At 32.7% G+C, this 288,358-nt stretch overlaps 3 protein-coding genes across 10 annotated transcripts in view; 2 read left to right on the top strand and 1 right to left on the bottom strand.

The window, feature by feature from the left end:
• Positions 1–51,592: 51,592 nt before the first annotated feature.
• Positions 51,593–214,555, bottom strand: LOC140436982 (alpha-tocopherol transfer protein-like). 3 transcript variants are annotated; one of them, XM_072526187.1, is made up of 7 exons: positions 205,461–205,773; positions 175,334–175,525; positions 74,783–74,941; positions 71,127–71,220; positions 58,444–58,570; positions 56,843–57,089; positions 51,593–54,542 (listed from the first exon to the last, which is right to left on the bottom strand). In XM_072526187.1, the coding sequence occupies exons 1-7, from the start codon at positions 205,568–205,570 to the stop codon at positions 54,539–54,541; spliced, it is 933 nt and encodes a 310-aa protein (XP_072382288.1). In that variant the 5' UTR covers positions 205,571–205,773; the 3' UTR covers positions 51,593–54,538. The 3 variants fall into 3 exon arrangements, with proteins under 3 accessions (XP_072382288.1, XP_072382289.1, XP_072382287.1); XM_072526188.1 differs by lacking the exons at positions 51,593–54,542; positions 205,461–205,773 and adding an exon at positions 214,441–214,555 and having other exon boundaries at positions 55,763–57,089; XM_072526186.1 differs by lacking the exon at positions 51,593–54,542 and having other exon boundaries at positions 55,764–57,089.
• On the top strand, positions 79,275–162,257 carry LOC140436981 (uncharacterized). 6 transcript variants are annotated; one of them, XM_072526182.1, is made up of 20 exons: positions 79,275–79,434; positions 82,342–82,789; positions 84,118–84,369; positions 94,422–94,499; positions 94,964–95,044; positions 96,699–96,965; positions 104,935–105,141; positions 109,274–109,462; positions 117,243–120,217; positions 122,344–122,764; positions 125,772–126,521; positions 126,619–126,735; positions 130,322–130,447; positions 147,065–147,190; positions 148,342–148,488; positions 148,864–148,983; positions 150,148–150,297; positions 157,752–157,910; positions 158,831–159,735; positions 161,892–162,257. In XM_072526182.1, exons 1-19 carry the CDS (start codon positions 79,393–79,395, stop codon positions 159,682–159,684), a joined length of 7,509 nt encoding a protein of 2,502 aa, XP_072382283.1. In that variant the 5' UTR covers positions 79,275–79,392; the 3' UTR covers positions 159,685–159,735; positions 161,892–162,257. The 6 variants fall into 6 exon arrangements, with proteins under 6 accessions (XP_072382283.1, XP_072382282.1, XP_072382281.1 ...); XM_072526181.1 differs by having other exon boundaries at positions 158,831–159,739; XM_072526180.1 differs by having other exon boundaries at positions 158,831–159,743.
• A 57,753-nt stretch (positions 214,556–272,308) lies between the features above and the next one.
• Positions 272,309–288,358, top strand: part of LOC140435933 (uncharacterized) — a 17,908-nt gene continuing 1,858 nt past the window's right edge. The window contains exons 1-2 of the mRNA XM_072524642.1: positions 272,309–272,505; positions 285,656–288,358. The exon at positions 285,656–288,358 is cut by the window's right edge and continues 1,858 nt beyond it. Of these exons, the coding sequence (XP_072380743.1) occupies positions 272,309–272,505; positions 285,656–288,358 (2,900 nt within the window). The remainder of the gene's footprint in view (positions 272,506–285,655) is intronic.

Genomic DNA, 288,358 nt, shown 5'->3' with positions numbered 1-288,358 from the left:
TCCTGAATCCAAAAAGCTGCTTCAGGAGTAACGAATTCGTGGGCTGTACTCGTGTACTGAAGTCGTGATCGGTTAGGTTCTCCTAATATAATATGTGGCGCATAGTTTTTCATTTATCACAAACTGGCTCTGCATATTTCATGACATATTCAGATATTTAGAGTTATCCTTATTTTTGCTGTGAAGTTCTAAGCTAGACCGAGATGTTTGAAGTCCAGAAGAGCTTGCAACTTGGGTTAGGCAAATTCCACCAATTATCTAATTAGATTTCTAAACCCATCTATTTTATTTTTAAGTTTGGCGATAATTAATGGTGGATTTATAGACATTATTTCCCAGAAACTTATCTTATTTTTAAGGATAATTATAAAGATTATTTTTTTTTCAAATATTTAGGTGATTTTATATATGACTTAAAACCGAGAGTCACGTTAAGCCCTCAAATCGGAGCATAGGGAAATCTACTGACCAGGAGGTTTCTATAGGATATTATTCGTCAGTTATTATTAAATTTACACCTCAATATTTTTGGATAGATTAATTTTTTTTATTAATTTAGGCTAGTCTTTGCTTACGGAAGTACTCGTTTAGTAAGCTCAGATTATTTAAAAGAATAGATTCGAGGGCTGACATGCTAGTGTGTTGGAAAGCAATATCCTTGTAATCATGTATAAAGGACTAGCTAGTGATTTCCATTAATTTTTACATTTTTTACTGTCTTCTCTATTTGTCTTTTCTTTATCTTTTACATCATATTCCAAATATTTCTACCGTCTTATCTTTATCCACCTCTTCATCCCATTAGTTTTCCTTCCGTTATGGCTTTGAAAAATGTTGTCGTATATCTTCTTATTATTTGATAAGATGAATATGAAGATGAAAATAATAAAATATTAGTGCACGAAAATGAAAAATATCAATGATTGATTGTTTATTAAATGAAGAATTTAAGTGCAGTTAACGGAAATAGTAAAAGCAATTGGCACCAAAATAACCAACGAAGAGTTGGCCCACCAACAGTGCAATGTATAAATGGGATAAAGCAGTTGGACCAGATGATTTCCCTGAGTCATAAATTTCTCACAATAGGTCAAAAACTACAGGACCATAAAACTACTTATCTACACCATGGAAAGATGAAAAAGATATGTAAAAGATAAAATAAAGTATCCGAGAATCAGTTGGGATTTATGCAAGTCAGGTCGACAACATAATATGCAATTTGTCTTCTAATGCAAATCATCTGATGGAAAAATATGAAAATAAAGAAATATATTGCACATATGGCACAATTGATCTTGAGGAAGTGTATGATAGGGTATTTCGATAGGTTCTGTGGTGGACACTCGATAAGATAAGGGACCCCGGTGATTATGTGAGTATTGTAAGAGATGCATAACGATGCAAAAACTAGAATTAAAACAGTTGTGGGGAAGATTGATAGAGTTCACGTAAAAGTAGAATTACATCAACGCTGAATGCTTAATCGTTATTTATTGTCACTTAAGTATGTGTTCGATTTTAAACACTGAAAGGCTAAACCGATTGTTAACATTATTAGTTTGAACTATCTAAGTTTAATACTACCATGTAACGGATAAATAGATGAAGTACAACTAATACATGTTGCTGAAATGAGTATACTTTAATGACCAAGTGAAATTACAAAAAGAATAAAATTAACAATGGATATATTTTAAAATAAAAAAATCTGGATATAGTATTAGTTACTGCCAAAATAAAAGAGCATATATTAAGATGCTAAAGGCACTGTCGTAATGATAATCACCTCATACGAAGAATCGCTGAGTTGCAAGTTCCAGGAAGCAGTAGGAGAAAAAGACTAATGAAGACTGGTGGAAGATACTTTGGCAAGACATATTTGTGTACAATCAAAAGTATTTGGAGATAATAAATATTTATTGATAACTGTTGACATGCGAACTTACATTTCACTTTGCAACATTTCAGTTTTAATTGTGTAACTATCATAAGAGATCTTCGGAGAATATACAACTGCCTAGTCACAGACAGTTTACTTATCATTCTTTTATCCTCCTGTGCTTTCTTTTTCTTTCTATTGGTCTACAACTAATCATGTATTAACCTTACAATTGTCCTTCTTTTTATTTCACGTGTTCACTGCAGAAGTCAGGCATGATCTAGACACATTGCCGAATAATATGGCATCAAGTAGATTTTACTAAAAAAAATATCTGCAATATGATTGTATGATGATAATATACATACTTGACTAACTTATTCAACATATATTATTATTATTTTAACGTGTTACTGAAAATCTAATTCTTAAGGAGATCAAAATCTCGAAAAATTTTATGTAAGTACATTTTACAACGATAGTAAAATTCTGATGTTAATTTTAATATTAATTATAATATTGTTTATATTAAGCTAAAATATATTTATCCTTTATAAAAGCTTAAATATTTTTTAAACTTTGGTTATTTTTTCTCTAATTTTGGCCTGATTTTGTCTTTAGTACTATATATTTCAAAGTATTTAACCATTTGTGTCTTTCAAAAATATCACTTATTTAAAAGTACAATAGGATATAAAGTATGTTTAAATGACATGTTGACACTGGAAGTTCAATATTTTATTTGACAGAATTTATGAACACGTTTTCTACTACACGTATCTCGAAAAGCGTAAGAAATATCAAGTACTTAATTCATATTAAAAAATAGGTCCACTACATCAATATTTTCTCTTTTTTCTTACTTAAACATTAAATCATAATAAATCTTCATTATTTGTTATACCTAGTAGAGCGATTTCATTTACAGCACGATAAAGTGTTCTATTATTCGAATAATTAAAAATTACAATTGGTATCATTTTTTCGAATGAAAGGAATGAATGGAAATAATTAGTGATCTGAATGGTTGTGAAAATGGTCACATATCAAAAATTGGCCACAAGTTTGAGACTTTTTGCGGCTTGTTATCTATTATATGTATCATACACTGTACCAAATAAAACTGATAATAAATAAATGACATTTACAAAGTTAGTTAGTTTTTTATTTGATCGCAACAAACCCACACCAACTGCTTAAAGTTAATGGAAGAACATACAAGTATACAAACACACGTTACTGTGTTACACATTTGGAGTGAAGTACAGTTTGTGAATTATTGTGTATTGAATATATTTGTGTCTTTCAGAGATTGTAGCAGATTAAATAAATTAGTATTAGCCAGCAATTACCTTATCAAAGGATAGGTGGCACCAAAACTCCGAGAAACGTCATATCTGTGTGCACGCTGACCTGTTCTATACTACTTGCAAGACATCTTGTTGGTATTTTCATTGAGTTACGCTAATGAAAAAGAGTGAAATGTGAGATTCCGGTGTTATAAATAGAAAACCTGTCGAATAACGCAGCCATGAAAGAAGTGTAAGAACCAACATCCAATTAACAGGGTAAACAGCTACACATATCTTGGTCCTAACATAGGAGCAAGGGAGCAAGGAGAACAGCCAACAGGATCACTCTACTCACATAAAACAAGTCACAACCTAGGGAGAGTAAGATCAGCATTCGAAAAGTCTCTTTTTAAAAGTTACGATTTCTTGATACTACTTGATACCAAAATCTCTATCATCGGATGCTATATGTGTTATATGTTATCATACAGAGTAGAGGCTTTGACACTATTCACTCATAGAGTGTGGTCATACGTATAATGTACAAGGAACGCCAGAATAGAATTGGAATATCTTGACCATGTTATGAAAATGAACAGAGATATGGCATGTTGCAACTTATTCGTCAGGGCAATAAAGTTCAATATGGCTACAACCAAACTATTTTGGATAGCTGCAAGCAAAGTTAGGATAGCCATACTAAGCACTAAAATCCGAAATGGATAGGTACAGTAAGAAGAAGAAGGGAGTCTCCAGTCCTCTAACTTTTGGTATTTGGCTTTGTGATTGTTTTTTAATGGCGTTTACATAGCAAATTGACCAGACCATTTTGTAATTTGTATTCTGGCTTTGTGATAACAATAAATATTAGAAAAATTATTTGTTACGAAGGTTTAAGAAGTAGAAACATGAATTATCTTATCATCAATGTTTTCCACGCATAAAATTAAAGACAAACCAGCTACCGCCTGTTATTTTCAGTAAGAACACCTGTTATTTTTATGGACGCTCTAGACTTAGTAGTACAACGAAAGGAGATAGGAACAGAAAAGACACTTGGCGACGTTTCCAGATTTTAATTACAATTTTTGACCTTACTGATTTGTTTACTTGTGGCTGTCAGTTTGTTCGATTTTTTGCTGGACTTTGCCCACGTTTTGAATTTAGAAGTGATTTATATTACACTACACAATCAATTGTTTTCACAACTGATTTTTTACCGTAATTTAGGGTGACTTTGGTTCATTTTGGGAGAAAGATATTTCAGTAGCTAGGGCATTTGTACAATATATTATCAAGTAAATTTCATTATACCGCACCATCAGTACCATATGAACTGTAGGAAAATTTTATTAAATTAGGGTAATACTTGTTATATTAAGAAAAAAACGATTTTCTAAAATGTAGCCGACACTAAGAAGGTCAAGTATTATTTACAAGTTGTTACAGAATTTAACCATTTTCGGGTAACTTTGGGCCAGTTTGTTGATCGTCGGAATTTGGTCATTCGTTGGTTCTACATTAAATTAAAGTAAGTAAATGCTGATTTTAAATTTGAATTTAGCCTTGCAACTACTGCAGGGTTTATTAACTTTATAGCACTAACGACATAGGTAACTTTTTTGCTCTTTTAGATACCCTCCAATTACAAACGTGTTGCTGGTAGTAGAAATTATGGAAATTACAGGGCAGACATAGTCGAATGAACTCTAGACGCTATCAGAAATGGAGTTCTGTCTCAGATAAAATCCACACGCCTTTACGTCTCATATTTGTAGCTTATCTTTATACGTATCCATTGGAACATATAGATTTACGAAGTTTAGTGAAAAAAATATCGGTTGCCTGTAAAGTCGGTTTTACGGGCGAAGATTTTACGTGACAACGTCTTTTTCTCGGTAGAATATTTATTGATATGAATATTATTAAATTGCACAATAGGAACAAGGAATTGAATGAAAATAAGAATTGCACAAATTTTAACTATAGAAATATATTTTGTTTACTAAAACATTGTACATGTAAACTTAAACTTAACTAATTTCTATTTGAGTGATTTTGTTGAGGATAGGACGATGATAGGAGAAATAGCATCGCACCAGCGGACCGATCATGTTTGAGTGGGAGAGAGACGCAAGGCATTCGCCGGTCCGGCGGGCCTCTCTCTCGTTCGGTGACTCATCGTAACAGACGTGAGCGGGCGTTACACTTTTTCATGAGTGACTCCGAGCCACAACCTAATTTAAGACGTTGTCACGTCAAAATTATTTAGATCGTGATGGTCGAAATATTAAGCAATTTAAAAATAACTTGCCAGGAAAAAACGGTTAAATGCTTTCCTTAAACGAAATTTGTTGTTAACTCAACAATGTTTTGCAAGCAACATCAAAGGATAGAGAGCAGAAATCAGTGAAACCACTATAAGTGACTACTTTAACAAATCGCAGAATGAACTCGTCGATGTCCCAGCTAACATTTGAAACTACGATGATACAAATTTAAGTGACGACCCCGGCAAAACAAAAACTTTTAACGAAACGTGGTACTAAATATCCTGAAAAAAATGATGAATTTTAGTAAATCGACAACATCAATAATGTTTTGTGGAAATGCGGCTGAAGAAATCTCATATATATATATAAATCCAATAAACTGTGGTCGACTTGAGTAGAAAATGGCCCAAATGGGGCACGGTACAACAGGTCGAAAAGCGGATGGTTCGACACAGCTTGTTTCGAAGACTAGTTTACTTCTCTTTTATTGCCAACATTGAAAATAAAAATAGTATATATCCACGAGAAGTTGTATTTTTAAACGAAACATAGATTTTTTGCTAGGGGAATTAAAATAATGTCATGATAGGATGACAATACAGAAGTGTACGTAAACCAGCTGGTAGGATGGAAAAAGATTTATTGTGGTTCAAGCCAGTTCAGCAAAAGGTTTTATTTTAGACGCCAGTTTGTTATTTTGTTCCAAATCCAAATCCTTGACTACAAATTATCAAGGTGAAATGAATAGTGCAATATTTACTAAATGGATAAGTACACTATTACTTTTTAATGTAAAACACCCATCTTTGATTGTCCTACCTCGCACCCTACAATAGTGAAATCATAAATAAACAATCTTCCGCTAAATGGTTAAAATTAGACATTATAGGTTGGTCGAAGAAATACAATGTTAATATTGATGAATATATTTATATATATATATATATATATATATATATATATATATATATATATATATATATAAATATATATATATATATATATATATATATATATATATATATATATATATATATATATTTATATAAATATATATATATATATATATATACAGGGTGTCCCGGAAAATAGTGCGTTCCTTAACGATATGTGCAGATTGCAACATTTAAACCAAAAAAATCTTATAACATTTTTTTATAAAGTTAACCGTTTTCAAAAAAAAAAATTATTAATTTTAATCCATTTGATTATTGTTCGCAGAAAAGGAAATACAGCCGGCAACGTTGCGTTCCTTGTTATTCTTCGTTAATTACTGTAAATCAGCTATCATGAATCATCGATCGGTAGGCATAATATGTATTGATACTGATAACAGTGATAGAGAAAAAGCATGTATTTGTTTTTATTAAATATTTAATAACTAAAGTTTGAATACTGTTTTAACTTACATGAAAAATTATTATTACAATAAATGTTCGAAATGGCCACCATTTGCAGAGATACACGCGTTTATTTAACGAATCCAATTATTCTTAATATTATAAGTATGTAAACTATGTCTGATTATTTCAGCAGCATCAAAAATTCGTTGTCGCAATTGAGCTTCTGTTTTAATTTCATCCTGGTTGTCGTATACTAATGATTTTATATGTCCCCAAAAATAAAAGTCCATAACATTGCATTCTGGTGTTCTGGGTGGCCACAGAACGTGTCCATTTCTACCGATCCAACGACGAGGAAAAGTGTTGTTGAGGAAATCTTTAATATGTCTCGTAAAATGTGCTGGAGCCCCGTCATGAAGAAACCACATTTCAGAGCGTACGGAACGTCTTCAAGAAGTGTCGGTAAAACATGCTGCAAAAAATTTAAATAGGATTCTCCATTCAATCTTCTGGGAAGTTCGTATGGTCCAATGAGACGATTACCAATAATCCCAGCCCATAAATTTATACTAAATTGTTTTTGAAAATTTGTCCTACGTATAGCATACGGGTTTTCATCACTCCACACGTGACAATTGTGAAAAGTAAACACACCATTTCTCGTAAAACAAGCTTCATCTGCACACAACACTTTGCACGGAAATTCGGGTTCTCTGGCGATTTTGTTTTGAAACCATCTACAATATCTTAATCTTCGAGGTAAATCGCCTTGGTGTAAATCTTACACTCGTTGGTAATGGTAAGGATGTAACAGTTGTTCCGTAAATGTCTTGTGAACAATGTTTTTTGAAATGCCAACCATTCTAGCCACAGATCGAATACTTACTCTTGGATTATTACTGACTATATCCAAAATCACATCTTCTGCATTAAGTCTACGGTTACTTCGTGTTCTACCGCTAGTTTTTTTAGGTATCACACAACCCGTCTCTAATAACCTTTGCGACACATTCACAAAACTTCGGGCATTAGGATGTCGTCGTTCGGGATAGCGTTCAACATAAAGTCTAACTATATATGTATATATATATATATATATATATATATATATATATATATATATAGATATATATATATATATATATATATATATATATATATATATATATATATACACAGGGTGGTTTGTAACAGTCGTTACTTTTATTACAATTTGTATTTAAATAATAAACAATTTATATGAAAATAATTTCAGAGATGTAGTATGGGTTGCCTAACTTTAAGTGTTCATTTGCCCATTAAGTGTGTATTGTTAATAATTTAAGTTGTCACTCTGTTCTAATTTGGTACCATTGCGAACTAGAGAGATGACAGGAGACTAGGGGAGGTGGAAAAATGGCTCTTCTTGGTTAATTAACTGTGAATTAAAAATCACTTTTGATCAAGAGTTTGGAGTGGTACAAGTGGCAGTTAGCGAAAGAAAATCCAATTAATGCATAGAATTTCCTTCACTTCAAGAAGTTAACTAAGTATAACCATAAAAATTTAATTGACGGTGTTTTCGCAAACTCGGGAAGTTGAAGTGAGATTTCTAGCACGGAATTAAGTAGCTATCTGGTAAATAATAATTTTTTATATTATAAACATTAGAGTATTTTATCTATATCCTATTATTCAGATTCATTATTTCATATTTTAATATAGTATTTTGTCCAAGGCCATTATATTTTTACTCTATGTGAAGCAAGGTCACGCTACATCCGATTGGATGGGTTTTTTTATCTACCATAATTATCTTTTTGCTCCGGTTTCTTATGCTGAAAGAAACTTTCCTCACTTCTTCTTTGATTTCTTTTTATCAATGTTGAGATTAGAAGTAACGGGGAATTGTTTTCAGCCACCTACCATGGAATTATAAATTTCCCTCAGAACATCCGAGGGAGAGTACCACTTCAACTCTATTAGAATCAGGGTCATTGGGACAAGCCACAGGGAGTATTGTCTACTCCACCCTCATTTTTTCTCCAGCCTGCACCTAGAGGTAGGGCAGGACAGTCACCATCGAACTAAGCCGATTAGCACCAGCTCCGTGCTAATTTCGGACCTCAAGGAGGACTTCGCTGGGACACCGAAGCCATTCGGGAGTATCCTTCCAGACAACTGTTTCACCTAGGAGGACAGTTGGTTTTTGATTCAGAACTATATATATATCTTGTTTCACTAGTTATAGTTTTTTATAACATATATATATATATATATATATATATATATATATATATATATATATATATATATATATATATTAATTAATATAACTCCCCTTGGTGTAAGGTATCGGTAAGTTTGAGCTCAAATTCTACCCAGAGATTATCTTCCATTGTTTTTTGTATTAACCATTTATTTCTTTATTAACTTTAATTATTTCATTATTAACTTTAATTATTTCATTATTTGTCTACTTAACTAATTTTTTATATTTCATCTTGCGTTATTAACTCCGGTTATTATCCCTTCAGGATAATATACCGTTTCAATTGTTTAATTTGGCTTGTTCCCATTTATATATATTATTTTGTTTGTATGTGCATTTAGAGTTGTTTAACAATATTGTTGGTCATATTGTAGGTTAGTATGATATAGTTACTTGGCTATACGTTATTCCAACGTTAGCATTATTTTGTTTAAGGTTGTTTTAACCTAGATGTAGGTTGTACACTCTATATCAGAGTTATTCTGTCTAGTTTTCAACTTTTTATTATAGTTGTTTTCAACATTCTTTTTTTTTAAATATTATATTGTGAAATTTTCATATACTTTTTGGTAACTTAGAGATTGTCAAAATCTAAGAAGTTATATTTAATAAACTTGAATTTGTTTTGCATATAATTTTTTATTAATATTTCCTTACCTTTTTACATTTCCAGCATTTTTGTTTATTACATCAACTTTAATTAATATTAGCAGTATACGATACCTGGAAGAGTGACCGTTACTCTTTTTAGAGTAGTATCCCTCTTCTGGCGCCCTCAATTTATTTTCTTTGTTAATTTTCATTATATCTATTTATTTTTCATATCTTCTTTTCTATCCATCATACATATTTTCCTGATTTACTGTCTTTAAAAGGCATGCAAATTGGCCGTATCCATCCTTGAGTTTCTAGTGGTCATTCTCTTGCCTACATTGCTAGCCTAGCCACATTCCGTTTAATATTTTTTTTACTTCTTTACTTAATTGTTATCTATTTTACTTCTATCAATTTTATCCCATATATATAAAGACCACTCTTCTTATACCTCTCTCCTCCTACACACCCCAGTATTTTGTTACATTAATGTAACAAAATACTGGGGTGTGTAGGAGGAGAGAGGTATAAGAAGAGTGGTCTTTATATATATGGGATAAAATTGATAGAAGTAAAATAGATAACAATTAAGTAAAGAAGTAAAAAAAAATATTAAACGGAATGTGGCTAGGCTAGCAATGTAGGCAAGAGAATGACCACTAGAAACTCAAGGATGGATACGGCCAATTTGCATGCCTTTTAAAGACAGTAAATCAGGAAAATATGTATGATGGATAGAAAAGAAGATATGAAAAATAAATAGATATAATGAAAATTAACAAAGAAAATAAATTGAGGGCGCCAGAAGAGGGATACTACTCTAAAAAGAGTAACGGTCACTCTTCCAGGTATCGTATACTGCTAATATTAATTAAAGTTGATGTAATAAACAAAAATGCTGGAAATGTAAAAAGGTAAGGAAATATTAATAAAAAATTATATGCAAAACAAATTCAAGTTTATTAAATATAACTTCTTAGATTTTGACAATCTCTAAGTTACCAAAAAGTATATGAAAATTTCACAATATAATATTTAAAAAAAAAAGAATGTTGAAAACAACTATAATAAAAAGTTGAAAACTAGACAGAATAACTCTGATATAGAGTGTACAACCTACATCTAGGTTAAAACAACCTTAAACAAAATAATGCTAACGTTGGAATAACGTATAGCCAAGTAACTATATCATACTAACCTACAATATGACCAACAATATTGTTAAACAACTCTAAATGCACATACAAACAAAATAATATATATAAATGGGAACAAGCCAAATTAAACAATTGAAACGGTATATTATCCTGAAGGGATAATAACCGGAGTTAATAACGCAAGATGAAATATAAAAAATTAGTTAAGTAGACAAATAATGAAATAATTAAAGTTAATAATGAAATAATTAAGGTTAATAAAGAAATAAATGGTTAATACAAAAAACAATGGAAGATAATCTCTGGGTAGAATTTGAGCTCAAACTTACCGATACCTTACACCAAGGGGAGTTATATTAATTAATATATATATATATATATATATATATATATATATGTTATAAAAAACTATAACTAGTGAAACAAGATATATATATATAGTTCTGAATCAAAAACCAACTGTCCTCCTAGGTGAAACAGTTGTCTGGAAGGATACTCCCGAATGGCTTCGGTGTCCCAGCGAAGTCCTCCTTGAGTTCCGAAATTAGCACGGAGCTGGTGCTAATCGGCTTAGTTCGATGATGACTGTCCTGCCCTACCTCTAGGTGCAGGCTGGAGAAAAAATGAGGGTGGAGTAGACAATACTCCCTGTGGCTTGTCCCAATGACCCTGATTCTAATAGAGTTGAAGTGGTACTCTCCCTCGGATGTTCTGAGGGAAATTTATAATTCCATGGTAGGTGGCTGAAAACAATTCCCCGTTACTTCTAATCTCAACATTGATAAAAATAAATCAAAGAAGAAGTGAGGAAAGTTTCTTTCAGCATAAGAAACCGGAGCAAAAAGATAATTATGGTAGATAAAAAAACCCATCCAATCGGATGTAGCGTGACCTTGCTTCACATAGAGTAAAAATATAATGGCCTTGGACAAAATACTATATTAAAATATGAAATAATGAATCTGAATAATAGGATATAGATAAAATACTCTAATGTTTATAATATAAAAAATTATTATTTACCAGATAGCTACTTAATTCCGTGCTAGAAATCTCACTTCAACTTCCCGAGTTTGCGAAAACACCGTCAATTAAATTTTTATGGTTATACTTAGTTAACTTCTTGAAGTGAAGGAAATTCTATGCATTAATTGGATTTTCTTTCGCTAACTGCCACTTGTACCACTCCAAACTCTTGATCAAAAGTGATTTTTAATTCACAGTTAATTAACCAAGAAGAGCCATTTTTCCACCTCCCCTAGTCTCCTGTCATCTCTCTAGTTCGCAATGGTACCAAATTAGAACAGAGTGACAACTTAAATTATTAACAATACACACTTAATGGGCAAATGAACACTTAAAGTTAGGCAACCCATACTACATCTCTGAAATTATTTTCATATAAATTGTTTATTATTTAAATACAAATTGTAATAAAAGTAACGACTGTTACAGGTTCTTAAGTAATTGTACAAAAAGAAACCGTAGATTCTACACTTTAAAATATTACGATTTAAGCCGAATTACTTTAATAAAATGTTAATATTAAGAAAGATACAGGGTGTTAAAGTCGAAATTTAAAATTTTATTTTTCGCTATAACTTTCATGTTTGTGAACATTTATGTATAAAAATTTACAACTGGGTACTATTAAATATGGGGAATTACAGTTTGATGCACAGTTTGATGTAGCTTATAGAGGGCGCCACATATGCCACATATGTGACATCAAATTTCACTTAACTTTTTTGTTTCTCAAGTTACCGGTATTTGTGACAAAAAATAATAAAGATACATTATTTTAACAAAAAAAAAAGGTATGCTTATTAATAACTTCAAAACTCAACAGTTTTCGAGATAATCGGATTTTACAAATCAACTGCATAATTCTGGATTTTACATCAAACGTAACATTACATTAAATTAAAGTCATAATCAAAACATTTTATTTACAAACCAAATTAAGAAATACTTAGTTAAACTAAATAACATTAACCTATTTTTCAAACACACACACACACGCAGTGATCAACCCTGCCCCTAGGAACATGTGTATACCAATGTAAGAATGGGATCCACATGTCCGAAGATCAAACCGGTCACACCTCGCTAGTCGAAGTGGTACCTATCTGACCCCCAGGCTTTTCCACCACCCCTCCTCATCGTGTGACTTACGTGAGGAGGCTTATGATCTGAAATTTACTTAAGATGCCCTGGGTAATAGGACATCCTCGGTTTTTAGTGAATGTGGTTATGCCACCTAACTGTAGGGGTAGCCACATCTAGGCTTTTCTCCCTATTTACTTTACTGACTCAATTGATTTTACTCTAGCTTTACGTCGGGACTTGAGTCCCTAAAAAAAGAAAAAAGAGCGTGTGTTCCGACCATAGAGCCATCAGCCTGAGCTGATGACTCTATGTCCGGAAAAGAGTGTGTGCTCGGTCACTCAGCCGCCGATTTGGCAAAATAAATTTTGTTCTCCTCGCCGGCTGAGCACCCGAGAGAGGTCCGGCCACCAAGCCCATGCATGCCGCACATGACCTCAGTGCTCGGATTTCGCGAGTAGATCTTTCATTTCGATCTGCCTTAAGGGCCTAGTCCGCGGAGCGGTATATAGAAGGCCTGGCGGGCCCCTTCTATATTAATAAGGTAAATTTACGTTAAACGGTTTAATGAAAAGTATAAATGTATCAATATGAATTTACGTTATTTAATCAGAAAACACTTTTTTTTTTTGTTTTTTTGTTGTTTTTTTTTTGTGGACTTCCTTGTGGCGTCGGGACTATAAAATGCCTGGGCAACAATTCTTTCCTTTTTTCCTTAATCCTATTTGTGTGCGTGTATTGGGGTGTGCATTCCCAAGTGTATAATGCTCTTACACACCCCGGTGTATATTGGACTTATAATTACCTAAAAACCTAAAAAAGAAAAGCGTACCCTCTCGCCAGAGTTTTTTTTTTGGTGTGTTTTCTGATTGACTGCATTTCTTTGTTCGTTCTTCTTGCAACCATCTCATTCTTCATTTATTCGTTCGGGTTCTCCCTATATCGAGCTATCTGTTGTTTTGGTCTTCTGTGTACCGTCCTTGTGTTTTCATTGTAGTTAGTCAGCTCTCTTAACATTCTGCTGGGGTGGTTTCTTAGTCCGTTAAAAATTTCATATGCTCTCTCGTCTAGCGTGCGTAGGATTCTTGTTTGTCCTGAGTCTCTATATACATATCTCAAGGGTACGTACCTTGGTATCTTAAGGGCATCTCTGACTATTTGATTTTGAGTAGTCTGTATCTTTTTCCTGTTTGTTTTACAGGTGTGTCCCCACGCAGCGGATGCATATGTTAGGACTGGCAGGATAATACTATTCGCAACCCTGATTTTGGTTTTAAATCGTAGTTTACTTTTCCTTCCAATAAGTGTTGAGAGCTGACTTTTCAACGCTTTGGCTTTGCGTATTTGCTGATTGATGTGCTCAGTGAACGTTAGCTTCTTATCTAGATGTACCCCTAGGTATTTAGCCTGGTTGGTCCAGTCTACTGGGGTGTTTTCGATTGTAATTTCGCGATTTGGTACACTTCTTCTGTGACTAAACATTACAGCCTGTGTTTTATCTGGATTTAGGGCTATTTTCCATTTTATGCACCATCTTTGGAATCTGTTTAGTGCTCTTTGCAGATGATTAGCTGCATGATCCGGGTTTCTCCAGCTAACAGCTATTGCTGTGTCGTCAGCGTAAAGACTCAAAAGAGAGCCTGGCTCTTTTGGCGTGTCGGCCGTATAGATGGTGTACAGGTACGCCGACAGCACCGCTCCCTGAGGCACACCCGCCTCCAGGGTCCCGACTTCGGATAGGGTTGCCCCTATTCGAACTCTGAACCTTCTGTTGGCAAGATATGACGCAAGGAGGCATGTCATCGCCTCACTGTAACCAAATTCATTCATTTTATAGATGAGTCCATGGTGCCAGACTCTGTCGAAGGCTTTGCTGACGTCCAGAAAAGCTGTAGCTGTGTACATTTTTTCATTAAATCCTTTGGTGATGAATTCTGTAAGTCGTAGTACCTGTAATTCACAGGAGTGTTCGCTTCTGAACCCGAATTGAGCCTCTGGTATGGTTCCTAGCATTTGTGATTCTTCATTGAGTCTTTTTAGTATAACTCTTTCCGCTATCTTGCTTATAGATGATAATAAGCTGATAGGTCTGTCATTTTGCGGAAATGTGCCGTTTTTACCAGGTTTTGCAATCATTATTACGTGTGCCTCTTTCCACCTATCTGGGAAATATCGTAGTTTTAGCATGTTGTTTATTATGTTAGTGATATAAACAATAGCTTTTGTTGGTAGATTTTTCAGCGCCCTATTTGTGATGTTGTCGGGTCCTGGGGCTTTTTTGGCATTTGTCATTTTTATAAGTTCCTTTATTTCTTCGGGAGATGTATGTGTAATACCTATTCTGCCCTTTTTCCTTCTAAGTCTTCTCGCTGTTCTTTCTACCTCTTCTTCAAAGTCTATGTCATCGTCGGGGTCTTCGTTGTTTCTACACGCCCTTTCTAGTTCGTCCTTCATGACTTCGGCTTTGTCGATTTCCGTATGGACAATCCCGTTTACTCCATGTAGGGGAGGTATGGGTTTCTTGTCCTTTCGAAGGATTTTAGATAACTTCCAGAAGGCGGATTTGTTAGGATTTAGCTCATCGATATAGGAGTCCCAGCTTTCATTTCTATGATTTTGAAGTTGTTTTTTCACTTCCCTGTCTAGCTCATTTGCAATCCTTTTGTCTTCTACCATTCTTGTGCGGTAGGCTCTTCTTCTTTTCTGGTTTTTCTCTTTGATTAGGTTTTGAAGTTCTATACTTATATCCCTGAATCTTCCTTTTTGTCTTGTGATTGTTTCGGTTTTGGAGCTGGCATCGATAGCATTGTTTATTGCTTGTTCTAGTTTTATTACACTGTCTTCTAGTTCTGTAATATTATTAATTGTTGGGATGTTACCGATGTTCTCGCTCACAATTCTTCTAAAGTTTGGCCAACTTGTTTTCTTTCTGTTGTGGGGCTGCAAATAGTTCAATTCTGTTGCGCCCAGGGTCAGGACGATTAGGTTATGTGTCGAGTCGCCTTCATTTAGAGAGTGTATCTCGTATTGTTGACCCACGTTGTGTAGGATTGCAATGTCGAGATACGTAGGGAGTTCTCCGTGGAAACATGTCGGTTCTGTTGGTCCGATGACATATGTGTTCGGTCTGTTCTCGAGATGGTTGCAGAGATATCTTCCGTTTCGGTTGGTCGTTCTGTCAAACCAATTGGGAGATCTAGCATTTAGGTCTCCAATAATTATAGTTGGCTCTTCTGAGTTCAGTATTAGGCTCAAATCTTCGTTGAAAATCGGATCATGTGGTCTAACGTAAGCTGACACTATTTTTAGTGTTTCGTTGTTGGCCTTAAGTCGAATAATTGTGGCTTCCATTGTCACCAGTCCGTCTGGTGTTGGGATGTGCTCGTGTTCGAGTCCCCTTTTGACTAATATAGCTGTTCCTCCTGATAATGCTCTATGATCCGTTCTATAGATATCGTAGCCTGGAAATTTTGTTTTTTTCCTTTCCACTAGTTTGGTTTCTTGAAGGGCTACGATATCGAGCTCTAATCTGTTTATTATTTCATCCAGAAGGTTGATCTTTTTGAATATTCCGCCGGAATTCCATGACCCAATGCGTAGATCTTCGTTTTGGTTTGCTAACATTTTCGGACGGCTTCTCCAAATGCAGTCATCATTTTTGTTGCTTTGTCCATCATGGACATCATTTCCATCATTTTGTTATTATACTCTGTATGGAAGTTTGCAATGAGGGTAGCTGCGTCCTGTACCGACACTTCTTGTGGTTGTGCTGGAGATTCTGAGGTGGTTTCAGCGGATTTTTTCGCTGCCTGTGCGTAGCTGACTCCTTTATTGATTGGAGCGCTGTTTATGGGTCTTCCTACCGGTCTTGTTGGGGCAGGTGTTTTCTTTTTGGGGACCTTAGAGCATCCTCTATAATTTGCTGTGTGCGCTTCACCACAGTTTGCACATTTGGGGTCGGTTTCCCGGCTTTTCTCACAGTCGTTACTGATGTGGTTTTCTCCGCATTTTACACATCTGGATCCGCAATGGCAAGCCTTTGAGCTGTGATAGAACCCTTGACAGTTATAACACTGTAGGGTGTCTTTTGTGATTTTGAATTCATCCTCCACATAGATGCGCATGTAGCATATATCAGATATTTTTTTAATTTTTGCAACGTCTTCCTCTTTGAGGGTGACGATGAAATGTGGCAGTACTTTTTTATCAGCTTTTTTGGAGATCATATTGATCACCCTTGTTGCTTCTATTCCTTTATTGTATAGTTCGTCTTTAATTGCTACTGTGCTAGTAGTAGCAGATAGCCCTTTTATAATGACTCTTTTTAGTTTATCGCTATCTATGGGATATGCGATAAATTCTACTTTTGGACTGTGTTCTTCTAGGATGTGTACCATTCCTAGGTAATCTTTTCTGGTTTTTGTGTTAATAACAATCGATCTGCCTGATCGTGCAAACTTATTGACTGATATTATGCCTTGGTTGGCTGCTCTCTGCAGGATTTTTTGGTGTTCTCCTACAGTTTTTAGGATTATCGCCGGTGGTTTCGGCTCTTTTACTATAGGCTCCTCGCTTGTTTGCGGTGAGTCTTTTGGTACGTCGTTTTCTTTTTCAACTTGGCTATTTTTGCTCAAGTTATTTTGGGCAGTTTTCTTTTTCTGGCTTCTTTCATGAGCCTCTTTCGCAGCCTTGTTAAATTCGATTTCTTTCCGCTGATTTATTATCTGCGTCTGCTTTTCGGCGACGCTTATTTTTGTTTTCACACTACTGTCTGATTTCTCAGTAGTGGTGCCTGTCTTTTTTCCTTTTTTGTTTTGGACTTGTGTCCAACCTGCAGGTTCTTTGGTTGTTATGATTCTTTCCGGCTCTTTAGGCTTGCCTTTGCTACCGGATGACTTTACGGGGGGAGGTGAACCGATTCCTAGTTCCACTAGCTTTACAACGTCATTATCGAGGGAGGCTTTCCACGGGTCGATTTCCATTATTGACTCTTCTTTCTCCTTGGCTGCTGTTAATGCCATTATATGTTGTACAAGTTTTTGTATCTCCTTGTCCTTTTCTTTGTTTTCATTTCTCAGCTCAGTCATCTGAGCGAGAAGGTCTTGGATTTGTTTATTTGCCTTTTCCTCGCGGATACGGCTTTCTTCTTTAAGGGATTTGATCTGTTCCGTCAGTACATTGACCGACCTTAAAAGCTCATTGGCGTTTTCCCTTTCCGCCATTTCTCTGGCCTTTTTCTTTACTTCTTCGTCTTCCGAAGAGTCTTCTTTGGGCCTTAGCCTTTTCATTTTCTTGCCGATTTCGGGCTCGGCTTCATTTTTGGAGACGTTGTCCACGGTGGGTTGTGTCTCTACTACAGTTGGGGGTGGGGCTTCGCACGATTCTGCAGCTGGGCTCGGCTCTTCGTCGATGGCGTCCATCGTATTGATATCGTCATCGGTGTCGATTTCGCTTTTTTCTTCCTCCGACTCGGGCAGATAGGAGTCATCGTCAGATATTACGATTTCTATGTCGTCGATCGCGGGATTAGTCGATTTAATAAATTTATTATATAGCTCGATCGAGCTGTCAACAGAGGGGTTTGATGATTCGGCGAAATCATTCTCTTCTTCTTCTTGTGTTGTCACCTGCGTGACAACACTTTCTGGGGGGGGAATATCACTCATATTGCCGTAAGGCAGTGAACAAATAGTTCATAAGATATAAGAAAATTCTACTTAGACGACTCTGTTTTTTTTCTACCGACTGACCGCTGTCAGTACGGCTTACTGGGTGCCGTCCCAGGTACCTCGCGGTAGTTCACTCCCTGTATTCACAGTGAGGGATCCTCTTCCTGTTTCTCACACCTCAGAAGCAGGGGCCGTTTCTGTCCGACCTTGTCAAATGTCAAGGCCTTACAGTGTCATCCCTGACGACACACTGAGGTGATCCCGAATTCTTCGCAAACGCGAAGCTATTATAGCCTCCGCGAGGAGCCTATAAAAACAGCTCCTCGACGGTTTAACTAGTAACAACCTCGCATCCGCTTTTCGCTAATATGTAGGACAAGTGCCTATGCCACACTCGGTGTCTTAACCACCGGGAGCTGAAAAGCTCCGTTGACAATAGGTCAGTCGCCCCCACCTAAGCACGCTTCTCTCTCACGTCCGTACTGTTCGGCTGCTCGAGTCGAACTTCTATTTTTCAAAGTAAGTGTTCGATATGTCCACCATTTTCTTTAATTCATTGGTCAATACATTCCATAAATGATCGTATCATATTAAATAGCATCATTGGTTCTAAAGAAACTGCTGCAGTATTTATTATAAGTATTATAAGTATGATAATAAGTACTATTCTCTACACATGACCAAGGAATATGACTACCACGAACAATCCAACGTTAAGGAAAGTTGGTATTTAAGTATATTCTCACTGCCCTCTCTCTATAATGTGGTGGTGTACCATCTTGCATCACATATTTCTCCTTAAGTTTGACGACATGATGACAATTCTTTCAATAAATCGATAAAATAATTTTTAAAAAAATGTTAATAAATCTCACCATTCAAATTACAAGGTAATTTGCATGTCTGTAATAAATGATGACCAATGGTTCCAAACCATACGTCTATGTAAAATTCAGGTTGAAAATGCATTTTTTTCTTAACATGAGGATCATTAGTATTTTAGAAATGATTTTTCTTTAAATTAAAAAGACCGTGGTGCGTAAATGTAGCTACCTTCGTAAAGATATTCTATCGACGAAGGAATGGTCAAGATTTTACCTGTTTCGGATATCATTTGCAAATCTACATGTGAAAGGTAAATCTGTTGACAATAGATTTCGCACACGTGTAAAATGGGAAGGATGAAAATGCTTACGCATCGTCAACTCGAACCATTACTTCATCTTCCTGATCAGGCGTAATGATTTTCGGTCGGCCTAAGTTATCACATTTAGGACAAAATGAACCTTAACGCCTTAAAGGTTTGGTGATTAGGTTGTAGCTTGTTTGGATATCTTTTTAAACATTTCTTCTCATATCCATATTAGAAAAATTATTATGCCTCGGCATTTTCTGCTTTTCTTTAATAAATCAAAATAAACTAGATATTACAAAAATCACTGAATAATCGAAACAAGACTTATTTTTAGTTATCAAAAGCATTCGTGATATCAGCCTATTATGTTAAAATTTTCCGTAATGCAGGCAACTGTTCTTAATTTTTAAATGTTATTATTAACATTTAATAAGGAAATTTTATTATTTATTTATTAATTATATTTTAAACAAATTATATTATATTAAAATAATTCTGTGTTTGCTAGTAGCGTTACCTGCTAACGTATCAACAAAATACAGACCCGTGAAAGTGAGACTAAATATTAAGTTATTAATAAAATATAAATTTGATATTCAATCATTCATTGGATAGTAAATTTAATTAATATATAAAATAAATCAGATGTTTAAAAATAAAATGTGGTTATAGATACATCGATGTGAAGACCATTATTTCGTGAAGCTTCTCGTGACGCCGTCTCGTACCGCTTCTTCCGTGACGCTCGCCTCAGGATTTTACAATAGAGAAAAAGTAATACAACGCCAGTATAGAAACTTATAAAGGCGATATAGAAAAGAAATTGTAAACATGATGACGGCCAACTTCTGAATGCGGACACGGCACCTAAAGAAGAAGATAGAAGCTTCCCTTCAATTCCCTTCAAAGTCATTTAGCAGCCATAACAAAGTATTTGGTGATGTTACATTATCATCTTTGAGTTGTTTTAATAAGAATAAACTATGAATTATGCTTATTTACACGTATTCCGTGCTTTACCGCACAAATATCACAACTAAGAATCTCACATTTTATAAGTCAGCTGCATAATAATTATTATTATGCAGCTGACTTATAAAATGTGATTATCTCGAAAACGGTTGAATTTTGAGGTTACTAACAAGTATACCTTTTCTATGTAAAAATAATATATTTTTAATATTTTTTAGCACAAATAGACCTAACTTAATGAGCAAAAAAGTTAGGCGCAAATTTATGCCACGTATGTGGCATATGTGGCGCCCTCCATCATCTTGATCAAAGTATGTATAAAATTATAATTTCTCCTACTCTAAAGAATCTAGTTGTAAAATTTTTATCCATAAATATGTATAAACGTAAAGTTATAGCGAAAAATAAAATTTTAAATTTGCACTTTAACACTCTGTATCTTTCTTAATATTAACATTTTATTAAAGCAAGTTGACTGAAATCGTAATATTTTAAAGTGCAGAATCTACGGTTTCTTTTTATACAATTACTTAAAGACCACCCTGTATATATATATATATTATATATATATATATATATATATATATATATATATATATATATATATATATATATATATATATATATATATATATATATATATATTGAAATGATATTGGACGTAGGAGGAGGAAAAATATACTATAAATTCAATAGGATTGTCAGGGCAGACATTTTGTAGTTCGTTAACACTCGGTGGTAAGCGGCTATATATTTATTTCTTTATTTGCACACAAAACCACTTCTCAATTATCATTTTTGACGGTTACGTCTGTTGGAAGTCCGAACTAGAGAAGGTACACTCGCCTTGTTGCGAAATTTATTATTTAGTACCGCTTGCAGCTTATCCGTACAATTGCCTCCGATAGGGGCTGCAGGACCTTGACGTTGGTTTGGAGGCTTAAGCTGACTGTTCAGACAGGGCTGTAGTCTGGCGTAGGAAGTGGAACAAGTATGTGTGTGTGAATGAATGGGATCTCCCTAATAAGGAGCTCTCTGTTGAATGAAGGTACCCCCTATAAACGGCCTAGGCCTAGTGAATGGGAAGTATAGAAAGGTGTGAAACGAGCACGCTAGAACAGTTCCTGTCACCACATAGCCCTCTGGGGTATCTGGGAATCTTTCCCAGGTATTCGAGAGACTAGGAAGGGAAGAACTGTTTCAGCGACCAAGAAGCAGCCTACCCAAGCTAAGGTGTGAGGTAATCGTGCCGATGGCTGTATGGCCACAGGGTTTTATGTGGTCGTGAACGATCCCCCTGGGGAACCAGGCAAACCCCACTGTATAAATCCTTCCCCTGGTAATGCGGGGCTCTGCCAGGGGCGACCAAGCTTTCCCTAGCTACTCGTGGGAACAACATGAATACGAAAAACAAAAAACCAAAACCAAATTCCGAGGTTGGACCAAAACGTTCACCTCAGTCTGAAGCCGCAGATAAGGATGGACAGCAATGTTCACCTCTAATCTCGGCCAAACCGGAGGCTGGACCAAAACGTTCACCTCAGCCTGAAGCCGGAGCTAAGGATGAACAGCAATGTTCACCTCAAGCTTCGGCCCAAGCGGAGGATGGACAAGGACCACCTCGGGAAAACCTGCCAAAACGCCACAGAATTAGCGGCGCCGAGGCAAAAAGAAGGAAGAAGGCCAGAGAGCGATGGAAAAAGCACCCACGGGAGCAGCTCATCCCTCTCCAGCCCCTCCCAAAACAAAGGTGAAGATGCCCACATCGGAGGCTGACAACGGTTCCACCTCCAAAAGAGGACAGGAAACAACAGCCCCCGGTGTGAAGCGCCTTCGCCCAAGTACCTCCACGGAGGGCACGCCGAGGAAGCATAAGAAGTCACGCGGTGGTGGAAACACCGCTGCGCCTTCCCAAAGCTTCGCCGAAGCTACCTTAAGACATCTTAAGGTTGCTATTATAGATAAGTTAAACCCGTATGGAAAGGTCACCGCCGACCGGGCAAACCTTATTAAACAAAGCCTAATCGAGGAATTGGACAGAACAATCTTGTCACCCTCGAGCAGCCAGGTAAAAGCACCCACGTTCATGTCGTGGACTTACTCAGGTGAGATCATCAGAGTAGTCTGTGATGACGATGAGGCGCTTGCATGGCTGGAAAAGGCTACATCTGACCTCAAACCGTGGGAGGAAGCATCACTGGCTGTTGTCAGTCAGGATAAGCTCCCAAAACTTACCAAAGCCTCTCTATGGATCCCGGAGGATGCTATTAGCACCTCTGATGACCCAGAAAGAGTGCTGCGGAGGTTAGCGGCGCAAAATCCAGACATAGCAGTCGCGAGATGGTAGACCTTCCACCATGAGGTAAAAAAGGATCCTAAAGGACACCTGTTTGTCTTCGGAATCGGAGACGATGACATGGTTGTCCTTAGGAAAAGGGCAATGAGGCTGAGCTGCACGTTCACCTCATTGTATCTAAAAACAAGCACAAGCAAAGTGCAGGATACCTCCTCGGAACCAGGAACCTCAGACACGCGGCAACCGACTGCGGTTGCTGAGACTGAGACAACCCTGGTCCCACAGCAGGGAGAAGATCATCAGATGATGGTTGACGAACTCTGCGGAGGAAGTTCCGAAATAACTGAGGCTGCCCCCTCCTCAACCGAGGAGGAAATGGACACCTAAAAAGATCCGAAACGATACCTAAGCCATGGGCAAGGATGTCGAAAAAAATAAGGTTACTATTATTCAATGCAACCTCCAACACAAAAAGGTGGCAACGGCAACACTATGTCGCCGCCTGGATGTAACGGAGGATGCAATAGCACTAATCCAAGAACCTTGGATAAATAAGACCAAAATAACTGGTCTTAGCAGCCTAAACGGTCAAATTTTCAGCTTACCAAGCAATCAACAACCGAGAACAGCAATATATGTTCCCAGAAAAATCAAAGCCTCCCCCATGGCGCAGTTTTGCACCTCAGACGTAACTGCGGTTAAAGTGAAGTGCCCATGGGGAAAGGGCAAAAATAGAGAGTTGATACTAGCATCAGTCTACCTACCCTCAGATGCAGTCACACTACCACCAACAAGGGAAATGGAAGATCTGGTAGACCATTGTCTCAGTCAGAAGGTAGAACTTATTATCGGCTGCGATTCGAACTCTCACCATTTAGGCTGGGGCAGCAGAGATATCAACGCTCGAGGTAAGTCTCTTTATAACTATATTACTATAAAAGATTTGTATATCTTAAATAAGGGCACCGAACCTACCTTTATTAATGTTCGTAGCCAAACAGTCATCGATATCACGCTGGCTGGCAACAGCTGAAATATCGAATAAAATTCAGAACTGGCAGGTATCGGAGGATATTTCTATGTCCGACCACCGCTGGCTAACCTATAATATTAGTCTGGAAAAAAGCCTTATCAAATCGCGCGACTCTAAGAGGACGGATGTAGAACTCTACAACCGACTCTTAGAAGATGCTCTGCGGAATGAAAGGGCTTCAACTCCAGGAACTAATACAGAATTGGAAAGGTATGCGGTATCTATCCAAAACAAAATAAGCTATGCTTATAAAAAATCCTGTCCAATAAGGATGGTCCAGGAAAGTCGCAAAACCAACTCTTGGTGGTGCACTGAATTGGAACACCTTAGGAAGACAGCAAGAACAGCTTTTAATAGAGCAAAACGCACCAAACTCAAAGAGGATTGGGATTCTTACCAATCAAATCTCAGAGAGTTTAAAAAAGTCTGCAGACAAAGACAAAGAGCTGCTTGGAGAACCCTCTGTGAGGAAATCGAAGATTTCCCGCAGGCTTCCAGGTTACAAAAAGCGCTCTCAAAGGACCCACATCGGCATGTCGGCATACTAACGAAGGAAGATGGGAATAAAACTTCCAACCTTCGCGAAAGTGCTGAGGTCCTGATGAAAACACACTTTCCCGGTTCTAGTGTCTCAACAGCACCAAACCGGATGGAAGAAGCAATCATACCGTCAACAAACGACTGGCATCTCGCCAGAACAATGATTAATGAGGAAAAGGTAAAATGGGCCATATTGTGCTTCACCCCTTTCAAATCACCAGGGCCTGACGGCATATATCCAGCCCTACTACGGTGGGGACTGGATATCCTTCTGCCGCACCTCGTGGAAATATTCAGAGCCTCTTTGGTTCTGAGATATATTCCTAGGAAGTGGAGAGAGGTACGTGTGGTCTTCATACCAAAACCAGGTAGGATGGACTACACCCTACCTGAGCTTTCCAACCAATTAGCCTAACATCCTTTCTGTTGAAAACGATGGAAAGGCTATGCGAGAGGTACATAAGCGATGAAGTTCTGGTCCATAACCCACTTCACCCAAATCAACATGCATATACTTCGGGAAGATCTACCGATTCTGCACTGCATCATGTAGTGGGAAGAATTGAAAGATCGCTGGATAATAAAGAATCCACCCTAGGTATATTCATAGACATTGAGGGAGCGTTTGATAAAACCACATTCCCAACTATCACCCAACAGCTCAACGTCAGGAATGTTCCCCTGGCCATAAGCGAATGGATATTCAGTATGCTCTCTAATAGAACAATAAGCATAAATGTAGAAGACGTTTCTGTTAGAGGCATGGTTACGAGGGGCTGTCCACAGGGAGGGGTGCTATCACCGGTACTCTAGAACATAGTTCTAGATACCCTGGTTGACCAACTCAGCAGCAACGGTTTCTACACAATAGCCTATGCAGACGATATTGCTGTACTGCAAAGCGGTAAGTTTGAGAGCACACTATGTGGGAGATCACAAGTTGCTCTCCGACTAATAGAAACATGGTGCAAGGAACACTCACTATCTATAAATCCAAAGAAAACTGAGATGGTCCTCTTTACCAGGAAAAGAAGAATCACGGGCTTAATACCCCCAAGGATTCTAAACTACAGTCTAAATTTTTCTGACGAGGTGAAGTACCTTGGTATTACCCTTGACAAGAAGTTAACATGGAACTCACACTTAGATGGTAGAGCTAAAAGAGCATATATTGCCTATGAGCAGTGTCGACGAACGGTCGGACGCACCTGGGGCCTCACGCCCAGGGTGATCGCCTGGGTCTACACCGCTGTCATTAGGCCAATGCTAACTTACGGAGCTATTGCTTGGGTACCAAAAGTGCTACAGGCAACAGCGATTAACAAACTAAACCATATTCAGCGGATGGCTTGCATAAATATAACAGGTGCCATGAAAACAACACCAACTGTTGCAATGGAGTTGATCATTGGCATCACGCCTCTAGATATATATGTCAAAGAGGTGGCGCTAGTGACAATGATGCGACTGCGCTCAGCTGGTGCAAACCTTGATGTAGGAATGGGACAATTGAGAACTCGTTTCTGGCGAGAAGAGTTGGATGCGTTACCACTTCTACAGGCAGGCTGCGACTCAATTGAACCAAAGTTTGTCTTCAACAAACCCTACAAAATTGAAACAGGACAGTATATGGAGACAAACGTGGCAAATGCCTATTGCATATACACCGATGGCTCCAAAATGAAAGAAGGCTCAGGATGCGGGATATACTCCAGATCACTGAACCTAAGAATAAAGTGGGGTATGGGCAAAAATGCCAGCGTAGTTCAGACAGAACTGACTGGTATCTCCATAGCCGCAAAAGAGATACCCAAAAAGGTATAGCAGGTAAAACTGTAATCATCTGCACAGACAGCAGACAAGCGCTACTAACCTTGAATAGACCACCTGTCACATCAGGTTTAGTAATGGAGTGTCACAAGTCACTAACCCAAGCTTCGGATGGTAATACCATCATCCTGAGGTGGGTTAAAGGACACAATAGGAATAAAGGCAACCGCATTGCTGACCAATTAGCTAGGAAGGCGGCAGGCCTAAGACTCTTAGGACCTGGGGATCTTTTTGGTTGGTCAACTACAACAATCGCGGAAATTGTCAAATGTCACTCCCATGCGCAAACCGTAAAAAGATGGGAAGAAGGGAAAGGATGTAAACTTGCCAGGGTAACACTTAGTAACCTTGAAGAGTCAACATCTAAGAAGTACTTGGGAATGACCAGGAAAAACCTACGTTTGGCAGTTGGTTTTTTAACTGGTCATTGTCAACTAAGCAAACACCTCCATACACTGGGGCTAGCAGACACACCTCTATGTAGGAAGTGTGAACGAGAAGACGAAACTGTAGAGCATGTCCTATGTGAATGCCCAGAGTTATCGTTAATACGAGAGTACGCGTTCGGCGAGTCCTGGCCAACACCTGCCCACATAAGAGAGATGTCTCCTGGTGACTTGTCCACCTTCCTAGAATTGGCAGCATGGACAATGAGCTAAAGGTGACAGCCCCCTGGGAGGATGCACAATGGGTCAATTGTGGCCTAAGTGCTGTGAAACTTAACTCGCCCTCCCTACTCTACAGATACAGATCCGTGCCATTGAGGTATACCCTAAATGCCAATAGAGAGGCATCGTTATTTTTTTTCGAAAGTAATATTCTTAATGCAATACGGCAACATTGTGAAAACTCACCCACAAATAACCATTAAATCTGGTGGGTGCAGTACATCTGTTAATAAACAAAATAAAAAAAGGTGGTTATCTGTGAGAGAAAAGCAAATGATAAAATAGGTTTATGAGGGATTGCGTAGAAGATATCCAGATATGCTTATAGAGGACGTCGCGACATTGTCTGGAGATTTCACGAAAGTATCGGCTCGTACGGTTTTCCTTTCCTTTTATTTTCCTTTCTCTTCACGGTGGCCAACTTTCTAGCATTTTCTATTGCTCTTCTCAGTTGACCAAGGTCAGAAATCTCTTTCTCATTGATATTTCTGACCTCCGATAGGTACGTGCTTTTATTGAAATAGATATTTTCGTGTGACCTATCGGCCGATTTACTCCCCCTTTTACCTTTATGTCGTATTTTATGTAACGGTGGTAGGTGAATAATTGATCGTCGAGGACATCCCACCCATGTACTCTTCTGGATAGCCCTTCACTCGCGATCGTGACATCAATGTGTGTTTGACTAGCCCCCCTCATGAAGGTTGGTTTATCGTTGTTTAATACTAATACTATTTCGTCTACGATGGCTTTGTACCTCAGCATAGGGATGTTGGGGGATATGTAACATGCCAGGAGGCAGAAATCCCTCAACCTAATGAGGATATGGTTCCCCCCTGACGATGCTCCGCACTCCCACATCCCTGTTTCTAATGAGCAACGCCACGTTTTTTCCATCATCTTGGACCCAATCACCACCTGAAGTAATCTTCTTGTTTGGTTCTAGGACGATGAGCAATTCCTCCTCCTCTTGTGACACTTGGATTTGGCTGGTTTTATTTTGGATCGTGTTTATTTCTCCCAATAGCTTCTTCATTCTAATCCTTTCTTCTTATATGGATCCATCCATGTTTAGGATATCGAGCATCTCCCTTATCTTCCCCATGCTCTACTATTTCTGCCGAGGAACCTTCATCTACTTTGTCTTCCTCCTCTTTTTATTCTTCTTCCCTATTTGTTTCTCCTAGAATCTCTTCCCCTACCAGTGTCGAGTGTTTTTGGACACCCGGCCTGTTCATTTTTGGCAGCTTGCTATGCCAATTCAATAGTTCCAATTCAAATTTTTTCTGATCTTCTTCGTCTATTTTGCCGTCTTGCGTCTGTTCTTCCCCATTCACGTTTTTATCTCTAGCGTTGTCCTTATTCGTTTGCATTTGGTCGTTTTCGTCTTTCATCTTCACATTTTTTGTTTGATTTGGATTCATATGAATTCCCACGAGTCGGGACGTGCTATTCGTCCTACACGGCAGAGCGCCCTTACCGCGTTAAGGCTGGATTACTTCGGGAGGTCGCCAGGTATCCCGAAAGGATCGTTTATGATGCTCTAACCGTCACATCTCTCATATCTTTAGCACGATGCCTTTCACCGTGATAATGGTAATCTTTTGTTAGGGTTTACTCCTCTAGGCTTTTGTCACGGTTGCCTCCGGACGCAGTAGCAGTCTGTGTAAATAGGCTACTTGGAGTTTCCACGTAACTGCTGCCTCCACTGTTACGTGGTAAATGGAACAGGACGTATGATGGAAAGGGTAATAGGTAGGGTAAACATGTCGGCTACTCCATGTGATATGTGTTGAGTTATAAGTTTTTTTTTGGGGGGTGGACGAGATTAGAATAATTGGGATTGGGCTAGTCGTAGGAAGATTGGAGGGTGGTTTTGGTGCAGAAGGCGTCGCAAAATGCTCGCCTCAGTTGCGGTGTCCGGCGCTCACCCGGTGTACCGTCGCTGGACGCTGAGACTGTGTTTGGTTTCACTGGTCGTGCTCCCCTCACAAAAGTCAGGGACCAAGACCACTTACTCGGCCCTCTCACCAGCGTCGAGGAGAAAATTACAGCCCCGGAGAGGGAATTTGCATTAAACTTAATTTAAGTCCAAATATCTACGTTTGTAACTTATACATACCTTCATCAACGCAAGTAGACTCAGACATATTAACTGAACTCTTACAACAAATTCCATAACTCAGACTTATTTTGGAAGATTTTAATGCCCACAACTTTTTATGGAGCTCTTCTACAATAAATATTAGGGAAATAATGCTGGAAGAGATATTTGAACAGTCCAACCTTTCAGTCTTAAACGACGGCAGGTCCACTAGATTTAATATACAAAACTGTGAATCTTCATATATAAACCTTACGATATACGAACGAGGTCTGACCTCACAGCTCCGGTGGGATAGGCTCGACTTCTTATACAACAGTGATCACTATCCACTTTTTATTCATAATAACAAAAACCAATGTGGACAGACATTTAGTCCAAAATCAAATTTAAAAAACGCTAACTGAAATCTTTTTTCAAATTTAATCGAAAGCGCTATGACCATATTTAAAAGCACAAACTCAAATATAGACGAGATACTAAAAAACCTTGTTACTATTATCACAAAAGTAGCATAAAGAGCAATAGGAAAGACTACCTACATAAATAGGCAAAAATATACAAAATATATTTTGTTGCACATAGAACTTTATACAACACTTAGAACTCTGGTCACATAAAACAGGTTTCTGTTTTTTTACTGAAAAAACTCGTTTCATCCTGTTTTCTAAGAAAAATGTTACAAACACCTCCAACCTAAGACTATGTGATGAGAACCTAAAACGTGTAACGTCAATAAAAATTTTGGGCATGACATTCGAAGAAACTCCAAGCTGGAAACTGTATATAACAAATTTGATCTTATCTTGTCACAAGCGATTAAATCTTCTAAAAACTCTGGCCATAACGAATGGGACGCTGATCGCCAAACATTTTTTATATTATACAGAACATTTTTTTTTTTGGAATGATGTGGAAAGGTTTGAAACCGACTAGGGAAGGTGTCCCTAGTACTGTTGGATTCAACTAGAAAGGCAGGACCACATGAGAACGGCACAGAGTTTACACGAAAACCGGGCCCCCATCGTGCGCCCCTGTCAAGTCGCCTACCAACTAAAACACCCCCTCTTCGACGCTGAATATCCCCGGACGAGTTCATTAGAGAACGAAACATGGGGACATCCCGCGCAGTCTGGAAGGGTGTTCTTGCAGAAGGTCTTAGGGCTTGTCCTACGATGTATACCTAATAACGGCACACACCTAGGGGAGGGTCTGATTCCTTTTCGGAAGGAAAAGGGGGAAAGGGGTTCGAAAAACTTATGTTATTATAGAAATAAGAAGAGGAAGATGAAACAAAGAAAAAAGTCTGCTCCTTTAGTGTCTCTGGTTACCTGTCGATATGGAAGCTGGGTCCTACCGGAACAAGATTCGGACAGATTAGTTTTCCACTGTAGTTTTCGCACTAAAGGATTTATTGTCGCTGAGTACCAAGAATGGGGGGAAAGTACATTAAAAGTTGTATGGAGTAGATATGTGTAGGTAATTTTTTACTATTGTTGTCTATTTATTATTCTTATATGTATGACATATATATCCGGTGTAGCTGCTCTGTGTATATTAAATCAAACAGAATTAGGAGAAAAGGTTGTTTGTAGGTAACAGGTGTACCTGCTATAGGTATATTCAAAGCAGAAAAAAGTGAGGTAAAGATAAATTTATTTATAGGTATCCCTTTGTGTAGTCCGAGAAAAAACCATTCTCACCTGGCTTGTTCAGCCCTTTCAAGTATGGTCTTTCTTTTTATGTTTTCCATTATGTGGTCTATTATGATTTCGAAGTTCTCCTTGTTGATCATAGCTACCTGTAGAATGTTGTTGGGCGTTGTCAACTCTATCCTGTTACGAAGCCTATTTTGTTCGGGTGCGAAAACATTACCTACACCAGAAGATGCAATGCTCAGCGTCGTCCCTTTCGCCGCATGTAGAGCATATGTCATCGTTGGTTTTCTTGATAGCGTATATGTAAGACCTTAAAGATCCATGTCCGGTCAGAAATTGTGTAAAATAATAATTCACTCGTTTAACCTTACAGTTGTACCAAGCCACTTCTTCTTAAAGTGCCCTCTCCTCAATGGAGGTTGGCTACTACAATTTTAAAATCTTCTCTATCTTCAGCTGTTCTTATTAGCTGTTCAAAATTTAGCCCTGTCCATTGTCGGATGTTTCTGAGCCACGATAGTCTTTTCCTTCCTAGGCCTCTCTTTCCCTCGATTTTTCCTTTCACTATAAGTTGGGCATATTGGTACTTATTATTTCTCGGTATGTGGCCTAGGTATGATGTTTTTCTAACTTTTACTATGTTAAAAAGTTCTCTTTCCTTGCCTATTCTATGCAGCACTTCTTCGTTTGAGGTATGCGATGTCCATGAAATTTTGAGCATTCTCCGATAGATCCACATTTCAAAGGCCTCCAATTTATTTACGGTTGATGTTTTTAGGGTCCACGTTTCAACGGCATATAGAAGAGTCGACCAGATGTAGCATTTTGATAAACGTAGTCGAATTTTGAGTTTTATTCGAGAATCACAAAGCAGTTTTTTTATTTTTTCGAAAGATTTTCTGGCCTGTTCTATTCTCGATCTTATTTCTAGATCGGGATTTAGGCTGCTATCGATCCAACATCCCAGGTACTTAAATCTATTGACCCATTCTAAAATGTGCCCATTTATTGTGCAAGGTTGAGGTACGTTTTGGTTTTTTCGGATTGACATCACTTTGGTTTTTTTAATGTTTATTTTCATACCAAATTGCTCACAGGTCGAGTTGGTCTTGTCGATGAGTCGTTGTAGACCTACGTCGGAATCCGTAATTAACACTGTATCATCGGCGTATCTGATACTGTTGATATTTACGCCATTCACCTTGACTCCATCCTTGGAATCCTCCAATGCTTCTTTAAATAGAAACTCGGAGTAAAGATTAAACAGCAGAGGCGACAGAACAACCAAGCCACTACATCAGGGATTAGAGTTTTGGTCCATTAAGCTTTTGTAGTCTGTGCCTCCCATTCCCTCTGCCCTTCTGCTAGTGGTTGCTCTCATACGGCCGCTCTTACCTGGGGTAAGTGACCGTTTTGGTTATTGTAACATATGCTTTTATTCTTTGGCTAAGAGGTGAATGAGGAGCGTACCAGCGATTGTCTGTAGGGCCGCGGTAGAAGTGGTTCGATACGCACTCGTAACTTTGAGAAGGGGTTTCCTCTGTGTTCTATTGATCATATCTTTGTACTTTTGATATCTCAGTACATCTATCCACATGACAGTTCAACGTCAGCCGCTGAACAGTACGGACGTGGAGTAGAAGCGACACCTGAAGACCGCCGAGGAGCTGCAGCGTTGAGTCGAAGCCGGACTTATCAGTCTGTGCCGTTAATGTAAGCACGGCAGAGCGCAGACTTGCGTAAGCAGCGGCCGAGGCCATTAGAGGCAAAAGCCTATCCCTGTGCTACGATTGGGATGACACTGTGAGGTGTAATATTTTAGAAATTACACCTGGCAGACACGGCCTCAAGGTCAGGGAGGTGAGAAATTCAAGCGGATCCCACTCTAGTTCTGCCTAGAGCGTGAACTTCCGAGTAAAGGTACTGGGTGGCACCCAGAAGCCGTGCTGACAACGGGTCAGGCGGTCAAAAAATAAGCTTTTCTCCAAAGGTTAGGACTTCCACCCCCACGCGAATATGGATCGCTCATGATCCCCACCCAGCCGAAAGGCCACTCCAAGCCCCAATAGTTATAGTTCGAGGTATAAACTTAACTATAATATCTATGATGCCCTCCTAGCAGACCAGGACACAAATTACGAGATCTTTGAAGATCTCCCCACCGAGGACATAGACGAAGGGGACTTCAAACGCCCCAAGACCAAGAAAAAACGAACAAAAGACCGCGCGGAGGAAAACCGCGAAAAAGAAATGTACTCCACTGACGACGACGTACCACTCGAAAAACGAGCCACAACAAAAAGGATAAGACAGAGGAGCAGTGGGGACGAAAAGTCCGAACTGGCAAAGATGAAGACGATATTGAAAGAAAAGGACGCCGAAATAGCAGCACTAAAACAGAAAATTGAAGAACTACAGGATACGATAGTAACCTCGCAAAAAACAATAATTGGCCACATTGACTCAAAGTTCCAAGAACTTAGCAATGGAAAAGAAAATACAAAAACCAAGAAGTCAACAGAAACTGCCTCAAAAGAGAGCAATAAAGAAGATATCTAGAAAACCCAGGCCAAAAAGGCATCAAAACCGGAAAACTCTACGGAAACAATCCCAAAGACAAAAGCAACCACAGAAAAGTCCACGGGAACAATCCCAAATACAAAAACAACCATGGAGAAGACAAAAAAGAGAACACAAGAAGAAGAACCTAAAAACAGCAAGAAGAAGGCCGTGAAGGAAGACTTTCCTCCACTAGCGACCCCTAGTGCAACAGCACTAGAGAGTCATCAGGAAAGAGATGCGCGCGCTACATCACGCCCTCCGACTCCATGCCAAGCACAAGCAGTGGAAACCGACGGAGAACCCACCACGAAACAAGATAAACAGTAATTAAATTACAGAGCGTCAGCCAGATAGGAGCAATACTAGACATTGCTCAAAAAAAGAAGATGATAACGTCGAATAGACTATCGAGTAGCGGACGACAAACCTTAATACAAGCGAAAAGTCCAGAAGTTTACAGGTCTATGGTGAAAATCATAGAGGAGTATAGTCAAAAAACACCTATACAGTGGATTGCCTTCCCACTAGAGGAAGACATAAAACCAAGAATGGTTTTAAGAGGACTACCTCCAAACACAGACATTACAGAAATGTTCAATACTCTCAAAGAAGAGTATGATATCGAATGTGAATCGATAAAGAACATGATTTCCAGAAAGCGTGATAAAAGAAAAAGTGGAAAAGTGGAAAAAGCCAGGCGCATTACTAATCTGATGCATATGAAGGTCCACATCGAGGACTTCAGAAAAGCAATTGGGCCCACGCAGTGTTTCAACTGCCAGGGGTACCACCACGCGCAGAGAGCGTGTTTTAAGACACCTCGATGCGTACGATGCGGAGAAAATCACTCCATAAGAAACTGCCAAATGCCCCAGATGTCCAACCTGGGGAAGACAACAACCACAGAGACAACAAGCCCCGCAAAAAAGGCCGCAACAAACATTAAGCGGACCTTCCTACGCACAGGCAGCGAAAGCGCAAAATACCGAGAACACCATCTTGATCTCGAAACAACAGCAAGACGGCCTAGTGAACTCAGTTAAGGAACTGGTCACTAGAATTGTCCACGAGGTAATCGCAGATATGAAGCTAGCACTGAACTAGTGCAAGCAAATAGGGGATACTTGAGGATAGGCTCCTGAAACCCAGGAGGCATAAGGACCAACCAGAATATACTGGACGAACTGGTCAATAGATATGAAATGGACGTCGTGGCAATACAGGAAACAAAGCTCACGAACAACATCAACATCAAGTTTCCAGGCTATGACATATACAGGAACGACAACACAGCAAGATCAGGTGGCACAGCAATATTTTAGTGAAAAAAGGCATAGGTCACATCAGAATTCTAACACCACAACTAAACACTATGCAAGCAACAACAATAAGAGTACAAATGAGGCAAGGAGAAGTTAGAATTACCTCCGCCTACGTAAGACCACAAGACCTACTGATTAAAGACGACTTAAATATGTTCCTAAACGACGAACCCTCAATCATAATAGGAGACCTAAACGCAAGATCCCCTAACTGGAACGACAGAGCTACGAACAGAAACGGAAGACTACTAAACACATACATAGAAAATAATGACGACGTTATGGCAATGGGCCCCACAGACCCAACGCATTACCCAAGAAACGGACTTCCTACACAAATAGACATTGTAGTAGCAAGAAACCTAGGACTACAAACAGAACTACAAACCTTAAACGAAGGTACAACGGACCACAACCCCATCCTACTAGAACTAGGAACGTGGAAAGAAGAAAGTACAATCAAAAGAGTTAAAAAGAAACCAAAGTGGACAAACTTTAAAAGACTTGTGAGCACTGGAATTAACATAGTTTCAGTGATAGACAACCCACGAGAAATAAAAGACAGAGTCGTAGAGTTGGAAAACATCATCCAAAAAGCACTCAGAAACAGCACTACAGAAGAGGAAGTAGAAATGCACACTGGAAGATTTAAGGATATACCACAAGAAATAAAAGACTTAATAAGGGAAAAGAACAGAGCAAAGCAGACAGTGAGAAGGACAAGGAACCAGGCAGACCAAAATAGAGCTAATAGGCTAAACAGAGAGGTCAAAACAGCACTACAACAACACCGTAGTGAAAGCTGGGAAAACCACATAAGAGACATGGAGGAGCAAGGACCAAATATGCAAAATATTTGGAGGCTCCAGAGAATACTGAGAAACCACAGAAAGCAAATCCCTCCATTACATGGAGAAAACGGAATAGTCTACACCACAGAGAAAAAAGCAGAGGTAATGAGGAGTACTCTCGAAAGAGAGTGTACATTAAATTACCACCCAGATGAGGACATCTACTTCATAAAAGAAGTCGAAAGACAAAGAGGAAGACCAGAAAACCCGAACGAAATTATCCCTCCTACATCACCGGAGGAGTTAAACGAGATAATTAAAAATAGCTTGCCGAAAAAAGCACCTGGTCCCGATCAAATAACGAACAGGGCTCTAAAATACTTACCAGCGAGAGCCATGGTATATCTAACAAATATTATCAACGCGATGCTAAGATTCAAGAAATTCCCAAACAGATGGAAAGAGGCCCATGTCATAATGTTACCAAAGCCCGGAAAAAACAGCACATTCCCGCAAAACTACAGGCCAATAAGCTGACTACCTGCAATCAGCAAGATTGTAGAGAGAATAATACTCAGCAGACTTCAAGCTGAAACAGACAGATTAGATATAATACCCGAAGCCCAATTCGGTTTTAGATCAGAACACTCCAGTAAGCTACAAGTACTCAGATTAACAGAGTACATAGCAGCTGGATTTAATGACAAACAATTCACAGGAGCTGTCTTCCTAGATGTAAGCAAAGCTTTCGACAGATCTGGCATAAAGGACTGATCTACAAAATGGGAAGATACAGTTACAGCGGAGCAATGACAAGACTAATCTCTTCGTACTTAAGCAATCGTAGTTTCAGAGTCTGGATAGGACAAGTCCTAGTGAGGAAGAGGACTAGCAGGAAGAAAAGGCAAACTTAGACTGAAAACAAAAATAAGAATAATAAATAGTATAATTCTTCCTAGACTAACATATGCATCTCTCGCATGGGGACACATATGCAATACATCAAAAAAGAAAATACGAGCGGCACATAACAACAGCCTAAGAGAAGCAGTCAACATACCATGATACGTAGCAGAAAGATTCCTCTTTAGAGAACTACAACAAATCAGAGTGACTGACACAATGAAAGAAAAAGCTAGGACAAAGTTCGCGGAGATATAGAACCACCCCAGCCACATATTGCGAGAGATAATGAGGTACGACGCTTTCCACAGATGGAAGCACAAAAGACACAAAAAACAAATAGTAGAATAAAATCATAATACTAGAGAGAAAATCAACAATCACACTAGAGAGAAAACAAAACACCAAAGAGAAAACACTTCAAAAAACAACAACAACGCACAATGAAGATAGTTCGTAGCTTATAACCCTCGTGGACAATCACAACGTACAGCGTGGACCCAGTTAATTTTTAGTAGATAATTTATTATATTAATATTCACTAATCCTGATTTTATGTTTCAGGCAAAAAAAGCCTACAAAAAAAATCCAAAAAACAACAAAAAATGGCTTCGGTCACCAAAAAAATCAAAAAACTACTAACAAAAACCGGCGCAAGACACAAAAAAAAATATTAACAAAAACCACTAAAAACTCGGGCATGTAGGGCCCCACCCCTTGAGCACCAAGTCGCGGAAATGAGCCTAGTTCAGAGCGGAGACTTGTGGCCCAAGTAAGCAATTTTAGTTCTCAGATAAGCCACATTAAGATAACAGGAATATAGTGACAATGCGCTGTCCTGAGTTTTGAATTCGGTTAGGAAACCATGTTGGGGTTCTATTACCCAGGATCTCCACATGAAGAGCATTTGGCTGATAGTTGTGCCCTTATCGCGCATCAGAGTGCTACAATGGGGAAAGGGATGGTCTGGAGCATTGGAGCGCGGTGGAGTGACTCCTGTTTTTACTCGAGTTAATACACCTCGCTCCAATGAATTGTTACACCCGAACGTAATTCTTAGGGGTCAACATTTCTCACAGGCTGGGTTTAATTAAATTGCTTGCTTGCTCTATCCAGACGGGGGTTTCATATAGGAGGGTCGATTATACAACGTGTAGGTACAATCTTCTCTTGTTGCTGCTAGGCCCACCTATATTGGGTATTATTCTCTGGATGGCTGCTGTCTGTTCGTAAGCCTTCTTAACCAATCTTGAAAGATGTTTCGTGAAGCGTAGGCCTCTGTCTAAATCAATGCCTAGATATTTAGCACAGTTCGTTGATTTTAGCTCATTACTACCTAGTTGGAACATCAAATCTGGCCCGGCTCTCGGGGCTTTCAGAGTGACCGCTTCGGTCTTGTTCCCTGCAAGTTCCAGGTCGTTATTCGTCATCCACCTATTGGTGTTTCTAGTCACTGAGAGTGACTAGAAGGCGTTCTTAGTGTTAAAGGCATTCTTCACATTAAACATTACTAAAACAGCCCATCTTTTCCTTGTACTCCTGACAGTATCTGTGATATGTTTAACCGCATCTACAGCTCATTTTGCTTTTCTGAATCTGTATTGTCTAGTTGAGATGATATATTTTCCCCTTAACTCGACTTCAAGGCGATTTTTGACAAGATTCTCGTATAGTTTCCCTAAACAGTCAAGTAGACAAATCGGCCGATATGCGCTGGCTTCGTCCGGATCTTTGCCGGGTTTAGGTATAAGTGTAAGTCTCGCGAGCTTGAGCTGATCGGGGAATTCTTGTCTTGTCAGCTGATTAGGGATTTATCTTACTGATTCTGGTTGTAATGTAGTTAATAGTTTTATCGCCTCTGGTGGCAAACGATCTGGTCCAGGAGATTTACCTGCTTTAATGGAATCTGCGGCTCTCATGAGTTCCGCAATTCTAACCTCGTCTTGACAGGTGTGTTCATTTATAACGAAGTTTGTAGTGGGATTTTTGGGAAAGAGGGTATTCACAATTTTCATTTTTTTATCATCGCACAGATTGTACGGGGTCACTAACTTCAGCGTTTTGGTGACTATTCTGTAAACTTCGCCCCATACGTCATTCTCTAGCGCCTTGCACAAGTTCTGCCAATATGTGCGCTTAGCTCTCTTGATTAGCTTATTTAGCTCTTGTTTGGCGCGTTTGTACTCATCCTTTGTTTGCTGTGTCCTATTCCTCTGTGCGGTTCGCCTGATTCTAAGGCATTCTCTCCGTTTTTGTTGGATTTCATCATTCCACTAGTATGGTACGGTATATGCGACATGTTTACTCTTACTGCTCAGGTTGTGTGCTTTTATGATTGCGTTCCTAAAGGTAAGAAAGTGGGTAGTTTCTTCTTGTAAGTTGTTTATTTGTTCAGCAAATCTTGCATTGTTGAATTCGAGTGTTTTTCTGCCGTTCTTAGTTATGACCTTTATGCCAATTTCGAATATGATGTATTTATGTAGAGTGAAGATGCTCTTGTCTAGAACATCCCAGTGTGTGATTTTCTTGGCAAAGTTGTGCGATCCTAGAGTAATATCTATGTGATTTCGCGATTCACCTCTTTCAAAGGTATGTTTACCATTATTTAACACTGCCAGGTCTAGCACTAAGAAGTAAATGTCTAGCGGTTTTCTTTGATAGCTCTTACGCTTTTGATACAGCCTGATATGATTATATAAAAAAAAATTACAAAATTGGAACATCCATGGTCACTGCCTCTTGTTGATTAAAAACTTCCTTCAAAATATAGCTTTCAGAGTTGTGACAAACAACACATCAGATATAATGTATCCAGAAAATTGCATTCCTCAAGGCTCGGTTATAAGCCCTAACCTCTTCATAGTGGCAATCAATGATATTCTCAAAAATCTTAAATCGCTTTTTTGCATAGGCAAAAATATACAAAATATATTTTGTCGCACACAGAACTTTATACAGCATTTGGAACTCTGGTCACATAAAACAGGTTTCTGTTTTTCACTGAAAAAACTCGTTTCATCCTGTTTTCTAAGAAAAATGTTACACCCCCAACCTCAGACTATGTAATGAGAACCTAAACCGTGTAACGTCAATAAAAATTTTGGGCATGACATTCGAAGAAACTCTAAGCTGGAAACTGCATATAACAAATTTGATCTTATCTTGTCACAAGCAATTAAATCTTCTGAAAACTCTGGCCATAAAGAATGTGATGCGGATCGCCAAACACTTTTTATGATATACAGAACATTAATCAAATCAAAATTAGATTATGGATACACTGTGTATTCGGCAGCCACTAAAACACTGCTAAAAAACTTGATAGTGTTCACAATCTCTCTTTACGTATAATATCTGGAACTTTTTGCACAACACCAATCGAAAGTATTTATTGTGAAGTTGGTGAACCGTCCCTAGAACAGAAGACTTTATTTAAGTGTAGCATACGCCGCAAAAATCAGGTCTAACCCAACAAACCCTACTATTCAAAACTGTTTTACAGAAAATTTCCTAAATTTTTTCATAAATAAACCAAGAACAGCCAAACTCTTCTACGCAAGGATTAGAAGGTACTTAAACCAATTAAACTACACGCTCCCAGAATGCTTTCCCTGCCAATCGTCCTCAATTCCTTCATGGCAAATAAAGAACTCTCAGTGCCTAACCCGCCTCATTTCTTTCGACACACATTCAACAAACCCACAGTTAATCAAATCTGCCTTCAATGATATGCTTCAAAACTACAAGGATTATACACATATCTGCACAGATGTATCTAGATTAAATAAAGGTACTGGTGCTGCAGTCATAACCCCAATATCGACAAATAAATATAAACTACCTTCAGAGTACTCCATTTACTCTGCTGAATTATACGGTCCATACCAAGCCACCCTTTCTGTCAACGCATCCGATAATACCAATTATATTATACTCTCAGACTCTCTAAGTTCCGTACCGTCAATCCAATATGTCTATCCAACTAATCCTTTGGTCGTCACGATAAAACAAGAAGTTCATACCGCTCATCTGAATGGAAATAATATTATATTCTTCTGGATACCATCCACTATTGGAATTTAAGAGAAATGAAGAGGCAGACAACGCTGCAAAAGAAGCTGTAAACGTAAAGTGCGAAATACGTGGGAAGATAAGTGGAAAGTGTCATCGACCAAGCTAAGAGATAGTAAAAAATCGATAAAACCCTGGCCCACATTACCAACAAGTCGAAGAGACCAGGTAATATTAACGCGACTCCGGTTGGGTCATACGCGATTAACTAATAGCTATGTGTTTTCCAACAAACAAGAACCAATATGTGACAACTGTAAAGAAAAATTAACAGTCAAACATATATTAGAGAAATGTCCAGCATTAACTCAAAGCGCATGTAGTACCATATACCCAACAAACTATGTGCTATTTTAGAACTACACTACAATATATCTAACCTAAAAATTTTCTTATCTTCAATTACCATGTTAAACGCTATCTGAACATATAATATAATATAAATAATGTAATATAAATTATTGTTGGCTACTATTGTTTCGCTAATAGCCAAATTGGCTGATGCGATTTTTTTAATATAAAAAAAAGTAGGTCAAGACCAGGTCCCAGTAGAAAGCTTAAAATGCATAAATGATGAATCCTTAAAGATTACAGTAGACTTATTTAGTTGTTGAGAGTAAGAACTCTGAGATGTTACGTGTTTCCTATACTACAATATAGGAATGAAAGCTGGACACTGAAGCAAGAACACATAAATAAGCTAGATTCATTTGAAGTGTGGTGTTACAAGAGGGTGTTTAGAATAACATGGACACAGAAGAGAACGAACACGGAAGCATTGCGAAAAATGGGCAAATAATACGAAATAATAAATACAGTAAAAATAAGAAAGTTACAATATCTGGGACACGTAATGAGGGGACTTCAATATGAAATGCTAAGATTGCTAATACAGGCAAAGATAAGAAAAGGAAGGACTATAGGAAGAAGGAGAGTGTCATGGTTGAAAAATTTAAGGGACTGGCTTAGAGGCCGTTCAATAGAACTCTTCAGACCAGCGGTAAATAGTGTAAAGGTAGTAATATGCCCAATCCCTCCCAGTCTCCCAATCGTAGGTTGGGAGAGAGGGAGAGATTGTACACTTAAAGAAAAAAAAACTCAATTTTTTGTTGATGGATCTCTAAAAAGTTTTAAGCTTTGTCTTATAAAATTTATCGAGCCTGCTCTAGCATAGCCTTATGTTTACTGTTAAAACCTTTTTGTTCTTAACACATGATTTAAGTAAAAACTAAATAAAACTTATTTGTATGTTTTTTTTTATTAACAAATTCCAATATTGTAGACTTCCAATATTTAAACAACGTTATAAAAATTCATTTACAAATTCATCAAGGCTTAACATACAAAAAAAAGCGAAGAGGGGAATAAAATTAATTCATCAACCTATTCCAGAATATCAACACATATATATTAGTTCAACATTCTGTTTGTGAACAAGTGAAGAATCTTGACAAGACCATGAAATAAACCTTCTTCCCGACGACTTATATTGTTATGATTTAATGCCAACTTCATTATAACTATAACTAACTAATTTCCTATAGTACCAAATCCTAAAATGAATAACGTACAAACGAATGAAAAACGATGTACATATTCAACATATTTAACAAAATAACACCCAAAACACCAGACTAGACTGATAGATCACAAAAAAAATCTAAAACCACGTCGATAGAGCGTTAATAAAAATTAGTACAAAAAATTGTGCCATATATAATAATTATCATCAATTATGTAAAAGAAAACAATGATAAATAAATAATTTAATAAAAAAAATTGTTTTATTAAAATATTTTCTAGCCCGAAATTCTCAGTCAAGATGATCCAACAAAATGTTAAATGACAAATTTTACACCAATAATATTACCAAAAACTCAATTTGTTTTTACGACCACCCTATCACCCCGACGAAATATATTTATATTTGATAAAGTTTGGGTTGCTGATGAATTTGCAAAGAGTATATATATATATATATATATATATATATATATATATATATATATATATATATATATATATATATATATATATATATATATCTATATATATATATGTATATATATGCATATATATATATATATAAATATATATATCTATATATATATATATATATATATATATATATATATATATATATATATATATACAGTGTGACCCATTTAGATTGGAAACACCTCTATAAAATTTGAAGTTGTTAACCGATTTTAACCAAATTTTTTTTTAATATCATGTAATAAAAGGTCTATTGCGGGACAAAATATGAAATATTTAGTTAAATTTTCACGGCATTCTACGATACTTTTTCTTCGTCGAAAATGGAAAATTTGTATTAGCGATTTTTTTATTAAAAAAATTTCTACGCCACTGGATTTAGAGTGGCTTCAAATAGCTATGACAAAAATTTCATTAAGATATATTTATTAATTACAAACTTATGACAACTTAAAATTTTTAAACTCACTAAGAAAAAAACACTCTGTATTAACGTTAAAAAAAACACTCTGTATTAACAGAAACATGGAAACATAATTTTAGTTTAATCCTAGTTGCCTCTACCAATCCACCATCTAATTGGATACATTTAGATGGTGGAGCGTAGCGTTTATGAATATTTCTTATTACATTTCTTAGTTGTTGGGGAGTAATTTCTGCACATGCCTGTCGAATTCTTGCACGGGTTCGTTTACGTCTCTTGCACGGGTTTGGTAAACTTTTTGTTTGATAACTCCTCAGAGAAAGAAGTCTAAAATTGTGAGATCTAGAGATCTGGGTGGCCAATCTATCAACGGACTACCCCGGCCTATCCAACGGTTCGGAAAATTTTCATTTATCCATTGCTTCACGGTTCTGGCGTAATGAATAGAACACCCATCCAACTGAATATACAAATTTAATCGTTCATTAATTGGGAGCTCATGAATAGCATCTCACAAGTCGGTGTATAAAAATTCTAAAAAGTTCTGTGAGTTCAAGTTTTCTTCAAAAAAGAAAGGACCAATAACTCGCTCGTTCAGTATACCACACCAGACATTGATTTTTTGAGAATACTGGCTTTTACAGTTTATTACCCAATGGGGATTATCTGCTGTCCAATAGCGACAATTCTGTGATGATACTACTCCATTTGTAGTGAAAGTGGCTTCGTCGGTAAACAACACGTTTTTAGAAAATTTATATTGTTTAAATATTCCCCTTGGGCTCATAAACAATATTCTAAACGTTTTGCTTCGTCGCCTTCTTGTAATGTGTGTAAGAATTTTGGTTTGAAAGGTTTAATATTATTTACCTTAAGACATCGTCGAATACTCTCTCGAGGCACATTCAAATATAAACTGGCATTCATTAAACTGGCATTATTGTTATTTCTGAAATGATCTAAAATGATTTGATAATTTCCTCTTCTTCTTTGTAATGGGTTATTTTTTAAAATTAGTTTTGATACTGCACCATATTCATTAAATATTCTATTTATTTTGTTTACCGTACCGCAGCTAATATTAGGACGATCCACATGTCTGTCATTAAATATTGTACAAACTTCCCTGGCACTTCTATCGTTATCTCCCAAAAGAATAATTTCAATTTTTTCTCTCAAACTTAATCTTGCAGCCATGACACAAAATATTATTAAAAGAATTTGAAGTAAATATTGTTGCAGATATTATGCATAAATTTATGCTAGCACTGAAATTTGTATGATACAAATAATGTCAACAGTAATATCGTTGTCATGGCAACTGAGATTTAAGTTGTAGCATGTAAAGTTAATAATAATGTAAGTGCATTACTTGCATTAAATTTTTATGCTATTTTAAACATTTTTTTGTCTAGTAGTGGTTTATTATTAAAATTATTTGAAAAATAATTAGTTTTATGGTTATCTATTGATACAGGGTGTTCTTTTTTGACTCGTAGCTTAGTGAGTTTTAAAATTTTAAGTTGTCATAACTTCGTTATTAATAAATATATTTTAATAAAATTTTTGTCATAGCTATTTGAAGCCACTGTAAATCCAGTGGCGTAGAAATTTTTTTAATAAAAAAATCGCTAATACAAATTCTCCATTTTCGACGAAGAAGAAGTATCGTAGACTGCCCTGAAAATTTAATTAAATATTTCATATTTTGTCCCGCAATAGACCTTTTATTACATGACATTGAAAAAAAATTTGGTTAAAATCGGTTAACAACTTCAAATTTTATAGAGGTGTTTCCAATCTAAATGGGTCACACTATATATATATATATATATATATATATATATATATATATATATATATATATATATATATATGTATATATATATGCATATATACAGTGCTAGTCAAAAGTCCGTTCCCCCCCTCGTATCTTTTAAACGGTTATTGTTATAATAGTGAAATTTGGAGGGAGGTAATAAACAGACGTAGGCCTCTCAACTAGTCATAACAGGTGACGTAATAGTGACAGATGACGTTACAGCGCCACTGTGACAGATAATTTTAAATGGGACCTTATGGCAAGTGATACCTCGTTTGAAAGGTATTAAAAATACCTATTCAGTCATAATAATTTTGTTTGAGTTTAAGCTCATTTTGATGAATAAATTAAATAAATACTAAAATTGTAGCTTCTCATTAAATTAATAAATATTTAACAACCAGTTCTTATAGTAAGTGTTCAAAATGTGCTCCATCTACTTCCTGACAGTAATGCATCCTATTTCTAAACTCTTGCCGCACTCGTTCAAATGTGTCGGCGGAAGTTGCCCTACATTCTTCAACAATTCGTTGTTTCTAAATGTCAATATTGTCGGTTGCTGTAGCGTAAACTTTAAATTTCATGTATCCCCACAGAAAAAAATCTAATGGTGTGAGGTCCGGTGATCGAGCTGGCCATTCTATCGTACCTCGTCGTCCGATCCATCTACCACGATATTCCTCATCTAGGTAACGTCTTACTGCACCATAATGTGTGCATGAGCGCCATCTTGTTGAAACGTTATTTCCAAGTTGCCGAATTCATCCGCATTATCCTCCAGAATTTCAAGTATTAATGGTTCAATTGCATTTTGTAACATCTCCAGATATACTTCACCGGTTAAGTTATTATTGAGAAAAACAGGCCCAACTATGTGGTTTCCCAAAATACCTGCCCAAACATTTATTTTTTTTGGAAATTGAGTATGTGTTTCACGAAAGACGTGAGGATTTGTGTCACTCCAATACCTCACATTGTGTGTGTTAACATTTCCATTGAGAGAAAAAGTACTTTCGTCACTAAAACAAATTGTTTTTATGTAATTGGGCTGTTGGTTAATTTTATTGGACATATTTTCACAGAATTCTAGTCTTCGGTCGGGGTCATCATCTGAAAGTTGGTGCACAATTTTTAATTTGTATGGATGAAATTTGTTTTCATCCAACACTCGGTGTACTGTCTTTTGACTGATTCCATAGATAGATGCAACTTGGGCTGTAGAAGAAGTAGGGTTCACTACCATTTGTGAAATTATGTTAATTTTTTTGTCGTCACTAATTGTTGGTCGACCAGATCGTTTGACATCTTGAACACTACCTGTTTGTTTAAACTTCCGAAGAAGCTTCCTCAAATAAGTTCTCGATGTAGGGCGATCGGGGCACCTCTCATTAAAAAAACGTTCCGCTGCATGGAAATTATTTCTACATTCACCAATTATTAACACAGCTGCTACTTTGTCGGCTACAGTACGTACCATTCTGCCTTTGTAAAAATTTAAACGTCTCGTTAAACAATATTTAAACTAAATATTAACTAAGAACAACTAACTAAAAACAACTTGACTAAACTTGAATTGACTAAACTAGGCAGAAATAGAAACTAAATATTCAGGTATAAACGCGTTTGCAAACTAAAAGTAACTAGAGAATTGACTAAACTAAGTAGAAAGAGAAACTAAATATTGAGCTATAAACCCTTTTGCAAACTAAAAACAGCTAGAGAATTGACAAACGTCAATTTTTTTGACAAATAACCAAAGGCGGACGTTAGAATTTTTATTAATTATATGTCAAACCAGAATTTTAATGTTTATTTTCTTTATTTATTCGTCAAAATCTTCTTAAATCCAAACAAACTTAGAATGATTGAATAGGTATATTAAAATAATTGTAGTTTCGCATTTAATTTTTAAATATTCTAACGTTCGCCTCTAGTTAATTGTCAAAAAAGTTGATGTTGACGTACAAACAATTAGAGAATTGAAAAATGTCAACTTTTTGACAAGTAACCAGTGGCGGAGGTTTTAATATTTATTAATTAAATGGGAAACTACAATTTTAGTATTTATTTAATTTATTCATCAAAATGAGCTTACACTTAAATAAAATTAGTATGGTTGAATAGGTATTTTCAATACCTTTCAAACGAGGTATCACTTGCCATAAGGTGCTATTTAAAATTATCTGTCACAGTGGCGCTATAACGTCATCTGTCACTATTACGTCACTTGTTATGACTAGTTAAGAAGCCTACGTCTGTTTATTACCTCCCTCCAAATTTCATTATTATAAGTAAAACCGTTCAAAAGATACGAGGGGGGGAACGGACTTTTGACTAGCACTGTATATATTTATATATATATAAATATGTATATATATATATATATATATATATATATATATATATATATATATATATATATATAACCAGGTTCTTTAGATCGGTGTACGGATATGTTTTCAATTTTGCAGTATGGTTTGAGCTCATTGTACTTTTGTTTACCAGTTGATCTGCTTTTTCATTTCCGTAAATACCTGTATGTGGCAGTACCCAAATAAAAGCCGCTTCCTTTCCTAATGATCGGAATGTTTCTAGTTCGTTTTTTATTTTTATATTCTGTATAATAGGGTTGTTGGTATATATTTGTTTCAATTCCAGTAATGCATTTAATAAGTCTGTTGCCATAATACACTTCATCGTTCTACTCTTTTCGAAGAAGATTAGGGCTTCCAAAATAGCTGTAGCCTCGCCTGTTACTATACTGCAGTTTGTTGCTATCGATATTCTATAGAAATTTTCTTTACAGTAGTAGGCAGCAGCGTGACCATTGGGAGTTTTAAAGGCACCAGTAAAGATTTGCAAATAATTAGGATAGTGGTTTAGAATTTCCATGAATACAGATTTAATTATTGTCGAATTTGTAGTTGACTTGGGATACTTTGTATTTGTAAGTGTTAAGTCAATAGTTAATGGGTGGCTTGTCCATGGGGAATAGTTTGCATTTATATGTATTGTGAGCTTTATTCTTTCTATGAGGGGTGTAGAGTTTTTAGTCTTATTGTTAGGAGGAAGACCAGGGTTGCAGATGTAGAAGAGTACAGGATGCTGTTTCTGGGATGATATCTTTGCAATATAGTTCAAGGATAGTTGCTGTCGTCTTATATGTAAGAGAGGTTCTCCAGTTAGAACTTGCATATTACTAACCGGACTAGTTTTAAAAGTTCCCAGTGATAATCTCAAAGCTGTTAAATAACTTTTAAATACCATTTTAATATTGTTTTATTTACCTTCTGATTATCTGCATATTTCCATTAAATATGTGAACACAAATAAAATAGTAGTGTCACAACAAAATTTTTATTTATTTTTTCTTAAATCATGTATTGAGAACAGAAAAGTTTCAACAGTAAAAATGATTTTTTTAAAGTTAAAAAGGTTTTTCCTCCTAGAGAATTTAATAAACTCACAGAAACTCTGTATAATTAATTAAAAAAAAAGAGATTTATCAGTAAGCGGAGCGTTCAGCACTCAACATACAGGATGGAGCGAAATCCAACAATAAGTGTACAGTTATTTCAAACCTATGGTTATTGACCACCACTTTTTGTACTTCTACGTCTAGCCAAGGTCATTCAAGGACAACTACACCTTCCACAACGAAGAACTCGATATCAAGCTAACCAATTGATCGTGAGACCTATCTAGCTATAGTATTTAGCATTTACATTACAAAGTACAGGCCGAGTCTGACACGGTTTCTCTCTGCGACTTTTTTTGGTTCTGGTCCGTTTTTCCTGAAACATTTTACCCATCAGACAGGAAAATCGGAAAACAAGTTTCGTCAGACAATATGAAATATGTTTTGAAAGAGTCAATATGTAATAACGATATTGTATCGCGTAACGCTGTATCTGCCTCTTCGTTTCCTTGCATTTCTATGTGTGGGGGATATTAGAACTAAATTTACTTTTATTATGCACTGCTGGTGAAATAGTTGTTGTAATTGTCACACTAATGGATTTTTTTCATACAGTGTTTTTATATCTTTAATAGAGCTGAGTAAGTTAGAGCTGAGTAAGTCAGAGCTGATGGCGTGGTGTTTAGTTAGATTGCTTGAAGCATATACGAGTGTACAATACAACACCAATATCTGTTGCAATTGCTTCGTATTTGACTTTTGATCTGACAATGACATTATTAATGAAGTATTTAACAAAACTTTTTGTATCTGCGTGCTATCCATGGTGTGCTAATGTTTTAAGTATATTAATTCTTTGCATACAGTTTTGTTTGAGTATATTAAAGGGTTGTTTGCAGTTGTCGAATATAATTCCTAAAAATTTAATGCTGGTGGTCAAATTCAGTATATTTCTTTTATTAGTTTTTTTCTCTCTTTGGGTCTGTCTGATCAAAAAGATCTCCGTTATCACTAAAGCTAAAGCTTATTATGTTTGTTACCCATTGTTGTTTCCTACACCCAGTCTAGAATTTTTGTAGCTTGTAGAATTTTGTACAGGTCTTCTGCTTGGTGTGTCCCAAATATACAATGGTGTTATACAGTTTATAGTTCCTTATCACAGAATCTACAGTTAAGGTCTCCATTGTAAATGCCTATTTTATTTAGAAATTCTCTTACTAGTGCATGCCCGGTCAACATTCGTGTTACTGTTCTTAGTTTGTTTCTGCCCATGTGAAGCAGTTTCTTTGTTTTTTTTCCACCAATGAAGATTTTTTCATGTGATTGTTTTGGGATTCTCTCCCAATATCGCTTATGACTCTATTTGATCCAGTCCTTACAGTCCCACGAACTACAACCTTTGGTATTCCCAGAGTTATAGCCGGTTCGTGTGATTCGTTCGATCCTCTCTTTGCAAGTTGATCTGCTTTATCGTTGCCTTCGATGTCCTGATGATGATGGTGATTTCAGTACTGCTTAGCTGTCAGAAAATATATGGATCTGCTCTTTTTCAAGAGTTCTCCCATTATTTCCCTATGCACATTGCAGTATCGCATAAATCTCCTCTTAAAAAACAGTGCAGTTCCTCCCCAAGGCAAAGTTCGTTAATTTTTGGATTATTGGAGTATATTCCTGCACCACATCCGCTGTAGTTTTGGATCTATCTGTATCAGATCTTACCCTATTGGTTATGGTACTTGTTTTTTCATACATTCCTCTCTGAAGTAGACACCCTATATGAATTCTTAAAATTGTATTTATTTGTCATGTGATCTGGTTTCTCATTAAAAATATTCTTCGTCACAGTCCTTGTGATACTCATATGCCCTGTCCCTTTATTGCAAAGTTTCAGCGATTATTTTATATTATATTGTTTTACTTTTGCAGCTGTTTCAAGTGTCTAGTCCTCCCTTTGTCTGAATTACTTGTCTCTGCAGCTTTAGAGGACCTAATTCCTCTAGTTTCCGTCTACGTATGAAGGCGACTATGGTGGATTTGTAGAGACTTAAATTTAGCCACTCTCTATAAGTCTATTGTCTTACTAGTCATAACCAGATTCTACAGCAGTGGGGACTGAACTGTCCCCTATGAACATCCTCTGTAGATCATTGCCAATACAGTCTCTTCAAGGATAGTGGTATTCACCACTCTATTTCTGAGCATAGATTCTATCCAGTTCAAACATATATCCTTGACTCATTTGCATCTCAGCGCATTGGTTATTGATGTTATCGAAGTGTTGTCAAAAGCCCTTTATATAAAAAAAGGATCCCAGTATCTTCGATTTGTTTTAAATTGTGTTGTCCACTTTTTCTATGAGCCTGTGGAGTGCTGTTTCCGTTTAATTTCCTGCTTTATAGACATGTTGTTCTTGATGTATTGTAGTATTTTCCAATGTTTTATCCCTAATATACCTGTCCAGCAGTTTCTCTAATTTTTTCTGTAGGAATGACATTAGATTTATTGGTCTTAGAGACTTTTCCTTTTCCTGTCCTCTTGTCCCAGTTTAGGGATGAAAGTTAATCTAATATCTCTCCATGCTTTAGTTTACACTTTAGTAGCCATCTTTTTTTGGCTTGCAGATCTCTAAAGGTTACCCTACCAAGTTCATAGTAAGCTATGTAGTTCTTCTCCTTCAGAGATCTGATATTTGTATAGCTTATTTGAGGTGTTTATAGAAGACTACGTAGTGACTATTTTCTGTTTTAGTAGCATCTGTATATATGTTATGTAGTATAGTTCAGATATTTTACAATAATTTTATTCTGTTTATTATTTCGTTTTTTTGTTTACCGTTAAATGATGCTCATAATATAGTTGATTTTAAATAGGTACTGGCCGATGTAAAATTGCTAGCCCAGGTGTTATCCGGTATGTTATAACGGATACTGTGATAATGTGAACGGAAAAGATATTGCGATATTTCATAAAAAGACTGACAAAGTATTTTCTATAGCCTAGGTAAAAAAATTCACGTTCTTTAGCGATGCGTACTTGCTGGAAATCCAGAAGGTGTTCCTTTTAATACTTATAATTAAGACAATTTATTGACACACGTGTGAGAAACACACCGTTTTCGAATTAAAAAAAGCAAAAAATACCACCACAACACTGAAAACATCTGATAGATAACATTAGTTGGCCAATTTTGTAAAATGTTTCCCACCATGTATATATTATTGAAGATCTTTGATATTAGATCCAAGTTTTTTTCTTCCATAAGTTCTATAATTTCGCTATGGAGGTCATCGAATCTTTTGTGTTTTAATTTTTAAGTTTTAAATTCTTTTGAGTTATTTTGTTTTATTATATGAATATTTATTTGTTTATTTATGAGAAATTTAGAATCTTGTCAATGGTTGTGTTTTGATAGTTGCCGCCATATTACGTGTAGACATCTCCATTTGAGTTTAAAATGGACAAAAAAAAGTTCAACTACTATATATTATGATATATATATTACAAAAACTTATATTAACTAACAATACAACATAACAATTTTTTATCTTAACCGCATAAAATATCTTTTATCAAAAAATAAATTTTTTTATTTCTTTCCCACACACATTTTCTTAAATTTACAACACCAGATACAAATGTTTCATGTTTAAAATTTTAATTGGTTTAAAATATTAAAATAAAATTAAATTAAGTAAAATATATGAGCTATAGTACAAGTAAGCATTTGAACATATTTTGTCAAAGTTTAATAAAAAGACAACTCGTACATCTATAGTAGATTCTTAACAAGTCTCCTAACAAATCTATAGTAGTCTTGTCCCTACTGTTAGTGCCTTAAATCCGAAACTTATTCTAAAAACTCCACAAGATTAAAATAATAACTCAAAACAAAATTTCAAGAGTTTCACAGTTTCTGTGCTTTATCTTATCTTTTTAAAGCTTTTATATCATTTAATTAAGTAGATATACTTTTTTCCTACTAATTCAACTTCACGTCATTAATGAGGATCTGATGAGGACATCACATAACAGCCTTATGTGATGTCTTAGTATGGCAATAATTTTTGTAACCAAGTAATAACCAAAAATCTAAACCAGTGATAAACACATTTGAATATATTTTAAAAAAGTATCCATCGTAAATACAGATATTTTTATAGACAATAACATAGACTATAGACTTTATAGACTTCATTGTAAACAAATAAATAGATTTAATGCCAGTATTCCTAATGTCTTGAATGGAGATTTAGTTAAACAAGCGCACTAAATCATAATTAAATAAAAGCAAAAAAGAAAGGGCAAGGAAGGTGACAGGAAGATAATTTCGTGAACTACCCACCACAATACTAAAGAGTAAAGTCAAAAAATATTTGAAAATTTTGTGATGATGTCAAAAATGTTCTAGAACTAAAGTTGACATGAGCTGGACTTTACAAAAGGCACAAAGATTGAAGATGAACTGCAGGTCAAATCACGCATGAGGGACAGCAGCATCATCAAAATATATAGGAAATGATCATGGTCAAGAAACATGACTGTAGTATATTTGATGGTTCTTAGATTGGATCTTTAATGTATCGTCATGGCGAATTCCAAGGATTTAAATGACAACCAATGACTAAGCTTACTTAGTCAGGAAGCAGCGAAGAACATCTTAGGTATGGGGTCGCAATTATGGTCAACAAAAAAGAGACAGATCTTTTACAGGTTTCAGTCCGATATCTGAAAGGACCGTGATTCTAAAATTAACATCACATAAGACCTTAAATATAATTCAGATTTACCGATAGCAGATCAGAGCATATAGAAGGAATAGAAAATTTTTATGGGAAAATTTACAACATACTCATAATAATTCCAAAAGAGAGATATTAATAGTTATGAGTGATTGTAAAAATTACTCATATATATTTATTCAGAAGTGACTGAAAAAAATCAAAAATAATACCAAGTCAAATATGAACACAGGACTTTATGATGACAGTAGAAAGGAAAAAAAAATAGAATAATTGTGGAAATTTTTGAAATGCTGAACCCCCAAAAAATACTCAGAAAAAGAAAGAGTCGAAAAAAAAATGAAATTTTGGATCTAATGAAACAGAAATAAATTGCTAAAATAAAGATAAAAATCGGCAAAAACTTTTAGAAAAGCTCATCAAAGGTAGCATTATAATAGCAAAAAAGATTGTATTTTACCAATAAATAAACATGTACACAAATTAAAAGCTACAAAGAAAAAACAATAATGTCGACGGCGAATCCTATCTACGATTTGCAGACGACATAGTTCTGATAACAGAACTTAAAAAAAAATTGGAACTGTGCTTACTGAGTTGCCGCCTGGGAAATTTTTAAAAAACAAAATACATGACAAATCTGGTACCAAGCAAAAATATAAAAGTAGACTGCAACGAAATAGCATTAGATTACAAATATAAATATTTAAGTCATAAAATCCAAATTACCAGGGACAATTAAGCTGCGGAACTGCAAAAGAGATGGTCACTTTAGCATGGGCCGCATATGGAGCTCTATAAAACATCTTCAAGAGCAACATGCCAAATTATATGGAAAAGAAGACGTTTGATTAATGTGTGCTTCCAGTTATAATTATGGCGCCAAAATTTTTTTTTAATCCAAGCCACAACATTCAAACTCAGGCTAGGCCAAAAAAGAATGAAACGGTCGTTACTTGGACTCACTTTTAGAGACAGGGTTAGAAATGAAGAAATAAGAAGAAGGGCATACGTTACAGATGTCATAGAGCGCATAGAATAGCTGTGAATAGAAGTGAAACTGGGCGGGCCATGTGCTCAAACGAATGACGGGATATGGACCCAAAAATTACAATGGGGAGACCACGAGAATACAGAAAAAACAGACGTAGATCATCTATACGGTCAACAGACATCATCAAAATAATCGCTATGAATTCGCTTCAGGAAGATCAATACCTACAGAACTAGAATAGATTAAGGGAGGACTATGTTTAACTTTGGACGCAGAAAATGACAAAAACCTTTCAAAGTAAGGTGTTGATAAAGGTTTTTTAACATATTACAAAAATTATGTCTTTATTAAAGTAAGTAAAAAAATAACATCCGCGTGAAGTGTCACTCTATACATATAAGGTGAAAACCCGATTATCAATATAACATAGACAAAATTGATAACATTTTTTACATTTTCTATAATTGTTCAAAATAAAAGCTAAAGGATTGACTAGAATCTGTTCAAAAAATTTTGATTAACACTAGTTTCATAGTTAGGATTACTGCTAAGGAGAGGAAGGAGACGTACAAATTGCAGCATTTTTCCAAGCATCCCATTTGATGATGATTTCTTAATATTTGGGAGCCTTCTGCTTCGATGATCATACGGTGTTGGTTTCTATAGGTGTGATATCTATGAGCGCTGATTATTACCTGGAAAATATAGTACATAAGAATGAAACACCACTTGCCTCTTCCGAAGAATGTCCAAAAGATTTTATGCATTTGAGAAAATGCTCAAAGAGTTGAAACAGAAAAACAATGTGTAGAAAAAACTGTCAGTGTATTGCATTAAAAAAATATAGAAAAAATATAATAAGAATAATGAAGAAAACATGAAAGTAACATTAAACGAAGGGGAGAGCAACTATGTGATATTGGAAAACATTGACGAAGAAGACAAGACAAAATTAAGGATGAAATAAGGATAGAAGTGTACACATTTGAAAGGATGCAAAAATTACAATACTTGGGAAAAAATCATGAAGTAAAGTAAAGAAAGTGAAATAAACGGAAAGCTGGAATTGCTAAAGAAAATGGTAAATATGAAACGATGAGAAAACTAATAAAATCAAGTACACCTCAAGAAAAATTTAAGACAAAGTCAATAGGACAATAATTAAAGTGACAATCATATACAAAGAGAATCTGGGTTTTAGAAAAATCGAACGAGGATGAACATACGGAAAAGTAATTATTAATATATTATAGAAGGGTAGGGAAAAATAACAGAGAAAAAAATAGAAAGTACTGTATCAGGTATCTAGGAAAACAATAAGTACAGAAAATAGGATACATGAGGCAGATAAATAGAATACAAAATAATAAAATAATAAAACTTAAGTAAGTAGGACAACTATTAAAGAAACTTACAGATGGACAGAGTGTGAAAATATCAAAACAATAAAAATTACAGAAACAGAAAAATAACTGGAACGAGGAACTTAGAGGAAAGTAGTAAAGGAAGCGATCAAAAATCTGTGAATATTTTATACTTATATTAAATAAATGTAAATAGTGTGTAATTAATTGTGTAGTAACATGTATAGCGTAATATGCAATGTTTTAATATTATAATATGTAATAGGTAAAATGTATACTTATTCTAAAACTACTCTACCCTATATATATATATATATATATATATATATATATATATATATATATATATATTTATATATATATATATATATATATATTTATATATATATATCCTATATATATATATATATATATATATATATATATATATATATATTTATATATATATATATATATATATATATATATTTATATATATATATATATTTATATATATATATATATATATATATATATATATATATATATATATATATATATATATATATGTATATATATATTGAATTTGAAATTTCCGGGGGAGCTATATGTGGTTTCAGTTGTTTTCCGGGTTTGACTCCGCGTTAAATATTTTTGGTTTATAGAAAAACCATTGTTTTGGCGACGTTTCGGCAAAGCCACACTTGTCATTGTCAAGTCAGATTGGTTCTGCTTCGTTTTGATGTTCACCTGGAACATCAAGACGAAGCAGAAGCAATCTGCTTACTTAGCCTCTTCCTTCTCAAACTTCTTTCCTAAAACTACTAAATAACTAAATATCAATTAAGAATAAAGAAGTAGTTACATGGTGTCAAAGTTAATTGTGTGACGTGTGTGAGTGATGAAGTGAAACCCAAAAGGCGCCAAAAGCGGACACACTTGAATATAAGCTACTTTTAAGCTTTTTTCAAATAAGCCGAAGTCAATTTGTTAAAATTTTTAATACAATATTGGGTGAAGGAGGAAGCTAAAGATTTTTATAATTATTTATTAAAGAAAATTCAACTCGTCTTCCTATCTTCCACTAAGTTTTTGAACTTATTCTCACAGACCACAATTTCTAGAACCAGGAGTAAAAGAAGGTCACACAATTACTGATCGGTTACAATTAGACGACCCAATTAGTATCCATTTATTACTTATTTATGAAAAAAAAATATAAAAGAAATTGAATTTTATAACTCTAAAATCTGATAAAGGAATTTAATTAATCATCTAATAAACTTTTAGGCAGCAGTAAGCAGAATACAAGTAATCAGAATGATCGCTACGAATACTCCAAAATTTTAATTTAAACGTACTTTATTCAAAATAATCATTAATTACTTTTTTACTTTATTTTTTTGTTATGTTTGAAAAACAACCGAAATACATTACAAATTATGACTGCTTCTTTAGTTTTAAAAACTCTTTAAATATTTGTTTAATATTTTCCTAACAAAGCAACATTATTAGTTGTGATAACTTAAAATTAGATAGCTGCATCGTGACGAAAAATAGATTTAGTAGGAAAAATTCTTTAGATATATGTAAAAAACACCACAAAATTACAATACACTAATTACACTTAATTAAATGAGTTTCATTCATACCGCAAATTTTTTATAATATTTTTTTCGTTGAGTTCTTCTTTGTTGCCGAAGAAAGGCAATCCCCACCACGAGGATTTCTTCTGATTTCTTTTGGTTTCGTTGGTTTTTAAAGTTTCATTTTCAAGGAGCCACGGTCGGTACTTTTCCCATAAGTGCTCTGTAACGTGGTCTAGTTCTTCCATGGAACATGTTTGACCTCCATATTCTTTTGGCATTATTTCCAAAGGAAGACCGTCAGGGATGTTTCCTAAAATAGCAGGTAATATATTATTTTTGATTATTTTTCTGATATATATTTTTGATTTGAGTAACCAAGGTTTCATGGTTTACAGAAATGCTAATAAAAATACACGAATATAATATAAATTAACATATCATTCAATAAGTCCTCTAATAATCGCCCCTAATATCATAGCTATATGATTTATAAAATACCTAATTTTAATCGCCATCTGTGAAAATGTAATGTCTACCGAATTATACAACACAATATCTATACACAACCAAACTTTTATGGAATCACCATGTATTTCAAATCAGTATTTATTTTGAAAAACATTGTTAATGTTGCGAAGATTAAAGGTTTTTATTGACAATTAAAAACAGATAACGATAGCTCGGTAAGTTATAGATTATTTGCTTTAGTTGTACAATGAACGAAAATGAATAAATTTACTTTTACGTTTAAAAACAAAAATATGCCTTATGTGGCGGTAACGCATGTGCGAAGGGGACATATTATTGGTCTTGTGGAACAAGGAATATCTCAGAGGAATATAGCGGCAGTGGTTGGCTTAACACATGGCGTTGTATAAAAAACTTATGCTAGGTATTAGGAATTAGTAACGCTTAAGAATAGATTCAGACAAAAACGGAAATTACCAGATCTGTTCACAGATATAAAGGAGGAAGTGTCATGTTCTGAGCTGGCATTATGATCAGTAAAAAAACTTCTTTAATTGTCATCCAACCAACTTTAACAGCTCGTAGGTATGTTGAATCAGTTCTAGAACCCGTAGTTAGGCTCTGAGAAGGTGGAATGGGAGAAAATTTTATTTTCATGCATGATAATACGTCTCTACAAAGCAGAAGATATCACTGTCTCGGAGTGACCTGCTTGGTCACCCGACCTTAACCCTATAAAACAATTGTGGAATATGCTTAAAAAAAGAATTAGAGCTCACTGGGAGAATCCACAAAACACTGCACAGCTAGTACAAGCTTCTCTTGAAGAATGAAACAACCTGCCACCACAAAATATTGACAATTTATTTAGGAGCATGCCCACGCAAATTAAAGCTTGCATAAGGGTTAGGGGTGGTTACACTGACTACTAAAAAAACACAAATAAATATAAACAATTTAAACATTGATGAAACGTCGTTTCACGTTGAAAATTTTTATGTTATTAACCTTAAAACAAGTGGTTTCAATTTATTATTTTAAAAGTTTACCGTTTTCTTTAATTTTTATGTATTGTTGGTTAAATTGCTTTTAAATAAATATTCTTTAACTTCGTATGTAGGTTTTTTTAAATTCGCTTGAAATAATTAGAAATACCAGATGATTCCATATAACTTTGGTTGTGTGTATAAACTTACCTTTATGGAATTTGACTAAGCTCAGAAGTTCTGATTTGACCAAAGGTATTACAATTCGCATAATATGGTGTACCCAGGAAGCAGTGTTTAGTACATGTACTCCTTTTATTTTGACTGGATGTGCTTCCTAAAAAAATATACATATATATTTTTAAGTATATTACTTTAAATGTCATACAGTTTTTTATTTTACACCATATCTTTTAATATGGTCAATTTTAGGTAAAAATTCTTATAAACTCAACACCCAATATAGTTACAAATAAAATGTTTCTATAAATTGAGCTTTATTGTATCTATTATGGACATATATCTAACCTTGTCATTTTTGTAGTCTTTAAGCAGTGCTATTATCATCCATCTAATTCCAACACGTTTTGTAAGATCTCATCTGAGGTATCCCTTCTACTAATTTGAGTTCTAAAGGTCTCTTCATATCACTTATCAATGTGTTAAATGATATGACCCAAAAATTTTCTGTCAATTTTTCTTTAAATTCTAATGAATTCAGCCCCCAATATACTTCCAATTTAAATCTTTGCTATCTTATACACTTTTGGGCATTTATTTTCCCTGGTTTTTTTTCGTTTGTCTATATGCAGTTCTGTTATTAGCCATCTTATCTTAACAAGTTTCGTAAGATCTTATCTGAGATGTTCCTTCTACTCGCTTGAGTAGAAGGAATACCTCATGGTGTCCTCCCAGCATTCATGTTAAGTTTCACTAATTACTCTTTTACTTTTGACCCTTCTCAAATCATCGTGTCTCCTTTTCGATCTTCTTTTAGAAGTTTTATATGTATAACCTTTTCATTATTTACCATTATGTGTAGTTGTCAAACTCTTTGCTGAATGCAAGCCAGTCTCTGTTCGTCAGTCTGTCTGTCCGTGAATACAACTACTTCGTTATTAAAACATATATAATGACAAATGAAGTGTCAAATAAGAGCTTATATCCCAAAGATGGTAATAAAGGTGAGAAATTTAAAATCGGACTTTCGGTTCCAGAGTTGAAACTGAAAGTACTGTTTTAAAGTGGCCGAAATAGTACAAGCGATATATTATTCGATGCGCCTTAGCCAAGACAGAAACAAATATATACTTCCAGTTTTTATATAACTTCTAAAATCGTATACCAATTGGCGCAAAGTTACTCTAGGGGTTCAAAAATGGGCTTTCGGTCGTAGTAATTTTGCTGTCTAATTTGTTTTTTAGGCTTTATAGTTTTTATCAATTATACACACATTAAAAAGCTCTAGGAATGTTTTTATTAATCGATCTATTTTTTTATAATTAATTTATTTAAATAATAATAAATTCAAAAATATGATTTTTCTTAGTTTACCAGAAGATTTTCAAAGTATGTTCCTTACGTTTGTTTATTATTATAGCTCTATATCTAATCATCACCATCATTAATAGCTATTTCATCCATCGTCGGATGTAAGCCTCCCTTTGGGATGTCCATTTATTTCTATTTGTTTTTTTTTGCATCCATTCGTGATTGTTTGTTGTCATCAGTCCGGTTTAAGATTTTCTTCTTCTTCTTCTACTTCCATACATCTGTAACTTTTGTTCGTCTTATTATATCTTTATTGCACTTGCGTTCGCTAAGCTTAATACTAAGAATTCTTCGTTTCATAGCTCTCTGAGTCACTTGGAGTTTATGGACTATGTTGTTGTTAAAAGCCCATATTTCAGTTCCATATTTCAGAACCGGCAATACGTACTGATCGAAAGTTTTTACCTTCAAAGTATTTGGTAAGTTTGATTTATAAATACTGTTTGTAATCTCTCGAATGCTACCCATGTTAAGGTACATCTTCTATTTAAATCAGCCTTTGAGTTCTTCTTCTTATTGTGCCGTCATCTAACGAAGGTTTAGGTTAAGCTTTGTTAATTTGATTTTTCGTCCCTAGTATATCATACACCAGCTCCAAAGTGTAACAAGTCAGAAATCATTAGTTACGAGAAAACACGGAAAATCTATTCTCCAACATGTTTGTGTCATATAATTTTATTATTTTGTTAATATAATAACAATCGACATATTTTATTATTGTTTTAAGAGATACAAGTTAAACTATGATGTTATTTAAAAAATATATATTCATATATAATAAGTAATTTGAAGGCATTTGTCTAATTGTTACACTTTGGAAATAAACATTTTTCATATTTCAATTGAAAGTTCAAATTACTAAATAATCTGATAATATGTTTTCTTCGTCTACCGTTGTGTAGGTTACAGGAATACTACTTAGGATCGACCCAGGTGAAATAGGTACCTGATGGATAGCTATAAGCAGGGTTTAGTGTAATGTCTGCTCGCTATCCTCTTGTTCTTCGATCAACATTTATACTTTTGAATTCTTTTTCAACAAATAATTCTCTGTATAAAATTGTGTAGGGAGCTAATTTTTCTACTTGAACAATTAATATGCACCCACAATCACCCATATCACCCCATTTAATTTCTTCGCTGTTATTTATGGTATAGTTATCTGAGTTTTTAACCAAAGTTTTAATATTTATGAAATCTTAAAATTCGTTAGTAATATAGAGTTTTGTATTTTTCTTTGCCAAATTTATTATGGGTGTTAGTTGTGAAGGTACACAGAGAGGTCCTCCTTTCAAAGCACGTTTTTTTTACATTCTATAAGAGTATGCATCGCATCGCCGTCGTTCTGGGTGTGTCCTACCACAAAAAACTTATAAGTAATGATTTCAATATGTGTATTTAGTACAATGTAGGAATAAGAAGCCCATATAAACTTATTTTTATTTTGCCCAGGGCAATTATCTGAGTAAAATATAACATGTTTTACCGTAACATGATCCCTCAAATATTTTAGCAAACAACTACCTATTTCGTTAACATCTCTACGAGCAACTTCTTTGTGACATAAATAGCAATACCCTGGTTTATTATTTATATCGTAAATTGTGAAATTATAACAGGCAAGCCTTCTTTTATAAAAAAATCACTTCTGTCTCCTTTTGGAAAAACTTGAACTGCTTTCAAGTAAAAACAACATACTACAGTTGACGAAGAAGACATTTAAAAAATCATTTTCTTTGTCTAATCGACTTTGGTACTTTTCATTAATGTGAGTATCAAAGCTTTTCTAGTTTTTCAGCTTCTTTTCATTGTATAGATTCTTAAAATATTCACAAAAACAACATGCATATTTTTTTGGTTAAAAAAAAAATGAAATATTATACTCAGCATTAAAAATATTTTCATATAAATGCTTTTTAATTGACTGACAATTATTTTCAAATACAATCGATACATTTCAGATAAGTTCGAGTCCCCCTGTAAATATGTTTTTTGTGTACGTACTCGGCAGTAATGAGATTATATTACAGGGAAAGAATCTATGTGCTTTCTTGCAATATTTTTTCTTTTCTCATCTATCCTTGGATGTCCAGCCTTTTCATTACGACCTCTTCCGTCATTTTGTTTAAAACCTGTATTTGTAATCTTCTTTAAAGCTGTATGTGTAACTTTGTTGTTTATATTCATATAAGAAATCCCGTTGTCTGTTGATGTCTGATAAATAAAAATAACTTGTGTGAATCTGTTACCCCTCTTCGTCAGGTTTTTTCGTCGGACACTTTAATCTGCATTTCTCAGTGCAATATCCTTGCACTATACGGGTTGGAATCTCTTTCCAAGCGGAATTTGTAAAAGCTTGACCAGAATTGCGCATATATTTTTTTATATTCTTGGACAACATAGAAGGCTGGCAAAGTCGCAGTTTAGACCTTTTTGGAAGTATTGCTACTACTACTATCAGGTGCTGGTTAATTATTTACGCCAGGAGCTGCTGTCGTAACCTTGTTTAACATGTAGAATTCTTTATTTTTGCAGGCTAACTGTAAAATACTCGCATCTCTTGTTAAAAAATTACGTTTTTGATACATTTTATTCAAAATGTTCAAAATACTCAAAATTGTGCAAGTAACTGCGACCTACGGGACTGGAATTGGCTATATCAAGCTCGAAAAATCAACCAAGTCTAAGCAATGTTACCAATTTAAAGTGTAAAATTTCGAAATGTTCCGGTTTGGAACTGAAAAAATATATCACTTAGGAAAAGAAATCAGTTACAAAATTAAACAACCCGAATTCTTAGACTTTTGAATTAAAATGAGTATCATTTTATGACAAAAAATATATGTAACATCTTCACAGAATGTTATTGTTACGATAAATTCTGACCCAAAACCGTAAATATATTTATTACTAATATTTTCATTCATTTACGTATTTTTTAGGTAATGCCTACCTGACACACGATGGGTCCCCCTTTGTAATAAAAACATAACAGTTCGAACCTTCTGGAGACAAGCCGATTTAACCATACCGGTTCTGAGAACAATTCGCCGCTCTGTCTAGAAGGCCTTTCAGCAAAACAGCGGTCTATGTTCGATGTGTTTCGAGAAACAACTGTTTTCATTCTCGAATAACAGGACTTTATATTTATAGAGGAATTTTGGTTATGGAGGGACAGTTAATAAAGAAGATTCGCGCTCGCGATATTATTGTTACGCTCGCCTACTAATAAATTATTGTATATGTAGTGATAAATAAACTTATATAAATTATCGTGCCTTTTAATAAATTAAAGTAGGAACAATATAATAAATTAGTAAAGACATTATAAATTAAAGACATAACAATTAATAAATTCACAACAAATGGTGCCAGAAGTGAGATCGAACATAAATTAGACTTATAATAATAATACAAGTGAATATTTATAAATTGTGAAAATGACGACGATTTATGAGCTGACAGTGACTAATTTAAGAAGACATCTCGAAGACAGAGAATTAGCTTCTACCGGAAAAAAGGCTGAGTTAGTCCAACGACTAAAGAACGCTTTGCTAGAAGAAGGACTAGATCCAGAGACTTATATATTTGAAGATGCTGTTATCTCGTCGATTTCGAAATTAGAGAACAAAGTTTCTGACGATATTTCGAAGGTATCTTCTGATGTAGCCAAAGTTTCTGGTGACATCGCATCATTAGAGAACAAAGTTTCTGACGATATTTCGAAAGTTTCTTCTGATGTAGCCAAAGTTTCCGGCGACATCGCATCATTGGAGAACAAAGTATCCGGCGACATCGCTTCTTTAGAAAGCAAAGTTTCTAACGAGATTTCTTCTCTGGAAAGCAAAGTTTCTGCTAACATCTCTAAAGTCACTTCAGAGATATCTGCTCTTAACGATAGAGTGTCTTCGTTAAAAAACCAAGTTGCTGCCGATATGTTGGCCTTCGAAGAAAAGATTAAAGAGATGGAAAGGAAGATGGAGGAAACAGGGACAGCAGAGAGAGGAAACAATCTAATTACAGTGGAGACAAAAGAAGAAGAGACGAAATGTAAGTTGGAAACACGGCCGAAATTTGAAGGAAGTGGAGGTTCTGTCCATGTGAAAGTCCCAACTTTCGATGGAAAATCGTCATGGAACAACTACATGAAACAGTTCGAATCAGCCGCAAGAGCAAATGGATGGTCTGAAAAAGAAAAGGCGGTAAACCTGACTATCGCTCTTCGAGGAGATGCCTTAGATGTGCTTCAGACCATAGCCGTAGAGGAGACCGATGATTTCGAACAACTGAAGAAGAGGTTAAATATGCGATATGGCCACGAACATTTGGAGCATGTATATCAGTCGCAGCTTAAAAATCGTAGACAGAAGAAAGATGAGGCTCTTCAAGAATATGAGGTAGATATTGCCAGATTAGTACGATATGCTTATCCAACAGCTCCCGAAGACATGATGGAAAAATTGGCCGTTCAAACGTTTATTGATGGTCTTCGTGATCATGAAATGCAGAGAACACTACGATTAGCTCGTCACAAGACGCTGGTTGATGTCTTATCCGCCGCCCTCGAATACGAGTCAGCTACGCAGGCCTCTGGCGGGTACAGTAAAGTTAGGACTGTAAAAGAGGAAGGAGATGAAGATAAACTTGACCAGCTCGTTAATATGATGAAAAACATGACATATAAGAAAACGAAGATCATCAGATGCTGGAATTGTGGCGAAATAGGACACGTACGAAGCTCCTGTAAGCACCCTAGGTACGACGCAAATCAAGAAACTCACCATCAGGAAAACTAGAACGGGTCAGCCTTAGGGGGGCAGCTTCGACCCAAAACTTTTCCAAAGACCCTCTCATACTAATAGCTTCTTTGAAATGTCGTGAAGATAGTGTATATGTAGATGGAGACATAAATGGTAAAAAGCATACGTTGTTGGTGGATACCGGAGCGACCAGAACCATTATACGCCCGACAGTTATAAACAGCCGAAAGAAACTGTTACCACCGAGGTTGCGACTTCGGACCGCTACGGGTGAAAATGCCAACATTCATGGAGAAATCCAGATACAATTAGGAATTGGAGCAGAAAAGTTCGTCCATACTGTTATAGTTGCTGACATCGAAGAGGATGTTATATTAGGAATGGACGTAATGAATATGCATGGATTCCAATTGGATTTTAAGAATAAGGTAATCAAAGTTGGCAACGAGGAAGTATTTCTCCATCCACATAATGACAACACTGTGCAAGCAGCCATTAAAAAAGATACAGTCGTGCCTGCGAGAAGCGAAACGATCATAGTAGCGCGGCTACAGGGAATTGTGGACGAAGGGAGACCTGTTATGATGGAGCCTTGGAACCACGACGATGAGGTTGGCCGTGGAATCATAATTGGAAAGGAATTGGTGACTTCGGCTAAAGAAATTCCTGTGAGACTTATCAATGTCAACGACTACCCAGTGACCATCAAGAAAGAGACAAAGGTAGGAACTTGTGTACCTGTGACATCCATAATCCGTCAGGCGACAATATCTGATAATTCCAACGACAAATTCGACCAAATGGTTGCAGTTGCAGGACAGTCTCTAAATCAGATGGAGAAAAGGAAATTAAGGGAATTTCTTCGGCAGTATCGTGATATTTTCGTACCGAAAGGAAGAAAGACGGGAAGAACTACCGTTGTTAAGCATAAAATTGATACTGGTAATGCTAAGCCAATTCGTCAAACAGCTCGACGATTACCACAGGCGAAGAGAGAGGAAGCTGAAAAGATTGTTCAGGAAATGAAGAAAGACGGGGTGATAGAACCTTCTACGAGTCCATGGGTCTCTCCGGTGGTCCTGGTTAAAAAGAAAGACGGAACGACGAGGTTCTGTGTGTATTACCGTTTGCTGAACAACGTTACCAAAAAAGATAGTTATCCTCTGCCTCGGATCGATGACACATTGGACACATTGGCTGGAAGTAAATTGTTTTCTACTTTAGATTTGAAGTCTGGATACTGGCAGGTAGAAATGGACCCAGTCGATAAAGAAAAGACAGCCTTCACCACAGGATCTGGATTGTGGCAATTCAACGTTATGCCATTTGGACTTTGTAATGCTCCTGCGACATTTGAGAGGCTTATGGAAAATGTGTTGAGAGGGTTATCTTGGAAAACATGCCTGGTTTATTTAGATGACATAATCGTCTTGGGGGAGACATTCGAAGATCATTTGAGGAATTTAGAAAACGTTTTTAATCGACTTAAAGCTGCCCAATTGATGCTAAACCCCAAGAAGTGCCAGCTATTTCAAGGTAAAGTCAATTATCTGGGTCATATAGTCAGTAAAGAAGGAGTGGCCGTGGATAAGGGAAAAATCGATTCCATTAAGGAATGGCCAAAACCAACTGACAAACATCAAGTGAGAAGTTTTCTTGGACTATGTACTTACTACCGGAGGTTTATTAAGAAGTTTGCAGATATCGCTAAGCCATTAACGCGACTTACAGAGGAAGCAAGAGAATACCGCTGGGATATAGACTGCCAAAATGCCTTTGAAACGTTGAAAAAGCATTTAATAACAGCACCAATTTTAGGGTATCCACTGCCAGAAGGAGAGTTCATCTTAGATACGGACGCAAGTAATGTGGGAATTGGAGGAGTGCTGTCTCAGATTCAAGGAGGACAGGAACGAGTTCTCGGATATTTTAGTAAAGTTCTTTTAAAACCTGAACGGAATTATTGCGTCACGAGAAGAGAACTTCTGGCAGTAGTGAAATCAGTAGAGCACTTCTATCAATACCTCTATGGCAGAAAGTTTCTAATCCGAACCGACCATGCCGCCCTTAAGTGGTTGATGCAGTTTAAGAATCCAGAGGGTCAGATAGCCAGGTGAATCGAACGACTCCAAGAATACGATTTTAAGATTGAGCACCGGGCCGGAGTTAGCCACAGAAACGCTGATTCTCTTTCCAGAAGGCCATGCCCAGCAGAGTGTTCCCACTGCAACAAAACGGAATCCAAGGAAGCAGCAGCGCTAAGAACGACGATTGTCAACGACGACTGGACGCCTACTAAGATAAGGGAAGAACAAGAGAGAGATCCAGTTATACAGAAAATCCGAAAATGGAAAGAGGAAAACCGTCGACCACCTTGGCAGGAAATATCAAACCTATGCTCAGTAGTTAAGACGTATTGGGCCCAGTGGGACTCATTTATCATCGAAGATGGCTTGCTCAAACGAGTCCTGGAAAATGATGACGGTTCGGAAAAGAGAAGACAGTTGGTGATCCCAAAGAGCAGAATAGCGGAAGTACTTCGTCAGTTACACGACAGTCCATCGGGAGGGCATTTTGGTGTAAGGAAAACCCTTCAGCGAATTCGGGAACGGTTTTATTGGATGAACAGTTCCGACGATGTAAAAGACTGGTGTAAGAAATGTACTATTTGTGCCACGAGTAACGGGCCTTACCGAAAAAGGAGAGCTCCTATGAGACAATATAATGTTGGAAGCCCGTTTGAAAGAATAGCTTTGGACATCGCTGGGCCATTTCCAGAAAGTGAAAACGGAGGCAAGTACATGCTGGTAGTAATGGATTACTTCACTAAGTGGGTCGAGATTTACGCACTTCCAGACCAGAAGGCCGCCACCGTTGCAGATAAGTTGATCCAAGAATATATCAGCCGATTTGGAGTGCCTTTGGAGATCCATAGTGACCAAGGCAGGAACTTCGAAAGCGATCTATTCCAAGGAATATGTGATAGACTAGGCATGAAGAAAACAAGAACTACCGCGTATCATCCGCAATCGGATGGTATGGTAGAACGAATGAATAGGACAGTTGGCAAGTATTTGACAAAGATGGTGTCCGATTATCAGCGAGACTGGGACCAATACCTTCCGTTCTTCACAATGGCCTACAGATCTGCTGTTAACGAATCAACAGGCCAGACACCAGCCAAAGTCCTATTCTATTAATTACTATTTAACTGGGAATAAGCCACAATTAAAGGTTAAAATACGTTTATTGACGTTTCAATTTCCACTTCGGAAATCGTTCTCAAAATACAAACTAAAAATAGCTTCAGAACAATATTAAGAAACCGTTATGGGCCCAGCGTTATTCAAAGGTTTGTATTTTGAGAACGATTTCCGAAGTGGAAATTGAAACGTCAATAAACGTATTTTAACCTTTAATTGTGGCTTATTCCCAGTTAAATAGTAATTAATTTAAAATGCCACAAGAAAATAGCTTCAGAACAATATAAAGTCCTATTCGGACGCGAAATGCGACTACCTTGTGATCTCGAGTTTGGATGTAAACCTGGAGAAGATGTAGCAGGTGAAGATTATGTGATCGAATTACGAAGAAGAATGGACGATGTACATGAGTTGGTCCGTTCCCACCTTCAGATCGCTAGCGACAGAATGAAGAAACGGTACGATACACAAGCCGAAAAGGGTTGCTTTAAGAAGAACGACAAAGTATGGCTGTATAATCCCAAGAAGCGAAAAGGTTGTTCTCCCAAATTGCAGCAGTTTTGGGAAGGTCCATACCTCATTATGGAGAAGATCAACGATGTCATCTACCGAATAAGCACGATTCCGAGGGGAAAGCCGATGATAGTACACCATAACCGGTTGGCGTCGAAGGTGACCACAACGTAGATGAAGAAGTGGAAGTAAACCAAATCCACGATGTGTCTGACCTCACGTTTGAGGAATTCATGGGTGCCTATGGAGGTACCGGTAAAGCGAGACATGGTGTTACCACTGAAGAAAAGCAATATCTACTCGCGCTCCCCGATGACTACTCGCTGGCCCTTACCATCCCGGCCAGTATCAAAGACGCACCAGGGTTGGCATCCGTCTTTCGAAGGAAGTTTGGTCGAGTTGCAGAACTTCAATGCCAAGTGCCAGCTCCCGGTAAAACCTTGAAACTCCAAGATGCATCACGTTACCTTTTCTACCTGGTAACAAAAGACACTGCCCGTGACCAACCTACCTACCGAGATGTATGGGAAGCCTTACTTCAATTGAGAGAGCACGTACTGGAGTCCGACGTGCAAAAGTTAGCCATGCCAAAGTTGGAGTGCCGCCAATTAGATTGGAGAGTTATCCGAAATATGGTGGAAGAGATCTTTAAAGACACCGAAGTCCGGGTGTTAGTCTGTTGCAATCCGCATAGTTACTGGTGCGGAGAGAAAACCGTCCCTTGTCATTTTTATACAACTGGAAGTTGTAAAAGAGGGTCCAGTTGCCGATACCAGCATACCGTTCCGGTTCCAGTCCCGACAAGGTTCCAGGAGGAACAATCTTTTAAGAGGGGGGCAATGTTACGATAAATTCTGACCCAAAACCGTAAATATATTTATTACTAATATTTTCATTCATTCACGTATTTTTTAGGTAATGCCTACCTGACACACGATGGGTCCCCCTTTGTAATAAAAACATAACAGTTCGAACCTTCTGGAGACAAGCCGATTTAACCATACCGGTTCTGAGAACAATTCGCCGCTCTGTCTAGAAGGCCTTTCAGCAAAACAGCGGTCTATGTTCGATGTGTTTCGAGAAACAACTGTTTTCATTCTCGAATAACAGGACTTTATATTTATAGAGGAATTTTGGTTATGGAGGGACAGTTAATAAAGAAGATTCGCGCTCGCGATGTTATTGTTACGCTCGCCTACTAATAAATTATTGTATATGTAGTGATAAATAAACTTATATAAATTATCGTGCCTTTTAATAAATTAAAGTAGGAACAATATAATAAATTAGTAAAGACATTATAAATTAAAGACATAACAATTAATAAATTCACAACATTATTATAGAGTTTTTACACTTTGGAACACGTAAATATTGGTTATTGAAGCACTTTCCAATACTTTACTCGAAATCACTAAAATTCAGACTTGCTACTCTTTGGAACTGGTGTATCGAATATACGACTGAACCTTTTCTATATCATTATTATCCAGAGTTATATCCTCAATTATATCTAGAGATTCAGTTGTAAGATATTTAGTTTTTGCTAGATTTATTTTTAGTCCTATTTCTTTTAATTTTGTATTTAGGTCTAATAGCATTTCCTGCAATTATCTGTCATTTATTAATGCAAAATCATCAGAAAATCTCAGGTGATTCGGGTTTTCGCCCTCTATCGTCACTCCTTTATTTGCCAATTTTAAAGTTCGGAACATATCTTCTAGAGCTATAGTAAATAGCTTGGGTGAGGTCTCTTTGTTTTACACCTCTGTACAAACACCTCTCTATAGTTTTATATCGGTAATCAACTCTATTGATAGAGTTGATGATATTGCCTTATCTAATCATTCATAGTTAAATATATGTTGTAAATGTTTACGTGAGATTTTCATATTTCGAATAATACAGCCAACAAATTTGCCAATGATGGGTTAAAGAATGGTTTCAAAATTCTTGCAAACTGTTAAACTGTTAGTAGGCGATTTAGAGAATGGAGATTGATTCTGACGCACATTATTATTCTGCCTGATACCATTATTGTACGAATTATGTATGTGTAAACTTCCTAAACATGTCTTATATGTTGTAAATTTCCTGATTTCGACCACACTCTTACCCGACAAAATCCTGAATTAAACCCAAATCCAAATAACTTTTATTTCATTTTTAAAATTATTTATTCCACTCTACTCTCACGGCGTAATTGCCCCTGGATAGACATGTAATGTGAGTAGTCTTCGACTATAGATATTATCATCGCCTACTGATGGAATAGGTGTTTACAGAGAAGTACAATACTTAGTGCGGACCGCAAATGAATGGCAATAAACTCAACAATAGGTAACAGTATGAACACTACGCCACGATTTCTTTGAAAATACTACTGAAAATATTTCTCCATACTTCCATAATGGGTGACTGACCTACGTGCACGATGTATATATCCTCTAACGTATCAGCATCAGCACTTAGGTTTTGTATACTGAAGCTCTTACAGTATTTCGGTCTATGTGTACATGTTGCATAAGCTACAAGTTGGTAATCAATTCAGGTGATATAATTGTATCCCAGCTCATTTATAATAAAAAAGCTGGGAAATCTTTCACTTTGAAGAACACTGTTAAATTCTATTGAATAAGTCAGCAGGTCTTTTTTATATTTCTATTTCTTTTTTATTACTCAAGAAAAAAATAATTGCCTTTTGCCAATAAGTTTTTTTTTTATTTTTTTATATATTATTTATATTTCTACCAGACTTCTCTGGACTCCTTTATACACTGATAATAATACAACGTTTGGAGTTATTTACCGTTTTAAAAATACGTTTAATCTTGTAATTGCTTCTTACTAAAAACATAAAACAAACCTGAATATATAAGAAAAAGCATCTTAAAGCTGGCAAGCTGATTCGGGCTAGATGGCCTAATTGTACTCCTTTCATATCAAATATTACAATGTACCTAAAAATAACATCAAAATTATTTATTTGCTTAACATTAGCTATGATATAAGCAATATGCAAAAATTAATTTATAACTCAACAGAAAAAATCTGTTGAATCTTTTTCTGCAGGTCCAATATTTCAATCCAGACTATAATAACTATTTAACTGGGAATAAGCCACAATTAAAGGTTAAAATACGTTTATTGACGTTTCAATTTCCACTTCGGAAATCGTTCTCAAAATACAAACATTAGTGTTTGTATTTTGAGAACGATTTCCGAAGTGGAAATTGAAACGTCAATAAACGTATTTTAACCTTTAATTGTGGCTTATTCCCAGTTAAATAGTAATTAATTTAAAATGCCACAAGAAAATAGCTTCAGAACAGACTATAATAATCAACGAAATGTAATTTTTACGTACACCGATCTCTGACTAATGCTATTCAATATTTATTTCATTACAGGATACTCGCTTAATTTTGTATTTATCACTGTTTTATCGGTTTTTGAAATTGTCCATATTTATTTTCCCTCTCTCTAGTTCTATCCCTCCTCGTGGAGTATTGGGCGCTTATGCGTTTCTTGGCCAAAAGTGTAAGCTTGCTGACTTGCCGGGTTAGCGCACCATATTTATTCTAGTTGTGTTTTAATATTTAGCGCTAAGGATAATTTAATAACGAACAATGGTACAACAATAAATGTTGAGAATACTACAAAAAAACCATGATGACTTTAAATTGAAAGAAAAAGAAGTAAAGAGCGTGCAGACATAAAAAGATCGTACAATGTAAATACCTTGGTTGATATAAATGGAAAGATAATACCTGAATCAATGGTGAAATATACAGGTATAAGAAATAAATACATTTAATAATTGTTCGAAGAAGAGAAGAGACAATAAGAAAGTAGAGACAATTAGTTAGAACGAAATATAGGGCCAACTAGAACAAAGGCTGAAGTAATACATGCAATAAATTTCGCAAAAACCAATAAAATCAAATGATATAACAGCATTTTAACAAAAACAGTTAAATATATCAAAGGATCAAATAAGTGTATTAGTAGACGTATATAGTTCGTACCCTCGTTCTTTGCTCATATTATTTTAATTTCTATAAATGTTTTTGGGTTGCAAATATAATACAGATACATGTATAAATTTAATTACCAAATCATTCCGATAATAATAAAAGTGCAGAATATGTGGGACGTCCCGCGGGAAAAAGCGCATGTCCTGTCCAGTGTCCCATCCCGCAGAAAAGTCGCTGCCCCGCCCCCGTCCCGTTCCGCAGCAAAAAACGCTGTCCCATCCTGCGTCCGGTCCCTTCCCGCAGGACAAAATGCGGAATACAGTGCGGGACGGGTCGTCCTACGAGCTTAATGGAGATTGAATTGAAAAGAAATGCAATCGTCTACTTTAATTTCAACGTCTTTTCTCTACGGAGAGACAGCAAAAGATGGTGTTTTTCAAGAGTAAACTGTAAGTATTGTCGGAAAAAAAGGTTATTCCGGTTATTCTTAACTCGTTCAAAAGCTTTCAGTAAGCTTGGATTTGCAGTTTACTTAATTCGCCATCGAAGAAAAGTCTCTTGACTTTCATTTCAATCATGTTTTTAGTTTCGATATAGTTTTGAAACTTTTGTAGTGTTTGCGGGTTTTTGAGGCGTATAATATTGTGGCGGGTTATTTCGGTGCGTGTCTCTTTCTTAGCATTAAGGATTTTAACTCGAAACTTTGTGCCAACTAGAAAGTGGCCTGAATCAATGTTAGAGCCTCGAAAGTGTGGACATCCATTTGCTTGGAGAAGTGTCTAGAACTTACAAGCATAATAGTATATGATCGATTTGATTATTTCTTAAGTCATAAGGTGATGCTTAAGTTATTATATGCATATTTTTGTATGGATAATATGTACTTCCCACGAGCAAGTCCTTATCGGTTGCAAAATTGATTACTCGATTGTAATTCGAATTGGTGTTATTGTCGACACTATCCGTACCAATGTGTTAAAAATCAAACTATGTCCTCCTTAAATGCAAAATCGACGTGTCTGGAGGTTTTGTATAAAAACCTTCTCCAAGGAAAATATTTCAAGTGGACTTTTTTAATTTCACAATCTTGTATTATATGGTATCAAAGTCAAAGGATATTTTTATTTTAATTTATTAGGAAGGTACGAATATGTTATTATTTTCATATACATTATAAAAATCGATTTATCATTACTCAATGAACCTTGATATAATTATTTTTTATTAACTATGTAAAATAAAAATAATTGACGATGTCGTTTCTGAAGTATATTTAATATTCATCATAATAATGATAATGAACACTCAAATAAAAATAATTTATAATGATTATAATAGTATAATCAATAAATAAATACTCCAACGAATTTAAGACCACAAAAGGCCTACTGCAGGGATGCTCTACATCTCCGACACTGTTCAAGATATTCCTCGAACAAATATTAACACCTTGGAAAAGGAAATGTGAAGGGATGAGAATACCAATCCGGAACAACTTCTTGTACAGATTAAGCTTTGCAGATGGCCAAGTAGTAACGGCTCAAGATGAAGAAGATCTGTGCTATATGCTCCGAAAATTAGAAAAGGAATACACAAAAAATGGACTGGAAATAAATCTAGAAAAGACCGAATATTTAACAACAGAGCAAGAACCAGGGAGAAACTTGGAAATGGACGATAATAGGGAAATTAACGGCAATGACAAATTCAACAATGGCAAATTCAAATATTTAGGATTCATACTCTCAAAAAATGGAACCACCGAGAAAGAGATAACCAGCAGATTAGCACAGACAAGAACATGTATTAAACAAATGAACGGGGTACTGTGGGATAGACAGATTACCTGAAATACAAAGAAGAGAATTTATAACACCTTGGTACGCAGTATAATGACCTATGGAGCAGAGAATTGGGTAATAAATAAACGAAACAGGTCCAAAATCACAGCAACTGAAATGGAGTTCATGAGAAGAAGCTGCAGAGTGACAAATATGAATCGCATCAGAAATGAGGACATAAAACGAAGAATGGCAGTAGAACAAGACATACTCAGCTACATCGAAAAAAAAAACGATTTTGGTATGGACATGTGAGAAGAACAGATCATACAAGGTGGATAGCAAAGATTTCGGATTGGAGCCCAATAGGAAGGAGGAAAAGAGGTAGACCCCGAAGATCATGGAGAGATGAACTGGATGAGGCCATGGAAAGACGAGACCTTGGAGATGGAGAATGACAGAACAGAAAGGACTGGAGACGTTGGCTGAAAGATGGAAGGCGGCGACAGCTGTAAAAATGCTTAAATAGATATATATATATATATATATATATATATATATATATATATATATATATATATATATATATATATATATATATGGATATATATATATTTATATATATATATATATGGATATATATATATATTTATATATATATATATATATATATATATATATATATATATATATATATATAATTTATATATATATATATATATATATATATATATATATATATATATATATAATACGAAACTCACCCATCTTCGATACCATCCTCGGATAAAACAATATCGTTGAACATACAAAACGTCTTAACGCATTCACTGAAAACCATTTTGGTTGGATCTCCATCTCTAACAGCATACATAACCATTCTATAACCTTCTGGTGTTAGTTTTGGTAGTCTCCACAGATGTCTAAACATAAAAAATTTAAAAGATATTATTTTGTTAACAAATACGTTTTTTAATAAATATTTTGATCATTAAGCAAAGTTGCATTAAGTATATATTATTCATCAAATACAATTATTTAATGAAATCCTAATGGATTCTACGACCGATTTTAATTTTTCTAAACCACAATATCAAAAAAATCCAAAAAGTTGCAGATTCCCTCATAGATATGCAGTAGACAACAAACTGGCAACTATATAAAATATAAAATCTACTATTAAACTATTAAATATAAAATCCAGTGTAAGTGACAAGGTTAATAAAAATATTGTAAATCTTTAAGGAAACTCATATTTTAATCAATTTTCAATTAATAAATAAAGGTTATAGCGGGATAAGATGGTAAAATCTGCACTCGGTGGGAATCTTATTAAGATCCGGTGCTCGAAAGTGTATATTTAGAAACCCCTTTAACCAAATTTTTAGCTCCCTAGGTGACCCCAGGGGCTCCCTATTGCAAAAAAAATCCTGACTGATCCTTTACTTTAAAAAATTTGACAACATACATTTTATTGCCTGAAAATTCTCAATTCTCATTTTTTTCAGATTTTTTGGATAAAAATTTAGCCCAGGAAAAATATTTGAAATTTTCAAAAAAATTTTAGGTTATGTAGGTAATTTTTAGCAAACTTCTAAATCATTATTTTTCCTATATTTTTTTAGTTTTTCAAATAGAGGGGTTAGATTTGCCATTTTTGTTCTGAAAAATTCTCAAAATTAGAAAAAACACATTTTCTAATTTTTGAGGCGTTTGTCCTCATGTTTTTAGCACATAAAATCCACTGTATGTCAATAAATACCGATTTTTGATATAGTTTCTTGTTATTTCTAATAGCGCGATTAAATTTGCCATTATCAGACCAGAACATGTAGAAAATATGACAAAACCTCTTTCTTGATATTTGTTTCATGTTTCAGCATATAATCTCAACTGCATGTGAATGAAGAACGATTTTTCATTTGTTTTTGTCATTTTTTTGGCTAATGACAAGGTCATGTAGCCCATTTTTAAAATGAAACATGTTCTAAATTAGGAAAAACTACATTTTCCGAAATTTTTTATTAGTTCAAGCACATAATTTCATTCAAATGCCCTTTTTTATTCGAGTGGTGATTAATTATTATTAAATATTACCATTTATGGATTAAATTAATAAAATAATAATATTTTATTTTATATAAGACCATTTTTCAATTTCTATTAATAATAATAAATTTTTATAAAATTACAAAATAGTAAAAATCTTCAAAATCAAATTACAATAATAGTTTTAGTCTTCGTCACTATCTTTGTTTATTACGGGGTCAGTATCTGATGTGATAAATGAGTCTGAAAGTATTTTTGCTGGTCTAATAAGTTTTGACTAATACCTTGCATTGCTAAGTTAATAAATAATTACGGCAATGTGAGAACAGGACCCTACAGTTCTTAATCCAGTACAGTCACAAGCATCGCGCAAACACCAAAAATTTTTTGCAACTTTTCAGTATATGCTATTTATAAATTGGATCATAAAATCTATATCTTTACTTATAATTCAATCAATTTCCAGCTATAAATGTTGAAAATATTAATTTAAGAAAAAACGCCATCTTGGTTCCTATTGGTCATAGGTAATTTTTTTAAAGGTTATGTTTTTTCCCCACATTTTAAGTGTGAATTTTTACAAACGCGTGACATAAAAAATAACATAGTTAATATAAATTGTAATAAGCTAAAAACTCAGCATGTTTTAAACATTTTTTTTTAATTTGGATAGAATGTTGAAATTGTTTTAATATAATATCTTAAAATTGAAGCCTCAAAAAATCATTTGCGATTTGATAAATACCTCTAGATTCACTTTTTGAGAAAGTACAGTTGTTTAAATAACCACTCTTTGGTATAAACAAATTAAATAACTTACAAACTGTTTGGTCAATCTAGCTAAAATTAAGCACACATTATTAACTTAATTGCCATAATTTCAAGTAGTTATGTTACATGTCATTATGCAACAAAAGAAGTTATTAATGTTAATATATTACTTCAAAAATAAGGGTTTTTTGCAATTATTTCGGTCAATTGTTTATGTATTTTAATTTAGAAAAAGTGGAAAAAGCCTTGGACCTGACATGCTTCCTATACAAATCCTAAAAATTCTAGATAAGACCTAGATAGACACTTGAACCAAATTTATAGTTCAGGCGTATTGCCCAAAGAGTGGTTAACGTCGATTTTTATTCCCCATAAAGAAAAACGCAAGGGAATGCAGCGGTTACCGCACTATTAGCTTGATGTCTCATGTGCTAAAGTTGCTACTAAAAGTACATGAGCGAATATATCACAAACTGGACATAGACGTTAATGATACACAATTTGGTTTTTGCAAAGGCCTAGGGACGCGTGAAGCCCTTTTTCACTTAATATACTGATACATAGATGCCTGGAAGTCAATCAAGATATATACGCATGTTTTATTGACTATAATAAAGCATTCGATAAGGTACGACATGAACAATTAATGAATTTCCTGAAATCAAAGAAGATTGACTACAACGACCTCAGGATCATATCAAATTTATACTATAAACAGCGTGCAAAAGTACGTGTTCACAAACAGCTGACATAAGAAATTGTAATTAGACAGGGATCCGTATTGTCGCCAATTCTTTTTAATGCCTAATCCAAAGAGATCCTGAAAAAGGCCCTACAGGGTGAAACAGCTAGAATAAAGGTAAATGGAATTCCCATTAACAACATTAGATATGCGGACGACACTGTGATCTTAGCCGAAAATATTAAAGATCTTCAGAGACTGGTGACCAGAATAGCGGAGTATGGAAAAGAGTACGGTCTAACAATGAACGTCAAGAAGACGAAATTTATGAGAATATCAAAAACTCAAAGAAATAACGAGAATCTTCTAATAAACGGAACCAACGTCAAACAAGTGGACAAATATGCATATCTGGAAACAATGATTAACTTCACAAATAATTACATTCAGGAGATCAAAATCAGAATAGAAAAGGCTAGAGCAAATTTCAACAAAATGAGAAGAGTGCTCTATAGAAGGGATGTAAAATTGAAACTAAGAGTTAGGTTGGCGAGGTGCTATGTTTTTTCGACTTTGTTTTATGGAATGGAATCTTGGACCTAAAATGCGACATCAATAAAAAAACTGGAATCATTCGAACTGTGGGTGTATAGAAGAATTCTGAAAATATCGTGAACAGAACACGTCACAAACAAAGAGGTTCTGAGAAGGATGAATAACAAAATAGAAATTTTAAATACAATTAAAACAAGAAAATTGGAATATCTCGGACATATTACATGTGGAGGGAAATACACCTTGCTCCAACTGATTATGCACGGAAAGATCCAAGGAAAGAAAAGTATAGCGAGGCGTAGAATGCCATGGCTGCGTAACCTAAAAGAGTGCTAGGGATGTACATCAAATATACTTTTCAGAGCAGCCGTCTCAAAAGACCGAATAGCTATGATGATTGCCGACCTCCGCCGCGGAGATGGCACTTGAAGAAGAAGAATTTAGAAACTCGCAGAATAAAGAACTTTTTAAGGTCTACAACTTTTATTTCAACATGTATAAGAAACGTTTTATACGCAAAAAAAAAAGATTTTTTACTTTTTATGATTGTTAAAAAAGAACAAAGCGTCTTCAAAGATTTGTGCTAAGCTATCACTTATATACCTTTTAGTGGAACCTTCAAAATCCTGTATGAGATTTTTACGTGAAATTGTTGATTTTTTCACAAATAGACTGGGGTATACTTAGATCGCCGCACCGTTTCGAAGGTCCCTAAAAATCATGAAGTAGTCTAATCTGTCTAGTACTGTGTACACTTAATGATACACAACACAGATATTATGCAGAGCAGTTTCCTACACTCACAATCAAGTATAGCACATTAAAAAGATATGTGTTAAGTAAAGATCTTGTTATTGAATAAAGACAGCTTCGTTGCTTTAAGTCACCTTAAATATCCGGAATACCGCGGTAAAATTGGCATATCTTATATTCGAATTTTGTATTTGTTTCAAAACATTTAAAAAATTGAATAATGTTTCTTATATTCATTATTATATTGTATATATTAATATTGTGAAAACTGTGATTTTCTACAAATTTAAGACGAATCGAAAGAGTTTTCTTTTTATGTAAGTTAAAAAACTGCTCCGCAACTGATCATGAAATTTTCCATCCCTAATTCGCTAGTCTTAATTGTTTAAAAAATATATTTAGTGGTTGACGTAGTTCTGACATAATTAAAATATTTTATGTTTGAAAACAAGTTTTTGTGTTTGAAAACTATTTAAAATCAAGGAAGATGTGAATGTCAGATCCTTACATCAAAATTATCTGTCGTCGGTCCCCAAATTTCTGCCTCACCACAAAATTTTTGTAATGATTTCAATGTTAAGGAATGTTTGTAAACTCAAAATACCAGTAAGTACTGTGTTTATCTTATTTAGTAGTGCAAAATTGTCATTTAAATTTGAAACTGTTATTTTTTTATACACAAGCAGTTTTTTACTACAAAAATATCTTCTATTTTTATGTTTTGGTCGGTTTCTACTTCTCTGGAATAGATCACTTCTTTGGATTCTCATATTTTGTTTATTTTTGCCTTTTATGGTTTTGTAATACATTTTTATTTTTTGACAACCTTAAACCTCGAATACTTTTTTTACTGTTTTATAGAACTTAATTAAACGAAGTTACTAAATTTCGGAGAAAATATATTAAGTGACATAGAAATCCAAACATCTTCTCGTATAATAAATTATTATATTTTGAAAATATTTTAAACAATTATATAGGTTAGTAAAATAAACAAACGATGAAAACTGGTTAACAACTAATAGGGGTAAATCACTAATATGTTAATGCCTCTCAGTGGGTAACACACTCTTTATACGCCTGGGCTCGCTCTTTCTTAGGTGGCCAATATCCTCCTAGTGTATCATGTTTTATGTCTAATTAACTCTTCCGAAGTGATCCCAAAGTCAAGGGAGGATGCTCTAAATTAAGAAGTTTCCGATTCACCATGTTACACACATGTTCAACTGGGGATTAATCTGGATATCCTGAAGACCAGGGCAAAAAATTTACTTTAGCCTGTTCAAATAAGTCTACGGCCACTCTCATAATGTGCAACCTTGCGTTATCTAGCTTAAAAGTTGAAAGTTGGAGCGTCTGAAAGTATGGTATGCGATGAAGTTACAGAATTTCTTCTACTGAATTGTCATGTTCTCTCTGAAGAAGATTAGAAATGAACTTGAACCGTAAGCGATAGTACCTTACACCATAATCCCAACATTGAATTGTGGATTTCGTCTTTCACCACGTCGCGTCGTCCTCTGACCCAGGCTTGGTCATCATGCATTACTAAACAGAATCGAAATTTATCCCCAAACATAACCTTACTACATTCCTGGCCAAGCCAATCATTCTCTGCACCATTTAAGATGATTACATCAATGTTCAGGGGTACGAGGTAGAACTCAGTGTAGCCGAAATATAATAAAGGCCAAAACTGCGAATATGAGGATAAATTATTCTCATCCTAATTAGACTTTCATCATGTTCTGCAAACTATTAATTAGCAATAGACCTGGTAGTGAATAAGCTGTTCCTTATGCCCGATTTCCCCAACGATATCTAAACAGATGCTTTCGGAAGTATTTCTTATCGAAAAGAACTTCCTAAGACAAAACTTAGGAACAATGTGGTTTCACAACTAAAAGAACTGCTTATCTAGGAAATTCTTTCTTAGGTATTAATTCGGGTAAGTGTGAACTATTGTTAATAAATAAAAAGAAAAATCAGATGTCATAATCTTTCTTTTTCTATTTGTTAATATTGAATTCTTTGTTTGCCAAATTGGTTTTGTTCAGTTCTGTCGTGCTTTATTTAGTAGTTAGCTTTGTTTAGTTTAGTAACTTATAGAAAAGTAGTTTTTTATGTATCTAACAGGTCTGCATCATCTCCACCTTTAATTAAAAGATATAAATAACATCACTATTGTCAAGTTAGTGACTAAACTAACACAATCACTATTGTGTTAGTTTAGTGGATGCCATTTCTTCACTGTAGCAGGAAATTTAATGTATCTTTCTTTTAACCTCCCTAATGAAGTTGTTACATGTTTAATTATGTAAGAAATGAAATGTAATATATTAACATTTTATATTTAAACTTGCATATACTTGTCTATACATTCCAACACATATAAAACTGTTGGTTTAGACATTCAAAACCTTCGAAAAAAATTCACTTCGTCCAAAGGTTAAAAATAATTTGGTCGATTCTTGATAACTCGAGGTCTTCCTTCTGTTTTTTCTTCAGAATCAGATGATGATTTGATCCGATACAGGCTTTTGATAATCTGTAGTGCTTCCATATTATTAATGGTACCAAAACAACACTTATTAATACAAAATAATACAAAAATACAACTAACTATATGAAAACATCACACGAATTAAGGTAAGATTCAAATTATTGACAAAGTTCACAAGCACATCCATGTGACCGCCATGTTTTGGTGCCTGTACGTTGCCCATTACTACCTCTCGCAGGGTTACCAGGTCAAGAATTGCAGTAAGCTGACTACAAGCGGTTTAGTGCAGAGTATTAAAGGAGACTGAGGGAGGCCTACATCCAGCATAGGAAGCGATTGGTTAAATGAAGATGATACATATGTTCACGTTATATTATTATTATATATAGTTGCCGATTTGAAAGCCGTTACATACAATATACTATTACCCATTTAAGAGTTCCAATATATTTTATTTTTTACAAAAATGTCCAATACATTGTGTTAAAATTAGAAACTGAAATATTTAAACTGAGCCGAAATATCGAGAGTTAAATATAAAATTCATTAAAATCATAAAACTAAAATTTTTATTCTTTCTTGCCTATTAACATGTTCCCACATTGTAATAAAAAAATTTATTTAGAAAATTTGTGCAGATTTTTTTTACAAACATTTTAGTAATATGTTTGGTATATACATTGGTTTTGTCGAAAATTAAAGCACTTTTTGGGGGTTTGCCGTTTGCCTACTTAGAAATAAGAATCATAAGCTAAATTTAAATACAGTAGGTCTGTAATATACCAAATATTTTGTTTACAGGAAATACAAACTAATTTTGTGACTATAAAGTTTCATTTACATCCTATAGACAGCTCTTAAGCAAGAATAAAAAATTGCTTTTCTGGAATATTGCAGGGTTATAATATATATTATATATTTTGGTTGAGTTTATAAAAAAAACTTTATTGTATATTAACTGTTTATGAATGCCGTTATTTGCTTTGCTCTAACTTTTTATCTTTTTTTAGACAAGATGTGTCAGAACCCCTCATTCTCTTCGCCCATTGCGAAGAATGGACAAGTCAGCAGTAGGTTTTCCCAAATATAGTATAAATTCAAGAAGTTTTAAATCTCTTACAACTACATCAAATCAGAAGAATAGTTTTAGCTTACCAACAGGTACAGTCAATTCTAACTTTAGGCGACATTGTCCTCAAAAGATTAAGTTTGGACATCCAAGAAGCGCAACTACTGCAGAAAAGAATAAAAGAGATGATATCAGCTACGAACAATACCTATATCTCAAAAAGGAGAAGCAAGAAAAAATGTACAATTCAAAGCTAAATAAGTTTTGTTCATCATCTCAATATAAGAACAAATTCCTCGAACGTTCAAGTAGTAAGCAAAAAAGGCGACATTTTACATCTGAAGCAAAACGAGTTCAGTATCCCAAATTTCCAATCCAGCCTAAATTTCGTAAGTAATATCTATATTTACTACAATTAAATTATAATAACATAGCAAATAGATCAAATATACCAAACTCCTCTATTCTCTAAAAATCAACTGCGTAAAAATAAGTGTGCAAGATAATTTTCGGACAGTTTTCGGTCCAGCAGTGAAAGTGAAAAATGAGTTGTTTTATTTTGATGATTCAGCAACATTCTCTTTATGATTTAAACTCTGAAGTCTGAACACACCAACGTTAAAGAACCACAAGTAAATCGAGTTTTTATTCGGATAATAATACATCGATTCTCTTCGATGTATTCTTCAGGGCTTCCGCGGTCTCAGTCTCCCGAGCCCCCAGACACTACTAAACTGATCACTAATCAAGGCATTACTGTTGTACTGAAGAAATTTTCCACTCGCGAAACGTGGAAACTCTAAGTTTCCACTAAGTAATTCCGAAAACTTCCAACTGTTAGCTTTGTGACTTATGTATTGTCATTGCAAAAGCCAGACGTACGGGAAATTGTAAACGTTTAAAATCAAATGGTGCGTTTCCATCCTCTCCTTTGCATTTTTCCTTGATATACGTTGCCTCAATGACATTATTTATTTTTTCTCATTCAGTCTGCTTCCATCGTACATTCGAGGTTAATTATTAATGATACGCATCATTAATCGCGCTGAATAAGCTTAACCCAGCAAATAAATAATGAATTTACTTAAAATTACACTAAGAAGGTAATATGATAATTGTACACCACTGCTCCGTTCGATGCATAAACAATAATAATAGCCGAACATTGTGTAGTTTTCGGAGTAAGAGAAAGCTTATTGTGTAAGACCAACAGGAGACCGGCTTTGTTTTCATCCCTACTCCGTGCTGTTTACTAGGTGAAAATTGATACTTGTGGACGCCTGGCGGGATAACTGCTTTAGTGATAATTGAACACTTATCAATAGGGTTAAAATGATTAAATTACCAATATGGCTATTAAAACATAGGGGTTTTAATAAAAACGGTTCATCTACCTGCCAATTATTATAACACAATATACCAATATACACTAGTAGCGACCTCTAATGAAGAAGCATGAAGTCAAAAGATTTCTAATCGATGGCGATTTAAGTAAACTGAAAATTCAAGCTTACTAGAAGCTACAGGGCAATGTAAAGAATTTGTTTATTTTGACAATACAATTGCTGATGTATAACTTAAAAATTTATTGGTCATTTTAGTTTAGATGTGAGATTTTTTATGCAGAAAACATATAATTTACACGAGTTCTATATACCTATTACAAATATTTTTTTGTCATTCATTTTGTCTTATCATTAAGTTACGAATTTTCTAGCACTCTACATGGCTAAGAGGACTTATTCTACAAATAAAAACTGCAAAGGTTGTGCTGGTGACGAAGATTGTTTTCAGTATTTTCAAGATAAACCAATTAAAAAAGCCAGTTTACTAGTACCTAGAGAACAATTTGCCACACCAGTTACGCCAGACTTTAGATATCATAGAACTGCTTTACCTAAGAATATTCAGTATGGGTATAATATAAAACAAGATGATAATGTTACAGCTGATCACAAAGAAACTGAAGGTAAGCACTGAGTAATTTTTTGATAACTTTAGTTTTCAAGAGTTTCAGGTCGATTAGGTTTAATTTCGATGTAAGTATATGCAATATTCTCAATAATAAATATCCTCATCCCAAGGCAGTTACTAAATCAGGTATTTCTAAGGTATAAAAATGTAATCATAATAATAGTTAAAAATATTACAAATCGCTGTTTGGGCCACAAAGATTGTTACAAAAAATGTACAACTAAACATGCTAATAGATGTAAAGTTCAATAATAAAGGACATAAAGAATATATCCTTACAAAATAAAGTTATGTAAGGATTAAATGTAATGTAGTTTTTTGCTAACAATATCATTTTTTCAGATGTACCCTCGTATAATCCAATAAACATATATTGATTACTATTGAACGTAGTATTGGTTATTTAAATAAAAAACAGTTTAAATGAGATGCTCTAATGGAGATCCCCTGGCAATATGCCAGCCTTCGCTTGAATTCTAGAATAAAGCCCTAGAATAAGTTTCTTAAGATTACATGTTAATTTTCTTTATGAAAATGGAATAGTCTTTAAAAATATAGGTTTCTATTTAAAAAAAACAAGTGGATTAGGTTATCACGACGACATGGTAATATCATCATAGTTGGCTATTATCCAAAATAAAAGTAAATCTAAATTTAAAAATTGACTTGTCTGGGCATAATATCAGTCTAGTATGTAGCATTTCTGAAATATTAAAAAGGTCTTTTCAAAATGAACATAGCATATCTATTATGAAGGTCCTGGAACTTTTTTTTTTAATATAGTATTTTGTTTATATGAAATTGGGCTACATTTGATTGTAATGAAAATTATATTTTTAACTAAAAATATAAGAAATATAAAATAGAAAAAATATATAATAGAAGTGTGTGAAAAATTGTGTAAAAAAAGAATATAACCTTTAAAGTTTTTGTTAGGGTTATGTATTTTTAAAATTGACGGTTGACTTACTTAACAGTGGTGCTGTAGGCATCAGCCATGCTTTTGGCTAAAAAACAATACAAACAGCACAACAGTTGGCAATCTATCCACCAGACAATTAAATGCAACATGGAACCTTAAGCCCTTAAAAGATCTGAATTATATCACACTCCCATCAGTTTTAAAATTAGACATAATTGATGTAGTTTAAAAAGTCTGTCAAGTACTACCAATACATGAAAATAAAGAATACGTACTGTGAACAAATGAACTAGAAAAAAGCACTACGTCAAAAGCAAATATTAGTAAAGAGCAACTCAAAGCTATCAATGTTCTAAAACAAGATGGATCCATAACAATATTACTAGCTGACAAAGTCAATGCAACTATAATAGTAGACAAAAGTAAATATCAGTTAAAAATTTAAGGACTGGTTACAAATGGACCTTACACAAAACTAACAAAGGATCCAACTAAATTACTGGAAAACAGAATAGATCAAATACTGCACAAAGTTAGGGAATATCTGACAGGCTACCAAATAAGAATATTAACACCACTCTATAGTAGGACACCACATCTATATGAAATTCCACAATTTTCCCTACAAGCAAAATGTACCCCTTAGACAAATTTGCAGTAGCATGGATTCTCGCTGTCTAAGTTCCTCCTAGACATAATAGAACCTCTAGCAAACAATACAACAACATAAATTAAAAACCGAACAATTCTTGTAAAAAATAGCAGAAATAGATTATCATTACAAAAATATGCTAGTTAATTTAGATATCACCAGCCTTTTCCTCAATATACCACTGGAGAAAACTTTAAAAATAGTAAGAGTTAAATTGAAGAGAAACGATACATTGATAACAAAAATCAAACTGAATATAACTAAAAAAAATGTACACAAATAAGACAAACAACCCACAGTATGGTGGAGATATGTAGATGATGTGTTCTACATTTAGCCTCATGAACCGAAGCATTACATACATTTCTCTTGGGCATCAACAATAAAGAATCTGCTTACAAATGCTTTCACAAAAATTGACTACCCATGGTCATTTATAAACAAGGAATTCCACAAAATAGAAGAAAGAAAACAACAAAACACCACAAGCAATTTAGAAACTCACAAGAAGGGACTCAAAGATAACAACAATACCAAATATAAAGTCCTTATCAGAAAAATAAAAAAGAATTGAAAACAAGCACAATATCACATTTAAAACGATAAATACCCTCAGATCTATCCTATCCAAAACAAACCTAACAACATACAAGAGAAATCAAAGAACTGCATCTTTAAAATATCCCATAAATACAACGCTTTTTATGTGTAAATAACCGCCTAAGACGACTAAGTTTCAGGATAAACGAGCAAAATATACGTCAAAAACAGGATCTTTAACAAATCACAGAGGTGGAAACATGGCTAGGATAATAAACACACAGTACAATGAACAGATAGATCAATAATCATGAAAGAAACAGACATAAAAAAAAATCAAAGAAGCAGCCCTCATCCTGCTCAATGAAGAAAATTGTGTAGTACACATATCAGTAGAATTCAGCAGGCTTTGATTGCCAATGCTAAAATAAGAAGTCAACAAGAAGATCATATTAAGAATAGCGGATTAAAAAATTCTGAGACACATCGTCTACATTCATACAAAATACAAATGCAACACACAATACACGAATACACACACACCTACAAACGTATAAAGTAGATATAAATAATGCAGCAACACCAACATAATCAGAATTTGATGTCCCCTACGACACAAAATCTTCTCCAGATTTTTTCAACCAAAGACATGGATGTTGCTTACAACACCACGGCTAAGTAACCAACCCCTTAATTTTGAAAAGACATACATAACAGGTTCAACAACTTTGACGGTTATATTTTCTTTTCACAGAATTTTTCACACAATTCTAAAACGACTTCCTCAGTGTAAACCGAAAGGTCAGATTTTTAAAAATGTCATTTGTATTACAATTAATTGTGACTTAATTCCATATAAACACAATACTTAATTAACAACTTAATAAAAATATATAAAGTTATGCTCGATCTTGCTCAGTGGCCAAAAATAAAAACTGTTGTTGGATGATTGTTGGAGGAAATGAAATATAAAAAATAATTAATAAAATAGTCTTGATTGATATCAGAGATGTTATAAGTAAATAATATATCAACCTTTCTATTTATTCTTTTAGAATTTAGATTTTTAGAGACCCATTATATTTAACTTAATAAAATAATGTCAGGGAAAAACAGCTTTTTTACAATTAAAAGATTTTAATACGCATTATTAGTATAAAATTAAATACTGCAGGAACATATAAAATATTATAAAAATGCTCGAAAAAATGATACAGTTAAAGTTAACAGTTAAAGTAGAAAAGAAAATAGCGCCCACCAAATCAAAGGTAGAAATCTACATATCCCAAGAAACTAAAATTTTAATATATAATATGTAATAAAATAAAAGAGAATCTTTCCTAGAACAAAAAAAGGCAAACTACAGAATATAAAGAAATAACAAAAACAAAAAAAAATACCAAAGAAACAAAAAATTGAAAAAAGAAGAAAGATGGGGAAAGCAATAGATGAAATAATAAGATGAAATTTTAAAAACTATGACTAGGAAAAGACATAGATGCATAATATAAACAACAAATTTTGGATAGAAATACACAACATAAAAGATATTGTACAAATAACACAAGAATAATGCTCCAATCTCTATTATTACAAACCAAAGCCATAATAAGAAATCCTCAGATAATTAAAAATGGTGCGGTATGAAACTGTCAATATCTGCAAGGTCATTGTCATTCGTGCGAGCATTGTCTGTGTTTAAGGTGATCTGTGTCTGTTTTGGAAGGTATTTTAGATTGTTTATGATTAAAAATGTAAAACAAAGTACTTTATGTGAATAACAATTGAAATTTAAGTTTATAAAGTGCGTCAAAAACTAAGATATTAACGTCATAATGAATATTCCACCATGGAAAAAGTTAGGGATCAAAAGAACAGTGTATATGTTAAAAGTTGCAAATGGAGATATTGGAGAACGTGGTGGACATAGTGATGATGCTGTAAGTACCTACGATGCAATTATTTCAAACGATCGAGGATAATTTTTAGGTCCCATGGATTAAAAGGAACGTGTTGAAAATCATTAGCATTGTAATGTTGATTGCCTACACAAACTGTCGTGATTATAGTTGTCGTCTCTTTTTAATGTATTGTAATGCCCAGTAGTCTAACACATTACTTGTTTCCATGGGACCGAAAGATTCTCCTTGTAAGAACGGTATATATTTTTGTGGTTACACAAATTCTCCATAGATAGATGATAAGACGGTGTTTAATTCTACATAATGGACCACTCTTATTTTCAGGATTTGGACATAATTACTGAAGAAGAACAATTAGGAGATACTATCTATTCTGTATTGCTGCCTGTCACCTTCGCTAATCAAAACCCTATCCAAGAGAGTACCAATAGTGAGGTGAGTGAGGTGTGTATGATTTTTTAAATTTTTAATGATCAATGAAATAGCCGTGTGGCGCCGGCAAAGTAGAATAGCACCACCCGTATATATCTAGGGTGTCGTATGAGCTGACTTGGTATGTATCGGGTTTTGTATTGACATGTGGCTATGGCCCGCTATCATTACGAATGATGCACATTCGCATTAAGGCCCGAGGGGTCTCGTGTTCTTTAAGGTGATTAGTTCTGACACCCCAACACTATAACAAATAGATTTTTATATGGACTTTCTAATCTTATAATTTTATTTTACAGGAGCCAAATGAGGTGCAAGAAAATTCAGACTCTGAAAATTCTGACTTTTCTTCTGGTTCAGGAGAAGTTTACATTCCGGAAACTTCAGGACAATGCTCTGAAGATGGAATCACTTCACCTGATGTCCTATCGGCTGCTTCTCCTTCACCAGCGGCAGTATTGCCTGTTCAAGTACAAGTTCCGGGTGAGAACGAACCAATTATTGTGCGGCTAAGGAAGAGAGTTCGTAATCCTACAAAGTGGAAACTAAACGAGAGAAAATTTAAACGCAACAGAGGACAATCTTACACAAATTCCGCAGGCAACGAAACCGCTGCACGGTCTGTAAAAGCTGCTTGCACTAACCGTTGCAAAATTAAATGTTCGGAAAAAATTAGTAATAGCGAGAGAGAAGAACTGTTGAATAACTACTGGGGACTTGGTTATGTAAATAGGCAGCGAGATTTTATAGTTAACAGTGTAATGCCGGTTAAGCCAAAATATCAATATAAGAAAGAAGGGAGTCATAGAAGTGAAAATAGAGCTTATTACTTTCAGATGAGAAATGAAAAACATCGAGTATGTAAGGTTTTCTTTATAAACACTTTAAATATTTCAAATAGGGTAATAATCACAGCAATGAAAAAAAAACAGCTAGGGTTTGTGCAGAATGATAATCGCGGAGGAAAAAGAAAATGCTGGGCGACCAAGGGTGCCAGATGATGCAAAAGAATTCGTGAGGTCCCACATCAAATCTTTTCCACTAATTGACTCTCATTATTGCAGAGCAAGGACAAACAAACAGTACCTAGACGGATCTTTAAATTTAGCCACTATGTACAGACTGTACCAAGAAAAATGTAGAGAAGAACAGAAAATTCCCGTAAACCTCCATTATTACACCAATATTTTCAACATGGAATTTAATATTGCCTTTTTCCAGCCAAAAAAGGACCAGTGTTGTTTCTGCAACTCGTTTCAAAATATAACGGCGGATGAAAAAGTATTACAACAACTTAAGTATGATGCACATATCAGAGAAAAAAATCAGAGTCGGTTAGAGAAGGAGTTGGATATCATGAATTCAAAGGAACATGGCAGTACTGTCGTTTGTTGCTTCGATCTCCAAGCTGTATTGTCACTACCAACTGGAGATCGGAGTAATTTTTTTTATATGAAGCGCCTAGCATGTTACAACTTCACTATATTTGATATTTCTCACAAACATGGCTATAGTTTTTTGTGGCACAAAGGTATCGCAAACAGAGGTGTTAATGAAATAGGTACGTGTCTTTGACAGTATCTAAAGAATCATGCAACTCAATATGAGCACATAATATTTTACTCCGATAATTGCCCGGGTCAAAACAAAAATAAGTTTATTGCTTCCTTGTTTTTATATTGCTGTCAAAACTTACCAATCAAAAGCATAACCCACAAATTCTTAGTAGTTGGGCCTACTCAAAATGAGGGTGATGCGATGCATGCCCTCATAGAAAAAGAAAAAAAAAGATACCTGAAAGGAAACCCGCTCTATATTCCATCGCAAATGGTACCGATAATTAGCTTTGCTAAAAAACTGGACGGCCGTACACTACAGAAGATATATGCGAAGTGTATGACGTAAAAAATTTACAAAAAATGGGGAAAAATTTTAATGTAAATGAAGCCGGAGACAAAGTAAAATGGAGCGAGATACAAATTCTAAGAGGTGAGAAAGACAAGCCACACAAAATAATGCACAAGAAGTCTTATTTTGACGAAAATTATAATGTCATCAATATTCGACAAACTAGAACGAGAGTGGCTTATAACGAACCATCTCTCATCCTTTCAAGTAAACCTCCTGGAGTGCCACCACTTAAAAAACGTGATTTGTTGTCGCTCTGTTCCTCGGGTGCAATACCCAGAATTTACTGTGAGTTTTTTCAGAACTTACCAACTCCTGCCACAGCTGCCGATGCTGAAGAAACTGACGATTCCGAATAATTTTGATTTTATTATATTTTTCCTTAACAAGGAAACAATAAAGATTTTATAAGAAATAAATATTTATAAATACTTAAATATAAATAAAATAAAAATACTTAAATAATTTTATTTGATTTACATACAAATACCCTGTCCCAAACGCACTAACTATTAAAAAATCATGTGTTGACAGTTTCATAGTGCACCAACTCAAAAAAAAATCTAAATTCTTCAAAAAAAAATAAAAAATTATCATCATAAAAGAACCATAAAATATACACCTAATTCCAAAATTTTGTTCTATTAAAAAAAATGGGTTATAGCAGAATAAAAATATTTGCTCTCCGAGAGAATAAGTTACAGGTTGATTTGTGAAGAGCTATGTTTTTTGAGTTAATGCACTCTGATACTGATGTATCGATATTTTTAAGGTAAAATTTAATACAACATAGTTTAAAGCTTTATGTTAGTGTAGATTTAAAATCCTTACGCCATCTGAACAAAGAAATCTGAACTACTGACATTTTAACCTATGAGTCAATCATGTTTTGTTTTTAAATCTGAATAGATAAACTGACAGATAAAATAAATTAAAATTATCTGACATATAAAACATTTATTTGCCAAATAAAGTACTGAATAAAAATTTATCTGGAAAATAAATTGTGTTTATTGTAGTTTGTCGTCATTATTTTGTAGGTTATCGCAAAATCAAAAATATAACCTAAATATTGTTGGTTAGTGTAGATTAGAGACATTTATATTAAAAGATTAAATAAAATCGGAGAGTATGATCAGTATGATGTTTAATGGTTATAAACTTAGTGCGAGAATATAATACTTGATGCAGAATTAAACATTTTAATTTTTATAATAATAAAGACTTTTTTAAAAGGTTAAGATTAATTAAACCGACAGTGATCTATATTCTTAGAAAATATTGTAAATATATAGTAATAATTATAACAGTAGGTATACACATATTTTCTTTTACTCAGTTTAGGAATATGACAATTTTTCAGGCGGAAATAACAGCAATTTATCACTACGTGGAAGAAATAGAAAGGCAGGAAGGAAGGTTCCGTTCAGTTGCCATCTTTACAGATAGACAGGTAGCGCTTAAGGCACTCAATTCTGTAGAGGTCAATTCGAAGCTAGTATGGGATTGTGTGTATGCCGTAAATAAACTAGGAGACCGTAGCAAGGTTACAGTAGCCTGGGTGCCAGAGCACGAGAGTCATAAGGGCAATGAAAAAGCAGATAAAATGGCCGAACAAGGCTCATCAATGCCATTCATTGGACCGGAACCCTTCTGGCTTTGCAAAGACAGTAACAAGAACAACTACAAGGAAGTGTGTAGCTCACAAATCTCTGGAATGGTGGAGGAATTCACCAGAACAAAGACAGGCGAAACAGTTCGTTACAGAATATTCGGCAAAATTTACGGCAGACCTAATAAGCAAATACAGGAAAACAGTCAAAGCCATAGTAGGTATTCTAACAGGACACTGTAAGCTGAATAGGCACTTGAAGCTGATGGGATTATCAAATGATGACCTGTGCAGATTTTGTCACCTCGAAGAAGAAACAGCAGAGCACATTCTATGTCAGTGTAACAATCTGGCAAATGTGCGGTTCTTTGCATTAGGAGAAGAAAATCCACTGGCAAATAGCTACATGGAAGGTACAGTCTCGAAGTTATAAGACTTTTTAAAAAGGATCAGACTAGAGAATATTATCTAGGACTAGAGGACTACAACAGATCTGAAAAGGTCGCAGTGAAATAGGCCAAAAGGCCACCTCTCTAAATATATATATCTATCTATCTAGTTTTGGGAATTGAATATATTCATAATCTCGATAATTAAAAAATAAATTAATTAACCTTTTTCAAGAGATATTGGTGCTATTAATTCAATAATAGTAGTATCGGATTCCAAAATGAAAAATATGCACATAGTACCTAGGTTGTCAGATTCTTTTAATAATTATAAAATACATTTAATTATATATAAAAAAGGCTCAGAATAAGTATACAAAATATCCAGAGTGTAGTAGGAAATTTTCAAACACTTAATAAATCTTCTATATAATATATGGATTATTGATTTTAAATTCTGACAATTTCGTGATACTTCTTGGATATGTTTCTGGTATTATTCCTACCTGGTAGGTACCTACGTAGGTACCTACCAGGTAGGAATAAATAATTCTGTATTTTCGATAAGAAATTTAAATGGAGATAATAGCAATGGGTTCTTACAAGGAGATTCTGATTATAAAGTAAAGCCATTTTTAAGACATCCACTAAACAATCCAATTTCTATAATGAATTTCATATTAGAACCAGATATGCAACATAACTTTTTATGCATGGAAGAAAAGATTTAGGTACTATTTCATCCAGTGTAAGTGGCTGTAAGTTTGAAAAGATTTAACTGTTTTAATCTACAGCAACATTCTTCGAATATTACCTAGCGAGAGATCAAAATTAAGAGAAGCTTGAAGATGAATTGCTAAATGAAGACATTACTGAAATTTTTGAAGTTGAAGATGTTTAAGCTAACCTTTATAATATTTTAGTGTTATGGAAAAACCTGAGAAGAAACATGTATTATTTTTTTATTCGTTAATAAATTTTTCTTTACATAATTTAATTTATTCCTGTCACCACAAATTGTATAATCAAAAAAGATATTAATATTAAAATATTATTGTGATTTCTTTGACAAATAATTAAATATTGGTGTGTTCCGAAATAAATTTTACATTTATCTTACAAATAAGTAACCGCAACATAATTTGACGTGAAAAGACGGATACATTTTAATTTATAAATAAATGTCTTTCCTTCAGATAACTATTTGTCAGATAGGACAATAATTATCTGGAGTTGAAAAGACTGGCCCTTTCATGCAAGAAGTTTATTATTTTAATAATTTAATTTTTAATTCTTCTGAAAATTTTGTTGATCCTAAAAAATTGGCTGCGAATTTGGTGATCGGTAAAAAATATAATATAAAACTTGAGCTTCTCCAACAAATAAATTGTCAAACTAGAATTACGCTGGTTTTATGCGTAGGTCGATTTCATAAGACGACTTTACGCAAAAAGTTCAGTGACTCTCCAAAAGTGATTTGTTATGAACGTTATACAGATTAAAATATTATTGTTATCGTCCTAGCCTTAAACAGGAAAAGACAGAAAAAATTAAGTGGATTGATTGTGAATGCAATTGATTAGATCGCCGTCGTATAGTGAGGGGCCAAATCACTAATTTTATAATAATTGTTTACAATTTCTACCACTTACGTTATTTTTTATTTTTAGAAATAGAAAGTCAAAATGAATCGAATATTCCTGAAGTTGCTGCTGTCAAGGCATCTAATACCCAACCTATACCTAACAGTAAGCGTTTATGTTTTGATTTTTTATTAAATAACATATCAAACACAAGCCTGTATCATAGGCCATACTCATTTTGTTTGTTATTTTTTACTTTAATAAAAAAAAATTTAATTATTATATTAAAAACAGTATCTAATCTTTTTTTATTTTTTTCGGTTTCTATGTTTACTGCTCTACCTTGCATCTACCTTGCATCGATCAGAAGAAGGAAGGCATCTACCTTGGAAGATGCCTTCCTTCTTCTCTAATTATTGTCTTAAAAATATTTGTTTTGTACTACTACTGCTTAAGTTTCCTCCAGCTGGTTTTTTCGTTGCCTCTTATTTTAAATGTTTTTCCTTTTTCTCCTTAAGCTTTATATAAAAATTGAAACCAACAAAAAAAGAAAACCATAAAATTTTATGAAAAGAAATATGAAAAGCTGCTGTATTATAATGTTATCTATATATTTTATCATATTTTAGGTCAACTACCAACGGTTGAAGTATGGACAACACAAAGACCAGATTCTATATTTGAAGGTAAAAGTCCGGGAAAAAGATCAGGTGAGATAGTAAATATTTAAAATTATGGACGTATTTTCATGTGATTTTACGTCCCTTCGTATAGCATTCCAGAACTATCTCAGGGGTGATATTAAAGAAAAATTATCCAAATTCGTCTTCTAAGAAGTTTGGAAATCATCACAGAAATACACATCTTGAATATTACTGTTCTGAATAGTTTAATGGAGCCATCTAAACCACACAAACTCAAACTATTTAACCACTGGTTTCTCGTTGTCTGTATTTTTACCCGTTTTATCACTTGAAGCAGATTATAACGTTCACCTCTCATGACATGCTCCAAATATTGTAATTTTCTAATTTGAACGGTATTCAGAACATTTTTTTTCTTCTTCTCAAGACCGCGACATTTCTGACAAGATAAACCCAACTTATTCTTAATATTCTTCTGTAGGCCCATAATTCGAATGCTTCCAGTTTCTCTTATAATACATTTCTTTGCGTTTTCATACCATAATAAAAAACAAAAAAAATATAGCATCTTAATAATCTTATGTTTAAAAGTATTGTGATGTATTTGCTATAGGGACCTTTCTTCCTTTTGTTGAATGCATTTTTTCTTATCCCATTCTTAACCTAACTTCTTCCGAGTAGTCATTATTTTTGTTAATTATAGTTCCCAGGTATTTATATTTTTTGACTTTTTTTATTTGCTTATCATGTATTCTTAGACTCACTTAAGGTTATTGTCATTTGTGGGGACCATAAATTGTGCATTTTTTGCCAATCTTCTAAACTTTCAGCTAATAGGACTGTATCATCTACAAAACGTCTGTTGTTAATAGGCCATCAATTTCCTTTTTTGCCTGCTGTTGATTCCTTAGTTAATTTCTTAGTTATTTCTTTTGAATACAAATTGAATACGATAGGCAACAGCACATATCCTTGCATGACATCCCTTTTCAAGTAATTGGATGAGTTAGCTATATCTAAATTTATCAAAAGCTTTGCTGCAATATAAACAATATACTGGTTGATTAACATCAATGCATCTTTGTATGATTATGTTTATCGCAAATGGCGATTCTCTTCTCTTCGGATTTCTAAATCCAAATTGGGTTTTGCTAATCCTTTCTTAAGTATTTTATAGTATTCTTTGATGTATGAAGTTCATGGTTATTTTTAAGGTATGACTCATATTAAAGAAATACCCTTGGATCCGCAACCTTTGTCAAAGGACTAGCTTATCAGCATATGAATTTTTACATACCGCGCATGATCGAGAACAATATCGGCAAATAGTGATGGAAGCTCTCCACGTCTAATTTGGGCACGGTACTCAAAGAAGAAGATTACTCATTAAACTGATTTTTCGATGATCTTGATATTTCTTTGCATTTGAGTTCTTCAATGCTATAAAAGTAGATATCAGCCAGTTTTTAGAAATAATTCCTATATTGTATATTGTATTATATAAATTAATCAAAACCCCCATGATTTCTATTTCTACTAGTTTTATTATATCTACTGGTATTTGATCGGGACCTGCTGATTTATTATTTTTTGTTAGTTTTATAGCGTAATTTTTACCGGAAAATGAATTTTAGTTAACTTTATGTACGTCCCAATTATTAATTATGTTTAAAGATATATCACATTTGTTAAATTATACTAATATAAAAGTAATTTCTAGGAATTATAAATAACCTGGAAGTTGAGATAAGCAAAAAGATGGAAATTCTCTCTTTAAAGAAATCGGAGAAAGAAAATCAATTGTCTACTGCTTCAAAACCAAAAAAAGGTCCGATTATAATTCAAGTAGTCAAAAAACAGACAGCTTTAAAAGAAACCTTAAATACAAAATCTGCCAACACACTGAATATGGTATCAACAAGTTATCAAAGCACTCCTAATAAAAAATCGTTAAAAGGACAACGAAAGTCAAAAAAGTCGAAGAAACGTAAGTATTTTAAACTATTTAATTTATCGAATTCAATGAAACTAGATAATGGAACAAACGTCAAAGTTTTATTTCTAATTTTACAGTTATAAAATTGTTCATTATAAAACATTGTCTATGACATAATCAAGTACAATGTTTTTTCAAGTGTTAAAATAAATCCAGCGTTTTTTAGGCAGTTAGGAAGTTAGGAGGCATTCAAGTATTACGTAACGCAATTTTTTAACATTTTGACTCCCCTTCCCCCCATGTATTACACCGTAACGTTTTTCTTTATACCCCTCTCTCTACCTAAACGCTACGTAATACCCAAGTGACCATTTAACCTAAAAGTAACAATTATGTTGCGAAAAGTACCGGTAAATCGGTAGAATAGGTTTGTTACTATTTTATTCGCATTTGCGTTATTAATAAATAAAACAAGAGATTTCTAACTAACAATAATAAACTTTTACTGCTAATCTTACAATTTTTTACGATTTACTTACTTGACCCTATCGTTACATACATTTTTGGCTTCATCCCTTATTTTTCGTCACATGCATTCTTCTGTTTTAACTTTTTCTAATAATTAACTCATAAACTGATATAAAACTGAAAGAATAGTATATATATTGTTTTATGAGGAGTAAAAATGATCGACATTAACCGAGACACAAAAAGTCATTTTTACCCCGAATATAACATACTATTTTTTTTTCAAACGTCGCAAATCATTTTTGTGATATTATGGTTATTTATATTGATTACCACTTTCACAAGTATTTTGTGTTATTCGTTAAGTTTTGCGAACGTGTGTGCTTATTGTCGCTCAAAAGTACGAGTATTATGTCTGATTCCGAAGATCTCACGGCATCGCGTGTTCCTCCAGATATTTTGTGTACTGCAAAGACTGTAACCGAAGAATTGTTGCCTATCAATTCCACTACGGTTTACGAAAGTTTTGAGCTTTTGATTGTTTGCTTTTGATTTTGTACCTAAGCGTAAAAGTGCTTCACTTTTATGTCTAGGTGTAAAAGTGATATTTTTATATTGTCAATCACGTCACAAAAATTAATACTTTTGTGAAGTTTGAAAAAAAAAACATTTGATTTAAAATAAAATCGTATTCTTAATAAAAATAAAAAATAAAATCTCGAGGAAGGTATCTTCTTGTTTCAGTGCAATATTAAGTCCCACTAACGTTAACAATAATTATATTGGCGAATTGTTCACGGTTTTCAGCTAATCGAAATAATTGTTTGACATTGGGTTTTCCTATACAATCACGAATATTCTTAAGCCATGAAATCTTCCTTCCAAATCCTCTATGGCCCTTAATTTTACCTTTCTCGATCAGCTGAAAGAATATGAACCGGTCCTCTCGAAGAACATGCCCTAGGTATGAAATCTGCCTTATTATAATAGTTTTTAATAACTCATGTGCGGCATTTGCTATATTTATACAACTTCATTGATCTGCATCGCTGTCCAGGGTATTTGGGGCATTCTTCTATGCAGTCACATCGCCTCTAAGCGATTGATCGTATCAGCTTTTAGTGTCCAAGTCGCGGTGCTATGTAACAACACTAACAAAATATAGCATTTGTTCATTATTTGAAGTAATTTTAGGTTTAAGCTGTAATCACAAAGGAATGATTTGATTTTTCGAAACGTTATACGAGCTGCTTAAATTCTACATTAGACATCTTTATTTGGGTCTAGTTGGTCTGTAATGTAGCATCTCAGATACTTAAAATGAGTAACCCTTTTACTCTTTTGTATAAATATCTGTAAGAAAGCATTGTCGGGTGGTTGGCAACTGAAATAATAAATTTTCTCTTATAAACGTAAGATTATTAATCAGCTCACCATTGATTTACACTTCCAAAATCTTTATCTTGTAAAGCCTATTTGAAAATAACATCCAAATAGATATTATATAACAGCGGAGATAACATGCATCCCGAGGTGTTAGATAGCGTCTAAGAATGTAACATTCGTTGGTTCATAACAGTCTCCCATCCACTAGCAAGACTGCTTCCAATATAAGTTTTCTATGATACTTAGATCTCTACCATCTCTGCCTTTGGTTCTTAATATTTTCGAAAGTAATACAGACTTACCTTATCCCTATCGAAAAGCCCTATTCAAAGCGTTTTCGTAATCGATGAAAGCCACATAAATATGTTTAAGTTTGTAGCGACATTTTTAGAGAAGTACGTTTAAGCCAGAAAGTGCCTCAAGGGTACCCAGCGCACTCCTAAACCCAAACTTAGTTTCATCTAGGTCTCTGTCGTAAGGAATAATGCAAAGAAAAAAAATTACTTCATGGCTCATCAGACTAATTAATCCGTAATCGTCGTCTCTTTTTGTACGCTATTTCTTCGGAATTGCTATAAAAACGGACTTTAGACAAATTCCTTAGGTATTTCACCTTAGGTATACATCGTTAAAAAGCTTAGAGTACTAATATCGTTTTTAAGAGTTTAGCTAGGATGTTGTCTGGTTCAGTTGCTTTCTTAGTTCTGGTCCTCATATATCGTTTTTAAGAGTTTAGCTAGGATGTTGTCTAGTTCAGTTGCTTTCTTAGTTTTTACTGATTTTATTGCATAAAGAAATTCAAATTTTAAAATTTTACGTCCTTCTTGATTTACGTAGCTCTGTATGTCTGGCCTGTCATCTTGAAATAATTCAGGTATATAGTTACTCCATGTTTCAAATATTTCTCGTTCATCAATGGTAACTGTATCTGAATTATCTACTAGAATATTAGTGTTTTTCTTATTATACAGACCAGCAACTTCACGAACTTTCTTGTACTGCAAATTGAACATGCCATGTTTCTTTTCTAATTCTTTCATTTCTGAATATCCATCCGTCATCCCCTTTTCTTTAGCTCCTTTTTTGTTTTTTTTTGTTGTTTTTTTTTGTATTTGTCTGATTTCTCCTTGTATTGCCTTTTTTGTTATTGTGATCATACTGGTTGCACATATTCTGTTCTTGAGGTCGCATTGTAGTCATGGACAAAAGGAATCATAGGGCACCTGCTTAAATCCTTTCATTGAAGGCGACAGACCAACGAACAACCTCGCAAGGAGTGGTGAAAACTTTAATGATAATTAAAGTATTGGGCTAACTAGCTGCAGGAAATCCGGAAAGACAAATTTCAATGCACTCCTCAAGCAGCGACAGTAGTATTCATCCGCGCATTTAATCACTTGTAAGAAATATTGCGATTTACGGAAGTAAGTGGTATACCACACAAGATAAGGTTCTGCTGCATTCTGAAAAATATCCTCAGGCTTTCAATCTTCACATTTTTTTTCTCAACTTTTGAGGACGTATGAATTTAATTTAAGGACAATGACTACAGCAATAACTACGGTCTTAGACAACAGTCGAAGGATATCCCGTAAAATATAAACAAAAGGAACAAAATAACAACATTGTACAGTACAATCGATTGATTCCTTTTAAACATAACCGAAAAGATTCGCCAACTTTGGAAAGTTTTACATAATTTTTTTATTTATATATTTATAAATATATATATAACAATGTTATGTAACGTTCGAACGTTGTTAGTTGTAGCGTTGTTCGAACCCCTCCTACCGTCCCTGTAACGTAGCGTAACGTTTTACAAGACCCTCATTCCTCCATTTGCGTAATACTTCAATGACCCCCTACTGAATAAAATTAACTTGTTTTGTAACTTAAATGTATTATCATATTTTAGGTTATGTTCCTATTAACAATTTACTCAAAAACTTACACATTCACCTTGGTTTTTTACAATTGGTTAATGGAATGCATATATTTTTTCTTAGCTAGTTGTTTAGTGATATTAAATAATTATCTCATCTTTTGATATTCATCGGCTACTCTCGCCCCTTTAGATAGATTGTCTGCCCACTTTCGTTTGTTTTTCTTTGCTGCCTTCTTAACAACTTTATTCGTTTATCTATAACTCTATAACTTTCTCTGGTCTTCTATTCTTTCTCTGCTTCTGTTCTGGAATTTAGTAGATCTAGTAATTTTTTTTGAGATGTTCCGTTTTGTTTCACGTTTCTTTGGTGATCCACTCTTTCGTTACGTATTTCTTTCAAGGATGGATTCTATCATGGATACGGTGATAATATCATCCTAGTTGAAAAGGAAACGTTCAAAAACGACCTCTATAATATCAGAGATTACTTAAGTACTCAACTTAAAATCAACCCCACTAAAATCAACTAATAGCATTTAGGAAATCTCAACATGACAACTTTTACAATAAATTAATGGGAGTGCAGTTTAGTGAAAATCAGATTTTTAATATCTAGGTCTTACTCTAAATAATAAACTCATCTGGGACAAGCATGGAAATGAGATGATCGGTAAAGGCTCATAGCCTTTATTGTGTACAGAAATTTTAAACAAAAAATTAAGAGTATAATCAACAATGCTAAGGAGAATGTACGCGATAGTATTGAGACCAACTATCCATTATGGGGTACTCTATCGCAAAAATATGGAAATTAAAATCACTAAAACCAACTAATAGCTTTTAAGAAGTCTCAACCTAAATACTCTTACAATAAATTAATGGGAGTGCAGTTTAGTGAAAATCAGATTTTCAATATCGAGGTCTTACTCTAAATAATAAACTCACCTGGGACAAGCATGGAAACGAGATGATCGGTAAAGGATCATAGCCTTCATTGTGTGCAGAAATTGAACAAAAAATTAAGAATATAATCAACAACGCTAAGGAGAATGTATACGATAGTATTGAGACCAATAATCCGTTATGGACTACTTTATCTATTTTGGAAAACTCGAGCCAGTCTAAGCAATACGAATAATAATTAACTTTTATTAAAGACTGCTATAAAGTGAATGTACTCCAGAGTTCCAAGAACCAATGAAACAAAGACAAATAACAGAAGGAACATCGATATTTTTTAACTTATATTTTTTGAGTAATTTCCTACTAACTGTAAAAATTTTAGATAAGTCGGTGCAGTTATAACAAATTTACAGAGAAAATGCCACAGTAATTAAATTACAGTACCACTTCGTCTGTAATAGCAATTTATACCATTCTCTAGTATTTAAAAAAAATAATTCCCTTTCAAAGTTTCAGAGGAGTACCTACTTGGTATTATGTTAACAGCTGCTAATATTAGACACACCTTTATATAATAGTTTACCTTTAGTTCATTAATACAGATTTAAACCACTTAACATCCCAATTTTTGTGTTTATAGCTGGACTGTGACATATAAATACGTTTGACACTTTTAAAGATAATTTCCTTACAAAGTTATTCAGCACTTAGACGAATTAAGGTGATTCCAATCTTTGTTAATAGTCTAGATATCAAGATATATCTATGTTGTTATTCGTCCAAGGCGTTGACCTTCAAATATACGTCTGCAGTCTATTTTTAAAAATGTTCACGTATTTTATCTTTGTAGTATCCAACGACAATCCGTAAGTTTTTCTGGACTGCCTGCAAAAATTGCCCCTTTGAAATACATTTGACAAATTTTTAATAAACAAAAATTTCTTGAACTCAGTGGATTACAAAGTCCAAACTATGTGCAATCTATATTTTTCTCGTGCAGTCCACATATTCTTTGATTAATTATTTTTAGGAGTTTCAGTAAATGACTTACTAGACGACTTATGCTAAATTACAATACGATGTAGAATTTGACATTACACATGAAAATGGGATGATCGGTAAGGACTCAAAGCCTTCATTGTGTGTACTTTGAACAAAACATTAAGAATGTAATTAACAATGCTGAGGAAGATGTACACGATAGTAGTTAGTGAGACCAATCATACATTATAGGACAGTTTATCTATTTTGGAAAAATCCAGTAAGTCTAAGCAACACGAATAATAATCAACTTTTTACTAAAGTCTACTACAAAGTGAATGTACTACCACTACTGTAAAGTTCCAAGAACCAATAAACAAAAACAATATTTTTAAGCTAAACAAGAACACATAAAGACACCTTTAAAACAGCAGGGGGAGCTGGAGTAGTAATATTCGAGACTAAAAATAAATCACAAGGGAGCCGTAAGAGAACTATAATCATAGATGGTTTAAGATAAGACTGGTTTAAACAGAAATGTCTTAACCGGAATATTACAGGCCATTTTCGACTAAAAAATACATTTAAGTAAAGTAAAGGATAAAATCTAGCACTACAGAGCAAGTATGGAGGACAAAAGATAGAAATGGGGATTTATCTCTATTAAACTTTCTAGGAGAAATAGAAATGAATTAGTGATTACAATCACTAAGAAACCATAAATGCAGATAAGAGAAAATATACACAATAGATGTTACAATTCACAGTATGACTTTTTCTCTAAAAGTATTAGCTAAATGTATAATTATAAGTGGGTGGCGAGAATGGGATATAACAGACTACGAGAAAACCTGAGTAATTTACCGATTAAATCAAAATATACTAACATCATAAATAAAATTAAGGATACTGATTGGATAATGATTTCTGACAATATGGTACACAGGCATATGTTAAAAGTACCTTTCCAAGTGGATATCAGCCCATGGAGGGATAAGGCAGAGAAAGCACTCGATTTAGACATACCTGCAGTATGTAGTATTTATCATACTTGATAAACAGACCGGTCTAAAACTGCAAAAGCAGAAAAGTCAAGCGCAGGAATATTCGGTAGTAATGGAAATTTAAACCTTTATATTCTAATAAGAGAATATACCTCTGTATTTCTGGCAGATAATTTTGCAATATTGCAGTTTGCAAGAGTACTTAACATAAGAGTTATCAAACTGTAGCGGATCAATACTCGTAAAGGCCTAAAGATAGCCAAGTAGCCATGGGGCACTCATTAGCCCTAAAGTGGACTCTAGGATATTGTGAGAATGCCGAAAGGAACTCGACTGACTGGGGGTACCTAAAAGTGTCACACTGGTATAAGTTTTAGGTCACCAGGGTATACGCGACAATGAAAGAGGTGATGCAGTTGCCAGAAAAGCATCGGCTACTAAATGCTTTGATCCATAGCCAGCCGAGTGGGTGCCAAAAACTGCCATCGTCCTCGACCAAAAAAAGCATGGATCCGAAGGCAACAACAGAACTAAAATACTGAGAAAAACATATAAAAATCAGCTCCAAGTCATAATAGGCTTCCTTACTTGAGATGGGGCAGTTCATGGAAACCTGCATATTTTGCATGACTGCGAGGCATTAGATCACAGGTGGAAAACACTTTTAGGAGACAACCTAGACCTGCATAAACTGGTACAGGGTTTACTAGAATATTAGAATGGGTATCATGAAAGAATGAAAGATATACAATAAGCCAATTCGCTGCAGAATACGACCAACAGACGGTTTTTGTTAGTCGGGAGTATTATAGGTTCTGGATTATGGAGTCTGGAGGTTCTGGAGTGTTAAAACTAATTATACCCTGTAATTTACTAGCTTCTATTTTAATATAGTAAAAGCATCCAATATTATCAATGAATAATTTCGGCTATTCAAGAATTATTTTTGAGCTATTGGTTCCTACTATTCTCAGCTAGGCTGGAAGAAAAATAAAAGATGGAAATACTAAACAGTTTACTACTTATATATCGCACATTAGCGTTGATTAAAGTAACAAAGCATATTTTTTCATATGTATTACATCACACTTATCATTTTCATTACCTTTGATATTTTTTCTTTGTAATATGGGTTATATTATTTCTGAATATTGCTAATTATCTCATGCTGCTGGCATAACATCACTGCTTTCAATTAGAAATAGTTTAATTACTATTTAAATAGGAACAAGCCACAATTAAAAGTTAAAGTACGTTTATTGATGTTTTAATTTCTACTTCGGAAATCTCATAATTCTCATAATTGTAGCTTATTCCCATTTAAATAGTAATTTCTTAACATGCCACAAGTAAATAACTGCAGAGCAATATTTATAAATATTTTGGATTTTAGGACCATCACAGAACAAGAAATCCACTAGTGTGGTTCAAGAAAAGTCGAATAATAACTCGAATAATAATTCTAATAAGACTATTACGAGAACAAGTGTTCTGGAAAACTGCCGAGGGATTTTTAATACTTTATATAGAAAAATCAAAGGTCCTCAGAGAAGAAACGCTGGATCGTTTAATTTGGAACCTCCAAACATGATTTTTAAAGGTAAAGTCTACCATTAATAATTAATTTTACAAGATTTAAAGATATGTATTATATAAAATATTACTATTTAAAAAAATTGGTCACAAATTTTATACGATTGATGCAAAATTATAGTATTTACACTTCTGTTACATTTCTTCATATCACTATCTTGGGTTATACCAATTATTCAATTGATATTGAAAGAAGCTGCTCATACTTTAAAAAACTCAAAAGGCAATCTGAAGTCAAAAATATGTTAGCTTATTTTTTATCGGACAATTCTGATAGCTTTGTCAATGTTGAATTAGTTGCAGAGAATACTGCTGTTTTTGGTAAACAATCAGGAACATTATTAAGTAGTAGATTAAAGAAATGATTCGGCGAGAGTAGAAACCAGTAGAAGAAAAAAACACAAGCTTCTGTTGTAAAAATAAGCTATACATTTCAAAGAAATTCCAAAAAAAAGATATGAATAAAAAACTGCCAAAAAAGCTACACAAAGTCAAACAATTAAATGTAAAAGTAGTGACCAAAGGAATCCATCACAACTCTTGAACAGTGGTATAAGACCTGACTCATTCTTCAATCCTAATCCCCGGAGAGAGGGTAGTGGTCAGCGTTTTGTCCATCTCCAAAGATCTCTGTCTCTGGTCAGTTCTTCTAATTTATGCATAAGTCTTTTGCATATTTCTGTAATTTTATTGATCCATCTTGTTGGGAATTTTCCTCGTGATCTTCTGTTTTCTCTGTAATCTCTAGTCTATACATGTTTTCTGTGTCCGCTCTCATAACATGTTCAAAGTATTTTAATTGTTAGAGAGGACTTTGCTGAATAGTCGTTAGCTGACTTTAAATTGAATTCTTTGTTCTGTGGTCGGTTCACAGAATTTGTAACATTCTTCTCCAACAGAACATTTCATTGGTGTCTATCTTTCTTCTTTCTTGCTTACTGTAGAGTCCAAGATTTCCATCCGTATGTAAGTATTGGGAGTATGAAGCAGTTTATTAACCTCATTTTAAAATTCGTGAAATTTAAGAGTTCCTTCATATTTTGGCCATCTTTAGTATTGCGACTTTTGCTAGGTCACACAACATATAAGCTCACAACCCCAAACCGGTCAATCGTGGTTATGGTGGATAATTGTTATGTAGTCTATTCACTATCATGAACTTTGTATTTGGTATGTTTAACTGCAGATTAAATATTTGACTTTTATTTTTAATCAGTCGTATGAGATCAATTAACTCTTCTTGACTACTTGAAAGAAAGGCTGTGTTGTCTGAAAAACGTAGGTTGTTTATTTTTCGGCCATTTACCGATGCCCTTTTCCTATCCTTCAAGCGGTTTTCTCATAATATGCTTCCTATTTGTATCTAATAATTGTGGAGACAGTATACATGCTTTTGTGATATCTTGTTCTGGATCGAATACGTTTAAGATCAAGCACTTTAACGGTTCCAGTAGTGTGTTCGTATACGCTAAATTAAGCGTAATTATGGTCCGTATAATTCTTTTATTGTGTTGCCATAAGTGTTGTCATTTAACCTGTCGAATTCTTTGCGATAATATTTAAAACAAATGTATAGTGGGATATTGAATTCTTAGACTTTTGTATTATTTGTCATATGTTCAGAAGATATTCTCGAGTACCTCAACCTTTGATAAATCCAGTTTGTTCTTGGGGTATTTCTCTTTGTAGGAAAGTTTTTAGTATCTCATTGAGTAGCTGACATTTGAAATAAGAGAGATGGCTCTACTTGTATAGTTGTCGCATTAATGGAAGCTGCCTTTTTTTCGCGTTTATGGAAGCTAAAATGGTCCCATTACTAAATGGGAGGTAAATCAACAGAAAAGTCATTATCAAGAATTATTTTGTAAGGTTTTGTTATCAATATGAGAAATGATCGACTTAAATATTTCTGAAGTACAATTCATAAAATAGCTATTTCCATTTTATCTAGCGTTCTCGAATTGCCGTTAGTAGCTATTTTTGAAACTGATTATTCTTGATATGCAAATCAAGGAAATTAGACAGTCTGCACTAATTTTCCTTTAGTATCAGTTCTGAAAGCACATCACAACCATACGTTAAATATCAGGAAATTTCTCCTCGGTTTCCCTGTTATCTGATCCGACACTAATGAAAATAAATATATGAGCTAAAATTTATTCCATGAAATTTACCACTCTTTTCTAGACCTGTAATAACACTTATTGTTACTTCTTCATTATATTGTTCTGAAGCTATTTTCTTACGGCATCTTAATTATGGTTAATAATATTGACAAATATTCTTTTAAAGTTTTACTTTATTTAATGTGTATATTTTGTTTGTTATTCTTCATGCAGTGTGTAATTTTAACGTGCTTAAAATAAATATTTGATAACTAGAAACGAATTAATCGAGAGTAGTCATCGATGTGAAGAGCCGGTATTTTGTGACGCTGCCTATTAGGACGCCATCTTGTGGCGCTAGTTCCGTGGCGACGCTATGTTGTGGCGATAGTTTCGTGACGCTCGCCTTAGCATTTTACTATCGAGAAAAAGTAATACAACGCCAGTATAAAAACTTCGCTTCAAGAATTCTTCTAATAATTTAATATTATCGCCAACCGTCATTAAAGTCATTTATTATTGTACTTATTTATTTCAGTAAAGTAACATTTTATTGTACTGAGTACAATTAACTGTACTATTGTACTAGAGGAAGAACTTTATCTGCCGCAAACATTAATCAAGTTGACTGAAATTTATGTTGCGCAGCAAGGGAGAATTAAAAACACAAGGAGGGCGGAGAAGTAAAATAATTGCAGAAAATTATGTCGTAGAATTAAAGAAGAATCTAAGAAGGTTTACAATAAAACTAAAATTGCAAAAACAATTTTAGGGGAAGCTGTTAATGGCAATATTAAAACCGATATAAGTTTTCAATTCAAGCACCTTCCACTTCAGGAATTGACTACATATGTTTATACGCAATAAAAAGATTACACGAAATATCACTATTTTTTAACGTTTTTAGCACGACTCTTTTTGGAAAATAGGTCCTTCGATTACATTTAACTTAAAAATATCCGTCAAAAAAATCATAAAATGTGATTTGTCTTTAAAAGAGGCAAACATATACGATGATTACAGTAAAATTCTCTTATTAGTGATTCCATAGTAAATCATCAGAAAAAACCTCCCGGACACGACAATGATACTATCCCAACTTGGTAAGTGTTTGATTTTACATTTAGTTTACTTTTAAACATATAGAAAGAAAATACCATTATTAGTAAGTCAATAACATATCGAGGATGCATCACATGTTTTAAAATAATACACATTATACAAAATATATTAAAATAAATATCAGAATTTGATGTTAATATTGAGAATAAACTAAATGTAAGATTAAATACTTGTCGGGTCGGGATACTATTATGAGTTTTTTTCCTGGTTTTTTCGTTATGATTTAGTATAGAATCACTAACAGAAGAATTTTACTGTCATCATTCAATATGTGGTTATCTTTTCAAAAGACAAATCAGACTCCATGATTTTTGTTTTCGTTTTTCTAACGGATATTCTTAAAATAAAATTGAATTCATGTAATCCAATGAACTATCTTACAATAAAGTCGTCCCAGAAACGCAATTAAAAAAGTTTGACAATATCATTTTAAAGTCATCTACTTTAAAATGTATAATATAAGTAAGTCTGAATTGTCAATATAAATGAGTCCGATAAAATTAAATTATTAAAAAAATGTTTTACCAAGCACCAAAAACAATATTTGTTTAATCTATTAATGTTATGTATTTTAAGAACAATTTACGAATTCGAAATGTCATGTAAGCTTAATTTGAAGGTAAAATTGTGGCTTATTCCCAACAAAAATAGTAAATTACATTAAGATGCCACAAGAAAATAGCTTCAGAACAATGTAATTGTTGTTATAATTTATTGTTATTGTTTTGAATTTAGGGAACGATTTTCTGACTCAAAATCGAAATGTCAAAATAAATTTATTTGAAAGTAAAATTAGTAAAGCTTATTTCCAGTAAAAATACTAAATTTTTCATTATATTTTTCTTTCTTGTTGACTAAGTTTAATAAAACCGATATATAATAAAAACTAAAGAATATTTTTTTTTATTTTAGATACAGTTTATCCTAAAACTCCTCAATCCCAGAGAAACCCCAAAAGTAAAGTCAGCATATTATTGAAAGATAAATACCCATGGAACAGCGCCCAACTAGACGAAACCTTTTTATTGCCGAAAGATCATCGTGAAACAGCCAAAAGGATGTTTTCGGCAAAGACGAAGAAAAATCCGTTTTATCAAAAAGGTTTGAACTGTTACTCTGTTTATAGTCAGCGTAAAAATGAAAAGCCATAGTCCATTTTTTTTTTAATGAGCTCGTCTTTGGTTAAATAACAACTTTTGGCAGGTATCACTATGCCCTATACATATGAGAATTGCTTTGTATTTTATTTCTTATAACTATAATAAAAAAATATTATAAATTCTGTAATAGATTTGTAAAAACATTCTTTGCCTTTTTCCAGTCACTGTGGAGTAAAACAGGTCAATAGCTCTAAATGTTTTATAACTCAATCGATTTTGCTAGAAATTTGAAATTAGGCTTATATTATTCCTACTTTAAAAATTGTATATGCGCTAGGTGAGCTTTTTATTTTTAAGGGGTGAAAACCACACCTTAGTGAAAAAAATTAAAAAATGAATACCATAATCTTCATATTATTCTGAAGCTATTTTCTTGTGGCATTTTTAAAGTTATTACTATTTAAATGGGAATAAGCCACAATTAAAGGTTACAGTAAGTTTATTGACGTTTCAGTTTCCACTTCGGAAATCGTTCTTTTTTTTTAACAACGATAACAATAAGCCACAAACCTATAATTATTTTTCTTACCACTATTTTTAAATATTTTAATGATTTGTCAATAATTTTTCTTGGATAATAACGTGGAGTAATTTACATTTTTCTTCGTTTATCATAATATACTCAAGGTAAACAGATTTCGTTTAGTGCGAAGAAATTGACTACAACTACAACAATACTACAACTGATCCTTAAAGGAAAAATAGAAGGCCGTAGAGGTGTAGGAAGCAAACAGGTTTGTTAGTTAAAAAATATTCGTGAATATACTCAGATATCAAGAATAATTATTAGTCCATGTGGCAGCCTTCGCAATGGTGATCGCCAACGTCGGATATTTCTGATATGGCACGTGAAGAAGCAGAAGACAGATTTCGACATTTTACATTCATTTGTTTGAGAATTTTCTCGTTGGTAATTCGATCAGTTTACGAGATTTTTAAAATTGTACATTTCAAATATATAATCTTTCTCCGTTGCATTCACGATTCAACGCGTGTAGATAAACGCAATAAATAACATAATTCTCGACGTTACTTAATTTATAAACTTAGATTTCAACTACACAATAAGTTTCTTCTTTAGCTTGAGGAATGTATCTGTGGTACTTTTGACTATACATTTTATCTTTTGTGGACCATTCCAGCCTTTATGCAATTTACAACCATTTTGGTATTGATTATATAATCTAATTAATAAACTTTTAAGTAACTGTTTGCTTTGAAGTTACTAAGTAATAAATAATAAGAATTAAAAGAAAAATAGATTTATTAAACATTTTTTTTTTCTTTATTCATTTACTGAACAATCAAGGCAACACTTGTTATAATATACGTCATTTGTCTTCTTATGACGTTATAATAAAATAAATCGTTAAGCAAATGATATATTTTATTAAGCTAGAAAAGACAGCATTCAAAGTGAAATTGTGAAACTGTCAAACTGTGAAGCTAACTGAAATCATTAGTTTATTATCTTTATCAAATGATAATTACCGTTATATCACCTTTATCATCATCGGTATTATGAGGATTATTCAAATTATGATAAATCCAACACAGCTCTAGAGAAACATCGAGACATACTATTCTGAGTAATATTTTTAAATTACTGTAAATATTTCGATGAAACACATATCTTAAACAATTTGTCTTTATGTTTATCTTTGATCGGCTCATCTAATTATATTTCTCCACAAGTTTCAATCTTAGGCCACACTAATATCAATCCCCTTCCCAGACATGTCCTGCCCAAGCGTACCTCACTAGGTTTTCTTTGATATTCCTCTCCTATTCCTTCCATTAACTAGGAAATCAGCAATTTTTCGTATTAACTACTCCTTGTACTCCTCCTATTAACTAGAAAATCATTACTTCTAAGTATTGGTGATTAACGTCTCGACGTTGAATATGCGCTAACCATCTTAACCTATGTTCTCTCATTTTAGCATCAATTCATGCTATCCCTATAATTTTCCCAACATCTTCTTGTTATTCATGTGCCATATTAGAATTATTCGACTAGGCGATCAGCATTGCGAAGTCTTCTCAATCTTTTACCATATGGAATAATTGTCCTGGATTTGATATCTAAGTTGATTCACGAATTTTTTTTAGCCAAAAAACGTGCTTTCGTCCTACACCTCTATAGCCTTCTATTTTGCCTTTAAGGATCAGTTGTATATGTCCCAGATAAAACATTTTCCGGTGTCTTTTAACAGTCTTTAGCAATTCTTTATCTTTGTTGACTTACATTCGTACTTCCTCATTAGTTTTTCTTCTTGTCCAATATATCTTCGGCATCCGTCTATAAATCCACATTTCTAAGCTTTCAATTATGTTCATACTTAATACTTTTAATGTTCCCAATTCTGCTTCATACCAAAGTACAGACCAAATATAGCACTTAACCATTCTTTGTTTTAGTTCGAAACTGAGATGATTGCTGGAAACAAATGTCTTTATTTTTATAAAAGTAATTTGTCATTGCTATTCTGCGTTTTATTTCTATGTCTGGATCTAGTTGGTCCGATATGACAGTTCCCAAATATGTACTTTTGTTAACTTTTTCAACTTGGACTCTATTTAATTGAAGCACTGCATCTAAATGTGGGTTACAACTAAAGACTAAAAAGTTGGTTTTGTTTGAGTTTATTTTATTGCCCATTTTCTCTCCTACTTGTGAATACGATTAAGCTAATTTTGGAGACCTTTAATATTTTCTGACAGAACTACTGTATCGTCCGCGTATCTAATGACATCAAGTAGTTCCCCGTTGATTTTTATTCCATATGACTGTCTCTCAAGTGCCTTTTTAAATAGCTGGGGCGAGTAAACATTGACCAATGATGATAACAAAATACAAACCTGTCTGACTGCTCGTTGTATGGAGATTTCGTCGGAGTAATTGTCTCAAATTTTTACGATAGGAGTTTGATTTTAGTGCAGATTTTTTAATGACACGAATATCTTTGTTATGTATTCCAATATGTCTTAGTATCTGCATTATTTTACATGTTGAATTTTATCGAATGCCTTTTCGAAGTCCACAAACATGCAAATACATCTTTTATTTGCTCGCAGCATTTTTTTAATAAGATATTTAGCGTAAAAAGTGCCTCCCTAGTTCCCATAGCATTTCTAAAACTAAATTGTGTATCTCCGAGATCTTCTTTGTATTTGCATCTAATTCTGTTGTGGAGAATTCTTAGAAAAGAGTGTATCTCATTAGGCTATGTATTCAATATTCTGAGCATTTTAAGTATTGTGTCTGAACCAGTCTACGGGAATCACTCGTGTTATACATATATATACTATATTTAAAAGTTTTAAAAAGTTAATTATCTCCTAATATATTCATTAATAATTCTATCCTTTTTTGTCATTCCACTCATTTTTACAAGCATTATTATTTCCACTACGTACATTCTCTTTATTTATAAATGCCCAACAATTAGTTGTCTAAATAATTACTGGTTTTATGTTAGTTTTATAGAATATTTCTTTCAATTTTTCACCGGAATCTTTCTAACACATCATTCTCCTTCTTCCATTCTATTAATCCCGGTCATAACTCTACTGACTCTATTGGCTCTATATCTTTATACATTTTCCCATGTATTGACTTTGTAATACCGATTCTAAATACTAAAAACTATTACATTTTCATGAAACCATCCAAAGTTATTTAATATATACCGGTATTTAGGCGCCACGCCCTTCCGGGGTAGGTATCTATGGAGGAGTATCACCAAGCCGCAAGCCCTTATCTCTTGCCGTACTGCTCCACCATAGGCCGATCAGACACCAGCATATTCTAGTCTAAGCCACAGATTCATCTAGAATTTTAAACTGCTGCGTTAGCCTTTTTTATTTTTTTGTACACCTAGCTGAGGCTCGAACCCACATCCACTGAACCATTAGACAGTGAAGCGAATGAGAATCGGCCTCCTAGCTCGCTTGGCTATCTGGCCGAGTTAATGAATTATTTATGTTATTTGTAATAATTCTTGAATACAATTTTGTTCTACTTCCTTTGAGTATTTCATACTAACAATATATCATTAGTATACATGAAGTTCCAGGTAGACTCCCTGTAATCTCGCTATGATATAATCAAACATTAATGAGATTAAATAAGGACTAACCACTAAGTACTAATACAATCCTACTTGCATATGTTATTTATCAGTCTCCCCCGCAACTGACCCAACATTAGTACTCCCTCATACATAACTTTCACAATCATTTCATACTCACAAGAGAACCTCTTGAACCCTATCATATGATTTCTTAACAATAATCAATACTAAATGGCCGTATATTTTTTGGTGTTATAGTTTTCCATGATGTTTCTCTTCTACCAGGACCTCGTTTACCTTTCATCTTTGCTGAATAATCAGATGTAAAAGTTCATATTTTTCAGGATGTCTCATAATGTAACCGAAGTCTTCCAGCTTGCGTCTCTTTATTATATTGACTAGTTATGTTGTTTGGTTTGGGTGGCTCGGGCTTGTTCTATGCGGCTTTTAATTTCTACGGTTAGATCCCAGCTGATATTCATATTACTGCCGAGATAAGAGTTTCTCTACTTTGTCCAGTATGGCATCTCCGACTTTTAGACCGTCATTCTGTATATAGTTTTGTTTGCTAACTATCATATATTTAGTTTTCTAAACGTTGAGTTTTAATCCATACTGAGCACATGTTTGTTTTATTTTGTTCATTCGATTTTGTAGATCTTCTGCGCAATTAGCCAGCACTAAGGTACCTTTGGCGTATCTAATATTGTTTAAAATTACTCTATTATTAATAATACCTCCTGTTGTCTCTATTACGGCTCCCTTAAATATTTCCTACAGTATATATGTATAGTATACAGCCTTGTCTCTCTTCTCTTTTTATATTTATTTCATTCTATTATCGTCCAATCTAATAGATTTTAATACTTGCAGCATTTTTTATGTCAGACTTTGTCAAAAACTTTTTTAAAATCGATTGAATAGATGTATAAATTTTGATTTATATCTCTGCATCTCTGGATCAGAACTTGGATACTGAACAAGGTTTTACGATTAAACAGCACCTTAATTATTTTAAATGGAACATTCTAAATATTATTGCAGTTTCTGCGTAGAATGCAGACAAAATTTGTATAAAGTACTATAGGTCAAAACTTCATCTTTTTGAGTTATTCATCTTTTTTCAAAAATTTTGACAGAGAGACAAACTTTTTAAAGTTAATTTCTCATTCATTTACATGATAGAAATGTAATTAAACGTAACTACTGGAACGAATAAGACATTCAAAACATAAATCCTTGAAAACCTTTTCACACAAAGATCAGGTAACGTTCTTTTACGATTTTATATCGAAATCTAAATTCTAAGTACAGGGTGTTCACAATTGATACGACATTTCTTTAAACTTCAAACTTCTAAGTCAATTATTTTAAATAAGACCCTGGATTTTATAGATTTTATTAAAAAGAAATCAATTGTCTTGCAAATAATATTAGAGTTCTCTCTACCTTAAGGTAATACTTTTGGAAATAGTTGCGGTTCAATATTAAAGGTAAGATATTTATTGTTTTATTTTAGCAGGCCGTGCATGAAGATGTCAAAATGTCATTATTGTGATTATTTTCACTTTTACAAAGTGATAGAAATGGCTCTTTAAAATTAAAAAATGAGGATTGCGTAAATTTACTTTAAATATATTGACTTTTTGTTGAAAAGAACCAAAATGAGTTAAATTTTTAAGTAATATCGTCACAGTGTCACGGGTAGTTAGTGGTTGATCTGGATATCTTTTAGCAAATTAAGCAATGTTCTAGTAATAACTCTGTTACGTTCAATATATATTAAAAGTAAATTTACGCATTCTTTATTATTTAGTTCTAAACAAGTAATTTCTATCATTTTGTAAAAGTGCCAATAACCACAAATAATGACAATTAGGTTATATTCATAGGGTCTACTAGAATAGAACAATAAATATCTTATCTTTAACATTAAACCACAATTATTTTCCAAAGGATTAACTTTAATTATAGGACTTTGATTTATTTTTTTTTTCAATAAAATTATAAAATACGTTTTATTTAAAAATATTTAAAGTTTAAAGAAATGGAGCATCATTTGTGAACACCCTACATTTAGAAATTCTATTTCAGTATAAATTGCGGAAAGAACGTCAGCTGTTCTTTGTGTGCCAAAGTTTTTTAAAAAATTATGTTTGTAAATTAACTTTAAAAATTATTTAAATTTAATTATTTAAAAACTATGGTACCATTTTGTGTAAATTTTGTTTAGAATTTTATTTTGTTTCGATTTCCATTTCGAAAATCGTTCTTAAAATACAAAACATTAATATACTAAACATTATTTGTTTAATTTATTAATGTCTAGCATTTTATACAAAATCTAAAAATGCAATAATATATAGAGTGTTTTATTTAAAATAACTAATTTGCTGTTCACTAAATAATCAGCTGAATATTTATGAATTCTAGTTTCTGAAACCGTGATCTCGTTAAAAAAAATGTTTAATATCTAATGGTGTTTATTTGCCGCATCAAATGTCAAGTTTCAAAGTTATCGTTTAAAGATTTTCCAGAAAAATCATTGAATATTTCACATATTCACTTTACATTTGCGAAAATAAACAGTTTAAAATGTTAGCCAAAACCAAATACGAGTCGCATGCTGCCTTCGGCCCACCAAAGTTAACAGACTGAAAACCAGATATGATTTTTTGTTTAAAATTTGCATGAATGTTAATTGTCGAGTATATGACAGGTGAATTGTCATATATACTTATTACCTGACAACTAACATTATATTTTTATAGAGTGAAGTCTGATAGTGAACAATTTTTAGTGAATAAATTGAAGTAAACAAAAGACAGTATTGTCGGTATTGTAAGGTGATAAAATTAAATTAATATTAGAGGAATTAGAAAAGACCAAGAGCATGTTAAATTGATCTACATGTAATTGATGGTACGTAGTCAGTTATTGTAAGACTGATATTCAGAAATGGATTAAAATTGTAGGTAGAGTAATTGAAAGATTAAGTGAGTAAAGTGTTAATTCATTTATTAATAGATCCTTAGCTTAAAAAACAAACACATTACTCACTTAATATTTTACTTAATTTACTTACAATTTTATTCCATTTCTGAATATTAGTCTTACAATAACTCACTACGTACCATCAATTACATTTTATAGATTAATTTAACATGCTCCTGATCCTTTCTCATTCCTCTAATATTAATTGCATCTTTTCACCTTACAATATCGATAATACTGTCTCTTGTTTACTTCAATTTATTCAATAAAAATTGTTCAATATCAGACTTCACTATATAAAAATATAATGTATTGCAGTAGTTGCCATAACATCGAAATATGTAATAAATAGTAAGTGTCATTCAGATATGTTGGAGAAATTGAAATTTCTACTGTTAGTTTAAGTAATGAAATATTTACTTTGCTAACATCCAATAACTTAAATAAATTTGTAGATTTTTTCTAAAGAAGTTACAAAACCGTGACGAAAGATTAAGATAGGGTTTTATTTTTCACTGACCGATTTGGTGATATTGTAAACTACTATATATATATATATATATATATATATATATATATATATATATATATATATATATATATATATATATATATATATAAAATGTCCATACTAATACTAGTCTTTTTTAGATCTCAGCTACTCTACTAACACTTCGAATAAAGAGAAATCCACATCTTGTAAAGTAAAATATCCATGGAACTTAGCCACAGATCAAATAGAAAACACTAAGTCTTCCCGAATAGTTTATTGCAATCCTAACAATATTAGTGCAACGGAACCAGATCTACCTAAAATGGAACATACCGAGCAAAGAAGTCCTTTAGTTGTATGCAGAATTATAGAAAATAGGTCTTTTGAAAAGGAGAATAATTGTCAAAATAGCACATCAAAGAAAAAAGAAGAAGTACCGCCTATTCCGTTTAGTGCTTGTACTAATAACGTCATGATTGACAAAGGTATTCCAAATGCCCCAATGAGAGAAATTCCTAATTTCAATCTTGCAGGGGAGACATGTACAAATGCTTCCAAAATCTCAGAAGTAAAGGAGACAACTCTCAAAATAGAAATACCTGATCCCCCATTAAGCACTTGTACCAAAAATGTTACCCAGGCAAATCAAGATTCCCATGAAAAAAACATTATGAATCTTCTAGATGACTGCAAAAACCTTTGTAAAAGTACTGGCACCAAAAACTCCATATGCCAAATACAGCAAGACTTCAATAAAAAAGATATTCAAAATATACTAGACACTTGCAACAGTATTCCCAAAACCACTGAAATAAAAAAACCAACTATTAAAATGGAAATACCAGATCCTCCGTCAAGTACTTGTACCAAAAGTGTCGTTGGTCAGATTAAACAAGATGTTCTAGTAGATAAATGTAAAAATGTTTCCCAAACAACTGAAACAATAGAATTAACTAGCAAAATAGAAATACCGGTTCCTCCAATAAGTACTTGCGCCAAAAGTGTCATTGGTCAAATGAAACAACAGTCAAATAAGAAAGATATTCTAAACATACTAGACACATGTAAAACTATTCCCAAAAGCACTGAAATAAAGGAGCACACGATTAAAATACAAATACCAGATCCTCCGTCAAGTACTTGTACTAAAAATGTCGTTGCACAAATAAAGCACAACAATCTAATAGATGTATGTAAAAGCGTTCCCAAAGCAACTGAAAACAAAGAACTAACTAGTAAAATTGAAATTCCAGATCCCCCAAAAAGTACTTGCACTTTGAGTGTCATTGGCCAAATGAAACAACAGTCAAATAATAAAAATATTCTAAACATACTAGACACATGTAAAACTATTCCCAAAAGCACTGAAACAAAGGAAGCCACTATTAAAATACAAATACCAGATCCTCCGTCAAGTACTTGTACTAAAGATGTCGTTGCACAAATCAAGCACAACAATCTAATAGATGTATGTAAAAGCGTTCCCAAAGCAACTGAAAAAAAAGAACTAACTAGTAAAATTGAAATTCCAGATCCCCCAAAAAGTACTTGCACTAAGAGTGTCATTGGGCAAATGAAACAACAGTCAAATAATAAAAATATTCTAAACATACTAGACACATGTAAAACTATTCCCAAAAGCACTGAAACAAAGGAAGCCACTACTAAAATACAAATACCAGATCCTCCGTCAAGTACTTGTACTAAAGATGTCGTTGCACAAATAAAGCACAATATTCTAACAGATGTGTGTAAAAGCGTTCCCAAAACAACTGAAACAAAAGAACAAACTAGTAAAATGGAAATTCCAGATCCCCCAATAAGTACTTGCTCTAAAAGTATCACTGGCCAAATTAAACAACATTCAGATAAGAATATTCTAAAAAATATACTAGACACATGTAAAACTATTCCCAAAAGCACTGAAACAAAAAAACCCACTATTAAAATAGAAATACCAGATCCTCCGTCAAGTACTTGTACTAAAAGTGTGGTTAGCCAGATAAAAGACACATGTAAAAGTGATTTCAATATTACTGGAACAAAAGAGCCAACTGCGAAAATAGAAATACCAGATCCCCCATCAAGTACTTGTAGCAAAAGTGTCATTGGCCAAATAAAACAAAAGACAGGTAAAAAAGATGTTCTAAATATATTAGACACATGCAAGACTGTTTCTAAAAGCACTGGAATAAAAGGATCTACTATTAAAATAGAAATACCAGATCCTCCATCAAGTACTTGTACCAAAAGTGTCGTTAGCCAGATAAATGATAAATGTAAAAGTATTCAGAAAACCTCTGGAATAGAAGACCTAACTAGTAAAATAGAAATACCAGATCCTCCATCAAGTACTTGCTCCAACAATGTCGTTGGTCAAATAAAACAAGATTCCGATCAGAAAAATATTGTAAGTATACTAGGTACGTGCAAAACTATTCCAGAGATTACTGGAACAAAAGAAAAAATAGAAATACCAGATCCTCCATCAAGTACTTGTAGCAAAAGTGTTGTTGGCCAGGTAAAGCAAGATTCGAATAAGAAGGATGTTATTAACGTAATGGACACATGTAAAACTGTAACCGAAAGTACTGTAAGAAAGGAGTCATCTATTAAAATGGAAATACCAGATCCCCCATCAAGTACTTGTGCAAAAAGTGTTGGTGACCAGATAAAGCAATATTCTAATAAAAAAGATATTCTAAGCAAAACAGACACATGCAAAACCGTTCCCACAACCACTGTAACGAAAGAGTCAGCTATGAAAATAGAAATACCAGATCCCCCATCAAGTACTTGTACAAAAAGTGTTGGCCAGGTAAACCAAAATTCTGATAAAAAAGATATTCAAAACATAATAGACACATGCAAAACCACTCCCACAACTACTGTTAAGAAAGAGGCATCTGATAAAATAGAAATACCGGATCCTCCATCAAGTACATGTACCAAAAGTGTCATTAATCGGGCGAAAATAACATGTACCAATCAATCAGACATTGGTATCGAAAATGCGAATGGTCCCTATCGTTCCAAACAGCAACTTTGTAACGATTCAAGAACTGATGAATATTCAAATGGTCCCTATCGTTCCATACAGCAAGTTTGTAAAAATTCTCGTAGTTCTTCAAAGGTAGGTTATAAATAGTAAGTAAAAGAAGTAACTTAAATTTGTCATTGGTATAATCTATTATATTCACATTGTGTTCTGTTCTCTTTTCTTATGACTAATTATATTTGATATTTTTATTTTCCTTTTATATCCAAACTTTTATTTTTATTTAATTTAATTTTTAATTTATTCCATTGTTAATTTATTTTATTTATTTTTAGTTTTTTTATGGTCGTATATATTTTGTTCCTTATTTGGTTATTTTTCTGATTTTTTTTGTATTATTTTTCTTGTCTCTTTCGGAGAGCCTTAAATCTCTCTAATTTTTGCTACTTGTGTAACTCTATATATGCTACATGTCATTTATTCCTTTCTCATATTTTAGTTAATCAGATTATGTTATCCTTTTTCTTTTACAATTTTACACTTCTTCTAAATTAGTTTTTTTTGTACCATCCTTGATTTTTGATCCTTCTTTATTCCGGTTTTCATGTATTTATATCTCTTTTTATATCTATTTTTTATTTTTATTATTTTCGGTTTCTATTGTTATTAATTTCTTAACTTTTATTTTTTTAATTTTAATATGTTTTGTTTTTTTGCTTGATTCTTTTTGTTCTAACTTATTCTTTTAAAATATTCTCACGTCAAATTGTATTTATTTTCCTTTATTCATTATGTGTTATACATTTTTATACTTCTTGTTTTCTTCGAATTTTATCCTCATGATGATCATGGTGCTACAGACCATGAGGTCAAGGGCTTCGAACTTTCGAAGCTTTCTGCGCCATTCTTTACTGTCCCTTGCTTGGATTTTCCAGTTGACAACATATCTTTTCTTTATTTTTTAAATGAATTTCTGCAAGCAAAAGTTGATCATAAATTAGATATTTACACTAAAACAGATTCTCAGATATCCCTCAATAGTGACCATACGATAAATAACATTAATAGAAAAGAAAATAGAACTCATAATTTTTTTTTTATATCAGTGCAACTTATCAATTGGATTAAAAAAAAACTTAAAGTTTATAGTAATGTTCAAATTAAAAAAAAAAACCTGAAAAACAAAAACTATTCTTGAAAAAGATAAAGCCAGCGATTATCTACTCTATTTAACGTTAATCTAGCGACAAGCAATAGAACCCGATAAATCAATACTAAATTAACTAGTAAACTACATAAAATAATTAAATAAATAAACTAATAAACAATGTTTTAAAAAAGTGTAGGCTAAGCATTTCAGCAGAAGTGTAGCAGAAGATATCGATATCTTAGCTAGAACTACAAGAGAAGCATTTTTTTCCTTTATTGTCTTATTTTGTAATCTGCTGAACTTTTTTTCCTTTCAACGCCATCTTTTATATTATTTTAGCATTTGATTTATTAACCACATGTTTTTTTGGTTTAATTTATCTTTGACCCTCATACACTATTTTTTGTAATACCTCTTTCTTGTAGTTTATTTTCTGTGAGTTTTTTGTTTTTTGCATCTTTATTGGAACTGACTGGAAATTAGAATGTTAGCAAGGAAATTAAAAGAAGAATAGTTCCCAGAACTTTTACTACGACCTCAGAAGACAAATGACCTAAACCAAAAATTTTAACTGAGCATTTATAAAATACTAATAAGATTATATGAAGCAGAAACGTAAACTCTTAGATATAATTACCACGAAATGCTTAAGCGTTTCGAGTTAAAAATTCTAAAAGTTTAGGGAGCAGTAAAAAAGCAAGGATTGTGGCGCAGGCCTTACAACTTTTAAGTTGTATATAGGAACATGATGTGAAATCTATGAAAATAGTATGACACGGATAAATATTGTATGTGATCAGTAAGACCGGACAGTCAGTAAAGTCTAAAACAAAGACTGAAATTTAGGTAACTGTGGATTTCAGAAGACATAAATTTATTGTACGTATTTACGCGTTTATTGTATTTAGTTATTCGTTATATGTCAGATATAATAAAAAAGTGCGTAAGTTACTGATGAAGTAACTATTTTTCTATTTTTACTTTTAATTCTTTTCTTTTCCTTTCATGCTCTTCCCAAGCACGCTTATTTTTTAAGTTATTTTCCTTACTTTATATATTATTGCGTGTTATTTTTATTTTTGTTATATTATAGTTATTTCTTTTTATTCAGGGACCTACATTAGCTGGTTCATCAAATTCGAATTCTTCTAAGAACTGTGGTACGACGAAGGATAAACCCAAAACTAATCAGGAAACAAAATGTAACAATAAGGAGACAAAAAAGGAACAAAATCAAAGTATGTGTACTGGAACAAAAAAGGAGGAAGTTAAAAAATCGTCCAGTTGTAATGAATTACAAAAATCGCCAAATTGTTCTTCATCTAAAACGAAAGTATCAAACTACGAGAAACCCAAAGAAGTCTTGTGTAATCCATGTCCTACGTTTAAGGCTAAAGAGTCAAAAGAAACAAAAAAAAATAGTTGTAGAGAAAAATGTATAGAAGAAAGAAAGAAGAAAAAAGAGGAGGTACCGAAAGAATCAAAATGCAAAAACGAAAAAGAGAATAGAAAACAGGAAGTGGCTAAAAATTGTAAGATATTTTTGTTTCACTTTATCCTTTGAATTTTTTTTACAGGTTGAGATTTATGACTGCTTCTAACGTTTTTTTCTTTATTTTTTAGTTTCCTTTATTTTTTTCTTAATTTTCTTTGTAGTACTTTTCTCTTCTTTATGGATTTATTCTAATGATATAATAATTTCAGTTAGACTGTCTTTTATTGTGGTGTATCATTTTTAATCTGTTCATACCAGTTCATTAAAAGAAACACAATTAAACAATATGCTGAAATTTTTAAGGCCATATAGCAAGCGGGAACAGTTTATTAACATACTCTGTATTTACTCTAAAATCAATAAAAATAATATATTCTTTAGCGACTGTCAAAATTGAAAAAGTCAAAATCTAGCGCGAAAAAAGCGGAATAATGTAATTATAAAGATTTTGCAGTATAACCAAATAAGATTGTAAGAAGCACAAAAATTGGGAGAAAAGATATATATATATATATATATATATATATATATATATATATATATATATATATATATATATATATATGTATATATATATAGTTATTTATATAAATTGGTTATCATGACATACCAGATGAACGAAAAAAACCAAATCAATCATATTCTTTTTCATAGAAAACACCACCAAAATTATGTGTTAAAATTTTTAGAAGTACGAGAGGTGTGGATGGTACTTCTGACCAGTTCTTACTTTCTTATTTTAAGCCAACTACATAACGAGTAGGCAGAAAAGATATTATTATAATATATACAATATATAAAGTCAAATATATACTATATAAATGCAAAAATAACTTTTGGTAATTTTGGATTTTGAGAATGATTTCCGAAGTGGAAATTGTGGTTAATTGCAATTAAAAGTAGTATGTATATAATTTTAAAATTGTACAAGGATAAAAGTAACTTCAGAATAAAAATAACTTTTGATTTACTGCTGAAGTAAATTTATCTGGCAACCTAGCAAACACAAGCCAAATAGACTCACAATATACAATGAAATTAAGAAATTACCCATAAACCGATCTTAAAAACTTAATTAAAGCTCACTGTATAAATGTTTGGCAGGACTACTAGAAAGATGCAGATGTTTAAGAACTTAATATAAATGTACAGGAAGTTCGGAAAATACTTGAAAACCTAAAGAACAGAAAAGCAGCAGGTAAAGACGGGATAACAAACGAGTTACTGAAATATTGTGGAGCAGCACAATTGACAACATTAATTAATAAAATTATAAAACACAATAAAATACCGGAAGAATGGAGAACGAGCGAACTAATTCTACTATTCAAAAAAGGAGATAAAAAGCAGCCAGAAAACTACAGAGGTATAAACTTGTTAAATACTACGATAAAACTTACAACTAAAATTTTACAAGTGCTAATAAATCAGAGGATAATTTTAGCAGATGAACAACAGGGTTCTCGTAGTGGAAGATTGTGTACAGATGCAATATTCGTTATAAAGCAAATTACTGAAATCACTATAGTATAATGGGCCAGCATTTCTGTGTCTGATTGACCTAAGGAAAGCGTTTAACAGAGTAAGAGAAGTTCCCCTAAATATTATAAAAACTATCGATAACATCTATCAAAACAACAAAATGGAAGTCAGAATAGATGGACAACCTTCAGAACCTATAAAAATAGGCAGCCAAATAAGGGGATTCATTGAGCCTCATGCTCTTCAATTTGATCATGGACGAATCATCAAAATCGTTAACAAAGGAAGGGGATACAGAATGGGAAACAAAGAAATCAAAATACCCTGTTACGCAGAGGACGCAATATTGATAGCCAAAGACGGAAATAGTCTACAAAGACTGCTTCACAGATTTACCATAAGAGCAAAAGAATTTATTATGACAATATCATCTCAGTCTCTAAGTTCTCAGAAAACTAAAACAATAGTAGTCAGCAAAGAACCAACCAGATGTAAAATAGAAATTGATGGCATCAGTATTGAACAAGTAATGGAAATAAAATACCTGGGAATTACACTGTCTAGCTATGGAGACCTGGACAAAGAAGTGAGAGATCAAGTACAAAAAGCAAATAGACTGGCAGGATGCCTTAATAACACTATATGGCAAAACAGACACATTGACACAGATGAAGTCAAGAATTTATAAAGCCACTGTAAGACCAATAATGACATATGCCTCAGAAACAAGACCCGATACAGCCACAACGCAAAGGCTACTGAAAACTGCAGAGATGATAGTACTGAAAAGAATTACAGGAAATACGCTGAGAGATCGAAAGAGAAGTGAAGACATTAGATGAAAATGTAACGTACAGTGTATAAATGAATGGACACACAACCTTCCATAGACGTATTAATCCGCCAATGAACAAGCAGAATTGCTTATAAAGAGGGAGAAAAAGAAGAAGAACATTACAGTAAAAAGGTTACAAAAAGTATACCACAGGTACCTGCTAGTAATAGGACTTGATTTCACTAACGGTGATTCAGTCACGGTAATATTATGACATTCTCGGTGAACGTAATTTAAGGAACGGTGACTAACATCTGGGTACTTACCAACGGTGAATTTAGGAACTGAAGTACGACATATTTTATGGTATTATCTACTGATATTTGTCTTTTTTAAATAATAAATTTAAAATAATACCATTGATTAAACATACTATATATATAATTTTTCTATCATAAAAATATTCTTAAAAGTTTATAAAAAAATTTAAGTGAAATTTGAGAGTTATTTTTAGTTTTATTTAAAGAGGAAACGTTTTTACTCCATATATATGCGCATATTTCATCAAAATTGATCGCATATAAATCTGTTCCCTAGTCATCACCGTTTAAAATAAAAGTTAATGGTCTACTTTCCACAAAACTCTTAGAATTTTCAATAGACACAGAATTAAGTTTTTCTTATGGTTTTAAAGTAACTTATATTCTTTTAACTGTTTTAATAACAATTTTTTGGATGATTTCTATACCTGGGAGTAAGTCAAATGTATTAAAACCTATCATTTTAGGTAATACATCAAATAAGTGCGAAGACAAAAATAAAAAAGTAGACATACAGACGATTAAAGTACAAGATACATGTGGAATGGTCCCCAAAAATCCATCCAAAGAATCAAAAAGTGCAACAAATAAGTGTAATAAGAAAAACACTAAAAAGTCAAATAGTACAGAAACATTAAATCCTAACAAAAAAGCAAAAAACTTAGTTGCTAATTCTACAAATCCTTATTGCAGCGAAAACCAACAGCCTTTTCCTCAGACAAGAATTCTGAAACATAATGATCTGTGTGCATTTAAAAAACCACACATTTTAACAGAAACTGAAGATTTTGATCCTAATAAGAAAGCCACAAATTTATTGTTAAAGTCAACAAGTACCCCCAGCGAATGCGATAAGAGATATAATGAAAGTAAGTTTGATACTAAACCAACTGATAGTAACGCTAAAAAACCTTCCCCAAAATATAGGAGTTGTGTCAACATAAAAGCTAACCGTAAAGAAACAAAACCTACCACATGTGAAAACAAAAGTTCCAAAAAACAAGATTGTAAAGCACAAGTAAATACATGTACAGATTCCAAGAAAAAAAATGCATGCCAAACAAAAGATGCCAAACGTAGTGAGTCGGAAAATTCTATAAAAACCTGCACAAATAAAGATCTATCCAAAGAAGACATACGTAAAAGAGGAATTTGTTCCGACATAAAAAGACCTGACATGTGTCGGCCAGTGAAATTGGAAATGAAAGAAAATATAGGTAAGAACTAATTCTAAAATTTTACACTTCTTAAAATAAAGGACTAAATTAAAAATATTATTTGATTAAAAACAACCAAATATTATAACTATAACAGGAGCTGATTGTACGTCTAAGAAGAAGAAGGTGGAATCAAAGAAGGAATGTTCACAACCTAAACAATTGGAAAATTGTGATCAGCTAGTCAAGGAGTTTCTTAACAAATCTAAAGGAGGTAAGTACATTGCAAAAAGTAAATTTTTTATTAGCCTTGACACATCCAATGTTTGACATATGACTGCCCTTCTCTCTTCCTCATTATTTTGAGCCATGTGTATCTACCTCTAACCGGCGGCGACTTGACTTTTTAGGTCATCGACCCGTCTCATTTCTGATCTCCCTATTTCACGCTTATATTTCCATGGTCTATATTTGTAATCATTTTACCTCCATTTTTAAATATGAATAACGTGGTGATTGTTTATTTCCAGTTCTCTTAGTGAGTTGCTAGGTTTCACATCCATAAAGTACAACGTTTGTTAAAATATCTACTGTTATATAGCTATATCTTTTCTGTTTAGATAGTTTTTAACCAGAAAAATGAATTCAGTGCGCCTATAATTTTTTGTCCTTTTATAACTCTTTTTTCGATTTGTTTCGGTGCGTCCATTTTTTCTCATATTTGCCCCCAAATAGATATCGGAACATGATAAAATTACCTTGCCATCTTCTTTTAGTTAATTTTATCGTTTTTAACTTACTCCATGCACATGTATTCGCTCGTATTTTGGTATTAATCGCTTTGTCATATTTTCATAACTTCTCCGTACAATCTATTGAGAGTGCTGATAACTGACATACAGTGGTAGTTCTTGCAGTTTGCCTTATCGCCTTTTTTAGAGATCGATGTAATCTATCATTTTTTCCAGTTTTAAGGTCTATTATCTCTGTTTAAGTATCTATTAATACGTTTTTTTGTCTGTATATTAACAAGCGTTGGTGTTGCATTTCTTATAAGTTCAGCAGAGATTCCTTCTGGTTCAAAGGTTCTTGAATGTTTTATGGTTTTTCTAAGTTTGTATATTTGAGATATTCAGGCTTTTACTTCTGTAGTTCTTTTGCATGGTGACTTGTAAAAGCATTGTCACTACAAATTTATCTGTTTCTGTTGATCGATTTAATTACTCCATACTATACTCTTATTTCTTCGTCGGTAAGTTCACTCTACTTTTCCCGAGGCTTCATATGCAGCTTTTTTTAGCGATTATAGTATGTGAGCATTAAGCATATTTGTGTATGCTTTACAGAAGCATACACAAATATTTCGTATACATTCGTATTATTACTTCTTTTTCACCGAAGGACAAATTTATATCATAAATCGTGGGTATTATACAATTTACTTTTTAATTTCTTTGTCACACAATTCATCACTCGCTTTAACTTTAACTGTATCCCTAAAGAACTATCCTAAATATTTATTTTTTGTACTACTATATAGTAATATTTTAAATATTACTTTTATTTTTATAATTGTCGTAATCCTTTTTGAAAGTATTTCTTCGAAGGATATCTTAATAAGTACAGAAAGCACAAATAATATGCAATATTATTGAATTTGAACGCACTGTTTTTTGAGGATTTATAACGTCTTTGTTTTTAAATTATATTTAAAATTATCGCCTTCTATTTCAGTAAACTTCTATATTATTTTGTGTTTGCTGTTTTGAAAGTCAAAAAAACTGCAAATTTTTTTCTTACAAATTTTTAAAACTAATCCTTTCTTGTCGTCCATTTTTCGTGTGTCTTTATTTCTTTATAAATAAAACAATAACAACAATGCATAAATAAAGGTACTCACAATTACAAAAGTACAAAAAAGATTATTCAAATATAAAAAAGATAATTTTCGTAGATTAATAAATTCAACTGTATGTAAATAATAATCCTACTATACTCACTGAACTTCCATTTACTAATAATAATATTTTAAAGCTTTACCAGAAGGTGATTAAAAAATTGATTTAATGAAAGAATGTTTAAAATTATACACTCAGAAAATTGTGATTTTCAATTAATCAATCTTTCTAAAATCTAAAAGTGATAAGAACCGTATTGCTTAAAAGGAAAATTATTTTGATAATTAGATTATAAATTCTGTCGACATGTAGTTAGTTCTATGAATTAAAAAAAGTGGCCTCTCATATTGAGTGAAAAAACATAATAATGTATAAATTTGACTTACATGTGAAGTAATACAATATTGATGGTATATACAGCTACCCACTGTTACAATGAATTGTAATAGCATGCTGGCTGACATGAGGACATGAGACTATTCTCAGTTGTAAAAGCTTTGTAATGAGAAAAGAATGATAATGTGACTTAACATAAAATGCTAGGTAAGATTAAGGTGACTATCCCAAAATAGTTGACAGTTGACATAAAAGAAAACCTGCCTGGCCGCTAAACAGGATGATTTTATGACAAATTCTATAACACTGAGTATATATATATACGCAGTGTTACACTGTACACTGTATATACCAACGATATTTTATTACTTAAATAAGTGTAAGTTACATTTACACATTATTATTTCTTTTCACTTAATATCAGAGGCCACTTTTGTCTTCCTCTTTTAATTCAAACTTTTCTTGTCATTTCTCTCTACCGTTGAGTTTTACCGTTGAAAATATAGACTGATGCTGTTGTGTAAGTACAAAAGGACAGATCTTTAAGAGTTACAGTGTGAAATATATATATATATATATATATATATATATATATATATATATATATATATATATATATATATATATATATATATATATATATATCTATATATCTTTTATTATCTGTATGTAAGTTTTCATTAGTAGAGTAGTAGTAGAGTTCCTACTACTTACGTATATTTTACACTATGAAATGCTTTTACATATCTATAAAGAACATAAACAGAATAAGGCCGGCCACTTACTATCAGATACGCCTGAATAGTTACTCTTGTCAGATATAAGGAGCACACACCACACACATATGTATTATACCTCACAAGTTTGTCAGTTCACGATTAATTCTGCAGAAAATGATCGATCTTACTCTCCTTATTTTTTTAAAGAAATGTTTGCAGAGAAGAAATATAAACTCACCAATATCATGGGCCATCTGATTATAATAATTTTTTGCGTATGAACGAATCAGTATCCAACGAGTTGCTATCACTTGTATCTCCCTTGATTAAGATAGAAGATACAAAAATGAGATAATCCCCACACAAAAGACTAACGTGGTTCGTGTGCATCAGGCTCTATTTCCTTAAATTTATGCACCAATTTTCTGTATGCAGCATATCTCTTGTCTCCATGGTGATAGTAATTTTATTTTACTTTTTACAAGCAAGGTTCACTTTTATAAATTTCAATAAAATCATTAATAACTTTAGCGTTTCGTTGTGACATTTTTAGTATGTAACTAAAATAATAATTGTTTTATTTGGTAAAAAAATTCAAGTAACACAAAAGAAAAATAAATCAAAATTACAAAGCTTTAACCCAAAAATGTAAACTGTTCATATCAAAGGATTCATTGATTGACTAGACCTGTTTAGGTACACCTGATAAAATCCTCATACACACACACATAAGTCTACCCGCTCGTCAGGCAGAATTTATCGAATTTTTATTAATTGTCAGGTCGTTTGAGAGGTACACTATCAGGTACACCGGGAGGTTTAACTGTTCAGGCGTACCCGTCAGGTGTACCTGATACTGAGTGGCCGGCCTTTCGTTGCATAATAATAAATTTTGTTACTTTATTAGAAGGCGACAAGAAAATGAATGTGAAAAAGGATTGTTCAGAGCCTAAAAAGGAAAATACAAAACCTAAAGAATCAAAGAAAGAAAACTGTGACCAATTAATCAAGGACGGTCTTTGTAAACCAAAAGGTGGTAAATTTATTACTTCTTAAAAAAAAGTAGATATTATTTATATTTAAGTTACTCCTACCTCTTTTTCTTTCGCACTAAAGGCTAGTATGTCGTTTTTCCTGCAAGTATAATGCAAAGGAAAATACAAATATTTCTTGATTTAATCTGCCATGTTTTTTTGTTTTTCTATTTGATGTGCACCTTTACAAGGTTTGCCCGATATATGTGATTCCAAAGTATATATGTTTTACTTTAATACATTCTGAACAGCGGGTATAAATAAATATTTTTCAAAATACTTAACTTTTGAATATAAATCCAAATGATTTACTTAGACTTCAACAGATGCACATCTTTGTTTCAAATTATAAATAGCAATAATCCATTCCTTAATGTTTGACATTCTGCTAAATGGTCAAAATTCTAATAGATTAGTAAATCATCAACGTTCCCAGTTCACGTAAGGAATTTATTTACTGTAAAGGTATCTACTCAATCTAGAATATTTATTAAAAACTTATTTTTCCATGAGTTTCGATAATTTTTTTATTTACTTTGGCATAAACTACGTATTTCTGGTATTACAAATTATTTGAGAAATTAAGAGCGGCTCAATTTCTATATATATATATATATATATATATATATATATATATATATATATATATATACATATATATATATATATATATATATATATATATATATATATGTATATATATATATAATTGTTTATACAACATAATCTTATAATGTCCATTTTATTATATATATATATATATATATATATATATACATATATATATATATATATATATATATATACATATATATATATATATATATATACATATATATATATATATATATATATATATATATATATATATATATATATATATATATATATATATAATTGTTTATACAACATAATCTTATAATGTCCATTTTCATAAGCTTCTTTACATATTTAATATTATTGACTGCTACATATCTGTTTAAGGTATATATATATATATATATATATATATATATATATATATATATATATATATATATTGTCATACTTTTTATTTCCCAACCAAAGAAAAATAAATAAAAATATCCATCGGAATAAAATTTTAAGAAATCATTAGAAACAAAAATGTATATATTAATTTAAGATAAGATTTAGTGTAGATAAGAATAGAAATTTGTTTGGCAAACGACCTGGTTCCGTTGCAAACAAAATTATCAAAAAACCTTTGTTTAGAATTAGAAGACATTTTACCTGCAAGTTAATAATCTTTTCATTGTTTGTATAGTCGAGTATTAAATGACCATATTTTAATCTTTTGAAATATGTATAAATGATGTATTGAAAAAAACCAATTTTAAAGTAAGCTATTTCGTTTTCTCTGAAACCGAAATTAGGCTTTTCCAAAATCATGATAAACACAATTTAAGCTTTTTGATTGGACGGTCGTTTTTAAATGGGAATTTGGGAGTCGATGATGAGACAGGAGAAGTCAGTCATATTTTGGTCATCGAAAGGAAACAGTCGTGTGTCTCAAGATAGGGTGTAGTTCGTGAGTTTGGATACCGGCGTAACGAAAAGAAGTGAATAGTTTGAAGAAGGAGATAATAAGTAGATTAAAAGAGGTCCTTGTATCTACCGTGGGCATTTTATAAAGGATATGTGAAAGTATTCTTACGGCATCAAGTTGACAAAAGGAGGTCCTAGTGTCATAAATAAGTAGCGGAGTTTGGGGAAGTGAATCAGGTGTTTTTTGTGTAGTCTGAAGGAGGTTAGCAGAGACGTAAAGAAGGAGCCGAGGTGACAAAGAGCAGAGATCACATCTTTGAGGAGACTGGACTTTTCTGGGTATGTTCCAACATACAACTCAAGAAGAAAATAAACTGTAAGTGTTTGTACAATTAAATTTTATATCTGTGAAGGATCGTTTCGACATCAGGGTCATTAGCATTCAAATTTAAGAACTGAGGTTTTGTTAGGCTAATCAAAAGTTAAAGTTTTGTGGTTTCTTTTAAAGTTTTTTATGGTTAAAGTAAAGAAAATTTTAAGTAAAATTGGTTTTTCACGTAATATAAATATATGTAGCTTTATAATCTTATTATCATAATAATTTGATTTATTTTCTTGTATGCTGATTGATAAGATAACGACAGAATTTAATAATTGTTTTATTCGTTCATATAAAATAAAGAAACGTAAATCTTTGTAATATAATATATTTTTATTATTATCCTTTTTTCTCTCCCGATAAAAGACAACTAGAAAAACTTTTGAATCCATCGAACACAGGTAATATAAGGATTATTTTACTTTTGATAACAGATAAGTTATAATTTTTTTATTGGCTCAATAAACAAAGTTTGAACTCAAAATAAACAATCATAACAAATGGCCCCCAACGTGTAAGGCGTAGAAAGTATTTCTAGTTAAAATTTAAACGGATAGAGAAAGAAAGCAGATTGATTGAAAATTTATTTGCCGATGGTTGAAGTTTATAATATTTGCTTTTATGACATTACATTTCAAATTTCTCTAGGTACAAATTTTTACATGATATAATTTATGATATTTGATTGATTTTTACAATTGACAAAAGTTTTAAAATTTTATTGCATTTATTTGAATTTATTGCATTTGGGATAAGAGGAAAAGTTTTCGTCTTTGTAACATTACTCGAATTTCACATTTGGCGGGGATAAATAATCTAAGGAACATGTCGACCACAAGGAGTCAAAGCAAAACGCAAGAAAGGAAAGAGGATAAGATAGAAGAGGAAACAATTATTGATGAAGGATGGGATAATGAAGGAAATGCGACAATAATGGAGGAAAGAAAAGAAACAGGGATGCTGGAAAAATTATTAGCAATGATGCAAATACAGACACAAACAATGAATGAAACATCAAAGAAAATGGATAAAATGGATAGAAATCAACAAGAAACATCACAAACCATGGAAGAAAACCAACGGGAAACAAGGCTAGCAATAGAACTAAATAATAGAAATATAGAGCAGCGTCTGGAAAACTATGAACAGGAAATTAAAGGATGTGTTGAGGGGATAAAGAAAGAACTGATACAACAGATAGAAGAAATAACCCTAAAGAATGCAAAACAAGAGACAGAGATTAAAGATATCCAAAACACAATGAAGGAGATACGAAATTGTCAGAAAAAGGAATTAGAACAGTTAGAAGAAAAATTTGAAATGGCGCTACAAGAAGACAGGAAAGAAGTAGAAAGGAGATTAAAGCAAAATGAAAAACAAATGGCAGAAATTGAACTAAGAGGAGTAGAGAGAAAAGAAGTTATCATCCATGGAACAAGCGAAGCGAAAATACAGTTTGGCGGGGACGTAAAAAAATTACACCCAGTAATTTTCATTAACAATTTAAAAAAGAGAATACGACATATCGGGAATTTCGAAACAGCAAAGGAAACGATAAGGAACCATCTTAAAGATGAGGCAAGTTTATGGTTTGATAGCAAAGAAGAAGAATTGCAAAGTTGGCAAACATTTGAACAAAAATTTCTGAATTATTTCTGGGGGAAAATACAACAGATAGAGATAAACAAGGAATTACAAAATGGGAGATACCAGGATAATATAGGTATATCAGAAAAAACATATGCCCTACAACTATACAACAATACAAGACACTTACATTACAACTATTCGTCCGAACAGCTAGTGGAACTAATAGCCAGACATTTTAAAGATACCTTAGAAGATCACATAACCCTACAAAACTACAAAGATATTGACAGTTTATGTCAATTCTTACAAATCCGAGAAGCAAAATTAAGAGAAAGAAAAATGAGGAGAACGCAAGAAAATTATAGACAACGAGAAAATCAAGACTATAGAGATAGAGGACAAAACTTTAGGAGAGAGTACACAAGAAGAGAATTTGTCCCGAGGAGGGAAAACGAAAGTAGAGACAACGGAAGAGTAAATTATGAACAAAGAAATCGGCAATGGAACGAAAACAGATATCGAGAGAACCAGAATAGAAACAACAATCGCACATATCAGGAAAACCGAAATGATAATAGAACGAATGAACCGGAAAATCGCGGAAACCGATACGGGTCCGAGAGACCAAGAGAAAATAGAAGAGCGATCAACAACACACACATAGAGGAATATGAGGATGAGAGACAAAGCGACAGAAGTAGAAGCGAACAAGAACAGCAAGCGTCTTTTCACGAAGGCGCTCACTAAAGACAAAGAAACAAACAGGAATTTTTTGTCACCCGAAGGAATTTATTAAATTGGCAGAAAATAAGGACAAAATAAGTGGAGCAAATCTGAAATTTGTAGATGGTTTTATCAACGAGACACCGATTAAAATTATGATTGATACTGGATCGGAAATTACACTGATCAACTGAAAACTAATAGAGAAAGTTAATTTAACGAATTTGATTTACAAAATTCCCAAGGTAAATTTAGTGGGCGCAAATAAACGGACTTTGGCAACGATAAATGAAGGAATACGAATAAAAGTACGATTGGATAAGAAATTTTATGCACTACAATGTGTTGTGATGCCAAACATGTTGCATGATATGATCGTAGGAGTGGATGAGTTGGCAGAAAAACATGTGGTGATAGATTTCAAAAATAACACGATGAAAATTACAGAGGAAAAAGAAGAAGAACAGGACAGTAAGGAAGTGGAAAAGGAAAATGAGAAACGGAAAATTGATTTAGACAAAGAACAAACGGTGGAAATGAATTTGGCAATGAAACAAGGACAAAGAAGAAAGAGGAGATTGGCAAAAGAAAGTGAAAAGTGGGTTTCCTCAAAAGAAGAGATGAGCCCAGAAGAAGAAAAAGAAGAAAGATTAACAAAAGAAGACGAAAAAGGTACAATTGAAACAGTGATATTTGAAGAAGTATGCGAAATGGAGGAGGCAGAATACAAAATAAATATGTGTAAAGAAATTGAGGAAAAAGAAAGAAAATTGATATGTGGAGAAGAAAAGGAAAAGGAGTTGCGTGTAATATTGAGAAAGTATGAAGATTTAATAAATGAAGAAAACAGAGTAGCCAAAGAGTATGAACATTCATTTGAGGTTAAAGACTTAGGAAATTTTCGATCGAAAACTTATCCGATCCCATATAAATACCGACAGGAGGTGAAAAGAGAAATTAACAAAATGTTAGAAGATCAAATCATAGAGAGCTGTGACTCGCCGTACATCAACCCAATCGTGATTGTAAAAAAAAGCAGTGGAGAATTGAGGCTTTGTTTGGATGCCCGGAATATAAATCAACACACGGTATCTCAATATGAATCACCCCTCAACATCGAAGCTATTTTTGGGAGAATTACGGGAACACACATGTTTTCTAAAATTGATTTGAAACATAGCTTTTGGTTAATACCGTTAGCAGAAAGATGTAGAAATTACACCGCTTTCTCAATCGATGGTATTGTATACCGATTTAAAGTAGTACCGTTTGGATTACAAAGTGCGTGTGCAGCATTGGTAAGAGCTCTCCATACAATATTAAATAAATATGAAGATTTCATAGTGCACTACATCGACGACTTACTCATTTATTCACCAGATACATCAAGTCATTTGGAACACATAAAGATTATTTTGGGAGAATTGGACAAGGCCGGATTAAAACTGAATATTGAAAAATGTCAATTTTTTCAAAAAGAAGTGATATATTTGGGATTTAAATTGGACACACAAACAGTTAGTTTAGCCGAGGACCGGGTAAAACTCATAGATGAATACCCAAGACCAACGAATTTAAAAACATTGAGAGGTTTTCTCGGGACGATCAACTATTTTAAAAAACTAATTCCTGATTTAAGCCAGAAGGAAATTCCTCTGATCAAATTATTGAAGAAGGGTGTTAAATTAAATTGGAAAGAAGAACAAGAGAAAGCTTTTCAAATTTTAAAAGAGGAATTCTCGAAAGGAACGAAAATATATCACCCCATGTACAATTTGCCTTTCATACTACGAACTGATGCATCCATACAAAAATTTGCGGGAGTTTTGTCGCAAATACAAAACAATCAAGAAGTGCCGATTTGTTTTATTTCCCGGGTGACAAAAACACACGAAAGAAAATACAGTGTGACTGAACTAGAGTTTGCTAGCGTACTTTTCTGTGTAAATAAGTTAAGATTTTATCTGTTGGGAGCAAAATTCACAATCAAAACTGATCATGCAGCTTTGGTACATATAATGAAAAATCGTCTGGTTAACAATCGTATACATAGAGGCATTTTGTTACCTACTACAGGAGTATGACTTTGAGTTTCGATATATAAAAGGAAAAGACAACATTATAGCCGACGCTCTCACAAGGGATGAAGACTCGGGGAAAAAGGAAGCAATTGCTTTTCATGTAGGATTGAACATTTTGACACAAGAGGAAGGGGTATTTTCGTTAAACGAAATTAGAACAAATCAAGAAGACCTGGAAGAAAGAGAAAAAAGAAGAGCGGAGAGGGAAAACGGTATATTTTTCAAACGAATTGATGGAAAGGAACTATACGTGATAACACAGACATTGGCAGAAAGGATCATACAGAAATTACACGAAGACAATGGACATATCGGTAGCAGAAAAGTCTGGCTGGTTTTTCGAGAAAATTATATTTGCCGACAAGATTACCGCATCGCAAAAGAAATTACACAAAAGTGCCAGATCTGTCAAAAATATAAAATTAAAAATTTCAAAAATGAAAACGTTACAAAAAATATTATATCCCGGAACAAATTAGATATTGTAGCAATAGATATGTTAAGCGATCTAATTATGACGACGAAGAGGAATAAACATGTTTTAGTCATGGTAGATGTGTTTTCCAAATATGTAAAATTATACAGTTTCCGTACCACGAAAGAGGAAGAAATAATGAGAAAAATCGACAATTTTATAGCCACCGTAGGAACACCAAGAAGGATTCTTCTAGACAATGCAACATATTTTAGAAATGATGGTTTCAAGGGACAACTTCGAGAACGGGGAATAGAGACAAATTTTGTTAGCATCAGACATCCACAGAGTAATCCTTCGGAACGTTTTATACAGGAAGTGACGAAGTTTCTACGGATTACAACAGAGGGTCAACATCGACGATGGGATAGGAAAGTCGCCGAAGTAGAAACGTATCTAAATACCAAGCCGAGCACTGTAACGAAAGAGACCCCAGAATATATATTGAAGGGTATAATGCCACTAAGACCATGGGAAGATAGAGAACAAAAGGAATACACACAGATAATGGAAAATGTGCAGAGGAGATTGCGGAGAGCAAACGAAAAATATATCCAGAGGCAAGACCAAAATAGAAAAAGAAGACCAGTTACTTTCAAAAAAGGTGAGAAGGTTATGGTGAGAGTATTGCGCGTGTCCAACATACCTAGCAATGTGTGCGGAAAGTTAATGCCTGTTTTTGAGGGTCCGTACATAGTAAACAATGAGAATGGGATAAATAGTTATGAGTTGAAGCACATAGACTCAGACAAGATTAGGGGAATTTATAATATCAACGATGTTTACAAATATTATGAATAAAATGCTGGTATTGTTTTTGCATAGAGAAAAATCCCTGCATAATTCAGTAATTTTTATCATATGCAAAGGCGGGGATTTGTCATACATTTTATTTCCCAACCAAAGAAAAATAAATAAAAATATCCATCGGAATAAAATTTTAAGAAATCATTAGAAACAAAAATGTATATATTAATTTAAGATAAGATTTAGTGTAGATAAGAATAGAAATTTGTTTGGCAAACGACCTGGTTCCGTTGCAAACAAAATTATCAAAAAACCTTTGTTTAGAATTAGAAGACATTTTACCTGCAAGTTAATAATCTTTTCATTGTTTGTATAGTCGAGTATTAAATGACCATATTTTAATCTTTTGAAATATGTATAAATGATGTATTGAAAAAAACCAATTTTAAAGTAAGCTATTTCGTTTTCTCTGAAACCGAAATTAGGCTTTTCCAAAATCATGATAAACACAATTTAAGCTTTTTGATTTGACGGTCGTTTTTAAATGGGAATTTGGGAGTCGATGATGAGACAGGAGAAGTCAGTCATATTTTGGTCATCGAAAGGAAACAGTCGTGTGTCTCAAGATAGGGTGTAGTTCGTGAGTTTGGATACCGGCGTAACGAAAAGAAGTGAATAGTTTGAAGAAGGAGATAATAAGTAGATTAAAAGAGGTCCTTGTATCTACCGTGGGCATTTTATAAAGGATATGTGAAAGTATTCTTACGGCATCAAGTTGACAAAAGGAGGTCCTAGTGTCATAAATAAGTAGCGAAGTTTGGGGAAGTGAATCAGGTGTTTTTTGTGTAGTCTGAAGGAGGTTAGCAGAGACGTAAAGAAGGAGCCGAGGTGACAAAGAGCAGAGATCACATCTTTGAGGAGACTGGACTTTCCTGGGTATGTTCCAACATACAACTCAAGAAGAAAATAAACTGTAAGTGTTTGTACAATTGTGTAGGGATTATTTTACTTTTGATAACAGATAAGTTATAATTTTTTTATTGGCTCAATAAACTAAGTTTGAACTCAAAATAAACAATCATAACAATATATATATATATATATATATATATATATATATATATATATATATATATATTTATATATATATTTATATATATATATATATATATATATATATATATATATTTATATATATATATATATATATATATATATATATATATATATATATTTATATATCATCATCATCATGTGCAGCTTTATCAACCGTTTCCAATTACGGTGCAGCCTCCCTTATTTCAATGTTATTCTATGTTCTTATTATTATTCGACGATGTTTTAGTTATACGTTGTTCTAATAATTTGCGCTCATTTGCGCCCATATTTTTCTATCTTGTGCTATTCGAGACCACGTTGTTCAGGTTAATTTTCTAATATCATAATCCCATCTGAGATTTGGGCGCCCCTTTGGTCTCTTAGCGTTCCTGGGGTACCACATAGTTGTTCTAGTGGTCCATCTGTTATCTGTTCTTCTTGCCATATGTCCTGCCCATTGCCATTTCAGGGATTTTATTCTTTGGATTACATCAGTCACCTGGGTTTACCTCCGTATCCATTCAATTCTTTTACGATCCCTCTTTGTTATCCCTAGCATACATCTTTCCATTGCTCTTTGAGTTACTTGGAGTTTCGACGTTATTTCTCTCTTTAATATCCAAGTTTCACATCCATATGTCAAGACGGGTAATATGCATTGATCAAATACTCTCTTCTTGAGGTATAGTGGCATTTTGGACTTGAAGACTATGGAATTTCGTCCGAATGCTGACCACGCTTGTTTTATTCGTCTGTTGATTTCCGGAAGTAGTGATCCCGATTTATGTATGAGCTGTCCCAGGTATATGTATTCATCTACTACTTCTAGCGAGGTTTCATTAATTTTTATTTCCACGTTGGCGATCAGATCATTGCACATTATTTTAGTCTTTGCTAGGTTCATTTTTAGGCCTACCTCATTGCTGGCTGTATTAAGGTCATTAATTTGCAGTTGTAATTCTTCAGGACTTCTAGCAATTAGAATGATGTCATCAGCGAATCTAAGATGGTTTAGGTATTCTCCATCTATACATAGACCTTGGTTGTTCCAGTCTAATTTCCGGAAGATATTTTCTAAGGTTGCAGTGAAGAGCTTAGGGGATATGGTGTCTCCTTGTCGGACTCCTTTCTGAGTGGGAAATTCTGGGGTATTTTCATATATGCTTACTCTAGCTTACTCTAGCTGTGGCCTCTTTGTATATATTTGCTAGCGTTTCGACATATGGTTTATCTACTCCTTGGTCGACAAGAGCTTCTATGACTGCTCTTGGGTATACGGAGTCAAATGCTTTCTCGAAGTCTATGAATGCTAGCGCCAGTGGTAGATCATATTCTTTTGTTCTGCTCATTACTTCCCTTAATGTTTGAATATGATCCATTGTGCTGAAGCCACTTCTAAAGCCTGCTTGCTCTCGGGGTTGTGCAGCGTCAAGTGTGTTATGTATTCTGTTGTTAATGATTTTGGTGAATACCTTGTATATCACAGGTAGCAAGCTGATCGGTCTATAATTTCTAATGTCTTCCTTGCTACCTTTCTTGTGAATAAGGATTATGTTGGCTGAATTCCACTTTTTTGGAATATGTCTCGATTTTAGGCAGTCTGTGTATATTTTTGCTAGGATTTTCCAAGTTGTTTTACCAGCAACCAAGTTCGGCTGTAACACCGTCATTACCGGCTGCCTTGCCGTTCTTCATGCTCTTAAGAGCTGCCTCTACCTCATCCACGAGAACATCTGGTACATCTTCTTGAACCGCAATTTCTTCTTCGCCTATTTCTTGTGCTTCCGGAGCTTTATATAGACCCTCATAGAATTCGGTTACATGTTTTATTATTTCATCCCTATTTGTGATCCTTCCGTTGTTGTTTCCCAATGCTATTATTTGTTTTCTACCGATTGCCAACTTCCTCTTGGTTTTCCTATAGCTTTTACGATTTTCGATTGTATTTTGTACAAGTCGTTCATTGTAGGTTTTTATATCTTCTGCGATTTTTTTCCGTATTACTTTGCACAGTTCGGTATATTCAATTCTATTAATATTGGAGTTAATTTTCATTTCTCTTCATTGTTTCAGGAGAGCTGTTGTTTCATCTGAAAGTTTTCTATTGCTGTTGTGTGCTTGTGATCCTCCAACTTCTTTGGCGCAATTTAAGATTGTTTCCATTAAGTGTGTGCTATTCGTTGGGTCTTGTAATTTTTGTTGAATTAAATTTTGATAGCGTTCCGAGTTGTTGCTTAGGTTAGTGATATTTACCCCTGCAGTTGGTTTCTGGAGTAATTTCATTCTTTCTAGTTTAGTGTTTAGAACGACCCGAGATCTAATTAGTCTGTGATCGCTACCTGTTCGGAATTTGTTGAGCACACTTACATTCTTTATGGTTTTCAGCTTATTAGTTAGGATGAAATCTATTTCGTTCTTGGTAGTTGCATTGGGAGCTAACCATGTCCATTTCCTATTGAGGTTCTTCTTAAAATAGGTATTGGTGATTGAGAGGTTCTGGTAATGTGCGTATTGAACCAGTCTCTCTCCCCTTTCATTTCTTTCTCCAATGCCAAAGTTGCCGACACATTGTTCTTGATTTGATTGTTTACCCACTTTGGCATTAAAGTCCCCGACTAGATACTTAAATTGGCTTTTGTTCTTGTTAAGCACCTCAGTTATTTCATTGTAGAATTCCTCTATTTCCTCATCGGAGTGGGATATGGTTGGTGCATATACTTGCACAATTTGGATGGTGTATCTTCTGGATAGTCTTAGACTTAGACTAGCTACTCTGTCTGAGGTGCTTGCTATGTCGACAATCCTATCCTTCCATTTCTTATTAATATATATTTATATATATATATATATATATATATATATATATATATATATATATATATATATATAAATATATATATATATATATATATATATATATATATATATATATATATACATTCAAAAATGTTTTGCGTAATGTAATATTTTCAAAATTATCTACCTAACCTGGTAAAATCTATTTTTTTTAACAAAATACTTTATTATATATATAAAATTGTATGTTTTGAAAAAAACAATAAACAAAATTTAAAGGATTAACAATTTGTTATCAATATTTATAATATGTATTATAAATATATTTTTTTAAATTTGTACAGATATAGTAACTAATGCGATGTCTCATGCTTCTTATAAGTGTATTAATGTAGTTCTGGTCCATGGTGCCCCATTCTTCATTCGCTGCTATTCTAAGGTCTTGTAGTGTCATTGGGGGTGGCTGCCGAGACTGAATTTTTCTTTTGAGCATATTCCATCCGTGCTCAATGGGATTGAGGTCAGGTGAGCAAGGTGGCCATTATAATCTGACGATATCTTCTGTCTCTAAAAAATCTGCCACATGTCTCATACGATGTGGAGGCGCATTGTTGTTCAAAAAAATAAATTCTGGACCAACAGCTCCTCGCCACAAGCGTACAACAGTCCTAAGAATGGTATCAATATAAATTTGTCCATTCATGTTACCAACAATCGGAATTAAAGGAGTTTTATTATTTAGCATGATGCCGCCCCAAAACATTATGAAGCCACCTTGATATGGGACTCTTTGGACAGTCTATCCTGTTGGTTAAGTCTATCCTGTCGATTTTGGTTCCTCCAAATCCTAATTCGGCGATTACCCGACAAAGGCTAATTTTGGTTTCATCGGAAAATAACACGTTTCCCCATCTGTTGCCATGCCATTGTAAATATTCATTGGCCCATTCCAGTAGAGTCCTTTTCTGCTCTAACGTAAGCTTTGGTACAAAAAATGGTCTTCTTGTAAATAAATTCGCCGAATGTAACCTGTTTCTAATAGTCTGATCGCAAATTACAATATTATGAGCTTGCTGGACCACTCTTCTAATAGCTGGGGCAGTCATAGTGATGTTTCTCCGGGCAATTAACGTTAAAAAGCGTTCTTGGACATTGGTAGTAATTCTGGGTCTTCCGCTTTTTGGACGATTGCTAACAGAATTCGTCTCTCGATATTTTTTCACAATCCGAGACACATCACTCTGATCAACCCGGACAGCAACGTTGACTTGTGTGTGGCCTTCCTCAATCAAAGTAACGATTCTAGCTCTGTTGAACTCAGATATCACTTGTCTATTCATATTGTTCACTACAAAGTGAATAAAACGCAAACCAATTTTTACAAATATCGGTTTTCGAAAAATGATGAACACAATATGAATACTGCGAATCTTTGCGATGATTAAGAAACAAAAAACAAACAATAATATACATTATTTTAGTAGACAAAAAGAAAACAGTGCAAAAAATTTCAAATAAGAAACGTTCAGTGGCGTTACAGATAATATGCAAAACATTTTTGAGTGTGTATATATATATTTAGGGATTCTACAGTATTCACTGTCTTCCCTCGCTCAACCGTTTCCATCTCTCTCTGTTGTCCCATTTTCCATCGTTTAGGCCTCTCTTACTCATGGCGTCGTCTACTTCGTTCCTCCAGGATCTTCGGGGTCGTCCTCTTTTCCTCCTTCCTATGGAGCTCCATTCCTTTATTTTCTTTATCCATTTGCTGTCTCTAGTTCTTCTTACATGTCCATACCACTTTAGTCTCTTTTGTTCTATATATTTAAGTATGTCTGTTTCTATTGATGTTCCTTGCTTCTTATATCCTATCTACTTCTTCTATCCATTCTTGTTACTCTGCAGGATCTTCGCAGGCATTCTATCTCTGTTGCTACTATCTTACTGCTGTTTTTCTTGTGTTTAATCCAATTTTCAGCCTCATATGTCATAATGCTTCGCACTAATGTTTTATAAATCTGTGTTTTTGTCTTCATATTTAGGTGTCTATCCCACCATACTGAGTTAAGTTGTCGGATTGCTGTTCTTGTTTGTTCTAATTTTTAATTAATTTCAACCTCTGTTGTTGCGTTTTTTGTGATTATAAATCCCAAGTATTTGAATTTAACCTATCCTTTGATTATTACGTTGTCGCCAATCTGTAGATCTTCTATGTCTTCTTCACTTGTAGATAAGTACTCTGTTTTCGCGAGGTTAATATCTAGGCAGGCCTTGGTATATTCTTTTTGTAATTTCTTTATCATGTAACTGAGGTCTTCTTGGTCTTGTGCAATCCCTACTTGATCGTCTGCAAAACTTAACGTATATAGGTATTCGTTTCGTAGCAGTACTCCCATGCCTTCACATGTTCTTTTTCATGTAGTCAAGTTTCTCTAAGTATATTTTGAATAGGGTTAGATATGTGGAACAACTCTGCAGGAGCCCTTTTGTTGTGGTGAAGTCTCCTATGGTTCTTGTTTCCATTTTAATGAACACTTTATTTTTTTTTATACAAAGCTTTTGTGGCTTCTATGATTTTCATCTGTATGTCTAATTTGTACATTGCCTCCCATAGATCTGACCTTGGTACAGAGTCATACGCTTTTCTCAGGTCCACAAATGCCAAATATATCTTCGTGCCGTGAAGCCTGCCTAAATTATAAACAGTTATCTATTCAGTGTCCGATAATTATATTTGCTTTCTAATTTTTGGAATTTTGTTAATCATATTTTCCACAAATATTCCGTGAGTACAACTTACCTACATTTGGTTATTTTAGTTTATTTTGTCTTGTTAAATGTAAATAATAAATGTTTAAATAATCTAGAAACAAATACTCTAGTTTGTGCATGTTGTAGGACATAAAAAATGTTTTTACAAGCCATGCTAACGTATATTTGTAATTATTTTGTACCTCTAATTTTAATTGGTTCACGTAGATTAAGCATAAAATATAATTTGCATAACGGAAATAAAAATTAGTTTTTAACCTTAGTCCCTTTCTTTTTATATTCAAGTGCTTTCGTGAAAATATTTATACGAAGTATAAATGAATCTGTAGATATACTCACCGGAGTACAAACATTTATCGCGGAGTGTTCGGGATATTAATTACAAGTTCTGAGTTTAGTAATTCTATTTGAATAATTTATTTGTATTGTTGGATATGTTCATAGTATGTTTACGTTATCGAATGCTTGTGAGTTATCAATAAAGATTATGATATATTAGTTTTTTTTTTATTGGTCCCTCCTTTTCTGCTGAAACAGATAAAAATATGCAATTACTAACACAAGACTGACACTTACCTCACCTCTTGGTAAAACAGCCCTTGAATGGCCTTGCGACTTTTCTCCATTCTTCCCTGTTGTTCACTAGCTTCCACAACCGTTAGATTTCCAATCTCCTTAGGTCATCCTCCACGCCATCTCTTCATCTGGTTGAAGTCTTCTTCTACTTTTTTATCTCAGGCTTCCAAAAACACTTTCCTTGTGGTTCTTTCCTCCTCTTCTCTCTATAATTGGCCCACTCACTTTATTCGCCTTTCTTAATTTTAGCCATTAAGTGTGGTATTTTGAACAGCTGTAGTTCCTGGTTTCTCTGTAACCTCTAGACTTTAACATATCTAACTGGTTCATAAATTTTTCTCTTCCACCTTCTGAGCGCTTCTTCAGTCTTGCTGGATAAAGTCTATGTCTCAGTTTTATGTATAACTTACACTCTGGTAAGAAAAAATCAGGACACTTGTATCTTGTACTTTTTTTTTAATCTGTAATCGTTTATTTTAAACACTAAAATTGTAATATTAGGAAAAATAAGTAAACCGAAAGAAAGTTATAGAGAATTTAAAAGTCAACGTTTCGGCACCCATTTTGGAGCCATTCGGAAGGAATATAGTTCTACTTGAGTTCGGAGTCTCAATCTGTCTACTCCCCTTACTCGTGACGTACCATTATCTTGTTCTCCAGAAATATGAAAACCATTAAACGGCACTGAGGTCTCAATTTGCCTACTCCTCAGTGTCAAGTGACCCTGCATAGCTACTTTTATATCCTAATTATGCGCGGGGACGGTATGCGCGGAAACGGTCTGAAGGTGATCGGTTGTCGCAGGGGGTCGCTAAAGCAGCGATCGCCATGTTGCTAGCAGTCTCTTAGCGTCATCGCACGTGTTTAAGCTGTTGAACTGTTTGTTAATTTTAATGACTTTACTGATAATTTGCTTGATTTTAAGGAGCGATGGTTTTGGCTTATTTGAAATCTATTTTATGATCTGTCCGAATATAATGTTGGGTTAGGGATGAAGTAGTCTCAGAATATTTTACATATATAGAATGTTGGTAAATACGGTTGTGAATTCGTCAGTTTGTCTGTCCTATGTATGTTCGTGGTCCATTGAAACAAGATATTTTGTAGACATCATGGTCTTCATTGGGGATTTGGGCTTTCACGGATCTCACGAAATTGGACAACTTGGAGTAAGTAGTAAAGATGGTTATGATGTTGAGAGGGTTAAATGTTCCACCGCTCTTGTCAAAGATTTTAGTCAGGCAGCAAGATTTCTTCTTTGGATGGAATGGTGTTTAGATGGTTTTGAATGATTTTATTGATTTGGGTTTTGTGGCAGCCGTTTTGTTAAAGTGTTTGCCTTATTGAATTTATTTCAGATGATCTGTAATTACGATCGTAAAATAAGTCTTATGAAAGGGAAAACAAGAGTTTTGATAACTGAATTCAGTAGAGAAGGCTGATAATATGACTGGGCATTGAGATAACAGTTTGTATGGGTGGGTTTCCCGAACACGTAATAGAAAAAAACTCTGAGGTGGGTGTTTCTGAATAAGAACATTTACCAAGTGTCTTTACCATGAAGCCAAATGACAAAGGTATCATCAACGTACAGTAACCAGCAGGTGGGTTATTATAATAATAATAATTCATATTTATTTGTCAAACTGAAGAAGCTATTTCTCATCATTCTTTAGACCAAGAAGAAGTTGCCAGTTTGTTTTATTAATTTTACATGCGATTATGATATTAGAGTTAATGATAAATAAGTTAACTAAACACATATATATTGCATATATAATTTCATTGCCACTTTAGTTTAGGTACTGCATATTTTGATGAAGAGTGTACTTAACCTTTATCAATTAAAAATAATACAATTTTACATCCACAGAGAAAAAGGCGGATAAGAAAGTGAATTCAAAAACGGATTGCTCAAAACCTAAAACAGATGATCCAAAACTCAAAAAAGCGGTTAATTGTGACGAGTTAGTGAAAGAATTTCTTCTGAAATCCAAAAGTAAGTAATACCCTTTTTTTAATCACTCCTCAGTATGTTTACGAATTTATATATCTAACTGTTGCAGAAATAGTTCTTGCACTCTGCGTTATCTCATTGTTTTTAGATTTTAATACCATTGGGACAAAAGTAATCACACACATAAAATAATATCATACGCATCCGTAGTACGTTAATCAAATACGCAGCAAATAAGTGTCATCTTCAAGGAAGTATGCTGCAAAAATTTGATGAGGATACAGCATAAGCAGCTCTATAAGTCCTACTGGAGATTTTTCTTCTTTGTACATATTTATATGGTTGTAATAAAAATACAGAGAAACTGTAAAAATGTAAGAGAAACATCAGAGATTGGACCCACGCCAGAATAGAGAGAAATTTGCCATATTGATCGCCAACCTCAACAGAGAAGGCCCTTAGGAAGAAGAGGAAGAGAAATACGAGAAGAAAACGGGATAATTTAGACTACAAGAAAACCGAGTAATATAGTGATGAGATCAGGAGATAAAAACATGATACATACAATTAGGTGATAAAATTTCGTGCGGATAATAACTACTGACTAATAATACACAAATATATGTCAAAAGTATCTTCCAGGGTAGAAATATGTCAACCAGATGGATACGACAGAAGAAAGATACAACGCAGCCTACACGTTAGAGTTGATAGATATGAGCATAATAACTTGATATATTTGAGCAGCATAACACTGTTACAGGGTATATTGTTATATAACTGTAGATGGAAAGCACTTTTTAAAAACAAAATATATGGCACATATTCACGAGACCTATATAAGTTGATACACCGTGCCAGAACTCTGGAGTTTATTGAATAAATGGAAGATGTACAATAAGCCAATTAGCTGCAGTACTACGAGTATATTAATGACTTCCACAATGGACGAAAAAAAATTATTTTGGAACTTTGATGGTTTAATATATAGAGACTCCTTTGTTTATCAAAAATATACGAAACTATTGTGATGTTTCGTAGGTTATATATATTTTTGAATACAATGTAATTTTGATCTTTACCTGTGTTGCATTGTTAAATTTACACTATTTAATATATGAAAAGAAGGGTAAAGACTCCTAAATATATGAGACACTGACTATTTCATGTAAAAATATTTAAATTTTATATAGGTGATTACGTCTCTAAGCCTAAAAAAGCCGGTAAGAAAATGGATTCGAAAAAAGATTGCTCAAAGTCTAAAACGAAATGTCCCAAACCAAAACAGTCAGAAAAATGTGATCAGTTAGTCAAAGAATTTCTTCTTAAATTAAAAGGTGGTAAGTATAATTAGCTTAAAAAATATTTTTTATATTTTTGTACCCTTTCCTCTCACAGATCCTTGTTCTAGAATTTTAAAAAAGATCTGTATATTATTCATTTCATCAATAAAATTAGCAATGAGTATTTATAAGATACGTTCTCCTTGGTAGCGTATCGGCAAAGTGAAAGTTAATAAGTTGTCGGCTTGTTCCGGATAGGGGATGAGAATTTTACTCTAAAAAGATGAAAATTCTCATCTTTGGTATGTTTGATACGGATATTAAAAAAAATAAAGACAAATAAACACTTAAACTAAAATATATACCTTATCTTATTTAGAAATATTAAAATTTTATACACAAATTTATCAAATGATGTTTATTCGTCCACAGGGAAAAAGGGAGAAAAAGAAATGGATTCCAAAAAGGATTGTTCACGACCTAAAACAGAATCTCAAAAATCAGATAAATGTGAGCAATTGGTCAAAGAGTTTCTTAGTAAATCAAAAGATTGTAAGTAGAAATATTACGTAAAATGTGAATAATATTTATTTTTGTAGTATATTTTATTTTAACCACTGACTAGTGTATACTAACATTCTATTAACATTATTATTCAGTTTAAAAAATAACTGTTTTAAAAATCTCCTACTGGTGTTCTCATCTTCAACCTAGATTTAGTTTGACATAATATTAAGTGTAATATTTTCATTAGTTTATCATGTTTTTGTTCAATTGAATGCCTTATGGTAATCAACAAAGCACATGTTACATATCACAGATGATGTCTCCATATTATTGGAAGAGTATATGTATTACATAAAGCAGCTGGAATACCTAGTGCATCCCTGAACCCGATTGGTATAGCATTTATGTATAGATATATATATATATATATATATATATATATATATATATATATATATATATATATATATATATATATATATATATATATATAATATATGGTCTGAATTTTTCTAAAATATGTAAAGATCATAATATAAATTTAATTTCATAGACCAATAAAACTCAATTTAATAAAAATAGAAAAATTATTTTAGTAAAAACCAAATAGATAAGAATGAGTCATGGTTTTTCTAATCTATGATAAAGCAGGTAGATATCGATATCATAGCAATAGTCGGTTTTTAATAAACAATTATGTCAAAGGCACAGGTATAGGAATTCATTGAATACAAAATAGAAATCTTTGATAAACAGAATTTTGAAAGTAAGGAGAAAGCTTTTAGTAAAAGATCAGGGTCGATAATAATCTTGATGTTTATTTATATTGTTATATCGAGACTTGAAATGAATTATTTATAAAATTGGAAATACTAAGTGACGACAGCGAGTTTGTTTACTGAGAAAGTATGGAATGTGATTGGTTAAAATTTAAGGTGTGGTGTGTATGATGCTGAAATCTGATTGATCTGATCTGAGATTCGAAAGGTAGAGGGAAATGACGCCATACCGATTGTATACTGAAAACCTCAATTTGCTTTTACATCTTTATAAACCTTATATTAAGTGTTGCGTTTTAATGTTTGAATACCATTTTTCCTAATTTTCTCAGAAGAATTTGTTTAAAATATATTTTCAACCAATTGACAACGTCAAGCTATAAATATACACTTAAACTTTTATTTAAAAATAATCAAATTATTTATACAGTAGGTGATTTTTCATCTAAGCGGAAAACAAGCCAAAAGAAAAATGATTCAAAAAGGGATTGTTCACAATCTAAAGAGAAATGTGCAACACCAAAACAATCAGAAAAATGTGATCAGTTGGTCAAGGAGTTTCTTCTTAAATCGAAAGGTGGTAAGTTAAAATGTTGTGTAGAATTTATGTATTCTTTAAACTCATCCATATATCTAGATGCATGTTTATATCAAAGAAGTTTAGGCATTCATTTTTAGGTTTTTGGTTGATTTTTTTTATATAAAAATTAATTCACATAAATTTTGGTTAACCTGAAGACATTTTTTTCATGCAGTTGTTAAATAAGTATATAATTTTGATATATTTTTTTGCTACTATCTATTTCTAATATTCACTTGGTGAACATGCTCAAAGCCGAAATCATTTTTAAAATATAATACACAGTAAATACCAAACTTTAGTTTCTTGATCAAATTTCAGTGTATAGTTTGACAAAATCGTTAATAGCTATATTATGGAGGATTGCGTATAATATTGTGTCTCTATTTTTTAACAATTTAATTACAGGTTCCATACATCTTGTTTTCCTATTCGCTCCGTGCGTGACTGACGCGACACCTACCGCCTTCATCTGACAGTTTTGGACCTACCAATTTTCATGTTAAACATATGACATATGTTTGACATTGTTAAATAGGTACATGCAAAATTGACAACGGAACAGAAAGGGAAAAATCTAGTACTGGCAAATCAAGTTTTTCACGTGAAAGAGCATATAATTAAAAACAGTAATAGTAAAAGTTATGATATAAAAGCGTAAGTCATCAGGCACTGTGCAGCTAGCTTGAAGCTTTATAAAATATCATTTAAGGTATAATTGCATAAAAATGAAGTTATGTGATATTTACTTTTCATATTAATAGCACGGATCCATCTTTTTCTTTCCTCTAATTTATATGTAATCTTTGGGAACCTATAAAAACTACACTTACTATTTTTGCTATTATTAGCACAATTAAATACGCAACATGTATTTACACACACTTTTGATAAAATTTATGCGTAAAAAGGTAGGTCCAATTTTGTCATATTTCGTCGCTACACACTACACACGCTGGCATCGTTTCAAGGTACCCCTACCACGGTCACGCACGGAGCGAATAAACACTACAAGTAGATTCACACCGAACAGATACACCGTTCCTATGTAGAAAAAAGCTAGATTAAGTTTTTTGTATTGTGTCATAAGCGTCATATTATAAATACAATTTCTACTAAACTAGCTAACTACTTCAATCAATGTGTCGATAATATTTATATTGGTTGATCTGCCGCGATTTAATTTTCTCTATATTACATGTTTTTGCACAATTTTAAATTTCGTATTTTGTTCTCAAACTGTATAGTTTTCTGATAATAAACTTATTTTGTTTTTTTTTTTTAAACTTGAATTATAGAACATTATATATACAGGGTGTATATGTAATGTCCCATAATTAATTGAACATTAGCTACTGGGTGATAGCTGACATCAAAATAAAACGTCTGAGTTCAAATTGCTTAGGCAAAATGTTGCTAGTTTTGGTTCTGAAGGGTGATTCATTATTATTTTTTTATAATATTTTCAGGGATATATTAAAAACTATTCAACCGATTTAAGTGAAATTTGGTGTCTTGGCATTGTTTAGTATGCTTAATATGGAAATAATATTAGTTTTACCATTGACACTAGGTGGCGCTACTTACTATAATATTGGTTCATTAATGTGGCCATATTTTTTTGTCCTCCCTATATAAACATTCTAGGAGAAAAACGTGAAATAACATTTAATTCTACACAAAAAAGGTGTTCTTCATTCTATCAAATCAAAAAAGTACAGCGTTTTAGAAATAAACGTATTTTTCAGAGACGTGCATAAAATTAAAAAATTTTACAAAAACTTATGTAAATTCAAACATTATTCAAAAGGTCTTAAATACCAGTGAATATTAAATGTAATAGTAGTAGATAATTTTTTCAAAAAAAAATGCATATGATTGAATCAATTATTTTTATTAAACCTTTTACACAGTAACAAATTTAAAAACAATTAGAAATTAAATTAAAATAAACAATGAAGTGAATATAAAATAATTGACAAAGTGAATAATTCAAAACGAAACAAAAAAAAATTTCTATAAGTGTTCAAAATGTTCACCATTAGATAAACTACATAATCTAAATCTTTTGTGTGAGATTTGTCATATTGTAAATAATAAGTTTCTTGAGTCCTAATTACGTTAACTCTCTCTACAATATTTTGCCATAACTCTTGACGGTTATTTATTTTTTTTTTTTTATAAAAGTTTAGGGAAATTAGTTCGGGACTGCGTGCTGGCTATGAATAAACACTACCTCTACCATTCCACCTTTGAGGATAAATTTCATCTAGATAATTTCTAACTTTTAGGCAATAATATGGTGGTGCACCATCATGCATGACCAAGAGTTACGCTTCAAATTTAGAGGTATGTCTTCTAAAAAAATTTGGATACGTTACTCCGTCAAGCCTAGTTGATAATTCGAACGATCCTACAATACAATCCCCAAATATGCCATACCAGATATTTATGGAAAACTCATGTTGAAAATGATGGTTTTAAAATGCATGAGGATTTTCTGTCGCAGAGGTATGGCCATTGCGCCAGTTAAACACATCTCTTCTAGTAAATGTGGCTGCATCGGTAAATAAAATTTTATTATAAATCATTGGATCGTCTAAATGCCGCCCTATCATAAACTGACTAAATCGGAGCCTTGCTGGAAAATCCAGTGGTAAAATATTCTGTACTGGAGTAAAACGATACGGATACAGATTTTTTGTCCGTATTATTTTTGACACCGTAAATTAGCTTATACCAGTGGCCGCAGAAATAAGCCTTGTACTAGTTTCTGGATATGTTGCAATATGCACAACAATTTCATCCTCCATATCCTCATCAATTACTCTCGGTCTTCCAGAATTCCTGTTTTTGGGATGAGACGACCCTGTTTCGCCTAATCTGTCGAACAATGATCTGATAGTTTTATGGTTTGGTTGCCTTCTATTGGGATTAAGTTCGAAATAGCGTTGAGCTGCTTTACGAGAACAAAAATTTTCCTGGCCATACAAACAGATCATATCGCGCATTTCTATGACGTGGCATTTTACCTTTATCTTAAGTGGTTTATAAAAAACTTAAAAAAAATTGCGAAAGAATGACAGTATGAAGTACCTACGCGCTCACCGGCAGTATAAACTTAGTTGCTAAATCTTTGAAAGTACGTATATATATATATATATATATATATATATATATATATAAGCGGAGATCCTACAGCTTCTGCCGCTTCCCGCATTTCGATCGCCATCTTTTTCTATCTCTCCAGGTGTCTTCATCAATGGCTCTGTCAATGTACGTATATATCAGTGCAAATAAAGTGTGAAAAAAATATATTTTATAGTGTTTGTGTCTCTGGATTTGTCTTCGTCGGAAAAAAAGTAATAGATATTAAAGTATGATGAAAATACGATCAAAAGGCAAGCTTAATATTATTTGTAGATATTATCTGTCAAAATAATTCATTTTAGTATGAATTTTACGGGCATAGCATAATTTGTTGTCGCTCGAAAACAGAAATCAAACAGTGTCGACTGGGGTCTAGTTTTAGATGGGTGACCGCTTCGGTATTATTTAAGAAATTTTTTAGAAAACTTGTAAGTATTAAAATTAGCTTAATATTTAAATAAAACACAAATAAACTGTTTAAAATATATTTAATATTATAAATATATATATATATATATATATATATATGTATATATGTATATATATACATATACATTTATATATATGTATATATATATATATATATATATATATATATATATATATATATATATGTATATATGTATATATATACATTTATATATATGTATATATATATATATATATGTATATATATATATATATATATATATATATATATATATATTCGTACTTACTCCTTGACTTTGTCATTAAGTTCACAGCATACCTAGGTACCTGCTTATTTTGCGAAAAATTAAATACAGACACGCGTATCATTAACAAAATAAGTTTATTTCGAAAACGGTGTACTTTTTTTATTTAAAACAAGAATACCTTTTTTGTGTAGAATTGAATGTTATTTCATGTTTTTTTCCTAGAATGTTTATACCGGGACGGACAAAAAAATTATCGCCACATTAATGAACCAATGTTATAGTAGGTAGCGATACCTAGTTTTAATGGTAAAACTAATATAATTTTTATATTAAACATACTAAATAATGGAAAGATACCAAATTTCACTTAAATCGGTTAAATAGTTTTCAATATATCCCTCAAAATAATATAAAAAAATATTAATGAACCACCCTGTAGAACGAAAACTAGCAACATTTGGCCTAAGCAATTTGAACTCAGACGTTTTATTTTGATGTCAGCTATCACCCATTAGCTAATGTTCAATTAATTATGGGACATTACATATACACCCTGTATATATAATGTTCTATAACTCAAGTTTAAAAAAAAAACAAAATAAGTTTATTATCAGAAAACTATACAGTTTGAGAACAAAATACGAAATTTAAAATTGTGCAAAAACATGTAATATAGAGAAAATTAAATCGCGGCTGTGTCTAATTAATTATGGGACACTCTGTAGATATACAAATACGAAAGATATTGTGTTTTTAAAATCACAATGTGTTTTTAAAAAATATCCTTAAAAGAGAAATTTGTTATATTTTGGTTATTAGATTGTAACTAAACTATCATTGAATGTTCTAAATACCTTCTTGATTAAGATTGTTGATTAAACTTTCTATGTCTTGAACTTGATTTATCAAATCCTTGTATGGCTCCAGTCTCTTATATTATTTAATACTTCCCTTTTCTACGTTCCTACTCCTAATATTACTTTAAATTATTTAAGTCAATTAGATAAGTAAATATCCAGGATATGATGTTTTTTAATATTAGTAGATTAGAATAATTAATAAAGTGTGATTCTGCTATTTAATATTTCATCATTAGTGGTTCTTATTTACAACAGTCTGAACAGTATCATATAGTCTAACTTATTTACAACATCGATTGGTCCATACACACTTGGAATGCGGCCTTCTAACAGCATATAACATTTTAACATTCTTAATCTTGTTAAGATGGAAAGTTTAAGAATACCGAGCATTTTTCAGATGTTCATCAAACCAGATCTTGTGATTTTAATGTGCCTTGTAATTTTTTTAGAGTGGTTTAAGCCACTGTGTCTCTCTTTCTCTGCCCTACACAATCTGAAAAGTGATGCCATTTGCAATTAAGTTGACTGTATTTTGTTCTTAGTGAGTTCTATTCAAAGCCACCGTTTTGTTTTGGAATCATTGATTTCCATGCCCATGTTATGATTTATATTAATAGTATGTAAACTAAACCAAGTCATTGATCTTTCGGTCCAGCTTATATCAGAGTATTACCCGCATGCCTTTTATTGTTCATGATGATTCCATTTATTCTGGTAGACTCTACACAATCATAAAAGGACTTTCTTGTGATATACTGAAAATTTTATACATGAGAATAAACAACAATGAAAATGTAATAGATATTATTTTTTTGTATTGTTTTGACGTCTTGATTTCCAATGAGGAAATCTTGTACAAAAAATTTCTGACATAGGATTTTAAATAAACAGTATAATCCTAAATCTTATTTTACAGACTTAATTGGCCTAATCGCCGTTAAATTTAATATTCAGTTTTGTCAGTACATAATGGTTATATAATAATAGTAATATAGAATAGCTCTATTCTAGCTGGTACACTTAGCTTTGTTTTGGTTGTCAATGTATTATCCTTTTATATTGTTTTTTATTATTTTTAAATATTTTTCTACATTGTATTTGTAAATAAGCTGGTTATGTTAAAACTGACCAAAATGTTATTGGGATTAAAATCTATTTCTAATAGTTATTGAAAAAAAAACATATTATTAGGTGGCATTGGTTGTATTGTATCTAATAAGAACTTCATCAGATCTAGAATAGAAATACTGTGCAACCGTAACCTTAATCTAGAGATCCGCACAAGAATGCTGCGTTGATACGTTTTTTCTACTTTACTATACGGCATGGGAGCGTGGACAATAAAATAGTCTGAAATCAAAAAATTAAACTCCTTTGAGATGTGGTGCTACAGGAGAATCCACAGAATATCGTGGACTGAAAAAGTAACTAATATAGAGGTGTTACAAAAAATGAAGAAAGAATGTGAAGTCATAAAAACTGTTAAAATTAGAAAGATTCAATATCTGGGTCATATAATGAGGGGCGAGAAGTACGTATTACTTAGATTAATTATGCATGGAAAGAGAAACCAGGACGACGCAAAATATCCTGGCTAAGAAATTTGAGAGAGTGATTCGGTTGCAGCTCATTAGAATTATTCAGAAGCGCGGCCAATAAAATTAAAATAGCGATGATGATCTCCAACCTCCGATAGGAGAAGGAACCTGAAGAAGAAGAACTTCATACAATTTTTTGCAAGGAAAATCCATACTGCTTTAAATTAGGATTGTGGTGCATTGGCTTCATGTGTTTTCGATGCTTCATAAAAATGGGGTGTCCTGGGTAGTTTATCAAATATTCTTTAAACTTAGATAGAGTTCTATATATTTTATTTTTCATGGATTTAATTGGGTCCTTCTGAAGTTTCATGTAGAGTCGGTTTGTAAATAATTCTTTAATTTTCTCCAGATATTGTTCTCTGTCTATAATAACGATTGCATTGCTCTTTTCTGCTGGTAAGATTATTGGTAAGATATGGTGTGCTTGGTCTTAACCACCATCTGCTAATGATGTTTGGCGTATAAATTAAATTGTAGACCAGACAATATATATCCCTGATGAACACTTCCCCTTATGTATTCCACATATTTATACAATTGAAGTTACCGTTCTATAAATTTCTTATTAAAAAAAAAATAAAACAATTATAAAAAAAAATAAAATAAGTTTTAATTCTTTTGAAAGTTTGTTGATCCTAAAATTTTGGACCCCCCCCCCAATATCACCTAGTTTTTTATAAATCTTGACCCTAAATTAACTAGCTATCCAAATATACAAAAAAGAAATGCAGGTTTATTGATTCAATAACTCTTAACAAAAATCTCGACCCTTCTTTACGAATTGAGTAAATATAATGAAGGAGATTTTCTGTCTGTACTATTAAATAAGAAATACGTTAGTCAATAAATAAAAATAATTTGTTGGTGTTTGTTGGTGCTTTGTTGAATATTTGATAGCTAATGTAAGTTATTTTATATGTATACTAAGTTTCTGATCCTTGTCTATTCTTGATCTGTTCGTTTATGGCCAAATAGTTCGTTTAAATTTGTTTTATATCTATTTACAAAAAACATATGTTTCCTTTGTTTTTATTTACCCATATGTTAACCCACTGCTTCAAAAATGGTATTTGTAAATATGTGCCAAAAAAGATAATTATTCTATTAATGTACAATATTTTGCTTAACATATTTAAAGTAACAATACTATGTATTATTGTTAGGATTTAAATCAGGCAACAACCCTGGAGCACCAGCTGCACCTACATGTGCTGAGAAATCCAATATCCCAGGTTCGTCTGGTGTTAAACGTCATCCTGATAAAACAGCATCACCACCTTCTGCCAATTTAAACATATATCAACTTCCCAAATCACCTAATGGTAAGGATAATTATTGCATTGTATATATTCAACAAATTATTTCAGTTCGTTATTTGTAATGTATAAACTGTAAGTATTTTCATCTTTAACATCTTTAAGAAAAACTTATTTACCCGGATGGGTCGAAGATATTCCATAGTTTCTTAAGGAGATACAATCTTTGAAATTGTAGATAAGCGGTTTTAGAGTTATCATTTCTCTATAACTACCAAGAGTTTTGAAGAACTAAATCTACTAAACAAGTAAATAACAACAGATACTCAGCCACTCTTTTTCATTCATAGTATTGCATCTACCGAAAAAATAAATGTTCTTATTCTGTTGAATAGTAAATTCATACTCTCCACTTTTATGTGGAGTTTTATCCTTTAAAATTCATGCATATTTATGCCTTTTTAGTAATAATAGCAGTTTATTCCGAACAAATTTCTTAATTTTTAGTAAAATTTGATAAACATATTCATAGTATTTGAAAATCGTTTCAAGATATCTCGGGTACACTATCGTGAAGTCGTTTTCAGACATTAAATTAAAAAGTAGAGCTGACTTAGAATTATTAAGAGTGCAATAAGATAATATTATCGCATTCCTCTGATTATCTTAGTGTTTTCAAATTCTTTGTATTCCATAAAATTTTGTATTTTGCTTGATTTTCACCTTCCACGAATCTCACAACTTTTTATCCTCGGATGCTATTCATTGCCCAATAGAGCACAACAATACATTATTTTGTTATTATTTTCACTTTTATTAGATAGGAAGGCTAATTGTCTAATAAAAAACGTAATAAGGGTGTACAAAAGCAATAAATAATCCAAACTTTCTATAAAAAATTATAAAATATGCATAAAAAATTTCTATAATTCTGGAAACACAAAGCTATATTAATCAATAACTAATTAATGTAATTGATATTTTAGCCGAATCAACGAAGATGGCTAAACACAGCAATGAAAATAGTTCGATAGATCTGTCCAATCCATCCACAATTTTGGATTTAACAAACCAGGTACATAAAACTAGGGAGATGTTACCGTTAGACCAAATGTCCCAACCAAAAAAATCTAATGCCAGACCTAGTACTGCTTACCATGCAGCAAATTCTTCAAAAAGTATTGGTAGACACACAACAAGTGCATCTGAACTTACGAAACATACAGATAAACAAGCAGATGATGTATATAACAAATACCAAAAATTAACTCTTGATATTTTTCAGCCATTTAAAGCTGTAGATCAAATTAGTTCATCAAAAGATTCCAAAATAGTAAAAACTGAGAGCACCTTTCCAAGTACAAGTAAATTTAACCCACTAAACAAAGAAATCCTAAAAAATCAGATGGATAACACGACTAATGAAGTAAAAACCACATTACCTTTAAAACCCCAAAGATCCAAGTCTACACCTTCAATAACTATTAACGCTAGTAGTCACACTACAAACAAACAACAAATAAACGATCATCCTATATTTGAATATGAACCATGTAAAGAAAATGAAACCAGTTCTTTGCCTCTTTTTAAAGAAATTGAAAATTCAAAAAAAACAAAACCCAAAACGTTTCCTATAAGTTCGCTTAAACCAAGAGTATTTGATCTTATAGACGACAAAGATTTGTTTGTTTGCAAAATACAAAAACTCTCTGAACCATCAGGAAAAGTTTTAAGAACTTTGCAATGCAAACTAATCAAAGATGAGTATGGTAGGGATGTTTTTGTTTGTAATGATGTGACCGATGTATCAGATGAAAATGGAAATGTGAAAAAATCGTAAGAAGATAATATTCATTCTTCAAACGGATATGATATTACATTCAAGCATTTTGTAAGTACGTAAGTATTATAAAAAAATTTTATAAAAACATAAAATTCAAACGTTTTTCGAAAAAAAATTGTAATTGATTTATGGTTATGTATGTAAAGTATATGGGAAATTTTGTTAAAATTGTGCGTAAAATGATTATTCTAAATAAATGACGAAAAGTCATATCAGGATAACTAATTCTATTAATGTATATATATATATATATATATATATATATATATATATATATATATATATATATATATATATATATATATATATATATATAAATACAATCAAAAACCTTTCTTCCATATAATGGTGTAAGGTTTAATTTACGTCTGAATAAATTTCTTCCATTCTTTGGGGTTTCATGTCAACCTTCTTGCGTTTGTCCATGTCACTCCTCTTTTCTCCAATATCCTGTCTTAGTCTTTCCCTTTTTTTGTATTACAATATTTTTGCTTCCCGCACTATTCCCACTGGTACAATATCCTTCATCCGATGTAAATGACCCCACCAGCTCAGCTGTCTCTCTAACTCCAATGTGAATTTTATTTTCAGTTCGTCCCTTATATTTATATTCCTTATTCTATTCTATTTTCAATACTTATTCAATGTTTTTGTTTCTCAATTTGTCGTGTTGTGAAAAGAACGTTACAGGTACCTTCTCGTGCTTGAGGTATCTTACCGCCTTCTTTTAAAACGTCGATAATAACCAATGCAATAGTCCATTACAATGTGTACGAACTAGTATAGCTGATATTGCAAATCAAGTAAAGCAGGTAATTCTTTTACAAGGAGTAATATTTTTGGTTTCTTCTAATATGCCCAAGGTAATATACTATATTCCCAACAAAGAAAGTAAGCAATATCAAATAAAGAAAAGGCCTAGAAGAGTATACTTGTATATACTCGTATTTTTACTCAGGAATATATATAAATATATATTCCTGATACATTTTTAATTTCTATTATTATGGTACTTTATTGGTCAGAAATATTTCCAGTAGTGTTGTTCTTCGTTGTGCTTTCTGGTACAACATTTTACAGACTATTTCTTAGACATTTTTATACACATTTGTCATATTTGCTCTGGCATTGGAAAATATTCTTGACGACTGTGTCGAATTAATACCAATAGTCTTTCATTAACATTTTCACAAAATTCTTTAATATTATTCATTATACATCCTGTTGTACATCCATCTTAGTACCTAGGTTGGCTAATAATACAATGTCCCTGATTTTTTTAATAAGTATCTTGACAGATATCAAATCATTATTTTCATCATGTTTCATGTAGTCCGGTAGTTAGAGATTTGATCTTAAAAACAAGACTACAACACAAGTGAAATTTGTAGCTAAAATTATATGGAGTTTCGAAAAACATATTTATGAAATGGAAAAGTAGCAATTTTAAACAGTTTAGATCGTTTGTAATGGGAAAGTTTGAATTCGGCGTTTCTTGGGAATATTTCAAGTGCCTCGTATTTGTTGCAAAAACTCAAAATCGAAATTTTTTGCTATTGATTTTAAATATTAGGCTCTAGTAATACAAATTCCATAGTGACCGTCAATAGGGGTGATAAATTTTATTGATCTCATGAGAATAATAAAAAATGGCAAAAAGCGCGCAACGTTTATTTATATAACAGCTTTATATAAACTGACTACATTTGCAACAAAATGCAAAAATTGCGTTCGAAAGCTGCACTCTTTGTCTTTAAAACGCATCTCGTTTGTTGTTGATAGGAGACTCTGATCGAACCCCAATACGAGGGAAAGTTTTGAGGTGACGTCCGAGGGTAGGAGTGGAAAACTTTTTTGCATATTTTTTGGGTGCTGTAATTAAAATAATCATGGATCTTTTTATGCATTGTTATTAAAATAATCAATTTTCCCACACTGGCCATATTATTTCTTGTTCCCTAAGTTCCTTGATGGCTCCTTTTCCAAATCACAACCTACCACATGTCAAAAATACGCTGCATTGCATAAATGATGGAATAATAGAATAATTTTGTTTTCAAAATAATAAACTAAAAATTTATTTTAAAAACATCCCGATACTTTTAAGTCGAAACGTTAAATACAAACATATTTTTTGTTGTTCTTTGATAAAAGTCTAGATACGACAATAAAACACTACATTTTTATTATTTTTTATATTTCAGTTGACACACTTAAAATTATTTTAATTTGATGAAGAGGTAGTTACATGAAAACCAAATGTAGAGGAGAGCTAGAAGTTATTTCCAAGATCAAGTATTAGAGTTTAAAGTTTAAAGTCATGACTTGCTTTTAAATGAAGTCTCTGATACTATCAATGTGTACTGCGGTAATAGTTTTGTTGATTTAAACTTGTGTCTTTTGGTATCGTTTTTACCGTTAAAATTTAAAATATTGTAGCCGTTGTTAATATTAGAAAAAATAAGTTCTAAAAAATATAAAAAAAAAATTAAAAAATTAAAAAATTAAATTTTATTTAGGAGTCTGACAAAACTTATAAATTATTTTTAAATAAAATATCTCATACTTTCTATTGAGTTTTATTTGCATATAAATGAAGATAAAAATAAAAAAATGTTTGAAATCATCAAAGTAACACAGCAAAAAGAGGTTGCTCAGAACAAAATATGGTAAAGAACTAAAAAACAAAAACTGTACAATAATATTACAAATAAAATCACAGAAGGATTAATGATTAGCAATTATGGCATAATCAATAGTATGAAATAAAATGTTAAAATGGAGTACGAGAGAAAAAATACGTAAAATATACTCTAGAAGCAAACAATCGGTGGTAGTAGAAGAAGAATTAAGGAAATTAAATATTAGAAATTTAAATAATAAACTAATACACGAGGAAGTAGGGAACAGTCTTCAGAATTAGGTATACAAAATTTTAAACTGTGTTTTACATTAACTATATGTCAGCTATCAGTTATTAGCTATCTATCGTCCGATGTAAGCCTCCATTAGGTGTGTCCATTCATTTCTGTTTATTGTTTTTTGCATCGATCCAGCCATTCGCTTGATGTCATCAGTCGATCTGGCTTAACTGCCTCAACTTCTCTTATTTGCTATTCGTCATCATTCAAGAATTCGCTTCGTCCAACAGTTGTCTTCCATTCTTCCTATGTGTTCTGTCCATTTTAATATGGCAATCTTTTGGATTACGTCTGTTACTTTTGATCGTCTCCTTATTTCTTTATTAGATTTGCAATAGCTGAACTAAATGTTGTGCATTCTCCATTCCATAGCTCTTGTGATCACTTGAAATTTGTGGTCTATGTTGTTGTACAAGCTAATGTTTCAGTTCCATGTCTCAGAACCGGCAATACGTACTGATTAAAGGTTTTTCCTTTAAAGTATTTGGTACGATTGATTTAAATACTGTTTATAATTTTCACAGGACTCTGAAGACCTTAGTTACATCATGCGAAAAATATAAGAAGAGTTTACAGAGTGGGGTTTGGAAGTGAATATGGAAAAAACTGAGTACATGCGTATCGGAGGAGATCAACATAACCTTCTCATAGAGGAAAATCAAGAGATCAAACTATGTGATGAATACAAATATCTAGGAGTAAAGATTACTCAGGACGGAAAATTAGATGCAGTCATTAAGGAACGAAATACACAGGGAGGAAAGGCATCGCCTTACTGAACAGCGTACTGTGGGATAAAAACATCTCTAAAGAAAATAAAAGAAGAATATACAACACCATAATAAAAAGTATCACAACATATGGATGCGAAGTGTGGCCCCCAAAAGTCAGAACAGAGAAAATGCTTAGAGCAACAGAAACGGACTTCTGGCGCCAAAACGTTGAGTTTTAAATTCTCAATGCAGTTCTTCCCGAGTAGTTCAAACGACTAGCTATCTGTTTGTTTTCGAGAGCTGCCAAGAGAGAAAGTTTTTTTTATGCAAACCGGTTTTGTTGATTGCTGAAGGGAAAAACCAAAATATATTATTGGTATATCTCAGAGGAAGGAAAGATATGGAATTTTGGGTTGTTTGAAAATGCTAGATTGTGATTGGTTAAGAAAGATAAAGTTGGAAAAGGAATTTGTGGTTAGTAGCTTATTTGAAAATAGGGACAAGATAATCTGTTCCTGTGCCGTTAAACTAATAACATCAAAGTCGAGAAAGTTTATATGTCGAAAGGTTTTACCGGTCTTTTCAGTTTGTGTTAAGAAAGAAAATAATCTTATTTGTCAAAAGTGTTTAATTTAAAATAAAAGTGGAAGTAGTTTTGGTTTCTTGTATGCTGACTAAGACGAGGGTAGCAGGTTTGATAGCAACAGCATCTGTAGGTTCAACCAATAATTTATACTTCCATTGGGAGAACTTAGTATGCAGAGAAGAGAGACGTTTGTTTCGATACGAGATATCTATGTTAGATATTGGGGATCGAGGCAGGCAGTTAGAAACAGTTCTACAGGAGAATCCAGGTCGAGATTTTGAACAATCTCACACAGAGAAATTTTGAAACGGGATCGATATTAAAATTTTATAAAGTATCAATAATTATTTATAAACTCAAAAAGTTAGTAGGAACTTAATTCAGAAGAGGTAAATTTGGACTGCGCAGTTTTTTTTTAATTTTTCAGAGTTGGAGCGTAGCGATATCCATATTTGGTATTATTTTTTTTTGTATATGTAAAGAAATTTTGCAAGGTATTTGATCAATATTTTTTATTAATTTTTATTTAACATTTCTCTTATTTTTCTTGTATATTTTAACACTATTAGAAGGTGAAAGTATTTTATAACCTAGAGAAAATATCTTTTATCTTTAGAAGAGAAAATATATTTGAGTAGAATATATATCCAATTAATGATTTCTTTGTTTTTATCAATTTATTGAAGTTGAATATAATTACCTAATAATATATATATATATATATATATATATATATATATATATATATATATATATATATATATATATATGTATATAATGTAATGGCATGTCTCGCATAACAGAAAACCAAAAAAGGTATATCGATAGAACCGTATATAGGTATTTCTGACTATTGGTTGTCTTCAGTACGGTGCAGCCAAGTTAGAAAAGGAGCATGGTAACTTGGGAAAGGATCACTACAAGAGCAATGCGACCAATTTGTGGCATTAGAGTTAGAGTCATAAGTACTTCTTTTTTCTATTTTCTTTATATATATATATATATATATATATATATATATATATATATATATATATATATATATATATATATATATATATATATATATAACCGAGCTTTGAGGATTATTGGGATACGCAGCGGTGAAATAAGTGTGCTCTTTTAACTGAGTGTCAAGCTTTCGAAAATGTTTGTTTTCATCGTCAGGGAATAAGTTATTGAGAACAGTATTTCTTGGATGTTACACTAACATGTGACAATTTTATGCACTACTCATAAAAAAATTAAAAAATACATGGTGTAAAAAATTTTTGAAATTGACAAATTATATAATATGTCAATTTAAAAAAATTTTTACAACATGTATTTTTTAATTTTTAACTCACTTTGGGGCCGTACAACTTTGAACTATATCAGTTATACACCGATCCATATATATATATATATATATATATATATATATATATATATATATATATATATATATATATATTGTGAAATTCGTTAAAGTGCAGAGACTTAGATGGGCTGGACACATTGCTAGGATGTCAGATCACGAATACACCTAGAGATTTTCAAAACATTTTCAAAACCAACGGGCACAAGAAGCAGAGGTCGACCATGAATGAGATGGATTGATGATGTGGAAAAAGACCTACAGATTCTAGGGGTTAAAATATGGAGGAAAGTTGCCAGGAATCGAGAGGAGTGGCGACTTCTTTGTGAGCAGGCCAAGATCCACAACGGATTGTCGAGCCACATATGATGATGATGAGTTAAAATTTATTTTTCTAGTTTCACTTTGTAAGATTTTTTGTATTTTTTTAGAAGCTCTTTATAAAGATTGTAAACACAATTGAAAGCTTGACATCAAGAATAGTTTACCAGTAGCCCCTTTTATTGACTCCAACCCATAAAAAACATATACGTTGACAATAAAACCTGGAAAATCTTAGCAGGCATATTTACGAACTGCCTAAGAACGAGATGCATACCAGACCACAGGAATACAACAAACATAATTCTCATTCATAAGAAAGGTAGCTAAGAGGATATCAAAAACTTTAGATCTATAAGTCTACTATCATCGTATACAAAATATTATTCGTACATATTCGTATACATTGTACATATTCATACACTTGGAAAACTAATGATTAGAGCTAAAGAATATTAAATACCGCTAGCATTACCCTTCATGGATTTCGAGAAGGCTTTCGATTCTATATATCACAAGGCAGTAATAGAAGCTTGGAAAAACCAAGGCATTGAAAAACCGTACATAGAAACTTTAGCAAATATATCCATCCATGCAATGGCACTACAGCCCAAATCAGGCCTTGGGCTCCTTCAACAGGCTTCTCCAATCATTTCGATTTACCGCTGCTCTTTTCCATGAACGCGTCACCAGGCAGTTCCTGGCATCCTCATCAACTTCGTCTTCCCATCTCTTTTTAAGTTTATCAACAGGTCTTTTTCCCTGCATTCTTGCATTTAGTAATTTTCTGGGGATTCTATTCTCATGCATGCAAACCATGTATTTTGCTCACCGTAATCTCTGCAGTTTAGTGTATTGTGCTAGAGTTGGTTCGCTTTATTGCTCGTATGTTTCCCTATTATACCTAATTCGCCAGTTGTTGTTTTTCACTTATTGGGCCCAGTATCCTACGTAATATTTTTCTTTCAAACACATCTAATGCATTGACAGATTTCTGTGTCACCACCCATGTTTCACAACCATAACTTACTATGGGCCTAATTATTGTTTTATAGACCCGGAGTTTTGTTTTCCGGTGTAAGTCTCGCGATTTGAATATGTGGCCCATCGCGAAATAGGCTGTATTTGCTAGCATAAGCCTTCTATTTGTTTCCAGTACTTCTTCATTGCTTGTGACCAGATCCATTCCTAGGTATGTGAATCTATTCACATGTTCTATATCGTCAATAAATTGTTGTTGCGCCGGTCTATTTGATCTGGTTTGTATGAGTAGTTTTGTTTTATTTGTATTTATCTACTGCTTCTGCACTCTGTGTCAACTCAACGTAGGTTTCTTCCGCTGCATTCGCTGTTCTGCTCATTATATTTATATCATCTGCGTATGCTGCTAATTGGGTAGATTTGTTTGTAAGTATGTTATTTCCGCTCACCGTTAATCATCAAATTATATATTCAAGAACAAGATTAAGGAGCGTTGGGGCCAGTCCGTCGCTTTGTTTCAGTCCCTGCGTTATCGTAAACGCATCAGTGATCTGTACCTGAATACATATCTGTGCTTATGTTTCTATCATTGTCATTTGCACTAGTCGTATTAATTTTGATGGTATGCTAAATTCTTCCAATATATTAGGTAGAATTGTTCTATCTATTGAATGATAGGCTTGTTTACAATCTACAAAGACATTGTAAATGTCCATGGCATATTCCCATGCTTTGTGAGTTGCAATTTGGACCTCCTACAGCGTTGGGGGTCTAGTTAATTCATTTTCTTCTCCATATTCCTCCAGTTCTTGTTGTTGTACCTCCTGCCGTGCCTGTTGCTGCCTCTGTTGTTGTAATGGTGGTTGTGTCCCTTTGTTTAGTAATTCCTTAAAATATATCATCTAGGTTCTCTTAATTTCGTCCATATCGCTAATGATTTCACCCTTCTTATTTTTGCAGAGGTTAATCTTCGGTTTGTATCCCTGTCTTAGATGTTTAATAAATTGGTATGCACTACGTGTTTCATTTTCCTTAAACTCCCTCTCTATGTTTAGTATCCGTTGGTTTTCGTACTCTCTCTTTTTCTGCCTGCACAGTTTATCTGCTCTTTTGTTCTCAAGTCTGTATAGCTTGTTTGCATTCTTCATCGAAGCGCGTTTCTTCTCTCCATTGTGTCTTTGTTCCTAGGACTTCTTTCGGTGTGTTGAGTATGATATTGCTTAGCAAATATATATAGACAAGCAAAAACTAAGGTAAAAGTTTATGAAAACACTCCAGAATTTCCCACTAGCAGAGGCGTCCGACAAAGAGACGCAATATCACCAAAGCTGTTCACTGCAACGCTAGCAAATATATTCAGCAAAATAAACTGGCAGAACAAAGGAATATCCATTGATGGAGAATACCTCAGCCACCTAAGATTTGCAGACGACATGGTTCTGATTACTAATAATAATGCAGAACTACAAGAATTTATAAGCGACCTAAATGTACCTAACAATGAAGTTGGCCTAAAAATGAACGTGAAAAAAACAAAAACCATGCACAACGAGCCTAATGGATGTCTAAGATGTAATAATAATATTTCACTTGAGACAGTAGACGAGTATGTATACCTGGGACAATTAAAAATAAATCTGGCTCCTTACTTCCAGAAATTAACAGAAGAATGAAAGTAGCTTGGGCATCTTTTGGTAGAAATGCAGTTATGTACAAATCGAAGATACCAATCCACCTAAAGAAAAAAAACATTCGATCAGTTTATACTACCAATCCTGACATACGGCTACGAAACTTGGACACTAAAGAAAGAGATAATACCGAAACTCAAATTCACTCAAAGGTCAATGGAGCTATGTATGCTAGGTATAACAAAGATAGATCGAAAAAGAATAGAGTGGATCAGACAGAAAACCAAGGTTATTGATGTAATCCATATAGTTAAATCTTTAAAATGGCAGTGGGCGGAACATTTAGCGAGGAGAACTGACAATAGGTGGTTCACTAGAATTACACTGTGGTCTCCACGGTTTTCGAAAACCGATATTTGTAAAAATTGGTTTGCGTATTATTCACTTTGTAGTGAACAATATGAATAGACAAGTGATATCTTAGTTCAACAGAGCTGGAATCGTTACTTTGATTGAGGAAGGCCACACACTGATTGAGGAAGGCCACACACAAGTTGACGTTTCTGTCCGGGTTGGAGTTAATTAGAGTGATGTGTCTCGGATTGTAAAAAAATATCGAGAGACAAATTCTGTTAGCAATCGTCCAAAAAGCGGAAGACCCAGAATTACTACCAATGTCCAAGAACGCTTTTTAACGTTAACTGCCCGAAGAAACCACTCTATGACTGCCCCAGCTATCAGAAGAGAGCTACAGCAAGCTCATAATATTGTAATTTGCGATCAGACTATTAGAAACAGGTTACATTCGGCCTGACATTTTATTTACAAGAAGACCATTGTTTGTACCAAAGCTTATGTTAGAGCAGAAGAGGACTCGACAGAAATGGGCCAATGAACATTTACAATGACATGACAAGAGATATGGAAACTTGTTATTTTCTGATGAAATCAAAATCAGCCTTTTGTCGGATACTCGCCGAATTAGGATTTGGAGGAACCCAAATCGACAGGATAGACTTAACCAAGCTGTCCAAAGAGTCCCATATCAAGGTGGCTCCATAATGTTTTGGGGCGGCATCATGCTAAATAATAAAACTCCTTTAATTCCTACTGTTGGTAACATGAATGGACAAATTTATATTGATACCATTCTTAGGCCTGTTGTACGTTTGCGGCGAGGAGCTGTTGGTCCAGAATTTATTTTTATGGACGACAATGTGCCTCCCCATCGTACGAGACAGGTGACATATTCTTTAGAGGCAGAAGATATCGTCATATTACAATGGCCACCTTGCTCACCTGACCTCAATCCCATTGAGCACGGATGGGATATGCTCAAAAGAAAAATTCAGTACCGGCAGCCACCCCCAAGGACACTACAAGACCTTAGAATAGCAGCGATTGAAGAGTGGGGCACCATGGACCAGAACTACAATAATACACTTATAAGAAACATAGAATATCGCATTCAGTCTTGTATTGATTCAAGAGGTGTAAATACGGCATATTAAGTATTAGTTCCTGTATCTGTGCAAATTTAAAAAAATATATCTTTAATACATATTATAACTAATAATAATAAATTGTTAATCCTTTAAATTTTGTTTATTGTTTTTTTCAAATTATAAAATTTTATATATATAATAAAGTATTTTGTTAAAAAAATAGATTTCACCAGATTTGGTGGATAATTTTGAAAATATTACATTATGCAAAACATTTTTGAGTGTATATATATATATAAAAGAAGGGGTTGAGGTTAATTGGGTATACAGCTGATTGAAAGCCAAGTGTACTCTGTTCAACAGTTCATTATATTTCGCCAATTTTCACTGGCATCATCAGATGAGAGCTACAATTATTTAAAACATGGTAAAATACAATTTAATAATAGTTTGTTGTTTATATACTTACTTGATTGAGGTTAGTGGCAGTGCGATTTATTTTAATAACATCAAGTAAAAATTTTTTGTTGGTACAATGTTGATTGTAGCTATCTTCGACATGTAACATTTAGTTGTATAATTTAAGTTCACAAATTAAAATATAAGAAACAAACACAATTCAAATTAAAACAAAACAGAACAACGTTTAGTACGGTAACTGTCATTAAGGTTAAGTACCAGAATTACCAAATATCGAATGTTATTAATTGACTTATGTGAAGATGATTAGTTAGACATAAGTCAATTAATTTAGATTAATTAGATTAATTTAGATTTAAATTAGACATAAGTCAATTAATAACATTCGATATTCTAATAAAGATTCTAATCACCACTCAATGTCTTCGTGCTTCGGTTATCCTTGTTTTTGTGAAATTTCTTTTTCCAATTATCAGCTTCCACCAATTTAAAATATATTTCTTCTTAAGCATTTATAAACCACCAAGCAAACCAGCAAACAGCATTTATATTTATTCTTCTTTTCAATATACCAATATCCAATCGCCAAATATATTATATATTTATTCTTCTTTTCAATATACCAATATCCAATCACCAAATATATAATTTTAATATTCAATTAATACTTCTTCCATTATACAATCACCATTTATACATAACATAATTTTTAATCTTCAATAATATTTTCTTTATACTGTTTCTTAATCTTCATTTAACTCACTATATTGAACAATTGGACCTTCTGACTTACTGATTGACTGACTCTAACTAACTTTCATACTAAAACTGGCCTCATAGTAACTGTAACTCATAACTGATGCCTTGAATCCAAATCACCGGGTATTTATATCTTTTTCCATGTTCCAGAATCATCTAGCAAGAAATCATGTTCGATTTTGTTCCATCTCCTACATATCTGAATTTTCTGGAACAGTCCATTTCGCAAACAAAGCCATCTCCGGTGATCTAGAGAATTCCTTACTTTTCTATCGAGAATTTTGTTGACATTTAGGCTTTTCAGATCAGAATATACACTTAAATTAGTAACTAACACTCTAATTTAATAATCTACACATTTTAAACAACATATTATTATAACCACACTTTATATTCGTAACCATTACTTAAACGTCACTTTAAAGAGTATTTTTGGTTGCCTAGTCACATGGCTCACTTAAATATATCTACAATATTATAATTATTAAAATACAACTTTTTACAATTATTATATGCTAATTTCTTAAAAATGCCCTCACATAAATATATTTTTATAAAATTCTCTAGTATGTAACTTATAAATTATTTTCTATAAACACCAATCATATCAATATATATATATATATATATATATATATATATATATATATATATATATATATATATATATATATATAATATATATATATATATATATATGTATGTATGTATATATATATATATATTTATATATATATATATATATATATATATTTGTATATTTATATATTTATATATATATATATATATATATATATATATATATATATATATATATTGTTATGATGTGTTTTTTTTTTGTTTGAATGATGAGCAATGAGTATTTTTAATAATATAATATATAGGGTTTTTATCGCGGTTCTCAAAGAATTAGCTTGTAAGTACTTTTTTAAATTATCTTTATTATAACTATTATGAAACACACATATATATCTAACCTAGCCAATGTAAATTTAAAATAAACTATCTTTAAATTGATGTTCTTATAAAACTAATTAAATTCTATAGACAATGTTAAATTTAAACAAACTATCCTCAAAATTGAAATTGTTATGACATTAACTAAATTATATTAACAAAATTTTGTACCTTTCTTTCACTGAATGCCTAAATGAACTGTTTTCCACTATATATATTCTAATCACCACTGAAAGTCTTCGTACTTCGGTTATCCTTGTTTTTGTGAAATTTCTTTTTCCAATTATCAGCTTCTACCAATTTAAGATATAGTTTTCTTCACCAGCATTTATACACCACCAACCAAACCAGCAAACAGCATTTACATTTATTCTTCTTTTCAATATACCAATATCCAATTATTATAAGTTGATTTATACTAATCTGCAACCATAATATAATTTAATTTCTTCCAATATACCTTTTTTTATCTTCAATAATTATTTGTGTATAATTATAAATGTGCATTAAATTATATGCATAATTTTTAATCTTCATTTAACTCACTATATTAAACATTTTGACTATTTGTACTTGATTCACTGACTCCAACTAACTTTCATAATAAACTGCTTGACTTCTGACTAAAAACTTCCAAAACTGCCATCTTGAATCCAAATCACGGGTATTTATATGTTTTTGGATTTCTAGAACCATCTGGTAAGAGATCATGTTCCAATTTGTTCTATTTCATACTTGTATGAATTTTCTGGAACAAACCATTTCGCAAACATGGCCATCTCCGGAGATCCAGAGAATTCCATTCTTTTCTATTAATAATTTTGTTTACATTTAGGCTTTTCAGATCAGAATATATAATTAAATTAGTAACTAACACTCTAATTTAATAAAATACACATTTCAAACAATATATTATATAACCCCACTTTATATTCCCTTATGATTAATTTCTATCTGTCAAATTACTCCGAGAGTATTTTTGGTTGCCTATGCACATGGCTCACTTATATATATTTACAATATTAAAATACAACTTTTTACAATTATTATATGCTAATTTCTTAAAATGCCCTCACATAAATATATTTTTATAAAATTCTCTAGTATATAACTTATTTAAAATAATCAAATACTTTTTTATATCTAATATTATGTAGTATATAACTTATAAATTATTTTCTATAAACCCTAATCGTCACAATATATATATATATATATATATATATATACATAATATAGCATATAGTTTATTAGTTTATAGTCTATTTTACATGACTGATAATTATAATCAGTGTACAACATACAATCAAATATTAAATTATTATTATATTCATGGTTTAGGTCTAGTCCTGTATAAAAGTTTTTATTATTATATGTGTAAGGGGGTCAGCTAAGCAAAATTTCTCTTTTATTATTAATGAGGTAGATACTCACCGATGCACTTGACGAAAGAAGCCGACGATAAATACCTACTAATTTCGTGATCTCTCATGCTGTTAAAATTATATAATAATAACGATGGTAGACGATATTTATGACGTGACCAGAAATCCAATGTATTAACATTTATAATAAGTAGAAAAAGCTAAAATTTCATATTAAACATAAAAATGTCAAAATTAAATCAAAAATGAAAACTAATATATCAGAATCAATATTTTGTATATATGAAATATATGGACCAGCAGATAGAAAAATTAAAGAATTACCTATACCTTGAAATATTAATACCAGAAAATACTGAATACACTGTGGAAATAAAAGTTAGAATTGGAAAAACATGTGCTATTTTATAAAAATGTAAAAGGTTTTTCTAACGGAGAATACTGCTGTCATGCACGTTGAAGTATCAAAAAAATTTTAATATCTCGGACATATAATGCTCCAAGAAAATATGACATTTTGCGGTTCATAATCCAAGGAGAAATAGAAGCCATGAGAAATATGAAAGGAAAACAAATATCTTGAAGAAATCTTTTTCTTATTTAATCTTAAATGCAACTAAAAAAATCGTATTTAAATTAACAATAAAAAATGATTTTGTAATTATCTATATTTAAAATTAAATTGACATACCTAGTTACCATTCAATAAATGAAAATAGTTAACTTGACTTTTCTATTAAAAAAACGGTAAAATTATACCGTTTTTTTTTAATGCGGCAATGCATAATTTTGCAATAAAATATCAAGTAAATAAAAAATATAACGATCTCAGCAATTTCTGTTAATGATTTAAGGTCACTGACTGCATTTTACATTAATTAATATAAAGACATGAAATATATTATGTAATAAACATATTTTGTACTTATACAAAAATAATAATACTACCTTTTTGTCGTTTGTTACTCAGGAAATATTGACCATTTTACAACGGGATTTGAAAAGCTTTGAGCATTGGCGATTCTTATCAAGAAACGTCCACTTTATTATAATTAGGTAAATACAGATACTTAAGTGTAAGAAACCTAACTAATGATATGAGGTCAAAACGGTCCCGATAATAAGTACATTGAAAAAAGAGATCGTACGTAATGTAGAAATTTTGATTAACGTACAGATATTAATTAAGTCTATTAAAATAGAGGCACATAGTGTTCCAGAGCATATGACGAGCTAAGAAAGCAATAAGCAGTAACATTCGATGCTAGATGATAGGATACATACGCTACAAAAGATTGAATAGATTAAAGCTTTCGTTGAAAAAGAATGTTATTTTGAACAGCTCGTCAATAATAGATAACAACCAATAGAAATTATTGGTTGATTTAAGAAATCAATACTAAATAGGTTTCAAACCTGGTTATTTAGTTACTTAGTTACTTTCACTATAATATATTTGAACTAAAATGCATTTGAAATACATATGTTTGAGCTTTCTTTTCGTTAAAACTTTCATTTCTTCTACGCTTATTTACGTTTATTCAACATAATAACAAGCAGCCCGTAATTGTGGCTTTATGAAATATATCGTCCAACAACTTTTTTAATTTTCCTATTCAATTCAATTTGGACCCTTATATTTTTGTAATTTCGATGTTAACCCAAGATTTTTTGCATTGTGTTGCCACCATTTAGGATATTGTTTAAAAATTATACAAATTAATTTAAAGAAACCGATATCTAATAATTTGTTTGTAATTTAGAATCGAGTTTTTGTTTCTTTCCAAAGTTTCATTTACATTTAATTTTTGCTTTTTTATTAATATTGTAGAATTTCAAAAATGTGAGTGAATTCATTATTTCATCTATCGAAATAAACGAAGTACTTACAGCTTTTTGGTTAAAGCTTTGTGTTTGGTTATGACGTACATATATTTTTAAAAAAATCTACCTGTCTAGCCCGTACATACTTTTGGATATTTTTGGAGACTAATAATTGGTTTTATCTAAATCTGAACTTAAGTTTCAGTTATTTCAGATATTTTTGATAACCTTCATACTATTTTGATTTAACTAAAGTATTTACTAGTAATGCAACTTTGCTATTTGAAAAAATATATTATTTTTTAATATATACTGTACAAAAATAAACTTAAAAATAAAAACTTACCCCAAACTCCTAACCAATTTCACTTTTTCATCTTCAGGATCTCTGTTTCCAAATATTGCAGGATGATTTGTCTTGATGGTGAAATAATGTTCTATGCAGCTTTTGGCTCTGTCCACTGAGAAATTACATGAACTAAGAAAGACGTAAATGTAGTCGTCCGATACTTCGGGTAGATGAGGTTGTGCTGCAACCCTGGAATAATATTCAAAATAAGAATCAAAACTGATATAAAAAATAAATAAATAGTTGCTTGTATTAAACTAGGGATTCACAGTAATTTAATTAAAATTTATAAATAAACGTATCTGCAAACTATTTCGAAGACTGCTACTTCTTCGCGTAAATACAAGGCGGTAAAAACTTAAGCAAAAGAATGATAAATATCAATTAAATTCTAATCTGTAATTTATAGCAAGTTGTCAAAATAGGTGGTTTGGAATGTTTGAGGTGGTACAGTAGTAGAACACTTAAATGGAGAAGATTTTTTCTAAATGGCTCGATGGATAGTTCTGTAATACGAATAAAAAATTATTATTTTTGGAAATTTTTTTTTTCCCAAAATTCATCAAAGAATGTATTTTACGATGGGACCACAGTATATTATACTACAACAGGGATAGGGAAACTTTTTCTTTCGCGTGCCAATATGTACTAAAGAAATATACGGCGGGCCAAGCTGTTGCGTTTTTGATTAGGTTGTTTGCTGAAAATAAAATATTAGAATTGTCGGAAACACTTTTAGGGTGCAATATTACAAAATTGAAATACAAAAGCAATCGTAGTAACTAAAGTAAAAGGTGGAGCAGAACTACTAGACTTTGTGGGGATATGTGACATGTGGAACTGTTTTTGTTTTCGCTTGGTTTTATCATAATTCGGCTGCATTTATGAGGCTGAAATTTTTGTAATAAAAAAAGGTGGTCATCCGTTAGTCTATTCCAAATACAATTTTTTCTTAGTTTCATTATTGAAAATGTTTGTTTGCACAAATAACTTATATCAAACATAACCATTATTTTGTGGGCATGGGCAACTATATTTGGGTATTGTGTCCTGTATATATTATATATTAGTTCAAGTTGAAAGTTGGCGGGCGTTTCATCGATGTTGACATTAAAAGGAATGGAAACAATGTGACAAAAATGGATCGCATCAGAAATGAGGAGATAAAACGAAGAATGGCAGTAGAACAAGACATACTCAGCTACATCGAAGAAAAACGTTTAATTTGGTATGGGCATGTGAGAAGAACAGATCATACAAGGTGGATAGCAAGGATTTCGGATTGGAGCCCAATAGGAAGGAGGAAAAGAGGTAGACCCCGAAGATCATGGAGGGATGAAGTGGACGAGGCCATGGAAAGACGAGACCTTAGAGATGGAGAATGGCAGAACAGAAAGGACTGGAGACGTTGGCTGAAAGAAGGAAGGCGGCGACAGCTGTAAAAATCCTTGTATAGATAGATAGATAGGAAAAAATGTTAAGCGACGGTGTCATACTGTTTATTTTGGGAAAATAGGTGAGTTCATTTTCCTCACTGCATCTGAAAAATAATTCAAACTGCAGTGTGAAGTAGCAGGGTGACAGTAAATCTGTAAAAAAATGCGTATTTAAAAAACAAATTTTTGTCAGACATGATCTTAAAGTCGTCCCATTCTCTTTGCTCCGTCAAAAAGTTGCTCCTTGGAATTTGTCTATGCATCAAACCTTGTGAATGTATTGTGTAAGTTTAACAACCACGCTCATTACGGGTTATATGTTAAAAGCTGTTTTACACAACACTTCCTGGTGTATTAAGTAGTGCAAAAATAATACAATAATATTAGGATTTTCTTTAAAAAAAAAATTCCCATAAACCCCACATTGCTGCCCATCATATTGGGTGCTCCATCCGAGGTTATATTACATAGTTTTTCTTTAGGCAAGTTTAAATTTGAAGTACCTTCAAAACAAGAATCATAAATATATTTCCAGTAGTATTTCCCTTCATTAATTGCAAGCTTTCTAGTTCTTCAGTAATATTTAATTCTTGATTAATTCCTCGTCCATGGTTATTAAAAAGTATTCAAAAACTTTGACCGTCAATTCGATCAGTTATCGTCCTTCGTGATAAAACTAAAGACTGAAACTCGTTCTTTTTACCTGAACAAATTATAATATGGCTTATAGTTACCATGCATTCTTTTATGAATTCAACATTCGATAAAGTTTTATTACTTTTAGCAATTTTATGAGCTACAACATAACTTGCCAATGTTGCTGCTCTTTAAGTATCAGATTGCCTCGTAAACATGTTTTGCTGCCAATGTAACTTCTCTTTTTGCCTTTCAACACATGACTTTCTCTCTATTTCTGTCATATGCTTATATTTTGTATTTGTATATTTTTAGAGAAGTATCGAGATAAATTAAAATCTTTAGAAACTGTAGGTGATTCATTACAAATCAAAAAATTATGGCCCGTAGACCTTAGTTTTACCATTATTGTACTAGATTAATTCATAATTGGTTTAATAACCGTTTTCCTGGCAGTAATTTTTGTATCACATTTTTCGTTTACTGTAATATACATATAAATTAATATACATAATAATAACCTGTGGGAATTTTTACCGAATGGGGGAGTAGGACGTCGGTGGCTGGATGTTAAGGAAGCGGGCTTTTGTCATACAAATACTTTTTAAGCATGCTGAGAAGGCGTTGTATCGGAAACTTGATTCTTATGTAGAAAGAGCCAATAAATTGTATCCAAATCAAAAAGAAATTTAACTTATAAATTCAATTCAAGAAAGTTTTGGGAAAATCAACTTTCTACATCAACTACTCTTAACAACAATGCTGAGTGATTTATTTGAAGATACGACGCACAATTGTCAATACTACACTACTACTCAACTTTCTACATCAACTACTCTTAACAACAATGCTGAGTGATTTATTTGAAGATACGACGCACAATTGTCAATACTACACTACTACTCCCTATGGATTTTTCATTTCTGAAGAAGTCTCAAATATTATCAAAGAGCTTCATAACTGGAAATATCCTGGACCAGACGAAGTTTACTTCTTTTGACTAAAGAAATTTTGGAGTGTTTATGAATGCTTATTACAAAAGGATGCGTTAAGTGTTCCATGAGCTGAAAAGGCCAACTTATCACCGACTTAGTCGTTTCTAACCAGACGTGTTGCAAAAAAACTCTTTACTGTTTTATTGACAACAATAAAGCTTTTGACTCAGAGCCGCATAAATGACATAGAAATATATACTGAAAATATCCCAATTAACAAAGTCCCATTCTAAAGGAACTTATTGAAAATATGAAAATATTATTGTGTGAAATATTGTGAAAATATTATGTACAAATATCTCGGTGTAAAGCAAGCACGGAAAATTGAGAATAAGAAAATAAAAGCCGAGTTAACTTTAGAGGTGATACGAAGGTAAAAACAGTTGCTTTTTTCATATCTTAACAGCAAAAATTTATTTAAGACATGTAGTAGATGCAATTTTCGTTTATTTATCTGCAAGAAACAAATTTTTAAGAATACATTTTTAAAAAACTTTATACAGTACATTTGGTACTGTAACTAGCCTATAATTCTCTAACAAATATTTATTTCATTTCTTTAATCTTGGGGATAGTATTCCAATTTTGAATTTTGCAGGAAAATGAAATCCCTCTACAGATTGATTTATTAAATCCGTTAATAATTGGGCTATACACATATACATGTACACTCAACTGCTTTATTACCTTTGTGAAAAAGCAATTAAGAACAATTGAGGCAGGATGCCCAAGAGTAAGCAATAAGATAAGGTAAAATAAGAAGGGGTGAGATTGAACATGAACAGGGAGGAACAGTGAGAGAGAAAAATTCAGTTGTAATGAGAAAGTGCTAGGATGCGTGAAAATTATGCGTGAATGAGAGATCGGGTGAATGCCTTTCCGATGTTGCGTCTCAATCAGGGCGATCTGATCGGTAATTCACCGCTGAGGAGGGTGTTTTTTTAGCAGGTAGGTTTCTGGCGTTAACAGCGAGGGTGTCCGAATAACCCTTGCGCGCACTTCTAGGTCCTGCCAATCTGCTAGGACCGAGGTATGTTTCGAACACTTGGATTACCCCCCCCCCCCCTCATTAAAGAAGAAAAAAAAGGTTAGGTTCAATATCAGTGGGCGCTTAACCACTCTTCCTAACTCGACTTAACCTAGCTTTACTCGACCTAAAGGCCTACTGTAACTTATCTCTAGGTTAAAGTTGTCAGTTCAGCACAGGCTTTTTAACAGACTTTTTTAACAGAGTGTAGTATGGTCATTGCTGACACTTTTACGAAGTCGTAGGGCTCGAGTTGATAATACCCAAAGGCCTTATCCCACCCAACCCTAAGCAATTGCATAAAACGTGTTTTGCCATCTCGTCTTCAGCCTAACATAACCTACAATTATCAATTTTTTAGTGCGATTTTATTTAAATACTCCTTGAGGTGACAGTATCCTGTTAGTCCTTATTTTATATAGTTCTCCTTTCCTTTAACCGGAACCTCTATCTAGCCATTCCACCCTATGTATTTATTTTGTCCTTGTCTCTTTTTTTTGTAAACATTTTTAGTATTTACTCCTTCTGTCCCGTCAATTCTATGCTGATACAAAGTTTTTATATATTTTAGAAATGTAGAAATCTAAAATAATATTAGTATCAGTAGTGTTACGAGTAATAGATGTTTTACGATATATACCATATGGTCTTTAATGCATTGTTCACAATGCCCTAAACAACTTACATCGAATGAAAGATAAAATGATTTAGAAAAAGATCCACTATTATTACATAAGCAAATGGCATTAACGATGATTTATAGACAGTAAGAGTATTGGTTGTCAAAATAACAAACGAGAAACTTGTCTAAGTACTACAAAATATAAAGTAGATATACTACTATATAAATATAAAGTATACTTATTGATTTTAGGACATGTGAAATTGTACCTTGAGAACTTCTACGGTAGCAATTGATTTAAAAAATTACCGTTGAATATATGAAGATTGTGACTCGAATAAAAGGGACTAATAAACTTGAGGTGTAAGTAGAATTGTATTAGGATTTAGTGCTTAATCCTCAACAGGATTCAGTGCTTAATCTTTGGTTATTCCCATTAGTATCAAATAGTGTAGAACAAAAAAAAATATTTAGAATCCACAGAAAAACTAAATTCCTGTAGCTTTTTATATCCCATATATCACAAAAAATTTATTTTAAAATTCCTTTATAAAAGGTTCAATATTCAAATTATTATCGGGCTACATCACAGAACGTTTTCGGAATTATTATTCCATCATCAGTGCTATCTGGATGTACATGTTTTGAGCCACTAAATACATGGGTAAAAACCCTTTAAATATTGTTAAATTAATATTGAATTACATTATTTAACTTTATAAACTATGATGTTTAAGTTACAACAGGAATGGATTACATAACAACGTAAGACTCCACTGGAGGTTGTTAGTCCTGAGACAAAGTGACTACGAGGGCATGTTGTTGCTGTTGATAGCAACTTAACTAATAATCGCTATTAAACAACATTTAAAGGGTTTTTACTCGTGTGTTTAGTGACTTTTAACATGTACATCCAGATAGCACTGATGATGGAATAGTTATTACGAAAACGTTCTGTGATGTAGCCCGATAGGGTTTTGAATATTTTACCTTTTATAAAGAAATTTTTTTTTATTTAGAATGTCCATTTAAAGCTAGAGTTACTACTAGAAATAGGATCGCAATTTTTGATAGAAAAATAGTGTTGAAAAATGTTAGTTTTAGGTATTAATAGAAGAATACAGTAGTATATTGGATGAAAGAAATAATTAAATAAAAAATCAAAGACAAGTTCCATAATAATGCTGTAATACCAACTTTGATGTACGACATTGTATATTCGGCAGATAAAAAGAAAGAACAAATAGTGCATATTTTAGAAATGATACTAATGAGATAGATCAAAGGGTATATATTGATACAAAAATACCAAAAATAGATCACTTGAGAAAGGCACTCTGCCGACACAGCTCTAGTGAGAAAATTTTGTAATAAAATTTGTGGAAGTTTTGAAAAAAAGTTTTCAGTGTTTTATTGTTATATATATATTGATACGATAAGGGCACATTTAATGTCCGAAATAATAATAACCTGTTACGAAAAATCGTCGAGTGTCAATTAAATAGAACGAGTAAGAGAAGTAAACAAAAGATAACCGTAAGAAAGACGTTTAGATAAGACACGACTGTAAATAACAATATTAGTTTGATCCAAGACAGCAAGTTATGGAGAAATATAATTAGAAAAGTCACCACATAAGGATAAAAGCCAAGATTATTGTTCTTTCATTTATGTACAATAAAAACTAAACTAACAAGTAAACTGAAATATGTCTCAAGACTTTTAGATGAACTGCATCTAGTTTGGCTCATTTGAATAAATATAAGCTCAAGACCACCTAAATAAGAAAAGATAAAACGAACTTAACCTCATTCAATGTTTTGTTATTTAATAACAAAGGAGACAGAATACTGTATTCGCGTAGAATAGTATTAACATTTCAATAGAACTTTCACATATTGTGGGTAGATATTATACCCGTAAAAATATCTAATAGTATTCTGACAGTTATATAATATTAAATTTAAAATACTGATGTCGAAATTATAAATCATATAAGTTTTGCAGTTTATAATCACGTAATCTGTATTGAACACAGAACTGCGTATAACATAAAAATTTTTTGATTTGCCACACCAAAACATTCAGTTTATTAGATAATAAGTCGTAGTGAATAGAACACAAATTATATTTGCACATATTTGGCGTACATAGCAAAACTAAGGCTCAACCAAGGTTGGATACGATGATGATTGAGCTCTCAAAACTTAAAAAAATCAGAGGGGGAAGCCAAAGAAGTTCATGCTATAAAAAATAGAACCTACGTCTTAATTCCTTAATTTTGTGGAGATGAATGCTGCGCTGGGTTAATAGAGCTTTTCAGTTTCAGTGTAAAGTATAGTCATCCACTTCCTTTGTGTATTTCGGTATCTTACTAAGTCTTTCCTGATCTTGCCTTTTCAACGTTTTTATATTTTCTCCAAAACACTTATTATAAGAATGAAACTATTATAGGAGCTAAATATAAACATGGAAAAAATTACAAGGGAAGCAAATACTAAAATATCTAAAGAATGGTAAATCGAGAGAAACTGACACTGAATTTAAAAGTGACACTATAGCTTAAGATTTATCAAATAAATGGAAACAGACATTGATTGAATACAAAATGTGTAAAAATAAAGTCTTTAAAACTGCAAAAATTGACATACAATAACATTCATAAGTTCCCCATCCCAAGCGTTTTAACTCCTCATTTAGTAACAATCTATAATGTATCTATAATTTAGTTAAAATCAATAAATTATCTACGGATAGCTTTCTATAAATTCCCATAGGTTTTTAAACGAATAACTAGAAAAAAATCCTGCAGATTAATAAACGTACATATAGCAAAATAAAGAATAAATAAAAAGAAAATAGAAGACCTGGACATATTTACATGTTTAGAAATATCAATTAGGAAAAATAAATAGGATACCGAAAGGATATACAGACAAGAATAACAAAGACGCAACACATATTTAACGCATTCAACAAAATTTGCCAAACAAGTGACTTATTCGACTAAACAAAAATTAAAGTTTTTATAAGCTATGTTACGACTATATTACACAGCAACATTTAAAACAACCAATACAATTTAGATCTATCTTATCGAAAACTAAACTTAATGATGCACAAGAGAGATCAAAAATTGCATTTATAAAATACCATGTGAACGCAACAATTTCTACGTGGGAAAAACCGCGAGACTAAGTGTACTAAAATATTTATTAGGACACTGATGATGGAATACTTATTCCGAAAACGTTTTGTCTTTTTACCATAGCCCGACTGGGTTTTTTATATACCTTTTTATAAAGGATTTTATTGGAAAATTTTTTATTATATGGTATACAGCCAACTACAGGAACTTAGTTTCCTTGTGGATTATATCAGTTAGTTGTAAACTCTGCTCTGTCATGTCATTTCTGTGTTAATGCGACAATTTTGTAGTGACATATTTTTTATAAATCTCGTTCATCTATAAAAATGCATGCTTGGATTGAGAATTCATTTATTATATTAAATCTTTTCTGGGGTAAGTTATATTTAATATTTTACCCATATTCAGTGTCTGATTTCAAATTTTATTTTATTTTTTATACATTCATACATCCGCACATGTTTCTTTTAAACTGCAGTTAGTATCTTTATTATAATTTAACTAATTTGTTTAATAATTATTATATTCATTTTATCCTTGCCAATTTGCTATTTTCTTTTTAATATTGGAATCATTTTCATTTATCATATGGCAAGGAAATATTTTAAAATGTATGCAGTCACTAATTCAAGATTTATTATTGTTCTGAAGCTATTTTCTTGTGGCATTTTAAATTAATTACTATTTAACTGGGAATAAGCCACAATTAAAGGTTAAAATACGTTTCTTGACGTTTCAATTTCCACTTCGGAAATCGTTCTCAAAATACAAACATTAGTGCTAAAAATACAAATACTAATGTTTGTATTTTGAGAACGATTTCCGAAGTGGAAATTAAAACGTCAATAAACGTATTTTAACCTTTAATTGTGGCTTATTCCCAGTTAAATAGTAATTAATTCAAGATTTATTATTTTAGTTTTTTTGCCTAATTAATTTTTTATGTTCCCCTTGTTGAGTGAACCTTTATAAAAGCCTGCAGCAGATATGCAGATCCTAATAGCTGCGTAGAATAATACCTGCTCAAAACTAAAAATGGCTCGATTACAGCATCTCCAGCAAGTTAACCCGTAAAGCCAACATCAGCACTCAACCACTACATTCTGCAATCCTTTGAAGCCAACAACAAGTTATCCAGTGATGCCATAAGTATCATATTTGTAAAGCTTATAGGCAAGATTTGCTTTGATTTTTAATATCTTATTAAAATTTATTTTACATTTTTTTATGTACAATACATATGATTTATCTTTTACTTTTTCTTTACCTGAGAGACTGAGGTAAACGAGGCCTAACAATTGGCTCACAAACAAAGTTGTGAGTTTTATTGTTTTACATTGGCTACCAACTTTCGGAGGTTATATTGTTACTAACTATATTATTTTATGAACCAAATTTCTCGAAATATTATGAAATTACAAACTTCATAAAAAGTTTTCTAATATAGATGGTGAATATATACTAGCCAAATAGAATAACCCATACAGAATTATGGGAAAAACCAAAACAAGAGACAACATATCTGCTACAATAAAAAAGAAACAATGAAAACGGAATGGCCACACATTGGGAAGTGAACAAAATGACTGCGTTAGACAATCACTAAAATATAAGCCCCAGGGCAAAAGATAAAGAGGAAGACGGGGCAATAGTTGGAAAATAACCAAAAGTAGAATCCAAAAATCGGATTAAGGTGAGAGGAAACCAAAAAGGCAAAAATGAGAGAAGAATGAAACGAAGTATAAAGATTATCTAGAGAATAAAAGAGAAAATGATGAGCTCATTATTCCACAAGGAGTGATGATACTAGCGAGAGAGAAAGGAAAAGACATAGATAAATGTATTTTAGTTGAGCATTTCACTTATTTCGAAATAGTCCATGCCCGATACGATTCTGTAATAGTACTGACCGTAAATAATTATTACTACTTATAAATAAATTATCCAATTATTTTTAATTTAGTCTACTAAGAGTTATTTTTATGTATGATTGTTACTAAAAAGAAATATATAAGTAGAACGGATGGAGAAGATTGAACGGACTATTATTTGTCGATTATCGGGTTGTTTATTGGTCGATTGTTGGCTTAAAAAAAGCGTTTAAAAGATTTTACTGACCGTAAAATAAAAAACTGTATTAACTTAAATGTAGATTCATTTATTTTAGTAAACAATTATTAACGAAGTAAAATGCTGGTCAAAAGTTAAGAATATTGTAGGTATTGAAATAAAATATTTGCGTTAGAAAATTATTTGATTATCTTTGAATCAAATGAAAATAAACTAACCCAGTAAATACTTTTTATTTTTGGATATTTGGATTACATTTTGAAACCAGACAAATCAAGCCATTCCTTATTGGCTGAGACTGGGTTGAGACTGGGAGAGAGGCTATTTGCCTCTCTCTCAGTCTCAACTGCATTAATCAAGGTTGAGATTAAGCGTACTCAACGCCGTTGAGGTCTGGAATAGTACATATACACAAACATACCCCCTGAAATTCTGTAGCAATTAAGGTTCCTACAAGCACTATATTAACTTCGAATGCAAATGGGCCAAATTTGCTTAAAATGTTAGAAGAAGTATGCCAACTGTAGGTTTGTACGCTTCGTTAAATTTATATCAAAAGTACATTTTACTTTTTTTCTTGATGGGCGCTTTAGTATTAGGTATACAGATACATGTTTGGCTTAAGGGCCTTGTCTTTATTTTAAATATGCATATTCGCTTACTAATTGCTAAAAAGTTAATCACATTTCCACTTCGACAGTAATTAATACGACAAATTCCGTTCCAAAGCTACGATTAACGATACCAATATCGTAGAGGGTGTATTCTTTTGTGAAAGGAATTTTATTTACTTGCATCTATTTTTGTAGAGCAAAAATGTAAATTTTATATATGTTGAGTTCTATGGTTAAATTTTTTGTCTGGCTTACACTCAGCCAATGGCTTTACATATAGTCGTTACCTATAATAGCTATCATGTTGTTTTATAGACACCGATGAGTAAGATTATTACTTCAGAAACAGTGATATTTGTGCCACGAATGTTTTGTAAGAGTACCTCGATCTATTGCTAGTTATATTCGAAACCTCAAGTAAATGTAAAGACCATTGGGTTGATTAGTAAACATGTCAACACTTGATAATAAAAAGAGCCCTCTCTTAGCCTAGGAGCTCAAAGTTCTTGACTTACGTCAAGAATAGTGAAGGAGGTCTATAGGTGAACTTTTACCTTCATTGCACAGCGTCAGATTGGGAAGTGTAACCAGAAAACTCACGACGTGGTGGTCAACACTCCTTTATCAGAGAACTCAAACTATCCTTCCAAGTGAGTCTGTTGGTAAGACGTAAGAACAAAAATAGCCATCTCCTAAAAAAGCATGAGGTGCTGCCATCAAAATGCACATCTTTCCCCTTGATACACCTGAACAATTCGCACGTGCAATACCTTGAACCCACAATACGTTTTTAAAAGAACTCACAAATCTTTCCTTAAATCACTCAGAACGGATTTATAACACCGCATGGCATATGGTTTTACAACGATATTACACAAGCTCCAGAGCACACATTCATACCTAGTCCGCACAAATTAAAAATCTAGCAAATTTCAACGAATTTTTCATCAGCAAAAATTTTACATCTCCAAAACCAATAATTTTCTTAAATATAACTTAGAATATTTTGAGGTCCTCTATAATACTCCTTAATACAACACTACTCTCAAAATCTCGCCTCACATGTTCCACTTATTTCATAGACCTCAACTAGCTTAAATGCCTTATCTGGCTTTGATCCCCAACGACTTCGCAGGCCCTATCTAAGCCTGATCCAACCAATCTATATAAGTACATAATCGAGCACATGTTTTTAAATATTTCCTAAAAGCTTAAATTTTACCAAATTATTAAAGCTAACGAGCTCCTCTTGACGAATTTCTCGAATTTCTCAAAGTCTTTTACCAACAACAAAAAGCCCAGTTCGATGAATATCGTAGTATTAACGTTTAAGAATTCGAGCACAAAGTCCGAAATAATGTCCGGGACAGAAAAATCTGAATCTTTCTTAGAGTGGCCCGTAACGGCACTTAAAATCCTGTATCTATTCCTAAAAACCACCAAATTATTTACCATCTGGTAACAGTCTTTACAGATTACAAAACCAAATATTCGCTGAGATACTCCTTAATGATATCACTACCAACAGAGAAATGCGGCGTTGTGAGACCCAAGGTCGAACCATGCGGTTTCGCTTCGACTGAAGGAATGCTCGGGGTGTTGCAAAAAAGAAGATCAAAATACTGAAAACCGTACACAATTATAATCTATCCACAACGTCAGCCTGTAACAATTTCCAGGCCAACATACAAAATTGTCCATCATAGATATTGTCTTCGAGACCACTGTCTTCACGCAAATCCAAAAATTCATTCCTCGTTACATTCACCTCCAGAAAAGACACGCCTTGAGATAGATTATGGATTCTAACACTGGCACTCGAAGTCTCTTCAAAGCTTGTTACCCTTAAAAAATACCACTTGTCAGATCTCTACTTAGCATATCCATTCCTCTTCCATTTAACACACTCTATGAAAAGTAGAAACCTTCGAAAATACTCCTTAAAGTCGCAGGCGATATTAAAAAAAACAGCAAGATATTAGTTTTCTGTAGTTTTCCAATCTCATTACACAATATTACATGTCCTCAGTGAGGGTATTAAATATGTTGAAAGTTTCTAGACTACTGATTATGTATAATCACAGCTACTGGGCTATTGATTATGTTCAAAAAAGTTAGGCTAAAATGTCACCTTTTAAAGACAAAAATATTTTTTTTTGACAAAGGTATATTCAACAAACCAAGCAAATAAAAACAAAACCAAGCGATTTTTCTTTTTTGCTGTATAATTTTTTCCAAGGGGTATAGGTATAGGCGTTTAGGAATTTTTGAATATATTTTTGTAAAAAAATAATTTAGACTTTAAAAGGTGCTAAATGCCATAAAAAACTTTATTTTAAATAACTTTGCTGTAGATTTATATATATATATATATATATATATATATATATATACACGAAAAGCCCATAGAATTCACATTTATGTACTCTAGTGCATAACGACTAATTCACCCCTTTCTCAAAAACGCATCCCTTTAAGTGGTAGTATTCCGGGGTTTTTACATATTCGGAAGTCCATTGACCATATGAAATAATAAAACCTCTTTAAGTTTCAGTTCCTTTCTCAAGTAATTAGTCATAAGCCTATAACCTCCACCCGATTTTATTAAAAAAACACCAAAAACCAAAGTATTTTAAATGAAACGTCGTTTTTATAATCTACCTTAACTTGACCATGCCTACCAACCTACCCTGAAGAACCTAATGAGAAACCTTCTAGGAGTCACTACAAAATCGTCACATTCTACAGAACCTTTGCCGCATTACTACCCTACAAATAACTTTTACAAATAAAAAATAATCTTATAAACTTCTTGACATGACATGACATGATAAACTTCTTGACCCAAGAGTAATTTAATCCAGGAGCGTCAAATTGATCAAAGTGTCTGTTTGTAACATACTGAATGGCAATAATGTTTTATACGTTTAGATGTGTGGTCGCCTAATTTAAACTTTCTTGACCGATATTACCAGACTTCCTAAATTGATTTTACTTTTTCTCATTTTAGAGATCAGTATTTTTAACATTTTTTTCAATAGTATTCTCAACGGAAATCGTACTGGCACTGGTACTGATGTTTGATTTCGGCGGATAATACATACTCATAGTCACAACCAACAAATATTTTCCAAGTTATTAAAATATTGCTGCGTAACCTACTTTACTAATTGCAGTCTACAATTAAAGATACATAAAAACATGATCAGAGTAGTGGTATGTTACATAAAATTAATTTTGATACTTCTCTACTAAGCTAAATGTTGCAGATCGATAGCTTTCACCTTTATAAATTTTGTGAAATAACCAGATACCATTTACAGAAAATACCATTACAAAATTCGGACTTGTTAAAAAAAATGTATGCAGCCAAATAGTAAAAGATTTTGGTTATATGTTATATAACAATTAAGATTTCTTTTGTCCTTGACCAATATTTAATTTTTTGATGGTTTACTCGAGTGACGGAAGTATAAAACAAACATATAACTATTAAAATGATTTAATGGCGGTTGCTTGACTTTTTAAACAACAGGATTTTAATTGTACGAGGATGCTACATAAGCTCTGAGACAGACATTGAGTAATAGCAAATTTATACATAAATTACTGAAGATTTCCTAAAACCAAGGATCGCATCCTATCTTGTCAACTTATTATATTTAACAAAGAATGCCCTAGTTCAACTTGCAACATCACATCTTTTTATGCTCTGCTTTTATACTCAAAGAACTTTGTCCTTTAGAGTCTTCGTTTAATTCCAGTCCTTCATTTTATTCTAATGGTGTCATCGAGCGAGATTAACTCTGAAATATTCACACGGCTCTGAAATCTTTCCTCTTGACTTGCCGCTTGACGAATAAAATATTGACGTTCATTTAAGTTCATTTTTAAAACTAAATTAGAGAAACCTAACAATATCGCACTGATATGAGTTCTACATCACCAGGGAATAAAGGCAATAAAAGAGCTGATAAGCTTGCCAAAAGAGAATCAGCTACAAAATATGTACTTTGGTCCAGAGCTAGAACTTCAAAAACATAGGGTAACTATCTACTAGACTTGTAGTAAAATTTCCGAAAAAAACACTATTTTTTTTATGTAAAATAAACATTTGTAATTTCTAATAGATGTTGTATGATTTGTAAAAAAATTATATGTTAAGAAAAAAATTCAGTAAGAAGAAAAGAGCTAATACAAAGAATTAAGCACAAACTGAAGTGCCTCTTCTTTTTAGGGTGCCTTTCCGTTCCGAACGTTGGAGATCATTCTGGCTATGATGAATTTGTTGGTTGCTGTACGGAATAGCTGTGTTGAGCTCTTTCTATACCATGCTGTCAGGTTAGCAAGCCAGGATATTATTCTTCTCATATGATTGATTTCTCATTATATGTCCCAAGTACTGCAGCTTGCGGCCCTTCACGATGTTGACCAAATCCGCGGTTTTTTTTATCTTTCGTAGTACTTCTTGATTGGTGACTTTGTCTGCCCATGGAATCTTCATTCCATGGGATCCTTCTGTATAACCATGAAGTGCCTACTTTTAAAAAAGTTATGATATAAAAAATTAATAACCGGGATACAATGTTAGTATCGTATATTCCAGGCGTCAGAAACTAAAATGCCACTGAACCTCTTAAAACCATACAAACAAGCAGAATTTTCCAAGGATATACTTGGCCTTTAACCTACCTTCCCCCCCCCCAAATAGGGCGGGAAAACGGAAAACATTGATTTACCTCGACAGCTAAGACAATTTTGAACAAAAATGTTAATTGGATCTTTTTTGTGTAGAATGAACCGTTGTCTCAGAAAAAACGTTTGGAGCGATCGACCATTTTGAATGTCAGTTACGTGAAATCAATTTTTTAAATAAAACTTGTGTCAACTCGGCGGTAAAAATTCGATATCATTTGATTAAAGTGTTCTATCGACAAAAATCAAAATGGGTTTTAAAGATGAAAGGTAAAGTTTTCCTATACAATTTTTTGTATTTTGCCGCAAATAACGTAAGTTTAAACTCATGAGATCAATAAAATATATTACTTTCATTGACCTGGTGACTATAGAATTTCCATTGCTAGAACACAGTCTTTAAAACCTTTAGCATGAACTTTTGATTTTGATATTTTGGAAATTAATATGATGCATTTGAAATATACCTAAAAAACGCGAAATTTAAACTTTCACATTACAAACGATCTAAAACATTTAAAACTTATTCTTTTCGATTGTCGAAGTATGTTTTTCAAAATTTCACAACTCCAGTTCTAAACACTACCCAATTCGATTTTTGTGAAAGCATTTTTACAAAGTTTAGGTGGAAGTAATAAATTTTATTGATCTCATGAGGATTGTAAAAAATGACAAAATAGCTCAACGTTTATTTATTTAACAACTTTTAGAAACTTACTTTATTTGCAGCAAAATTCAAAAATTGCATACCAAAGCTGCAGTCTCCTCTTTTAAAACTCTTTGATTTTTGTCGATAAGTTGCTCTGAACAAAATATATGGAATTTTTTGCCTAAAGTTGATACAAATATTAGTTAAAAAATAGATTTCGCGTGCTTCTCTGGCATTTAAAAATCGCCGGTCGCTTCAAGAGTTGTTTCTGAGAGAATGGTTCATTCTACACAAAAAGTGCTAATAAGGATTTTTGTTCAAAATCATCTCAGCTATATTTCTTGTTTAAAACATTTTTTACGGCATACAGATTCTTGAAAAGTCGATGTTTCCAATTTTCTCCCCCTACGAGGTGGAGTTTTAGGGGAAGTTTTAGGGGGAAGCCTCTGGATAGAGGTGACAAATTTTTTGCATTTTTTTGGGGTCCCACAACTGACACTCTCGGCAAAATTTAGCTTGTTCGTTTATTTTATAGAGATTAAATCTCTGATGACTGAACTAAAACGCAAATGCCATTGACCTTATCGCAACCATAACCAACCCATAAATCCAGAGAGATGTTTACTGCACTTACCAATGCAGCCAAGAATATGAGTCTGGTGATAAACGACAATAAAACTAAGCTTATGTGAAAGGTCCAGGATTTAAAAAATTTGACGAAACTTTACAATCTGTGAACATAGTTAAAGTAGTTTAACAATTGTCTTATGTGATAAGCATGGTAAACACTAAAAACATAATAACAGAAGAGATAAATCGACGAGTAACGGTCATCAATAGAACTTATCATAAAAGTTATAATATCAAATATCTTAAAAACACAATTTAACAAGAAAGATAATAATCATGATATACATAATCTTAATACTTTCAGTTCCAATATGTGGGAAATATAGGTGCTTTCTAATATGGATAATGCAGCCTATTAATATTAAAAAAAAAAATCCTTACAAAAATAAATGAGAATGGTGCGTGGGATCGTCGGTATAATTCTGAACTATACAATAAGTACAAAGAAATAGCACGACCTATTTTATTGGCGGAACCCGAAAAATTACCTAAGAGGTACTCGTATACCTAGATTAAGATGAAGCAAAACAGTAGTTAAGTAGGCTAGAAAGATCAATGTTGCCAACAGCAACAGTTACCAAACTGCAAGAAATACAACGGAATAGAGGAATAAGCTTAGGAAAGTCCAGGCTTAACTTGGCCTGTTGCACGAATTATGATGATATTGATTAAGATCTAAACTGTACAAAACACATTAAGCTACTTAGCTACTTTTGATAATGTTCGAGAAGAAATTTTCAGCTGTTCAGTTGTTTAGTTTTTCAAGAACAACTAAATATATGTAGCTGTATAGGATATAAATCTTAATAGTCTTCAAAATCGGAAGCACCAATTAAGGGCATTAAAAGACGGTTACATAATAACATAAATCATAAACTCTTCAGCTAATCATTAGTAAATCTGATAGCATTGTTAGAAAAGTACGGAGGCGCAATGGCCTATGAAAAGTTGTATATTGTACCGTGCTCTGTTTGAACATTTGATAAAGTAAATATTACTTCATATTTTTTTATTTTCTAGTTTAAAATTGAATGTGTAATTTAAACAATATTTATTTTTCTAACATCGATAACTATTTTTAGTATTAAAATTGTCAAAATTTGGATACAGAATTTACAAGTAACGGTTCACTCAATATGATTTCTATCTGAAATTTTTGTCGTGTTGGTTAGAGTTAGAAACTAGTTGATCTAGAATATGACTTTCTAAGAAAATCAAAATTGCTCTTTTTTAATTTTTTTAAAATTAATTTTATTGTAAATCATATTGACGTTTGCATGGTTTTATGAATTTATTATTCTTAGAAGGCAAACAAGATATTTAACCAATTATGCAATTAATTTTGTTATTTAAGTATTTATTGTCAATTGCGTTATTAAATCAATTAGAAATAATATATGGTGATTTTCCTAAAACTCTTTTTAATTATTTCGTGTGATGTGGCCGATCAAAATTTATAAATGTGTGTATTTATGCATAACAAATGGCAATTATCTAATGTACTTTGATGACACTATTTTTAGTTTATTTACATTATTTGAAATGAGAGTATTTAAAATGTAAAATAAAAATAAAACTAGCTCATTAGCATCTAACTCAAAGTAAGTTACAGCAACAGTAGGATATACTGCAACAGTAGGATATACTGCAACAAACTTCTGTAATACGCTTTATACAGAACGGGTATTGCGTTTCTAAAACGCATGAATACTTATCCTTTATGTCTCCAAATTTATGCTTAGGCCAAACTATGATATTTTTCGTCCTACATGGGGCTTATTACAAACAAATGAATCTTTGAACTACCTAATAACTGATAAAATTTCTAATGCTTAGCTCTAATCTCAGAAGAATCTGTGATATGCTGTAGGTGGCAAATTACGTATCTAAAAGCTTGTAACATATTTGCTTTTCCATTTTTATTTAAAAGTTTGTTTGGACCTTCCACTATCTACTAAGCCCCAAGTATTAGCGAAAGTATAAGTAAAACTTTAATATGTAGGCATAGTAGAGTGTAACCAGAGTACACACTTCTAGACAGCATAGGCCATGCATCCCTTCTAGATGCGTATTTATGTCGCGCTTTATAAGTAATATATACGAACAATCAAAACAGCACAGATTATTAATGCAAGTGGGTGGGGGCAGCTTAAAATATATTATCATAAACTGGATAATCTCTAGAGTATAGTGAAAGCAAAAATTAGCCAAAAATCAGACAGAAACCTATGATAGTCACTTATGTAACTATTACAAAAAATTTAAAGTACCTATAAAAATTTTAATCATTGTCTTCTAAAATCATTGTAAGTTCAAATATTTGTTCAGTGTTTATTCATTTTTTGACTAGTTAATATAAAATATTACCATCATAACCTTTATTTACATTGAATAAATATTTATTTATATTACCGTATGTAGGTAATTATCAACATTTTCGTCGTCTGCAAAATTCCGTGTTAGATAAAGTTCAAGTTACTCAGGTGTCACTATACATCTAAGAATATTCAATCGCAATCACTAAACAGTATTTAAGATTCCACCGCATCTTGACTTCTGCTTTTTAATTGTATTCTGATTTAATAAAACCAAACGATAAGTTTATAAATGTTACACAGAAATGGGAGGTATATTCAAAATATACAGATAATTATCATACCTACCTAGATGTCTTGTTTGGTATTCCTCTCCCACTCTTCCCAGGTATCCGCAGATCAGCAATATTTTGTATTGGGTAATTAACGTCCCGAACAAATTTTGACATCAATTGGTGTTACACCTATACTCTACCTAATATTCAAATTCCTAATTATATCCTTTTGTTCACTCCACTCGTTCATCTAAGCATTTTACTTTCCAGCCGATATATTCATTGTTTCTACAGTTTCGACAGTTTTATAAAATTTTCTCTTCAACTTCATTAAATCCTTCTATCACACAACACACAACTCGTTTCTTTCCACTTTATCCATCCAACATCTATTCTACTGCATGTATCTCCATATATTTCCATATAACTTATATATTTCCATATATACTTAAAACCATTACTTTTCACAATCGTTTCACCATCCAAGGTTATCATTTTATTTGTAATAATTCCATCCTTAAATGAACATTCCAAATTCTCTGTTTTTAACCTACTGTATTTCAAATCTTTTTCGCCAAGAAATTTTCTGCACTGTTCCAGTTTTTGTTGTAAATGGCTTTTACTATTTCTCATCAGCATACATTAAGCAACAGGAAATGTTGCCCTGTAGTTTCGCTGTTAGCTGATCCAAGACTAAGATTAAATCATATTTACTGGGAACTTCTTTCTTATTGACTGCCCACGACAGAATCTCTTGAGGAACTCTATCATATGCTTTCTCAAGATCAATAAATACCATATGAGCGTTTGCTTTATTATTCCTGTATTTTTTATCAGCTGCCTTACAATGAAAATTGCATCTATTGTTGATCTACCTTGCATAAAACACAACTGATTATCGGATATTTGGGTTTATTCACGTATCCGTCTGTCGAATAATCTGTCCATTATTTTCATAGTGTAACTAAGTAGTTTTATAGCCCTGCAGTTTATGCATTGCTTTATATCTTCCTTATTTTTCTACGCAGATGCTTCTCCATTCGCCTAATATTTGTGCCACTTTTATAATTCTATTATTAAACCTATTAACCAACTTGCTTCCCGTCTCTTTAAAGCTGTCCACAATTCCCCAGGAATATCATCTGATCCGACTACTTTACCATTCCTTATTTTTTGAAGTGCTTGAACTAGTTCCTCTTTAATTATTTTGGCGACTGTTACTGTTACTGTTTCCTTTAAGTAAACTCATTTTCTCTCAAATGCTTCATTGAACAAACTGACAAAGTACTTTTTGAATCTGATTAAAATATTTCGCCTTCTTTGCTCTATATTTGGCCATTATATACTATTTGTTTCTTCTTTCCTGGTATCAAAATGATCGCATAGATTTGTACTGCTACGGTTACTTTCGCCTCCTTTTTGGCGACCACATAATTTTGAAGATCTGTATAAAACCTATTTTCTTTACAATATTTATATAATTATCACTTCTTCTTTATTTTTATTCTCGAACTTCTTTTCTGAGGTTTTTTTAAGTAGTTTATTTGTAGTAGCTCTAATAATACTGGTAATCTTCCTCCAAATTATATTTCTTTCTTGCTATTTCTTTCCAAATTTTCTTTCATGTTTCAACACATTTCTTCTATTTTTCCCTAAATAGACCTTCTTACTTATCTTTTAATAGGTACCACTTGATTTTTTGTGCTCATCTCCGATATTTTGGTTTAGTTTCGCTTTTTTCTTCGATGCACAAGCAACTTAAGTTGTTGGCTTACTGCGTCACTAACTATTATCTTGCAGTCCTTACATTCACTTATATCTTCTTTTTTATTGTCAGAAAATAATTTGTTTGAATTTTGATGACTACTATACATCAACTTTCTCTTTTTTTAAAGAATGTGTTAACAATTCCCATATCTAATGCTGCTGTTGATAGCAGCATATCATCTCCAGCTTAATTTCTTATTCCAAAGATTAGTACACTTTGTATTGCTTCATATCCTGCCTTGGATCGACCCACCTCCTATTATGACTTTCTTCTCTGATGAAACAACACTTAGTAAGTTTTCTAATTGGCCACAGAAACCTTTCCTTTCATTCTCACCTAGACTAGTTTAAGGAGCAGATACACACAACATACAATACTTATTTAATAATTACAAATTTCCCTGACATTATTCTATCACTTGTTTTTATAACCTACTACTCTTTCTTTTGACTATCAGTAATTATTATATCAGCTCCATGTTCAGTGCTACTTTGTCCCTATATACTATACTTTGTATTCTTCATTTACTCGTTTGTCCTTTGCCGTCTCCACCTAGTATCTCTGTAAAGTGTCGAAAATCCGCATGTTACATTTTGTCTAAATTTCATTCTGTTTATTAAATGTTGTAAAATTTTCTGTTTAAAGCTTTTTTGTAAATATTTCTCAAGAAATTATTTTATGCCGCAAATATTTTCCAGCACAACAACCGTTAAATTTTTATTTTGTAACTACTCTCTATAATTCGGTATTATGTACCATCTATATGTCCTGGTACCATTATGTACCAGGACCAAACAACGGGCCTTCAAGTCACATAGTGTATGAGTGTTCTAAGTTTAGTTCTTAGTAATTTAGTTTACTATATATGGTACATTCTGAATACATGCAATTTGTATTATCCTTCTTTTAAGCGCATCTACCAACTATATCTCACCTGTAAGATTTGCAAGATTCCAAGACGCTATACTAATTTTTCTAACCTGTAATGGTGTTAATCCTGAAATAGTTTGCTTTCGGACCATTTTACTTCAGGAGATGCCATCATTTCTGTATAATTTTTATTGCATTGGAGAAGGTCTTTTAATTATTATGGCCTCAAAAGATTTTCTAACATTTGATGGCTGAACACCGTTTCTATCAACTTCATGTTTGGCACGATTTGGGCTACATCATCAATGCAACCAAAGTACAGTATTATCCCACGCTAATTTACATTTTTCTATATAGTTAGTATCTCTACTGTAGGGACTGCCCTATAAGCCAATATATTGTTGCCCGTATCTCTCCACTGGGAAGTACGTACTTTATATTATTATGCAACACATTAAAAATATTCCTGTTTCGAGGCATAATCCTGTTTCTATGAGTTGTAAAGTCTATCAGTAGGGTGCTAACCTGGCTGTAGACCCCCTCCTCCTTTATCCGGGCTTGGAACAATATTAATTAATAAAATTATAAAACACAATAAAATACGAACGAACTAATTCTACTATTCAAAAAAGGAGGTAAAAAAACAGCCAAAAAAGTACAGAGGTAGGTATAAACAATGCTACCCCAAAAGTTACAACTAAAATTTTACAAGTACTAATAAATCAGGGGATAAGTTTAGCAGATGAACAACAGGGTTTTTGAACACAGGTGCAAATGCAATATTAGTTATTAGAAAGATTATTATTATTATTAGAAGAAAATTACTGAGAAATCTACAGTATAACAGACCAGTATTTCTGTGTGTGATTGACCTAAAGAAAGCGTTTGACAAAGTAAAACTCAAAGATGTAATCCATCTTCTGTATAATAGAAAATATCGAAAACATCTACCAAAACAACAAAGTTAAAATCAGAATAGATGGACAACTTACAGAATCTATAGAAAAAATATTTTGTAGTCCCAGAGGACATGAAAAAAGATATCGTAAATTGTAAAATAGAGTGTGACAAATATATATATATATATATATATATATATATATATATATATATATATATATATATATATATATATATATATATATATATATATATAAACAACACAGTTTATTAGGGTTGCAGACAGAACACTGGCCGGGATGTTAATGAAACACTCTTATGACTTTTTGTCTAGCTTTCGGAATGGTTTTATTCCTTTTTCAAGACACTATAATATTTATAAAAATAAAATAAAAGTGTAAATATTTATAAAATATCACAAATCTTCAGTGCAACTTACTAGTCGTTGAGATTATTTATAAAAGCATAGACACTCAACATTAATAACACACACATAAAATATAAAATAGTGGAAAAAATACATTTTAAAATTCTTTAAAATTTAGGTACAAGTAGTAAAAATTTTTTTTGTCATCTTTTACTGGTGTGTTTTAACTCTGGCACATAGAGAACAAGACGACCTCAGCTACATGATGAAGAAACTACAAGAAGAATATACCAAGGATGGTCTAGATATTAACCTCGCGAAAACAGAGTACCTATCTACAAGTGAAGAAGACATAGAAGATCTACAGATTGATGACAACGTAACAATCAAAGGAAAGGATAAATTCAAATACCTGGGGTTTATAATCACGAAAAAGGCAACAACAGAGGAAGAAATTACACAAAGATTAGGACAAACAAGAACAGCAATCCGACAACTTAACTCAGTATGGTGGGATAGACACCTAAATATGAAGACAAAAACGCAGATTTATAAAACATTAGTGCGAAGTATGACATATGGGGCTGAAAATTGGATCATAAACAAGAAAAACAGCAGTAAGATAGTAGCAACAGAGATGGAATGCCTGCGAAGATGCTGCAGAGTAACAAGAATGGATAGAAGAAGTAATGACGAAATAAAGCAAAGAACATCAATAGAAACAGACATACTAACATATATAGAACAAAAAAGACTAAAGTGGTATGGACATGTAAGAAGAACTAGCGACAGCAGATGGATAAAGAGAATAACCGAATGGAGCCCCATAGGAAGGAGGAAAAGAGGACGACCCCGAAAATCCTGGAGGAACGAAGTAGATGACGCCATGAGTAAGAGAGGACTAAACGATGGAGAATGGAACAACAGAGAGAGATGGAAACGGTTGAGCGAGGGAAGGCAGTGAATACTGAAGAATCCCTAAATATATATACATAGAAAACAAAAAGAAAAAATCCTATGATTAATAAGTAATTAGGTGTACTTAATATCATATTTCTTTTTAAGAAATACTAGAGGCCCATCATTAACATCCCGGCCAATTTTCTGACTGCAACCCTAATAAACTGTGTTGTTTGTTTATATTGACAGTCACTAATATCCAGTAATTCTTATATATATATATATATATATATATATATATATATATATATATATATATATATATATATATATATATATATATATATATATATATTTGAATTGACAATTTTTCATTTTCACAGTTTAAGAGGGACTTAGATTTGAAAATAACAAAACTACGTTGTTATTTCTCCAAATATACGACAATAATAATTTCATAAGAGATTAAAATAATTCATAAAAATTTTGCTAAATAAGTAGATACCAGTATGTCTGCAAGCGGTCAATAAGGAATGTTGAACAGAAACTGAACTTTTTGTAGCCATTCACTCGCAATGTGACCTCCTTAGTAGAATTATTATGTAAGAACATACATGTCGCATTACTATACTAAGATATATTATTGCAACCTTGAGAAAAAGAAAACAGAAATGGAAGTTTGAATGTCATCAGATGGTAAGGAAGTGGCGAAGTCGATACCTGAGTAGTTTTTTTACTCTAGATTGTAATTAATTATACCACAAAATCGCATAGTGCTTTTTATCTTAGTATATTAAATATTAGAGTAGTTTTCTAAATATTTTTCAGGCTAATTTCAATTCAAAAATATAAAAGTTACGTGAGGTTGTTGGTAAAAATGATCTAAAATGAGCTAAACGTCTTAACAAAATGAGTTAAATATTAACACAAATTTTTTCAACTTTTTTCCTGAATAATCTGAGAACTACTAAATAAATTTTTAAATAAAAAATTTCACATAAATGCTATGTAAACAAAAACAGAATATTTATTGGTGTTAATATATTATTATATAATAATACATGGGTGTTGTTATACAAAAGTAAAATAATGGCTTAATTGATATAATATTTAAAAATAATAAATCCATACAATCTCCTTTTGTGCCTGAAAATAGGTATCGTTGGTAACGTAAAACCCTTAAAAGCAATGTATCCAAAATAAACAGAAACATAAAAAAAGAAAAATTCAAATGGGAGAAAATAAAGATCTTAAGCAACATACTGGAACAAGATATATGACAACAACACTGAACAGACCAGTTGTGATGGATTTCAAAAATATTTACCAGTGGTCAGGACATGGAATTTGACGTCTCAATTCTTTCTTCTAGCTTCCGTCTCTATACTTGTGATGGTAGTTCAGATACACCTATATATTATACGCCAGATAAATTTGGTAAAAACAATTAACAATAGGAACTCAAATCTAGTTGTAGCTAATATACTCGTAAAATGAACCTTGAAGAAAAATAGAAACAAAATTAAAGAATTCAGATTTTAAATAGAATAGAATAGAATAGAATAGAATAGAATAGAATAGAATAGAATAGAATAGAATAGAATAGAATAGAATAGAATAGAATAGAATAGAATAGAATAGAATAGAATAGAATAGAATAGAATAGAATAGAATAGAATAGAATAGAATAGAATAGAATAGAATAGAATAGAATAGAATAGAATAGAATAGAATAGAATAGAATAGAATAGAATAGAATAGAATAGAATAGAATAGAATAGAATAGAATAGAATAGAATAGAATAGAATAGAATAGAATAGAATAGAATAGAATAGAATAGAATAGAATAGAATAGAATAGAATAGAATAGAATAGAATAGAATAGAATAGAATAGAATAGAATAGAATAGAATAGAATAGAATAGAATAGAATAGAATAGAATAGAATAGAATAGAATAGAATAGAATAGAATAGAATAGAATAGAATAGAATAGAATAGAATAGAATAGAATAGAATAGAATAGAATAGAATAGAATAGAATAGAATAGAATAGAATAGAATAGAATAGAATAGAATAGAATAGAATAGAATAGAATAGAATAGAATAGAATAGAATAGAATAGAATAGAATAGAATAGAATAGAATAGAATAGAATAGAATAGAATAGAATAGAATAGAATAGAATAGAATAGAATAGAATAGAATAGAATAGAATGGAATAGAATAGAATAGAATAGAATAGAATAGAATAGAATAGAATAGAATAGAATAGAATAGAATAGAATAGAATAGAATAGAATAGAATAGAATAGAATAGAATAGAATAAAATAGAATAGAATAGAATAGAATAGAATAGAATAGAATAGAATAGAATAGAATAGAAATAGAATAGAATAGAAAAGAATAGAATAGAATAGAATAGAATGGAATAGAAACATACTTTATTGTCACTGAAAATTGTACAATTTTATGGACAAAGCTTAAAAAAGTAAAAAAAAAATAATAACAATATCAATTAAAATTTACTAAAATTAGATAAATCATATCACAGAATAAAACATAAAATAAAATAAACTATCCATTGCAAAAGTTTACTAAATTGCAAATTGCATAATAAAACCTAACGAACTAGTTTACGGATAAGTTTAAGCTTGTGAAGTTGTTTAAGAATGTGATATCCAAATATATAAAAAATACTTTGTTGCTTGTACCTAAACGTACTACACTTTCTTAATTATTCATTAAGAAACTCTTCCACTGAATAATAAGGTCTTTCGGATAGATAGGCTTTTGTGAATTTACGGATTTTAAGAAAAGAAGTTGTAGATTTAAGTGGCAAAGGGAGATGGTTGTATAATTTTTTGCCGAATATAATATAGATTTCTTTACTAAATCAGTGGATGCGATCTGTAAATACACATCAAAGCTTGAATTTCTGGTGGAGTAGTCATGATTAGGTTTTGCTGGTAAAACATGTAGGTGTTTACGAATTAAGCTAATATTTTCTAGAATATACAGAGAAGGAAGAGTTAAAATCCCGTGATTTTTGAAGTAGTTTTTGCAATGTGCTATTCTACTGAGGCCAAAAAGATACCGTATTACTCTTTTTTGTTATTTAAAAATAACATCAGCTAGACCAGCTGTACTAGAACCCCAAAAACAAAGGCCATATCGAAGATGAGACTCGAACAAAGAAAAGTATGTTGTTTTGGAAAATGCTAAATTCATTTCCTTCCAAACAGATCTTAGTCCATAGCAGGCTGAGGATAGTTTCTTGTGCAAAATATCCACATCGAAAACTACTTTATCAGATAAGTAACTCAAAAACTCAATAAAAACCTGGAAAACATAAATGCGGTATGAGCTAAAAAAATGAACACGGCATCAGTAAGCTTACCAATACTCTCATAAATGACCTTTTTGGAGTGTAATTTTTCCTTGTCACGATGAATTTTCTTGCAAATTTCGATTTAAGTTTCTTCTACCCTCTACTTGACTTTTGGACTTGAGCCCAGGGTTACTTTTACTTGGATGGTGAAAGCCACCTCTTCTCAGAATTGAAAAAACATACGTTCAAAATAAGTCCGGAAATAAAAAAATATATTTACTAATCTTAAGCAACTTTTATTTTATAGAGTTTTTTCACTAAGTCAATACTTTTTGAGTTAATTGCGAGTGAAAATTTACATTTTTCAAAATAAAAACCACGTTTTCGGACGGTTTTTCACAAATAACTCAAAAAGTAAGTGTTTGTCGAAAAAATATTCCTACAAAAATGTAGCTTATAAAAAAAAAACAAAAAAAAAATAGTGTACTATGAAGTCTCTAGACCCAGTAGAAGCAGAGTTTTGGATAATGAAAAGTAGGTTTTTATTTGTTAAATTGCAAGTCAAATATTTCAACGTGAAATAACCGAAAAATTAAGCAATTTTCGAAGAAAGTTCATCAAAAATTTTTGAAAGTGATTAAAAAAAGCTTTAGTTTTGTTCTTTAAAAAGTTTCTAGCATTAAAACTAAGCGAGTTGCGCTCAAAATAAAGTTGGTGCCTTTTTTTGTAAAAACATCGTGAAAATCACACTCTAATTAGAACCCCAAATAAAATTTAATCGTTACCGCTTTACAATTTACTTTATTTATGTACTGATTATATGCCCCTTTACGTTTAACCGGTTTATAAAGGGCTTATTTAAAAACATGGTTTTAAAATAAGAAATTTTTTTTTAAATTTTGAAATAAATGCTATTTTGAAAATTTAAGTTAAAAAGTATTAGTGATACGAAAAATCTAGAAGAATGAAAAAAATATAGAATTTGCTTTTCCGAACATTTTCGTTTATTTTGTATTTCTGTAAGACAAACATTCGTTAAGATATTGCTGTCAAAAGTTTACATACACTCATGAGTAGTGACTCGTTCAAGCCCTTTCAACTACAACCCTGTTAAAAACAAGGGTTTCAAAAAAAATTAATTTAAATGATTTTATTGTCCTTGAAAAACCTAATGTACTTAAAATAAAATAAAATAAATTCATAACATTTTGATTAAAAAAAATATTTTATATATAGTTTTAATGAAAAAAAAAATATTACAACTATTCGAATTTCTTTCTTTCTCTTCGAATTACGTGGTAAAAAATTTAAATGGTAAGGAATTCTAAATTGAATGTCACTATATAACTAAATAGTTCCAAATTACGTGAATTTACAATTATATAATGTTTTTAGAACAAGAGTCGTTTCTACCCCTAAAAATAAAAATCAACCTTGGGTACAAGGAGTATAAGTCCAATTTTGAAGTGGAGGATAAGTATAACCTAAATCCAAATTTTCATGCAATTTGGTAGTGACATGGAAAATAACAGGGCGACGACACCCGCCTTGTTACGATTATGGTTATGGTAGATCGGAGCAGGGCCCATTTATGAGCCCTTCAGACACTTGTAGGAGTATCACTACAATGGATCCATCCGGCGATCTGGGTCTCGCCGTATTTCACGTTCATTTTGTGGACTACAAGTACGAAATGTAATAATAGTTGTTATGGTACCTCTACACATTGTTTATTCGAATAAGCCGCCAAAAAGTTTTGATATGGTGCTTAGAATGTAAGAAATCTTTGTTATTAAATAATATTTTTAAATAATCTCGTATGAGACGAGACGGTCAAAAAACCAAATTTGCTAATGGTTGACAATCACTGTCGACAACAGTTCAGAAACCACCAACCACTAATAAGGACTTGTTAATAACAAAATAAGGTTAACTAAACAGGTTATAGAATCGCCGGAGTGCCAAACGTAACTCCGTGAACAAAATAATCTTCGCAGAACATTAAAAAATAAATTGAAGTGAAACCGAAAATATTATGAATCATTAGGGCAATTTGGCAAGTGTTTGTATATTTTATTTAATCCTTTTGCCTTATAGATCTTTCTACATCATGTGTTTGACATAATCTTAACAATGATTTATGAACAACCCCTATTTCTTTTAAGTATATAGTTTTTTAACAAATGCAACACGGATTGAACAACGTTTATAACAATGATATTGGATAATCGTTGAAATGCCAACCGTTTAAATTTTAATAATAACATTCACACCCAGCTTAATTAAGATTTTTTTCAATGGTTCGTTATAATAGTTTATTATTTTCTTACTTCTAAGTAAGGGTAAGGCCGTTAAAAAGAAATAAAGATTAGGAAAAACTAATTTTGACAAAAAAAAATGTAAAGGGGTAGGTAGCTTAATGAGCAAATGAAAAGCAAAGGGGAAATGCAAAACTTTTCTGAGTACTCAGTAGTGAAGTGAATAGTGATCAGTGTACTAGTGCCTGGGGGCTTGGGAGACTGAGATCTCGTAAGCCCTGAAGAAAACATCAAAGAGGATGTCGAAAACTCGGCGCAATGGAGACCAACACGGTTCAACCCGGAAGAATGGTGGGTTTATATCAATTTTTATAATAGTATTAATCTTAGCTGTAGGTTTAATTGTTCTAACCGCTATATATATATATATATATATATATATATATATATATATATATATATATATATATATATATATATATACAATGATACAATATAAATTTAGATAAGATAAAAAAATAATTAATCAAATTATAAATTAAACTATAAAAACAATTAAATAAATACTAAATTATAGAGGTATAATATACAATTAAAACACTTAAGATCCACTTACCAAGTTCGAACCTTCTGTAGTTCCTTGATCCTTCCCTCAGGAACATTTCTTAATCCATGATAAAATGGATGAAGATATTTAGTGTTTTGTGTATTGCCTTTTTGTTCCATTATAGCAGTAGTATCAATAATTCACAGAAATTAACTAGCACAGACTAGACTTGCAAACCGACACGAAAGTAAAGTAAATTTTTGTCTAAAAACAAAAGTCCCACACAATGAAGCGACGCTGATCTGTGGCGGACTAGTTTTATTAATTTCACGCGAACTGAACGACTAAAGAACTTACCTTAAACCAGCAGAAAGAAACTTTCGAGTAATCAAAAATTGAAAGTCGGAGTGGGATAGACAACCTGTGGCACTGTTGCGAATAAAAGAGCAACGGCAGGGTCGGAGTAGGGGGTCATTAGTGGAAGATGCAGGTCACACAAAATGTTCTTTTATAGCCTTTCAGTATATGTGTAACTTAAAAGAGGAATTATACGATAACAAGACAATAAGATATTATACTTCATATTTCTGAATTTTAAACGAGAATTCGATAAATTAAGCGGTACGTAAAGATGCAGGTTTTATGAAACATTAAAATACGGAACAAACATACACACAAACATAAACAAAATAAAAATGCCGATGATTTTAAGTAGAAACCAAATGCCTTTTACAGTTCTTTCATTTACATTTATAGTGAACCAAACTAATCTCAAACAGACTCTTTTATAACCTGAAAAGAAAATTTACCCGATTATAAGTACTACAATATAAACCTATAAAAACCGTAACGCAACAACGTAATTTTCTATAGCTGGACATCAATCAGAGAGGGTCGCAAAAGTTAAAATTCTCCATACTAAAAGGTAAGAAAGGTGTTTTCAATAAAAAAAATTAATTGGAATATGGAAGCGCCCCCTAACATAATTTGGAGAAATATGTTTAGTATTATCCAACATACTGCATTATTCTCTTTGCATTCATCCCTATGCGGGGTCGGCTTCTCTAATGGCATTTCTCCATAAGTTTCAATCCTGAATCATATCAATAAAACTTACATATTCTGTATAAACGGCTCCCCCCAGGTCTTCTTTAATTCCTCTTTTATTCCCTCCAGGAAGCTGCAGGTCAGGAATTCTTCTTATTGGGTGATTAAGTTTTTGGGCACAAAGTACAGAACAAGAACCTCTGGCAGATTTTCATGTGAAAGTTATACGTAAGCTTTTTGACCGGTAAGTTTCCAATTTTTGTAGAATAAAATTATTTGTTTACTTATTTTGTTATCTTATTTCAGATATCGGATTCATCGACCTACCCAAATAAAGGTGAAATCTTTGACTAGAGATACTGACAGGCTCTCGAGCTGACATTTTTCTGCTGCAGTTCCTGATAAGCAGGTTCGGCGATCTGTTGTTTACAGTCAAAGTTAGATTCAGCCAGAAATCTAAAACGCATTCCCTCCATATCGTTTCTGTCATCGTCTGATTTACCTTGTAAAATTTATAAAAGGCACAGATTTAAGCAAAAATCTAAAGTTTGGTTTCGGCAACCAAGACATCTTCGAATTTCTACTTTTTGGTTTTCTTCTCAGATGTCGCTGTAGCGTCTTTATTGAAGTTATATTATTATCACTTCTTTTGAAGGAAAACATTTCTCGTTCAGGGCTTATGTACCAGTCGCTCTGATGATTCGTGCTAGGATGAAATATGTACAAAGGAATATGCAGAGGCACTATACATGAAATCAAATCTTAACGCCTGTTCCTTATCTTTCACAATGTTTACATACACATTCATATGGGACTCATTTCTTATTGAGTGCTTACCACAAAATTTCTTGAGGAACTCTATCATATGCCTTCTTAAGAACAATGGATACCATATAATCGTTTATTCCTTTATTCCTGTATATTTCGATCAGCTGCCTTATAATTCAAATTACATCTGTTGTTGATTTGTCTTTCAACTTGTATAAAACCAAACTGATTCTCGGATAATTCGGTTTCTTCGCGCATCCGTCTATTAATTACTCTTTCCATTATTTTTATGGTGTAAGTAAGTAATTTTATGGCCCTATAGTTTGTATATTGTTGTATGTCTCTCTTGGTTTTGTAAACAAGTACTAATTACTACTCCATTAGTCTGGAATTTGTCCAACTTCTACAATTCTATTAAATTAGCCAACTTGTTTCTATCTTTCCTAATGCTCTTCACACTTCCCTAGGAATACCATCTGGTCCAACTACTTTTTTTTCTTTATTATTTGAAGGGCTTAAACCATTTCTTCGTTTGTTATTTTGGTGAACATTGCTGTTTCTGTCTTCTTTTTTACAGTTTATAAATTGAAATTTTTCAATTAATAAACTGTACTAAATACTTAATAAAATACTTTTTCCATTTATTTTTGGGATTCTTTTCATTTCTTTTCTATGCTAGTGTTACAAGGCCCTGATGTTTATGGCTCCTGTAATGTTTCCTATGAGATGGTGAATAGTATAAATATACAAGAAATAAACTGTCGCTTCGAATTGTGTCAAAAACAAAGACCTTCACCTTTTTTTACTTTTTTATCTTCACCCTCTTGCTCACATATGTTGTTTTCGTATTCCATATTCTCGGGAGAAACGCATTTTTCTTCAATTACTAGGACTCAATTACGTCCTCCTTTTCCTGTTTCTGTATGTCGGCTTCTTCGTGTATATCTTCGGGAACTTCTATAATTTTCTTTACTACTAAAGTTTGCTTTTTCCTTTCACTTTCTTCTAAGTTTACTTCATATCATAAATTCTATGTATTATTATTTTCTTCTTTTCTTCTTTCTTCTTCTTCTAGGTTTATTTATTTAAATGACTCCCAGGCATTAATTTCTCCTAAGTTTCTTTCCTTCTTTCTTTGGTTATTTCTCAGTTCTTGTTCCGTTGTTATATTTACTTCTAAATTTTGTTCTGGCTTTCTTCTTTGCTTCTTTCTATGTTGGTGTTATTTAATCTCTTACCGGCTTTTTCTGTAGTTTGTTGTTGTTACGGCTTTCACGATATCTTTGTTTATTTGGATTCCTGTTATTTCTGTTTTCATATATGTTGGTGCAGTATTGTTTTCACGACTTTCTCTATGTCTATTTCAGTTCCATTATCGGTATCTTGATTCATAGTTATTTCCTCTTTCATGTCTTCTTTCATATTTTCTTATTGGCATTAATTCTCTTCTTTGTTGTTTTGTATGGTAAACTTGTCCCAAGTTTCTGTTGTGCTGGGTTTTCTGAGTTGTGAAATTTGTGCGGGGTCTTTTATTTTTCCTGGCTTGACAACGTGACTCTCGTACTTGTTAAAATTGACATAAACTATCAATGTTTTTGCAATTTGGCAACGTAATATGGTCTTCCAAAGTATTTTTAAAATGTTTCACAATCAGCTCAACCAGTTGTTTCGACGGATAATTGTATTTGGGATGTTTCGCATTATTGTAAATTTATAAAGCGTATGTATTTTCCGAGATTCCCTTTTTCTCATTATATCTTCTGTTCTGAAGCTCTTTGTTAATTTCCAATTACTGGACTTTCCCCAGATATATTGTAAAACGCGATTTTCAAATTTCTCTCAGTTGATGAATTCATCTTCTTTACTGTAGAATCACAGACTAGCTTCCTCTTTTAACTGATTTCTTATTGTCTTTGTACCTGGCTTAAAATCTTCGAAGTTTTGTAGTGCTTTCCTTTAATTTTTATTAAAAAGAACTCTATGTAATAAAAATTACTCACAAACTTATTAAATAAAAATTTAACCAAACTATTTTTGATGTTTTTACTCATTTTACAACATTAAAATGTAAAAACCTTTAATTATCCATGTCTGTCGGTTTGTTCGTAAACATAACTCGTCCGTTTTATTAAAACAGATAAAATGACAAATGAGGTGTCGAATGAGACATTATAAACCAAAGATAGTATTAAATGTGAGAAATTTGACTTCTGACTTCCAGTGTAATGTTAAATGTTTGTTCTCTTAAATTTGTAATCTAGAGTAAAATTATAACGTTACATTTTTACCCTAAAGAAAAATTTTAACAATATAATTTTAGTCTAGAGTTAAAGTTTACTCTGATTAGAAATAAGTACAACATTGGAAAAGTTAAACTATCCGATGATAAAAAAAGATATTTAGGTGCTTATTTAGTTTCTCTCCTGATTTGGGGAAACGACCAATAGTTAAACAATTAGAGAACATTTTTAGAGCTTTCTTATCACTATGACTCAATCGTCAAAACCATTTGATGAATATGTAAGCATTATATCTCATTTATGTCTTTGTACAGTACATAGTCTACTATGGAAAAACGATGATTAGTATTTAACCTTCCTAATAACATATAATAAAAACTATTATACAGTATAATGCATCCTACTATAATGTGTAGTTTTTAATAAATGCTAATACCAAGTCAATTTTAAAACACATAGTATCAGGTGGGGCGATTTTTTTTGCGGATATTTTTTTGTACATTTATATAAAATTATTGTTAAAATTATATAAAAGCGCTAATAGTTTTAAATATTATAATTTTGAAGGGATTTGTACCAATAACTATTACTAGAAATAATTTAAACATTAAGAAATATACTTACTTACTTAATTAGTAGAACCCATTTGTACCTTTCGGTGTTGGGCCGTTTAAAATACAATTCATTACATTACAATATTTGACAGTCTTCTGAGGTGTCCTAGCTCTTAACGAACTTTCTCCATTTCTTCCTATTGGATGCCATCTGTGTTGCTTCCTGCCAAGTCTTACCCTTACTCTGCAGTATCTGCGAGATGTCACTGTTCCATTCTTTAATGGGTCTTTCTCTTCTGTTCTTCCCTATTGGTTTGGCGTGCCACACTCTTTTAACTTGTCTATTATTGTCCATCCTGGTTAGATGTCCGAACCATGCCAATTTTTTCTCTTTGATTGACTCGAGTATCGGTTTGATTTTGAGTCTTTCTCTTATTTCTTCATTTCTGATTCTATCAGTTCTTTTTACTCCTATCGTTCTTCTGAGGTATTTCATCTCTGCTGCCTGAATTCTGCTCTGATGTCTTTTGTTTAATATCCAATTTTCTGCTCCATATGTCACTGTAGGTCTATATATTGTTTTGTATATTGTCATCTTGGTCTTTGTTGATATTTCTTTGTTATTAAGGAATCCTCTATTTATTGCTTGGAATAGTTTTCCTGTGTTTTCCATTCTGTTGTTAAGATCATCCTCGATGTCTCCTTTGTTGTTGATTACTGTTCCTAAGTATTTGTATGAATTTGTCTGTATTATTTTTTGTTGGTCTATCATTACTTCTATTTTATCTTCCGTCCCTTGTTTCCTTGATATTTTCATTATTTGAGTCTTCTCTTTGTTTACGTTTAAGTTGTATTTGCTTGCTTCTAGGTTCTATTTCTCTAAGTTGTATTTCAGTTTTTCTGCAGTTGCCGCAATAAATACTATGTCGCCTGCAAATATACACATCTCAGCATTTATCATTTGCATTCTGTTCCAACCGATGCAGTATTTCTTGAATGTTTTCTTACATTCTTTCACTATGTCATCTATTATATTTATGAATAGTACTGGGCTGAGACTTCCCCCTTGTCTAACTCCTTGGGTTGTTTCAAATGGTTCTGACTGTATATTTAACATTCTTACTGTATTTGTTGTTTTCATGTATATACTCTTTATTGCTTCTATCAGTTCTTCACTTACTTGTTTCTTCTTTAGGCTTTCCCATATATCTTTTCTTTTGACTGAGTCGAATGCTTTTTCCATGTCTATAAAGCTCAGATGTATTTCTTTATTTTTCTTTAAGGCTTTTTCTATTACTTGTTGCATGGTGAATATATGGTCTTGTGTGTTGTGTCCTTTCCTGAATCCACTTTGTACATCCTCTAATTTATGTTCTATTTCTTTTCTAATTTTCCTTTCTATTGTGGTTTCGTATACTTTTGCTGCTACACATAGTAGTGATATACCTCTATAGTTCCTACAGTCTCTTGTGTTTCCTTTCTTGTATATAGGTATAATTACTGCATTTGTCCATTCTCTGGGTATTACTTTTCTCTTCCATATTAGGTTATATATGTATAACAATTTTTCTTTTGCTTTTACTCCTATATATTTCATCATTTCTGGTGCTACTTCATCGCTTCCTGGTGCTTTTCCAATCTTTATCTTTCTTATTGCTTCTTCCAGTTCTTCTTTTTCCATAGTTTCTGGATTTTCCGTGTTTCTCATGGATACTCTCCTGTTGTGGCTTTCCTTCTCCATTGTATTCGCTTGATTTCCATTCAGTATCAGCTGAAAATGTTCCCTCCATCTTTCCATTATTGTCTTATCGTCGTTTATTATTGTTCCTTCCTTGTTCATTATTTGTTTCAGTTTCGTTTCTTTGTTGCTTCTTAGGTTTTTCAGTGTTCTGTAAAATAATTTTACGTTTTCTTTGCTGTTTTCTTCCATTTTTCCCCGAATTTTTCCCAACTTTTCTTTTTCTCTTTCTTAACTATCTCTTTAACTTTTGTTCTTTGTCTCTTATAATTTTCATATTTTTGTTGTGTTTTGTCTTGGATGTATTCTTTTCATAATTTCTTCATTTCTTTTATTTCTCTTTTCACTTCATCGTTCCACCAAGATGTTCGTTTCCCTCTGTTGTTATTTCTTGTGGTTCCACATATTGATTTAGCTGTTTTTATCATCGCATTTTTAAATTTTCCCCATTCTTCTTCTATTGTTTCTGTTATTTCATGTTAATTGTCCATCTCTTTCTCTAGTCCTTCTGAGTATCTTATTCTCGTTGTTTCTTCCCTTAGTTTATAAATTTTTATTATTTCTTTGTGTTTTCTGTTTATGTTCTCATTTATTTTTATTTCTTTTCTTTTGCTTTTGAATGTGGTTTCTAGTAGATAGTGGTCACTACCAATTTCATAACTCCTTTTTACACTTACGTCACTTATCCAGTTCTTCTCTGTTTTTTCCACTATAGTATAGTCTATAATTGATTGTTCGTCTCTTGATTTGACTTCTCTTGTAATCTTGTGTATCCTTTTATGTTGGAAGTGTGTGTTCATAATCACCAGGTTATTGTCTAGACCGAATTCGAGTAGTAATTTTCCATTTTTGTTTAGTTTGTCCTCCCCATAAGGTCCGATGACATTGTTCCATTTTTCTGTTTCTTTCCCCACTCTGCTGTTCATGTCTCCTGTGATAACAATTTTCTCTGTACAATCATTTATCACTTCTTGTAATTTGTCCCAGAATTCATTCTTTTCGTTTTTTGTTGCGTCTTCATCTGGTCCATAACATATGATGAGGTTTGTATTGGTTTCCTCTGTATCCATATCTATGTCTACTCTTAGTATACGTTCGTTGTAATATATCCAATTTTTTATTTTGTTGATACTCTCCTTCCTTATCATGCGCGCTACTCCTGCCTGAGCTCTCTTCGTTTCTTCCACTCCACTGTATATTAGTAACATTCCGTTTTCTAATATTATTGATCCTTTTTCTTTTTTCTTTGTCTCTGTTATAGCTACTATTTCAATGTTCTTATCTCTAATTTATTCCCCCAGTTCTATTTCCTTCCCATTTATACCTCTCACATTCCATGATGCCATTTTCCAAATTGTTTTGTTCTTTTCTGTGTTTAAGTTGTACTTCAATTTGTTTTTACTTCCGTTTGTGTTATCTTTAGATCTGCTCATGTCCCTGTTCTGTGTCTGTTTTGTTTCTCGGTCCGTCATTGTGTTTTCTTCAGCTAGTTTTTTGAACCAGTTGGTTCTGTATTGTATGTTACTTTTTCTATCCGGCTTGTTTTTTGATTCCATTTCCACTTAATGCCTTCTATAATTATGAAACCATATCCAATTTTTGTCCTTTTCCCATTAGTCTTTTCATCTGCTGCTATCTTCCTAAGATTTCTTTGTATCTCTATCTCTTTTAATGTTAGGTCACATTCTATATATACTCTATGTTGCTTACAGTTTATTAGTTTACCCTTGGCTTTTAGTATTTTCATTTTATCTTCGAATGTTTTACATTCGATAACACACATTGTTTCATTTATCTTTTGTACCCTATTTATTTCTGATTTTACTCCCATTTTTGTTTCTATGAAGTTCTCCAGTTGCTCTACTTCTATTGTGTCTATTGGTAAGCCTCTCATTATTAGGTTATTTTTCTTCTTTTTTTTCTGACATGCTTCCAAGGCTATTTCTATTTTATCTATTTTTTGTTTCATCGTTGTCATTTCTTTCTTTAGATTTTCATTTTCTCTTATTATTTCTTCCATTTGCAATTTGTATTCACTATTTTCCTTCCTAATTTCTTTTAGTTCCTCAATCATATTACCCATTGTATTTTTTATCTCTTCCAGATCCCTGTTTTTCTTTTTATTATCGCTTGCTATTTCTCTCATTAGTTCCGTCATTTCGTTCTGGCTGCTAGTTTCATTCGTTGTTGGTTTCGACCTGTCTGGCGTTCGGCTCACTTTTCTGCTCCTGCTAAATATGTCTATCTCCTCTTTGCTTTTTCTTTTACCATCTTCATCAACCTTACCATCTGCCATCTTTCTTCTTATTCAAATAATAAAAGTATTTATAAATATAAATATTATAAGTAACAGTTACGGATCTCGACAAGCGCCGCGCCTACCTCTACAGTTAAATTTTAGCAATTATTCTCGATCCTAACCAGTTTCGACTTCTACCACTTGTAAATACAAAAATACAATCAATATCAAAACAGCAAATAAATTCAGACTTTATAATTCTGTATAGTTTTACCGAAACCTGAATAACAGACCTATTGTTTTTGTTGATAATTATTATTGTTTATCGTTCTTAATCACCCGTCCAGCGCAAAAAGCTCAACTCGTTTCGACCACTCAGAAGTTTCACTTTTATCCGTAGGGCAATTAAAACTAACTATTAATTTAATACAGTTCAAAATCAGATAACTGATTATTTACTTACATAAAGGTCCTTTTTAAATACACTTTACACTAATTTGCATGCAGATTACACTCGAAACCACCCAAAACTGGAATTTAATTTCGGAGCGACACTACACACGTCCAAATAGTCTGACCTCCAAAACCCATATTAAGAAATATAATTTTATTTAAAAAAATTTTAATTTGAAAATCAACTTTCACATTTAATACATATTTTACCTGTGTGATGGACACACAATATTATTACATTTAGAACATTAATTTAATACCTGCAATATTTCTTCCTTTTGCCAAATATGGAACCACTTTTATTTATGGTTGTGGCGAATTTGATTCTTTCACAAGTTCTTCTACGCTGTAAATAATCTTCCAGTTAGAACGTTCTTTAATGTTTGAATGAAGAATTTTTACTTTATTTTCGAAAGTACGACATTGTTTTTTCAATAAGATTTTCATGTTTTACTATAAACACTTCTAATAAAGACTGAAATAAATGTTTAGTGATTTAAAGCAAAACAATATAATATCTGCATAATTTCAAATTTTAATTTTTAAAAAAGTAAAACCTCCATGTTGAATTCGAACCCTGCGCTTGGATGAGAACATCGTGCCTTGAACTCTGATCCACCAGACTTTTATAATTATTTAGTGACAGGTTGGGTTATTGTTCTGCTGCTGTTCAAATCGTAGTAGAAATTATTCTTGGTTAATAATTTAAAACTTTAAATTAAATAATCACTATTAATTAAATTATTTTATTAACATTTTTGCTTTATTGTGGTTAATCAGTTTTTACTTTATGCGAAATTAAAAAATGGAAATAGTTCACACATACGACGATAATAATTATGACCGAGGTGATTTAGCTCGAAGCTAACGTCTAAAGGTGTGAGACTATCGATAGTGGTAATGTAATGTAATTATGTAATGTAAATTATAGGTTTTTATCGATTATTTCTCACCTCTACGAGTTTCATCTCTTTTTATTTTACAAGGTAACTGTGTTTTCTATCTCTTACGTTAAAAAGCCGGGTGGTAAGACACTCATCACTGTATATATATATATATATATATATATATATATATATATATATATATATATATTCTTCTTCTTAACATGCCATACACCAAAGTGCGTAGGCGACTATCTCATTACTAGAATTCTGTTCTTGGCGGCGTGACACAGCTCGCCTGTATTGTGTATTCCTGTCCATTCTTAAATATTTCTTAACCAGGATAATTGTTTGCGGCCGGCTCCTCTCCTACCTTCGATCTTCCCTTGTAGGATTAACTGAGGTATTTCATATTTTGCTCCTCTCAATATGTGCCCAAGGTAACCAATCTTGCGTTTTTTAATTAATTTAAAGAGTTCTCTTTCCAGGCCGGCTCTCTTAAGGACGTCATCGTTTCGAACTCTATCCACCCAAGGTATGCGCATCATTCTTCTTAATGACCACATTTCAAATGCTTCAAGTTTGTTGATAGATGTTTTTTTCAAAGTCCACATTTCCATGCCATAAAGCAAGATGGACCATATGTAGCACTTGACCATTCTGTAGCGTATTTCGAAATGTAGGTTTTGATTACATAGAAGCGGTCTGAATTTCACAAAAGCTTGTCTTGCCATTTGTATTCGGGTTTTTATCTCTTGTTGTGGATCCGATTGGTCATTGATTGTGGTGCCAAGGTATTTAAAAGTTTTCACGCGTTTTATGCGATCGTCACCTATGCATATTATCGGGTTTTCTGGAGGGTTTCTGCTAATGACCATATATTTCGTTTTCAAAATGTTGATTTTGAGGCCATATTTTTTACCTATGCTATTCACCCTATCAAGTAATAACTGCTGATCTTCCAATTTATCAGTTATAATCACTGTGTCGTCTGCATAGCGTAGGTTGCTAATTGGTATGCCGTTCACCTTAATGCCTAATTCCGTGTCTTCTAATGCTTCCGCAAATATATTTTCAACATATAAATTAAAAAGCATCGGAGAGAGTATGCAGCCTTGGCGGACACCTTTCCGGATTTCAAATTCATCAGTATATTGGTCTTATATATATATATATATATATATATATATATATATATATATATATATATATATATATATATATATATATATATATATATGTATATATATATATTATATAATGTTCTGAACACATTCGTAACTAGAATATATGTCATTAGAAGCCTATATTTTCCACATTTTTAATTATATATAACTTGTGCGAATATGCTATTTATTTATTGTTTAATGCAGATCGCCAATTTTCTTTTAGCTATAATCATTAAACACCAAATTAATGAGTAATTATCTACTTACTTAAGTAAATTTTACTTAAGAAATTCACTTTAACTTATTAATTGTACTGATATTATTTTATGATTAACCTTGGCAATATCCTTTTCGCACTTATTTAAATTGTTGCTATAGAAGGGTTTCTTTGTATCTTATGTATCCGCAGTAACTTCCAACATGAGTATTGTAAAAGAAAGTTGTTTCTCTTAGGTAGAATGTGATTTTACTAAATAAATATGATGGATATGGAGATATGGATTTAAGATGATTATCTTTAAAATTTGAAAATTGATTTAATGGTCACAATATTTTTTCTTACCAAAATTGTATTACTAGTATCATTCAACAAAAATACTAAATGCATAGTGTGAAGCCATGCAAAAAGATTCGTAATAATACTAGGAGAGTGCCTTTTTAACTAGCTAAGAACTAAGTGCTTTATTCGGTATCGTAGTGCGTTTATGTTTAATTTATTATTTTAGGTTTTATTTAAATATGGAAAGCGACTTCTAGGGTACACAAAACCAAATATGGAGATTCATAAGAAAACAACGGAGCGAAATGGCAGAATTGATAGAATACAATAACATACCAGTAAACGAATGGGAAAGATACCTGATGTAATTATTTAAGGCAAAGGAAAATAATAATCAACACAATAACGTACCTGAATTAAGACACAAAATAGTAATAAATTTTCAGGATGTAGCAATAACCATAAATTCATTCAAAAATAGAAAGTCACGAGGATCAGACGGAATAACCAACGAGCTTCTTAAACACGGAGGAGAAAGTATAACCCTAGAGATGTTAAAACTTGTACAAAAACTAATATTGCACTGCAAGATACCAGACGAATGGAAAAACAGCATAATGATACCAACGTTTAAGAAAGGAGATAACGAAGACCCCAACCCTTATAGAGGTATACATCTACTGAACACCGCACTTAAACTTACTACAAAAGTCCTAACCAACAAAATCAATAAACTAACAACTTTATCAGATGAACAACAAGGATTCAGATCCAGAAGATCCTGCGTAGACGCCGTATTTGTACTAAGACAAATCACAGAAAAGGCCATCGAGTACAATAATCCTAGATATAGGTTCATAGATATGCTCTATGTTTTATAGACCTGACAAAGGCTTTCGATCGCATCCAAGTCGAAGATGTCTTACACCTACTGTATAAAAGAAACATACCAATCAATATTATACAAACCATCGAAAACATCTACTTCCATAATCAAATACAGGCAAAGATTAATGGAAAACTAACACAGTGTATACCAGTACAAAATGAAGTCAGACAGGGTGACTCGTTAAGCCCACTTCTCTTTAATATAATAATGAAATCCAAATATTATGTTATGCAGACGACGACGCATTAATCGCCGAGACAGAAGATGAGCTCCAATGATTTTAACACACATCTTCAATACAACAGCTAAGAAATACAATATGATAATATAAGCACAAAAAAAACAAATGTATGACATCCAAATACCCACTACGATGTAGAATCGAAATTGATGGGAAAATAATAAAGCAGAAAGCAAGGTTTAGATATATGGGAATAGATATAACTAGTTACGGAGATGTTGAAGAAGAAATACGACAACAAAGCTTAAAAGCAAGTAAAGCGGCGAGATCTCTTAATGACACAATCTGGAAGAACAAACACCTAAGACAAGATACAAAAACAAGAATCTATAAAGCAGCAATTAGACCTATATTAACATACACGGCGGAGGTGAAAATATTCCGACGAATATCAGGGAAAAGTCTGTTGGATAGGTAGAGAAGCGAAAACATAAGAAAAGCATGCAATATGCATGCAATATAGAAGAGATAAATGGATGGATGACAAAACGGAAACAGGAGTGCAACGAATGTAATAGTAGAATGGCAGAGGATAGGATAGTACGAATAGCACGAGATCAGTCACCAAATAAACGAAGAAGTATTGGCAGACCAAGAAAAAGATTTTGCGACAATTTAAACAATTTAGGAGGCTAATATTGAACAAGAAACAGGCTTTAAAGCTCACATGCAAGAAGAAAGAATAAGAAGAAGTATTTAGATATCATATGTATATTCTGTTAGGTAGTATAGAGCGTGATGTGCAGGAAATAATAAGTAAGGCGCGTAATGTCTACAATATACTTAATAACATATGTGTTTTGTCCCTCCATACATATTTTTTTATACCGTATTTTCTATTATTATTTTTATTATATTGAGACATATTCATTAATTAAAAATGAGGCAATAACTTCGTCCCAAAGTATCCTCGGTCAACTTTGTTCTTTTAAATTTGTAAAAAAATTCAGGCATTTTAAATATGAAAAAGTAATTTTCTTGCAGACAATGATTAAAAAGTAATTTTAACTGTTTATAAGCAAAAAATCGACATGTTTTTGCAAAATATTTTGCACTATTTAAAATTATTTTTCTTTATTTTTTTAAATAATATTAATAGAATAAATCTTCTTTCGGAAGCTGAGAGTGTAATTACTATACCACAATAATAAAAAAGCAAAAAAATTTAATTTGGGATAAACAAATTAAATAAATAAACGATTTGACCGATCGACTTGAAGTTTGGATCATATATTTTAAGCACCAAAAGACCCAAGATTGTATGTAATATATAGATAATAGGTTTGTTTATAAAAAAGTTAATAATAACCAAAATTTTTGACCCATTTCACAATTTTCTAAGCAATAAATTTTAAAGGTTTTTATATCACTTACAAGAGTCTTACTCTTAGAATTGTTTTAAATGCATCACTTTTTGCTGATAGATGAAAAAAACAAAAATTTACCGTTTTTTTAACCTTAGTTTGTTCATAACTAATTTAGTCCAAATAATCGACTGCAGGAAACATATAGGTTCTTGTTATAGAGATCCATACTACTCAAAACAACTGTAGTTTGTCTGGGTGGACTGGTGTCACGAAAAAAAGATTATTTCCCGTGGCTATATCATATAAAATTTAAAACTATGAACAAAACAAGCACTAATGATGAATTTTACTGAATTAAACATCAGTTAGAGTGTTAATTTCCTGTACGCAATGATTTCATTAAGAATATAATTAGTTACATCAGTAATAACACCGAAAAAACGATAAACATACCCAATAAACCTTTAATTTATAATTAGAAAGCATAAAATTTCTTTAACAGAGTAATAATTTTTAGTGAGCACATCTACAATAATTGTTACCAAGTCAAACCAGTCCAATAACAGTATTATAATATTATATATTCTATTTTTATTTCTCTTAACGTCTGTAACGATAAGACTACCAAAGAGAATTGAAATACTATTATACAAATAATACCTCAATCAACGATGGAAGCTTATCGTCTATGCTTCGCCTAGCTCAGTCTCTCAAGTGTGAATTCGTCTTGTCTTAAACTATGAACTAAACTATTAACCCTTAGCCGATAGCAAATAAAACAATTACTTAACTAATCATATTTATTAAAAATAAAAAAATAATATTTAAGTAGGCAAAAACAACCCTACCAATGCTTTACATTAAATAAATTCGAACGATACTTATGGCATCATGGCATTGATGGGCTGCTTGCTACTAACTATCTGTGGCCTCCCAATTAGGTGGTTAGGTCCTCCTGACAGCTGCAGTTATTCCATAAATTGTTTCATAAAATATTCAGTAAAGTCTTCTAGAAATATCCAGTTATTCCATATTCTCCAATAGTGTTTCAATACAGGCAATAAACAGCCAATAAAACCAATAAAACTAATAAATACGGCTAATAAAACAGCCAATAAACTAAAATATTAGGAACAGTTTGTATTAGAGACACATCAAAAGGGGTTTAACTTCTTTTCCATTTTGCCAAATTACAATTAAACAAATAGCAGATGGCAAGGATAAAATGAAATATAATTATTATTGAACTTAGTTAAATTTTCTTCCTACATGCATATAATTAAAAAAACGTGCTTTGGAAGGAAGTGAGGTTACAATTACGAATATTGAAAATGCTGTCAGAATTGTAGAATATAGATTACAATGAAAGTACTCACTCCAAGAGAATTCTGCAGACCATCAAATGAAGCTTATAATAATGTTTGCCTTCTTTTATAAATTTTAGAAACAGGCAAAAAAATTATATTCCCTCTACCTTATAAAAGTTGATTGACAGAAAGTAGGGAGACTGAAATCAAGTTAGCACAAATATCATAGGATGTATGCCTATGATGGAATTAGCTTTTCTGTCAACATAGAACAGAATATTTAGTCTACCGGACATAGAGAGAGAAGGCAAATATTTATTCTACCGGAAAGAAAAAGAAACAAAAGAAGGACAGAGGGCACAACTACTTTTTGAAGAAAAAATAGCAAAAACGAAGCTGGAGGTAAGAATTATTAAATAAATAAAGAAATTAAAAAAAAATAATTATTTAACTATATCAATCAGTTCGACTCAAGCAACCGAACAGTGAGGACGTGCAGACGGTCTTTGGGAGAAGCAACCGCCAAGGTTCTTCTTCTTCTTGTAGTTTCTTATCCTATCGGAGGTTGGCTATCATCACAGCTATCCGTACCTTATTGGCGGCTGCTCTAAAAAGATCTATTGAGCTGCAACTATACCACTCTCTCAGGTTTCTCAGCCAGGAAATTCTTGGTCTTCCTATGGATCTTTTACCCTCGATTTTACCTTGCAATATGAGCCTTAATATCTTATATTTCGCATCTCTGATAATGTGGCCTAAATATTCCAGCTTTCTTATTTTGATGTGCTTTATGACCTCGCAATCCTTTTATAGCCTTCTTAACACTTCTGCATTTGTAACTCGTTGGGTCCATGGTATTTTCAAAGTCCTAACAGTACTTATTAGTACTAAGGGGCTACAGCCGCGCCAATTTGGCGTTTTGTTTTCAACCAAAGAAAAGAGTTTATGTGAGGTTGACTATTGTTAAACCGAAGAGAAGTTATCTTTATAGGCTTCTCTCGGAAACATAGTTCAACTTTACTGAACGAAGAATCGGATTATTCGCATGGTGTCGTCAGTGATGATACTGTAAGGCCTTGTTTTACAAACAAATTCGGACAGAAATGGCCCCTGCACCTGTAAGGAGAGAAACGTGAAGCGGATCCCTTCCTGAGAAATCAGGAAGTAACAACCGAGAGGTACCTGGGACGGCACCCAGAAGCCGGTTGACAGCGGTCAACTTGGTCGAAAAAACCGAGTCGTCGAAGTAAGATTTCCAAAATTTTGTCTGAAATCCTTGTGTTTCACTGTCGGCAGGCATTATGAGTGACTTCCTCCCCCTATAGTGATAGCACGCAGGTGCTATTACCTGAAGATGAAGTAAACGGCGAAGTCGTCTCCTGCAGATCCCAACATTAATAAAATTAGATCTGATAAACATTATAAAAAATTTATTAGCGAAATTATTGATGGTAACAACGAAGCGTCAGAAGTTGAAGATAGCGAAGACGGCACATACGAAGAGTCCTCAGAAGAGAAAAAAGATCAGAGATGAAAAAAACAACAGAAGAGAAAATTGAAGAAAAACAAGTCATAGAACTAATAAATGACGAAGAAGAAAACAAGAGAAAAATGCAAAGGCCTTTAGGAGATTCCTCAGATGATGACGAAGAGGTAAATAAAAAGGCCAGAGAAATGGCTGAATCCGAAAGAACAACGAACTGACTTGGTCGGTCAATATATTGACTGAGTAGATTATTGCCCTTCAAAAAGAAAATAAACTAACAAGAGAAGAAAGTAAACTCAGAGAAGAAAATGCAAACAGATAAAACGAAAACAAGAAAAAAGACGAAGAAATAAAAAGGTTAGTAAGCCCTATAATGGCTCTAACCTGGCCGATTCTTTTCCCAGATGTCACGGAAAAAGCACAAAATCATGAAGAAATGATCATCAAAACAATCTCGCGTGAAAAACCCAGAGAAAAACCCTCTGAAAAGAAGACAGCAAAAAACGTGACACCAGCAACAATGACATGCCAAAAAAGCCAAAAAGTGCCCCAGAGTCCGAAGAAAGATGGGAAAAGTTAAATTAAAAAAAGGGAAAAAACCGCTGATAAAAACACATCAGAAAGCCCCCCAAAAAAGAAGCATTGCTGAAAAACAAACCAAGATAATTCAAAAAAGAAATGAAAAAGAGATGACAATAGCAGCCAAAAACCCAAAAAAAAAACTTGAAGAAAGAAAATAAAAAGTGGCAATAGAGGCCAGTACAAGTACAGCAGTGGCTTCCCAAAATAAGGAAAATGAAATAGCTGAAATGAAAACCAACCAGCTAAAACTGTAAGAAAACCTCCGGCTATCATCTTAAAAATAGTCAGAGAGCACCAGAAAATACTAACATTAGCCGCCAAAAAAGGCATTATTTCAGTAAACACATTTACAAGATCAGGACGATCCATAGTTATTAATACTAAAACAAGAGAAGATTACCTAGGGATGGTTAATATCCTAGAAAACTACAGTCCCACAATAGTATACATAGCGTATCCTATAGACAGCGACAGACTTAAAAAAGTAATCAGGAAGGGCCTCTCAGCTAACACAAACACTGAGACAATAATGAACGAACTTCAACACAAAGGCATCGATGAAATAAGAGTGATAAATATGATATCCAAGAAAGCGGACAGAAAATCTCTGCCGCATTTTATTATAACAATTAAAGAGGAAGAAGACAGCAAAATTAAAAAAATATCAGATTTATGCTATATGAAAATTTCTATAGAAGATGAATATAAGATCCAAAAAGACACCATACAATGCTTTAATTGTCAGGGGTACTTCCACAGCTCCAAAGCATGTCACTGTGGCGCGAAGTGGGTCAAATGTGGAGAAAACCACAATAGTCAAGACTGTGAAAAAAGCAGGGAGAAACGCTAACTATAGAGGTTGCCCAATAAGAAACAACCCGCTCCCAAATAGCAGAATAACAGACAAATAAGCAACACCACGACAAAAAAAGACGTCAGCTATGCACAGGTAGCACAAAAACCAAAAGATGATTTCCCTTAAAAACTTCCAAAACTTTCATTTCAATAATAAAATTTTGGAATTCGCAAGCATGATGGAAAGAGCCACAAAAGTTATGTCGGCTATAGGACAAGGTAACCAACAATGCCAGCAAACTAGTCGGGTCATAGAACTCCGGGGGGCTAAACCAAAAAATCAACATACTGGAAAGATTGCCAACCGATTAGAGCTAGATATCGTAGATCTCCAAAAAACAAAATTAACAGAAAAGAAAAAGATAAAGTTCCCATACTACGATATATATAGAAAAGACTACCATGCAAACTCAGGAGGAACGGCTATCATGGTTAAAAAAAGGGTTAAAAGAACAACATATCCCAACGCCAGATTAACTGGTCACGATGGAAGCCATGATTGTCCGGCTCATCGCAGGAAATGAATCGCTAAAAATAGTTTTAGCGTACGTAAGACCAAACGACCCCGTATTCGACGAAGATCTGATCTCATCCTAACAAATGAGCCCCCTATAATAATAGGCGACCTGAATGCTAGATCTCCGAACTGGTTCGACAGACTAACAAACCGAAACGGAAGACTGATGTGTGGCTACATCGAACAAAAACTGAGCACACTAATAGTAGGACCAATAGACCCAACCTGTTTCCATGGACAACTTCCCACCCATATAGATATTGCAATCCTACACAACATATGCCAACAATATGAAATAAATTCTATAAACAAGGACGATTAAACCCACAATCTAATCGTCCTAACAATAGGCGCTATAAACATCAACCAAGTACAGCCCTATCAGAAAAAGATGACAAGTGGCCCTAACTATAAAAGAATAGTGAGCAAGAACATCGGTGTGCTACCACCAATAAACAATATCACAGACCTCGAAGATTGTGTCGAAAATCTAGAAAACACAATAAATAACGCCAGCTCCAAAATTAAAAACACCACAACTCAAAAAGAAAAATTCAGGGAAATAAACAAAGAACTAAAAAAACTAATCAAAGAAAAAAACATAAAAAGAAGAAGAGCATACCGAACAAGAACAAGAGAGGACAAGAGGATTGCAAACAAAGTCAAAAAAACAACTAAAAACCTGCAGAAACGAAGGGTGGGACAACTACATACAAGACCCAAATCCAAATAAATCAGCGTTCTGGAAGCTCACAAAAATTCTGAGAAAAGACAAAAGACCAATTCCACCTCTACACGGCGAAAACGACATAGTATACACCAAAAAAGATAAAGTAAAAGTCATGAAAGATAAACTTGAAAAAGCGTGTAGAAATAACGAACACGCTGACGAAGATCTCGACTTTACAGAAGAAGTAGAAAGAACGGTCAGAAGATTAAGAAAATGAAAAGGCAGAATAGCTATAAATCACACTTCCACCGACGAAATTAAAGAAATAATAAAAATGACAAATGCAAGGAAAACTCCAGGACCTGACAACATAACCAACAGAGCTCTGAAAAATCTACCGGCTAATACGATAGTCCACATAACAATTATAAACAGTATACTTTCATCAGACAGATGGAAACAGACACATGTCATAATGATAGCCAAACCAGGAAAAAATGGCACGTTCAATGTTGGCTCTAGCTAACAGAAGGTTCAGAGATCGGATAGGGGCAACCCTGTCCGAAGTCGGAACCTTGGAGGCGAGGGTGCCCCATGAGGCTGTGTTGTTGCCGAACCTGTACACGATATATACGATCGACACACCGAAAGAACAAGGAACCCTGCTAAGCCTCTATACAGACGACACGGCCATAGCAGTCAGCAAAAGAAACTCGAACAGTGCAGCTAACTATCTGCAGAGACCACTAGATAGATTCCAAAGCTGGTGTATAATGTAAAAAATCGCCTTAAACCCAGATAAGACACAGGCCGTCATGTAAAGATATCGCAGAAGTATACCAGAAAACGAAATAACAGTAGATGGCACCCCCATTGAATGGGCAAACGAAGTAAAATATCTCGGGATAATACTGGACAAAAAACTAACATTCACCGAACATGTCAAGCAAACGGGATACAAAGCCAAAGCACTAAAACAACAGCTCTCCACACTAATAGGCAGAAGAAGCAAATAACGTTTCAAAACAAAAATGAGAATAGTAACCAGCGTATTAATACCAACGCTCGCATACGCCTCCGCTGCTTGGGACACACCTGCAAAAGCAACAGAAAAACAATCCAAACGACACAAAACCAAATGATTAGGGAAGCAATAGATCTAACAAGGTATGTGCCCTTAGAAATATATAGAGAGATTCCGGGTAGGAAAGAATATTAAAGAAAATGGATGAAAGAGCATACGAAATATTAAACGGGCTAAGAAACCACCCAGCAGACTGCTAAGAGAGCTAATAGACTACGACGAAAATGTTAGAATGGTACACAGACGACCTAAGCAACAAATAGCTGAATTCGTTACTATATGGCAAGAATAGCCACATAGCAATGAATTTTTAGATAGTGAGCACCAAAAAAAAATGAGAGGCAGAGTTGCTGCAGCCAATCAAGAGATAGCTGGTTGGATGAGTTTGCATGGCTGTAGCAACTTAGTCTAAGTCTGGCGAGACTAAAACGATAATATATAAGAACAATATACACAGGGGTATGTGAGGGCAATATACACCTCGAAATGCACACCTAAACACACATAGTAGTAGTTTAGATATAGAAAAAGACAAAAAATGACATAGGACCAGAGGATCCAAGTGGTCAGATACAATCTGACAATTCTAATAATCAAAATTTTGTTCAGTAAACTTTCTGAATTACAAGTTAGGCCATTGCTATTGTGAAAAACTTTCTGAATTTATTTCTTTAGATGAAGATAAAATTATTGAATCTATTAATTTAATTTATATAAATGCTTTGGCCAAAAATAAAATGATTAAAATTATGATAGATACTGGTTCAGAAAGTACTTTAGTCTCGGAGAATTTTATTTGTAATACATTAAAACTATCAGATATAATAAAGATTCCAAAAATTAAAATTGTTGGTGCAAATAATAAGAAGTTGGGTGAAATTGATAAACTAGCCAATTTTAAAATTAATATTCTTAATAAAGAAATTAATATGCAAGGATTTATTGTCAAGGATTTATGTGTTGATATATTAATGGAAAATGATGAATTGGAAAAGAAGAAAGTAAAGATAGATTTTGAAGAAGAAATGGTAACTTTGGAAGGGCAAATAATTAAATTTATGCAGAAAGATGAGGTGAAAGAAGAAATAAGAGTTGATAGGATATTATTAAAAGAAAATAATGATGTTCATGAAGAAGAAATGTATTTTGATGATAGGGAAATGTCCCAAAAGAATGTAAAGAATAATTGTAGTGAATATTTAAGGAATGGAAATTTTAAGCAGATGGATGCCTACGAGGTGGAGTGCGTAAAATTGGAAGCAAGGAATAATGAGTACATAATGAAGCATAATTTTATTTGGAAAGAATATGTGATAAAAGTTAATTGCCCTAAAGAATATAAATCAATAGTCGTTTCCATATTGCAGCAACACAAGGGACTTGTCAATAAAGAAAATAGAATTGCACAAAATTATATCCATAGTATAAAAGTTAAAGAAGAAAAAGATTTTAAAACAAAATCATACCCAATACCATATAAATACAGAGAAGAAGTAAACAGAACGATTAATAATATGTTAGAAGACGGAATCATTGAGAAGGCAGATACACGTTTTATAAACCCTATAGTAGTAGTACGTAAAAGATCAGGTGAAATCAGGATATGTTTGGATGCAAGGAATATTAACAAGATTACTGAAAAGCAATTTGAAGCAACAATGAGTATAGATGGAATACTAGGAAGAATTACAGGAATGTCATTTTTTACTAAAATCGATTTACAGCATAGTTTTTGGTTAATACCTCTAGAAAGAAAAAGTAGACAGTATACAGGATTTCAAATAGATGGAGTAGTATATCAATTCAAAGTATAATAAATATATAAATATAATAAATTTGGACTTCAATCATCTTGCAGTGCCCTATGTAGATGTCTTCATGATATTTTGGATCAATATGAACATTTTGTAATTCACTACATTGATGATATATTAATTTTTTCTAAAACGGCTGAAGATCATGAGAAACACCTAAAAATTATAATCAACAGATTAGACAAAGCTGGACTAAAGATAAATCAAGAAAAATGTACATTTTTTCAAAAAGAAGTAATATATCTAGCTTATAAACTTAATACTAAGGGAAAGCGAAATGGATCCAGAACGGACACAAGTCATTCAGGAATATAAAATACCACACAATTTAAGAACTTTAAGAGGATTTATTGGAATAATTAATTATTATAAAAGGATGATACCAGATCTAAGTATAAAAGAAATTCCATTACTTGAACTGCTGAGGAAAGGTGTAAAATGGAGATGGGATCAGAGAAGAGAACTAGCATTCCAAGAAATTAAAAACATTTTTCTGTCAAATTTAAAAATATACTATCCTGACTACACACAGCCATTCATATTAAGAACAGATGCACCCATAGAGGGATTATCAGGGGTATTATTACAAATACATGATGGGGTCGAATACCCAATACAATTCATTTCAAGAATTACAAAGCCACATGAAAAGGGTTACTCAGTTTCAGAATTAGAACTAGCAAGTATCATACACTGTGTCACAAAATTAAGATTTTATTTGTTGGGTAATGAATTTACTATAGAAACAGATCACCAAGCTTTAACATCTATATTAAATAACAAATATGGAAACAGTAGAATACATCGGTGGAGTCTAATATTGAGTGAATACTCCTTTGAAATCAAATACATTTCTGGAAAATCCAACATAGTGGCAGATGTTTTATCAAGGTTAGAAAATACATCACAAAAAGGGCAACGAACAGTAAAAATTGGATTAAATCAGTTAGTAGAAAGCACTGGATTATATTCCAAAGAAGAAATTATAAGAGATCAGATCAATTTGAGTGAAAAACAAAAAGTCCTTAGGAAAGATGGGGTATATTATAAAATAATAAATGGCATAGAAGTATATGTAATAAGTAGAACTTTAACAAGGAAAATATTGAAAAATTTACATAACAATTACATGCATATTGGTTTAAGAAAGCTATGGATGCTATTTAGGGACAATTATTTTGCAAAGAATGACATAAGTATAGCAAAAGTAATTACTGCCCAATGCCAAATATGTCAAATAAACAAAGAAAAGAATTTCAAAAACCAGAACACATATAGATCTAATGTTGTATATGAAAAACTAAATACAGTTTCCATGGATTTCATCTCAAATTTAGTTCCAAGTCCAACAGGAAAAAAGCATATACTAGTGATAGTGGATTTATATACAAAATTTATTAAACTATATCCCTGCTCAAGAACAAATGTTAAAACATTGAAATTATATATTAATCAATTTTTCGAAGAAATAGAATCATTTAGAAATTGCATAATAGATAATGCTACATATTTTAACAACCAAAAATTTCGGGTATTTTGTGAGAAAAAGGTAATCAACATTCATTTTACAAGTATCAGACATCTTCAGGCAAATCCTGCAGAAATATATATTAAAGAAGTTATAAAATATTTAAGGATAATATGTCAAGATCAACATGAAACATGGCAGCAACATATACCACAAGTAGAATATTTTTTTAAATAATACACCTAATTTAAATACAGAGGAAGTACCAGAATATTTAATGTTTGGCCATATAGGAAACAGAAAGTGGATTAGTGAATATAATCAGGATATGTTAGAACAAGTAATGCAGAAAGTGAATAACCGAATTAGGAGGAAAGCTGAAAAATATATCAGAAGACAAAATAAAAAAATAAAAAAACCAATCACATTTCAAAAAGGAGACCAAGTGTTAATTCGTTCACTTAGAAGAGTAATGCTGGAGAAAACCGTTGTAAGAAATTACAACCAATGTTTGAAGGTCCATACAGAATTGAAAATCAGAATGGACTAAATAGTTATGTGTTGATAGATGCAGAGAATAGACTAAGAGGCATTTTTCATATCAATGACATTTTTAAATATTATGAAGAGAATGAATAATGTTTTCTATACCTTTAACACTAATATAAAAACACTAACAGTTCACTGATATATCCATTTTATTCAATAGACTTGATTTGTTAAATAGATGGTAGATTTCTTTGTTATGAATAAATTTGACATCATATTTATTGTCTTATCCATATGGAAGTTGTTGGTACCCTAAAAATCATATTTTGGGGTTAGATACAAAATGGATTCTATAATTGTCTTTCTAAAAATAATATGATAAAGTGTAAAACTTACCAATTCATATGGATAAAAGCTTTTGAATGGAAATAATTCCTAGATTTTGTCTATAAATAAACATACAAACTTCCATTTGACATGATAGTTTGACGTAGACATGGAAACATAGGCGTACTTAATAGAACAATTTTTAAAAGGGAAATTAAATTAGTTAATTTATTATATTTACTAAGGTATGTGGATAAGAAAATTAATATTTAAAAAAATTATAAGTAAATTATTTATTTTAAATTTAATTTTGGGGTATTGAGATGATTGGTGTTTAAAGAAAATAATTTATAAATTATATACTAGATAATATTAGATATAAAAAGTATTTGGTTATTTTAAGAAGTTATATACTAGAGAATTTAATAAAAATTATTTATGTGAGGGCATTTTTAAGAAATTAGCATGTAATAAGTGTAAAAAAAGTTTTATTTTAGTAATTATAATGTTGTAGATATATTTAAGTGAGCCATGGGACTAGGCAACCAAAAATACTCTTTAAAGTGACGTTTAAGTAATGATTACGAATATAAAGTGGGGTTATAATAATATGTTGTTTAAAATGTGTAGTTTATTAAATTAGAGTGTTAGTTACTGATTTAAGTGTATATTCTGATCTGAAAAGCCTAAACGTCAACAAAATTATCAATAGAAAATTAAAGAATTCTCCAGAATACAGAATTTGACCTTTGTTTACGGGAGAACATTCTCGAATAATGGTTATGTCTGTGGATCGAACATATACTTTTTCCAGAACATCCATATAGAGGAAATAGAACAAAATCAAATGGGATTTCTTACCAGATGGTTCTGGAAGATTGAAAAGGTATAAATACTCGGTGATTTGGATTTAAGAAGGCCAGTTTCGTATGAAAGTTAGTTAGAGAAGCCATTCAGTTAGTAAGAAGAAGTCAGATCAGTTACAGTTTAGTCAGAATTATGAAGAAAGTATAAAGTATGTAATAATCGGTGAATTAGTATTAAAATTTGATAATATTGGAAAGTATATTAGAAGAATATTGGTTGGATATTGGAAGAAATTAAAAATTATATTATGATTGGAGATTAGTATAAATCAACTTATGATAATTATATGGTGATTGGATATTGGTATATTGAAAAGAAGAATTAATATAAATATATAATATATATTTGGTGATTGGATAATGGTATATAGAAAAGAAGAATAAATATAAATGCTGTTTGCTGGTTTGCTTGGTGGTTTATAAATGTTGGTGAAGAAAAATATTTTAAATTGGTGGAAGCTGATAATTGGAAAAAGTAATTTCACAAAAACAAGGATAACCGAAGCTGAGAACGAAGATATTGAGTGGTGATTAAAATCTATATAGTGGAAAACAGTTCATTTAGGCATTCAGTGAAAGAAAGGTACAAAATGTTGTTAATATAATTTAGTTAGTGTCATAACAACTTCAATTTTGAAGATAGTTTGTTTAAATTTTACATTGTCTATAGAATTTAATTAGTTTAATAAGAATTTTAATTTAAAGATAGTTTATTTAAAATTTTACATTGGTTATGTTAGATATATATGTGTGTTTCATAATAGATAGAATAAAAGATAATTTAAAAAGTGCTTACAAACTAATTCTTTGAGAACCGCGATAAAAACCCTATATTATTAAAAACACTCATTGCTCATCATTCACAAATAATACATCATAACAATATATATATATATATATATATATATATATATATATATATATATATATATATATATATATATATATATATATATATATATATATATATATGTTCCGAAAAGTCTCCGCGGTTAGTACAATTAAACCTAGAGTTTTTTTTTACATTTTTAAAGAGAAGAAGGAAAACTACATACAGACTCTTGTGACTCACAGAGGTAGTATTGGGTTCCTAACACCCTAACGAAGCTGTGCCAGGACGAGATGCCCGAGGGATCTAGACCTTTGGAACTTCGTCCCGTCATCACTCCAAACCGGTCGGCGTACAACTAAAAACCTCTCTTCTGTCACACCAGACATCAGGATGGAAGGGCCGGTTAAGGCAAACATCTCTCATGATGCCCTGCTATCGCCCAATTCCCATTCTTTCTCCGACACATTCATCGAGCAAACTACACCCACATGAACCACCTAAGACTTTCAACCTCCAGCCTCAGCGAGGCTGCCATCTCTCTCGCGTCGTCTGTCTCTTATTCACTCTTATTTCTGTTGCGAATCCCCCTCTCCTCTCGTTCTTTTGAAGAGAACAGCTCTCTGACAAATTTGTGGATCCGTGTCCATCACCACTTATTCCTTATCATTTTCTCCACTATTTCTCTAACGAAATCAAACATTAATTGAGAGAGTGAGAGGCAACACGTGGCAACACCACGTGTTGCCTCTCACTCTTGCTGCCACTGACCGATTGAAACTAATCTCTCGGCCAGTCTTATCTCAGTCATCTCTCGCTCTACAATATTCCGCTCCCTACAAATATGAATCTTGACCCTTTCACCTGCCAGCACATGTAAAGAAACACAGCCGGTGAATACCCACAGAGCGGCAGTTGACACAGACCTGTAGGCACATACTACCCACAGCAGACTAGTTCTGTCGACGCGTACTATGAGCCTCTTGTAGGTTTCTATTTCTACCGCCTCACTCCAGACTGGGGCCGCTTAGATTACGACAGACTGCATAACACAGTGAAGCGCCCTTCTCCTTTCGGATTTGAGTCCACCGATATTAAGCATTATCCTCCCCAGCGCAGTCATTTTCCGAATAGCTCTGTGGGCCACCTCGCTCAAATGTTCCCTCAACTTCAACCCTAGTGGAGAGTAACTCCCAGATACTTAACGTACTTTTTGGGCGTCACTCTCGCTCCCGCGCACTTAAATTTAAGCGTATCTCTCTTTCTGTAGTCTCTAAGTACTACAGCCTCCAACTTATCCTCCGCGAAAGAAAGATCATGCCTCAACGTGCGTAATCCGAAGCAAGATTTCCTCCCTGCCCCAGGCCGGCACCAGCATAGCAAGGTCGTCGGCGAATGCGAAGTTGGTCATACCCTCCCCATATTTGCAGTTTAAGACCCTGTCATATGCCAGATTACACAGCGTCGGACCCAGGATAGAGCCCTGCGGGACCCCAGCCGTTATACCCACCATCACACAATTTTCCACCACTATCTTTCTCTCGGACAGGTAATCAGCGACCACATTTCTCACATACCTAGGACAGTTCCTTGCTTCCAAAGAGCTCATTACGTGACCACACTGCAATTTATTAAAATCATTTCGGACGTCAAAGAGGATCAGGATGACCCATCGATGATTAGTCCCAATTCCCCGTGCCGTTCGAAGCCCATCGGTCACCGCATCCACTGTACTTTTACCCTGGCAGAAACCATAATGTCTCGGAGACATGCCTCCAGACATCACAATCACCTCCTCGAAACGTGCACGTAGCATTTTCTCATGAAACTTTCCGAAGGAAGAAGGCAAATAGGACAATATTTTCCAATTTTACTCATATGCATCGCGGCTTTCATAACCGACTCGAGGCCTTCCACTGAAGGTGTAAGACGTCGAGCCCCATGTACCTCTCATCCAATACTCTCATCATATACACCCCAATCCACCTGATATCTCCGGCACCTCGACAGGCAAGGTTTTTTGTCTAATCTCAACGTCCCCCGTCTTGCCAATCGAAAAACCAATGAATTGATGCTCCGTGCCGGTATACTCTGCCACTACTGCCCAGTCCTTGAAACATCGAACTGTTTGTTCCCTGCGTAGCGAGGGTGACGTCGATGTCCGATCAGGAAACGCCTCTCACAAAAGTTGGCTCCAAACCTGTGTTTAAAACCACTAGATCTAGTGCCCCGATCCATTCCATTAACATTTGACCCCGAGTTTCAGGCGCCTCACTTCTTCTATAATTGCATTTAACCTATTCCCGTACTCACCTACCACTATATTTGGTAAAATATAGCAGCAGACCAGATTCAGCCTCTCCATTCACACCGATATATAGCCCATATGAGCATCAATCTCATACATTCTTAATTTGCGATTACGGATATGCATACCGACGACACCAGCATCATCCACAAACCAGCCCCGATTCCTGACCAACGTGGGGTTCGGTTCCGGCGCTACGAGCAGATCATATCTCCCCTCAGCGGCGGAAGCCAGGGCGAGATCGTGTGGTAGTCTCATCCTGCCCACATTGGAAATTAAAGTTAAGATTAATACTATTACAGGAATTATTATTAAACTCAACAGTCTTCCGAGTTGAACCGCGTCGTCGATTATCATTGCGTTAAGATTTTAGTATCCTCTTCGATGTCTTCTTCTGGGCTTCCGAGGTCTCAGTCCGGTGAGATAGGGCATTCTTAAACAATACCCTATCTCACCGTCAAACATTCTAGTAAGTTTTAATATCGTTTAACTCTTTACTAACATTCCTATAGACGAAACTTTAAACATTCTGATAACTAAATACAGTATCCATCAAGACCACTTATCTCTCATTAAACATTGTATATCGAACACTTATTTCATCTTCCAAAATTACTTCTACAGACAAACAAATGGTGCCTCAATGGGCTCCCCACTATATCCAGTAATTGCCAATATATTTATGGAAGACTTCTAGATCCAAGCACTATCAACATCAATGCACAAATCCACGTTGGTTATGATACGTTAAGATCCAGTTTACGATGGAGGTGGAAACTGATTCATCTCTATCATTTCTCGACGTTATCATAAATAAAAACCAATCCCAAGGTTTTCATCACTCTGTTTATCGAAAACCCACCCATACCAATCGTTATTTGCATACCAACTCTCATCATCCTGCTTCACAAATTAATTCATTATTACGCTTGTCTCCAGATCAATACGTCTTTGCGATTATGCAAGTAGACCCGCTGAGCTCTCTTGTTTAAAACAAGCCCTCGTCCAAAACAGATACTGTGAAAATTACATCAATAGGAGCATCCACAGACATCAATCTACCACTAAATCTCAACCCAAAGGTGTCACTGACAAAATCAACAAAATTTTAAAATTAAGAGAAATAAAGACAATATTTACTCCCCAACAAAAACTCTCATCTCTTGTCCGATCAATCTAAGACAACATTCCAAATGGACAACATGGAGTTTATGAAATTCCTTGTGCAAACTCCCCTCAATCCTATATAGGACAAACAAATCGTAAAATTCGAAATAGGATTTATAAACATTCTAAATTACTTCGATTAATACTGAAACCTGTAAATTTGGTGATCAACGTCTCTATTGTTCCCAAAACTTGTTTAATAGCTTAGGTAATTGAAATGGTGCAGTTCTATTAATGGATGATCTATTACTATTTTTACGCACCTATACCTTTTAGTTTATTATTTTTGTTATTTTGGAATACCTATCTTTTGGGCAACCAAAAATACTCTTTAAAGTGACAGATAGAAATTCATAATTAGGAATATAAAGTGGGGTTATAATAAAATGTTAGTTTAAAATGTTTAATTTATATATAGTTACTGATTTAATTGTATATTCTGATCTGAAAAGCCTAAATGTCAACAAAATTATCAATAGAAAATTAAGGAATTCTCCAGAATAGAGAATTTGACCTTTGTTTACGGTTGAACATTCTCGAAATAATGGTTATGTCTGTGGATCGAACATATACTTTTTTCGAGAACATCCATATAGAAGAGATGGAACAAAATCGAACATGATTTCTTGCTAGATGATTCTAGAACATGGAAAAAGATATAAATACCCGGTGATTTGGATTCAGGTGCATTCAGTTAGTCAATCAGTTATGAGTTACAGTTACTATATGGCCAGTTTTAGTATGAAAGTTAGTTAGAGTCAGTCAATCAGTTAGAATTGTTCAATATAGTGAGTTAAATCAAGATTAAGAAGCAGTATAAAGAAAATATTATTGAAGATTAAAAATTATATTATGTATAAATGGTGAATGTATAATGCAAGAAGTATTAATTGAAAATTAAAATTATACAATATATTTGGTGATTGGATATTGATATACTGAAAAGAAGAAAAAATATAAATGCTGTTTGCTGGTTTGCTTGGTGGTTTATAAATGCTTAAGAAGAAATATATTTTAAATTGGTGGAAGCTGATAATTGGAAAAAGTAATTTCACAAAAACAAGGATAACCGAAGCAGGAAGACATTGAGGAGTGATTAGAATCTATATAGTGGAAAACAGTTCACTTAGGCATTCAGTGACAGAAAGGTACAAAATTTAGTTAATATAATTTAGTTAGTATCATAACAATTTCAATTTTGAAGATAGTTTGTTTAAATTTTACATTGTCTATAGAATTTAATTAGTTCATAAGAATTTCAATTTAAAGATAGTTTATTTTAAATTTACATTGGCTAGGTTAGATATATATGTGTGTTTCATAATAGATATAATAAAGATAATTTAAAAAAGTACTTACAAACTGATTCTTTGAGAACCGCGATAAAAACCCTATATATTATATTATTAAAAATACTCATTGCTCATCATTCACAAACAATACATCATAACAATTTGGCGCCCACCGCGGGGCTCTCTATTTAAAAGAATTAGTTTGGGAAGATAAGTGCTCTCATATACTTAAATTAATTATCATTAGAAAGAAAAATTATAGATTTTATTTTAAATTATATTTGAACAAGTAAAGTCTTAAAATGTCTCAAGGAAAGAAAGGTACAAGAAGCAAAAAGAATGAAGAAGATGTGGAAGTAGAAACACAACCTATACAAGAGGAGAGTTTAGTTCAAGTTCTACAAGATACTGCAGAAATGAATCCAGAAAGAGAGGAAAATGTCAATATGGCAGCTTTGATGTCATTAATGATGCAGATCAATGGAAGAGAATTCAAAAGAAATCAAAGAAGACATGAAAAAAATGGAACAGAAAATGGAAGAGAATTCAAAAGAAATCAAAGAAGACATAAAAAAATTGGAAGAGAATTCAAAAGAAGTCAAAGAAGACATAAAAAAATTGGAAGAGAATTCAAAAGAAGTCAAAGAAGACATAAAAAAATTGGAAGAGAATTCAAAAGAAGTCAAAGAAGACATGAAAAAAATGGAACAGAAATTAGAAGAGAATTATAGAAAATTAGAAAAGAAAATAGAAGATAATAATAATAAAATTGTAAAACAAATAGAAAAACAAATGAATAAAAAACTTGAAACTGCAGAGAAAAAAGTAGCAAATGAAATAAAAAATATACGGAATGACTACAAGAAAAGGATAGAAAATGAGAGGACAGAAGTAAAGAGGATTATTCAAGATAATAAGATAGATATAGAACAGAAAATAGAGTTGCAGAAATGTAACTTAGAAGTAAAAATTAACGAAGACAGGAGAAACACAGAAGAAAAATTAGACGATATACAACAAAATATCCAAATAAATAGTAATCAAATAAGAAATGTGGAACAGAGAATAGATATTTCACAAATGAGAGACATAGGGAGACCTTACTTAAATTTAACATATGAGACTGGGATTAAATTCTCTGGTAATATAAAAAATTTGCATCCTAGAGTATACATAAATAGTTTAAAACATAAATTAAGATTTGTGAATAATATTAATGATATTAAATATTATATTATAGTGACATTAAATGACAATGCAGCAACTTGGTTTGCTAGTATTGAAAATGATTTAGATAATTTTCAAACATTTGAAAATAAATTTTTAAATTATTATTGGGGTGAATTAGAGCAAGCAAAGTTTAGAGAAATTCTATATTTTGGAAAGTATAATCACAATTTAAAATCAAATATGGTAGATTATGCATTGAAACTGATAACAGTTGCAAAATATTTAGAACCACCACTTAGAGAGGATGAAACAGTCTTAAATGTATCTAGACATTTTGATGCTGATGTTGTGCAAACAGTAACTGTACAAAATATTCAAACAATAGATAGTTTTATTAATTTTATTCAAAGAATACAAAGAGGCAATATGACAAGTAATAATAACAACAGAAAAAACAATAATAACTTTCAATATAATAAAAATGATAATCAACAATATAGACAATCATATAATAATTATAGATATGGTAATAATTTACAAAATTTTAATAATAATAACAGTAATCAAAATAGACAGAATTGTAATAACAATACTAGTTATAATAGACAACATTTTAATAACAGTACTAATAATAATAGACAAGATTTTAACAATAGAAGAAATACAGAGCGACCTAACTATAACAGACAGGTAAATTGTGTTCGAAGGAAAAGAAGCTGCGAAGACAGGGAACGAAATAGTACAAGGCAAGAAAATGTGAGTAGAAGTCATAGCAGGGAAAGACATAGGACATCAGATCCAAGTGGTCAGATACAATCTGACAATTCTAATAATCAAAATTTTGTTCAGTAAACTTTCTGAATTACAAGTTAGGCCATTGCTATTATGAAAAACCTTCTGAATTTATTTCTTTAGATGAAGATAAAATTATTGAATCTATTAATTTAATTTATATTAATGCTTTGGCCAAAAATAAAATGATTAAAATTATGATAGATACTGGTTCAGAAAGTACTTTAGTCTCGGAGAATTTTATTTTTAATACATTAAAACTATCAGATATAATAAAGATTCCAAAAATTAAAATTGTTGGTGCAAATAATAAGAAGTTGGGTGAAATTGATAAACTAGCCAATTTTAAAATTAATATTCTTAATAAAGAAATTAATATGCAAGGATTTATTGTCAAGGATTTATGTGTTGATATATTAATGGGAAATGATGAATTGGAAGAGAAGAAAGTAAAGATAGATTTTGAAGAAAAAATGGTAACTTTGGAAGGGCAAATAATTAAATTTATGCAGAAAGATGAGGTGGAAGAAGGCATAAGAGTTGATAGGATATTATTAAAAGAAAATAATGATGTTTATGAAGAAGAAATGTATTTTAATGATAGGGAAATGTCCCAAAAGAATGTAAAGAATAATTATTGTAGTGAATATTTAAGGAATGGAAATTTTAAGCAGATGGATGCCTACGAGGTGGAGTGCGTAAAATTGGAAGCAATGAATAATGAGTACATAATAAAGAATAATTTTATTTGTAAAGAAGAAGATGTGATAAAAGTTAATTGCCCTGAAGAATATAAATCAATAGTCGTTTCCATATTGCAGCAACACAAGGGACTTGTCAATAAAGAAAATAGAATTGCACAAAATTATATCCATAGTATAAAAGTTAAAGAAGAAAAAGATTTTAAAACAAAATCATACCCAATACCATATAAATACAGAGAAGAAGTAAATAGAACAATTAATAATATGTTAGAAGATGGAATCATTGAGAAGGCAGATACACGTTTTATCAACCCTATAGTAGTAGTACGTAAAAGATCAGGTGAAATCAGGTTATGTTTGGATGCAAGGAATATTAACAAGATTACTGAAAAGCAATTTGAAGCACCAATGAGTATAGATGGAATACTAGGAAGAATTACAGGAATGTCATTTTTCACTAAAATCGATTTACAGCATAGTTTCTGGTTAATACCTCTAGAAAGAGAAAGTAGACAGTATACAGGATTTCAGATAGATGGAGCAGTATGTCAATTCAAAGTAGTACCATTTGGACTTCAATCATCTTGCAGTGCTCTATGTAGATGTCTTCATGATATATTAATTTTTTCTAAAACGGCTGAAGATCATGAGAAACACCTAAAAATTATAATCAACAGATTAGACAAAGTTGGACTAAAAATAAATCAAGAAAAATGTACATTTTTTCAAAAAGAAGTAATATATCTAGGTTATAAACTTAACACTTAGGGAATCGAAATGGATCCAGAACGGACACAAGTCATTCAGGAATATGAAACACCACACAATTTAAGAACTTTAGGAGGATTTATTGGAATAATTAATTATTATAAAAGGATGATACCAGATCTAAGTATAAAAGAAATTCCATTACTTGAACTACTATAGAGAGATTTTCAGGGGTATTATTACAAATACATGATGGGGTCGAATACCCAATACAATTCATTTCAAGAATTACAAAGCCACATGAACAGGGTTACTCAGTTTCAGAATTAGAACTAGCAAGTATTATACACTGTGTCACAAAAGTAAGATTTTATTTGTTGGGTAATGAATTTACAATAGAAATAGATCACTAAGCTTTAACGTCTATATTAAATAACAAATATGGAAATAGTAGAATACATCGGTGGAGTCTAATACTTAGTGAATACTCCTTTGAAATCAAATACATTTCTGGAAAATCCAACATAGTGGCCGATGCTTTATCAAGGTTAGAAAATACATCATAAAAAGGGCAACGAACAATAAAAATTGGATTAAATCAGTTAGTAGAAAGCACTGGATTATATTCTAAAGAAGAAATTGTAAGAGATCAGATCAATTCGAGTGAAAATCAAAAAGTCCTTAAGAAAGAAGGAGTTTATTATAAAATAATAAATGGCATAGAAGTATATGTAATAAGTAGAACTTTGGCAAGGAAAATATTGAAAAATTTACATAATAATTACATGCATATTGGTTCAAGAAAGCTATGGATGCTATTTAGGGACAATTATTTTGCAAAGAATGACATAAGTATAGGAAAGGAAATTACTACCCAATGCCAAATATGTCAAATAAACAAAGAAAAGAATTTCAAAAACCAGAACACATATAGATCTAATGTTGTATATGAAAAACTAAATACAGTGTCCATCGATTTCATCTCAAATTTAGTTCCAAGTCCAACAGGAAAAAAGCATATACTAGTGATAGTGGATTTATATACAAAATTTATTAAACTATATCCCTGCTCAAGAACAAATGTTAAAACATTGAAATTATATATTAATCAATTTTTCGAAGAAATAGGACCATTTAGAAATTGCATAATAGATAATGCTACATATTTTAACAACCAAAAATTTCGGGCATTTTGTGCGAAAAAGGGAATCAACATTCATTTTACAAGTATCAGACATCCTCAGGCAAATCCTGCAGAAAGATATATTAAAGAAGTTATAAAATATTTAAGAATAGTATGCCAGAATCAACATGGAACGTGGCAGCAACATATACCACAAGTAGAATATTTTTTAAATAATACACATAATTTAAATACAGAGGAAGTACCAGAATATTTAATGTTTGGCCATATAGGAAACAGAAAATGGAGTAATGAATATAATCAGGATATGTTAGAACAAGTAATGCAGAAAGTGAATAACCGAATTAGGAGGAAAGCTGAAAAATATATCAGAAGACAAAATAAAAAAATAACAAAAACCAATCACATTTCAAAAAGGAGACCAAGTGTTGATTCGTTCACTTAGAAAAAGTAATGTTAAAGAAAACCGTTGTAAGAAATTACAATTAATGTTTGAAGGTCCATACAGAATTGAAAATCAGAATGGACTAAATAGTTATGTGTTAATAGATACAGATAATAGACCTAGAGCAATTTTTCATATCGATGACATTTTTAAATATTATGAAGAGATTGAATAATGTTTTCTATACTTTTAACACTAATATAAAAACACTAACAGTTCACTAATATATCCATTTTATTCAATAGACTTGATTTGTTAAATAGATGGTAGATTTCATTGTTGTGAATTAATTTGACATCATATTTATTGTCTTGTACATATGGAAATTATTTTGTACCCTAAAAATCATAATTTGGGGTTAGATACAAAATTGATTCTATAAATGTCTTTCTAATATAATAAAGTGTAAAGCTTACTAATTCATATGGATGAAAGCCTGTTGAATGGAAATAATTCCTAGATTTTGTCTATAAATAAACATACAAACTTCCATTTGACATGAAAGTTTGACGTAGACATGGAAACATGGGCGTACTTAATAGAACAATTTGAAAATAAGAAATTAAATTAGTTAATTTATTATATTTACTAAGGTATGTGGATAAGAAAATTAATATTTAAAAAAATAATAAGTAAATTATTTATTTTAAATTTAATTTTGGGGTATTGAGATGATTGGTGTTTAAAGAAAATAATTTATAAGTTATATACTAGATAATATTAGATATAACAAGTATTTGGTTATTTTAAGAAGTTATATACTAGAGAATTTAATAAAAATTATTTATGTGAGGGCATTTTTAAGAAATTAGCATATAATAATTGTAAAAATATGTATTATAATAATTATAATATTGTAGATATATTTAAGTGAGCCATGTGACTAGGCAACCAAAAATACTCTTTAAAGTGACAGATAGAAATTCATAATTAGGAATATAAAGTGGGGTTATAATAAAATGTTAGTTTAAAATGTTTAATTTATATATAGTTACTGATTTAATTGTATATTCTGATCTGAAAAGCCTAAATGTCAACAAAATTATCAATAGAAAATTAAGGAATTCTCCAGAATAGAGAATTTGATCTTTGTTTACGGTCGAACATTCTCGAAATAATGGTTATGTCTGTGGATCGAACATATACTTTTTTCAAGAACATCCATATAGAAGAGATGGAACAAAATCGAACATGATTTCTTGCTAGATGATTCTAGAACATGGAAAAAGATATAAATGCCCGGTGATTTGGATTCAGGTGCATTCAGTTAGTCAATCAGTTATGAGTTACAGTTACTATATGGCCAGTTTTAGTATGAAAGTTAGTTAGGGTCAGTCAATCAGTTACAATTGTTCAATATAGTGAGTTAAATCAAGATTAAGAAGCAGTATAAAGAAAATATTATTGAAGATTAAAAATTATATTATGTATAAATGGTGATTGTATAATGCAAGAAGTATTAATTGAAAATTAAAATTATACAATATACTTGGTGATTGGATATTGATATACTGAAAAGAAGAAAAAATATAAATGCTGTTTGCTGGTTTGCTTGGTGGTTTATAAATGCTTAAGAAGAAATATATTTTAAATTGGTGGAAGCTGATAATTGGAAAAAGTAATTTCACAAAAACAAGGATAACCGAAGCAGGAAGACATTGAGGAGTGATTAGAATCTATATAGTGGAAAACAGTTCATTTAGGCATTCAGTGACAGAAAGGTACAAAATTTAGTTAATATAATTTAGTTAGTGTCATAACAATTTCAATTTTGAAGACAGTTTGTTTAAATTTTACATTGTCTATAGAATTTAATTAGTTCATAAGAATTTCAATTTAAAGATAGTTTATTTTAAATTTACATTGGCTAGGTTAGATATATATGTGTGTTTCATAATAGATATAATAAAGATAATTTAAAAAAGTACTTACAAACTGATTCTTTGAGAACCGCGATAAAAACCCTATATATTATATTATTAAAAATACTCATTGCTCATCATTCACAAACAATACATTATAACAATATATATATATATATATATATATATATATATATATATATATATATATATATACGTAAATATATATACATATATATATATATATATATACGTAAATATATATACATATTGTAACGATGAGTCCAAGCCATCACCGTTAAACCAGCGTGCGCGCGAACCAACCCATGAAGTAGGAGTGTATCGACAGTAGAAAGGGCAAAGCTCCGCTATATAAACGGCAACATTTCCTCACAGAGACAGAATCGACAGGTGTTGACTGAAGGTTCTCTCTTCCCTACCCCGGCTTGCGGACGTGTTGAGTTCACAAGTTGTTTCCTTTTCTTTTACCGTCTTTACCCGAAAAGCGTGTTGAGCTTTTCACTACCCGTACTCTGAAACAGTCGTGTTGAGATTGTCGAGGAGTGTCCTATTAACCCGAATCACTTAAGGGACGTGTTGAGTTCCTTTCCTTCCTTTATACCTATCGTCCGCTGTTATTAAAACCGTAAAATTTCAAATACACATTCGCTTGCCGATAAGACTGGTTCCATATGACAAGGTCAAACTTAATTTGAATAAATAGGCCAGGTACTGAGAAGACTAAACCAAATTGTAAATATGTATATAAGATTTTTGTCAATTTAATTTAAGGAAGGCAATAAAGTTTTATTTTTATTTTGAACTCTGTCTCTGACTGTCTAAAAGTTACCCGGATAGTGACTCCCACGAGAGGACGTCACAAATGGCGCCCGAGCAGAAAAATACGTTTTAAACAATAATACCGACCGAATTCCGAATTTTATTTTCATGAGACAGTACTACGTTTCAAATTTTAATCAATATTCACAGTTCAAAAATGACAGACGCTCCGGAAACGTCGAAGGTTAGTTGGGTGTACCTATTAAAGAAAGACGAACTTATAGCCGAATTAACAAACAGAGAACAGCCGACGGAAGGGAATTTCAGCGAGCTAAGAGCGAGATTAGTTGCGATCATCAAGGCAGAGGAAATAGAAGAAAACCAGATGGGAGACAGACAAAGAAAGATGGAAATAGTACGCAAATGGGGGTTACACTTTGACGGTTCAAGAGACCCAATAGAATTCATAGAACGGTTGAAAGAACTCCAGACAGCTTACGGCCTACAAGACACCCACGTTTTACAAGCTCTACCAGAAACATTAAACGGGAAAGCATTACTATGGTACAGAAACAATAATAAATATTGGAACGAATTAAAAGACTTCGAACAAGATTTCCGCAATTTCTTCGTTTCCTCCGTTCTCACGCAATCTCTGGAAGCTCAAATCCGGAACCGACTTCAACGAAACAACGAAGGTGTAAAAGACTACATCATTGATATTCAAACAATGATCAGAAGACATGGTGAATTCAATCACCAAGAAGAACTAAACAGGATATACACCAATATGAACCCGAAATACAAGTTGTATATAAAGAGGCAAGACGTATCGTCAACACAGGACATCATCAGACTAGCGGAAGAATATGATATGGTCCAAAAAGAAATATACAACAGAAACAATACACGGTGTGACTGGACACAGGCAAATAGTCGTAATAACAAAATACAGAATTTCGACAGACAGACTTGTTGTTGGAGATGCGGCCGCAGAGGCCACAATAGAAGAAACTGCAGAGCTATCGCTGTACTCTTCTGCAGCCATTGCGGAACCCGAGGAACAACTTCCAATAACTGCCAATGTAGAAGCCGACCGGAAAACTCCAACAGGACTGGACAAGAAGGAGGCAACCCAGTCAGCATTTAGAGTCCTCCCTAACAACCTTCAGCTACGCACACTATACAGATCAACGACCCCACACAACGATAACGTTCAGCAACGGTAAAAAGTTAAGAGCACTAATAGACACAGGAGCCCAAAATTCGTTTATAGGACAAAAAGGTAAAAAAATATTGGAACAATGTGGAACAAAAAGCGACAGAAAAGCTTTAAAGATCACGCTGGCAGATGGAACAACCAGCAACATAGAAATCTGTTTTACAGCAAAATGTTCCATAGACAACGTTTGGAGAAAAGCCAAGCTACATTTTTTACCAAACCTAGCTTCAGAAGTAGTACTGGGAATGCATGAAATAACAAGATGGGGCCTTGATTTATCAAACATCTTAAATAGAAATCGCGTAAGAAGGAGAGAACAATACCCAACCAGGACAGAACACGGATCCAGATCGTACAATGCAGATAATAACCGAATACCGACCAATTCCAGGGTCAACGAAACACCAACCGCAAGACATCCGCTCCAACAGAGAAGCAAAATATATAACAAAACGACCCACCGACTACCGACCGATACCGCGGTCGAAGACCAGACCGAAAATATACCGACTACCGACCGATACCGCGGTCGACAACCAGACCGAAGATATACCGAACTACCGACCGATACCGCGGCCGACGACCAGACCGAAGATATTCCGTCATACATACCGGAATTCACGAACAGTCCAATACGAGAGCAGCTCGACATCAGTACTACACTAAACAATACCGAAAAAAAACAATTACAGGAATTGTTACTAACAGAATTGGAGAAATTTAAACAAATTAAAGGAACAATACATCTAACCGAACATACAATAAAACTCAAACATAATACACCGATCAAACAAAGATACAGGCCCCGAAACCCGGCAATGCAGAAGATCATAAACGATGAGATAGATAAGATGCTAGAAGAGAACGTGATAGAAAAATCCAATAGCCCGTACAGTTCCCCCATCGTCCTAGTAAAAAAGAAGGATAACAACGGATACAGATTTTGCATCGATTTTAGGAAAATCAACGATATCTCAGAAAAAGATGCCTACCCATTACCGTACATCAATCATATCCTAGAAAAGTTAAAATCTGCAAAATATTTTACCACGTTAGATCTAAAAAATGGATATTGGCAAGTACCACTTTCCGAAGCAAGCAAACCCTTGACCGCTTTCATAGCACCAGGAAAAGGACTATTCCAGTTCAAAGTACTTCCATTCGGATTACACGCCGCCTCCGCTACTTTTCAACGATTACTAGATACAGTAATCGGCCCAGAAATGGAACCACATGCATTCGCCTATTTAGACGACATAATAGTACTGGGGAAAACGTTCGAGGAACATATGGAAAACTTAAAAGAAGTACTGCACAGACTACAGCAGGCCAAACTACGAATTAATATAGACAAATGTAAATTCTGCAAAGAAGAGATAAATTATTTAGGCCATGTAGTAAACAAAACGGGAATAAAAGTGGACGACAACAAGACAAAAGCTATAGTCGAATATCCCGCACCAAAAACCGTTAAACAACTACGCCGATTTTTGGGCATCATCTCATGGTATAGGAGATTTATAAAAGATTTTTCACGAACTGCAGCCCCTTTAACAAAGCTACTAAAGAAAAAACAACATTGGACTTGGGACAGAGACCAAGAGGAAGCATTTAACAAAATAAAATTACTACTGACACAAGCTCCAATACTGATCTGCCCGGACTTCCAGAAAAGATTTTTTTTACAATCTGACGCTTCGAACCACGGTTTAGGAGTAGCTTTAGTACAAACAAACGACGAAGGACAGGAACAAGTCATCGCTTACGCAAGTCGAACCCTAACAAATGCCGAAAAAAATTACAGCGTTACAGAAAAAGAACTACTAGCGATCATCTTCGGTATAGAAAAGATGAAACCCTACATCGAAGGATACCCATTTTCAATTATCACAGATCATCAAAGTCTACGATACTTACAAACAATGGAAAACCCTACAGGTAGAATAGCTAGATGGGCAATGCTGCTGCAACAATTTGACTTTGATGTCATTTACAGAAAGGGCTCCCAGAACGTCCTGGCCGACGCGCTCTCTAGAGAACCAGTAGATCTGGTTTGCATAATAAACGTAGAAGATGTAGAACCCGACGAATGGTACAATAAAGCTTTAAATAAAATCCAGACAAATCCGCAACTATTTCCAGACTACTCTATCAAAGATGGACTTCTCTATCGACACTTCTGGGACAAATACGATTTAAAAGAGACAGAGGTATCCAACCCCTGGAAACTATGCATCCCAAACCACAAGAGACAACAACTCCTGGCAGAAAACCACGAGCAACCGACCGCAGGACATCTAGGAATAGCCAAAACAATAACCCGCCTAGCTAGAAAATACTACTGGCCAGGGATGTTTAAAGACGCCGCAAAGTTCGTCAGGAACTGCAAGAACTGTCAGCAATTTAAGCCGCAACAAAGCTTAACTCCAGGCCGCATGCAATCTACACAAATTCCGCCACATCCATGGCACACCGTTTCAACCGACATCATAGGACCCCTTCCAACATCCAGCAAAGGAAACAAATATATAATGACATTCCAGGACACCTTTTCAAAATGGGTCGAAGCCATACCGATCAGAACGGCAACGGCAAAATCAGTCTGTCAGAACTTAAAAGATAAAATCATTATGAGATTCGGATCACCCAAAGAACTAATATCAGACAACGCAAGAACATACGATAACAGGGAAGTACGAAAGTTGCTAGACGAATTCCAGATTTCTAAAAGAAACATTCCGCCATATTCTCCCCAGAATAATCCAGTAGAAAGAACAAACAGAGTAATCAAAACAATGATAGCTCAGTTCTGCGATAATAACCATAAGAAATGGGACACGAGCCTTCCAGAACTACTATTCGCATATAATACAGCTAAACACGATTCAACGGGTTTCTCCCCAGCCTTCCTGAACTTTGGACACGAACTAGAAATTCCAAGTAAAGTCGTAAACACCCCAAACGACACACAACATACCGATCAAAACATAAAATGGCATAAACTACGAGAAACATTCGAATTAGTACGTACAAACCTGGCAAAAGCTTTTACAACTCAAAGCCATTACTACAACTTACGAGAGTGGAAACCCACAATAAACGACAAAGTCATGAAAAGGGAATACCAACTCTCAAATGCCGCCAAAAATTTTAACGCCAAATTAGCACCGAAATTTTCAGGCCCATATACTATAACAAAAGTGTGTTCTAATGTAATATTCAAATTAAAACACGACGATAAAAACCGTACAATAACAGCTCATATCAAAGACCTAAAACCCGCATTTACCGATTTCCCTACTCCTTAATCAGTCCAAGCACTTACAGTCAACACCAAGTAGTGACAGTATATTTTAATACAGTTTACAGTTACCTTCAAATACAATGTCAGACACATTAGAAATATATTACAGTGACATAGAAATGGACGGCACAGTTACGCCGCCACCATACACCGTTCCAGAAGTAATATCACCATTAGGGAACACACCAAAACCTAACACCCCGGGCAAAGGCTGCGAGCCCCTGATAAAGGCTATTTCCAAATTCAAGAACCTTTTCGATGAACCAACCATGGGCATCACAAAAATTCAGAAAGTCCAGTCAATTCCAGTGTCAATCCCGCTGCTCTCACTAGTTCCGCCGCAGCATAAAGGAAAAAAATACAGACTGAGACTCCCGAACCAGGTGCTGAGGATAAAAACCAATAATTGAAGCCCCACGAAGGAAGACGTTTTTTTTTTTAAAGAGAGAGGAAGACGATTTTTTGTTTAAGAAGACGATATTTATATTTTTTTTAGGGCGGACATTTTTTATTTCGATGTATTGTAAATTTTTTTTTAGGGTAACCAAGTACCTGGCAAGGAATAAAAATAAAAAAAAAAAATTTTGTTCCAAAATTTTTTTTTTCCCCAGGAAGAGGGGGTGTAACGATGAGTCCAAGCCATCACCGTTAAACCAGCGTGCGCGCGAACCAACCCATGAAGTAGGAGTGTATCGACAGTAGAAAGGGCAAAGCTCCGCTATATAAACGGCAACATTTTCTCACAGAGACAGAATCGACAGGTGTTGACTGAAGGTTCTCTCTTCCCTACCCTGGCTTGCGGACGTGTTGAGTTCACAAGTTGTTTCCTTTTCTTTTACCGTCTTTACCCGAAAAGCGTGTTGAGCTTTTCACTACCCGTACTCTGAAACAGTCGTGTTGAGATTGTCGAGGAGTGTCCTATTAACCCGAATCACTTAAGGGACGTGTTGAGTTCCTTTCCTTCCTTTATACCTATCGTCCGCTGTTATTAAAACCGTAAAATTTTAAATACACATTCGCTTGCCGATAAGACTGGTTCCATATGACAAGGTCAAACTTAATTTGAATAAATAGGCCAGGTACTGAGAAGACTAAACCAAATTGTAAATATGTATATAAGATTTTTGTCAATTTAATTTAAGGAAGGCAATAAAGTTTTATTTTTATTTTGAACTCTGTCTCTGACTGTCTAAAAGTTACCCGGATAGTGACTCCCACGAGAGGACGTCACAATATATACGTATATATATATATATATATATATATATATATATATATATATATATGTGTCTGATGAAGCAGGGATGCTGAAATGAGCCATAACACTTATTATTAAACCCATTTTGTAGCAGATTCTTTCAATGCCACATACGCCTCTCGTACAGCGTTTTTCCTTCTCCCAACAATATTGATATCATCAGGATAGGCCAGGATTTTGCACTGATTTATTATATATTGAACCAGTGGTTGTAATTTGTGGTATACGTATTAATTTTTCTAGAGCAAGATTGAATAGTATACAGGAAGGAGGGTCTCCCTGGCGCAGCCCGTTATTTGTTTAAAAAGGTTCAGACCGTTCACCCTGAATTGGTACTCCACATTCAACTTTTTTAAGAGTTAGTTTTGTTAAATTTACCAACTGATTTGGTATTCCTAGCTCTTTGCCATATTCTAGTGTTTTCTCCAAAATTTGTTTCAGGGTTTCAATCTGATGAATTGATTTACCACCTTTAAAACCAGCCTGGTATTTTCCTACTATCCATTCTGCATATGGTGCCATATAATGACATAGTACTGTGAAAAATATTCTATACGCTGCATTTAGAAGCGTAATTCTTCTGTGGTTAGAGCGTTCAAAGATATCTCCTTTTTTGTGTATGGTGCAAAGTATTCCAATATTCCAATTGTTGGGGAGATTTCTACGTCCATATTTCTTTTATAAGATGCTGTAATGCCATTATGGTATCATGGCCACCTTTTTTATATAGTTCAATAGGGAGATTATCTATTCCGGGTAATTCGTTTCTGACTAGTTTTTTAACTGCATCTTTAACTTCAAGAATCGTTGGTGGTTCCTCTTCGCTCTCGTCTGTTCCCTTACCTCATTTATTTCGTCTTCTAGCTTTTCTTCTTCTTCCTTTATATTAAGTGTCTGATTAAAGTATCCCACCCATCTATTCAATATATCGTTCCTTGTTGTGAACAAGTCGCCATTCTGACTTCTGCATTGTCTTGTGGTTGCCTTGAATTATTTTCTGTTGATGTTAACTTTCTTATAGAATGCTCTGAATTATTTCTCCCTATTTAGGTTTTTTTCTTTTGTATATCCTCTTCTCTTCTCTTCTCTTCTCTTTGTCTGGTAATTCTCTACAGTTGTTCTACACCGGAACATACAGAATTAAATAAACAAGTGACGAAAAAAATATCAGAAGATATTAGATACTATAACATGGAACTCGTAAGAAGTATTAATTGAAAATTAAAATTATATATATATATATAGATTCTATATATATATATATATATATATATATATATATATATATATATATATATATATTCTATATATATAGAATCTATATGGTGGAAAACAGTTCATTTAGGCATTCAGTGACAGAAAGGTACAAAATTTAGTTAATATAATTTAGTTAGTATCATAACAATTTCAATTTTGAAGATAGTTTGTTTAAATTTTACATTGTCTATAGAATTTAATTAGTTCATAAGAATTTCAATTTAAAGATAGTTTATTTTAAATTTACATTGGCTAGGTTAGATATATATGTGTGTTTCATAATAGATATAATAAAGATAATTTAAAAAAGTACTTACAAACTGATTCTTTGAGAACCGCGATAAAAACCCTATATATTATATTATTAAAAATACTCATTGCTCATCATTCACAAACAATACATTATAACAATATATATATATATATATATATATATATATATATATATATATATATATATACGTAAATATATATACATATATATATATATATATATATATATATATATATATATACGTAAATATATATATATATACATCTAGCGGTTAATCTGAGCTCCGTTCTAAAACGGTATCATACTAACTCCAGTAGAATATACACCGTGTATAGTATTATCTAAGTAGCGCTTTATTTAGACTCTGACCAACATGTAGGATTAAGTGGAATCCACAACAGGATAAATCATTTGTGGGATCCGTATTTACCATTTTGCGTACACTTCTAATCTCCTGAGATGTTGCCAATAATTGTATTAGTAGTAGATTTTCAAATTTTACAGCTGGTACATTTTGGAACTTGAAATTTATTTAAATATCCATCAATTTAGTCATGGAGGAATTTCAGGATTATTTGGCTAATGTAGTTAAATATAAATTGTTAACCGACACATAACTTTATTTTACTTTTTAGTTTTAATAAACAAGGCGGTAATTTATATTACTTGTTTTATATATTTTTAAACATAAGAAAGTGTCTATTATAAACGTGAAAAAGTTAAGTTTCCATTTTTATTAATTAGTATTTTTTATTAAAAGGCATTGTCACTAAAACATTTAGTTCATAAATGTACGTACATCGGATAGAGTAATCGTGTAACAGTTTATGAAAGTAGAAGCCCCTTCGGTAGGATTATAATCCTTGTTACCCTATTAATATAATTAAAGAAAACTCAAACAACAGGGAGATCTTTGTAATTTTTGGATTACTGCAGTTTATGACATGCAATGTTTGTTTTATAGCATAGTTGAATTTAAACTACAATAATTTATAAATCAATCTTTAATAACATACTTTTTTACTGCCTAATTTCAATAGATATGTCGATTTTTAATTAAAATATTTAATGCATTAAAGTCGCGTAGAGATTTTCACTAAACATTTAATTTTAAAGCTATTATTATAATAGTCAAAAAAAAAGTATAAAAGTCTAGGGAATTCAATATCCCACTATGGATTTGTTTAATAGATTATCGTAAAGCGTTCGACAGAGTCAAATGGATACACTTATGACTGATACTAAAAGAATTAGGTGTACAACAACACCTAATTTTGCTTATAACTGAACTGTACGAACACACTACTGGACCATTTAAACTAACATTAAAAGAAGATTGAAAATCAAAACGAAATATAAGTATCTGGGAAAAATTTCTCAAACGATATTAATATTAAAAGGGACTTTAAAGAGCATCTGACAAAGCATGCTAAACCTTAAGGCGACTAAACCACACAAAATGGTTATTTGAGAAAAATTATAGCTCGTTCCAGAAAGAATTGTAAATATAATAACATTAATGTAGATTAAGAAGAAACGCTGAAGAAAAAAACAGTAGCGGTTAGCCTAAATAAAGAAAGGCAAAAAGAAAATGTAATTTGATGTTTTGAAAAAATCTGATCCGAAAACTGTATGAAAAACATCTCATAGTATAGACATAGAGCGCGGCGGTGCCTCTACCGTCTGGCGGCCTATATCGGAAACTTTTACTACCATTTGACTATTTGTGTACAATTTTGTGTATGGTTAAGTGAGTGGCACACCACAAAAAGTGTTTTTATTTTCTCTTTTGTTCAACACTTAAAATGTATTGCTATACTTCTAGATGTTCCAATACAATAAAGGATAATAAACATAAAGCACAGGGTAAAAATTTTTATTATTTTCTCTGCACTAGTTATTATAAACACATAAGCTATACTACAATTAAAAACTATGACCACTATGAAAAAAATACGGTAGACTATGACTACATTTGTGCTTTAGCACTATAGTAAGAACAAGATAAAATTCTTAATTCCTACATAATTATATTAACGAGAAGTTAATAAAACTTTTGTTTGTTATCAGTAAGAGAAAGCGCATTTCAGAATATATTATGAAAAATGTTGTTGATATTACAATATCAGATGATAGGAATACAAAAATAAAAAACAACTTACCTTTTCAAAACAACAATCAATCACTTCATTTTATCACGAAAAACTTAAAAATTGCAATGTAATTGAACCCATTTTGCGAGCTATAGTTACATTGATACTTATGTGGCAATTAGCTGTAAAGTCATTAGTCTTTCGCGTCGTATCATATTTTCCTAATATTTTTTGTAGGCAAGCGGTTTAGTTTGTGTAATATAATATCCCCAATTCGTCTCATAATATTTAGTTTTCAAAACAGCTGTTAATAATTCGTTCACATTTTTTAAAGCTCTTTGCAGTACATTTGAAAATAAGTCGACAGTAAGATACTTTATTAATTAGTATATTAGGTAAGCCTAGTTCTGCCATGGTATTTCATAGTTTTATTCTTATGATTATATCAGTGTTTGTTTAAAATCTATAAATAACTAGTTTAATGGTTTTTTTGTATTCCCAACATTTCTAATTAACTGCCTAATAATCAATAATTGATTATTCACTCAATCGTTCCAGGTGTATTAGAAAAAATATTGTATATCCTAATAATTAATAGATATATAGCTTATATATAGCTTATATCGCTATAATTTGTGTAGTACATTTTATTATCCCTTTTGTGTATGGTATGCTTTTCAGCAAATTGGTACTTGCTCTTACTTCTAAATTGACAGATCAGCTGTTTAACTGCCTGTGCTTAACTTTCTTCTTCATTTTGTAAATATATATAAAATTTATAAAACTCTGACATACTGCTAATTAAAATATTGGATACCCTATACTATTCAATCAACGGAAATACTAAGATCACACAGGGAGAATCTGTCTCTATCTAATTAGCCTTTTTCGGTCCATCTTTGGACATAGGCCTTCCCAATCCTTTTCCATTCTTCTCTGTCTATCGGTATAGTTATCCACCTAGAGCCCACGTGCTTCTTGATATCATCTGCCCATCTCATTTGGGACCTTCCTCTGCTTCGTTTATATTCCCACGGTCTCCAACTTATAAGAATTTTGTTCCATCGGTCTTCTTTTTGTCTTATATTGTGCCCGGCAAATCTCCATTTCAATTTTGCAACTTCTTGTCTAACATCCCTCACTTTTGTTTTCTCTCTTATCCACTTGTTTCTCTTTTTATCCATTAGTCTTATGTGCAACATTTGTCTTTCCATTGCTCTTTGGGTTTTTATGGTTATGTCCATCTTTGCTTTTGTAAATGTCCACGTTTGAGAACCATAAGTTAGAACAGGGAGTACGCATTGATTGTATACTTTAGTCTTAAGATGCTGTGGATATCTTTTGTTTTTAAGAATGTAGCTTAGTTTGCCAAATGCCGCCCATGCCAGTCTAACTCGTCTTTTTATCTCTGCTGTTTGGTTTTCTTTGTTACGTTTTATAGTTTGACCCAGATATATATATAATCCTGAACTTGTTCTACTTCATCTTGTCCGATCCTCATTGTGATGTTTTCATCTGATTTTGTTATAATTTTGGTCTTGCTGTAATTCATAATAAGGCCTATCTTTCCAGCTTTTACGTCCAGTTCTTTCATCATGTCAAATAATTCTTCTCATTTATCTGTTATCAATGCGATGTCATCAGCGTATATTAGATGGTTCAAGTGTTGTCCACAAATTTTTATACCTTTTTCTTCCCATTCTAATCTTTTAAAAATATCTTCCAGAGCCTGATTGAAAAGTTTCGGTGATATTGTGTCACCCTGTCTCACGCCTCTATTTATTTGTATTGATTTTGTTTATTCATATACTTTAATTGTTGTTTTGGCTTCCTTATATATATTGGCTATTAGTTCCGTATATCTGTGGTCAATTCTGCTGTTAATCAAAGAACTTTTCACTGTCCAATGTTCGACACTGTCGAAAGCCTTTTCGAAATCTATGAACGCTATATATAGAGGAATATGGTATTCATTTGCTTGTTCTATAAGTATTTTCATACTTAGTAAATGGTCACTTTTGCTGAATCCCTTTCTAAAACCAGCTTGTTGGGTTTCCATCGAATTTTGTCGTCAATCCATTGGTTCAAATTTTTGTTGGGAGTTTATACATTACATTGAGGAGTGTTATGGGACGGTAGTTTTTTATATCTGCTTTATCCCCTTTCTTGTGTAGGATAATAGTTACGGATTCCTTCCAGTTGTTTGGGATTCTTTTTTCTTTTAATATCTTGTTAAAAAGGGAATGTAGAGTGTTAATTACCACTTTTCCACCATATTTCAGCATATCTGCAGTTATTCCATCTTTTCCAGGCGATTTGTTGTTTTTCATTTCTTTCAATGCCTTCTTTATTTCTGATTTGCATATTTCTGGCTGTAGCTCTGAGTTGACATTTTTTACTTTAGCCTTAAGTTGGTTTTTAATTGTTTCTGGTGGTTCCTTTTTTGTTCCATATAGTTCTGAGTAGAAATGGTGGATAATATTTATAATGTCATCTTTAATGTTTGTTTCTAGTCCGTTTTCATCTTTTATTTTGTTTATTTCACACTTACCTAATTTCGGTTTTAAGCATTTCATATTTTTGTTGTTTTGTTTTACTTTTTCTATTTTTATTTCTTGTTCTTTTCTCTTATTTTCTCTTATCATTCTGCTTATTGTTTTATTGATTTCTACATATTCTATAGCTTCCTTCTTTTATCCATAAGCTTCTTTGTTTCTGTTGATATATAGTTGTTCTTTTTTAGATCCTTTTTTGCTATTTCTTTTCCTGATGTAATCATCGTTGCTGTAAGTATGTTGTCTATTTCATCTATATCTTTGTCATCACTGTCTAATTTTTAAGTAAGTTGTTCTTTTATTAGGTCTTTGTATATCTCTTTATATTGCCCTAGTTTGTTTCTATCTACTAGATCCCAGGTTTTAATTATTTTTCTTTTCATTTCGTAGTTACCGTCAACACTAATTTTTGCTCTGACCATCCAGTGATCGCTACCTGTTGTGAATCTGTTAAGAACTGTTACATCTTTAATGATATATCGTTCCGTGGACAGTATGTAGTCGATCTCATTTTTTGTGGATCCATTAGGGCTGATCCATGTCCACTTTCGTTGGGGCTTCTTTTTGTAAAAGGAGTTCATTGCGTATAGACGCTTTTCTTCTAAGTAGTTCATTAAAGTAGCACCTCTATCATTTCTCTGACCATACCCGAAATCTCCTATTTTAGTTTCTTCCTTGTTTAATTTTCTACCCAGTTTGGCATTGAAATCTCGAATTAGTAGTATAAGACGATTTTTATGTTCTTCCATAGCCTTTGATATATCTTCATAAAATAGTTCGATATCTTCGTCATCATAAGCTGTCATGGGGGCATATACCTGGATAATTTTAATTGATGTTCTTCTTATTTTAAGTATGACATAGGCTGTATTCGGGTTTCTTCTTTTCGTCGAGTTTCTGATAGGCCTATGATATCTCATTTTATGTTTGGTAATTCTTCTTCCAATTCATGTACTTTTTCATCCGTAGACATTGATCTAATATTGTATGTCCCTATTGACAGGTTGACGGATTTTTTTGATTTATGTTGTGTTCGTCTTAGTGGGTTTTTGTTTTTATCTATCAAAAGCGAATTATTGCGTCTCCCAGATACCGCGAGGCAGACCTTTGAGGTGTGGGATAATATTATGGGTTATTTCTGGTTTCGTCATAATTTACACTGAAATTACTAACAAGAGAGTGCTCTTACTTATACATGTTCAAATTGATATATAGTACCAACAGATGCTAGTTATATACCATCAGTACTAATAAAATGAAAACTATCAAATTAATGTCAATTTCATTGAATAATCAAAAAAATCGAAAATATATACCAAAACAACACAATAAAAGTAAAAGTAGAAGAAGAACTAACCGACCCTATTGATGCTGGTAATGGGATAAGACAGGGAGATTTCCTGAGTCCTCTATTGTTCAACCGGGTTATGGATGAAATAATAAAAAAGTAAGAAATAAAAGAGGATACCAAATGGGAGAAAAACAAATTAAAATAATCTGCTATGCAGACGACGCAATACTATTCTTTCAAAGTGAAGATGATTTACAACGTATGCTACACCAATTTCATATAACCGCCCGAAAATTTAACATGTTAATTTCCTCAAAAGAGACAAAATGCATGGTTTCAACAGCAAGTTTACTAATATGTTAATTGGAGCTGGAAGGTCAGATAATAGAACAAGTGATGGAGTTTAAATATCTAGGTATCACATTATCTAGCTACGGAAAGCTCGAAACTTAAGTGGAAGATCCACTGAATAGAGCAAACAGAGCCGAAGGCTGCCTAAATGAAACAATATGAAGAAATAAAAATATCGGGAAAGAAACCAAAGGCAGAATTTACAAAACAGTTATCAGACCAATAATGACATACGCAGCAGAAACAAGACCTGACACAGAGAGGACAAAAAGGATGTTAGAAACAACAGAGATAAAAACACTTTTATAAAAAAAAATTGATGGTAAGACACTATCTGACAGAGCTAGAAGTACAGATATACGATGTAGATACAAGGTGAAGAGCATTAAGAACTAATTAAGAAATAGAAGAGTAGAATGGAACGATCATATAAGCCGAATGACAACAAATGGAGTAGTAGACACGGCAAGAGACGGTTACCCAATAGGAAGACGATCAGCAAGAAGACCACGAAAACCATGGAACGGCAACTTACTGGAGACACATTGAAAAACAGACAGAGTAATGTCTTTATAAAAAGAAGAAGAAGAAGAAGAAAAAGATACACAGGATTGACAGGATAAACAATAAAATAGCTGCAAGACAGAGAAAATGAATCAGTCATATTAATGTAGAATAGCAGAGGACAGAGTATTTGTCATAGCCTTAGACAAGGGCCCAATTAAAAAAAGACCACAGGTCGTTCAAAGAAGACGGAACTCTAGAAAGAAAACAGAATAGATTAAAAAAAAAAATAAAAGCATAAACATGTCTTTTCCTACTCTTTTAATATTGAAAATATGCAAATAGAACCTTGAATTAAAATGTAACCTTTGATATCTGTGATAAACCCATCATCACCTGAACAATGGCGCCATGTATGAAGTTGAAATTTTTTACACCTATTTTAACTGTTTATTTTTTTATTATCTATATATGAGTTACGAACGATATCACAAACTTATTTATTTTCCACAAACAGGCTCTTTAATAGGTACCTTAAATTATTACTATACAAATCTGATTCGAAATATCGTCAAAAAGTAATACACGGCATGTAAAATTTAAATTTTCAATAAAAAGTAAAATATTAGGCATTACTTATGGGGTTCAAAGAACGAGCCTTTACGAAAATTTAAGTACTAAGAAGATCAGAACAATCGGGCATACCCAGGGTAATGATTAAATAATTAATCGGCTAATTCGTCAGTCACCCCTTTAATATGATTTTGTCAAATTGGTCCTTTTTAGGACCAAGTATTCTAATAACATATGTTTATAACTGTTAAGGGTATATCTAGAGATCAAGAAACTTTACTTTACTTAAACTTATCAGACATATGCGCTAAATACGAATCTGACTTATTTTTAGTGCAGGAAACACATATAGGACCTAATGTAGGGTATTTGGTATAAAGCTTATCGCTGAAAACCACATTATAGATATAGACATGCTATCTCTGTCGGAAAAAAAGCAAAGAATAACTCAAAGTAAGAAAGGACAACACCAGTCAGCTTTCAGAGAACCTTTCAACGATGTTCAGCTTGGATCCACCATCTACATATTTAATGAAAAATAATACAACTACCGACATTGAGGATCTGAGCACTATTACGAAATCTGTAAACAAAAGTGGCTATAGATAGGGAAGATCATGTAGATTACAAATGCTAAATCTTACCCAACACATCAAAGACGGGTACGAAAAATATCGGGGGTGGTATTTTTCAATCTAAATGCCGCTTACAACACCTTAAATTACCAAATATTTCTCGAAAAACTATATGATATCCCCTTAGATAACAAACTCACTTATATTATTTGCGTATGCCTACACAAGAGAATATTTTTTGTATCACTCAATGTTAAGAATAACAGATGAAAAACGGTCTCGCTTGGGGTAGCATAAAAGCACCTACACTGTATAACATTTACCCAAACGATCAACTCATACCGGTAGATAATAGGACTAATATTATAAAGACGATACACCTATTATTGCACAATAAATATAAACTATGAATCAATTTTCAGCCAAAACCCCTGAAAAACTCATGTGCGCTCCTCAATTTCCCTAACATAGACGCTTTCACAAACTGAACATCCAATAATGTCATGAAATTGTTGAACTGTAGACTTCCTATAAATTTCTTGAAAATAGTTTGTATCCCACGGGATCAGTCACAGATCATTGTTTAAAACTAAAAGGTAAATTGAGGACCAGAAATAATATTCTTCGCAAGCTTGTCAGCTAAAAATGAGGCGTACGTCCTTCCGCCTTTAAAACATAGACGCTTGCACTATATGCTTCTGCTGCCGAATATACCTTGATAGACAAATTAACCATTCTTTCTTTTTGTGCACACTACTACCCATTTAAACACAAAAATATCTATTGCAGCACTTAACCATATTTATTTTGAGATAACCTTCTATCGAGATATCATATGAGTATACAAATAGGACCAGAATTAAAATAATAAAGAAGCTTTATATGTACAAAATATCACAGAAGAATAGATGAAATAAAAGTAGTTTTTATTAATCGGATGCTTACATAAAACGTACAAAGACATACTCACGTAAACAAAATACATTACGAAATTTCTGTAATAAAAAAAAACATCGAATTCGGCATTGAACTAATAAAATTATATTAAATAAAAAAACATTTCTAAAAATGCAGAAAAAATAAAATTTTCTATGCAAGCGAACATTCCATTAAATAATAAGCCGAAATCCTTTTGTATCTATATACCTGTTTTTTAAAGAACCAGTTACCTTTTAGTACGTAGTTATACCAGGTAATAAGATATCCTCTGTTACACAGTGTAATGCATATGACATTACACTGTCTACAAATAGTAGATAAAAATAAGGAGCCCATATAAACCGTTCGGGGTATATGTTGAAAATATACGGTATAATCGCACAGTTGCCAAACTCTCAGAGCTTACTTAAACCGATAAACGTATGGTTCAAATATACAATGAAAAAGATCTGAACGACCCCTATAATATATACACGTGAACTAAACGATATACATTTATGATACAGGGGTATTTACGGGCTCCAAAAAATTTTTATAAATTATGAAACTCTACATGTCGATGAATCGACAGAACCAATATTATGGAATGGTCAAGTGAGCTCCGTATATCGGTATCCACTTGACCACGGAGCTCAATTAAACCTGAATTTTAACATGGGCGGAGTCCACTTTATGCCGTAGATATATATATACATATATACGTATATATATATATATATATATGTCTGATGAAGCAGGGATGCTGAAATGAGCCATAACACTCTATTGATACCCATATGCAACATAAGAAGTATGCAATTAAGGAAGGCCCAAAGGAACCAGAAAATGAAGGTAATGATCAGAACAATAAAGACAAAGACTCGCACATAGGTAAACAGCAATGTTAGTGAATGAATTAAAGAAGAATCAAAAACCGAATTGAAAAGTGAACTCAATATCAGAGAGAGTTATATAGTAGTCTTTCAAATATTGCAAAGATACTGACGAGAGATAATACAACAAACAAAGGCTGCAAATATGGAGAAATATAAAAATTTTATGAAGAAAACTGATCTATTGCATCATTATGAGCGATTTTAACGCCAAAATAGATAAAATAAATACCGACTATATTAAAAATAAAGGAAACTGCACTGGGCAAACTTAATGAGAGAGGGAATAGTCTTAGAAACCCTACATAGGAAAGACCTCTATTGTAGGAACAGTTTCTTTAAAAAGCCACAAGCTAGAAGATGGACATGGAGAAACCCGGATGTGGTAACAAAAAACGACTATACGTCATCCAATAAAAAACATAACATTTAAGGAGAGCGCCCACCAAACTGGCATGATATGTAATATTATGGCAGTGGCATAGCACGGGCATGGCACTGGCGTGGCAGGTAGCGCACACCAAAGTAGCATGACATTAAAAAGGCTAGTTAAATTCAAAATATCGCCCTCTGAGGATGAAGTTATGCTAACACTTTTAAACGTCAATATGAACAAAACTCGTCCGCAACGTCAGTTTTGGGTACACCCTTATTGGAAAGAGATGCAAGGGCATACTAGAATTAGTGTATTTAAAGAATTAAAAAAATCCGGCTTGTGTTGTCATAGATACCTGGAAATTTCTCAATTAATGAGACAAAACGTATATTAAATTCTGGACTGTCTTCCATATTTAAATTTTTTAACAAACAGTAGACATGCAAGTAGCACGTGACAAAAAGTAGAACAAGCTCTATTTTTAACGACGTGGCGTAGCAATGTACCAGGGATTTAAAACTGGAACTAAGAGTTAGGTTGGCGAGGTGCTATGTTTTTTGGACCTTATTTTATGGAATGGAATCTTGGACCTTGAATGCTACATCAATGAAAAAACTGGAATCATTTGAGCTGTGGGTGTACAGAAGAATTCTTAAAACAGCATGGACAGAACACGTCACAAACAAAGAGGTTCTGAGAAGGATGAACAAAGAAATGGAAATTTTAAAGTCAATAAAAACAAAAAAATTGGAATATCTCGGACATATTACACATGGAAAGAAATACACCTTGCTCCAACTAATCATGCAGGGAAAGATCCAAGGAAAGAGAAGCATAGGGAGGCGTAGAATGTCATGGCTGCGCAACCTGAGAGAGTGGTACGGATGTACATCAAATGAACTTTTCAGAGCAGCCGTCTCAAAAGTTCGAATAGCTATGATGATTGCCGACCTCCGCCGCGGAGATGGCACTTGAAGAAGAAGAAGAAGGCGTAGCAAGCTGCATGACGCCACTGTCACTGTTGTTTTGGTATGCGCTGAATCATTCGTTTGCATTGGTTACATTTTAAGTAACATGCTAGACGCGCGCTACTTGCTACTTGCCACTTGCCATGCCAGTTTGGTCGGCGCTCTCCCTTAAAGTAACAGCTCTGAATAGGTTCGACTTAGGTAGTGACCATTGTCTTATCATGACCAAAGTAACTATTTTTACCGAACAAGAAAGAAAAGATGACTATCCCCTCCTACACTCGTAGAATTAAAACAAAATAATGACATAACAGCAATCCCTAATAAGGTTCACATTGCGATGTTAATTAGAAAAATAAAGCTAAATGAACTTAAAAACAAAATCAGAACTGACATTAAAACAAGTACATAGAAAATATGTAACTCAAGGAAACCAAGAAACAGCAAATTTTCACAACCTACAAGAAACCTAATGAAATAAATAAGATCCGCTAAAAAAGGAACACCGGAACATCATGATCATCATTCTGGCTTTACAACCCTATGTGGGTCCTAGCCTCCTCAAGAATTTCTCTCCAGTCATCCCTATCCATCGCCTTTCTCCGCCAAGTGCGTATTCCCATATTTCTTATGTCTTCATCGATGTTATCAAGGAACCTTGTTCTAGGTCTTCCTCTTCTTCTTCTGGGTCATTTGTTCCATCCGCATTACATGGCCTATCCATCTCAGACGTCCTATCTTAATATGTTTTACGATATCTGGTATATTCTGTAAAGTTCTAAGTTGTATCGTCTTCTCCACACTCCATTCTCGTTCACTGCTCCATAAATTAGCCTTAGTACTTTTGTTTCGAAACATCCTAATATGTTTTCTTTATTTTTTGTTATAGTCCAGGTCTCTGAACCATATGTTAGGACTGGGCGTATTATTGTTTTGTAGATTTTTATTTTTGTATTTCTCGATATAATTGTGGATTTAAGGAGGAGATTGAGCCCAAAATAGCATCTGTTGGCCATGCAAATTCTGTGGTTTATCTCTGCGGTAGTATTATTTTCAGTGTTAAGGAGCGCTCCCAGGTATACAAATTCGTTCACTGCTTCGATGACGTCGTTTTCTATAACAAGTGGTCGTAGTATTTGTGGTTGCGTGCTTATTTTCATATACTTCCATATACTTCGTTTTGTTGGTATTTATTATTAAACCCATTTTGTAGCAGATTCTTTCAATGCTACATACGCCTCTCGTACAGCGTTTTTCCTTCTCCCAACAATATTGATATCATCAGGATAGGCCAGGATTTTGCACTGATTTATTATATATTGAACCAGTGGTTGTAATTTGTGGTATACGTATTAATTTTTCTAGAGCAAGATTGAATAGTATACAGGAAGGGGGGTCTCCCTGGCGCAGCCCGTTATTTGTTTAAAAAGGTTCAGACCGTTCACCCTGAATTGGTACTCCACATTCAACTTTTTTAAGAGTTAGTTTTGTTAAATTTACCAACTGATTTGGTATTCCTAGCTCTTTGCCATATTCTAGTGTTTTCTCCAAAATTTGTTTCAGGGTTTCAATCTGATGAATTGATTTACCACCTTTAAAACCAGCCTGGTATTTTCCTACTATCCATTCTGCATATGGTGCCATATAATGACATAGTACTGTGAAAAATATTCTATACGCTGCATTTAGAAGCGTAATTCTTCTGTGGTTAGAGCGTTCAAAGATATCTCCTTTTTTGTGTATGGTGCAAAGTATTCCAATATTCCAATTGTTGGGGAGATTTCTACGTCCATATTTCTTTTATAAGATGCTGTAATGCCATTATGGTATCATGGCCACCTTTTTTATATAGTTCAATAGGGAGATTATCTATTCCGGGTAATTCGTTTCTGACTAGTTTTTTAACTGCATCTTTAACTTCAAGAATCGTTGGTGGTTCCTCTTCGCTCTCGTCTGTTCCCTTACCTCATTTATTTCGTCTTCTAGGTTTTCTTCTTCTTCCTTTATATTAAGTGTCTGATTAAAGTATCCCACCCATCTATTCAATATATCGTTCCTTGTTGTGAACAAGTCGCCATTCTGACTTCTGCATTGTCTTGTGGTTGCCTTGAATTATTTTCTGTTGATGTTAACTTTCTTATAGAATGCTCTGAATTATTTCTCCCTATTTAGGTTTTTTTCTTTTGTATATCCTCTTCTCTTCTCTTCTCTTCTCTTCTCTTCTCTTTGTCTGTTAATTCTCTACAGTTGTTCTACACCGGAACATACAGAATTAAATAAACAAGTGACGAAAAAAATATCAGAAGATATTAGATACTATAACATGGAACTCGTAAGAATATCTATAGAGAACAACAAAAATATGAAAGTAATGAAATCCATTGAGAAACCTGAATAACCGCAAAGAAATGTTCAATACTTAAGAAATGATTTAGAAAGAATAGGCCTAAAAATAAATCTATCAAAGTCCAAGCTTTTTACTTTGGAGGAGTACCTGTTACTGTGGAGGAGGAAATGATAGAAAAGGTAGGAGAATATATTTACTTGGGTCATCCAATAAAATTAAGCAGAAAAAACCAGCACGCGAAAGTAGACCGAAAAATAATATTCCCATGAATTTCAAGAAAAAAGTTTTGAATTCTTGCATCTTTACAGTGATGACATACGGCATGTAACACAGCATGCAGTGGACCTACTTATGTTTGGAATAACTTTAAGAGATCGTACCCTTATTGAAGAAATACGTAGAAGAACAAAACTAGAGGACGTAATCATCGTGCTGCTTCGTTGAAGTGGTCTTGGGTAGGACATGTTAGTAGACAAAATGGTACCAAGTGGACTAAATGCATTGTAAGGGGCAGGCCTATGTTGCATAAGAGAGGTGTAGGTCGGCCTCTAAAAAGATGGCTGAACCATGTGAAAAAAAGGCGGGAAGACAATGACATCAGATAGCAAGAGAGAAATTAAAATAAAAACGCCAAGGGGAGGCTTCCGTTCAGAAGTGGATAGTAAAGAGCTGTTGAAAGAAGCAGAATACTCAACCTTGTTTAGTCTCTGGTTTCTGTTTATGAGTTTTTTTATAGTTTTTATTTCTGTAAATACTTTTGACTGCTTTGATTAGACGATTAGACGTTTTCATTAGTAAACCTACTTTTTTAGAAGCCATTTTGTTTTTCTCCTATAATGGCTTTTGTAAAATTGTTTAATCTGTTATTAATAATTTTTGCAGTAAATTTTATAGATGAAATTTAACAGACTAATACCTGTATAGCTTTTGCAATTTTTATGGTCGCCTTTTTTAAACAGGCATATTACTTGTGCCGTTTGTCATGTTTCTGGTATTTTAGATTTAAACCAACATTAATTCACAAGATGTAACATTCTTAGGTGTAGGAAGATACCTTAATATTCTACGAAGTCTATGTTTATTTGGTCTGCACCAGTTGCTTTTTTATTCTTTGATATTATGAAAGCCTTCATACGTCAATGTATTTATATGGTCCATTCCCTATATGAGGTTTGTTCCTCTAAATACCCTTCTTACACTACTAGTAGGGTTATACCACAGATTTTCATAGTGTTGCATCAATTGTTATTTCTTAAAGACTTTTGTTATTAAGTAGCCGGTATGTTTTTTCGTCATTTGTTTTAGCATTTTATAAGCAAAATTTTTGTTTCATGTAAATTATTTTCAATTTAACTAAACAACTTTTCCCATCATTGCTGATGTTTTTGCCTTGAAATTATTTTTTTCGCTCCAAGCTTCTCTGTATATCTCTCTGTTTTGATCTATTTTATTTTGTAAGTACTTATGTTTTTTAAGTACCCGTTTCTTTTTACTTAATTCCATTGTCGTTATTCTTTACTACTTTTTATTTTGTTTTTTTTTTTCATGTCAAGGATTTCATAAGGTCCTTTTTCAACTTTTTCAATATATGTTCAATAACAAATACACTTTAAATATTTTTCTTTACGTCCAATATGTTAATATAATATTACGGAACCCACAAAATACTTTGACGCTAAATATACCTAGGGACTAACTAATCAAATAACAACTGTTAGTCAACATTTAATCCTTTCAACGCTTATCTAACAACCCGATGAAATTTTTATAATACAATTTATCTTTGATCCAAAATACTCCTTATCTTTTACAAATAGCTCCCATGATCCTATTCTCTTTCTATAGGGCATTCTTTTGATATATACAAAGAGATAGTAAGTGTTAAAAACCACAGTGACTATGAAAACAATTCATTCTAGTGTAAATTAATCCTTAGTGGATTTATTGGCAATGGTTTTACTTATTGCAGGATAGTTTGCGGTCACTTAAAGTAATGGATGTTAGATGTAGAGGAAGTTGATATTAACAAAATGAATAGACTAGCATGTTTATCTGATTACAATCCCATCAAGCATAAGATATATTTTGTAGACGAGTCAGAGATAAGGACATAGTTCCATCTATAGTCAAAAGATAAATAGATAGCTCCATCAGCTTCAATTACTTATTCTGCTTACAGTGCCCTGTTAAAAGACCTACTTTAGCTTTGACTATTTGCCTGTCTTTACTTATTAGATCTGTTGTAAATTTTGGCAATGTGTTATAATGAACTGTTTAGCCTGTCGTGTGCTACCCACTTTGGCATCACATGACATTAATGAGCCTTGTTTGGTCACATTGTACAGTCAATAAGCTTTGTACAGCCCTTCAGGAGGAATTATTTAGTTATCAGAGCTAGAATGGTAATACGACAGATTAATACAAAATTGACTTTGTTGTAAAAAGTAGGGAGGTTTTGTTTAAGTTCTGTTCTGAAGTTAAGGCTTGATCTGCATCAATATATATAATTGTTGTAAAAATTTCATTATTGATCTTTTAAAAACGAACCAATGCACTTAAAGACATGAAAAAATATAGAAAAAGTGTATTATTCTTAACTAATTTTATATAATAAATAAACTATCAATTTATTTAACTAAAGACTCAACATAAAAATTTAAATTGGTCATTTTGTTTACAGTTCCATCAGTGGAACATGTCAGCTTCAGCAGAAGTTAACATGTCATTGTTCAGGGACTACAATACCCAAATTCAATGAAGAAAATTTTACAATACAAATCGAAGAAAACTCTTAAAGGGGCCTTATTCAACAATTTGATAAAATATTTAATTATAATGGCAGCATTGATCAAGTTGATCTTACATTGAATATTGAGTTTTACGATTTTATATCAAATTATACTTTTCTTATTTTTTTGGGTTAAAAAGTAATAATTTAATAGCAAATAGCTAGCTCGTCAGTAAATAATCTGAATGGAAAATAACTTTTACTTAAACCTTTACATATTTTAAAATTCTTGAATAACATTTTAGACGTTTGCTGCAATAATAAAATTGGACTGTAGTGTCTTCCGGCAATAGTTTTTTGTTTAGTGAAAGTAGACAAAATTTGAATGTAATCCACAAAAAGTGTAATTACAACCTCATTTTATTTTACAAAGCTTACATTTTGGTAGTCTTAACCGAAATTAATACTTCTTTGCATCTTGCCTAATTTACCGATTCCACCTTTCTATAAATTTCATAAGAAACAACGGACCAGTCATTATGTTATATAACTTGACCCAAAATAAAAGGTACCACGCCAATGCAAAACGCAAGCATGGAACAGTATACCAACTGTAAAGTAGTACACCGGAAAACAAGAGTTGTATAATGAACGATTGTTTGGTGATCGCGAAATTGGTTATACAGAGTGTCTTCTAACGAAATTAATTTGCATGTTACACAAAAATTTCAAAATTTTAGTAAAAACAGTTTATCCGACAGTATCCGATATTTCACGGTTCCCAAGAGGAGAAACCTTTTTATTCGGAAATTCGTTTCCGACTTCGGAAATGTAATAATAGAACCATATTGGAAAAGATAGCAACTACAGTGATTGGAATACAAAAGCGTGAAAAAAATTAGGTGAGACTGGTACGATGAAGAATATGTACAGGCAAGGCAAAGAAAAAATCAAGCGTATATAAAACTCACTCCAAAGATGAAGAACGAGACAAGTAGAGAAAAAGTATACGAAGCTGAGACGAGACCAAAAACGAATTGAGTATAAAGAAGAAACGGCATACAGAAAATCAACTGAAAGAACTAGACAAGTTAAACACACAAATAGAAGCGCGAAAATTGTATAGGGGGTTTACCAGAACAAAAAGGAATTAAAACCTGGATTATCAATCGTAAATTACTTGTTCTAACGAAAACTCGTTCTTAGAGGAGAAATATTTGTTAACATCTGTTTTATTAAAAAATGATTATCCTTTATCGTTTATAAATGAGGAATTTTTAACAATCGACCGAATAGAACACAATAACCTAGAACGAGATCCTACATGATACAGAAGAAATAATACGAGGAAAATAACAATACCATACAAGGATTATCAGAAAAACTTAAAATGATAGGAAATAAATTCAACATTTCAACAACATTCTAAACAACAAACAAATTGAGATCTTTTTATCTAAAACTAGCCCTAACAATGAATATAAAAGAATAAAGAATTGTATTTATAAAATACTTCCAACCTTGTGAATGCGATCAGTTTTATTTAGGTACAACATCAAGACCAATAAATATTAGAGTAAGTGAACATCTTATCTTATATTAAAAATAGAAAATTTGGTAGATCTCAAATAATATGTTAACACGCATGGGAAAATGAACACAGGGTTCAATGGAACGATTTAAGTATAGTCCTAAAGAAACAGATGGTAAAAAGAGAGAAATCAAAGAAGCGGCTTTAATTATGCTAAATGAGACCAATTGTGTCGCAAATTTCTCGGCAGAATGCAGTTGAATCTGGTTACCTATATTAAAAGAGGAAGATAATAAAAGGAAAATACCACTATTAGCAAGTCAGTAACATATCGAGGATATGTTACTGACTTGCTAATACATCATTTTTGTATTTTAAATAACATACATATAAAATCACAGTTTGGTGTTTACTGAGAGTAAACTAAATGTAAAACCAAATACTTACCATGCCGAGATAATATTATGAGGTTTTTTCCTGTTCTTTTTCCGCTCGATTTGCAATGGAATCACTAACAGGAGAATTTTACTGTCATCATAGGATGTGGTTGTTTTCTACAAACGAATTACATGCTATTATTTTTCTGACGAATATTCTCAAGTTAACGTTGATTTCATGTAATCGAATGAATCTTACAATAAAGTCGTCCCAGGAACTCAACTAAGCAATACTGGCAATATCATTTTAAAGTCGTCTACTTTAAAATGCATAGTATATGTCTAAATTGTCAATACAAATGATGCAGATAAAATTAAATTATTAAATCAATTTTTCACTAAGTAACAAAAAACAAAATTTGTTTAATTTATTGTTTGTATTTTGAGAACGATTTCCGAAATGGAAATTGAAACGTCAATAAACTTATTTTAGACTTCAAGTATTTCTTATTCCCATTTAAATGGTAATTGCTTTGAACTACGATAGGGTTGCAAGAAGCAGAAATTCAAATCAAAGGTCTAACTGAGGAAAAAGTCGTCCAAGCAATAAAAAATTGAAAGAAAATTAAGCTAATTAACACTTTTACTGCGCACTTTTTAGTGATAATGTAGGCCTGGTGCGGCATAAAAAATGCTTATGTATTTGTTGTTAGGAGGACAGTGTTAATATTTAAAATGATATGTACAGGGTATTAACTAATTTTTGTCTTGCGACTCACATGTGCGCCATGCGCACCCTTGTATTATTTTCTTGCTATGTGCTGACTGGCGCTCATGTGAGTATTACAAATTTGGTTTCTATTTTTGTCAACAAATAAAAAAAAGTCAACTAAAATAAGGATATCTATATATTACACAAAAAACATAACAGTTTTCCAGTCAAAATAGTTTAAAAATATTTTTTATAATTCAAAAAACTAAAAAATTCATAACGTCAAACAAACTAAATTATAACAATTGCATAACAAAAAAATTGCATAAAAACTTGACTCTAAGCATGAAAATCAGTAAAGCACAGGTTTTTCCGGACAGTTTTCACAATTATATATTGTTTGTTTTCATAAGTTATTTTTTGAATATTGCCTACAGCGTTTTCTGTGTGTTTTGCCGGCACATAACTTACTGCAGAAATTTTAGTAATAATATGTGGTGCTTTGTTGTTTGTAACAATTTTATTTTGTTGATTTGGTAAAAGCGAGGTAATAATCGATAATCGAAAATCATAGAGTGACATTTTATCACTTCAGTACTCATTGTATAACATATGTGAATTTAATAGCATTAGTTGAAGGAAATGTATGCCTAATTTTTTATACCACCTAAACGTCTTTTTATCACAGGAGTAGTAAGAACTCTATTGATCTTGTCGGTCAACTACTGCTATATGCTTATTGTAATGAAATATTATGGAAGCAGGTTTGCTCTTCGTTTGTTGTCTTTTGTCTATATACTTAATCATGTCGTTTCCAAATTCGTTGGATATATACAAAACGTCTTTTTTGTTTTTCCATTTTCCTACCAATATGGTATTACAGTAGGCCGCAATTGTTTCACCTTCCTTAATTTGTGCTATTACTCCTCTAGGATTTTCTTTTTGTTTGACATTGAGGGTGTCAGTGCAGTGTGTACTTCGTGTGGTTAAATACTGGGCTAACTCATACGAATTACAAAAGTTGTCCATGTAGACACTATGTCCAAAATCTAGATAGTCCTCCAATAGATACTGAACCACTTTACTTGTATGACCTTTCCCTCCCATATTTTCGGCTGCTCCAGTATACACCAAAGTTTTTAAAATTGAACTGTTTGGTTCAGTTAACATGTATAACTTTATTTCATATTTATGGCGTTTGTTTTTGATGTACTGGCGAAAAATCAAATGCCCACGCCATAGTACCATTGACCCATCCAGAGAAAAAAAATTTCCGGCATAATAAATAGCTCTCATCTTTCTGTTGAAAAATTGGTTTAATTTTTATCAGACAATCTGTCGAATTTTGTTGGTCATTTCTGGTAAAATCTAGACATCGCATGATTAATAGAAATTTGTCACGACTCATGTGCACAGCGAAGCATTTTATATTTAGTAGATAGTGACCTTTCCAGTAATCTTGTAATATACTTTACTTTATTGTTCCTGTGTGCAACACTAGTGCTAAGAAAGTCAACATTTCTTCAAATGTAACAGGTTTCCGTAGTATAACTCTGGACTTCTAAGTAATTCCTTCCGAACAAAAAAGCTCTTCAACATAACATTTGTTTCCCCAACAAATAAATTTACTAGTTCATCATCAACAATAAATCTAAAAAAATCGATAGGTTCCTTATTGCCTGGAATTGTTAGTAGAAGTTGCTTGTTTTTAGTTAATGGAACTTTTTCATTTCCCCCGACATATCGGACCACGGCGAAATACCAATAACATCAATAACATCATTTGTAACCTTCGACTCTTGAATGGATATATCATCAATTGCACCTATAACATTTTTTGTGTAACAAAGTACCATAAAAATCAATTACCTATATTACATTCCTCATCATCTGTATGCTCTTCCGGCCTGCCACATCATTATCCTTATTTAGTTTAAAAATAAAGAAAAACTTAAAAGGGCTAATAGTTTTAGGTAGGTTATATTCTAAACAACACGCTCACAGATTCACAAATACGTACCTCTAATGTTGTTGAAATACTAACTTGTTTATTTTGAACAAGCTTATAGCTCACCAGCGAGCCATACGCATCTGACAAAGTAACTATGCAGCTCACATGAGAGATTCTGAGCCTTTAAAAGATGGCACAAAAAATCTGGCGTATTGTACATGTAGGCTGGTAGAATTTATGTGGAAGCAGGTAAATCTACCAGAAGACTGGAACGTAGGCATAGGTAAAATTGTACCTATTCACAAGAAAGGAGATCAAACGATCAGTGACAACTACAGTGGAATTACCCTCCTAAACGTGACGTACATAATATTGGCCTACATTCTTTACAATCGACTATTGGGATATCGTGAAAACATAATAACCAAATAACAGTGTGAGTCTTGCAAAGAAACATAAACGATCCATCCAATATTGTTTCTAAGACAAGCTTTATAAAAAATATATACTTAGTATGGAATTCATACTCACCAGCTGTTTGTAGATTTTAGATATGCTCATAATGGTATAGAAAGTAATGCACTATAAAAACCTGTCTTAGAATTTTATATCCCAGTACACTCAGTAAAATTGCTGAAAGCAAACTTTTAATAGTCAAGTGTAAGGTTAGCGTGCAGAACAAAATATCACGAATTTTACAGACACAGATAGGACTTCAACCAGGAGATAGTCCATTAGCTTTCTCTTTAACATTGCCCTAGAAAAAACTATGAGAGGATCTGAAATAACAACAAAAGGAACTATTTGTTAACGGTATTAGAAGCAGTAACAAGATAAATGAGCGACAGAATAATACCGATAAAACAAAGTATATAAAAGTGACAAATGATATTACATGGTAAAGAAAATGCGAAGTTATGGTAGTACCGGTACGGAACGAATACCTATATACGTTAAGCTTTGCAGACGATCAAGTAGTGATTGCACAGGACCAAGACGACCTCAGCTATATGATGAAGAAACTACAAGAAGAATATACCAAGGCTGGCCTAGATATTAACCTCGCGAAAACAGAGTACCTATCTACAAGTGAAAAAGGCAGATTTATGACAACGTAACAATAAAAGAAAATGATAAATTTAAATACTTGGGGTTTATAATCACTAAAAACAACAAAGGAAAAAATTACACAAAGATTAGGACAAACAAGAACAACAATCCGACAACTTCATGTATCGTGGGATAGACACCTAAATATGAAGACAAAAACACAGATTTATAAAACATTAGTGCGAAGTATTATGACATATGGTGCTAAAAATTGGATCATAAACAAGAAAAACAACAGTAAAATAGTAGCAACAGAGATGGAATGCCTGCCTGTAGACGACGCCATGAGTAAGAGAGGCCTAAACGATGGAGAATGAGACAACAGAGAGAGAAGGAAACGATTAAGCGAGGGAAGGCAGTGAATACTGCAGAATCCCTGAATACATATATATATATATATATATATATATATATATATATATATATATATATATATATATATATATATATAAACTAAGGTACACTCAAAGAGTGGTGGGTTTTTCGGTCAAAGTGGAGAAATAAAAGACAAAGAAGGTGGCTACTTCATCTATTTATTGAAGACGTTTCGCTTTCTGCTCAGAAAGCATCATCAGTTCATCTAAAAAGAACAATATGAAACCAAAAAACATCCAAGGAGAAATTACAACAAAAGTGTGTTACCTTACAAGGACATGTAGCAGTCAATGATGTTAAAAATATGAAAAAAATTTACGAAACTGGACATTCAGAGTTAGTCAGAGTCCAGTTTCGTAATTTTTTTTCATATTTTTAACATCATTGACTGCTACATGTCTTTGTAAGGTAACACACTTTTGTTGTAATTTCTCCTTGATGTTTTTTGGTTTCATATTGTTCTTTTTAGATGAACTGATGATGCTTTCTGAGCAGAAAGCGAAACGTCTTCAATAAATAGATGAAGTAGCCACCTTCTTTGTCTTTTATTTCTCCACTTTGACCGAAAAACCCACCACTCTTCGAGTGTACCTTAGTTTATTTTGGATTGACGGTCGTACTCCTTTTCTCGATATATATATATATATATATATATATATATATATATATATATATATATATATATATATATATATATACATATATATATATATATATATATATATATATATATATATATATATATATATATATATATATTGTTATGATATGTGAATGCGATGTAAGAAAACTATAAGTTGCTCTTATTTACCGGCTAGCTTTATGAAGATAAAAATAATTTTTTTTTAAGTTGATTAATTTGTAATATTGATAAATTTAGAAATGCTTTTAATAAAAAAAATTTTGAACGCCTGAAAATATAAAAAATTTGACAAACATTTATTCTACTCACCTTGTATTCTTTAAATCTCACAGGATACTGCTTTTTTTTATGCAAAGTGAATCTTTTCTATTATTGATAAAAGAAAATTTCGTTTGTTTATCTAAAGTATAGAAAGAAACGTGCTGTATTTTGAATTTGAATTTTTTTTTCTTATTTGTCTTAGAACATGCAGACTCTTACCTCAAGCGAGTTCTGTGACCTGTAGTGCTTGATAAAGAAATACAAAATTATATAAAGCAAAAAAATTCACCACACAAGAAGTTTTATTTTTAATGTACTGTGCAATTATTCACAAGTGATCAATTAAATATTACACAACGATATCTTGTATAATATATAATAAAAAATTATTTAAGATTCTTCCAATAAATAAGCCGATACTTAACCGTTTAATACTAATATGAATGGATTTAGATTTATGACGTAATACAATATTGAAGTAAGTATATGAAATTAGTGCTTTGTGAAGTTGCAACAAGAAATACTTGTTCTAATACGTGTTTGTTTGTCAAAGTATTTATAACCTCACTCACTATCTTTTTAGAGCGAAAACAAAGGTTTATAATAGAGAGATATCGCAACGTCAAACGTTAATACCGTATTGAGACGTAAATAACGGATAACGGTCTGTTGAAACACAGGTATCAAGAGAGTTATCGCAAATTGTTCTGGGGGGTACGATAAGACTTAACGGTATTATGACAACCGACGTTTGGCATTAACTGTAACCTAGAAATTAATGTTAGTCATAGCCATACTCGAATATAACTACTTGTACTTAACTGTTTTTTTTTTATTGAATAATGGATTTGGAAATTGATGCAGCAATAATAGCTGGTGTTGATGATAACGAAGTTGAAGACTTAATTCTTGTTAATTTGCTACAAGGAGAAGATATTGAGCAGGTAGACGTGCACTTTAATTTTAATGATTTAACCAATAGTCAATGTCAATGCATAAAACTTCTCTAAACAAAATAAGAACACACGTGTTTCTTAAAACAAACCAAACAACATAGATAAGGTTAGATTGCCAAACAAGATCATCCACTTGATCCACAGTCACAGTTTTTAGTTTCTAAATTTGTATTCTATCAAATATTTTTATGTTTTATGCGAAATGTCAAATTATCGTTTAACGTAATTACCACCCCTTATTTCGACCCAAATAGCGGAAGCCCCTATCCGTTATTAACGTAACATTCACTCTGCGCTTGCGTACATGTCAAAATAGCGTATTCCGCTATTAGCGTGCGATAAAAATGCACTTGCGATATCTCTCTAATCCTTCAATTTTTAGTTTAATATCGATTAACTGTTTTGTTTAATGATTTTAGGAAGCAAAAGAAACGGCGAATTATATTTGGTTAATATTACAAAAGCGATAATAAAATTTTTGTGAACTTGACTTCAAATTAATTTTTTTCTAACACAAAGATGATTTAGAATGATATAGGCTGTTTTAAAAAAGGTAAGATTATTTCTAAAGAAATTTCAAAACTTGCGTTTAACTTTATTAAAGTTCACTTTCGTCTTTCAGATAATCCCTTCTCTGAAAATTTTATGGAAATCTTCAATAACAAAGATTGCATCTTTCAGTGACGTCTTCTAATGGATTAAGGCCGCAAAATTGTGATATAAAATAATGTTCTCTGTGCAAACTATCAGAATTATCTCTCCAATGGTTGAGAAATAATTATAAGTACCCAAAATAAATTTTAAATGATCTTCAGTCAAAAATAAACACCAAACGGTCTCTTTATTCAGCGAGAATTCAAATGAGTGGAAAAAACTCACCTTTCTGGTAACTGTTGACCTCTTTATGATGGCTGCTAACAATTCCCTTATCGGAAAATGTACTGTTAATCTGCAGGCTCTGCTGAAATTTGATCAGAAACGATGGTTTTCTTATCGGCAAGGTAATTTGAATATACTTTGTTATAATTCAGGACTTTTTCAAGGTTTTTAAAATACTTTTGAAAAATTGTGACTGCTGAAAAATCAAAAATTTTCTGGACCTCTTCGTAACTATTGATTTTCTATCTTCTTATTTTTCATTGCTTACCAGATCTCCAAGCATTTTGACAATGTTTTTAAAGATCTGACAGGATTTTTGGATATTTTTGATATTTATGATTAAAATAAAAATATTTTAAATTTTAATAAATTGTTAAATCTTGAGAACTATATTGACTTTTGAAATGAATTGAAACAAATACTAGAGAATTTAAGCTTTCTTTTGACATATAATTTCTACAACAAATGATAATTTAAATATTAAAATTTTTACTAACAAATTTGACATACACCAATTTTAACATGAATTAGTTGCTTTTATTTTGCTTTTATTTAATTTTAAAACTATCTGAAAGCACTTTTGATATTGAATCACTGAGAATTGTCTTCAGATTACCTGTCCATTAAAGATTATATCATTCTGAACTCTTATTTATGAGCTATATCCTATTTCACCTCCTAACACGTTTTATTTTCCGAGCTCTATCCATGTTAACTGTATGTTTACTAACAAATTGAAACTTCTTACTTTGTGAATAAATGACTTAAATATTTTATCTGTTTTAGGACTGTTGAAGATTCTATTGACTTGTATATATTAGAATTTGGATTATAATAAAAAATGAAATTAATTAATAAATACAAATTAATGGTTTTTATTTCCACTCGATCCGAAGTGGTTTGATATTTGCTTTTTGTATCTTTATGTTGTGGCTATATTGGCTTATTCTGTAAGTATCTCTTACATAAATAATATAATATATATAACGAACAATAACTTAAGTTTAAATCATAATCAATTTCATGATCAACAATTGTTTTTGGTTAAATTTTTTATATATATTTTTTTTTAATTGAAAAGTGTTTATCAACCAACTATAGCTCAGTGGCTATAATAACTCACGTATTAAAAGAATCTTATTTCTATTATGCTAAATTTGTTTATAATAAACCAACTGGTTTTAATTATAATAATAATAAAATTATTTTGAAAACATTAATTAAATCTGGTGATACAATATAGTCGTTATTGGTTTGTTACATGTCTGTGAATTCTGCTTATTTTTGCTTTTAGTTTCTTTCTTATTGTTGAATCTAGTTTCAACTATTAAATTAACAACAATGATACAATTGTTTGAGTTAAATATGTATGTGGTATATTCAATATTGTCATTTTGTTTTATGTTCATACTATTCATATAAAAAAACTGTTTAGGAGCTTTAATTTCATAACAATATATATATATATATATATATATATATATATATATATATATATATATATATATATATATATATATATGTATATGTATATATATATGTATATGTATTTTACCATGTTTTAAATAATTGTAGCTCTCATCTGATGATGCCAATGAAAATTGGCGAAATATAATGAATTGTTAAACAGAGTACACTTGGCTTTTAATCAGCTGTATACCCAATTAACCTCAACCCCCCTTTTTCATCTACCAGTTCAGCTGTTATTTTAGAGGATATATATATATATATATATATATATATATATATATATATATATATATATATATATATATATATATATATATTGTTGTGGTATTCAAAATTAAAGAGTAAAAATGTTAAATGTACGACGAAATCAATATTTCAGAGATTAATGAAAGTAAAAATACTCCGAACTGACTGGAATTAACCAAAGGTAATCTTAGTCATAAATAATCTTTTGTATAAATGTTACAAGTGGATAGTGCGGGATAAGCCATAAAGTGTTCCATAATCCGGGTTTGGGCCATAACCAGGACAATAAAAATAGTTAATAAGCAAATGGGTTTTCGGAATCTGTAAATACCCAGTAGAAATTAAGTGTCCTTGTAGAAATAATATGAATTAGGAAAGTTTGTAGGTATTTCTGATTTTATGTGGGGTGTGGTATGCAAATTTCTGATTGGCCGAGAATTTGGAAAGTGGTGAGATGAGTGTATATAATGAGAGGTTGGTTGGATGGATAGATGAGATGAGATAGGTAGTTAGTTCCAGTTTCTTAAAGTGAATGATTGGTTTTCGAGGTGGTCTCCAGGGGTAATAAATGATAAAGAATAAGTTGTGAGTTGGTGAAGTAAATGTGTCCGACGGTACGAGATTAAGTTTGGCGAGAGGAAAAGAAGCTGGCATCATTGGAAAGGTACGTGCATTCGAAGGAGAGCATTGAAGACACTAAATTGCAATATCTTGTTTAATATTGCCAATTACATAGGAGGCTGCTGAGAACTGATAGTTAATTTTGCATAGAACGAGGAATTGGACAACTCAAGGCAGAGGAAGCGTTTCAACGGAGAAACATTCATAATTTATTTAATTTGAGAATTTTGGGTCAAATATTATTATATCATATTAGTAACGTGTGAATAAGTTGTCGATAGTTGAAGGAGATCAAATTTGTTCTGAGAGGGGACACGGAGCTGTGGAGAGAATTGGATAATTCATACAAATTTTTCTTGGTACAATCGATATACCAAAATTGCATTAAGAAGGACATTGAATATTACTTGATTTGTTTATGTAGAATAATAAGCTGGATTTTAGATTGTAATTGTATTATATTATCCATGCATTATTGAAGGTTCGCGTACGTAGAACGAATTTTGTTTGATAAACATTGTATGCTAATAATTTTTGGAGGTATTTTAATCAGTTTATTTTATTACATTATTTTCATGTCATATTATGTTGTTTTATTCCGTTATTCTTTGGACCTAACCCATCAGCTGTAAAGTATAGATATTGAAGCACGAGTAAAACCTGAGATACCAAAATTGAAAGGCGTGATATAAATCATAAATCAAAAATTTAAATAATGTTTTATATATATTTTTTGTAAAGTTTTAAAATTAAAATACTTGATATCACATTAATTGGCAACCCAACGTAAGGGCTTTAAAATATCGCAAGCTTTACATTTGATGATAGGGAAAGAGAGACGGAATAATTACAGGTGGTCAGGTGATTTTGAATGAATTTTGAATTTTAAATTATTTTGACAATTTTCCATTTGACAAAAATTAGATTTATTGAGTGATCGTATTTATTGAATATTTATTGCTTTGAATTATTTGATTTTATTTTACCAATCGTATGTTTAATATTATTTTACTATTCGTATTTCTGATATTTGTCGTGAAAATTTATTACATTTGGGGAGAGATAAGTGTCGTGTCTGCAACATATAGAGTGTGATAAAATTCACATTTGATGGGGACAAAAAGAGTGACAAAAAGAAATAGCATGTCTGTCACAAGGAGGCAAAGCAAAATGCAGGAAAGGAAGGAGGATAACAGAGAAGATGAAACAATTTTGGAAGAAGGGTCGAATAATGAAGGAAATGTTACAATAGTTGAGGAGAGAAAAGAATCATCAGGAATAGATAAAATATTACAACTAATGCAACTCCAGTCACAAAAAATGGAAGGATGAATTAAATTAGAAAATTAAAGGATATGTAGAGGAGATAAAAAGAGAAATGATACAACAGATAGAAGAGATTAATGAAATTATCACCAGAGAAACCGATATCCCAGAACAACAAACGAATATAGGCCGAGAAATTACAACAATTACAATAGACAACAAAGTTACGATAACAGAAACGGCACACAAAACAGAACATATGAAAGGAACAATAGGAACAGAGTTGCATAAAATCATTCGAATAGGAATATTAACGAACAAAGGGACGAGAGAAACAACCAAAGCTTCCAAAGACAAAACAGAACAGAAATGAACCATGTATCCGTAGAACGAGAGGAAGAAGATGGATGCAGTGAACCCAGACAGGATTTTCAAGAAAGTATCTTCTAAATAAACATAAAAAACTTTTTGGTATATTTTGTCATCCGAGAGAGTTTATACAGTTGGCGGGGAACGAAAGACAAAACTCTAATTCAAATTTAATATTTTTAGATGCATTTATAAAAAATAAAGCGATTAAAATGTTGATTGATTCTGGATCTATCTTGTCCAAAAATAAACCCAACTACATGCAAGATAGATAAAAAACTGCATGTATAAAAACTCTGTGAATGCAACAATTTCTACCTGGAAGAAACTGCAAGACCACTAAGTCTTAGGATAAACGACCATGAAATATACATCAAGAACAGAGACAAATGCCAGATATGCATGGGACAATTAGTACAGAGTACAAAGGAAAGATAAATCAATAATCATGATACAAACAGACATAAAAAGGGAAAAGTCAAAGAAGCAGTTCTCATCCTACTTAACGAAGCAAAATGTGTAGCAAATCCATCAGCAGAATGGAGCAGGCTTTGGTTGTCAATATTGAAAGAAGAAGACAATAATAAGAAGATACCAACAATAGCGGAGTAATAGGAAATCAGGGAAACATTACCTTTAATTCATACGCAATACATATGCAACAAACAATACATGACATTCTAACACAGTGTTAGACACAGTGCTAACTATTTAACACAATCTTAGGTAACACAACTTACGTACAACATATACCACAACGTATAACACAAAAACACACAAACCAGTCAGAATTTGATATTTCTAGGGGGTAAAAACCTCACCCTCAGATTTTTTCAACCATAAGTATGCTGTTGCCTACAAGATCGAGGCCAAGCATTTCAAGCCATCAAATTTGAAAAGACATAGCCTAATAACAACTTGGTTAATAATACATTTTCGCACAGTTTTTAAAATAATCTTTCTTAAAAACAATTTCCGGAGTGGAAATCGAAACGTCAAATACTAATTAGTTAAAAATGCAATTTTCATTACAATAAATACTTGTGGCTTAATCTCGTAATATTTAAATTAGACATGCCACAAGAAATTAGTTTCGGAACCTTACAAAAACATGCTTTAATAGACCTCAGTAACCTAAAGTAAATGAACTACTTCAAATGAACTTTTAGATGGCTGAAAATAAAATGTTAAATACAAAATAACATAATTAACGTAGCAACTGTATCAATTGGAGAGAGGAAAGGAGAGTGACGAACACTAACATATCAAAAAAGAAAACACCATGGTTTAAAGAGGAAGTGAAGACAAAAAGGGAATAAAAGAAGAAAGCCTTTTTGCAACACCGAACAAAATAAACAAAACAAGTATACAACCCCTATAAACGAATAAGAAAAAAAAACGAATGCTTTGGTCAGACAAATAAAAAGGGAACACTAGCAGAGCTTCTCAAAATAAACGGAACCCGACTTCTACGGAACACAAAAAGAAGTATGAAGAATGATCAGAGGACAGGGGCCGACCACGTTTGATTCCTCTGCTAAAGGTGACGATAATGAACCAACAAGATCAGAGATGACAACAAACTAAGAAATAAATATTGGAGTGGAAGAGGTAAAGGAAGCATTAAAGAAGTAAAAAATTAAAAATCACCAGGAGAGGACAGAATACTGAATGAACTCCTTAAGTATGCAGAACCAGATCTGATCAAACAACTATTAAAACTAATAAAAAACAATAAAAATAATAAAAAAAAAATAATAGAACAAAACATGATACCACAAGAATGGAGGTAAAGTATCCTAATACATCTCTCCAAAAAGCAAAACAAATTGAACCCGAAAAATTACAGAACAACTAATTTATTAAACAACACTTCAATTAACAATCAAAGTAATAATAAATAAACTAAATGAAATTATAACAGTAGCAGAAGAACAACAAGTATTAAAGTCATGCACCAACGCTATATTTATAATGAGGCAAGTGCAAAAGAAGGTATTAGAATACAACAAACCGCCATATCTATGTTTCGTGGACTTTAAAAAGGTATTTGACAGGGTCAAATTAAAGGACGTTATCCATTTATTATACTCAATGGAGATACATGTAGGAATAATCAAAACGATTGAAAATATTTACCAAAACAACACAATAAAAGTAAAAGTAGAAGAAGAACTAACTGACTGACTCTATTGAAAAAAAAAACAACTTAAAATAATCTGCTATGCGGACAACGCAATACAACGCAAGATAATTTACAAAGTATGCTGCACCAATTTAATATAACCTCTAGAAAACGTAACATATTAATGTAACGAATCCTTTTCTGTTCATGTGCAAAGTATGAAGTGAGCTTTGCAGTCAGCCATCATGACGGTTTTCCCCCAAACAGAAAAACCAAATAAAAAACACAAACTAGTGTCGAATAAAATAAAACAGCAACTTTTAGCAAAAATTTTGAAGACTGGTGTATTTTGTTTTGTTTTTTGTCTCGCTCGGGAGGAGTGAAATCAAAGGGTTTCCGCGTGTTTTGAAACTCAAGTCTGTTTAGTGGAAACGGTCAGTTGTATTTATTATTGTCGCCTTACTAATTTAAATACGATTTTGTAATAAATTAGTTGTACATGAAAATCGATTTAGTAAAACTTAATAGATCATTTCTGAAGGTGGCCAAAGTTTCTAAAAAGTAGTGGACTACTTAAGAAATACGTCCTGTTTTGGATAAAGAAATAGACGAGAATATAATACTAGCTTTTGTGCAGGACCGGTCTTTCTGTTTGGAAAAGAGCCGCTGTAGAAAATTAATTATATTTTCTACAATAGTTTGTCCTTCTAGAATAATTTTAATAATGATTGTTATTCTCACTAATATATCTCACTAATTTTAAGACATTCAATCAGCATGACACGCCTTCTTTCTGCTGCATTGTATCTTCTGCGCCTGTCAGTTCTTAAGATTCAAAATATTCAAACCCAACTACCCTTAAAATCACTTCGTCTTTGCCTTCTCAAATAGAAGCACGCAAGTCAAACTTACTTTTTCAGCTTCTCAAATAGAAGCAAGTAATAGTTCTTCTCACGCTTCTTAAATAGAAGCAGTTTTCAAGTGTAACTTATTTTATTAAATAGTTAACTATAGTAAATTCAGTGTCTGTGCATCTAATATGTAAGTACCTGAAATTATTCTTTCATAAAGAAGAAAATCGACAGTTTGTGTGCCAACATTTCATGAATGCCGGTCCGAAAAATTACAGGGTTGCCGGATATTCAACAAACTATAAACTTTCTTGTTCTATAAATCGTATGTATTTAGCTTTAAGAATTATTAATATAAACAGTTGTGCGGTTTAAGAACATTTAATATGAACATTTATGTTTTTATTATTATTAAAAGGGTGATTTGTTGGCAATCCCGATTCTACTATTTATGCATGTAAATAATACAATAAAAATACTTCTAGCTTAATTCTTATTTTAATTATCCTACTTTTAACTTTACTATCCACTATATTACTACTAATCCACAATTTTGCGACCTAATGGTCGCTGGTCCTTCGAGGTTTTATTTATTTTTTATCTACCAAATGTAGGAAGGTGGGACTATAATTTTTCAAATATTTACTTTTAAATCATCGAACCAGCTACCTCATCCTTTCCCCTACATTTGTTTTGGTCATTATCGAGCCGGATTTCTTGTCAGAATGACATTCCTCTAATAATAATTCTATTACTTTTCAATAGCTAGCACTTTATTTGTCAAAATGACATTTTTATCATAATTATTCTATTACTTTTTGCTCACAATTGTTCTATCAATTTCTAAACTTATGCCGCTAATCACCTTTGAGTGCACCTGAACAATATTTTATGAAAAACTCAAAACAGTGACAGTGATTTTATAACGGACAAAATAATTTTAAAACTTTATCGGGAGTGTTCGGTTTCCAGAAATTTTTGCGAACCGGCAACCCTGTTGAAACTGCATCAACCCTAAGTACGCGATAGTAACAGAACTAACGGTCCAGTTCCTTTATCTCTACACCATCTGTTGTGTTTGTGTTAAAAACATTAGCTTTATCGGCATTTAGTGACTGATTTTATAAGTCTTGCCGAAAGATCTTTACCTGCCTACTTACGAACCTTTTGGGGTGTTTGGTAAATAAACACTACCTGATGTTTGTTTGAAGGTTATTTTAAAACGTTTTCGTGAATATTATTTGTAGTTTTAAGAAGTCATTTTTACGATCATACCTGAATTTGAGTATTTATCTACATAATATATTGAGTATTTATATTTCGTTTTATATATTTTGAACTGTTTGTTATTGTTTTATTTTTATAATCGATATCTGCATTGTGATTTTCGTGATATTATTGATATTATCATTTTAACTGGTAATATTTTATTTTCTGTCTATTATTTTGTAGGTTTTTAATGATTATTAATAATTAATTTGGATTTTACCAGTTTGCTTATATTCTATTTACATATATTTGTTGCGTAGCGCATTCCTTATTTTCTGATTAGTGGCTTTTAATTCTTTCGTATTTTAAAATGGATCTAACCGCTATAAAAAATAAACGTAAAGGTTGTAAAATTCAATTGTCTAGGATCGAATCCTATATTAAAAATCTTGATGGATCGGAGGAAATCTGCATATTAAATGTAAAACTTCAAAATATTTTAAGTACCTACGAAAGTTACAAAAATCTTCAAAGTGATATAATTGCACTTGAAGATTTTAGCGATGTAGAAGTAAATGCAGAAAATTTAGTATCACATCGTTTCGAGATTGCTATTGCTCAACTTGGATCCAATATTGAAAAACTTAAGAAAACATTATCCAATAGTGATATTATTGAATCCTCTAATGTTGTTTTGCCAAAAATAAACATTAAACCTTTTACAGGGTTGGCTCAAGAATGGCCCTCATTTTTCGATCTTTTTTCAGCGGTAGTGCTGAATAACTCTAAATTAAAAACTGACGGGGAAAAATTTTATTATCTAAAAAGCTTACTGCGCGGTCCTCCTTTAGATTTAATTTCCAGTCTGAGCCTAACTAATCAGAATTTAAACGTTGCTCTAGATATTTTAAAAAAGACATATGACGATAATTTTAAGTTATTAATTTCTTTGTACCAAACTTTGGTAGAACAAAAAAGTTTATCAAAAAGCACAGCAAATGATTTGAAGGAATTCTATATTACTTCTCGTAAAACTTTCGATTTAATAAATAATACAGGTCATACTCCTCAAATAAAATTTGAATGTTTAATTATATTTTTGCTAGAACAAAAACTTGACTTCAATTCTAGGAAAGCGTTTGAGAGCGAGCGAGATACAGGAATCATTCCTACTGCGGAAGAATTTTTTGAATTTTTGAATAAAAGACAATCCGTTTTAGAAAATTTAAATCTCTTTGAACCCAATTCTTCCAAATCTTATTTCAGACAGACTGACAGCCGAAAAAATAAGGTTTCATTAGTTTCTAATGTAAATAACCTTCAACGTCAATCTTACAACTTCCGTGCTAATTGTTTTTATTGTAAAGAGTCTAATCATCTTATTTATGGATGTTCGAAATTTTTAACTTTGAAACCCCTAGAAAGATATCAATTTGTCAAATCTAAGAAATATTGCATAAATTGCCTTAGTAACACTCATGCAATACCGCAATGTAAATCCTTAAAAAGATGCTCCACTTGTGGGAAACCTCACCACACTTATTTACATTTTGATAATCAATCAAACTCATCCCCTAGTACTCAGACGCATAATCACGTTCCAAATATAAATACGACCTCTCGTTTTAGAGGAAACAATCATGGAACAGAACCATCTAATGTACATATTGTAAATAAATCTTTGTCTCCAAATATGAACCCTGTAAGTAATGAATTTATTGAATATGCTGATCCCTCATCTCAGCAAGCTTCACTCCATACTGTATCTATTTCTGATAACATAGTTCTTTTACCTACAGCTCTTGTAAATATCAGATGCTCTAATGGTCAACAAAAGGTGGCAAGAGCACTATTAGATTCTGCTAGTCAAATGAGTCTCATTGAAAGCTCCTTTGCAAAAAATTTGCAGCTGTCCTCTAGAACACAATTTGTAAATATTTCTGGGTTAGGTAGTACCAATTGTGCTAAAAGTAGAGAAGTGCTAGATATACAATTTAGTTCTCTTGTTAACCCATCAATTAGTTTTAACGTTTCTTGTTCTGTTATAAACAAAATAACAAATAATCTTCCCCAATTTTCTATATCTCCTGAGGTTCTAAAATTACATGAACATATAATACCCGAACTTGCCGAACCATTTTTCTTTAAAACTGGGCCTATAAATTTACTTCTTGGTGCTGGTATTTATTTTAATTTACTTAAATCTAATATTATTAATATGGGACCTAGATCCCCCTCTTTAGTTGACACTTATCTGGGTTACGTTATCGCCGGTCCTATACCTAGGAGCCGCTTAAATTTTTCCTCAAACCAAAATAATGTTTCTCATTCTTTTATTACAACTAATGATGTTCAATTCGAAAGAGAAGATGAGTTGACACGTCGTATGGAAAGTTTCTGGGAATTAGAAACTATTCCACTATCAAAAAATCATTGTTCTAGCGAAGAACTTGCAGAACAAATATTCAAAAACACCACTATTATTTTACCGTCAGGTCGTTACCAGGTCGATATGCCCTTCCTTGAAAATATGCCCACAAAATTGGGGAAGTCTTTTTGCATGGCACGCCAAAGATTTATCTCTCTTGAGAAAAAATTCAATTGTGATTCAGTTTTATTTCAAAACTATAAGAATGTTATATATGAATATCTTACTTTAAATCACGCTCAAGTAATCCCTTTATCTTTTTACAATCATCCTACTAATGAATTTAAATATTTTATCCCCCACAGAGCTGTAATACGTAAACACAGTTCAACGCCTGTGAGAGTAGTTTTTGACTTTAGCGCCCGTACTGATACCGGAGTGTCCTTAAATGACCTAACTGCAAAAGGTTACCAAGTACAGGACAATCTCTTTGACATATTATGTAGGTTCCGTTGTTTCAAATTTGTCCTTTGTGCTGATATTCAAATGATGTATAGATTTATAGATATAAATCCATCACAACGTCATTTCCAAAATTTTTTATGGAGAGAAAATTCTTCTGATTTCTTCACCTGTATTCAACTCTCAAGTCTTAGTTTTGGGCAAAATTGTGCACCGTATTTGGCTACGCGTGTCTTAAAGGATATCGCTGAGAGATATCCTAACTTCCCTAATGCTCGGTATGCTCTACTTAGACAAACCTATATGGACGATATTTTGTCAGGTACTAACGATTTTTCATCTCTAGAAACAATATATTCGGAGCTTAATACTATTTTGGGCAAACACGGATTTAAGCTTCATAAATGGCAATCTAACTCTTCTGAATTTTTATCTACGATAGCACAAACTTCGTCCTACGAAATTGATTTTAATATTAATGGCTCCCCTAGTAACATACTAGGATTAAAATGGAACCCTCTGTCTGACCTCTTACTTATTCGTACTACTAATATACAAGAACCTGCTGTTTTAACTAAACGCAGTATTTTATCTTTCATTTCTTCTGTGTTTGACCCCCTGGGTGTGATCAATCCGCTAATCGTGCAGGGAAAACTTATTATGCAAAAACTATGGCAATCCCAAATATCCTGGGACACGCCCATTTTTGACGATTCTGTTTTGCAAAGTTGGAAAAAGTTTCTTTCTTTGTTATCTGACATTTCCAATATGTCTATACCTAGATATTTAATTGACAACAAAACCATATGTTCCATTTCCTTACATGGCTTTTGTGATGCTAGTCAACTAGCCTATGGAGCCTGTGTGTACCTTGTGGTTAGCTATAATGATAATACTTTCTCTTCAAGATTAATTGCCGCAAAGTCCCGAGTCAATCCATTAAAGAACAAACTTACAATTCCTAAATTAGAGCTGTGCTCTATGGAGTTACTTGCCATCCTATC

Source organism: Diabrotica undecimpunctata, chromosome 3 (genome assembly GCF_040954645.1).
Source record: "Diabrotica undecimpunctata isolate CICGRU chromosome 3, icDiaUnde3, whole genome shotgun sequence".
Classification (NCBI taxonomy): domain Eukaryota; kingdom Metazoa; phylum Arthropoda; class Insecta; order Coleoptera; family Chrysomelidae; genus Diabrotica; species Diabrotica undecimpunctata.
This window is presented reverse-complemented; position numbering and strand designations above follow the sequence as displayed.

What these genes read in the sequence shown, in the direction of transcription:
- LOC140436981 (XM_072526182.1), top strand. Translation starts at nt 79,393, where the DNA reads ATGATTTCAATGTTAAGGAATGTTTGTAAACTCAAAATACCA. An exon ending in TCCAATCCAGCCTAAATTTC is followed by an intron (nt 82,790 to 84,117) that starts GTAAGTAATATC and finishes CGAATTTTCTAG; the next exon opens with CACTCTACATGGCTAAGAGG. An exon ending in AAATCCGTTTTATCAAAAAG is followed by an intron (nt 109,463 to 117,242) that starts GTTTGAACTGTT and finishes AGTCTTTTTTAG; the next exon opens with ATCTCAGCTACTCTACTAAC.
- LOC140436982 (XM_072526186.1), bottom strand. Translation starts at nt 205,570, where the DNA reads ATGGAACAAAAAGGCAATACACAAAACACTAAATATCTTCATCCATTT. An exon ending in GAGGATGGTATCGAAGATGG is followed by an intron (nt 71,221 to 74,782) that starts GTGAGTTTCGTA and finishes TGTTATTTTTAG; the next exon opens with GTACATTGTAATATTTGATA. An exon ending in GCTTTTTCTTATATATTCAG is followed by an intron (nt 58,571 to 71,126) that starts GTTTGTTTTATG and finishes ATATTTTTTTAG; the next exon opens with GAAGCACATCCAGTCAAAAT.